This window comes from Myiozetetes cayanensis, unplaced genomic scaffold (genome assembly GCF_022539395.1).
Source record: "Myiozetetes cayanensis isolate MyiCay16 unplaced genomic scaffold, myiCay2020 scf6-25, whole genome shotgun sequence".
Lineage (NCBI taxonomy): Eukaryota > Metazoa > Chordata > Aves > Passeriformes > Tyrannidae > Myiozetetes > Myiozetetes cayanensis.
The window spans coordinates 554,000-834,098 of record NW_026087853.1 but is presented as its reverse complement, the minus strand read 5'-3'; the positions used below and the strand labels follow the sequence as shown (position 1 = coordinate 834,098).

The window sequence follows — 280,099 nt, the reverse complement described above, 5'->3', positions numbered from 1 at the left end:
TGGCATCCCAGTGGGATCTGGGATTAACTCCTTCGGGTGTTTGCCAACTTCTGGGCAGCCCTGGCGCATATTTAACTTTTGGGCCTTCGGGAAACCCGGAGCTTCCCAGCACTTGAGGGTTTATCAGCTCCCTCCCCGCTTGGTTTCCCGTTCCCCGCGGGTGCTCCACGGCAGACACGGAGGGTTCCGCCGCCGGTTCTGCTGTCTGGAGAGGAGGCCCCCGGCACCCCCAGCTTCCTGCTGGTCTCTGTCCCACCCCTCGGCACCAGCCCTGGGAAAACCAGCTCTGGATCCATGGATGTGTTTGACATCTGCCAAATCCTTGGCATCCCCGGGCAGCAGCGGGGAAGGCTCCGGGATATCCCCAGCTGTGCGGGGCCGGAGCAGCCCCATCCCAAACCTGCCGTTCAGGCCGGAGCACTTGCAGATGGCAGACAGGGAGGGAGAGGTGACTCATGGAGATTGAATATCCTGCTGCTCCTGCCTCGCTGGCAGCGATGGCTCAACGCACCGACGGCAGATCCAGCCGGCTCCGTCATTCCCGGTTTTCTTTTGCCTCCAGGTGCAGGAGAAAATTGGGAAGGGCGGGAGGTGGGGTAGCCAGGATGCTCCTGGGGCAGGAAGGGGATGGGGGCTGCAGGGATGGGAGGGCAGAGAGGCAGAGCAGTGCCTGGGGGAGACTCGTTCTTCCTCAAACACGTTTATTTCCATTGGTTTTGTCAGGAAAACCTGGAATGCCGCACCCCTTTCCCAGCGAGTTTCCGCAGGCGGAAGGCGCTTGCAGGGCCGTCGGGTCCCAGACAACGATTTTCCATCTTCTCCGATTGTTCAAGGCACTGCAGAGTTGTTGTTGTTGTCAGAGCCCGCTCCCTGTTTTGGAAACATAATTGGAATTATGCAAATTCCGGTGCGGCACCGGGGAGCGACTGACGCGCTCCGAGCCCGGCGCAGCACTGGAATGTCTGAGCACGGAAACCTCGTGCCATCCAGGGGGATCTGAGGGCTCATCCCAGCTCCTGCCACAGCTCCTGAGTGTCCCATCCAGCGCACAGCTCGGTTGGGAACACCCAGGGCTTGGAGCTGGGGCCGGTGTTGCCAAAATTCCTGTTGGTCAGGGTCTGGAGCTGCTCCTGGGGGGATGCAGGATCCAAACTTCCCAGTGGCAGCTCGGGGGCTGGTTGGTGGGAGCAGGGAGTGGAATCTGGAGCACGAGGCTTGAGGGACTGGGAGCAAAACTCGCCCTGTGGGGGTTGTGACTCTGCCACCCTTCAGAAACCGCCCTGCCCTGATCCATGGGAGTGTGAGGGATGGCGCCTGGATCTGGCTGTGATTCCAGCCAGGAATGGTGTGGGCACTGGGAGTGAGCCCTGGCCGGGTGAGGTGCTCTTGGACACCCTTCCACTGGGCCGTGTCGGTGGGAGAGGTGACAATTCCAGGCTCCTGGGAGCAGCTGCATCCATGTCAGCGCTCATGGAGTGGGATTCTGGGAGGGGTTCCGACCCAAAGGGGCTCCTCATGCTGCCCAAAGCCCTGCAGGGAGATTTTCTGGAGGGAGGAGGGATTTTTGCCGGAATAAAAACTCTTCTTCCCCCCCCAGCCACCTCAGCCTTTCCAACCGCGTGTCCCGCAGCGGTTCCTCTTTTAGCACCACGGCTCCTAAAAAAAAAAAAAAGTGTTGACTGCAGCTTTTCTGGAGGCTGCAGCGCTCCCACCTCGGTGCCTGCACAGCTCTTCCAGCCTCCTTCCCGCTGCGGTTCCCGGGCTGAAGGCGATCTTTTCCGGCCTGACCGCATGGCCGAGGAATGTGTGTGCACGTACAGCGTGTCTGGAGTAAGTTCAGTGCCAACAGCCCAGCTTTTGGGAGCAGCACGGAGGGGAAAACGATGTCCAGGCTGCTGCTTCCTTAGTTCCCTTTGGATTTAGGGCGGCCTCGGGCTGCTCCGTCCCACCCTCGGCATCGTGGGTGTGTGGCAGCGATTTCTGCCTCTCCACGGTCCATAAAACGGGAATATCAAACCCGGTCAGTTTGGGAGGGAAGGCCGGATAATAAATAAAGGGGGTTGGGAAGCGAAGGCGGGCGATGCAGGGTGTCCAACAGGCGTGTCAGCCCCTCCCCGGGAGACGCCCCCGAGGGGGACCAGGGTAATTAGGAAAGCAATTAATGCAAGACCTGGAGCTGCTTCCCGAGGACACAAGAGGGAATCCAGACTCGAGAGGAAATCCAGACTCGAGAGGAAATCCAGACTCCAGAGGTGCTGGCCCTGCCTGTCCTGGCAAAGGCCCTGCCCGGGCTGGGAGGGGGAAGTGTTTGGGGGCTCGGTTTTCCGGGATGAGCAGCGGGTTGGGGGTTTGGCGTCTTCCAACAGGTCCAAAAACCTCTCCATCAGCGTTGTTTGGGATCTGTGCTGCCCGCTCCCTCCCACCAGAATGGGTCTGGAAAAGGCCACCTGGAGCAGCAGTGCCAGGGCCGGGTGACCCAGTGCCGGAGCTCCCTGAGCATCTTTCCAGGCCAGCTGCTTTGTCAGCTTGGAGCTCTTGGAAAAAAAGAATGGGATGATGTTCCTGTAGCAGAGCCAACCTCTCACACACTCGGCTTGGCTGCTGTTCCTGCGTGGGGCCGTGGTCAGCCCGGAGCTGGGAGCAAAATGCCTTAAAATGTGGATCTAAATTAGATCTCAGTCTAATTCTGTGCTGGGGTGGGGGGAGCTCAGGGAAAGGAGAAAACCCCAATGACTGCTGCTGGCTCCAACTGCAAAGATTCCCACATATGTATTTTTATTTCTATGTGCACAGAAATAGATTGCAAAGGTTTGTCTGGATCGATGTTCGATGGATCCCAGATTTTATGGGCTCGATAAACCCGAAGACATCACACAGTGTGGAGTCCCAGAACGGTTTAGGTTGGGAGGGATCTTAAAGCCCATCCCATTCCACCCCCTGCCATGGGCAGGGACACCTTCCACCAGCCCAGGTCGCTCCAAGCCCCGTCCAACCTGGCCTTGGACACTTCCAGGGATCCAGGGACAGCCACAGCTTCTCTGGGCATGGCAAGAAGAAAAGGCTCTGATGTGGCTCCTGGTGCCACCATGGGATTTTTTGGGCAGCTCCACCATCCTGTCTTGGTTTGTGGGACTCAGGGATTGATCTGGGGCATTTCTGCCCTCTCTTTGCATGAGTGGGAAGCCTTAGGAGCACCCCCCCATCTCCCAGCCGTGTCTTCCCAAACCAACCCCCATCCTCCCAAAATATCCCCTGCACAAAGCCCAGGCTGCCCTGACAGTGTTCACAGGGCGTTGCCTGTGGGCCTTCCCACTGAATTAAATATAACACTGGGTTTTGGGGGGGGATTTTTTGGGAAGGAAATCCGTTGCCAAGCAATAGAGTTGTGGCCTGGCTTTCCCTTCCCAAACCGAGCCCTAAAAGCGTCTGCAAATATCTGAGCCATCTGCAGTGGGGTCACAGGAGGCTGGATCACGGCAATGTGGGGGAAAAGCTGCTGCTGGGCTTGGGAGAAGGTTTCCCTTTCATTTTCCAGCGGCTGCCAAATTGAAAGTGGAGAGTTGTTTGGTCCCAGATGCTGCAAGAGATATGGAGGATCCCGAGTAATCCCAAGGGGTCTCACGGGGAGGGCAGCAGCAAAGTTTCCCTATGGATTTACACCTGGCACGTGCACAGTCTCCTGGACACTGTGCCATGCGAAAACATCGGGTTTTCCCCCAAAATAAGGGTGGGATCAGCCCCGACATGGAGACGTTGGGGGGGGGTCGAATCTTGGTGCCACAAACTGGAGCCCGAAATTCCACTCCCAGTCCTCAATCCACGGCAGGTGCAGGTGAACCAGAGGGTCAGTACTGACCCACATCCACGCCTGGGGAGTGACAGTGCCCATTTGCCTCCTTGGAAAAGCTCCAGTGGGAATGACAGCACCGATCCAGCGATGACTCCATCCCGGTGCCGACGAGCGTCGTCCGCCCCGCGGCCCCGGGTGGTGGCCACAGCTCTGCTCCAGGCCCAAAAAACAGACCTGCCAGGAGAGTTTCACCTCCCAGCAATCCAGAGGGATATCAAGTTCTCCTGATGCTTTCCCCAGCTGTCCAGCTCGGGAGGGAAATCCCACCGGCGTGCTTTCCTCATTAACCCGCTGTCACATTTTCCAGGCAGCGCCAGGCACTGATTTGCATCGCCAGATCACAAGGATGTGACCTAATTAAATTTCAGCTCTTTTCAATATGATTTTCATACTCACACGGGGTGGTTTGGGTTTTTTTTTTTTGGACTTGTGGAACCAGCTGTCCCCGCAGGGATGTCTCAGGCTGGGAATGGAAGAGGAGAAAACATCAGAATTCCCACTGGGAGTGGCTGCAGAGGCGAGCTCTGGGGTCTCTCCCAAAGCCTTCCTCTGCTCCCAAAGTTTGATTCACAAGAGTGAATTTTTTTTTAACACTTACTGCAGAATTTTTATTGTTGTTCATGCAGAGGGGAACACAGTTCTCCCACGTACAGTCAGATTTAGGGCACGCCAGAAAGAGGGGTGGGAGAACCTGGGATGAACAACATTCCTCCTGGACCAAACGTCCTTCCCAGGGCCTCACAAGATCCCTCCAGCCAAGACAGGTCCCATCAGACCCCACCAATGCTCCTCAGCACAAGGCAAATCCCACCATTCCTCACGCCCAGACCTCCCCAGGAGTTTTTTTAATCCCTGAAAAACCCCGCTTTGAGTCTTAGTTTTCCCTGGGAAGGTCCCACTCGCCCGTGTTTCCCAGGAGGGTATTCCAGGGGTGTTTTTTGGCTGAACAAGCAGGATACCCCGCATTTTCCCGTTGCCATGGCGAGGGGGAGAGCCGGGATTTTTGTGCCCGGGTTGGTGGATCTGGCCCGTTCTGCACGGCTGCTCTGCCCTCCAATTAATTAAGGGCATTCTTCCCTTCCCCTCGCAATTAGCGGATGGAAAACCCAATTAACTCCTGCGCGGTGGGCGCCGCCAAACCCTCCCGCTCTCCTGAGGGAAAATCCCGCTGGCCAAAGACCTCGTCCCACTGAGTACGGACCCCACACCGGTTCCCAGTGCGCTCCACGGCCTCGTGTTCCCACCCCGTCCCTGTGGAAGCTGCCGGTTTTCCCGGAGTCAGTTGTCATTCTTGGCTTTGCCAAACCCACCGATGGCGGGGCTTGGCTGAGAAACCGGGAATTTTGGGTGGTAAAAAGGAGAGTTGGGTGGAAAAGGAGGTTCCTTGAAGTGTTCTGGACACCCTCAGGCCGGTGCCTGCGTGTCCCCTGTTCCCACCATTCCCAGGCTTCGACGAGCACCCGGAGCAAACTCAGTAGGAAGGGCACTTCCACTTCTCCTGCCCCCTCAGCCTCTCATCCTCCTTTTCTTGTGGCTGGAGCCGTTTTTCCCGCAGCTGGAGCGCAGGGTTCTCTCCGCCCTGCCCCGGCATTCCGGCCCCAGCGGCTCCGCCCGCAATCCCTGCCATGAGGTGCAGCAGGAATTACCTGTTCCCGGACTGCTCCAACCCGCCCTGCCTGGCTCAGGCTGCTCCCAGCAGCTCCCCCTGGCCTTCCCAGATGGATTTGAGTCCTTCATGACCAGCGTGGTGCCCCTGGCAAGGACAAGCCGGGCTCGTTCCAGTCTCCCAGAATAAATACGGGAAGACCTTCCTGATGGGAGAGGGTGGCGGTGCCCTGTGGAGAGAAGGAATGACTTGTGACACGGCCTGACACGGCTCCTGCTGCACCACCAAATCCCTGGCATTTGCCCCAGGATTTGCCCCCCCAGGATTTATCCCTGGGATTTGCCCCCAGGATTTGCCCCTGGAATTCCCTGTCACTGCCTCCACACATTGGGTTTGCCTGACACGTCATTCCAGGGGATGCCTGGCTGGCCTCTGAGCAAGGACCTGACTTGGTGACTTCCAGCTTCCATCCCATCTCACCCTCTTGCCTCCATCGGCTTCTCCTGAATTTTCCTTTTGCCCAAAATCCCAAGTGCCAGCACTACCCCCCTTCCCTTTTGCTATTTTAACCCTAATTAGGTGTTTGTGTCCCCTCCAGCTGGATTGCCCTGGCAGGTTTGGCAGCAGGATGACCAATGCCCAAAGGATTTGGGGAGCCTCATTTCCAAGGAAATGAGGCCTTTCAGCTGCTCTGGAAAAGCAGGAGCCTGGTGGCAGGGCAGGGATATCAGAGGAGCCCCCCTGTGATGCTCCTCTACCCTTGTGGGGCTGAAAACCTCATCCACAATCCCTTTATTGGGTTTTTTGGGAGTTTCCCATCCCCTGGGAAGAAAAATCTCATCCCTTTCCTGAGAGTGTCTCACCCCTTCACTCACCTGGGGGTCCCTGTTTGCTTTAGAGACCCCCCTGTCCCAGGAAGGGCAGGATCCGATCCTGTGGATCCTGAAAACACCAGCAGCTAAAGAGGCTGGGAAAGGGCTGCACTGGGACACGTCTGGCTGCCCTGGAATTCCACAGGACATCAGGAGAGGATGATTCCATGGTTTGCCAGTGGCTATCAGGTGGGTCTAAGGAGCTGCTGATCCATTTGGAGAGGTCACGGCGCGGGACACGGCCCCTTCCCATGGCTTGGATGTGGACAGAGCAGCACCTGGAGCATCCTGTATCCCGAGGAGAGCTGGAATTTTGTCCATGGAAGGGGTGAATGTCACAGTCCCCCACGCCCATCCCCAGGGCCACCCACGACGCTGCCTCAAGGGATTACAGCGACCATCCTGAACACGATTCCAGCCCCATCCATCAGTCCTGCCAATAATCCCTTGGGACAAAAGACCCCGAGGGCAGCTCCCACCCCCCGCCTGTAATTCCCCCCCTGCTCCCTAATCCCCAGCCCTTCTGTCACAGTGGCCAAATCCAATTAACTGTGCAAGGATCACACTCCACCCTCCCGTCCTGGCGGGTGCCCAAACGGAGCCATGGGATCCCTCGGGATGGGTGGTGTGGGATGGCACCACTGGGGGGGGTTTATTCCCCCAAAAAAAGGACCTTGTGAGAGCTGGGAGGTGCATCCAGGCAAGGTGTGAGGGAGGGGAGGTGGTCTGGGACTTGTGCCTGTTACTCCACCTGGGGTGGCTCTTTTTTCCCATTTTCCCACTTGGCTTGGTTGTGGTCCAGCTTCCAAAGCCCCATTCCAAACACCCACATGGGTCCCACTCAGCCTCCAAGACCTGATATCCGCTTGCTTGGGGTTTTCCATGAGCCTCTGAGCTCCATTTCAGGTCTGGCTGCAGGGGAAGATGCTCTGGTCCTGCTCTGACCTGGCCCAGGGAATGGTGGGGATGGGAAGGACGCTCTCCAACCTGGCCATAACCCCCAAGGCTGGGGAGTTCTGTTCCCATGATCTGATCTGCAAAAAAAAAAAAAAAAGGGCTCCTGATGGAGGTACCACAAATTCAGGACAGTCCCAGTGAACCCCCACCAGGACCAGGGTGCAGCCAAATAAACACCCAACTGTTTGCATTTGCAGCCTTTGCCAGGATGAACTTGAGCTGCAAGACCAGGATGTGAAATTGGGTATTTTTGGGATGGTGAAGCTCACGGGACGGAAAGGAGAGGGGCCAGGAGGAACTGGAGGGTGCACAGGTGCTGGGAAGGGAGGTTTGTGGGGACCAACAGGGATGTGCCACCAGGGAGATGCTGCTTTTCAGGGCACAGACCGGGGGAAGAGGTGAATAAATGACGGTTGACCCCAGGAGGTCACAGAAGGATCAGGAAGCACCTTAAATCAGGTGGAGAAACACGTGGAGGTGGAGGCTGAGTCCAAGGGGACGAGGTCCAACCAGCCAGGGGGCGGCTGAGGGCGGCACTTTCGGCAGCTGCTCCAAGACCTGAGCTAATGTTTAGCTTTGGACTTTGCCCAGTTGTCCAAGGGGCAAAGGAGGAGGAGGAGGGCAGGAGACCCGGGAGGGGTGGAGCGTGGCCGGGGCTGTGACTCCTGCACGAGCGGGGTGACTCCGGGTGTAATTCCTACCAGTTCAGCAGGACATCCCCTGCCCAGGCCTTGCTGAGCTCCTCCCTTTAGCTCAGCTCTTCCTGATGGATTTTGTTCCCGGCACACCGGGCTCCAGAGGGGGGTTTGCAAGGGCTGCACTGAAGGAACGCTGTCACGGGAACACCGTCATGGGCAGGGCGAGGAGCCCGGTGGCACCACTGACCAGGCTGCAAACGTGTCCCCAGCGCTGGCACAGGGCTGAGCGCTTCCCTCTGGCCTGGATAACCCACCTTGGGAGGTGCCTCGTCTCTATTTAAACCCCCCCTCTCCCGGGATGTAATTAAGGACGTGCCTATTAATTGCTGTGTCACATCAGCTCGTCCCTGTCACCACCGGCGCTGCCCGGGCAGCTCCCCTTGGACCACGGCCACGTGTTCCCTCTCCATCCCCAGCCCCTTCCCATTCTGAGCTCTACCTTCCCAGGCAATTTTGCACGGCAACATTCTCCAATCCCAGATTATTCTAATGACACCGTGGAAGAGCTAAAAATAGGAGTAAGGCATTTTCTGCCTCTCCTACCCACCCCCCCCCGCCGCTGCCGGGAGCGCGGGGACAGCACCGGCAGCAGGAGCCTCCGAGGTGTTTGCAGGGAGCGTTTGGAGAGGATCACACCTCCCTTTTCCCTTCCCAGCCCTGGATCTTTAAATATCTGGCCCAAATCCACACGAGCCTGGAGTCGCTTAACTCCTTCCTCGCACTCCAACCCAAAGGAAACCGGGCACCCAAAAGGGTTTGGAGGGAACGCTGCAGGAAGCACCGAGCCTGCAGGAGTGACTCAGCCACGGGGTGGGTGGTGGGGATGGGGTGGCCGGGCTCGCCTGGCTTCCCTGGGGACCTCCTGGCTCCTGTGGAAACCTCCCAGCTCCTGTGGGATTCACAGCACCCACCTGCACCGTCCCACTCAGCTTGCTGTCCTGCCAGGGCTCTGGGAGGTCTCAGGGTGCTGCACACGCTGGGAGACACTGTGGGAAGCAACCCCTCAATCCATGCTGCTTTCCCAAAAATGCACATCCCAAAAAAGTGATGTATCCTCTGCCCAGAAATGAGGTCCTGTCCAAAAAAAAAGTGATGCCCTACCCTCAAACCAGGCATGCTGGATTTAGCACCTACACTGCCAGGCCGGGCAGGAGGAGCAAAACTGCTGCCACCAACAACTTTATCCGTGGCTTTGGACCGGATTCCAAGAGCCTGCACTGGGAATGGGTCTGTGCATCATCCTGGACACAGAAATAGGTGCTGGCATAACAGGCATGGATGCACAGGGGGGTGGCAGGGAGCAGCCAGGGACACAGCCATCCCCATCAGGGACACAACTGTTTTCCTCTTGGGACACCCAGCTCCTATCCAGGGGGGAATCAATGCCCTGCTCCAAGGCCCTCGGGCCAGGATTCTGCTGCCGCGGAGCTGGAGGCGGGCTGGGCTCCGGAGGCCCGAGCGGAGCGGGAAGAGAAGCAGCTGGGAAGAGAAGCAGCTGGTTCCTGGCCCGCAGAGGGGAACAGAAATGCCGGTGAGCCGGTGGCTGCCACGCGGCCGGGACTGCTCCGGAGCGGAGCAGACACGGATGAGTCAGAGGTTTCGGGCACAATGGGAAGCGCGGGCTCAGCAGGGACGGGGACATGCAGGGACAGGGACACGCCAGGACGGGGACGTGCCGGGATGGGGCCTCAGGACTGCCCTGAGCGAACCCTCCTCCAGGGCAGGGCGAGGAACAGAGGGGAAGAAACGTGGCTTTTTTTCCTCCCGGTCGCAGGGAGAGGAAGGAAAAGGGTGAACTCCTGGCAGCGCAGGGAGAGGGCCCTGCCACGTGTCCTGCCGGCGGCCGGGCAGGGGGGTGTCCTGCACTCCTCAGCAGGCGCTGGCAGAGGACCAGGAGCCACATCCCAGCTCAGCCACAGCCAGCTCCGGCCCAGCTGCTTCCCCAGGGCCACTTCCCTCCCGCCCACTGCTGCCTCCTCACTTCCCCAGCCTTTCCCTTTCTACAACTGAGCTCCAAGAGCAAACCCAGAAGTGCAAGGGGAATAAGGAAACACCCAGGGCGAAGCAGGAGCTCTGTTTCGCCACCTGATCCGAGTCACCCCGACGAGGCCACGGCTGCCCCCACGTTCCACCCGGGAGCTCAGGAGGGCAGAAATAATTGGCACAGGTAATTACAGCCCTGAAGGTGGGGGTGCTCCCAGTGGGCCATGCATTCCCACAGCTCACAGGGATGGGAGAAACCTCCCGTGGCAAACCTGGGGTGGACTCAGATGTCCAGAGGGAAACATCCTCCAAAAATGTTCCAAAGGCCAATGCCAGAGTTTCAGCCACCCTTCTTTCCTTCCCCTTCCCACAGGATGGTGGCTGGGAGAACTTGAGGATCAAGAGGCCACTGAGGTTGGACACGAGGCTGGAACACCATCACCCTGGAGGTCCCAGGTCCCCCCTGGGGGTGGGAGCACCCAAACCCTCGGGCTCAGAGCTGTGGTTGCCCAGCAGAGCAGGAACAGGCACTCGCTGGGCTCGGTGCTGCACAAACCCCACGCTTTGCACGGCCCCAGAAAATTCACTTTCTGTTTCCCTTTCAGGATGTGAAAGGAGACCACAAGACTGAGGTCCCATAGCTTCCCCACCCTGGGATGACAGGACAGTGTGCTGGCAGCAAGCACATCAAACTGACACTGCCTGGGGAGGCAGAGGGAGGTGAAGGCTGGGATCCCTTTTCCTGCATCCCACACGCCTCACGGGACAATGCCATGGAGGAGTGTCCCCATCCCCCAGCTCAGGCTGCCCAAATGCCTGCAGTTTGAAATCACAGAATCCCAGAATGGTTTGGGTTGGACAAGATTCTCGAAGCCCATCTCATTCCATCACCTTCCACCAGCCCAGGCTGCTCCAAGCCCTGTCCAGCCTGGCCTTGGACACTTCCAGGCATCCAGAGGCAGCCACAGCTTCTCTGGGCAACCTGTGCCAGGGCCTCCCCACTCTCCCAGCCAGGAATTTCTTGCCAATATCCCACCTCTCCCTGCCCTCTGGCAGTGGGAAGCCATTCCCTCGTCCTGGCACACCACGCACTGCCCACCTCCCAGGGCCCTTAGGAGGTGGGAGGCAGGAGCAGTGGGATGGGAGCCCCTGGATGTGTTTTCCCATCACCAAGCGGGGGTGTGACGATGCCACTGAGCTGTTTGCTCCCCGGCTGAGGCTCAGGAAGTGGCACAACGGTGGCAGCCACAGGCTGGGAGCGGCTGCTCCCACAAAATCAACCCGAGACTCCGTTTAACGGAGCCGTGTGCCACATACCGGGAACCCACCGCAGCCCAGCGGGAGGGAGCAAATCCTCTGGAATAAAAGCCATTTTCCAACACTCTCTCTTAACACCCCAGGCAAGAAGCATCATTTTCTAAGAGGAAAACCCATTTGTCCAGGATCACATGCCACTGAGAACGATCACAGAGCTGCAGAGGACAGACTTTGGGGAGTGGAGCCACCAGTCCTGTGGGATGTGTGGGCACAGGTCCTGCTCCCACAGAGTCCCAGGGGGCTCGGCAGCAGCACCGGGAATTGCTCACGGATGGTTGCACTGGGACACCGGCACTCTCTGGGCCAGCTGCACAGCATTCCATCCTTTTCCTAGGAAAGGGAAGAAAATAATGAGGGAGCACGGCAGGCCCTGCGCTGTCTGAGCTGTGTCGTGACTGACATCGCGACAAGAGCCCACCAGTGGTTTGTGCAGCTGCCACTGCACACCGAGCTCCCTCCTGGGGCGCGCACGCGCCGTGGGTCCCACGGGAAGCGGAAAAGCCATGCTGGCTGTCACAGCAGAGGGTGAGCAGCCCAGGAAAGCCCCAGCGGGGCCACGGCAGGGTGGCACTGCCACTGCTGTCGCTGAGACGGGGGTGACACCAGAGAGACCAAGCCAAGCCACCCGCCAAGGCTGTGCGAGGCGATGCCGCCCCAGGAGCGCCACGGCTCTCCCGGGAAAATCACCTCCACACCCACATCCCACACACTTTCCCATCACTCGAGTCGAGCCGGTGTCGAAACCATTCCAGAAAATCATCCCTGATTTAAGAATGGCTCCAGGCAAACTCCCCGGTGTCCCAAACGTCTCTGCCTGTGGCACCAAATCGGCTCTCACGGCAGCGGCGCCGGGAGGTTTCCTGCTCTCCCTGGGGAGGGTGTAACCAAATTTTGGCAAGATGAAGCACAGGATGGGCATCCAGTTTGGATGTGGTGGCTTTGGTGCTGCCAGTTCCCACCACAGCCAGCCTGGAAGCAGCTGCACACCCCGGGATACACTCTCCTGTGCGGAGAGAGCTGGGACAGAGTTAGGCTGGCAGAAGGAGCTGAACAGAGCCCGATTCTGGCAAAGCCAGACCTTGCCAAAGAGCCCCTGTGTCCAATGGAAGTGGCACCAAAACACCCTGTCTCTCCAAGGAAATGGGACAGAAAGCCAACAGGGACAAACCAGACAGGTGAGGGAGCAGAGAGGTCAGCAAGAAGCAGGACCAGCACTTCCCTGACATCCCGTTTTCCATGAGAACCCCCTCACCCTCTCCTAGTTCAGAGCAGGCACCTCCAGCCTGCCTGGTGCAGGTGCAGCTGAGCCCCAGCAGGATCCCATCCCCCTTTCCAAAAGCCCTTTTTTCTCCCCCAAAGAGCAGCCGTTTCACGCGGTGGCCCCTCCCTGCCGCCCGGGTTAGTGGCAGTTTCCTCCCCACGGAGCAGCAGAAGTGGTTGGGTTGCACATCCCCCTGCTGGGTGACGGGAGGTGACGTGGGGGGTGACGGGGCCCAGCCCCCCTCCCACGAGGTCCCTGTCACCAGGGACGGTCACAACCTGAGCGCTGAGGGCGCAGAGCAGCAGGGAAGAGAAAGCACAACTTCCTCCCTTCTTCTGAGCAAGAGATCCGAGCCCTGTGCAAAAAGGAAGTGCAGAAACTGCATGTCCTGCAGGTAAAACACAGATATTCCATCAGCTCCAAACCCTTGGGAAAGGCTGCTCCCCCTCCTCCATCACCCTCAGCACCTGGCCCAGCAGGAAACCATCCCCCCCCACCACCAGGATTTGGGACACACTGGACAATGCTTTTGGAACAAGAGCTTCCAGCCGGGAAGCCACGTTGGTGTGAACACACTGATAAATCCCTTCCTGCAGGCCACTGGGTAATTAAGGAGCTCCTCTCACAACAAGGTAACAAATAACACGAGTGGTTTGACAAATTACGTTCTCACCCGCGCTAATCGTCGCTGACAAGCCAGGACAGTGTCTCAGGATGTGTGGAGTCTGCAAGGAACGCTCCTACTGGAGAGGAAGGGAGCCCGAGCTCCAGGCAGGTGCACAAAACACCTGGGGACCTGCAAAGCTCCTCCCAACCCACCAAGTTTTTGGAGAAAACCCCGTAACTGCACCGGGCAGCACCTCTGTCACAGCCCCAGCTGCTCCCACACCACTGAGAAGCGAGAATTCCTCTGAAATGACACCTCAAAGCCACCACTGTGCTGCGAGAGGCGGCGTGGTGAGAACAGTGAGAGCAAGGTGTCAAAGCTGAACGCTGCAGATCTTTCCACTGCAGAATCACCACCACGGCAGCCCCGGATCACGGGATGAGACCCCCAGGAGCTCTGCAGGAACGACATGGGACGAAGGAACAACCCACCGTCCGAGAGCCATCCCGGGTGCAAAAGCTTTATTGCCTGGCCCAGCGCTGGGCGCGGTGCCCTCGGATCTGCTCGGCCAGCACTCGGCAGCGCTGCCCCAACAAGCAGTGCCCAGCAGAGGTACTGGATCACACATCCTGGGCTGCTCCAGGTGAAGCTCCAGCCCCATTTCCTGCCTCCCTGGGCCCGCAGGCACGGCCAGCCCACATCTGTCCCGCCGGAGGTCTCAGCTGCTGAGCCCAGCCCCGGAGCCTCGTGCCGAGTCCACCAGGGAGAAGCCGTTTGGTGTGGATGAGTCACCGACCGCACGGGAGACAGTCCCTCTGTGGTGTTATCCCACCCCCTTCTCCCTCTTCTCCAGAGCTCTGGCCAGAGGACACGTCCTGCCGTCAAAGGCCTCACGATGGAAAATTCTGTGAAGAGATTTTTTACAGAAGTGTTGGATTTACAAGCGCTGAGCCCACGTGTTGTGTCAGCACAATACGCAAAGTATCTTCTCTGTGCTTCGTTAATTAACCCCCAAACGATCAAACCAGCCCCGGCAGGTGCTGAGCGCCACAGTGCCAAAAACATGGGACAAGATGGTCTTTAAGGTCCCTTCCAACCCAAACCATCCTGGGATTCTGGGATTCTCCGGACCCACCGTTTGCTTCCTGTGGATGTTCACGATGTGGATGTCTTCGCTGCGATACTCCTCGTCGTGCTTATCCAGGGGAATTTTTTCCAGCTCGAAGTCCACCTGAAGCAGCTGGTTATCCAAGAAGACACAGAATGATCCCTACAACCATCCAAGCCATTTTTCCCACCCAGTGCAGCACATTCACCCTTGGTTTAACCGCTCCAGCACCGATTCAGAGCTATGACACCTTGTAACACTCCAGAAAAACCTACGTAAGCTTGTGATAAAACATTCCAGGGGGATTTATAAAATGTGTGGATGTGGCACTTGGGGACATGGGTTAGTGGTGGCCTTGGCAGTGCTGGGGGAACGACTGGACTTGATGATCTCAGAGGGCTTTTCCAACCTTAAGAATTCCGTGATTCCAAGATTTTGCTTCCCCCAACCTCTGAAGGGCTCAGCCAAACCACAGCACCTGCCTCTGGCTGCCAACCCTCTCAGGTGGAAGAGAGGGGAAAAAACAGGCTAAACCACCCCACCATCGGCTCTGGGACACGCTCAGATTGACTGGGCTGCACCTGGCAAGCCAAGGAAGGAAATAAATCACACAAAAAAAAGCAGAAACCAGCCAGAAACACCCACACCTGCTGTGTTTGTTGTGGGAGTGGCACCTCAGCAGAGCTGAGCCCAGCCCTCCTCACAGCCAGGGCCCCACAGGAGTGAGAGGCACAGCTAATTATGGAACAGGTGCTTTTAGTAACACACACAAATCACCCCGGAATTCTCACCTTTCCCCTTTTATTGTATCATTATTATTATTACTGCTACTACTGCACATAATGCTTGTCAACAGCCATCACAGGTGCAGAGTTAAATCTGCACCGACCATCTTCCCACACCTGCGAGGGATCCGGGTGTTCCCCGTGTTTCTTTGGCTGCACACACAGCACGGTTGCACCATTTAATTAAATCACCCCAGCACAGCACAACAATTTCTCCATCGCTCAGAAGAGAGCGCTGAGTTCCCGAGTGAAACTTTGTGTTTTCCCCCCCTGCTCTCAATGAAAAGGCCTAAAAGAAAATGTGCTAAAAACCCACTTACTTCAAAGTATTTTCTCTCGATTTCAGGGTTCTTCCCCACGGTTCTTTGCTCGTAGCAGCACAGGACACACGTGTCAGGGCCAGTGAGGTCCTTCAGCGTCTTCAGCAACGGCTCCAACGACTGCCCAAAAGAGGTTAAACGTTTCCCACTCGGACTGCAAGTTCATTTGCCTGGTATGACACCCCTGGCTAAAGCCTTCACCCAAGGGAGAAATTCCCAGTTCTGCTTGGCAGGGAGTTATTTTTAGTCCTTTAACTGGGACGAGAAGAACATGGGGGGCAAAGCTGGGAAGCAGAGGAAGAAAGGGAGACTGCACAGGGGAAGAGTTTCACAGACTGACCAAGGAAACCCAACCAGACCCAAAGCCAAGGCCACCCCACACTGCTGAGCAGGCACTTCCTTGAGGCACAGAAGCATTTCCTGATGCGTTTCAAAAGTGAGAGTTTTCTCAGTTATTCTTGGGATACGGCTCAGATCCAGATCACCACATATGGAAACGGGACCAACATGCCAAGGGCTGGGAAAAACACTGGAAGGGCACTGGGACATGGGGTTCTTCAGGTCATTTCCCTTTTCCTGCAGCTTCTCTTAGCTCTCCATGTACATCCTACAGAACTCCAGCTGAGGACACGGGTCAGACCACAACCACCACGAAGCTGGAGCATGATTTCTACTCTTGCCTTCCCAAGGGAAGCATGAGGAGAACCCAAACCGAGCAGATGTGGTGCTTTTACATTTCATTTACCAATGATTTCAGCAGTTCACAATGTTTTTGCTTCATACTTCATTCCAAATATAAAAAAAAAAAGGGGGAGGAATAAACATTAAATGTGGGTGTTTTTTTTAACATAAAGTCCCTGGTTGAAACTCAAATGGCCCTGAATCTATTAAAAATGCCTTTTCCACTCTTGTGCTATGTATTCCTCTAAATCACAAGGACAAAGATATACATTGTTTATTTGAACTCTTCTTATACTAAACACACTGAATCCACCCCCCTTTCCCAAGGAACCTTTCCTTAGGGGTTTTGCAAAGTCCTCTTTACCTCCTCATAGTAAATGCAATCAGCCATGAGTATGTAATCGGGGGGAGGCTGAAATTCTGTTACATCTTCTCCCCTGAAAAGAACAAACAAGAAAAAAAAACCCAACAAAAAGTGAAAACAAGCTTCAGCAACAACACATACAACTGAAGGACTGGGCATAAAATTAACTGTGTTTTCATATTAAGCATCCCTTAAATGTTCTGAAGTATACTTAGCAATTTAACAAAGCCAGTGCAGAATTCCAGAAACACAGAATACAGAACAAATAGAAACATGCTTTGGGTTGGGAGGGACCTCAAAGCCCATCCAGTTCTAACTCCCTGCCATGGGCAGGGACACCTTCCACCAGCCCAGGCTGCTCCAGCCCCATCCAGCCTGGCCTTGGACACTTCCAGGGATCCAGGGGCAGCCACAGCTTCCCTGGGCAACCTGTGCCAGGGCCTGCCCACCCTCCCAGGGAAGAATTTGCCCCCAGTATCTAATCTAAATCAACTCCCTTTCAATTCTAGCCCCGTTAAAGCCAAACAGAGACATTAAAGGCTCATACAAACCATTTCAGTACCTTGGCTCGGACTGACCCTGTGACCAGGTGCTTGTTGTTCTCTATATTCACCATCAACAGCTCCTGCAGCTCCTCCAGGTCTGTGACGGTCACGTTCGCCCTGTAACACAGGCACAAGGGTTAGGGAGCAGCACAAGGGCACCGGGCCGCCAACAGCGTTTAAAAGAGGCGTTTAAAGGCCCCGAGGGAGGTGTCGGCGCGGCTCCCCCTCACCCCAGCGTGGCTGCCATGATGCCGACAGCGCCGGTGCCCGCGCCCAGCTCCAGGACGTGGCGGCGGGCCAGGGGACAAGCGCCGGTCTCCAGGAACTTGGCGAGGACCAGCGCGGCGTCCCACACCACGGAGCCCACCCCTCCGGCCGCCCGCTGCTCCAGCCGCAGCGCCGGCCCGGCCCGCCGCTCCAGCTCCCGCACGAAGCCCGCCATGGCGGCGGCTCTGAGGCGGCGCGGCCCCTCCTCATCCTCCTCCTCCTCCTGCTCCGCCTGAGGGAGGAAATGGCGGGCGAGCACCGCGCCCGCCCCTCAGCGCGCCCGCCACACAACAAGGGATCTCTCTTTATAGCGCTTTATACTTCTCTGTATCAGCTTATGCAGCGGCGGCGGGGAGTTGTCGAGAGAGGGGATTTAAACCCGTGAAAAAAAATGGATGACGGGCAGCTCCTGGAGTGGGAGGTCCGTGTGTTAGAAAAGCGAATTATAAAGTTTAGGGGCCTGACAGGCTTCGGCAGGGCGGAGTTACTGCATTTCCAAGAGATTCCGAATGGTGTATTCGGACTTGCGGTGGGAAATTGTAAATCTGGGAAAAAAAAAAAAACATAATAAAAAAATGTGGGTTTTTGTCCTTCCGGATTTTTCATCTGCTTAGCGGTGCCTCAGCATCCAAATTATTCCCCGCTCCAGAGAGCAGACAAAAGTGCTGAAATTCTGGAACTCAAAATAGGATCACTGAAAAACAACTACAAAGATGTTTCTTTTGGTATTATATGCCTTCGCATTCCATCTGTTCATCTGTGCTTTTCTGAAGGAACTGCCTTTCCCCACACAAACCAACTTCAAACCCAAACTTCACATTTTTCCCCTCCAGCATTTTTTTGTTGTTGCTCTTTTTACCTATCCCTCTAATTATGAGGCAACTGAAATGTTAATTTATCACTCTCTTGGCATTCCTTGAACCGCGCTGGTGGGAATCTGACCATGTTACCACTTCCATGGCCATGCTATGTTATATTTTCCTATGGGATACTGAAAATGGTTCTGGCATAAGCACTTTTACAGGAAGGCATAAAGCTGACACTTCCGTATTCTAAAATTTGGGGGGAGAATTTTTTCCTCTTCCACAACACCCAAAGGTCTTAAAAAAATATTTCTCTCGTTCTTTAGCACGAGTTGCTGATGAGGAATTCAAAGGAGTTAATGCAGAGAACTAGATAACAAATTGTACTTGGTTGAGGCATCATCTGTTTCCTACCTGCACTCCTACTCCCACATCTCAAATTTGGGACTTCTTGAACCTTATTTTTTTTCAAAATGAAGCAGCTCTCCCATAAAAGTTACATGAATAGATGCCCTCTCTTCTTCCTCAGGAAAGGAACGTGAAGAGGATTGAACAAAATTGTCCAAGAGATAAATGGCAAAATGCATCTTCCCAGGAGAAAATAGTGGGATTCCTGGGGTGGTCCTGTGCAGGGCCAGGATTTGGACTTGATGATCCTGGTGGGTCCCTTCTAACTCAGGCTGTTCCTAATTAACATCCCTCCCCAGACATATCTTGTCTCCTTTTCCAGAGGGAACAGCCTATATTGGGAGCGATATAGGCAGGATGCTGAGAACCTGGAGTGTGACTTGAAAGCCTGGGATGGGCCCAGCTGCAAAGCCAAAGCTGAGACCAGCAGTGTGGAAAACTGAGGTGTTTTATATTGTCCAAAATGCAATTCCCAACCTCGTCCTTACAAGGAACACGCACCGCTCAAGCGCTTAAAAATTAAGACTGGGGTGATTTATTAATCTTGTTAAGAACTCTGATACAAAGCACAGTAAAAGGCCACAGACCAGTAAATAAAATGTGGCTTCTGAAGGCCACTTTATAAATGCTGCTACAGTACTACCAGGAAAACAGACTCACTCTCACACCAGTTCAAACGCGGCGTTCGACTGGCAAAGAAAAGTTCCATTCTCTTATCAGTTCAAAAAGTTTAATAAAGCTTTTAAGTGTTTGCTGGTTTAAATGCTACCAATTTCCAAAACGGATTCAGGATTAAGTTAAGTGTAGATCTACAGAAAAGTTGTTAGGTTTGGAAGGCAAGACTGTTCCTAAGCCAGAGGAAACGCTTCTGACCCGATACGATCGCAGGAGTAGCAACTGCATTATAGGCCTCAAAGTCAACTTCGATTTATACAGGTGATTAGAATATATGTAAATATACAATATAAACAATTGTACAGACACAGGCATAGCTTTGTTCTCCACAACAGTAGATAAAACTCTTTAGCTTAAAGACACCTTCGCCTACCAAAACAAAAAGGCACATCTGAACAGGATGTACTCGGGATCCTTCCCGATATCCCAGGCGGGTACTCCTTGTTCATCCTTCCTCCAAATAACCAAGGCCAACCGAATATTTTGGTATTTAGATTTCAACCCAAGTTTTCATCTTCAGCAGCAACTCAATGGCGATTAAGACATGGCATGAAAATATCCCAGAACAGGAGCTGTCACTCAGAAACCTCCAGGTTTAGCCAGAGGTTTCAAACCGGTGACACTTTTATAACCTCGTGTTGTTGAGCATCCCACCGTTGGGTTTTTTAATTAAAAAAAAGGCCACTAGTGCTCAAATTTTTTTTTGAAAAAAAAAATTCCACAGACGCACCTTTTTTTTTTTTTTTTGGCTCAGTGCAATTCAGTGATGTCAGTTTAAAAATCATTTAGTGTAGTTTACAGTGCAAAAGGTCTCTATTTTTGTGTCCTGGCAGAACTGTCGGCACTGAGGGTGTGAACCAAGGCAATGCTGCTGCTCACCTGAGGGTAACGCTGCCCAGCCACACGGGCTGGAGTGAGTGTGTAATCTGAATTTTTCCAATTTAAACCTTTTTTTTTTTGATCAGCAGCACTTGAAAGAGCATAATTTGCTAAAATACTAAAATACACTGCCTTTTTTTTTCTTTTCGAATAAATAAAAAAAAAAAAAAAAAAAAAAAAAAAAGAAAATAAAGAGGAACTTTACAAATACTATTCCAGTGTCAATGACTACTACGGCAAAGGTCATTGAGGAGTTTCTGCATTTTCTAGCAAAGACAGTCTGTGCAAAGGAGGGTGGGAGAGCTCCCTTTTGTAAGTCTTTGGCGGCAGCTTTGGCAGCTGAGGGCTGGAGTTGTGCCGGGGCGGCACGGGGGGCACGGGCGGCTGCGCCAGGTGGTTGTGACCGGCGCTGGTCACGCAGCAGCGGCGCAGCACCCGCGGGGAGGGGGTGCTGGGGGGGGTGCCCGGCGAGCTGGGGCCCGTGCCCGCCTCCCGCAGCCACTCGGGGTCCCGGTGGAAGCGTCCCAGCGGCGGCGGCTGCAGGCTCAGCGGGCAGTTGATGAAGTGCTCGGGCGGCCGCAGCGGCACCGGCGGGGGAGTGTCGGGCACGGGGTCCCGGGGGGGTGGAGGGGGAGGGCTGTGCAGAGGCTGCTCCAGGGGGTTGGGGTAGGCAGGGGCGCGAGGCTGGATCTTTGGAGGCGGCGGCTGCCGAGGTGGGATGGCTGGAGGGTCGTCGTCCGGCTTCAGATTTCCCTGCAGCGGAAAAGGCGTTGTGAGGAATGGAGAGCGTGGAACCATGGGATGGTTTGGGTTGGAAGGGATCTTAAAGCTCATCGAGTTCCACCCCCCTGCCATGGGCAGGGGCACCTTCCATCAGACCAGGTTGCCTCCAGCACCATCCAGTGTGTCCTTGGACACTTCCAGGGATCCAGGGGCAGCCACAGCTTCTCTGCCCAACCTGTGCCAGGGCCTGCCCACCCTCCCAGCCAGCAATTCCTTCCCAATATCCCACCTATCTCTGTCCTCTGGCAGCTTAAGGCCATTCCTCCTCGTCCAAGTGTTTAAAGAGCAAATCTGACAGATGAAGAACTCTTCTGATCTCTGCTACTGGTGCTGTCAGAAACACGACAGCCCACTGATCCAAACAGGACCACTGTGTTGTCCTGAAATTCTGACAGAGTTTGGACACTGGGAACATAAAACTTGGAGAGGGCAACTGGAGCTCTGCATCTCAAAGTCTTTTAGATTGACAGAACCCCATCAGCTCGATGGCTGGACTCAAGAATCTTCAAGGTCTTTTCCAACCTAAATCATTCCTGGATGATCCCTGATTTATCAGCCAAGTTATTCACCCTAGGACAGAAATACCTTAGCATTAGAAGCATCCTGATCCATCTTTTTTCGTGGAGGAAGCGGAGGAGGGTTCTGAGGCTCATCACTCAGCTTGGAAAAGCTCCCCCAGGAGCTGAAGAAAGTCTCTGGAGAGGGAAAAGCAGATCTTTTACTGCTTGTGCAATATCTGAGGAACATATTCTGGAATATTAAGCCAAACTCCAAGCAACTCAGACAAGCAGATCTTTGTGCTCCACAGCAACACGAACCAGTAACTTCAGCAGCATGAAATTCTTTAATTCACTGCTTTAATCAGATATAGGTCTCACAAAGTGTTCTCCCATTTCCAGTACCAAAGAAAGATGATAGGCATCAACAATCAGCAGGCAATGCTGAAGGACAGGAAAATAAATCAAGTGAACTCCAAGTGAGTTTTTACAGAGGGGGAAAAATACCCTCAGATTAAGAAACAACACAACTCCCCAGCTTGTACTGGTGACTTTTGCCACACTTTTGTTATTTCTCTTAGAAGTGCCCAGAGCTGTGTGCCAATCCATCAGGCACCTGTGCTCTCCAGCTGGAAACTTTCATCACATGATGAAAAAATATGTGTGGAATAAGCAAAAAGAGCAGCTGAAAACACAGGTGAATGCAGGATATCCCTCACAGGTGTGGTACAACAAGAGCCTCTTCTTGCCCAGGAATTAGGAAATTATCAAGTTACTTCATTTGCAGCATTAGTCAAACAGAACAATCATCAAGGACATCCAAAATAGAAGCAAGATCATGCAAGAGCCTGGAGATAAAACACCTAAACCCCACCAAAACCAAAGCAGGCCGTTGCTAGACTTTACACTCCTCACTGGACTTCTGAGCTACACAGAACCCTACTGAGTGCAGCCCACATTTTCATGGCAGATCTCAGATTTTCATTCCCATTCCGCTCTCCTGAACCCAGGGGAGGCAGAGTTAAATATTTCCCACAGTTCCAGTACTCACTCGACTGAGGCAAACTCACGGGAGCAAAGATGCTGTTGTTACCTGTGGGGGAAAAAAAAGGACTGAAGACTTCCCAGACAGAACATCTGCACGTAACAAAATGCTTCAGTGACCTCAGAGATCACAAAAATCTCCCAAGTTTACCTCCTGCCAACGTGGATTAAAACTTCCCGGTCAAAACATTCCCCAACTATCCATTTTAAGTTACGGTGGGAATCGACGTCGTTACTCTAAATTTTGCACCTTTTTGTTTTAAAGGAATAAATCTGGGGAGCCTGAGGGACGGTGACAACGATTCCTAAAAGGTGTTTTACCGTAAGAACTGTTGAGATCGATGTCTGAGAACACGCTGAACTCCGACGTGGCCGACACCGGTGGCGTAGACGGGGTGTTGGGAGAGGTCGGTGCCGAGACTGTGGCCTCATGTTCTGCCTCGGTGATCCTACTGAAGCTGATCTTGCTGGGCTCCTTCTCCAGTGGCAGTGGATGACTCCTCAGGGTGCCAGAGGTGGAGCCGTGTCTGCCCGTGTTGGGCCTTATCCCGGGGGATTTCAGGGGGTACGTTGTTTTCCTAGGCTGGAGACAGAAATGCTGTCACAGTTAGTGCTGCTGACGTGCCAGACAGCAAAACTTCCAATCCTCTGGGGGTTATTTTAAATAATATTTATCAAATACACCTTAAAGAGCAGGACAGGGACAGCTGTTGGGAGGTACAGTGCTGTTTATACAGCAGGAGTTTACTGGGATGTTACGGATGCAACTTAATAAATCTTAATAAATCTTTGTTCCCCCAGCTTAATTTTTAGGGTTTTTTTCCACAAGTGAAGATTGAAGAGTCCAGTTCCTGATGCCAAGCAGGACAAAACACAGGGATAAAAGCAAGTCACAACCTTGGGAAAGAGAAAGTTACTCCAAGCCACAGAGCAGCAGCACAGACACACTCTGAGCTTCCCCACACGTCACCAGGATCGAGGACACACCTGGACACACGTTGTCCACATCCTCTGGGTTAGTCAGGACAAAATTCCTACACCCAGGTCACTGGGTGGACAAACCCAGCCTTGTTAGGCTGGGGTGTAACAGCCCCAGATCAAAGCTGAGCCCTGGAAGGTGAATGACGCTCCCACCCTGCAGTGGTGTCCAAATTACAGCGCCCAGAACTGGACTGTCCTGAAATTCCAACAAAATTCCCTCTTTGGAAATCCTGAGCTGTGAAAGAATTCCAGCCCAGCTGACAGACTGTCAGGGTGGACTCCTCTATTTTTAGAAAATCTTTTGCAGAAATTACTGGAACAGCATTTTTGCAACAGCAATTTCTGGCGTCTCCTTGGCACATCTGCAATATCGTCTCACTCCTTCCTCCAACAAGGGATTTCAAAACTGATTTACAGCTCTCCCAAAATTCAGAGATGTCTCCAGCTCCTCAGGCAATGACAACATATAAAAAACCAAGTGCTCTAGACCACGATCTGCCTGCTTCAAAAAGAACCCTGGGCTCCAGCAGCTGTTTTTTGGTTTTTTTTTTTTTTAACCGCCCAGATTGCTACTCCTTTGAATTGAACTGTATTTTCTTCAGCAGGAAGGTTGCACCTGGTCAAGCTGTGCAAATTTTGCACCACCACCAAATATTTAGACAAAAGAAAACCAGAAATGACCTTCAATTTAAAGAAAAATGAACACACTATGTGTAAAAGTCGTATTTCAATTAGTATTAATATAAGGCTTCTTGATATTGTGAAATGAGAAATGTTGCTCCATATTTTATCATGAGACTCTATGGTGAGACACACAAATATAACAGCAATATTTCAGGTTCTGGGGGGAAAAAATGCTATTTTTAAAATAAGCCAAAGGTTGTATGTTTTAACAGAGACAAGCACCAGAAACAGAAGTATTTGTAAATCAAGTTTAGCTGGAAAATCATCTCATGATAAGGAATTCTGAAGGAAATACTTATGGCTTATTGAGTTAACCATGCATTGTGACCAGTGGATTTCAGCTATTTAATTTTAATTATATAATCCAGGAGTTGGACTCGATGATCCTTGTGGGTCCCTTCCATCTCAGGGTGTTGCGATTCCATGAATTTTTGGGATAACACTTACAAATCGAGGTGGCTGCTTGCAGTTCCGAGGTTCAATCTCTAAGGACTTGTTGAACAGGTAATCTGTAAACTCTTTTTCTGGGATCTTCCCCATGGGATTGAGATTTTCAAAGAATTTCTAAACGAAACAAGCACCAGTAAGATTTAAAAAAGAAAGATACACACAAAATTTTAACTAAATATTTTGTAATTCACTAAAATTTACTTTTTCACCACTTTTGGGTAGTTCTTAGTGGGGGTACTTTTGTTTCCCACCAGCCCCCTCTTCTGATGGTCACAATTAATGCAAAATTAGGTCCAGTACCAGGAGATTATTTGGCATTTTTGGTGGTTTACCTTTTCCCCCCCTCTCCAATCCCCAAACAGGTATTTAATGGTTGATTACCCGAATTTCTGGCTCTATCCGTAAACAATAAGGCTGGTTCTGGTACTGCTGAATTTCTCCTGTAATTTCAGCCACTTTTCTCCTCTTGCTGAAGTTAATTAGTTCTTTCCCTTGTCTTTTAAGGAAGTCAGGATTCCCTTCTTCTGTCTTCAGGATATTTGTCAGGTATATTCCTGATAAAAAGAGGAGGGAGTTTTTAACCACACACCCACAGCAAAGTCAAATTTGGGCTGACACCACGAAACACTGACTTACCAAAGAAAGGCACACAGGGTGGGTTGATTGACTTGAGCTTAGCTAAATACTTCTTAAAATGATCTTGGCTTAATTCTACTGCTTCATCCAAGACTCTTTTTTTCCTTTCCTGTAGTGCCTAAGATGCCAAAGGAAAAAAAACAGGGGTGGAAATCTTCTCATTACCACGGGCAGCAAACACAAGGCAATTCCCTGGCTGTCTGAGCAAAGGTTGGGAGGTGAAATTCAGATTTGAAAGCACCTCTTGTAGCAAAGATCTGCTCTGGATTGCGGCACTCCCAGCCCAACAGTTCAGTCACGTGAATCCTGAGACTGCTCTAAACAGAAGGTTGTTCTGTCTATCAGTTTACAAGCAAAATCCTGGTCTTTTAATACAAATTACACACTTGATTTTAACTTAAAATGCTGCCTCTCAAAGACACACATAACTCAAAAGATTTTATTTATATTCTTCTTTTTCTCTTTTACTCAGGGAAGGCTTTGCTGCCAACACTTCACACTTGTTTTCTCCCATGAAACCAAATCAGAACTGTGTGTGATGCAGGCCTGGATGCTGATTTAACTTCCTTTTCCATGCCCAAACCTTACCTCAAAGGTGTGATCCAGCCTGTACACCGACACCGAGTTCATGGCACTGACAATCTCCAGAACGCCGTTGAAATTGTTCAGGTCCTGAAAAACCTGCAGGATTTCTATGATCCTGCTCAGCACAGCCACCCTCTCCTCGAAGTTCTCCGTCTCCACGATGCACCTGATCAAAAGATGGAATGTGAGAAACACTGGGAGATAAAAGACCTGACATTTTGCAAGCTGCTAAATCAAATTTTTTCCCGAGAAAAACCACCCAGCATGCAGATTTTGGCTCTCCTTCCAGAATCTCAAGTGCAAATTTTAGGTAATCACATCTTAAGTACGTTCCAAGTTTGGAAAGCCCAGAGAGAGGGTTTTGGCAGAGCCTGCAAAATGAAACAGCGAACCCCAAGCGAGTCCCAGGGTGAAAGTGGTCAATGCCACTGCACTGCCAGCCCCTGTACTTACTTCTCAAACCAAAGAGTGAGATTGGTGGTGTGACGGATCATTTTCAAGAGATTTGGGGAGTTGATTTCCTTGTCCTCCTTAGTCCACACGCTGCCAACGAGCTCAGAAGGCTGCACTGCCCTGGGAGCGACAAAGCACAACACACAGGATGCTCAGGACAAATCATAATTGTATTTTCTCTGCTTGCATTGAAAGATTATTTCTTCCCTAAATCACGACCTGGTATTTCCCAAATCCAATCCTGTCCAATCTGCTGCGAAACAGAAACAACTTTCTGAGGAGTATTCGAGTCCAAACAGAAATCACTTTTTTATCTTAATCGAAATCGGGTGGGTTTTGAATAAGCGTTTTCAGGTAAGAAAATCACCGAGGAGCGAGTTTAATTTTCTGAAAGGGCAGGAGAGCAACTTAAGAAGAGTTGCAGATCGAAAACGGGCAGCTGAAGCACTTGGAGCAACCTGCTGGAAAAGGGGCTTGTTTTAGCAGAAAACCTACTGTCACTGAAGCAGGAAGGGATGCTTCGCTTTGGAGTTTTAAGACCCACGGATTGTCCTCCTTGTACTTATTTATGTTGCCTGATATGAAATAAAACCCATTTTTTTTCTTTAATTCCCCTGTATATTTTGACACTGAACAGATGGCAAGGAAACCACTGCTCGGGAACTCTGGTTGTCGTGTTTTTGACTGATTCCATGAACTCTTCCTTGCTCAATAATAAGCTAAAAAAGAGTGTAAAAAGGGTGTGTTTGTGCTCAGCCCCACCTGTACAGGTCGGACTCGAGCAGGGTGAGCTGCCGGGCGATCTCGATGGGGTGCAGGGTCATGAGGTCCAGGCTCTCGCTGTGCCCCACGCGCCACAGGTGCCACTCGATGGGGGGGGGAGGGCTCTCGAAGGTGATGTTGTGGCTGATCCCGTTGGCCTGGGCTTTCTTCCTCCTGATGATCTTAGCGATGGATTCCACCCACTTCTTCATGGATTTGCCTGTAAAGCAGAAACCATTAAAAAAAAAAATCAAAAACCCCACAACTTTTTTAATACTGTCATGTAAGTTTTAAAATGCCAGAGGCAGGGTTTGGTGGGATATTGGGAAGGAATTCCTGGCTGGGAGGGTGGGCAGGCCCTGGCACAGGTTGGGCAGAGAAGCTGTGGCTGCCCCTGGATCCCTGGAAGTGTCCAAGGCCAGGCTGGAGCAACCTGGAAGGTTGTGGGAGGTTAAGGAACACGGTCCTTAAAGTCCCTTCCAACCTAAACCGTTCTGGGCTTCTACAGTTTTAAATGACTTTTGAGTATTTAGTGAAACCAACCCCCCAAAATTTGAATCTACACTCATAATTCTGTGTTTCTGCATGCAAATTAATTAGGTTTGTTGTCCCCTGTTTTCTTCTTACGGGTTCTTGCACCTCTCTCAGCTGGCAAACAGACTCATGTGAGTATGTCTGTATTTAACCCCATCCTCTGACAGTTCTGGCATGTAAAGAAGTGACCTGTATCCACTGTCTTTTACCTGTTTCTCTCAGAATTACATTGCCCAGTGTAAGGCCTGGCAAGGTGAAAAGGAAAATCTGGAATTGTCAGGAAAACGATTCAAAATTGACATTAAAAAAAAAAAAATCTGGTTTGGAAGGAAGTGATACGAAATGGGTCAGGTATCCTCTCCTGAAAGGATAATGATTTTCACTGGAACTTTAGATAAATGGGACAAGAACAAGGTGGAAAATCTAATCTCAACAACCAACAAGGGAAGGAATTCTTTATGGAGAAAGGGAAGGTGACAGCCTGAATTACACAGTCAGGCAGAGATGAACATACTGTCCAGAAGTAAATATATTTAAAGTATAATTTATCCTGATGCTTGAAGTCATTTTTGGTGGCTGTTTAGGCTCCAGGCCAAAGCTTGCTCATGTGAGGGAGAGTCTCATAAACAGCTCAATTACAGGCATTAAAATTACTCATGTGTGTAAAGACATTCTCACGCCCAAAACCCAAAACCCGTCAGGATCAGCCAGGTTGTCCCAAAATGTGGAATGAGAACAGGACCCCCTGCTCCTGTACCTCTGACACTGGAAATGAAGGTCTCCAACCTCTCCAGCAGCTCCAGATCTCTCTCGAAGTCGTAAAAGTGGTGCTCGACCCAGTGACGAAAAACATTCAATATTCTGAGAAAGAGAAAAAAAATAAATGTTTCCTTTTAAGGACTTTCACAGAAACACCAAATAAAACATAATCCTACAAAACTGAGTTACATATTCAGGTGGTTGGTAACTATCAAAACACACGTGGACAAAGGAGCAGAACAAAGACTGAGCAAGGCCCCCATGACCACAGAAATCTCAGGTATTTAAAACCTAATTTCCCAGTTTTAGCATATATATATATAGAGAGAGAGAGGTGGTTTTTTAAAAAATCTAATATAAAAAATGCCATTTCTCATGTCTTTTTTTTTTTTTTTTTTTTTTTCAATAAAAGAGCTAATTAGGATTTGCCATGTGGTAAGAAACAAAACTGGTAATGGCCTCTTTCCTACACACAAATATCAGCTTCAGAGTTGCTGCAGTTGTTGTTACTGCCCTCCATTTACAACTTTTTAATGACACAAAGAGCCATGCTAGATCCAATAATTCCTTTAAGGGTAACCCTAAACTCCCTCTTGACTTTTTCCCTACCCTTTCTTAAACAAACCAGTAATAAATTAAAAAGTGAACTCCAACTGCTCCCCTGCCTTCTACGCTCAGGATAAATCAGAATAAAAAACCTGGTTTGCCTCTTCCTCAGGTAAACAAGTTGAGCTCACACCTCAAAACATCTGATTTATCAAGGTGCAATCTGCTTACCTGAAGGGTGAGCAAAAATCTCCTGCATCACCCGGGACAACAGATATTCCTTGTGCCAACTCAGCAGGTGGGACAGGCTGATGGGGCTGATGGAGATGGTTCCAGGGAGATGTGCTTACTCCAGCCCTGTGCTGCTGAACTGGGAGTTTTCCACTGGGAAACCAGTGCTAATTGGCTGTGAGGATACCGGGTTTTGGTGGCTCAGCCCTTTAAATTGGTGGCAGGAAGATCTGAGAGGGACGGGGCAGAGACCTGATGGCAATCTGTGAGTCACAGCTCTGGAGAGGGGCTGGCTTAGCTCAGACAAATGAATTACATCCCTGTGAATACACAGAGAAGTTCCTTAGCTCTCCTTTTCCCAGCGTGGAAGGGAAAAAAATGAAGGTTTATCCCATGAAAGAATTGCTGCCCAAAGGGGTCCTTTAGGCTGGAAATCAACACCACCTCCTGAGCTGCCCAGTTTTGACACAAGCTGCCACTAAAAGTAAACCAGGATCTTATCTAACCCAACTCTGCCTTTGAGATCCAATGGGAGAAGCACTGGAAAAGCAGGAGAGATTGCCTGGACCTGCTGACTGCACTGCCAGCTGAGCAACTCCTCCTTCTCATCACCTCACAGGCTTTTATGCCAAAGCCACTGCCCTTTCCAGGCCTGGCACTGCAGGGCATCTCCCATGAGATGGGGAGTGCTGGGCAGGGAGGGAGGGATGTTCCCAAATCCCAGACCTCCCTGAAGTAGAGCTCAGTGCTGTTAACAAGGCTGGAACCTGCTGAGTGCATCAACCCACCAGCTCAAACCCAGACACACTTGTTTCCTAAACTCTGAGACACTTCCAAGCTCCTGGGAACACGTCACAGGGATCACAAAGAGCTCCCAGAAAACAGCAAAGCACGAGGTGAGGGGCAGCTCTGCCAAGAACTGATAACTGTGGAGACTGCTGGTCCTGCTGAGCCCACAGGAGCTGATAAACTGAACACCAAGGGCCTGATAAGCAGTCCAAGGCCAGGAGCACACGAGCATCAAGGTCACACCGAGGTTGTAGAATTTGGAGCACGTTCAAGAAGGTGGTGGCTGCTACACAGGGAGGAGAACTCCCAGTATTACACACCCCCTTATCTTTTTAATCTTTTATGTATATATGCACATGGCTATCTGATGGAAAGGGGACCTCTAAGTGACTTTCTGGAAGTACTGGCACGTCAGTGTTACCCTTCACTTGGAGTCAAGTGCTGGTGCTCCAACAGGTGAGTAGGAATGTGTGGTAGAAGAGGAACTGAGGGTGCCATTAATAGTAAAATTAATGTGCCATTAATGGTTAACCTCTCGATGCTACTCATCCAAACAGTTAAAAGTTGTTCCAGCAAAAACTCTGGTTGTGATCTGTCTCCTCCTGACTCAGTCCTCAATCAGAGGAACAATTAGCCTCATTCATGCTAGAAATGCTTAATTGTTCCCCAAATTAGCTTGGTCAGCAAGACCTTGAAGATTCACTGCAGCCACTGCAATGTGCAGCACAGACAAGAGTCTCCCTGTCTGCGTGCAAACACATCCACAGAGGCTGGGAAAGGGAGGAAAACACCAGCAGGGCTGGAAAACTGGAAACAGAGGAACGATCTTCACAGGGCCTGGGAAAACAAGGAGCCCATTGAGGAGCGCTCTCAGCTACACATCCCTCACCCACAGCCGCTGTCCACAGCAGCCACGCAGCGTCTGTGGGTGGGGATCCCAGCCCTGGGAACCACAGTGCAGCTGCAGCGGCTCCAGCAGTCAGTGGGACTGACGAGGGATCAGTGTCTGCAGGGATACCGTGGCACCATCCAGGGGAATGGTTGGAAGGAGCTGGAAAGCAAATGCACCTGAGCTGCACGGGCTGCACGTATTCCTTGCGGAAGCGCTTCAGGTCGGCGCTGATGGGCTGCTCCCCCTTCTCGATGGCCAGCCTGTCCGCTTCCGTGGGCTCCGGCTCCGGGATCTCGAACCTAGGCAGGAGAGCAGCACACAGCTGAGGGCAGTGAAGGTTAAACACAGAGCCTTTCAGATAAACTCAGCGCGGTCAGACTCGAGCGCTCCTCCTACATCCAGCTCGCCTGGAATTCCCTCCTCCCCCAGACCCACGCCCGGCTAATTCACCGCTTCCCTGCTCATCACAAGATGTCTAGACTGGGATAGAGGGTTTTTAAGGGCCTGCTGGCTCGATTAAGGGAAGATTAGATGGGAGCTTAAGAGCAGCTTTATCACGCTGCATTAAAACGCTGTTTCCATTAAGTGTGCGCTCGAACAAACTGCTCAGAACGTTCCTGTCCTTATTTGCATCGAGACTTGGGAGTTTAGCAGTTCACAACATCACCACCCCACAGCCCGGCACAGCAGGTGCTCCAGGTAAAACCCAGTTCAGGTAACTCATTTCAGCTGGGAAAAGGAAGGTTGTATTAAAAACCTGGATGGCTGTTTTAAAAGTTACTGTTTTACAAACTTCACTAAAACACCTGGAACGTGACACTGGGAACCTGAGCAGGGAGGGAGCAGCTGGACTCCCTGATCCCTCTTGGGACGTTTATGATTCCAAATACACAAAACTCATCAGGAACTGCAGTGCCAGGACAAGGGGGAATGGCTTCCCACTGCCAGAGGGCAGGGATAGGTGGGATATCGGGAAGGAATTGCTGGCTGTGAGGGTGGGCAGGCCCTGGCACAGGTTGCCCAGAGAAGCTGTGGCTGCCCCTGGATCCCTGGAAGTGTCCAAGGCCAGGTTGGATGGGGCTTGGAGCAGCCTGGGCTGGTGGAAGGTGTCCCTGCCCACGGCAGGGGGTGGAACTGGATGATCTTTAAGATCCTTTCCAAGTCAAATCATTCTGGGATTCTACTCCATGATTCCAAAACCTTTCCAAACCTTCAGGAAGGATGACCATTCCTTACCTTTCTATCAGCAAGCTCAGCAGCTCCTGGGGCTTGCAAAAGGAGCGGTAGGTGGTGAGGAAAGTCCGTACGAAATTGGGATCTGTAAGGACAGAAGGAGAAAACGATGGGAGTGTTTTGGGTTTGTTTGGTGGTTTGGTTTTTTTTTTAAATCCAATTGGAAAATATGGGAAATAAAAGACACAGAGAAAATTTTCATGTGCAGAAAATCTCCTCTAACACCAAAAATATCTAAATCTGCCCATGGTAGGGGTGGGGGTAGAACGAGATGGTCTTTAAAGCCCCTTCCAACCCAAACCAATCTGGGATTCCATGAAACTAATACTCAAATATATCAGTTTATTCAGGAAAGGTGATAAGAGCACAAGTCATCAAAATCCATCCCATTTTAGGACTGGAGGAGCTGGGACACACAGGCAACACAGCTGTGGGTAACTTGCACACTCAGCAGCTGCTCAATACCGAGCTTTCAATGCTATTTTAAAAAAGTTATTATAGTTTCAGACTCTGTAATCTTAATTTCACAAAAAAGATCACTTAAAAACCAGGCAGTTCTGTAAAAAGCACAAAGGAGGCTGTTACTATTCGAGAAGTTTAACAAAAATTGCACAGCTTCCCCTTTCAGCCTGTGCCTCTCACCCCAAAACCGAGACCTAACATGTTCCTCACCATCAGCACTTCATGGTTTCATTTCTGTGCCTTTGAGACACAGCATTTCACAGCAAAGTTCTGCAAAATGCTGGCTGTGATTTGCATCCTCTTCAACACAGGGACTTCCCAAAGCAGCAGGTTGAGTGTAATAAATAAAATAAATACAACTTCCAACCCTTTTCTCTGTCTCCACAGACACACAGCCTGTGACAGCTCCACTGCTTTAGAAATGATGATCTCAGCAAACACACTGCTCTGGGGTTTTTTGGGGGGTGAAGAGCTTTGCAGAGCCAAAATTTTCATGCAGCTTTGCCAGCAAATTTACTAATATAATTACCAATAATTTTTTTTCCCCTGCAAATCTTACTTCACATTTAATTACACGCAGAAAAAAACCCCCGACTAAAGTAAAGACAACAGGATTGATTTCAGCCCCCACAGAAGCACAACAAGCACATCTGGAGGAGCGTGCAGGGTACCTGCATACATGTGGTAGGTCAGCCTCTCGATGAGCTTCACCACCGTGCCCCCCTTGATGATGGGGATGCCGTTCCTGCTCTGCAGGTTGTCCTCGAACACGATGTTCTCCTCGGAGTCCTCCACCACGAAGCGATAAACGCTGGGGCTGGGCAGCCTGAGGGGCTGCTCGTTCTCCTCCTGCAGCAGGACCGAGTCCAGCATCCTGTCCAGGGTGCTGCGGTACTGCAGGCAGATCAGCGCCGCCATCCAGTTGCTCTTCTCCTCGGCCGACTTGGCGGCGAACAGGACGCTGTTGTCGTCCTTCGACACCAGCTCGAAGGCGTGCTTGTACTCGGGGGTGTCCTCCTTGTCAACCACCTGGATCTTCCTCATGACGATCTTCTCCTTCAGCCGGTACTCGGCGCTGCTGTAGCCGGGCAGCCGCGACTGCCCGTGGTTGGCTTTGCAGCTGATCAGCAGCCCGTCGAAGAGGAAGATGTGCCGCTCGTGCTTGGCTCCGATCTTGGTCAGGCCCCCTTCCATGATGAACTCGTTGCAGCACTGCCCGATGTCTCTGCCCTCCCAGCCGTCGATGTTCTTCTGGATCTCGTTCATCTTCTTGATGGCCAGGTGTTTGCTGCGGATCTGCCGGTGGTAGAAGCGACACACCGGCTCCCTGGGGCGGAGAACGGGAGAGGTCATGACAGGCACATTCCACGCTTGCCACCCCAAGAGACCGAAATAACCCACTAAATTAACTGCTTATGTATTATTTTTCCCCCTAAATATGTTCCAAATAAGCCACAAGCACTGCTTTGGCTGGGAAAGGAGTAACACATTCACATTATTCTTAGGAGTGGGGTGTGAAGGTTTTGGGCTGCTGCTCCATTTACAATGAAAACCATCAGCAAGACATGCCTTGAAAAGGAAATATACAGATTTCCTAACAAGGAAAGAAGATTTATCTCCTTCCCCTGCCCATTTTGGGGGAGCCAGGGTGTGTCTGTGCTCACCCAGGCCGCCTCCTCGGCGAGTGCTTGCTGTAAATGCGCTCCATGCTGCACTGCAGGTTCAGGAGGGCGGTGATGGCTTGTTTCAGGCATTCCCGATCCTCCTCGTCCTCACTGCATTCCTGCAATTGCTGGGACAGAACAAACAGTCATTTTCTTTCACATTGGCCTGGTTTCTAGCAGGGAAGGAGGGCTAGCAGACACTGTCCCACGGTGTTCTCTGTGGTGCTCGGTGAAGTCAGGGAGTTAGCACAGAAACCCCTCAAAACGAGCTGTGCGTGAAACTGCAAATATCTCCCAGACAGTCAGGAAAAATCCACGGATCCTCAGCGGGAGAGAGTTTAAAAAGATCCCCCTTCACCCTTCAGTGAGAGGCAGCGCTAACTGTCAGGTATTATTTTCCTGTTACCTTCTCAACCATGTCCTGTTTCACAACTGGTTTCACTGAAGAGTTTGGAGGTTTGAAACAGCCCAGCATTAAATGTTGCTTTATGTAACTGTGCATATTCCTTCCATGAGTTCCTTCCAACAACCCAGAGCAAATCTAAAGGACAGAACGAGCAAGCTCCTCTCTTTGCTTCTTGCCACTCTACATTCTGCCACCTTCAGCAAACTCATCCATCTCAAGATAAAAAAATGTCCACTTTGCAGGGTGCAAACTGACAAGAGTCAAAAAAAGGGTCTGCATTCGAGATCTGCTTCTCCAGCAAGATGTAAAGACAGTGAGAACCAGCACGTTTCCTTTTTATAAAGACTGGATCTGTCTCCACCACGAGGCAGAAACTTCCTGAACTATGAAATTCCCCAGGTTTTCCATACAATCCTCCATCCAACTGGCAGCCTGAAAGTCCCTGGGTTTGGTTCTTTAAGGTGACACCTAAAACATTACTGGCAAAAAACCAGGCTTTTTTTCCTTTTTAACCTCTTTCCCCCTCAAGATTGCATGAGCCCTCCACGGCAGGGCATGGAATGGGATGAGCTTTAAGGTCCCTTCCAACCCAGACCATTCTGGGATCCTGTGAATTGTTCGGAAGGGAAATTCAAGCTGACGAATTTCTGGGAAAAACCCCGACAACTTGCCATGCATGGATAAACTCTGGATAAGACTCTGTTTTACCTACATACTTAAGAGAAATCTTACTTACACTCACTCAGCATGGCAGAGCCTTCTTTTCCTTTCCCCACTACGTTCCCTCAGCAAGGATCCCTCAGCTTCCTCTAAAAGTAATGGAGAGAACAGGGATTGACCAGCTGGGGCCACTCCATGGCATTCCAATCACTAACCCCTCTCAGTTTTCACGTGTCCAAACAACCTCCACCTTGCACATTAAATCAATGTTTCATGGTCCAACAATTTCCAGGGATTTTATGAGCTGAGGGACGGAACAGGGAAGGGAAAAATCCATGGAAATCCAAAGAGTGTAAAAATGGTGGGAAGTGCAAACTCCTGAAGGTGGGCAAAGCTCCTGAGTCTGATAAATTCATGGTTTGGATTGTTTGATGTCAACACAGAGAGTCATGTGCAGGAATTTGGGATAATCTTGGGCCTGGGAGTTACATGGCAAGGAAGGATAAACTCTCTATTCCATACAGGAATATTCCTCTTTCTTAGGCAGGGACAAAGGCCCTGATGAAGATCCTGCACGTTTTTGCAGCCAGGAGGAAAAGTTTCTACAGCTGGAAGGAATTCTCAAGCTTTACACAACTTCAATTTCATTCATTTTAGTTTTGATATTTAGCAAAAAAGCAAATATTTGAGGCCTGTGCTTTGGTAAATCATTATTTTATTTACTTCCCAACTCAGAAGGGGGTTTTTGGTAATTTTACTTAGACAATCTCAATCTGAGCTTCTCTCCCTACAGAAACCTTGAAAATATGAGTGTTTTGTTGCTTTTTTGCTTCCATTTTGAACTTTTTCAACCAGAGTTCCTAGAAACAAATTCAATGGTGACAGAGATGCAATACCAAAAGTTTTGCAGATGTTATATATTAGTATTTTTGAATAACTACTTTCTCTCTGCCTTTTAAAAACCTCTGCTGTCAATTTAGGATGTTTTCAAAGGAAAACATCAAATTCAAACTTTAAACCTGTAACTAAAGGGATCACAACATAAAACTGTGGATTTACCATTACCACAGAGTAATATTTCAGATTTCTGTTCTCTGCTCACAAGGTTAGAAAGACTCAAGACAGCCAAGTGTCAGATTCTACTCAGAAATCTTGTCTACTGTGGATAAACATCAAATGTAATAATTTTCACTGCTAAAATTATCACCTCTCCTGCACCCTCCTGCTGTATTATCCTTTAAAATGAATAAAAAGAGCAGCAAAATGATTTTGCACCGTCTGCCAGGCTTCATTCCTCAAAAACACGAGGAAAACTCTGCTCCAGAGGAGGATAAACACTTCACACTTGTAAAACCAGCTGAAGGCTCAGAGTCTCCCAAAGCTGCAGCACATGGATTTCATTCCAAAATTTCATCCTGATGCACTTTCCCAGCTCTAAGACACAATGGGTCATTAATTAGCCTGACCTTCAGCATAATGCAGGTCACTGATCCAATCATTCAGAGTGAAAGAGGAACATTTTGGGAAGTTCCAGGGAATTACCGTAAGAGGCTGATGGTTATTTAAGTGGGTTGGAAGGTGTCCCTGCCCGTGGAACAAGATGATCTTTAAGGTCCCTTCCAACCCAAACCCTCCTGGGATTGAAATCTTGCTGTAAAATACTGGTAATCTGCACACTGGAGGTGTGTGATTCGTGGGACAAAAAGAAATCATCCCTCACTTCTCCTTCTCTAAATCAGGACATGCAAAAAAAAAAAAATCACAGCAGGCAATGAAAATAAGAGTGAACTTGAAAAGAAAAACAACTTGTGCTGAGTAGATCTGGTAGTAACACAACTGCTAGATTTGTATTGTACTGCAGACATATTCTATGTTGCAAAGTTTCCTTTTCCTCCTTCACACCAGTAAATCCTCTGAAATCCAAGGGAAATCCACATAACACACCCTGTCCAACATGGCCAGTCTCAGTTTTTACACTGAGGACCTCAACAGAGTCATTTCTGTTGCTGTTTCCAAATGTCAGCTGTAGCCACAGGGTGTTTTTACCTGCTGAAGTCCATCCCAGCTGGTTAATAATTCCCTTACCCCTAAAGCATTACAAACTTTCCCAACACAATGGGGCAAACAGGAACTTTTTTACATTATCCTCAGCCACTTCCACTCAGGACAAATGGTTGAGTATTAAGAATGGTTTATTCTGAAATAATAAGCTGAGCTGCAACCAGAGTGTGACTTGAGGATCTGGATTCTGTTTGGCTGCTTGGGAATGGACAAAAATTCAGCACTCAAGGAAAAGAAGAAGTTAAGATTTTCATAAGCAATTTTTAACTGTATTAGAACTCAAGGTTTAATAAATCATAGTTCAAATGCTCATGTCAGAGCAACAGATGCTTCTGAAGATTTCTTTACGTGTTTTTACTTTTCGGACATTTAGCAACCAGTGTCAAATCTATGTTTTAATCTCTTTCTAAATGTAAGTAACACCTTAACACCTATTTAGAAGCTCTGCTTCTCCCCATTAGTAAGTGCTTTTAGTGAGGAATGGGAGTGTGGCTCTGTTTACCTGCAGTAACTCGAAGTAGTGCAAACAGTGGTAGACTGGGATGAGCAGGAGGCGGGGCAGGACGTACTGGACAGCTTCTTTAAACCCCTCAGCAGTGGACTGCAAAGGAAGAACAAACAGCATTATTTACACTCAAATCCTCAAATCAGGACTGGAACCCGTTAAAGAGCAGTCAGGGCTTCCACACAATCAAAGAACTCAACTCCCCCCAATTCCCTTTTGTCCCAGGAATGTTTGCTGTGCTTCCATTACCTCCAACACAGCACTGAAATATGGAGCTCTCATCAGGCACTGAAGAAATCAGCCTTGATGTCACCCTGAGAAACTGAGGATCACAAGTTTTTGACTTAGAAAAAGTTAAATCTTTTCCCCTTCCCAACACTTAACTAAGACAATCACTCAGGCTGTAAAGATGAGGAGAGATTTTTCCAAAGGGACGATGAAATTCCTGCCATCTTCCAGATCAGGAGAAATGTTGAGCAGGAACTGAATCACCTCACATCCTTTTTGAAGGATTCCCTTTTCTGCCTTCACTCCACAGCTTGGAGAGGAACTGTGAGGGAACATTCCTGAGAAAGCCTTTCTCTGGTGATCACAGAATCATGGAATGGTTTGGGTGGGAAGGGACCTTAAATCCAATCTCATTCCACCCCTGCCATGGGCAGGGACACCTTCCACCATCCCAGGTTGCTCCAAGCCCCATCCAACCTGGCCTTGGACACTTCCAGGGATCCAGGGGCAGCCCCAGCTTCTCTGGGCTTTTCTAATCCTTTAGTTGGAAGTAAAGAATTACTGACAAAATTCAACCCTTTGAAACGTGAGAATCAAAGCCTTTGGGTATTTGCCACTTGCACTCACCTGGAAGTGGAGAGCAACAGCAGGTTTTGCCATTAAGTTATTAAAATGCTCATGGAATTGTGGAGAGAGAATATCCTGGGACAAGGTTTCATACGGATCAAAGGCTTGTTCCTAAATAAAAAACACAGAATGATACAAATACACGAAGGGTGCAAGATTATTTCTGCCCCAGCTGGTACAATAATTGCCCTTGAGAAGCTGCCACACAAGGGGAGCTTTTCAAGAAAATATTGATTTTGCAACACAAATACTGAGGAAATCACAACCCTTTCTCACTTCCAGCTTTCATTCCTCACTCTCCCAATCCCTGTGGCCAACACTAACTTGGTTTTCCTGAAGCAGTGGGAAGCAAGAGGAGTTCTTGCTTTGCCCAATTTCACATGGAAGGGCCATTTCCTCCTCTCTGCCCCAAAAAAGGGACACTGGGGGGAAAAAGTGAACTTGGGAGACAGGGAAAATATCTCCATCTGGGACAAAGCAAGCCAGGGAAAAGTTCTCTGATCACATCAAGGGTTTCAGGTGCGAGAATTACCACTCCAGTTGGAGTATCCGGCTGTGATTCCTCAGAATCAGCTACAGCAGGACGGGATGCAAACCTGGCTGCACAGGAATCCCGGCAGGAATCATTTATGGCTGCCTCTGGATCAGCTGTGCCAAAGCCTGGCAGGCTGAGCCCAGTCCCTGCAGATGCACCGGGCTGAGTCACTCCTGAGTCACCAGGTTATCCGTGCCCTGGGATAAAGCACATCCCTCTTTTCACCTCGATTCTTCCCGGGATGCAGGCTGCCAAATTTGGGAATACCAACCGCCACAAAAGGCTCCTTGGAACGTTCAGGTGGAGTCAGTCTCAAGTCTTCCAGTTCAGGGGAATTCCAGTGAAACTCTTTGTGGGGAGCAGAGGCAGGGAACAAATGCTCTTTTCATATGCAAATTGTAATTATGGCTCTCAACTCTCCTCATCAAGTTTAATCATCACTGGCCACCCGGATTTTGGGAGTGAGGGGGATAAAAGAGGGGAAGGTTTGGCACTGCAGCAGCTGAAGAGAAATTAGTAGACACTCTCTAATTGACCAAAGTGGTTTTCTTCAGCAGATTGTGAATTTACTTTAAAGCCTGGTGTTTGTTTTTTTATTTATTTATTCCACTACAGCAAACATAAAAATCCCAGAAACCCAGAAGGGGTTGGAGTGGAAGGGACCTTAAAGCCCAGCTCATTCCAGCCCCCTGCCATGGGCAGGGACACCTTCCACCAGCCCAGGGTTGCTCCAACCTGGCCAACCTTGGACACTTCCAGGGATCCAGGGGCAGCCACAGCTTCTCTGGGCAACCTGTGCCAGGGCCTGCCCACCCTCCCAGCCAGCAATTCCTTCCCAATATCCCATCTATCCCTGCCCTCTGGCAGTGGGAAGCCATTCCATGTGTCCTGTCCCTCCAGTACTGGAAGGTTACACAGGGTGTAATCCTGGTGTAAATCCACTGGGGCAGCCCGGCCAACACACACACTCTGTGCTGGTTGTTTAAAGTTTTACTGCATTTTAGAAGTGATTTCAGTTGGACTTTAATCAGTATTTTGAGGTTTTGGATTTGTTTTATGAGCATAAGATTGAAATGAACTGCATTAGGGATCTTCCCTAAGAGATGAATCATAAAAAAAAAAGGGGTTACACTTTCAGGGCTGCAAAAGTTACTGAACTATGGAATTATGGAATACTGAAAATAACGGCCTTCAGCTGAAGGAGGGCAGGGATAGATGGGATATTGGGAAGGAATTGCTGGCTGGGAGGGTGGGCAGGCCCTGGCACAGATTGGGCAGAGAAGCTGTGGTTGCCCCTGGATCCCTGGAAGTGTCCAAGGTCAGGTTGGACGGGGCTTGGAGCAACCTTGGATAGTGGGAGGTGTCCCTGCCCATGACAGGGGGTGGAATGGGATGGGCTTTAAGGTCCCTTCCATCCCAAAAAATGCCATGATTCCATGGAAACATTAACCTGATGCCACATAAATCATTTCAATGCAGCACACAGTGGTGTTTGCACTGTTCAACCCCTCTGGTGTGTGCACTGGCTTCCACCTTTTTTTCCCTTGTGGATAATAAAACTCCTCTCCTATGGGGACACAAATATCAGCAAAACAAATTCACAATCTACTGACAATAACCTGTTTTATCAGCTGCCTCCTGGAGGTCACTCCAGAGTAGGCACAAAGACCCCCTGCCCTCATTTTGAGGCTCTCCTGCCATCATCCACCTCCCATTTACCTGTGTCAGGCACCAAGTTCCTGAATTTCCTCCACAGCAGGAAAAAAACTGTTTTATTTGCCCCATATTAAAAAAAAAAACACCCAAACCAACAAACACACAAAGCAGTCTTGTTTTCCCCACACTTCCCTCTCTCAAAACCACGACAAATATTTAGGTTTCTAGACCTTCCCCAGAGATGGGATGCAGGAAAACAGACAAAGCAGGAAGACTCCAGCCTGGGAGGGTTGTTTGGTTTTTAATTACCCTTCCAAAAGGAGCCGAAGGACCTTCATAATGGAAACACTAAGTGAACAAGGCTGGCAGGGAGATAAGCAGAGCAAATAAACACTTCACCTTCCTATCTCTCTTTAATGATCCCTTCTGCAAACACTCCCAGGGGGATGATCTCACCTCGGGAAGGTGATCAAGTCAACAGCCCGGTTATTAAGCAGGTCTTGATCCACATGAAGTGAATTCATAAAGTCAAACTTATTACCCTCATAAAAAGCTTGGAAAAATGATCTGCTCTTCATTTCCTATTCAAAGTTTTTTTCAGTGATTGAAAAAAAAAAAAAAAATCAGGTGAGATTTTTGCTCGTTGGAAAGGATTTGTTTCCCTTAAAGCACAGGATGACTAAAAGCAGCTTTTGCAACAAAATGAGATTTTTTTTTTCCAGGATAGTGCTGTACTGTTTCAAATTTTAAGGTTTTTTTTTTTTCAGTTTTAATATAATAGCTACTTTAATTCACTGAGCAAACATTTCTCCTTATCATCATAAAGCAATTATGCTTCAACAGCTTCAGAGCTGAGACTTGGTCAGCTGGAATTCCCTACTCATGAGTGGTTTGTTGAAGCAATGCCAAGAAAACTTCATCTTTATGGTCTATCCCCAAGTGAGTGGCACCTGGGCTCAAAGAGCAGCTCCTCCACAGCCACAAAAATGGGATTATTGCTGGTGTGTTCGTGCAGCCCTCAGACTTCAAAAACTGGAGATAAGTAAAAATTCAATGGAATTTTTATTGTTGTTTTTAATAAACATCATCATTTTAAGCTAAAAACCGTATGGATTCTTTCTGAAGACAGACCAACTCATTGATTTCCTCTGTGACAGGGGTTTACATGATTCCCATTCACATTTTAGGTCTGAAAAATGGGATTAATACACCACCCAAAGACTCCATTTAAACGTGTCCAGTGACAGCAAAACCTCCACCCCTGCCTTGGTCCATTCCAAGAGTTTGCTCCACAGCCAGTTAAAAGTGTGCTGGATTCCAGGATGAACTGCCCTCTTTTTTCAGATCCTGCTTCCTCCCCGTGCACCTCTGCTGAATTCCAGAGTCATTTTGCACCTATTTCCAGGTCAGGAAGGTACCTGAATACTTATACTCTGAACAAGCTGAGCTCTGTCCCACTTGCTCAAAAACTTTAGTTTTGTGACTCCCTTCCATATTTCAGAACAGTTTTATGGAATAGTTGAATATGGAGCATTTCAGTGCCCAAAAAAACAAAAAAACCCCTGACAAAATAATTGTTTCTAATGTTCCAATATGAGCCACACCCAACCCCTGTGCAGTGTTTCCCTTTATTCCTGCTCTTTAATATCTATTTTATAGGTCAGTGGGTATCAGCAGCACTTTTGCCATGATCCTGCCCCATCAGCTGCTTCCCAGACTCGCTGCTGCCTGGAAACACCCGTGGAAACATCTCCCATTCCAGATGAGAACCAGCACATTTTCCTGAACCAAAACCACGTTCCCAGTGACTTAATAAAAGCAAACATTGAAAAAAACCACCCCAATTCAACACTGTTACCTCTGCAAGGTCCTCAAAGCAGCTGCCAGCCAGAGGGTGGGGGCTGCTCTCGTCCGTCATTTCCACCGTGTCCTCGATCAAGCCCAGGAGCTTCACCGTCAGCTCGTGGATGTCGGAGATGTTGCTGAATATCACCTCGATGTCCTGCAAATGCAAAACGTGCCTTAAGTCCTGCTTGGAGTGCTTTATTCATTAGGGAAATGTTGGAGCTTTCCTTGTCTGGACTAAAGAGGTAAATGGAGAGGAATCGACAAAAAAGCGGGGATGAAAGTTGGAACTCCGGGGTCTTCCTGGCCCTCCGGGCACATCCAGGCTTGCCCAGTTCTCACACCATCCTGCCCAGGCTGCTGGAGCTTTGGACAGAAATTCCTGGCTTTTCCACCTGTTGTTGTCCCCTCTGCTTGTTCTTATCCCCCAGAACAATGGGAAGGAAGCGATTTAAAGGAGGGAATTTACAGGTCGGATCCTCTGAACCCACAGGTCCAACTAAATCAGCTCCTGGGCTCCTGCAGCAGAGGAGGAATCAGCAGCTTCCTCTCCCAAATTCTACTTTTAGATTAGAAATTTCTCATACCTTTTCCCAAAAGAATATTTCTCAGCTCCAAAGCCATCACTTCCTTCTCCTCCCATTACCTTTATCTGGATTCTGTGCTCACATCTGCACAACTCCCTGATACACCATCAGCTCCTGAGGAGCCTCCACACCCAGCTGGAATGGGCAGCTCCTGATGCCTTTTTTTTTAACCTCAAAATCCCAGTTCAGGTTCTTCAGGGTTCCCTTCTCCTTCTCCCACAGGAAGGATTCCCTAATCCCTCCTTATTCCTCCTCCTCTTCCCAGAGCTGAGCTTCCTTTTCAGACTCCAGCGTTCGGAAAACGGGATTTGCCACACGTGCAACGTCAATCAAAACATTTCAATCATTCATCAAACACAAACTGCCTTCACAGTAAAGAGAATCCCAGAGCCAGGGGCTGTTTTACTTGGAATTTCTACAGATTAGAGTGCCCTGGGGTAAAGTTCAAATGGCAGTTCAAGTGTTCACCTGCATTCACTGCACATGCAGGTAAATAACTCAATTTTTATGTTAAGCAAAAGTGAAACTATTACCCACACGACCAAAACAATCCTGCTGGCACCTGACAGGGAATTGTGTCCATTAAGCTGCACTCCCACAATATTAATGGCAACTCCCCCACAGGATTTCCCAAACAGACAACCCTCACCATTCACCCACAGGCAATAAATCAAATTTAATTCTACCTCCAACACAGTTAAAAGTGGATCAGCTAAGGCTGCTAATGGAGCAATCAGCACTACCCATCAACAACCACTGAAGGACTCACATTGGGTGTGAAGAGTTTTCTGTTGGACAGGAAAGCCTCCCGAAACACTTTGATGATGAGGTTCAGCTCCCGCAGGTACTGCCTCTCCTCCGCTATTTCGTTCCTCACCAGGTCGTAGTAGTTGAGCTCCCCAGAAGAGGAGGGCTCGTCCTCACACAGGGAAACCAATCCAATCTCATCCTGATCAAACATATCCATCAAAACCTGGCGATGGAATTGAAAATAAAATTTAAAAACAAACCAAACCCACAAGACATCAAGCCTGATTTTCACACTTGGCTCGAGCTCAGCTGTTTCCACGTGTTCAGAGAAATCCTTGGAGTTTTTAATACAATACTTTCTGTGATCACTTTCACAAGGGAGTAATATTTAAAACTTTGGCAGCAGGAGGCCGGCTCAGTTGCCAAAGTCATTTTTCCCTCTGGAAGTTAGTATGACCCAGAAAACAAGTTACAATTCAGGCAGAATCAGCTCTGAAAACAAGGCATCTTGCACAAGCCTTGGCCAAAACCCTCCTGGTAAAGATAAAACTCAACAAAAATGTTTCTCATTTTAATGGGGATGAAAACTGAAGGTCTCTTCTGTGTTAGGAAGAAGAGCTGTCATGACAAAGTGACATCAGGAGGGCCGTGACAGCAGAGAAATAAAGGACAACACCATTTTCTGTCCTTACACTGTCTGGAAGTACTAAAAAGTAGTCACAAATTTTAGTTTGCAATGAAATTTAAAAAAATCACCTCTAGGTACTGTTTGAATCCCAACTCTTTTACCTTATCAGCACACATTGACACTTTAATGTCCTGCTGGGAGATCTCGAAGTGCCGGATATTGAACACGTAGTTCCCAGCCAGCTTTAAAATGTCAGCTGAGATGTATTCCAAGACAGCCACGATGTAGAGAGAGACATGGTAATCCACCTTATAGCCCAGGACCTCCTGCCAAGAGGGAAAACAAAAGGGATTTATTGCAGAAATTCATCTGGAATTACAATTAACACACGGAGGTTTCTTTTCTGTGGTGGTAACTGTAAATGGAACAGCCAGGGGTAAGCACAGCAAATGCAAGCTGGGCCATCTGCCTCAGAGGGAAGTTGGTAAATCTGTGTGTTATTTTGCCATTTTAATAAATGAAAAGCTGCAGAACTTGCAGTGACTCTTCCTCTCAAAATGACACTCCTAAAAATAGGGTTCCTGCAAGGAAGGGACTTCACTGGAACCACTCCTGTACTTCATTTTTCATCTACAGCTGTGCTTATGGCTCTGGTCCTGGTCTGCACTTCTGAGAACACAGCAGGTTTCACTGTCATAGAGTCCCAGGGTGGTTTGGGTTGGAAAGGTTGGAAAAACCCATCCCATTCCACCCCCTGCCATGGGCAGGGACACCTTCCACTAGCCCAGGTTACTCCAAGCCCTGTCCAGCCTGGCACTTGGACACTTCCAGGGATCCAGGGGCAGCCACAGCTTCTCTAGGCAACCTGTGCCAGGGCACAGCCAGGAATTCCATCCAAGAATCCCATCTAACCCTGCCCTGTGGCATTGGGAAGCCATTCCCTGTGTCCTGTCCCTCCAGGCCCTTGTCCAAAGTCCCTCTCCATGTTTCTTGCTGGCTCCCTTCAGGTCCTGCAAGGCCACAATGAGGTCACCCCAAAGCTTCTCTTCTCCAGGCTGAGCCATCCCAATTCTCTCAGCCTTTCCTCAGGGGAGAGCTGCTCCCTCCCTCTGCTCATCCTGGTGGGTATATAAAGTAATTAAACTTTAGTAATGAAATCCTAAATGTACAAAAAAACCTCCAGGATGAACATGGTACATTTTCCTGAGGACACATGTCCTGCAGAGCTTGTTCCACAGGGCCTCTTACCTGGGGCAGGACTGTCAGCACCAGGTAAATTCACAGATTTGAATAAAGCAAATTTGTTCTTACCATGTATCGGTGCATCCTCTAAAAATCAGATTCTGTGCCTGTTTTCACTCATTTCTAAACCAGACTTGACCAAAAAAACACCCCTGTTGTCTAGGAAGATCTTATTTCACGCTGTTTTCTTGCCTAACATCTCCTCCCCTCCCGTTAACCCTCACAACCTGAGATGCTGTGTGTGAGGACACCACAGCCAGACCCGAGAAAGGGCTTTCATTTCTGCTTTTTTTGGTTTTTTTTCTGTGTTTTCTCAACAGCTGCAAACACCTTTGCAGATCTCATGATTTTTAAACCCCAGGCTCCAGTGGCATTCAGCAGTAACCCCAAGGACACACATCTTAGTTGACAGTACACAAGGAACGGGACCTACTTGTTCTCCTTTCTCCTGTTTTGGTTTCTGCAGCATTTTGGGACAAATAAAGGCATCAAAGCAGCGCTGCTGAAGCAGAGAAGGTATTTGGGGTTTTATTTATGTTAAAAACTAACCAGTCATATTTCAAAGGAGAGTAATAATTAACACAGTGATGTCTATGATGAATTGAAGGATCTGCTTTCATTATCACCGTAATAAACCCATCCTGTTCTGTGGTGACTCTTGGCTCCCTCAGCCCACGAGAGAAACTCCTTTAATGTCACACAAATTAAAGACATGAAAGATTCTGCTGGAGGGCAACAGCACAGCAGAGGGGGTGAAGTACCTTCAGTAAGGGATGGATTTTGTCCACAGGGAGCAGGAGAGGGTTCCTTCTTTTCCGTTTCTCTATGGCAGACTGAGCGTCGGCGATCGCCCACTTGTCGATGGGGTGAGGAAATGTCTTCTGGACCCGCTCCTGTGCAAACACACAAAGTGCACTGAGATCAACCACAGCCATCAGAGAGAAGGTTAAATAAAACACAGCACAGCAAATTACTTCCCCTGCAGTGCAGACAATTATCCTCCTCCTCAGTGTTTGCAACACGGTCTCCCTAATTGTTCTCGCCCTCTTACCCAGCTCGGCTTCTCTGTCTGCAACAATCCCAACCAACCTTCCTTCCCTGAGCACCAAGAACTCCTTCAAATCTCCTAAAATACCTCCTGATTTAGGATCTTTACAAAAGCAGCAAGAAAACTCAGCTGAGATTGAGGTTTCAGTCTATGCTTTTAGTGGAACTCGCCCCTCCCTGCCCATGGCGGGGGGTTGGAAGTGGATGGTCTTTAAGGTCCCTTCCAACCCAAACCATTCTGGAATTCCATGAGACCAGGAGCCCAAAATATAAACACCATCAGAAAGTACTGAACAGCTTACAGGCTACAAAAAAAACCCAAGTTGACATTGTTCATATTTTAAAAAAGGGTGTAACTTGCCCAACATCAGATCAAGTTTATGGCAGAAATGAAAAAGTGAAGGATGAGATGGGAAAAAAGGGGAAATCTTGGTGTCCCTTTGAAAAAAAGGTTTTTGTACACATTCTGAAATCTAACAGGAGGCCTGGGGGTTTCTTACAGGCAGGCTTTCTTAGGGGCAGCTTTTAAATATTTGCATGTGGCCATTTAATGCTCAGCTTTGTGTGTCAGTGCCAGGCAAGGACACGGTGACCTTTCCTCTTGGAGAGCGGCCGACAGCGCTGGGCTGGGTCACCAGAACGGACCTTCCTCGAGACCCTACCAGGAGATCATCCCAAAAATGGAGATGATGTGGCGTTCAGATGTCCTTCAACATGGAATCACAGAATTCCAGAAAGCTTTGGGTGGGAAGGGACCTGAAAGCTCATCTCATTCCAAACCCCTGCCATGGGCAGGGACATCTTCCACCAGCCCAGGGTGCTCCAGCCTGGCCTTGGACACTCCCAGGGATCCAGGGGCAGCCACAGCTTCTCTGCCCAACCTGTGCCAGGGCCTGCCCACCCTCCCAGCCAGCAATTCCTTCCCAATCTCCCACATAAACTTCACGAGTAACACGCTCCTTCTGCACTCCAACTTCACTGCTCCCCAGTGTTTTCTTGGGAACTCTTTTAAGGGCTTTTTCTATTTATAGAACATTTATAATTTGAGATTTTTTTAGACCTTGATCTTGCCAATACTTAAGTCTAAGATCATGCACAAACAGCCCCATTAACTCCAGGTTGGTATGTAAATACCTGCATCACAAACCTCAGAGAGATCACAGCCCTCCTGTTTTCTCCTGACAGCTAAAAACAGCCCAGGAGCAGATCCAAAAGCCCTTATCCGTGGATCTCGGATTCCTGCTGGCAGCAAAACCTCCCCAACAACCCAGAACAAAAGTGAGTTATAATTTCCCTGCTCTGGAAGGGTCTGAACGTATCGACCTACAGGACATTTACGCCTAACTCTGTGTTTTTTAAATGAAATAACTTACACTGCCAAGATCAGCAGTGTTTTATCCTTCACAGCTTTAAAACACAGGGAAAATACCCAGCATTTGGCTTTTGCTGTGACAGCCCCAAATCAGAGCTGAGGGTTTGATCAGCTGGGAACTGCAGAGAGAAGGTGGAATTTCTCAGCTCCACAGCCAGAGTTCAAATCCAGGCTCAAATCAGACCCTCCAACCCTAAGAGTTGTTAAATTACTATTAAGTTTTGCTTTTACTTAGTGATTTGATGATCTTTATGCATCACTACCTCAAAATACATTTATCATAAACCAAAATTAATAATTAATAATTAGCACTGAATAAACGGCATCTAATAAGAATCTAAAACCCTTCAGGCAATTATTTTGTAAATATATATTTTATCTATACACATACGTACATATTCTTTTTAATTCCCATGACACACATATAAAATATTAGACATTTTTTGTGCATTACATGTATTATTCCCTTTATTTCCACGACATCCACAGAGAATACCAGCCAAGGACACGGTTTTGCTCCGGGCTGTAAATCCCAGACATACAGATTAATGCCAAATTAATACTCTGCAAAGCTGCAACGGGTCACAGCCACATGGAAGCACTTTTTTCCCCTCCAGACTCCATTAAACCCTCATTTTGGAATGATGACACAAAAGCAGGCAGCTGCAATAACACAAGAGCCTCAGTGAGTTCAGTAAAACCCCAGGAACACCTAACTCTGTTCCCTCAGCCCTCACAACAATAACCTTTCATTCCAATATTGCCTTTTCCCCCCATCCTCCTCCTTGTGTGTTCATGTCAAAAAGGAGGAGAAATTCTTAAATCCAAGGTGCGTTTGAGGAGTGTTAAAAAATCCCTCAAAGCATCCTGCAAGGAAAAATTCCCACAATTTCTATTCTGAAGGACAGGGAAATGAGTTTGTTAATAAAATCTAAACAGAGTGGTGGAATGGTTTGGGTTGGAAGGGACATTATTAAAGCCCATCCACTTCCAGCCCTTGCCACGAGCAGGGACACCTTCCACTGGCCCAGGGTGCTCCAAACAAACGCTATTTTGGGTTTTTGTGGTTTTTTTTAGGTTTCCCAGCATCCAGCTGTACCTCCACGTCTTGCACAGTGCGGGGCTGAGCGATGCACAGCTTGTTCAGCAGCTGAAGGATCAGCTCCTCGATGTAATACAGGGAATCCTCCTTGGCCGACAGGTTCGGGTGAACCTGCTGCTGGACCTGCCCGAAAGGAACCACAGCAATTAGGATTTGGGGGCTGAAAAGGACGGATCAGCTCAGCGCTGCCAGCTCACACGGCTTCCACTCGTTTCCCACGGGTTTTCCTAGGGAGTTAAGGTGGGAATTCCCAGTCCTGCAAGTAAAAACGAGTGTTTGGCTGTTGTGGAAGGAGTTTTCAATCCCTGTGGGTTACTCATCCCAGAGTGAGTAACTGCAGTCCCATTCCCGACCCTACGGAGCGAGCGGTGCCGTCACCACCTGCAGGAACAACTCGCCCTGCCTGGGTGATCGAACACTCACCAGAGGGAAGGGCTGGATAAGCAAGGAAAAGCTGATTTCCACCTCTCCCCAAAGCCAGGCAGGATAATGGGGTTTATCTCACTTCATGGAGATTAATCCCAGCTTTGGTTTCCAAGGCTAAACCAGAGCAGACAACCCGAAACGGGCGACCTCAGAGTGTGCCCACAATTAACTCATCCCAAGCCAGCAGGAGGTTTTCCCAATAAAAATCCCCCCCTCCCAACCAAACCACCCCACCTTAAAAAGAAAAAAAAAAAAAAGCTCTCAAGAGTTTAGTCTCTACACTCAGTTTTCCCTGGCAGCCTCTCAATCAGGAAAGCACTAACTAGACCTCAAACTATAGCCAAAGGATTCGTAAGGAATACAATCCAGGGAAATTCCCTCCTCTCCCCATACAAATTCTATGTTAATCACCTCAAAAAAAATTAACCTGACACACTCACATTGGCATTCACAAGACAAATGGGTTGGGAGCTTCTTGGGGGAAGACAAGAACACCTTTGGGTGCAGTTCTGATCCTGTGAAATAGAGGCACTTCCAACTCCAAATCCCAGGGGTGAGACCCCAAACCCTGGGAGGCTCTGAGGGCTTCCTCCAAATTTAACAGAATCCCAGAATGGTTTGGAAGGGACCTTAAAGACCATGTCATTCCACCCCCTGCCATGGGCAGGGACACCTTCCACTAGAACAGGGTGCTCCAACCTGGCCTTGGACACTTCCAGGGATCCAGGGGCAGCCACAGCTTCTCTGCCCAACCTGTGCCAGGGCCTGCCCACCCTCCCAGCTGGGAATTCCTTCCCAATATCCCATCTACCACCCTGCCAGCTGGGTGTAACAAACCTGTCCAGTTCTGTTACAGAGTTTTTGTACAGCCCTGTAAACATAATTTCACTTCCTGTGCCTCCAACACGAATCTCACCCAGCGCTTCCCAGAACTGCTTCCCAGCTGACAGGGATACAAGATCCTGAAAGGAAGAAAGGATCCTCAAGAAAACCAAGCCCCACTCCTTGAAAACTCTTACTTAAGACAGCAGTTCTACAACAATGGCCAGGGCATTTCGTGCTCTTCCTGAACACGAGAGTTTAATTCACAAAACAATGGAAAACCAGGAAGTGCTGAGTTAAGGTCCCTCCACGTCCCTCCCACAGAGCACCACTGCAGAAAAAGCAGCTGCTGGCAAGGGAATAAGAAGGAATTTTATGTCCCCACAATAAAGATGCTCCAGAGGACTGACAAGAACAGGCACTGTCAGAAGGTGAGGAAGGGAAGCCTTTTCCCCCCTCAGGAGCAGAGAGGGAACTCCCATTCCCTGTGTCAGATCCCATTCTACTGCCAGCAGTCCCTCCCTGTCCACACAGACAGCACTGCCACGAAGAAAAGGACTTTATTTGTAGCTCACTTAACAGCCAGGAATTCCTTCCCAATCTCCCATCTCTCCCTGCCCTCTGGCAGTGTGAAGCCATTCCCTGTGTCCTGTCCCTCCATCCCTTGTCCCCAGTCCCTCTCCAGCTCTCCTGGAGCCCCTTTAGGCCCTGCAAGGGGCTCTCAGGTGTCCCTGGAGCCTTCTCTTCTCCAGGGGAACCCCCCCAGCTCTCCCAGCCTTTCCTCCAAACTATTCCATCCCTCAATCTTCACGGCCCTGTGTAAGTCCTGAAGTCCATTTTTCTCTGAAAGTAGCAAAACTGACAACAAAGCCCAACATTTTTTGGCTGAGACAACTCTCCCCTGAGGATGTGGGAAATCAGCTTCCCTTTGGAATGAGGTACCTGTGCCCTCCCTGGCTTTCAGGGAAATTATTTTGACAGAAGTGATGAGAAAACTGAAATATTTCAGAGCAAGACACTGTTTGTCAGAGAAAATAAAACCACTGTTATAAAAGCCATGCACTGGCAGATCAAATCAGATGCCTCTGGATCAAGGAGCACTTATTCCCTGCAGCATTCCCCTTAATCCTGACTAAAAAGGACTGGAAAAGCAAGGAGGGATCGATAAACACTGAATACACACCAAAAAAGCAGGAGGAATCACCGAGGACACGTTCCTTAGGGAAGTGATTTCAGGTTCAGACCGAAATATCTGAGCACAATTAAATGAACTGGCATGGAATAAACCCCCCAAAGTGCACTGGGTGAATATTATCTGTCTGGTAAATACCCTTTAAAAGCCCCACAAGGTGTTTGCAGTGAGCAGCCAGAGCCCTGCTGCGAGAACTGAGCAGGAGGTATCACAAAAACCAGATTTTTTTTACCTATTTTATCCCTGAAACAGTGGAGTGTCTGAAGTCCACTAAAGAGGGAGATTAAGATTAGCAGGACTCATTTCTACAGTGTCATCCACATGGGATTATTCCTCCAGGAGCTGTTCCAAGGAATGGAAATCAAATAGGAGGTACAAGCGTGGCATTTACACGTGGCCTTAAGGCCTTTCTGGTTTTATTTTTTATTTATTTTAGATGGGAATTCCTGAACTGCTGATTCCCCTGCTCCTCTCCTCTACTTCTCCCTAATTTTCTACCCCCCCTCAACGTGCATATTTGCTGAAAAGCCACAAAAGCTTCTCCAGAAATGAAATCAAGCTCAAAATTCCTCCTCAGTAAGGTGTTAATAATCCTCACAGAGCAAACTGTCTGGTCAGAAGAGATGAGGATGAAAACCTTTAGTGGAGATAAACAGTATTAAAACTACAAACAGTATTAAAACTACAAACAAACTGAGGTTTTTGGGGGTGGGGTTTTTTTTGGTAGGGTCAATTTTGAAGGGCAGGAATTGTGGTGTGAAGCCTGAATGTCACTAAGAGCTGGATTTGGGGTAATCCAGAACTCCAGAGGATAAAAGAAACGGTCAAAGGGTCGCATTTGACATGACAGAAAGCTGAGGAAAAACAAAATCAAGAGCAAAAACTGAAAATAACTTCTTTTTAGCCTGTGCTAATGGGACAAACCAGCAGTTTGGCCATAATAATTAAATGTATTTTTACATAAAACACATCCATTAGGCTCCAGTTGTTCCACAGTGAGTACAAGAGCAAAGCAAGAGATGGTTCATTAAAAAAAACAACCAAGAGCAGAAAAATCCCAGCACATGCCATCCCAAACACATGGATTCATATTCCTGAAGGACCTGACAGCAACATCCCATTTCTCTACTCCTGTTCAAAACTACATTTCCAGAAGACAGAATTCCAGCATGACCCGAGATTTCAGCACAAGAAGTTTCTCATTTCGAGCTGGGGTTTTATTCTCTCTTAATCTTCTGCCTCCTGAAGATAACCCCGACCACGAGAAACACAAAACATCTGCTCCAAAGGCAGGTTTTTAATCCTGTGTCTGGGTGATGCTCCAGAGGAAGGGAACCAGATAGAGTAACTTCAAAGTTTCTGATGCTCTTATTCGGTGAAAAAGGAGGTTTCTATTCCCAACTGATTGATGTTCCCAACGGCTTGATATTCCCAAAGCATAATTCTTTAGGAAGAACCACAAATATTTAAACACTTGAAGAGAAATCCCAAATAAAAAAGCACTGTCAGCTTTGTAATTTTTTTCCCATCTTTAGCTATTTAACTACAGTTTTCCTTTAATATATCGTAGTTGAGGGGAGGGGGAACTGAAGGAGGAATGATCTGACACTCAAACAGCATCAAAGACTGTCCTAAGATCTCCTGGGATCCTGCTTGGGGCAGACATAAAAAACCCATATTAATAATGACTCAAAACCACACCAACTCCCCTCTCTCCAGTTGATTGTTGCTTCCTTTGATACCCAGGAACTAAACTCTGGGTCTGTTTACATGTAAACAAACCATACATACATTTTAATCTTAAAAACTGAGGGAAATTTAAATGTTTGGATTTTATCCAGCCACATGAAATGCTTTGTTTAAACTGAGATAAACCCTGAAGGAGCCTGGGTGACAGGGAAGGGAAACCCCATGTGGAGATGGCTGTGCACACACCTGAATTAAGGCTGATAATTCTCCTCAAACTCTCCTAATTCTCCCAAAATTCCTCCACAGGGAGCTGAGGGCTCTGAGTTCAGCACCCAGGGGCTCCCTCTCCCCACTTTTTACACCCCACCCTTCCCAGGAACGGCTCACTTGGGTAGATTGAATTATTCAGATCATGAATCCCAGAATCCCAGAATGGTTTGGGTTGGAAGGGACCTTAAAACTCATCCCATTCCAACCCCTGCCATGGGCAGGGACACCTTCCACCAGCCCAGGCTGCTCCAACCTGGCCTTGGACACTCCCAGGGATCCAGGGGCAGCCACAGCTTCTCTGTCCAACCTGTGCCAGGGCCTGCCCACCCTCACAGCCAGGAATTCCTGGAATCTGGAGACAGTGCAGACCCTCAGAGTGATTTCTGGATGTCACTGAAATGACATTAAAAATTTGGGGAGAAGAGAGGCCGTGGAGACAGGAAAGTCACATTTTCCATGGGAGCAACCTCCTGGAGTGGAGGAAGGGGAAGAGGGCAGTCACTGCAGGCCTGGCAAAGGGAATCTGGGAGGGAATGATGGAAGCAAAGAAGAGACTGAAGGGCCCCTCTGGAAGAGATCAGATAACACTGCTCAAAGAGACAGGGGGGGAGAAGCAGGGGGGGCAGCAGAGCTGGAGAGGAGACACAAAACGGGCAGAAGGGGATGAGAAAATGGGAAAAGCACACGCTGGGATCGGAGCCCAGTCCTGAGGGATGAGGTGAATCACAGCACCAGTGGGTTTTGATTCCTGTGTCTCCTCTCCAAGCCAACCCAAACACCGATTTCCATGTTCCACTTTACCAGCACAGGTAGGAAGTGTTTCTGCTGCTGCAGCTGCCAACTGGAATGACACCATTCCCATTAAACACCTCACACCTCAAATCCACCTTCCTTTCACGCCACTGGCTGGCAAAACTCTCCTGTTACCCTTTGCCAACTGCAGATTCCAGTGTCAGCAGCAATTTCAGCTAAACAGTGTTAAAAAAAAAAAAAAGGCATGAAAATAATGGGATTTAAGTAAAAGGACCAGTTTTCTTGGGTTCCAAGCTGAGGCATTCATAGAATCATGGAATAGTTTGGGTGGAAGGGACCTTAAAATCCACCTCATTCCAAAGCCCTGCCATGGGCAGGGACACCTTCCACTCAAATTCATGTCTGTGGCAACTGCAAGTCTAAAAAGGTCCAGACTTCTGAGCTCAAATAAATAAATTTATTAGAAGCTAAATGACCTAACAGACTTCAAACCCGAATATAACTACTTAAAACTCCGTAACAAGCAGCTTCCCTGTTGGAGTTATAATGCATTAAATAATAATACATGCTAATGAAATTAGAATGCATTAAATAATAACCTCTTATAATGACACTGCAATACATTAAATAATTCTAACCCAAGGGAATGCTGATCCTGCCATGGAAAACATGCAGGGAGTAAAGTGGGGCACTCCTGCACTTCCCCCAACGCTGACCAACCATGAGAGCTCACCCAAGTCACACACACACTGAGTCCCATATGTTTGAAAATATAGAAGCACTGAACTAATGTAAACTTCATTAAAAAAAAAAAAAAAAGGCCTCAAAACGGTCTTTTATATTTCCCTACACAACATTTGCTAAGAATAAACCCTTTAGTCATGCTCTAGAAATTTGATGAGTGGTCCAGAGCAATGGTGGAATTGTTTTGGAAAATGCAAATAGTGCCCAGTGCCAGGATTATCCCGACATGTGGTGCCTGCAGAGCCGTGGGGATTAAATGTTTGACAGTCTCTGTTTGTGGATAATGGAGAGAACCCAAAACAAGAGTCCCTGGGAGATGCTTGTAAACTTAATTCAGGAAAAAAATCAAAGAGCAAAGCAACTGATTACACAGCCCTTGTTTGCAGAAATGCGCTTTTAATTGGCCAGCGGATTTGTAGGAGCAAACACAAATGGTAATCCCAGAATCCCAGGGTGGTTTGGGATGGAAGGGACCTTAAAGGTCAGCTCATTCCACCCCCTGCCATGGGCAGGGACACCTTCCACCAGCCCAGGCTGCTCCAACCTGGCCTTGGACACTTCCAGGGATCCAGGGGCAGCCACAGCTTCTCTGCCCAACCTGTGCCAGGGCCTGCCCACCCTCCCAGCCAGCAATTCCTTCCTAATATCCCATCTATCCCTGCCCTCTGGCACTGGGAAGCCATTCCCTGTGTCCTGTCACTTCAGACCCTTGTCAAATCCACGCAGAGGCTGCACAGGAACATTTTAGGGTGAACAAATCCACATGTACAAACCCAACAACACATTCCTCGCTATTTCCAAAGACACCCACCAGCTCTGTGGAGTCACCTGTTCCATCCTGAAATCCCAAGTTTATCCCAACAGTTTATTCCAGGTAGCAATACAGAAGGTATTTGGCATTAATACATTTTTCAACTGCAATTTCCCCCCCCCAGATGTTTTCTGCAGTTGCACATTGAAAAACTGGGACCACTGAAATCCACCCAGGATTGCCATGGGATTCCCTGTAACAGCAGCTCAAGTCACTGCACCTCAGTGACCACAGGAAAAAAATAATATTGTTCCCTTCTGATTCACTGAGAATTTTGATAAGCAGTTTCATTATCCTCACTCCCCTACTCAGATTTCCAGCAGGAGGAAATAAAGTGTTTTGTTTTACAGCAAGGACCAAAATCCCAGCTAAAACAGAGCCAGCGCATGAGAAGTGCTCTAAATTTTTCAGCCTGCAGGATTCCCAGGTGCCAGTGCTAAGGATGTGGGCACAGAAACACATAAAAATCTGCTTTAAAGATGTCTTGCCCTTTAGTTTTTTTTTCTTCCTAAAAAGACTCACACTGGAAGGTGGAACTCAGCACTACTCAATTTTAAAGAGCGTGAGACTTAAATGAACAGAAAATATTGTTCTAAAGACACATTCTCACATTTTTGCACATGTTAAAGTGAGAACTGAATGTATTTCACCATTTTTCCCCCCATTCATGATGTGTTGAGGGTCAGCTGTGTAGAATCAAAACTGATAGCAGGGGTTTAAAAGTGTTTGATAAAAACAAGTGACCTTAAACTTGCTGAAATCCCAATGAGACTGGAGCTCTTCAAGGCATGTTCTGGACTTATCAAATCCAAGCAGCAAGGAAATGTGATATTATCCATCTCCACATCTTTCTGTGCTTTAGAATTAAAGATTTCCCACACCCAGACACAAACAAGGAAAACCAAAACCTTCCCTCTTTTTTTTTCTGCTCCCAGTTTCTCTCCTTCAAGAAATTCTCACTACAGGGAAAAGCTTTCAGGAATGGAAAATAAGTGTCCAGGACATTAAAAATCCAGCTGAGGAGTTCAAAACAACCCAAACCTATTCCAGCTGTTTGACTAAGAAGTTTCTAAATTTTCTTTAAAATCGTCACCTCAAAGCCACCTGCTTGGAAAGATCCCACATAATCTGGGATGAGTGGATTTTTAAACCTCTTCAGGACAAAATTACAAAGTATTTGAAAACAGTGGTGATGATGTTTAATACATTTAATACATTCTGAAATTAATACAAAACCTGATGCTTTCACACTTGGGATTCAGGGTGGGTCCTGCAGGTAGGGAACTTTCCCCAGGGAGAAAAACAAAACAACCCAGGATATAACCAACTACACACCGATATCACAACTACACTGGTATCACAACTCTATTTTGGAATGGTGAAATTCCTGCTCTTTCCACCAGAACCCAATGCACAAACAGAAAGAATTGGTAAGAGCAGCATTAATCCACCCAGTTTGGACACTGTGTGTATTTTAGGAGGATGAAAACGCCTTTAAATTTTCAAGAAACCACGTTTGGGAGGATGCTGGTTGGTGTCAAGGTGCTGTTTCAGGTCAGATTGGAGAGGCCAGGAAAAGAACAGCGTGGAATTCTCTAAGAGACTGGAAAGCAGCTACTACAAGGAGATTTAGGAGTAAAGAGCAGAAAACCCAGGATTCTTCAGCCAGGCAATCAGAGGCTTCCCTGCCAGCCAGAAGACTACTTAGCTGCCTTCTAAAACAAGTGACACAATGGCCCAGAACAAATGCAAATCTTCTATTTTACTCAAAAAAAATCAAAGGGAATCGTTGCCCCACAGCATCCACAGCACACCTGTTCTTAGGGGGCAAACAAAAAAAGACAAACCACTCAGAAGCACCTGCAGGACCTGTATCCCAGTCCTGCCCAGCAGCAGAGATGCAGATCAGCTGGGAATTATGAACTCTGGAATAATCCCCAACCTTTGGAAATGACACTTCGCTCCCACCGATCCCAGTTTAACCACTCCCTCCGCTGCTGGGGGTGCCGTTCCAAAGCGGGGCGGGCTGGGGGCTTCCCTGCCGTGCAGAACACATCCTAACAGGAGCAATTTATCCGCCGGGAGGTTTCCCACACGGTTCATCTCTCCTACGGAGCGGGAAGATGCCTCGGGAAGCACGGGGTGGCTTCACCCCGCAGGACAGCCCAGGGATGTCCCGAGTGCCACCTCGACTGCCAGAAGCACCTCGGCGAGGGAAAAGAGCCTGGAAAAGCCGCCGGGGGCGGGGGGAAAAAAGGGATGCAGGATGCCATCCCACCGCACATCAGCACCTATTACCAGGCTGCCCAGAGAAGCTGTGGCTGCCCCTGGATCCCTGGAAGCGTCCAAGGCCAGGCTTGGAGAAACCGGGGCTAAATGGGAAGGTGCCCCTGCCCACGGCAGCGGGGTGGAACGGGATGGGCTTTAAGGTCCCTCCCGACCTAAACCATAGAATTCAGGGATCCCAGGACCCTTGCCCTCCCCTGCCAGAGCCCCAGTTAGGAGGTTCCCTCCCCAGGGAGAGAACTTTATCCAAGGCAGGTTGAAGGAATAAGCAGCGCCCGCCGGGTCCACCGCCCCCCCCCCACCTTCCCCCTCAGCATCGCCACCGGGAGCCTCCGAGGGGATCCCCCCAGGGGGAAAGACACCCTTCGCAGCGCTCCCCTTCCCACCCCGGGAGGAGGGGGGGATGGACTGACCGACCTTGCGCAGGGCGGGCACGAAGAGCCCGCGCCATTTCGGGCCGTTCTCCTCGCCCAGGAACTCGTAGGGCTGCGGCGGCGGCTGCATGGCGGGGTTGGGGAAGGGAGGGGGGTGGGTGTGCAGCGCTCCGCTGCTCACCCGCCCGGCCGCGCCGCCATGGCCCGGCTCGGCTCGGGAGCCGCCTCAAGGGGAAGGGGGCTCGGCGCGGGGCCGGGGAAGGGTCGGGACCGGGACGAGCCGAGCCGGGCCGGGCCCCGCTCGCTGCGGCCCCGCTGCCGCCACCGCCGCCCTGCGCGCCTGCGTACAACGGCCCGCAGCGCCCCCGGCGGGCACCGCCGGCATCGGGATCGCCCTGTCTGAGGGGAATATCCCTGCGTGAGGGGAATATCCCTGTGTGAGGGGAATATCCCTGTGTGAGGGGGATATCCCTGCCTGCTCCACCTCTGAGGCGTCGCCGCCCCCGACCCGCGGGCTCTGGGGGATTCTCCCGACCCCCGGGGTCGGGAGAATCCCCCAGAGCCCGCGGGTCGGGGGCGTCGCCGCCCCTGAGGTGGGGAGGTCTTGCGATTCTCCCGCCGTGCCTGAGGGGCTGTTTCCCTCCCTGCGGGTAGATTGTTTTTCTCCCGGCCTGGAGGGTGTTTCCTTCGCTACCTGGAAGCTGTTTTCCATCCTTACCCGGAGGCAGTTCTTCTCCCTAGCCTGGAGAATTCCACTGTCGGTGTTCCCCCCACAACCCTCGCCCGATTCCAGCCGAGCTTTCCCCTCATTTCCCTCCCCCAACAGCATCGTGTTCAAACATCACTCCCTGTCTACTACCCCCTACTCCTCATTTTAAGACTGGTCGACAAAGGGAGTGGAGGAATTAAATAAAGGGGAAAAAACAGCCTTTCTGCCAGCAGGAGCGTGATCTTTCTCTGTGACAGATCCCGGCAATTCCACAGAGGCAGCAACAGCTCCTTGTGCTCTGTGGCTCAACTTTCCTGCCCCACCGGAGCAACCCTGGGAGGTTCCCCAACAAAATACTTTATTTCTGGGGGAAAGACACTCGTTCCTCAAGCCCAAACTGGAAGGAGGAAGAAAAAGGCAATTCCCAGTGTGACCTCAGGATAATTGTGGTGTGATCCACTGACCTGCAGCTCCATGGGTCTGGGACTGCAAACTCTTCCCAGAGTCGCTGGTTTAGACAGGGAAGGAATTCCCGGCTGGGAGGGTGGGCAGGCCCTGGCACAGGTTGGGCAGAGAAGCTGTGGCTGCCCCTGGATCCCTGGAAGTGCCCAAGGCCAGGCTGGATGGGGCTTGGAGCAACCTTGGATAGTGGAAGGTGTCCCTGCCCGTGGCAGGGGGTGGAACAGGATGGTCTTTAAGGTCCCTTCCAACCCAAACCAGTCTGGAATTCCATGATTCTACGACACTTTTGGGGAACAAATTGAGTTTGTCCACCCATTTATTCAGAACGTCAGGAATTCCCACCCCACGTGCCACGACAGGCCCAGATCAGCCTCAAGACCAGTTCTGTCTAGTGAGGAAAAGCTGTGAGGTGTGAGAAGAACAGATAAGACAATTTAGGAAGACAAGTTTGGTCATGTGTCCCCCTCCTAAATAAAGTAATTCCTGTTATATAGAGCAATATCCTGCCTAATTCAGGGGAGAATTAGCAAATACCAGTGAAACTTTTCTCTGAGTCAGGAGAAACACACACAGTTTACAGCAGTTTAAAAAAAAAAGAACCCACCACGCTATTTTAATCATAATAGAGAAAGGCACATTTATAAAGTCATCAAAATGAATTAGACCCATTTGGAAAATAAATTAATACATTTTCACTCTTGGCGGGCAACAAGATTTATGCCTGAAACCCCATTATAATAATCTCTGAGGTAACTTTTTTTTAACAACGGTTTATAATTTTATCTCTTAAAAATACTTATATTTTCACAGAATGCTACATCAGGATTCATAATTTAAGTTTCAATTAAACTTTACCCCAAAATAACCATCACCTGAGAGGCAAAAAAAACCCCAAAAACACAGGGAAATGTGCTGACTTAAGGTTCCCCCTGGTATCTGTCTGCTTTACATTTTAATGTTCCTTATTCTGTTAATATGTGTCAGGGCCACACCTCATGTGGGAGGAAGTTGCTTTTGCAACCCTTTTGTGGGATTTACCGTGGGGAGGCAACACTCCTGGCAGGGAGGGAAGAGAGGATTGTTCCACGGGGAGGAGAGGAGTTTTACACATCCCTGTGGCCCTGGAGCATCTGGAATAACTGAACCTCTGCCTCCTGGGATTTGGGGCTCAGAACAGCGAGCAAAGCTTTGCTTTGAAGGGGTTGGAATTTCCAGCAGTCACTTTTCTGGGAAAGCAGATGTCACCAGGAGGAAAAACTTAAGAAAGAAAAAAGGCAGGTTAAGCCCTTTTTTTCCCTCAAATGTGTCTCAGCTCTGTGCAGTGAAACACCAGCCACACACCTGCCCTCCTGTGCCAAGACACCCTTCATGCTCAGAGTTCAGAAAATCACTTTTTAATAGAAAATACGTGTCAAATGGCCTGGTACAAACTGCCCACAACGGTCTGTGTCAGCCAACACCCTGTGAACTTCTGCTTTACAAGTGTCAGCAAGTACCTTGTCCCCGAGGCCACCAAATTCTGTGCAGGACACACCGAGATAACTCAGCTCAGGACCAAGATTATTTGACATCCTTCTCTCCACAGACTCTTCCAGGTGTGTCTCTGGTAAAAGATGAGTATCAGCAGAGTTCAGAAGAGTCACCAGCACTGTCTGAGCTCCCCCTGTGCCAGCCCTGTGGGAAGTGGGAAGCCTCCCTGACTCATTCATCCCTGTTTGGGCTCCCAGGGAAACAACATGACTCAATTAAGGCAGGTTTCTGGAGCTTCCCTCCCTTCACATTTGCTTCTGCAAAGACCATTTCCTCTGGATTGCTCAACAGCCTGCACTAAGATCAGCTGTCCTGCTGCATTACCAGCATTCAAAGGTAAAAAAAAAAAAACCAAACCCACTGAAGTAGTTTCTGATCAGTGCTGATTCCCAGCTGTAAATTAAATGAAAAATGACTGTTTATGTCCATATCTTCATTTTCAGCTCTATAACAAATTGAGGCAGTGAACAAATCAGCGTATCTGAATTGCACATCTAAACGGACTTGGGTTTGGTAATCCTTGCTAAGCTCATTTTTCTGTGAAATACTCCACATTCACGTCAAAGGCTCTGAACATTGTTTTCAATCTCTGATAAAGCCCTTAATTCCATATCAGTAGGAGCCTTAAGCAGGGCTTATCCTTCTATTCCATTACTTTCATGTAATCTAGAGGGCTGCAGACTCCAATTTAAACAGAATCAGACAGAAATCACCCAGAGAACCACCCCAGGCCTGGGGCTTTTCAGACCCACCAGTTCTCTGAGGAGTAAAAATATTTCAACCAGAGGTGTGGGAATAACGGGGATGATCCCACCACAGAGGGATTGTCTCTTCCTGCTCACACTGTGCTGCTCCTCAGGTGGACAAGCCTTCCTTGCGGGTGGCTGGACCTCCCTGGGCACCGCAGCTCCTTCGTTCCCGACGCCGGGAAGTGGCGGGCGAGGGAGAACATTCCAAACGCTGCTTTCCCGCTGGGCTGGGAAGCACCAGGTCTCCTGTTTGATCCGCATCCTTAAAAAGTCCCCTCAGTCCCACATCCCAGAGGGAAACCTCCCCCCCGCCTTCCCACCCCTCACAGCTCAAAGCGCGCCTTGGCCTCGTCGGCGATCATGGCGGCGATGGCGAGGGAGGAGGTGGCGGCGGGGGAAGGGGCGTTCCTGACGTGCAGGACTCGGCTCCCGAGGTCTCCGGTGCCTCCGTCGAACACAAAGTCATCCACCAGGTTGCCGTCGCTGTCCAGCGCCTGAGCTCTCACCCCCGAGGGGCCCCTGCAAAGCCAAGGAGCAGCTCAGGAAACGCTTCCCTGCTGCTGGGGGAGCCAGGAGAGCGATTCCCTCAGGAAGGGGGGCAGTGAGGAAAGCAGAGGGTGGAGCCTTTTAGGGGATTGAACACGCGTGAGGCAGAGCAGGGGATATCTCACAGTCACGGAATCACTGAGGTTGGAAAAGCCCTCCCAGCCCATGGATCCCCCTGTGCCCGATGCCCACCTTGTCCCCAGCCCAGAGCACTGAGTGCCACGGCCAGGCCTGCCTTGGACACCTCCAGGGCTGGGCACTCCAAACCTCCCTGGGCAGCCCCTGCCAGGGCCTGACCACCCTTGCCAGGGAGAAATCAGTGCCATAAAACCAGGGCAGGCAGCCAAGCAGAGGATCTTCCCTGTCCTTCCTGGCTGAGAAGTTACTCTCCCACACTGACACAAACACGTCCTTGTCTTTCCAAGAAGGAAACCCTTTGTTTTGAAACACCAAACCTTGTCAGACATGAATTTCATGCCCCTGGTGTGCTGCCAGACCTGGGTAACTCCTTCTCACCATGGCTGGGCTTTTCTTATTCTGTGTTTTCTCCCTGCAAATGTCTGGACAGTTAAACCCACCTCCATGTACTCAAATGCCTCCTCTTTCCTCACGAGCCTCTTCAGCCCCTCTGGCATTTCTAACTCCTCTGAATTAATTTCTCTCCCCACACAGCAAGAAACCAAATACAATTTTATTGAGATGACTAAACTAAGTCACTTCTCACTCAGTAGCAACTCACACTCTGGTTTCCCCTCTGAATTTCATGAATGTTTTGCTTTCTTTGTGAACTCAGATTATGTTCAGGCTACTGAATGTGTCACTAGGCTAAAAGAGGCCTTTTCTTCTTAGGGAATATGGCACAGGAGTTCATTTCAGGCTCTGGAGAGTGTAGGAAGTCACACAAATATCCATCAAACCTGCCTGTACACAAGAAAATACAATATAGAAGATTTTCTTGGACAAAGTGTCACAGGATGGTTTGGGTTAGAAGAGACCTTAAAGCCCATCCAGTGCCACCCCCTGCCATGGGCAGGGACACCTTCCCCTAGCCCAGGTTGCTCCAAGCCCTGTCCAACCTGACCTTGGACACTTCCAGGGATCCAGGGGCAGTCACAGCTCCTCTGGGCAACCTGTGCCAGGGCCTCCCTCCGCTATCAGCTGGGAATTCATTCCCAATATCCCATCTAACCCTGCCCTCTGGCAATGGGAAGCCATTCCCTGTGTCCTGTCCCTCCAGGCCCTTGGAAACAGTCTCTCTCCAACCTTTCCTGTCAGCTCCTTCAGGCACTGGAATGCCACAATTAGGTCACCCCAAAGCATCTCCTCTCCAGGCTGAACAATCCCAGTTGTCCCAGCCTTTCTCACAGCAGAGGTGATTGATTCATCCCAGTGATCATCCTGGGGCCTCCTCTGGACTCGCTCCAACAGCTCCATGTCCTTCCTGTGCTGGGACCTCCCGAGCTGGAGGCAGCTCTGAGCTTTGGTACCATATTTTGGTGCAGGAAGGGAGAAAGCCCAGGCCATGATTGCCCCTGTTAAAACAAGAGGTTCAACAAGGTGCTTCTGACAGGAAAAACTTCCTTTACCTGAGCACATCATGGGTGGTGACCTCCGGGATGAACCTCTGGAGCTGCTTCACCTGAGCACTGAGGGAACAGGCTCTGTACATCTCCCCCACGCCGTAGGACACGTTCCTGAGCACGAGCTTCCACAGCCCCCTGCAGGGAGAGGAAGCACTGCAGTCACAACAAACCTCCCCCCAAAATGCAGCCAGGACCAACCAACCCTGTCAGAGAAGGCAGCAAACGCAACTGCCCAGCGGGAATTCCCATTCCCAGCATATCAAGGATCCCATATGCTTTCTATCTGAGAAATGTGTTTGCCCTTCCCTGCTTCAACGGATCTTTTTTAACAGGGATGGAGCACTGCATTTACATTCTCTGGGAATGAACTCCGCACTCCAGTCCTGGGAATGTTCACAACCAGGTTGGACGGGGCTTGGAGCCACCTGGGCTGGTGGGAGGTGTCCCTGCCCATGGCAGGGGTGGAATGGGATGGGCTTTAAGGTCCCTTCCAAACCATTCTGTGATTCCATCATTCCTTCCTACATCCAGCATTTTTCTCTGGTCCAGTCAAATGCCAAGGGAAGGCAGAGATGACACTTGAGACTTTTTCTCCCAGTCATCCTGAAAAGTTCATTCCACTCCTAAACTCCTCAGCTTTCAGTCACTGGATCTTGCTGTGTCTTTGCAAACCTTGTTTGCTTGCTCTGCTTTCCTCAAGTCTTCCCCTATAAAATTCCATAGGCAAAGATGAAGGTGCTTCCAACCATTTACTGAATAAACTGAATTAAATGGATCTGTTTGACACAAAGTTCTTTTCCAGTGCCCTGACCTGTTTTTCAGCTTTTCCTTGGATCCTCCATAATATTTTCAGATTGTTTTTCAAGTCTAGTTTCCAAAATTGAGCACTTGATAATAACCATTCCTACAGATCACAGAATCCCAGAATGGTTTGGGTTGGAAGGGACCTCAAAGCTCATCCCATTCCACCCCCTGCCACGGGCAGGGACACCTTCCACCAGCCCAGGTTGCTCCAAGCCCTGTCCAACCTGGCCTTGGACACTTCCAGGGATCCAGGGGCAGCCACAGCTTCTCTGGGCAACCTGTGCCAGGGCCTGCCCCCCCTACCCAGCTGGGAATTCCTTCCCAATATCCCATCTAACCCTGCCCTCCGGCAGTGGGAAACCATTCCTTTTGTTCTGTTCCTCCATCCCTTCTCCAAAGTCCCTCTCCAGCTCTCTTGGAGCCACTTTAAGCACAGGAAAGGGCTCTGAAGTCTCCCTGGATCCTTCTCTTCTCTAGGCTGGACACCCCCAGCTCTCCCAGTCCCAAGAATCCTCTGCAGGTATTTTAATTACACTGTCTGAGCTGATTAAAATATTCCAGTGCACTGGACCAAAACCATTCCTGGAACAGCTCCACCAGCACCTTCTGATGAGCAGCCACATTCCCAGGCTGGCCGAGACATGTCCTGCCGGTTGATGAAAACTCAAACAGAAATCACACAAAGTCAAACGCCTTGGAAAGAATTCCACCCTTACCACCTTTAAAAACTCGGGGAAAGCAGGATATTTAACCAAGATCACCCAGCAGACAACAGGACAAAGCTTCACCTGTAGGTCACAGCATCGACAAAGTCTCCAGTGCTGAAGTCAAACAGGTTGTAGCCCTCTCTCTTGAAGGCCAGCACCGCGTTGGGTCCAAGCCAAACGCTGCCATCCATCCTGGGAGTGAAATGGAATCCCAGGAAGGGGAACCTGGGGTTGGGAACCTGCAGTGAGATACAGGAGTTATTGCAGCTGCCACAAAGGGTAAATTGACCATTTTAATTCCAACCACTGCGACCAAATTCGAGTCCCTGAGCCATGGAGTTGTCTCCTGCACTTGTTTTTCTGCTTGTGAATTGTGCAGTTGTAGCTCGGAATTAACTGGAAGGCTGAAGAGCAGGGCCAGGTAAGGCTGAATCTCAGGAGGAAAACAAACAACAGGGGGAAAAAATAAAAGTCCACGTGATTTCTCAGGATTTGCATCAACCCACAACAAACCCAAGGAGACACTAATGCTATTCACCAGCAGCAATTACTCTGCAATAAAAGGGACTGCACAGTATTAGGGAAACCTCACAGGTCTGTATTGCTCCAAACAAGCTGCACTCAGCAGGTCTGATTAATATTAATAAATATAATAATAAATATAACAACAATAATAATTATCATTATAAATAAACATCTGCAGTTTCCTTTTTTGTTCCAGTTCCTCCCTCCCAGCCCAAGACAGGATCCTGGGTGATTCCCAGGTGAGAAGAGGTTGGACAAACACCCAGTACCCAGAGTTCCACACTTTATTCCCAAAGATCCAGGCAAATTTAAGCTCATACTCAGAAAGGCAGTATTTCCATGGACTGCAGAAAATGCTGCCCCATTCTTGCTTTATAACTATCCTTTCTCTCTGGGATTCATCCCATTATTTGTCTATTTTAGATGGTAGAAGGGTTGTCCTTTTTCCTCCCATGTCTAATTTTTTATGACACAAAGCAAAGCTGATTAAAAAATGAGGCTGGGAGGCAAATATCTAAGTCAGGTATTAGTTAATAATTGGGTATTAATAACTGGTATTGGAACTGATATACAACTGATATATAACTGGCATTAATAAAATAATAATAAATAAATAAATAAGAAATTAAGAATTGGATATTAGCCCACAAGGTTAAACCCTTTGTTTCATCTCAGAATCATTTAGTTTGGAAGAGACCTCCAGTGTCCCCTGTGAACTTCCTTGGATCACAGTCAATCCTCTCGCCCAGATTATCAAAAATTACATTAAGCAGGACTGTTATAATTATTTAAATAACAACAAATTATTTAAATAATAAACAATTATTTACTGTTGTCTCTCACTGAGACTTTTGAATCCTGCCTAGAGATTTATTTTAGAACATAAAGAAAGGAGCCAGAGTTTTTCTGGACACGTGGCTGTTTCATTTTTTCCCCCTATTAAATAAAAGAATAAATAAATGAATAAATGAACCAAACCCCCAAACAAAACAAACCAACTGACAGTAACTCCCCACGTGGCACTTCTATGCATTTTCCTTACAAATTAACCCCAAAAATGCTGTTGTGTCATAAAACAGCCGAATCTCCATCCACGTGTTGTGCGTCCCTAACAGAAATAAACCTGGAATTTTACCCTGTTCCTGCAAGTTTAGCAGCTCTTGGATCCCCCAAGATTCCCAGTGCAGGGAACACGTACCGGGTAAATATTCCCTTTCACCAAATAGCTCTTCTCTGGTTTCAGCACCAGATAATCCCCCCGGAACGGGACAATCCTGGGCTCGGGGCTGCAGCCGCTGATCTCGGACAGGCGGTCGGAGTAAAGCCCCGCACAGGTCAGGATGTGCCCGCAGGAGATCTGCTCCCCCTTTGGAAAAGAACACACCAAAACAGGCCAAAATTCAGTATATCTGCTAAAAAACAAGCTCAGGGAACACCCCGACCAGGTCTATTTGGTTAAATGAGGCTGTTCTCTGATTTCACCCCCACAGGGTGGGAGCGGTAATGTTGCTTTCTCACGTCCAAAAATTCACAGAGAGTTGCTAAATATTTAAATACCTTATAATCTAATTAAGTAAAATCAAATCACAAACTATTACCTATTTATTTAGCTCACAGTATTTGTTTTTAAATACTATGGAGGGTTGGGGTTTTTTTTCAACTAAAAATATTTGCATCGAAAAATACAAGTATTTGGTGAAATAACAGATTTTGGAAGCTGTTTTATAAATGAAAAAGGAAAAACAGAAGTAAAAAAACCAACAGAACTAAATATATAAAATACTGGAAGGGGTTTTGAGGTTGGTTTTAGTCCAGATATTCTTCCTTGAAGGTGACAACCACATTTCCTGGGCAGCTCTGACTTGCAGGAACACCCCCTGTATATGCAGCTGTTTTACATCTGTTTTTACATCAGCTCGTGGCTTTCTCACGCTAAAATGACAATAAAATGATGCTAAACTCCTCCTTATCACTTTACAGATGCCAAAGCCCCAAAGCAAACAGGAAATTAGGTGTTTGTCACCAAATGGACAAGTCACAAAAGGAATCCTTGGAAGGACAGGGGTAAGACTGTGCAAATAAAGCAGATAAGGGACAGGTAAACACAAGTCAGGCAGCAGAAAAGTTACACTTAATTATTTTACATTATTATTGCCATAAAATCTGGAGATGCTCACTGTTAGGAACTGATTGCAGCTGTTTTATTGCAGCAGTGTTAGATGACAGTGATCATGTTAATGAGCAGCAGCTTTTTAACCACTTTTTGGAGATGATTAATCCACCAGGGCTTGAGAAAAAAAAAATCATAAGACAAGGAGAAGCAGCTTCCTGTAAGGAATTCAAACTTCTGCTTCGTTCTTACCTTTTTGTTCCTAACAATGACTGGGTACTTCAGTCCTGTAATAAAAATTGGACAAGAGAAGGAATTAATGGAACAAGTAACAGAACAAGCACCTTGTCACCAGGAGGGATTTTTCCTCTGGAATATCTTCAAGTTATGGAACAACTACTGTTGTCACAGCTGATGGTTTTGGACATAACCGTATTTATGAATCAATTTTTATTCTTCCATATGTGTGCCAGGACAGATCCAACCTGCCTTCCAGGCTAAGGAAAACTCGCTATCACAAGAACACACGTGCAAGATTCAGCTAAATCTGATTTTAATGGGAGAGAACAACCTTATTCCTCAATTTTACTGCTGTTTTCTTCCATCAGCTTGAAATGTTCCAGCTGAAGGGTGACCTGCTTGCAAATAAACCCCAAAGTGAGTTTGCTGAATACTCTCACTAACATAATGTCTGCCTTTTTTTCTCATCCCTAGGAGACAGAAAGGTTCAAAAAAGTCATTTCAGTTAAAACAAACGTGTTTTGAACGAAATATTTGGCAGGACTGTAGTAAATGGAGGGCAAAAAAGCTGCCCCTGCCTTACCATCCTCACTTCCTGAAGAGCTTTCTTTAGCCATCTCCATGTTTGTGACTTCAAAATCCGTCAGGATTGTCCCACCTGCTTCCTGGAAATCTTCAGCATAGGACTGGGCCACTTGTTTGTAATTCACAATGCCAGTGTACGGAGAATCGAGGGCCATCAGACCCTGCAATGGCATCAAAGACACGGGAGGAGGAGTGAAGGCTGGAATATTCCACCTGGAATAACGTGCACTGCCATGAGAGGGCAGCGCTGGGGTCTCCCCACTTGCTCAGCTGGATCTTGAACACGCAAAGGATGTTTTAATTAAGGAGCGGAGACAAAATGTTTACAGGATTTAAAAAAAAAAGATAAAAAAGGGTTCTTTTCACAAGCTGATTGGAGGTGTGGCAATTCCTCACCCTGCAGAAGGGCTCCTTGGCTTGGATCTCCTTTGCTCCGATGAGTTTCAGCCCCGGGACGTTGTTCTGCAGCCCCCTCTCGTACAGAGCCTTGAGCCTCGGGATCTCATCCCGTTCCACGGCCACAATCAGCTTGGGGAAAGGCAACAGGAATTGTGTAAATCAAGTAATTTGATATTATTGCTGAGAAAGAACTAATATATTATGGAGAGTGCAAAAACCAAATGTTAAGCTGTAGTTTTAAGTTACTATCAGTGGGTAATATTTGCTACAAGTGCCACAAGACTACAGATCTGAAGGGGGAAAGAAGAGAACGTGGATTTAAAGAGCCACTGGAGATGTTTCAAAAATAAATAAAACTGAACTTCACCCAAGATGCACAGATCTCAGTCTCAATAAGAGAATAAAGGTATGTTCTGGGGACCCCTGTCCCCAAGTGCCACATCCACAGGGCTTTGAAATCCCTGCAGGGATGGGGATCCACCACTGCCCTGGGCAGCTGTGCCAGGGCTGGACAGTCCTTTTCATGAAGGAATTTTTCCCAATATCCAATCTAAACTTCCTTTGCTGCAACGTGAGGATCATATGATCAGAAAAAGCAGCCTCATATAAAATGATGTAATTCAAAGTTATCCCTGAGGGCCAAGACCTTGGGGTTAGGAGAGACAATCCTATGGAAACAGCAGCCTAGTGACAGCTGAAGAGCCCTGAATGGAATTTTAGGAACAACTAGGAAAAGGATATGGGATAACAGAGAGAAATCTTATATTTCACTGCAAAAGTCCCGAGTCTGAGCACACCTGGAATGCTCTGCACAGCTCTGGTCCTTGCCTTGTATCCAAAACACACTGAACTAGGAATGGCTCAGAGCACAAACACAGGGCAGGGAGAGCCACGAAAAAGCTTCTCCAAGAGGAACGACAGCAGAGTAAGACTCAGCAGCTGGGAAGGAGGATTTTGGGGGAGGAGGGGATATTAAGTTATGTGCAACTTGGAGAGTGTGAGCCCAGAGCAGCAGTTCACCACCTCCTCCAGCACAGGGGCCACGGGGTGAAGCTTGTAGGAGCCAGTTCCAAAATGATGTCACTCCAGGTTGCTGATCTCTGGAAGTGCCCCTCAAAGGGTGCTCTGAGGCAAAGGATTTTAATGGGAAGACTCTTGGAAGAGAAATTCGTTGAGAGTTACCACAGACACTCATATTTTCAGGACAAGACCACGACCAGGCTTATGCTGCACATCACACAGCCTCAGCTTCCAAAGGTGAGGTGAGAACAGACAGGAATTCCTGTACCTTCCCACACTGTCTGTATGGAATTCCCTTCTGGTCACAGTACTGGTAGCAGAGGGCTGCACCCTGCACACACAGCTTGGCCTTCAGGGAGCCAGGGGTGTAGTAAATCCCGCTGTGGATCACACCACTGTTGTGGCCACTCTGGTGGTGAGCTAAAGAGAGAGGAAAACACGTTATTAAAACACATTTGTTCATACTTAACCACTTCACCTGTCCTGAAAAGCAGGTTATTTGAGGCCCTGACTTAAATCAGAGATGCTCAAATGAGTAACTGCACAGCAAACACAATGAATTCCTCCCTTGGTCTCTAAAGGTTAGAGAAACACTGACACAGCACGACCTGGTTAATGATAATTCATCCCATTTTACAATGAGTTGGATCAACAGGGACAAAACCCCCCCAAAAAACACAAGTTTTTCTTCCAAGAGCAAAAGACAAAATAAAATAAATAAGATAAAAATATTTTACATGCTAAGATTAATTTTGAGAAATCTGATTTTTAAAATGAAATGTATCCATCCCCTGGGGTTCCTTCAGCTCCCTGCAGGACCTGCCCTTGCCCTTCTACAACCTGCACTGCTCCTTACTCTGGTTGATCACCCTCCTTGTCCTCTCTCCTGACATTCCTGCACTGCTGGAGCCTCAGCAGTCAGACCTGCAGCTCTCAGACAGTCAACATTAAGGATTTTTTAACCTAAAGTCTGACATTAAGTTGAAAGTCTGAGTTGAAGTCCCAGCAGTGAAGCAGAGACTGCTGAAAACTCTGCTTTTCCACTGAAGGATGTGTCCCTGGGAGCAGAGTAGAAGGAATTTTTTGTTAGGGTAAAGCCAGTGGTGCCAGGGAATGAAGATGCTGGTCCCAAGGGGAGAATCATCACGGAATCCCAGAGTGGTTTGGGTTGGGAGGGATCTTACAGCCCACCTCGTTCTACCCCCTGCCACGGGCAGGGACACCTTCCACCAGCCCAGGCTGCTCCAAGCCCCGTCCAACCTGGCCTGGGACACTTCCAGGGATGGGACATCCATCACCCGCTTCAGCGCCGAGGGCTCTCCCACAGCTCCCACCCAAAAGCCGAGCCCTCCACAGGGAAAACCCCGAGGTTTTGGCAGCGCGTGCTTCGGCACAGCCCCTGGAAAGGCCCGGCCACCTCACCCGCTCCGTACCCAGCTCCTGCTCCTTCTCCAGCACGGCGAAGGACAGCGAGGGGTGCCGCTGGATGAGCTCCCGCGCTGCCGCCAGCCCCACGATCCCGGCGCCCACCACCACCACGTCAAAGGTGCTGCCAAAGGGGACACCGGCACCGCCGTCAGGGCGGCGGGAGAGGGATGGGAAAAGGGACGGGGGAGAGGGGAAAGGGGGGAGAGGGGATACAGGGATGCAGGGAACATTGGGGACAGGGGATACAGGGAATTGAAGGGATATGGGGAATACAGAGGATAGGGGAAAAGGATACGGAGTAGGGGATGGGAGAAAAGGGGAAGAGGATGGATATAGGGGATAGGGGATATAGGGGACAGGGATATAGGAAATATACAAGATACAGGGAATAGAGGAGAGCAGGGGACAGGGAAAAAGGATAGAGAGTGGGGAATGGGAGACAAGATAGGAAAAGGGGGAGAGGATAGAAAGAGGGGATAGGAATAGGGAAATGGGATAGAGGATACAGAGGATGGGGAATATAGGGAATAGGGTGAGCAGAGAAAGGATATAGGAGAGGATATAGGAGAGGAAGGGGAGAAGGGATATATATAGGAGATAGGGGAAGGCGATATCGGCGAGAGAAGTGAGGGGAGAGGGGAAGCGGAAAGGGAAAAGGAAACAGATCCGGGAACTGGATAGCGGGGCAGGACGCGGTCCGGGGCGGGCCCGCCCCGCTGCCCCCGCTCTCACCTCGCGGCCCGGCTGTGGAGCCGCCACAGCGCCGCAGCCCCGCCCGGGCCCGCGCGGCCCCTCAGCGCCAGCGCCATCTTGGGGGCGGAGACAGCGCCGGGCCGGGGCCGCGGGGCCCGCGTCCTCCTCCTCCTCCTCCTCCTCCTCCTCCTGCTGCAGCTTCTCCGCCTCCATCGCCGCTCCGCCGGGCCGGGCACGGCCAAGGTTCGGCCCTCGGGGCAGCCCGGGGGCGGTGACGGCCCCCCTGCTCTGCGGCCGCGGGTCCCGCCGGGCGGACAGCCCCGGCCGGGCCTGGAGGGGGGCGCGGCCCCCCCCGCGCTGCTGCTGCGGGCGCTCCAAATAACAGCTCTGTTTGCTCCCTGTCTGCTCCAAGGAGGTGATGATGGTGTTGGGGAGACTCGTGAGGAAGCCGCCGTCGCCGCCGGGCAGCTGCAGAGCCTTCTGGGGATGGCTGAACGCCGTGTTCAACAAGTAAGAGTGAGTCGCTGGGCAGTAATCAATTATGAGGTCCCGCGGATCCACAGAGCGGTTTGTGAAAGAGAAGAATCAAATCCCTGCACTGCAGAGAACTTTATGCTCTGCTTTTCCGCCGGACTGCACGTCGGTGCTTGGCAGGGGGCGTTTCGTGCCTGCTTCCCATCCCAAAGCTGTGACCCTCCAGAGGAAGGTCGGCGCTGTGCCCTCTCCATGGAGTGGCCACATGGATTCTCTCCCTAAATCCTGGTCTTCTTTGACCCCAGAACGCATTTAAATCTGTAGCACAACCAACCCCCTTTACTTATTCAGAACAGCATCAAAACAACCCATCACTTACAAAGTGATTCAGCCGCAGGAGGGTTTCAGATTTACTTTTAAAAGAGAAAACTCTTGTCTCTGAAACTTCCTCTGCCCATAACTTTTGCCAGGAGCTAATAGTTTTGCCTTATGTCTTCTGGCTGTGTGGGAAGGGTTGTGTGTTGTAGCTGATTACTGAAACTAAACCAGACAGAAGCCTCTTCCAGGTCTTTGCCTTCATCATTCCTCACCAGACATAGAAATGCATCCTTTTCCAGAATGGACCCAAGAGGTTTAACTATTGCTGAAGTGTGTTTTTTATGAAATGCTGTAACTGCTGAGAGAAAACAGGCTGCCCAAGGCAGTGGTGGAGTCACCATCCCTGGAAGTTTTCAAGAAACGTGTGGATGTGGCACCTGAAGACATGGTTTAGTGGTGAACACGGTGGTGGTGCTGGGTTGGTGGTTGGACCTCATGATCTTAAATGCCTTTCCCAGCCTTAACAACTCCATGACTCTGTGAAAAGGATTTGGGAATGACATACCTGTGACAGGTTTCAAGATGTGTTCTATATAATCAATGTTTGAGAGAGAAATTAGCAGTTGTAAAGCCTCTGGGAAGAGAAAGGTGGTTTTTATTCTCTCTCTCCCTACAGACACGGGAAGAAGCAATCAGGAGGGTTAAGTTCAGTTTCATTTGCTTTTTTTTGTTTCTAATTGCCAAGGGAGTAACTCCTGCACCCCGTGGGTGCTCTCTGTGTCGTGGCAGGGTGGACTACGAGCGCATCCAGGCCGTGGGCCCCGACCGAGCGGCCTCAGAGTGGCTGCTGCGCTGCGGGGCCCTGGTGCGGTTCCAGGGCTCCCCAAAGTGGCAGCAGGACTACAATGGGCTCCCCACGGGGCCCCTGGGCAAGTACAAGATAGAAGCCATTAACGCCACCGACTCCTGCATCATGTACAGAGGATTCGACTATCTGGGTAACGTGAGATTGTTCTTCGTGGTCTTGGTTTCAGTGGAATCAGCGTATCGATAACTGTGTCATTGTCTCGTTCCTTGGCAAGAGACTGAGAAATTTCCTGTGGGTGTTTTGTCCCTTAATATGGCTTTATGAGTTCCTGAGGTTTTGCTGGAGGTGTGTGATTGGGAACTTCATCAGCCCTTGCCTGCAATGTCCATAGCACTAAGGAAGTGCCTCGAATTTTGATGAGCTGGCAGCAAAAAGCACTATAAATATTCTTTTTCTTCTACACCAAACCATGACTTTGGTGTCTCTGAAGTCATAATTCTGTTTGTTCTCCAGGTATTTATGACATCTTCAAAGACAGAAAGCAAACACTTGGTTTCTTACAAAAGATAAAAAAGGTGTTTCAGGTCTCCTTTAAATAGCAGAAACCAAAATGGGCAACAGTTACTGAAAAAATTACTATTTTTTTTCATCATAGCAGGGGACCTTGAATTTCCTGCATTAGCACATTTCTGTGTCAGAGTCATTGTTTATCACCCAAACTTGTAGTTTTTTTCTGACATGCCCGTGTCAAAGCTCTTCAAATCTTACCAAAAGGGTTTTCATTGATTTGAAGTACCAAAAAGGGACTTTGGGAGATTCACTGTGTGTTATGGCCCCGTGTGTACAGGATCTTGTAGCTGGGTGGGTTTGGAGGCAGAACTCAACAACCAGCACAGGTTGGTCCTGGCACTCTGAATCAAATCCTTGTTTTTATCTTTCCAGATGGTCTGGAGCACGTCAGGGATATCAAGCTGGAGAAGTGCATGTACATCCAGGACGAGTGTCTGCAGAGGCTCAGCGAGACAAACAACCTGCAGAAGAGTCTCCTCCAGCTGAAGATCATCTCCTGTGGCAATGTCACAGACAAAGGCATCCTTGCCCTTCACAAGCTGATGTACGTGAGCCCCCGACCGCTTCCACAGCTCCCTTGTCCCAGGCTGTTTTGGGATTGTGTTGGGTGGGAAGGTTGGAGTCTGGCCATTCCAGATGTGTGGGGCTGCTCCCTGTCACCTGTGCCTCAAGGTCTTGGGGCAGACCTGAGTCCTGGAGCATGGGATGCACTTGGATTCTGCACCTCTGCAGCTAAAAACCCCAAGCACTTCATAAAAAAACCTCCCATTAGAACCAGTCACCTTATAAAATACTCCAAACGACTACAGTAGAATAATCCTTTCTCTAATTTCTCTGTCAGCAGTTAAATAGTAGTTGATGATTTTCTTTTTAAATATTTACAGGAACCTTAAGTATTTGTATCTGAGTGACCTTCCTGGGATCAGAGAGAAAGAAACCACCTTTCACGCCCTTCAGCAGGCGCTGCCGGAGCTGGAGCTGGAGCTGGACTTGGAATAAACACGACAGCAGTAACTGAGATGAGACTTCCTAGTATTTATCATGTATTGCATAAATTAAGTTGTAGACGCTGCTGTGTTTCCTGGTGTGGAAATAAGCCCAGCTCTCCCAGTCCAGCCTCAAAAGCTGTACGTTGCGTTTTCAGAAATTATGCACTGAAGTTTTGTAAAGCTTACACTAAATGGTGCATGTCAGCAGAGAAGGCAGGCTTCTGTACAGAGTCATCTGTTCCCTGTGTTCATAGGCAGCTGTTGATACCTCAATGAGAAGTGTTCAGCTATTTTATTGCACAGAAATGAAGTGACAGTGACAATGGGCAGTGAAGCCGCAGCACTGGGCGCGGTCGGTGATGGGTGTTGGTGCTGTGGGGACAAAGGGCTGTTCACTCTCAGAGAATCCCACGCCGTCGGTGGGAGCTGATTTAATAAAAGCAGCTCATGGGTCATCTTTGTGTTCTTCATGCTTTGACTTCTGCTGTCTGGTTTCAGTGGAGTGATCTGCAGGCTGGCAGGGTCACTCCTCAGGAGGACACTGGATGGAACACGGCTGGCTGTGCAGGAGCAGTGGCTCTTGGATATGCCCTGGTGCACATTTTTGCCATGTTGACATGGACTGGGTGAGTTCTGTGCAGGCTCTTTGGCTGCATCCTCATCACTGCCGATAAATGGGAGAATCAGCAGCGTTAAGGTTGGAAAAGCCTCCATGACCAGTGACTCCAACTGTTCCTCCAGCACTGCCAAGGCCACCACTGCCCCACGTCCCCAGGTGCCACATCCACATGGCTTCTAAATTCCTCCAGGGATGGGGACTTCATCACTGCCCTGGGCAGCTGTGCCAGGGCTGGACAATCCTTTTTTCCACAATATTCAACCTGAGCCTCCCCTGGCACAGCTGAGGCCGTTCCCTCTCCTCCTGTCCCTGTTCCCTGGGAGCAGAGCCCGACCCCCCCCCGGCTCCCCCCTCCTGTCAGGGAGTTGCAGAGCCAGAAGGTCCCCCCTGAGCCTCCTTTTCTCCAGGCTGAGCCCCCCCAGCTCCCTCAGCTGCTCCTGCAGTTCCAGCCCCTTCCCAGCTCCGTTCCCTTCCCTGGACACGCTCCAGCCCTTCCATGTCCTTGTCATGAGGGGCCCAAAACTGCCCCCAGGAATGGAAGTGCCTCAGCTGTGCCAGCACGGGGGAAGACTCATCCTCAGAACACAGCATTTTTAGCCAAATTCCTGTCTTTGGTGGTAGGGAAGGGCAGGAGGCAGCGACTCCAAGAAAGCAGATCCACAGGACTGTCTCAGACATGGATCTCCCTGTGTAAGGAGACAAAAGGCCAACAGGAACAATCTGAGGACGTGGGATCTGTCCCACTGAAATGGCTTTGACTGTTGTGGAACACAGAATGTACTGGGAAAAGAAAACATTTCCGCTCTTAGTTTCAGGTAAAGAAATAAATCCAGTAAATTGGAAAAACAAGCTACCTTTCTTTTATTCAAAATCGACCCAATATTACATCCTGAGATTCCACAAACCCGCGTCACTCTTCATACAAACACTTAGGTAGAATTCCTGCCCGTGTCTGGCCATTGTTATAAATTACGTTCATGATTAGTTTTGATCAAAACAATTCCTGTAACTACAAGCAAGTGGCTTCACTATTGTCAGAAACAGCAAAGAAGACCAACCTCAATCGATGGATGAAACACTCAGGAGAAACTCTGGAAAGAGCGAAGAAAGGAGAGGTTATGGTTGGTGTGTTCTCCTGGGAGTGGTGCCTGCTGAGCCTGTGAGGTCACTACCAGCAGCTGTAACACTCTGTGATCTGTAAGCGCAGTAGCAAGGCAGGGGTGCCTCTGGAGCAGGCTGGGAACTACCTGGAGCAGTCAGGCAGCCTCTCATCAGGCTGGACTCACTTTGGACATGTCAGAACGTTTAGTAATTTAGTTTCCCACCGTGTATCCTCCCTTTGTACATCCCGAGTTCATCCTTGAACTTTGAACAGTCAGGTCTGAAGGTGGTCAGATGTTTGGGAAGTGGTAGTTGGATTTCCTTGTTTTGCAGCAGGGCTTCTTGCTGTCCAAAGCTGGGAGAACGTTACTGCTGGTCAGCTGGGGCAGGTGCTGCAACTAAAGGGAAAGTTACACCGACTGTATTTGTCTGGAATGAGAATAAAGCACACGTTTCCTTTTCCACATGGAAAAATGTCACTATTCCTACTGTAATCCTGTACTTCTCATGCTAAGAGCCATGGATCTGGGGTTCTGTGACTGGACTGCAACCAGATCAACTCATTAAAGGGATTTCTTCCAGTCATCCAGAGCAAGAAAAATACTGCTGTTATATCCCATGGCATAGAAATGGAAGAGGCGACTCAGTTTGATCCAGGAATTTACAGTTCTCCATCCCTCACCTCCAACTTCCCTGCCCTTACAGCTGCCGTGGGGAATGTGGCTCTCAGGAATGACTTGCATTGTGAGGCTGGATCTGGGGACTCGGGATGGGGTCCAGACAGGCTGAAGCAGCAGGGAATTTGTTGGCAACTCCAGCTGCAGGAACACCCAGTGTGTGGTGTAATGTGGAACTGAGTATGGGATCATGTCCCGTCACCAGCTTCAAACAGAACTGCACATTTTTTCCATCTCCATAATTTGGGATTAAAAAGCACCAAAAAGATCCCAAATTAAACCAGCCACGTGAATGTGTCCAGTTTGTTCAGCTCTCCTGCTATCCTTTGTCAGGAATGCAGATTCCTGGATAACCCTGCTGGCTCACAGGGCTGTGCTCCCAATCCCCGGTGCCCCACAGAGCCACAGGGCAGTATCCAGTTTGTGTGGATTTACTCTTTAGCCAAGAGGTTTGTCTTCTCCTCAGGATAAAACTGAGACCAGTCCAACACCCTAAACTGCCAGCCCAGCCCAGCTCCTGGGAGCCAACAAAAGAACCCATCAAACCCATCAAACCCAACAAAAGAGCCCCTCCTCAGGCACGGAACACGAAATACTGTGGAAAAGTTACCCCTGGCACGTGCTTCCGAGGCGGCCTGGCTGGTTTCCGAGCTGTTTTCTCCCGTTCTTTCCCCAGCTCCACTGCCTCCCTAAAGCTGTCAAAGTAGGGATGCTGCAGCAGCTGCTCACAGGTCTGCCTCTCCGCAGGGTCCATCCGAAGGCACCCCTAGAAAAGATGAAGGATCACACAAACCACTCATGAAACAGGTCTGCACAATTCCAGCTCCTCACCACAGCTGACGAGTATTCCCACAGGCACATGTGTTAATAATTTCTTTAATGGGTTGTAAGAATGGCTGTTGGGTCAGCAGGAAGCTTGAGGAGCAGCTGATACCCAGCAATTGCAGCAATTAAACAAGGAATCATGGAATGGTTTGGGTTGGAAAGGACCTTAAAGATCATCTCATTCCAACTCCTTGCCATGGGCAGGGACATCTTCCACTACCCCAGGTTGCTCCAAGCCCCATCCAACCTGGCCTTGAGCACTTCCAGGGATGGGGAATCCACAGCTGTAGTAGGAGTTGTGGCTCGAGGAACAGGGGCAGGAAATCAGCTCTATTTTTCAATGAATCTCTGATAACTCAACCCCCAACTCACATCATTTCCTGACAAGTGACACAGACCCCATTTGCTCATCTCAGTGCAGGGCTGGAGCTTTCTTACCTTCATGAGAGACAGAGCAGAGTATGAAATATTGGGGAATTTCATTTCCAAAGGCTCCTGGAGGGAAAAAAACAGTGAGTGTACTCGTATTAGCAACCTGTTCATTCATCAGGGGACAGAGACCCAGGTTCCCACAGCAACGTGACCTGTTCCTCCCAAAATGCCTCCCTCGCTCCGTGTGCTCACAGGCCTGGCATTACTGAGGATGTGCCACCACAAATGGGGGGAAGGGGTGGAGAGTAATAATTTTTTGACTGTTTTTACACAGTGCAGAAGTTAAAACATCGTGAGATGGGTTCAGCCACCTCCAAGTAATATCCTGGTGCACCCTGGCAAAGTAAAGGGCAAAGCTTTTGGATTGGGAAAAAATGCTGAGCAGCAAAGGACTGGTCAAGCTGAGCGAGGCTTTTCCAGCTCCACTTCCAAAGCAGGCAGCACGTGGGTCAAAAGAAGCAGGAGCACTTCCCTGTCCAAACACCTCATCTCCTTAGCAGAGGATTAGAGTGGGAGAGAGACTGGTTAGCACCAGGCTCAGGGGAATTGCATCTGGAGGAGGCAGCTCTTACCATGCTCTCCGGGTCTGGAATTCTTACCCCGCTGAAGAACTGGTTGGTGCTGAACACTTGCTGGTGCCTGGGAATGAGATCCCCTTGGACCAAGAACAAAGAAATTTGAGTTAATTTGCTGTTTTTCCAGCACAAGGTTGTGTCCCCCCCACAAGGCTGATGCCAAAGAGATGGAATACCACCAAGTGAGCTGAGGAAATGTTCCTCTGTGACAGCTGATGTCCACTTGGGCCATCAGTGAAGTGTTCCAGCTTCAGGAAAATTTAACTCCTAGTGGTGAAATTCCCTTTGGACACTCCTGAGCGTGTTGTATGGAGCAGAGCTGAAGTGCAGCTCCACCAGGAACACGCTGCAGCTTTTCCCCAGGGCAGCTTTTTTGAAGCTCAGAGCAGCTCAGAGCAAGGACAATGCTAAAATCAAGCCCATAACAAAGAGCCAGTAAAATGCCACCCCCATAATGGCACAGCTTCCACCAGGGAGCTTTGCTCACTCCACCACCTGGATCCAACAGGAATCTCTTCTGGCTGAAACCCTGTCATTAGAAATAAATTGTAACTGCCTAACACTGGCTTTAATGGATTCTGGAGGGTGAAGCAATCGGTGTTGAACTATTTTTCTAGCTAAGGAGCTTATCTGTTTAAAGCCATTAGTTTTATAAACTGCTCAGTAAAAATTACAACTCTCAGTTCATTCCAACAAATTTCAATTAAAAGTGGGGGGGGTTGTTCATTGCCAGGCAAGAAATCAGATGTTACACACCAAGATCAAAGAGAATCAATGAGACTGCATTAATTTAAGTGTTATGGGGTATTGGCTTTTTATTTAACAAATAAATCTGGAGTGGCTCCTAAAATTCCTTGATGAATAAAGACAAACACGTGGAACAGACAAGTTGTGAACACTTTTGTGAACAAGGGTGAACATTTTCACACTCCCATTCCCAGGCACAGAGCCATCCACAGGCACTGGCCACGCCTATGAGACCTCCAAAGCTGGGATGAACTGAATCCAACTATTCATTGACCACTTTGCTTGATAAGCAAATCCTGAAAAGTACCAGGATCTTTCAAACCTTTATGCAAAACATTCCTGGTCCTTTCTGACACAGGCACCTCATTTCCCTGTGTGGAGACAGGTGAAGATGTGGGAAGCACGGCAGGACAGGCAGCTGTTCCTGTGCTGTCCCAACCCAAGAGACACCTCAGCAGCCACTGGGCCACCCCAAGGGACCAGGAGTGACCACCTAACACATCCCACACCTTTCCTGATGTGCCCAGCACCACATTCACCTTCCCAGAGAGTGGAGGGATGGTTCCAGGCAGCCTGCAGGCAATGATCCCGCTTCCACAGCCCCTTCCTCTGGGAGCCAGGAAAACCCAGCTCCCTTTTAAAGACAGAAACACCTCCAATAAGCCAACACCTACTACAGGGAGAGATCCACGGGGTAAATCCACCTCTTGGCTGCTCCCGGTTCCTGCAGCAGAGGAAAGCCGTGGGAAGGCCGTGCAGGGGGCCACTCACCCAGGGTTCTCCGGATGAGGTACAGCTGGTCCACGTCAGACTTGCCCGGCCAGAGCGGGACCCCCGAGAGCAGCTCGGCGAAGACGCAGCCGACGGCCCAGACGTCCACGGGGGGCCCGTACTGGGTGTCCCCCACCAGCAGCTCCGGCGAGCGGTACCACCGCGTGGCCACGTAGTCCGTGTAGGAGTCGCTGGGACCCGCTGGGGTGGGGTCAGGGAGGAGAGGAACAATCAGGAATGTGGGATCAGAGGAGCTGTCATCAGCTGTCGCACGTGCTGGGGCAGCGCCTGGGCAGGCAGTGGCTGCAGGAACGGGGTGAGTCACTGGCCTCAACAGGACCCTGCTTTGGAAACACTTTGGCAAAAAATCGGGACCGTGTTTTTCTCCAAATGAAAATGTGCAGAGCTCACAGCAGGGCCCTGCAGCAGCCAGGGGGCAGTTCCCAGAGCCCACGTGATTTGTGCGAACAGGAGCTAAAATAAACCAGATTAGGGGGTTTATTTACAAGGAAAATGTGAAGCCATTGTTTGTGCAGGCAGCCAGAGGGGTCTGGCTGCCAGGGAACTCCAGCTGTGTCTCCAGCACTGCATAAACAAGGGCTGGGCAGCTCCAAGATGCCCAAGGCTGAACTTCCATCTGCCAGTGCCAGCACCCCCAGCAGCTCAGCTGCCCCAGCAGGGAGCTCAGGCTGTTTACAGATCCCCGTCACCGCGGTGTCTGGGCTCCTTCCTTTAAGGTTTGGGATCTCTACCCAGCCTTTAGCAGAGCTTCCCTGGGAAGACACATCAGCCTTTTATATAGGATGCTTTGCAGATGCATCAGGCAAAGGCAAGTGAGTGTTTGAAAGGCTGATCCTACACTTCAGTGGAGCTTTCCCGTGTTAACAATCCAGCAGCACTCACTCAGTATCCGAGCAAATCCGAAGTCACAGAGTTTGATGACGGAGTGCTTTGTTATCAGGATGTTTTCTGGCTTTACATCTCGGTGGATGCACTACAAACAGAAAAAGACAAGGTTAGAAGCAAATATTTAACCTGGCCCTCAGATAAAGACCCTCTTGATTCATCCACACACCCCTTGCACGTTGTGCCAGGCAATCATTCCTGCTGAAGGAGGTGGAAGGATTTCCGAGCAGCAGCTGCTAAATCCATGTCCTGTTGGACAGGACAGTCACCTGCCCACAGCCCACCTTTGGGATGAGATCCTGTGCAGGCTCCCACCCAGCTGCACAGCTCTGTGTCACCTGCACTACCCGGAGTCAGCTCCCAGAACCAGCTGGGAAGCTCCTGGCAAGGAAAGGACAGAGGCAAATGGGCATAAACTGAGCCCCTCTACTGAAATCTAAGCAATTTATTTAATCTTTTTTAACTGAGAGGGTGACCAGACACCCAAACAGGTTGTCCAGAGAGTCTGGGAAGCCTCCAGCCTTAGAAATCTTCAAGCCCTGACTGGAAAAGTTTCTGAGCAGCCTGCTCTAGCTGAGCCAGCTTGAGTGGGAGGGCTGGACAAGATGATCTCCCTTCCAACATCGGCAATTCTGTAATTCTTAGGAGGAGGCCTTGACCTTCACAACAACTGGGCTTGGCAAAGGATTTCTGCTGATCAGACTAGCAGAGACATTTAATTTCTTTTGCTCTGCTCAACTCACCAGGGTCTCACTCATGTTGTCCCTCCCACACCATCACCTCAGCACAAACACCTCAGACTTTCCTCCCTAAGCTGGTGGTAAATTATTGTGTCTCCTCCTGAGGGCTGAAATGCTTCTTATTAAACTACTGCTTTGGAGTTCCAAAAAGGGCAGCTGCATAAAACCTCATTACCTGTGATCTACAGCAGGTCAGGCTGCAGCATCTCATTGTTCCCTCTGCTCTAAAACTCCATTAAATCTCTGAGGGGAACAGAAAAAAGACGCAAACCAACAAATCTTGGAAGCAGGAGAGACCTGTGGCCAAATTCCTGTGGCTCAACTGGACATAATTCTCCCAGCAAAGACAAAACACCCATCCCAGGGCCATCTCCTGCCCCACTCATAAATCTCAAGCATTGGCAGATGAACAAAAACAAAGGCAATTACGGCTAAGTTTGCTTAAAGAACTTCTCCAAAGGGCTCCTTCTCCTTCCCTGCTTCTTAAAGTGTTCCCACGAAAACGCACTCCACTCGTGTCTCCCTCCAGAAAGCAGAGCAGGGGTTGCCAAAGGGGTTTACTGTGTCTAAGATCTGAAACCTTTTAACTGGTGCCACGACAAAGGCCTGTGACTGTCAGCAGAAGGACTTCCTGTAAATCAGCAGCAGTTTGCTCAGCTCTCAGCTGAGGAGCTGGGAGGGCAGTTTCCTTCACAGGGACACACACAGGGATACATTCCTGTTCCACCTGGAAGCTTGTCTGAGGTCATCAGAGCAAATCATTCCTTGACAGCCAACCCAAGGGGCCTGTGTGGCAGTAAATGCAGCTGTTGTGGGTATACACTGATATTTCAGATGTGTTTCCTGTTGGAAACAGGCAATCCCATCTGATTTCATCCCATGAGAGCTCTGTAATCAGGAAAGTGCCAACAGAACCCCCCTCTTGCCCAAGGCTGTGTCCCAGCAACTGTTAGTGCTGTTTAGGGGACTCACATTGTGTTTGTGGCAGAAGTTCACGGCCTGGAGGGTCTGCCAGGTTATGCTCTTCACCAGGTACTCTGGCACCCTGTGGGACGAAACACAGTTGTAGTTTGGACATTAAAAATTACAGGGAAAAGGAAAGGGAGGCCTTTGAGTGCTGACATTGTACAGGCATCACTGAGCAAAACCATCAGGGAAGTCAGAAAACACTTCCAAATCCAGTCAGTGCAACAGGACACAAGGATTTATTGCAGCTAAGAGTGTGACAGAGTGTCTGGGACCACTGTCCCAGCCAGGCCTGCCACTGGTGACCACACAGCAATGTCAGACCCTGGCCCGTGGCTGTGCTTAGCGTCCACGTTTCCTGGCAATGCCAAAATGCCAGTAGGCATTTCTGCCTCTGTAGCTGCTCAGGGTTGGAAAAGTTGGAGAATCCACAGTATAAATACAGCTGTGCAATGCTGGCACTGCACTGATTGTCCAGGGAGGTGACAAAACAGGGGAAGGAAGCAAGTTCTTACAAGAGTGTAAAGCTCTGCTTTGGTTTGGATACCCCCTCCTGGCACACCACACCTGGCAAACACTTCCCAGCCCCCTCTCCTCTCTTTCGGTTACTGGGCAACAGTTCTTAAACTTCCTTGGCTGCCTCTGAGGATCTTCAACAACCCCAGGAAAGGCAGAGGTGGCAAACCTGGCACTTTCAATGTCAGATACAATTTTATTTCATGTGTTCAATGCTAAAAACTTCCCAATTCATTAGAAAGAAAAAAACTAAGCCAAAACAATGCAACCCTGGGTTTTTCTCTAAGGCACTTTGTGTTGTCAGTGCTGAGGGTCTTGAGCTGACACTGCTGTGGCAATGCTAGAGATTCCTTCCAGAAACATCCCAGAATGATGGGAGTGCTCCACTGACAGCCTAATTAGGGGATGGAGTTGGCAAAATGACCTGGAAACAGCGTGTGCCCACCCACCTTAACCTGACCACAGGAGACTTGACCACCTGCAAAGATGGGAAGCAAAGTGTGCAGCCTATGTTACATGTTCATCCACACTGGAGCCAGTTTTGATGAACAGAAAGCAGATGTGAAGTATTTTCTTCAAGGAGGGTTATCCATCCTCTCCTTCAGATTCCAGGGGAACTGGTTCAAACCGGGGTGACAGCTGCTCACCAGCTCACAAAGCCATGTGCTATCACCACGCTCCGTTCCCCTCCAGCTCCACATCGGGGAGAAAGGGAATAACAGGCTCCTGTTTGCTCAACCCCCAGTCAGTCTCCTGCAGGCAGCTCATTTAGCCCCAGGCCTGTAAAAACGATTTATGAACTCCTGCTCAGCATTTCCACAGCACCAGCTCACCGTGGGTAATTAGGGACGATGTGTTTAGTGGGAGTGTCACTCACACTGCGTGACAGAACAAACCCCGGGTGGAGCTCACGCTCGGTGCAAGCGCCTGTGTGAGCAGGGAGGTCACTGGGGCTGTGCACGGAGGTGCAGCCACAGCTCCTGGGAATTCCTGCCAACTCACAGCTCCTGGGAATTCCTGCCAACTCACACCTCCTCCCGAGTGTCCAAAAGCCACTCAAACGTGGCACCTGGGGATACGGTTTAGTGGTGGGCTTGGCAGTGCTGGATTAGTTGGGCTCGATGGTCTTGGGGACTTTTCCACCCTAAACAATTCCACGAGTCTGGGATTCTGTATTTGGGTGCTCAGTGATGTGCCCCAGTGCCCAGTGATGTGCAGCACAGCAGGGGAGCAGCGGAAGGAGGGTTTGGGGCCCTCAGCACATCCCAGCCAGCCAGAGCTCATCCAAACACTCGGCTCAGTGCTCCCGTCTCCGTGGAGAGCAGCTCTGCACAGGGACACACACACGCCATTCCTGGGAATGGCAGTGCTGAGCCACAGGAACAGAGCAAGTGCTGGGCACGGGGCTGAGAAACTCTCCTGTAATTGAGGAAATTCCTCTGAAAATCTGCAGGGAAGCAACAAAATGGACACCCCGACTCCTGTGCTCAAAGCTCCCCATGGGACACGGGCCACTCACCCGCGGGGGTGCTTGTCCAGCTCGTGCAGAACCGTGTGCTCACAGTACTCGAACACCAGGTGCAGCTTCCGCTTCCTCCGGAACACCTCCAGCAGGTTCACCAGGTTGGGGTGCTTGAGTTGCTGGAACACACAGGGGATGGACTGCTCAGTTACTGCACGGGGTAGAGGTGGGGGGACAGGGATTTTGCCTGCAGGGCACAATTCCTGAAGATGAACCCTTTATACAAGCACAGCACGATGTGAAGCACCAGCTCAGCCTACAGCTCAGCCTGCGTGTCCTTGTTTCAGGAACTGGCCACGGGCAGTAAGTCAGCTTGGCTTCAGCAAGTGCCAAGATAAAGAATTCATCACTGTGCCCGGGGCTGCTCTGGCACTGCCACTCACTGTGCACATCCAGCCCTTCAGGGCACCACAGTGAAAGGCAGCTCTCCGTGGAAATCACACGGGGCCAGAGCCTGCAGCAGCAAACACATGTTTGAGGGAAAGCAAGAGCTTCCCTGAGGCACTGGCCTCAGCTTCACCATGGTTACTGTCACAGTCTGGAGGGGTCAACGAGGAGAATTTTTATTCCTGCTTTTTCCACTTCCTCTCAATCCACCTCATGTGTTCAGGGAATCCCAGAGTGGTTTGGGTAGGGACACCTTCTACCAGCCAAGGTTGCTCCAAGTCCCTTCCTACCTGGCCTGGGACACCTTCAGGGATGGAGCAGCCACAGCTTCTCTGGGTAGCTCTGTGCCAGGGCCTCACCATCTCCACAGCCAAGAATTCCTTCCTAATATCCAAGGACAAGGAAGAATGGCTTTCCACTGCCAGAGGGCAGGGAGAGATGGGATATTGGGAAGGAATTCCTGGCTGGGAGGGTGGGCAGGCCCTGGCACAGGTTGGGCAGAGAAGCTGTGGCTGCCCCTGGATCCCTGGAAGTGTCCAAGGCCAGGTTGGATGAGGCTTGGAGCAACGTGGGATAGGGGAAGGTGTCCCTACAGGAGGGTGGAACTGTATGACCTTTGGAGTCCCTTCCAACCCAAACCATTCCAGGATTCTGTGGTTTCAAGACTCTGCAAACTCCCCCGACCCTCCCTTGGCTCCTGGCCACAAAACCCCTTTGTCTACAAGGCATTTACTGTGCAGAAAAATGATTTATCAGGCCCCACATTTTTTTACCGATGAAACACAATCTCACTGCATCTTTGACAAACAGGAGTTGCCTAAGCCAGTAAATACCTCCAAAAAACAAACAAACTGTTACTATTTACAGAGAAAAAGCTGAAAAGACAGCCAAGCATGTCTGCACTTGTTAAAATCAACAGTGCCCCAACACAGATCCTGCCATGCCTGGCTGCAGCTTTGGATCCCAAAGGATGATCCAGTGCCCAGCTGTATTAAAAGGGTATTCAGCAATGATTATTTTCATTTTCGGATCTTAAATACAATTTAAATGTTAATGCATCTCCAGCACTGTTTATTGATGTGAAACAGCACATGTCCTGTGTTTGTTTAGGATAGGAGAAAAAGGCTGCTTCTCCCCATGATCTAATTGAAAAATAAATATCCTGTTTTTCTGACATGATGGGCTTTCCCAGGATGGCAGGTGGACAAATCACGAGCACCCTGGAGAAAGCAGAAAGGGAAAAACTCTGCCCACTTCTCAGAACACACAGCTGAGGGTGCTGTGTGCCATCACCTGGCAGCCACTTTGTAACAAATAAAAGGAATATTTTTTTTTTTCACACAACACATTCCTAAAGCCTCAGGAAACTATGGAGACCAAATGAACACAGCAGTTCAAAAAAGAGATGGGACAGACTCCCAGCTCTCTAAGCAAGAAGCGACGGGCACAATCTTTGGCTCCAGAATCCTTGCCCAGAAGCTGGGAGTGTGAAAGGAAACCTTGCCCCATCCTCTCCCTCTTCCTCCTGGGTCTCTCCTCATTTCTGCATCCTTGACAGGCCTGGGGTGTGACCCACTGTAGATGTTCCCGGGCTTTTATTTTCACCAGGAAAACACACACAGAGGGTGAATGTGTTTTACACAGGCTCCAACAGTTCCGGACCGACCCTCCCAGCTTGGGCTGGGGAGGAACACCTGGCACGGCCATCCCCGGACAAGTGGGATGGACATTCCCTGGCAACGGCTTTCTCCCAGATAAGCTGACTTGGGCACTTCACGGTGCTCCCTCGCACCCGAATCTTTTGCTTCCCCACTTCACGACACGCCATCACCTCACAGATGCCCTCACGCCGCCCTCTCTTCGTGGCTGCCCTCACAGCCTGTCCCTCCGTGACGCCCTGTCCCCTCACGGCTGCCCCCAGCCCTGTCCCCTCGTGATGCCTTGTCCCCTCACGGCTGCCCTCAGTGACTGCCTCTTCACACCCTGTCCCCTCACACTCCATCCCCTCACGTCTCCTCTCAGCCCCCGTCCCCTCACAGCCCGTCCCCGCCTCTCCCTCAGGGCTCCCCAGCTCCCTGCCCCGGTGTCCCCCCGGCGGGCACCGCCCGTGCCGGGAGCGGGGCTCCGGACCCCCACACAGCCACCCACCTTGAGCATGCGGATCTCCCTCAGGGCGATCTTCCTGATCACCGGGTCCTCCTCGGACTCCAGGAACTTCTTGATGGCCACGATCTGCCCCGTGTCCTTGTTGCGGCACTTGAAGACGACGCCGTAGGAGCCCTCCCCGACCTTGCCCAGCTTCTCGTAGCGCTCCATGGCGCGGGGCGGCCCCGCCGCGCTCCCTCACGGCGCTCAGGCGGCGGAGCCGGGGCGGACCCGCGGCCGGGGGTGTCTCCCCGGCCGGGACGGCCCTCGGGAACCGCCCCGGGAACACCAGGCAGTCCCCAGGAGGGGGAGAGAGAGGAGGGACATCTCCGTGGCCTCTCCCGGTGCCACACGCTGACCCCTCACACCCCCGCCATGGGCGTGGAATCAGAGAACCACAGGATGGTTCGGCTTGGAAGGGACCTTAAAGATCATCCACCCCCAACCCCCCTGCCGTGATCGTGTTGTCCTTGCCACTCTTTGTCTTTCCAGAGGGTTTCTAGTTTTGACTCTTATTTCCCTGCAGGGTTGGAAGCGGGAACACCCTTCCACAGGCCCGGCTGGCCTCAAGCAGCACCTCCACCTCCCTCCTGAAAGGATGAAAATCTCCAAAAAACCCTGCAAGTTTCCTGGAACCTTCCTCCTGCACCTCAGGTGTCTGTCACCTGATGGATTCCTGCCAGCAACCAGACCCTTTTAGTGAGCACTTTTATCTCTTGCCTTCCCATTCTCTTCCCTGGTGTGGGTCCCTGGATCCTCAGCCCTCTCCTCATGCCCCAAGGAAAGTGGCCTTTTGTGGTGATAATCGACGTTAGATCTGGAGATCTGTGTGGACACCCTGCCCCATCCTGTGCCTCCTCCCTCCCCAGTCCTTTCTTGAGGTGCTTCCCAGCTCTATGCAGGACAAAGATACAATAATTGCTTTTCTTCCCAAGCCACATCCATCAGGGCCGTGTAGTCTCCTCACATCCCAGCTGCCAAGACTTAGCCCACAGAGATAACAATCTTCTGCAGAGGAGGAATGTGGATGTGTATTTATTTACCAGGAACTGGCAGTTCTCTGTGTTGTCCAAAGGCACATTCATTCCATTATTGACAACCCTCCTCAGCACATCCCTGAAGATCTGCGATCCAGGTACACATGGCACACAGCCTCTACTTTTCCAGCCAGACAGCTCCCGAGTGGATCCACGGTGATCCCAGGTGACTGGGCTGGGAAAGAACTTGCCCCTGCTATTCCTATTTCTCGTTCCCTTGGCATTCCCAGACCTCCTGCTGACCTGCTGCACGTGGGAGCTGCCCTGTGGCTCCCGGCAGTCTGGAAGGTATTGTTCCCAGCAAGCCACCACGCCACGGCTCGGTATCAAATAAAGCAGTTTATTTGGCATAGACTGAACTGCAATAGAAATTCCCGTGGAACAAAGCCTGGTTACACAAACTGAACGAGTGCAGTTAAAGAGTCTCAGTTACACCTAACGACTAAACGAGATTAAAAAAAAAAAAAAAAAGCACTTTTCAGAGTCTCCCAGTCTTGTCCTTTCCACCCAGAGACACCGTGGCTCACTGATGCGTTGTACCTTTCGTCTCCAAAGAGATGGCAGCACAATTCCAGGTGTGTTTCTCGGTCACAAGGAATTCGGTTAGGAAATCCAGAGAGATCAATCCACAGGCTGCTGGCTCTTCACATAGTGTTTGCACTTCCAAGAGCACTGGGAGCCTGTTTTAAGGCTTTCAAGTCGGATACATGACCTGGTGCATCCAGTAACGAGGGGGGCTGGGCGAGTTTTTGCTTCGTAAACCTCCAATTCCCTCCCTCCCCCACACACCAGGCTTTCCCAACCCTGGTTGAAATGTCACAAAAAACAAAGATACAGACAATAACAGACTAAATTAGACAGTCCAATGCAAATTCTACTAATCAGAGTCACCAAGACTGGCTGGGTTGGCTGTGGAGCTCACCAATCCCTCGTGGGATAGGGAGTACAAGTGAGGTTTTGCACTGGGAAGATCATGCCAAAAATGCCACTGTCTGTAAAACCAGCACAAAGCATTTCCTCAACATGCCATTAGAAATGCTTCAACAGCTAAAAAAATGTGATTAAACAAGGACTTTTCCTAAGTTTATTATGATCCAGCAAACCAAAGCCATTTGTGTCATTCAAAGAAAAATACTTTCAGCTCGTTATTTCTGCATGACAGTGTCATGACCTAAGAGTTATTTACTCCAGTTATTCCCCATAAATATTCAGATTTTATTTACAGGTTTCTCTAGTCTTTTAGAGATCTCCTTTAAGTTGTTTTCAAAGATGAAGCCAAAATTACCTTCTGCAGTGAATGAGGTAAATTAAAAACTGTTTGCTCTACAATATCTACACCTGGTGCTTCACTTTGTCTTAATTTTTGTTTCAAGGTCTCTGTAGACCATTTGAGGTTAATCACCAGTCACTGTTACCTGTGAAGTAATTTCAGTACTAGAGAACTGCACTTCTTTAACACACAAAAATTACACCTCCTGCTTTTAACAGTGCTGATCCAATTCCAGCTGACCACCCCTAAACCACATTTTCCATACTCTGTGGTGTGATTTCAAAGTTTTATCTGTACACTATTTCTGAAGCTTTGACACGGTGTCAGAACTAAAAAGCTTGACTTGACGTCAAGTCAAGCAAGAATTAGTTTTGAATGACAGTGGCTAAAAATGCTAAATGTGTGCAGGGCTGTTTTCCCTTCCAGCCCTGCCAAACACAAACCTTCCAGCTGTCTCCAGTAACAAGAAAACATCACCGAGCCAAGACAATCCCCCCAATGTTAAATTATGGATCACGTAGCCCGATGCCAACACAGACAATCCAAACCACTCCAAGCTGTCACACACCTTTCCTGCTCTCTTAAAACGACCTGTGAAATTCCAGCCTGCCCTTCCCGGGGAGCAGATCTCTGGAGCTCAACAGGCAGCAAGTTGTTTGCTGCAGCATTTCATTAAAACAAAAACCAGCCCTTCAATTTACATGTTTATGAGCTGCTGCTGCACCTGCCCACGGACTGTGTTCACATCAAAGCCAGCAGGGTAATGTGAGGTAGTAAAACCAGATGCTCTCCTGTAGTCAGTCTATATTTAATGGTACCTCAAGGATTTTAATTAATGAGGAAGACAAAAGGAACCGCCGTGACTCTTCTAGTGGAGGAAGGAAAAGGGAAAGTTAAAAAACCGCAGGTGACAAAAGAGGGAAAAAGTGATCGAAGCTTGGATACAGAATACTGGTTCTTATCATGTTTATTTATACTACCCAGCAGGGGAAAAAAAACCCTTCCCAAACCACTGCCTGGAATGCTGCACAGCCTCAGTTATCCCAACGGGCTCCCCTCTGGAATAGCATAAACAAACCACACGTCATGGGCAGTCGGATACATGATACTTTCATTCATTAAGGATGGTGACCAGGTACAATTTCCACGTCACCTCACAAGACTTATCCCTAATTTATGAAAATAAAGCACATATATATTTTGTACATTTATATATATATATAAATATATATATATATAAAAAAAATACACACTGCCAGTCAACACACACACACACACAGACACACACACACCAGGAGCAACGAGTCTGATATCAATATTCTACTTTGTGTACACACCCCCTAGGCCTAGGAAGTAAGAAAAAAATCCCTTTTATGGTGATTCTGCAGGCAGAAAAATCAGTACAAAATACTTTGTTGTACAAAAACTGCGGGGTTTTCTCTTTTTTTTCTTTCTTTTTTTTTTTTTTTTAAACAAGATCACCCAACACGGTAACAACACCCCCTCAGTAATGAGCTACATCCCTACAAGGAAAAAGGAATAATCAAATCTTTATACAATTGTAAAAAAACAAACAAACAAAAAATTGTAAGCTGCTCTGCAACCTTCCTTTGCTAAAAGTTAGAGACATTACCCTCATCCTAGCAGCAGATTAATAAATAAGGATTAAATAGTCTATTATACAAAGCCATACCCAATGGCAGATTTCAAACCGAAAAGCTTTGCAGATACTTCCACTTCCTACACAAATCTTTGTTTTATTAAGAATAAGACTCAGTATAAAACAGGGGCAACAGCCAGCACTAGATCTGTATCTACAGGACTAACAGGAAAATCCAAGGGAAGAAAAATATTTAACAGTTTATGGCACCTTTACTGCATAACACGTTTCAAGGCTCTGTTTCCCTACAACTAATGAGTAAAGGGCTCTTTATCTCAGCTTTTATTAAGCAAACTCCATATAACCAACCACACAGTGGCAAGAGACAGAACCAGCTGTTCCCAGCTGCAAAAAATGGATTGATTTCCACCCTAAAAACCAGCACAGCTCCGGTGGCAAGGAAAGAAACGGCCACTTCCAGTTCCCTGATGCTCCTTTTGTTCCTCCCAGGGCAAATTCCCTCCGTTATTTGCGTCGGGTGGGCCTTGCTCAGTAACTGTTCTCATGTCCAGCCAGGATGTAGAGGTTGCTGTGAGCCTGAGGGTTCTCCGTGGGCCTGCTCTCCAACACCACCACTCTGCAACCAAACACAAACAGGCTCCAGGAATTTCAGTGGCTAAAAGTGAAAAGCCCCGTGGGTGTGGCTGCTGAGGAGGAAACTCCCGGGTGTTTCATTCTTTAAAGCACTTCCCTTGTTTTGCAGCATCACTCCTGATAAAATCCCTGCAGTGGGATGTACAGTGGGAGGTGTCCCTGCCATGGAACTGGATGATCTCTAAGGTCCCTTCCAACCCAAACCATTCCATGATTCCACGATCTGCGGCCTGGGTATGTTTATCCCTCCCACGTCTTGTGATGAGCATAGGCCACTAACGCAAACAATTCTCCTCCCTCCTAAATATTTATCTCTGATGGGTTCACAGGGATCACTCAACCCCATCTCTGCCTTTGTCCTGCTGGACCACGTTCCTGTGGGCTGCTCTGGAAAATGAGCCTCTCCCTGTCGTGGCACACACTGACCACTGTCCCATCCCCTGCTGGACCTTGACCAGCAGCTCATGAGCTCGGGCCTTTGCCCTCCCCCTCCCTCCCAAATGCCTGCATTTCTCTGCACCAGTTCCTAGGAAAATATCCTGTTGTTTTTAGGATTACACTTCTCTCTGTCCTTTTTCTTTTCCTCATGATTTTCAGATGAAGTCTCTCTGTGCCTGATCTTCACCTCTGCATCTGAGCAGTTCTGGAGCGATCCAAGGCAGGAAGGTGCTACCACATCCCAGTGCTGGAAGGGCAGGAAAGAATCCTGCTCCAGCTGAACAGAGATGGAAAACACAAACCAAAGGGTTTGGCACTTCAAAAGCCAGATGGATCAGGGACTTAAGACCAGGAGCTGTTCAAGGCCAGGGTGGATGGGGCTTGGAACAACCTGGTCCAGTGGAAGGTGTCCCTGCCCATGGCAGGGAGGTGGAACAAGATGAGCTTTAAGGTCCCTTCCATCCCAAACCATTCTGGGATTCTGTGATTGGAACTGATTGCTGGATTCCTTCCTATCTACTCCTACACTTAGCACTGAAACCACCAGTGCACATGTCCAAGCCAGAGACTGGGGCAGCTGCTGCTCAGCTTCCAAACCTGGAGGCAGCTGCACTTCTTCCCACCTCTGGAACCAGCTGGATGTCATGGATAATGAGTGAATTTAGCCCACTGTGATTAAAACCTGTGAGTGTTGCTGGTTTGCTCTGCTATTTCACCATCAGCAGAGATTATTTTTAACTAACTACCTGCCAAGATAATTCACAGTTCACCAGGAAAATCCAAGCCAGGAGCAGACTTTTCCAGGCATCCAAGGGCATCTCTCATCTCTCCCTGTCACCTGCTGCCTCCAGACAGGGCTGTGGTGGGCTGGAAGCCAGTTCCAGCTGGGAAACTAGAAAAGCTGCTTTAAATAAAACAACAGGTTTCTGTTTCTTCATGGGTGATTTACCTGTCTGACCCCAGCAAGCGGAAAACCCTCGTTTCATCTGATATCTCCTGGGTCACCTGCAGAAAAAAGGGAGATACTTAGATCTGTTTCAGGGGCAAAACAAAATGTATTGGTCTGAGTTGGAAGGAAAATAAAAAATCCAAATGCAACTCGGTGCAAACTTCAGGAGGGAAACAGATAAACTGGTCATGGAGCACGAGCATTTCCAGGGGGGAAGGAGAGAGAGGAGCCAAAGGATCCAGTGGTAAATAAGCAACAGGAATAAATGAAACCTTCCTGGAGAGGCTGGGAGATCACTTACTTCATCTGACTTAAAGCTCTTGCCCTGCATTCCATGTTTCCAGAAGGCCAGCACGCTGTCCTGAAGGCACACTGCAAAGGGAGATCACAAATCTCACCCTGCTGTTCCCTGGGGCTTTGTATCCCTAATAATCCTGGAGAAAACCCCAGGAAAGGTATAAACACAATTCCAACCACACATTTGAATTCTTATATTTACTTCAAAATAGAACAATTTAATATATATATATATTCATATTCATAATTGAATTATTATCTTCACTTCAAAATAGATGAGAAACGGGAGGAGTTTTCCCTTCAGGGGCAGAGGGAGCACAGAACTCCCAGCTCTGAGTGACTTAATTCTATAATTCCAAGAGATTTTTACAGCACAAATACTTGTCTGACAACTACAATTCAAGTTTTTGAAGCAAAGGGTCCTCCCCTCTGACTAATTTAAAGACAGCAGCTTGTCCTCTAACAATTAGACTGGAATATTATTTATTATCCTGAGTATTAAAAAAATGGCTGTGCTGCACTTGAAATAAAATCTCAACTTTTAGAAGGCTAACATAAAGTTATGTATTACTAAAACCACTTTCTTCTCCCCACATTTTTTTCTCAGTGCTATGGAAATGACCAGAAACCAGAAGAGTTCTGCCAGAAGCAAATCACTCACCCACGGACTCGATGCAGAAATCAAAGCTCAGCTCTGAGGCCAATTTCTTGCTTGACTTCAGTTTCCCTTGTAAATTCACTATTTTCACAAATTCTCAAGAGAAACAGAAAAATAAGTATTAAAACCCACTGGTGGAAAGGATTTAAGTAAGAGATACTAATTTAATTTTCAGACACAAAGAAATACCCAAAGTTAACATCTCCAGTATTTGCCTAAAACGAACTCGAGAGCATCTTTCTCTCAAAATAAAATTAGAAAACCTTTTTTGTACACTTGGCATGTTTCTAGACTCTACTGAGAGATGAGGAGAGAAAGTGGAGTTACAAGACTCAAATCTCACTTATCCAAACTGAGGCTTTTTGGAAATGTTTCAGCTTAGCAATGAAGGGAGAAAAATTAACTTGTGGGTAGAGTTCGGCTCAACAACTGTGGCAAAACAAGTTGTGCACGAGGTGTAGGAGGTTTTTCCAAGAGGATTGTGTTACTCACTGTCCAGGCAGACCAGGACAGTGTCCCTTTCCAGCTGTGTCACGTGAATGGCATCCAACTGCTGATTGCCTGAGGAAAAACAAACAGATTATTTAATACACAGAAAGAGACCGATCTCAGCCTCCTCTCAGCCTCTTCACTGGGCTGTTTGTTACTCTGGGTTATTTTTAAGGCTCCAGGATCCCAGAATTCACAGGAAGAAGGACAAATCCCTCAGTTCAAAGCAGGTATTTAATATAAAAGCCCTACTTTGAGTGGATAAAATACATTTTATGTTACAGTTCAGCACAGCTTCCTTCATAAAGAGGCACCGTAATGAACAAAAGGAATCCTCACTCCTAAAAAATGCTCCTTTCCCATAAATCCACATCTGGAAAGATTATTGTGCTGATACCAAGCTAGATTGAATAGAATTTCATAGAATTTTTTTCCTAGTGTTTATTAATGAAGCTGGTACAGGTTTAAAGGTAAAAAAAAGGATACCCAACAAGGGCAGCAGAGAAAAGCAGCTGCAAAATATCAACCAGGTTGTGAAGACAACCCAGATCCTTGCTTATTAAAAGCCAGCTAAGGGTGACAAACCTCCCCCAAGGGCTGGAGGATGGAACAGAATTCATTTCTGGATTCTTCACACAGAAAAGGAGGGGGAAGAGCAGGAGGACTGATCCCAGGAAACAGTGTGGGACCACGAAGGAGAACCCAACCAGCAGGGTCTGGTTGGGGGTTAAGGAGATTTGGAAAATAAAAGGTGTGTCTGCAGTGGAAGTTTTTTAACAAGGCCAGTTTATGCTGAGGTGGGTGGGTCAGCACAAGAACACAGGGAATCATGGAATTTCAGAGTTGTTGGGAATAGAAGAGATCTTTAAAGGTAATTTAGTTTCAACCCCTCCCCGACCCGGCCTTGGACACTTCCAGGGATCCAGGGGCAGCCACAGCTTCTCTGTCCAACCTGTGCCAGGGCCTGCCCACCCTCCCAGCCGGGAATCCCTTCCCAATATCCCATCTAACCCTTCTCCATGTCAGTTTGAACCCATTCCCCCTTGTTCTGTTACTCCAGACCCTTGTCCAAAGTCCCTCTCCATTTTCTTTGCAGGTTCCCTTCAGGTTCTGAAAACCTGGGATCTGCTCTGGGCAGAGAAGCTGCCAAGCCTCAAGCTTTTCCAAATGACCCCTGAGGAGTCATTCCCAACATTCCCAGATAATCCAAAGGGCTGGAAGGTGCTCCAAGAGCCTCACCTGCCCCGATCTCTGTGAACCAGGAGGACGCCGAGTTGAGGTTGATTGTCTCAAACTGCACCACCTGGTTGGGCTCGGAGCCCTTGCTGATGGCCACACACACCATGGGGTACTCCTGCTCCGGGATCACCAGCATCTCAAACACGTTCAGGGGGCTTGGCAGGGGGAAATCAAAGTGCTGGGGAGAAAGAAACCATCGTCAGGCGGCCGTAAATTCGATTTTACAGCGAAATAAATCTACGATAACACGCACAAGGTGTAAATACAGAGAATTTTTCACGGCATGAACATCAGGGCGGGCAGATGTTGCAAGTGCTGGGCTTGATCCAGCACTTAAATGACTTCTAAATGACTTCCATGGCTGCAGTCACAAGGTTTTCTGAGTCAAAACGTGTCAAGCCAGATTTTTCAAGTGCTCACAACCCACAAACGGCACCAGACCGGGACGTACTTTCCATGACAAACTCTGGAAAGGTTATTTCAACAACTGTATAATTATTAAACCTAAACTACAAGTAAATCCTTACCTTTATTAACATGAATTTCTGCATGGGCTCATACCACTGGAGCAGAACAATTCCAGACTGCAATGCCCCACAAAGGTACTTATGGCCTGTGTATGGATTTCGTACTGTAAAAAAAGAAAACAAATAATAATTTAAAAAAACCACCTGAAAACAATAATTTTAAAGTCCTGGAAGTTCAATGCATAGTTAGGAAAAAATTCTATACAGGTATCTTTGCAAGTAAGTTAAGAAATAGCATTACAAAAACATATCAAAGAATGATTAGGGTTGGAAGGGACCTTTGAGATCATCTCATTCCATCAGTTTCCTACTAATTGCCATTCCAATATCCACAGATATTGTGCTACACTCCAGATAAACTTAATTTTAGTTATAATTAATAACCAGCAGCATCCCTGCAGTCCCAGTTCAGAGCCCACAGGCTGAGTGGGCAGCAAAGCTGTGACCCCTCTCCCTGGGGCTGTGGGAGCTGGGTCAGGTTGGGACTGAAATAAAACAATTCCCAGGCAGAAAAGATGGGAATTTCTTTACTCCTGGGGGGCTCTCACTGGTTTGGGGGAGCTTTTTTAAGCTCAGCTCTCCCAGGAGCTCAAGAATCCCAACTCAGCCTTTTTTTTAGTACAAAGAACAAAGTTTATTCTTCAGACATGCCACGAGCAGGAAAACAAAGAGCACAGCTGGACATCTGCTCACCTATACAGCATTTGTGGCATCCTTTCGTGTCAGGGATCTTGGTCGTTAGGGCAAACTTCCTGGAATAATAAAATTCACCAAAAAACCTCGTCAGCAAGAGATGTCAAGGCCCTAAAACTCAACAGACACTGACAGCACTGCTGGTTATTGTCACTTATTAACAACTGTAAGTGGAAGGTTTGTACCTGGGCAGTATTTTGTCAGGAAATCTGTGGGTTTGGATATGAGCAGCTAATCCCGTTTTTTTGGCTTGTTCAAACAAAGCTATTAAATTATGGGAGTAGAGCTGGAAGGTTTTCCCTGGAAGAGAGAGAAGAGCACAGGTGACGTCACAGCCAGCCCTCCAGTGGGGAACTGCACCATTTGGGAAAGTGCAGGTAGGGGAAATTACCTTCTGGAAACACGGAGCACCAGCAGCAGGGAGGCCAAGTCCAGGTGTGAAGAAAATAAGACAACAAAATTAATAAATATAGAGAAGACAATGAACTCAGAGCTCATTTCAGTAAATAAGGTTTATGTAAACATTTTTAAAGGCTGTAATCACACAACAATTAATATCAGGGTATTTTCTTTATCTATAAATCACCAGAAATGTTGTCACACAAACCCAGCATGTTTAAAGGCACAGTCCTACAATCAGCCTCCATTCCACAGTGCCTGTTTCCTATCTGGAATGTCCTATTCCAGAACTGATTGTCCAAGAATCAGTATTTCCAAGCAACAATATTGCTGGATCAGCAGTACTTCATAATCACCTCATCTCCTTCAAACTGACACAGGTTTTGGTTTTGAATTCCAGGATGGTTTGGGGTGGAAAGGATTTGGAAGATCATTTCATTCCCTCCCCTGCCACGGGCAGGGACACCTTCCACCAGCCCAGGGTGCTCCAACCTGGCCTTGGACACTTCCAGGGATCCAGGGGCAGCCACAGCTTCTCTGGCCAACCTGTGCCAGGGCCTGCCCACCCTCCCAGCCAGCAATTCCTTCCCAATATCCCATCTAACCCTGCCCATTCCCTGTGTCCTGTCCCTCCATCCCCTGTCCCCAGTCCCTCTCCAGCTCTCCTGAAGCCCCTTCAAGCTCTGGAAGGGGTTCTCAGGTCTCCCTGGACCCTCCTCTTCTCCAGGCAGATCAAACAACATTGTACTGAATCATCACTTTATTTATTTATAGTTCCCCTTTATTTATAACGTCAATAATTTCCCCTCTCTTTCTACCTACCTGACAAGGACATCAGGGTGTTGTTGATAACGTACAGCCAGGTGCATTTTCGGGGAAATAACTGACAAAAGAAAACATTTCCATTAATACAAACATCCAGGAATTTCCAATTCTCTGTTCCACCTCCACCACCACTCCTGCAGGGATCCACTCTGATCCTTCCCTTTAATTCCCTGGTTTGGACCCTCTGTGTTTTTTGGGATGTGCCTGCCTGGCTCTCTGTGTTTTGAGGTTGCTCTGGGCACAGACAGACCAGGGAAGATTGGGCTGAATTTATCCCAGAGGGAAGAAGTTCCTCACAGGGCAGCTGCTCTGGGTTTGAGAAGATTTTAAAGAGAGAACTCTTGAAAAGGGAATTGTGGTAAAAGTGATGGCAAATGATGGCCTTCAGGAGTCCCACAAAAGAAGGGATGACAAGAGAAGGGCAGAGATTTTGTTGTAGAAAGTTCTGATAAGAAAAAAAGGACTTGAAAGGATTGAGCTGTTTTAAAATGAAAAAAAGCCCCTTCCAGGACCTAAAGGGGCTCCAGGAGAGCTGGAGAGGGACTGGGGACAAGGCAGGGAGGGACAGGACACAGGGAATGGCTTCCCACTGTCAGAGGGCAGGGATAGATGGGATATTGGGAAGGAATTGCTGGCTGGGAGGGTGGGCAGGCCCTGGCACAGGTTGGGCAGAGAAGCTGTGGCTGCCCCTGGATCCCTGGAAGTGTCCAAGGCCAGGCTGGAGCAACCTGGGCTGGTGGAAGGTGTCCCTGCCCATGGCAGGGGGTGGAATGGGATGATCTTCCAAATCCACAGAGGACTTTGTCCTCTGTGCCACTTCCACATGGAAAATAAGGAAATACGTGGTCGAAGAATCTCAGAAAGAAAAGGTACAACTGGCTGGACAGAAAGTATCTCTCAGCAATTTGCTGTTTAATAGATTAGGTCTGGGTCTAGTCAGTATTTTCACTGAAAAACTAAAAGTGGAATAAAAATATCCTCCTGGAATTGGGAGATATTAACCTTGGAAAAGGAAATTCACTTTGGGATGCACTGAATGGTCTCTCTACTCACCACTGGCATAGCCCAAACCTTTCAAGGTGATTTCAACAGGCATGGGGAAGAGCCCAGAGAAGACTGTCAGGTGAAATAATTTAGGAAAACATATGTGGAAAGAGATTCCAAGGACATCCTGGCCCCAAAGAAGCAAATCTAAGCCCATGAATAGATGAAGTGGCTTTGGAAGGGGTTAGAGAGCCCAGGCAAAGTTTCCTGGGGATAACAACAGCAGCTGAACTGAAGGGGTGAGGGCTTTGGGAGCACCCAGAGGAGCTGCAATCTGCCATCTAGTGGGGATGGGGGGGAGGGAGAAAGGGCAGGGAATCAGTTCTCCAAGGAGAAGGGGAAAATCTGACAGCACCAATAAATTCAGGTGGGTCAAAGAACTTTTTAATTTTCAGACTTCCCTTGCTGGCTTTGATGTGAATCAGTTTAACCCACAGAGCCTGCTATCCCACCTTTTCCTTCCAAAGCCAAACTTCATCACTTCATAATTATGCCCAAATCTATTCCGTGTGTTCAGCCCCCCAAAACTCACCTGTTCCATCGTTGCCTCGTGGAGTTCATTCAAATTCAAAGTATAGATCCCTTCTTCTGTGCCAAAGATGATGTACTGGTCTGAAAAATGCAGGGAAATGGATTAATTCCTGAGCTCATCACCAGGTCTGAAAAGACAAACCTAAAATAACTTTTACAAATTGATTGTTTCCCAAGCTTTGGTTTCCAACACAATCCTGAAATAACTTTACCTTTAGTATCTGGATGTATCCAGGATGTTGCACAATTGATCTTCAAAGGACAACCATCAAAGACCTTGGAAAAACATGCTCCCATCTGAAAGACACCAAAACTGAAACCTGAAACGAATTGAGAGCATCAGGTGTTTTATCTTCTGGCACCTGGCCACTCACACACACACACACCTGCAGACACCACTGCTCTCCCTTTCCACACACACAAACTTCCCCTAAAATGCTTGGATGCCAAACATTGGTACCTTCCCCAACAGCTCCAGCCTTCCAAAGCTTTTTGTAGACTTCAGATCCATTAAGAAATGGTAAAAAGGGGTCAAAATTATATCAGCAACTTACTGGGTAAGAACAATATACCCTGGAGGGTTTCAAAAGCCACGTGGATGTGGCACTTGGGGACGTGCGTCAGTGGTGGCCTTGGCAGTGCTGGGAAGGGTTGGATTCAGTCTTTTAGAGGGCTTTTCCAACCTAAATTATTCTATAATTGTACATGTGAATATTAAATGCTTAAATAAATGGCACAGGAAGGGAAAACAAGCAGGAATTGAAGCACTTTTCCCATTTCTCTTCCTAAGCAGAGATCACGGCTCAGGGAGCCAGGGAAGCCTCCAACCCTCCACATCCCCACTGAGCAGCGACAGGAAGGTTTTAAAAAGAGGGAACAAATATTGTGTGTCCAGAACAGGAAAAATAACTGGCTGTGGGGTGCAGAAAATCCCCCTGGGTGAGCTGGTGCCTTATTCCAGCAAAAACCTCGCGACCCTGGAGAGAGGGAGGAGGGTTTAGTGACTGCCAGTGCCAAGGGGATTTCTTACCAGCACCTTCGGAGTCGGAGGCAAACCATTGATGGCTGGTTTCTGTGGGAAGAAACAAAGGTGATAAAACACCTCCCACACAAACCCCTGACACAAACCCAGCCTGGCTGACACGACAGAGCCACAATACCTACAGGGAAATCTCTTTTCTCCTTTTTCCGTGGGAGCTGAGGGATTTGTCCGGGTCCTTCCGCGTTTTCCTCGATGAGTTTCAGCATCCCGTTCCCGTTGCCTGCAGAGAAGCCCAGACAGCTTTTATAGCTTATCTGACACGGTGGAATAGAAAAATCTCTTCTCCCCAGTGCCCAGCAGGAGTGGGGAAGTGAGCCCTGACACTTCCATATCCACACCCCAGATAACTGAGCCCTTCCCAGGACAACTGGCTGCTCCTGTCCGTGCTGAGTTACACACTTCCCATTATCCAAACAGTCCCAAATTCCACTGAGGATAAAGCTGTGGTAAGGTCCTTGCAGATGATCCTCCCCAAAAACATTCCTTGTTTGTCTCCTGTTCCTGCAGGCCACACATGAGTGGGACTGAGTGGCTCAGTGTCCTTGCTCCGGGAAGAACATTCCCACCATGTGTCATGGCCCTAATAAGAACCAGCACACCAGGAAAGAGGAAAGCTGCCCCTCATGCTCAGCTGTGTTAAAACATTATCCCTGTAAATAGCTGGCTCTGGAAGCAGTTCCTTCTCCAGGACACCAGTCACCTTCAGGAAAGGGAAGGCATTTACCCAGGTCGCTGTATCTGGCTGTGAGCAATCCGGGGCTGCTGATGCTGCTGGTCATTCCAATGGGGCTGGAATCAGCCTGGGGGCCACAAACTGGGATGCTCTGTCTCCTGTGGGCTGCTGGGGCTCTGTTCTGGGAGTCTGGGAAATGTTTTATTGTCTGGCATCTCTCATCATCCGGGAGGTTTTCCTCGGGATGACTGTTTATTCTCGGCTGCAAGAAACCCGAGGGGATGGTTAGTTGGGAAATGTCAGGAATTGGGAATGGCACCTGGGGAGCACAAACTCCAGAGAAGCTGAATTCAAGTCAGGCTTTCTACATTAAAAAAATATCAGCCTTTGAAAAGTGTGTGAACTTTTGGGCATCACAGGTGGTCTCTGGTGAGCAGTGACAGCACCCAGGGAAGGGCTGGAGCTGTGCCAGGGCAGGCTCAGGTGGGATCTCAGGGAAAGGTTCTTCCCCCAGAGGGTGGTTGGCACTGAACAGGCTCCCCAGGGCAGTGGGCACGGCCAGAGCTCCAGGAGGGTTTGGACAACGCTCTGAGGGACAGGGGGGATTGTTGGGGTGTCCTGGGCAGGGCCAGGGGTTGGACTGGATGATCCTCAGGGGTCCCGTCCAACTCAGGACATTCTGTGGTTCTACAAAATAAGACAATTGACAGCAGAATAATTTCACAGGGGTTCCTCCCTGCTGGAAAATCAGAGGCAGAAGGCAGGACAGGAGGCCATCCCAGGCTGCTCAAGTGGGGTTTGCTGCCTGAATCCCTTAAATCCCACAGCCCTTACCTTGGGAGGCAGCGGTGGAGGCCCCGCTCGCTTTAGTGTCGACCTGCAACGGGAAGGGCATTTGTTGGCTCAGTTAAACCAAAACCAGAATGAAAACCAGAACTAGAGACTGGAAATAAGATCAACTCGAAGGCAAAGAAGAGGCAGATCAGAGCTTTGCACACACAGGGTTAAAGTGGAAGTCCAAGAGCAGGGGGAAAGCGCATTCATCTCGTTAGAAGTGTTGGTTTGGGATCAACTCCCGTTCCCTCATAAATGCCAACGTTACTCGTTACAGAGCACTCTGTGCGGAAGGAGATTTGGAGTTAGTAAATAAATACACATTCAGGAAGTGGATCTCAGGCTGGAGAGGGACTGGGGACAAGGCATGGAGGGACAGCACACAGGGAATGGCTTCCCACTGCCAGAGGGCAGGGAGAGATGGGATATTGGGAAGGAATTGCTGGCTGGGAGGGTGGGCAGGCCCTGGCACAGGTTGGGCAGAGAAGCTGTGGCTGCCCCTGGATCCCTGGAAGTGTCCAAGGCCAGGTTGGAGCACCCTGGGCTGGTGGAAGGTGTCCCTGCCCATGGCAAGGGGTGGAATGGGATAAGCTTTAAGGTCCCTTCCAACCCAAACCATTCTGGAATGCTGGAATTCCAGTTTGCAGCCTTCACTGTGAATCAGCCAAACCTCTGGGCACCCCTGGATCTGCACCAGAGCTGTGCAGGATTATCTGCACGTCCTGTCCCAGCCAGGCCTGGCTCGTGGCTGATGGATTAATCGACATAAAATCTACTTTAAAATATTAGGCACTTCCAGATGGACTCTAAGACAACTTCAGGAAGGGGAGCAAGGAGGGAATGGCTTTGGACATTCCCCTGAGGATGAGAGAAGGAGTGCAGCTTGCAGAGCAGCCAGCCCTCGGTCACTGGTGAGTGGCAAAGCTGCTGCAGCGTTTTGAGGGGAGAGGCTTTGGAGCACACACAGCTGTGCAGGAAGGAGATCCACTCACTCTTCAACATCTTCACTCCCATCGCCAAATTTTGTGAGCAGTCCCCTAAGGTGAAATATTTGTACAATTAAGAGCTCTGCTCTAAGGTGCAACTGGAGCCCTCCCTGATGTCACTGAGTTTCATAACAAGCATCTCCCAAGCCCTTCCAAAACAAATATTTCTCTTATTCAGCCCTTTTTCCATTCAGTTCAGTCCTTTCCTTCCCCTCATCCCCCAAAAATCGCCGGATCTCTCTTCCACACCATCAGCTTTCTTTTCCCTGTCTGCTCTTTTAAATATTATTGACATGTCTAACAACAGTGCAATATAAAAGAAGGAAAAAAACAACAGAGGAAGTTACTGGGAGACAAATGGAGAAAAGCCTTGAAAGGGAAGTTTCCTTATATATATATATACATATATATATGTATATACAAAAGACACAGACTGCTTCCCATTGCAGTGGGAATTTTTGTTTCAAAGCTACCCCAGGGACAGCAAAAAAAAAAAAAAAAAAAGAATTGTGACTAGAGGATCAAAGCAGCACTAAAAATATAACCCTGACACCAAAAAAAACAAAAAACAAAACCCTGATAAAATTTTGCAAAATGGCAATTTTCAAGTTGTGTCTTTTAAAGGGTAAGGACCAGGAAAACCCAGCCAAGTTGGGATTAATGCAAAGTTTCCCTGCAAGTCACTGCTGAGGGAAAGCAGCAGCTGCCAACAGGAACTACTAAAAAATTAAAAAGTCTTTCTTTTTGAAAGGTTCTTGTTGCCCAGAGAAGCTGTGGCTGCCCCTGGATCCCTGGAAGTGTTCCAGGCCAGGTTGGACAGGGCTTGGAGCAACCTGGGATAGTGGAAGGGGCTGGGATGAAATGGGATTTTAGATCCCTTGCAACCCAAGCCAACCTGGGATTTGATAAAAATCATAAATAAAAAAAAAAACACTTCCATAATGCAGAAAATTTATATAAAAAGGAAATTTAAATTGCTACAATGAGAAAAACAAGGAATAATTTTGATCAGCAGGGAACACATCCTGGTAATTCCTCCTTTGCAGTCAAGTAATTCCCGAGTTGAAGATCAATCACTCCCTAAAAGCCAAAGGGCATGAAAAGCAAGGACCCCCCAGCAAACATCCTCTCTGGCCATCCCTGGGATTACTCAGCGCTGCTGGGACAGAGCAGTTATGCATTTCCTGTTTATCTTTCCAGCTGGAAGTGGTTTCCAAGTAAGCAGCACGGATTTACCAGCCAGGATGGTGAATCCTGCCCTCCTCCCAAGGCTGAATCCGTGGCCATGCACCCATTTCTAGCCCTGGGAAGGTTTGCTGTGGCCACAGTTGTTGAGGTTTAACACAGCCTGGTCCAGGGAAAGCCACAGGAGCAGAATCCAGTCACTGATCCCTCTGCCAGGGGCAGCTTCCCTCCCTCCCTCCCTGCTCCTCGACCCTGCGGATTGCAGCTGGCTGCACAAAATGCAGCCCTCAGCTCAGCAGGGCCACACAAACAGCCTCAGAGAGGGAGGAAAGGGAGGGAAACAGTCCCTGGATTTACTGGGCAGGGAGAGGCAGAGCCCAGAGCCCCCCCCCCAAACTCCTCCTACAACGAGACTGAGAACAAAAAAAAAAAACCAGGTTGAACTTGGAAAGACTCAAATCCTGGCGAACTCCACGCCCCCAGCAGCTTTCCAGGGGGCTGTGATGTCAGCTGACAGCTTATGCAAGACTTTATCTGCAGCAAAACAAGCCAAAGAAATCCACTGTCTGCTGCTCAGCTCCAAATAAAGATGGGGAAGAGGCTCTTCTAGCTGAGCAATCCTTTCAGCCCAAACAGCACCTTCCCCTGTGTCTGTGCATCCCTTGGTGTCACTGAGCTTCCACCCTCCTCCCTGCAAACACAGGCATTGCCTTTAAAGGCAGGATCCGCTGTTTTGCAGCAAAAGGAAGGTGCTTTCACAACAAATTCATGGCAGAATCCCAGACCCCGCTGATCCCACCCCGGAGCAGCAGCAGGAGCTGTGCAGATGGACTGCTGGTAGAGCTGAACCCTCAGAGCTGGGCTCTCCTTCCCTCTCTCGAGCTCAGGGCTGTGAACAGGCCTTGTCACAGGATGTCACAGCCACAGCCACGGCTCAGAGGAGAAGTGAGAGGCCAGGGCAGGATCCTGAACCCAGCCCTTGCAGGGTCACCAGCTCTGGCTGTGTTACGTCAGAGACCCGCTCGTGCATTTACACCTCCCTTGCCACCTACAACCTTCAAACAAGCTTCTGCTGGTGGTTAAGAGAGATTAAAACTCCTTCTCCAACCATCTGCAGAAGGAGAACGTCACCCTGGGTAACATCTCCTTCATTTATGAATATTAAAGTGCATCAGGGCTTATGATTTGATTTTTCCCACTGCAACTGATTTTTCTCTTTAAGTGTCAGAAATAAAAGCTGGTTTTAGCTGTACTTACTTGCTGCTTCCACCATCAACAAAAGGGTTCCAGTGTGAAGCAAAGTCGCTGCCAGCTGCCACAACCTGGAGATGCAGAAATTGTCATTTTTTTTTACCTCTTTTTTTACCTCTTTGTCAAACTAAAGCACCTTACCCACCACAAACAAAAATCAGTAAGGATCACTCAGCGAACTTAAAACAGGGAAGTTAGGGAACTTAAAAGACATATTTCCAGCAAGGTGCTTAAGAGCTGAACCATGAAATAGTGAAGACAACTGTGATTTTAATAAATCAAGAACAAACTTGTCCTTACCATTTCATCCCGAGCTTCTGTTTCTTTCCGAAGAGGGGGCTCAAACTGCAGCTTATCGACTATAAAACATCACATTTTCATAATTAATACACACACTATTGCAGTAGGGCCCTTTCAGTGCTTGCTACAGTGAAATGCAGGTTGTAAGAGATCTAAACATTGTGTACACAACACTTTATTTGCCTGTAAAACATCAGCCTTATTGTCTGAAGGCTTAAAGCTGCACATGTGAAACCCACAAAAAAGCCCCAAGGGAAATACCAAGTCACTAAATGAAGGCATAGGAATACAATTCACTCCATGAATATACTCAAATGCAACTATTTAACCACGTGCCACTTTCAAATGCATGTGAAAGAGAAGAAAGAAACAGCAAGGCCCCCAAAAAGTGTGATGCACGTGATGCAGAGGAACCACAAAAGACTTCTGTCCAAAGCTGGAGGAAACCCCGGTCTGCCCTTTAAAATTTGCACTGAAGTAGGGCATTAATATTAATTTGGGGGTTGAGAAGCTATGATTGGAGATTCACACACAGAAGCTGCTTCTCCTCAGTGTTCGTTCTCCAAATGGGAAGGGGCAAAACCAAAAGGACATCACCGACATCCCTCCGGAAGGATCCCCCCAAAACCAGACATTCCCCCAAAAAAACTGGGCAAAGCCCCCCCAGGAACTCACAGTTTATCTCTGATGCTGTTCTCTCTGCCCTGATGTTCCTGTTGGTGGAGCGGATGGTGTGGCGGATAACGGAGTGAGGCTGAGGGGACAAGAGTCGGAAATGCTCCTGGATCCCCACCAGCAGCACAAGCAGGAGGAGCAGCCGTCGCAGCCACGCACGGCCAAGCTGCAGCCTGACCTCCCCCAGGCCAAGCAGGGCATTGGGAGTGGAGTTTTAGCTCAAATGGGGGATGTTCTCACCTCAAAATCATCGTCGTCCACTTCGCCGTAGTGCGTGTGGTTGTCGGGATTGTTGACCTTGTCCAGCAGCTCGACTGCCAAAGACCTGGACAGGCCAGGCTGCCCCACAAAGCTGTGCTGGAACCACAGGAGGGGACAGAGAAGGTGGTCAGAACACATTCACAGGTAACTTTCATGAATGTTCCATCAGATATGGAACGTTACCGATTTCTTTTCTGCTTTCTGGAGGCTCAACTATTATTTTAACAACTCCTTAACGGCTGGACTTTCCAACCCCCATAAACCCCACACTCTGGGCCACTTTTCAGCTGGAAATTCAACTCTGAGTCAAACAAATAATTACACTTCATTTTCTACAGTCAAGTAAAAGCAGAGATCCACGAACAACTAAACCTCTGGGTGACAGGAAGGGCCAATGTCTACAGAGCCACGAGGCTGAGACACCCACCTGAAGCACATTCCTGTACCTGCTCCTCCCCAAAATCCTCCCCTGAACAAAATCCTGCCACTCCCTAACAGGTGACCGACACCTCCCTCCTTCAGGTCTCCCCACCCATGTTTTAAAAATTAAAGTAAATGGTTCCACTTTGGTTTCCTGTCGATCTGTTGCTCACTCTGAAGCAGGAGATCTCCTCCTGCTGTCACTGCATGTCCCAGATCACTTACAGAGAGGAGTCTGTCCGCTGTTGGCCTCTTCTTTGGATTTTTTGTAAGTGCTATTTTGACAAAATTATGGAATGTTGCCGACCTTGAAAGAGAAATGAGGGGTTGTGTTTAATTTTTCAAGGTATTATTGATTTTAAGACACTTACTAAACAGGTCACAAAAGGGTGTGATGAATCAGGATGCTGTCAAGGTGCTTAATTTCAGCTTTGAATAATTAAATTTCCAAGCTAAGAAATTAGGAAAAAACTCCTTTTTTTTTCATGGAACTTGCACAGAAAACATTTGCACAGCACCAGGAGTTTATCACAGGTTAAAGAAACCATGAAAGGATGAAACCATTTCTTGTCCCACTGACAGGAAAAATGCCCTGACAGGAATCAAGGAGAAAGGATAAAAATGATTTTCCTTCCTAGAACATGCAAAGAGCCCCAAAGAAGGGCCCCTTCTTCACCAATGACAAGTAGTTTTTTTCCCATTATCTACAAAATCATATGAACCATAAATGGTTTGGGTTGGGAGGGACCTTAAAGATCACCCTGCTCCAACAAAACACTGAAAAGAGGACAGAGTTCCACTTACCATTTTGCTTTTTCCTTTAGCTTTGGCGGTTGAAAATTACTTTTTGACATTAAAAACAGAGCCCTGGAGGTAAAAAAAAAGAACGAGGTTATTATATGGTAAAAAAAAAAAAAAGAATTAATTTCATCCTAATGTCCAAACACTTCAATATTTTATGGTGAGAAACAAACTGGTGAAAATTATTATGTGTTAAAGGACAGACACAGTGAAGCTGCTGATTTTCTTGACTTTAAATAAAATCTTTTTAGTGCCATAATCCTGCTAAACTTTAGGCTACAGCTTCTCCAGTGGTTAATTATCACCAGTAAACCTGTACCTGTTCTTAATCAGATCCTTGATCATGGAATCCCAAAATGGTTTGGGCTGGAAGGGACCTTAAAGCCCATCTCATTCCAACCCCAACAGCTTCCACTAGGCCAGGTGACACTAAAAACTTGACAATTTAGGGATTTTTGGTTAAAATTTCAATTCTCAATGCAAGGTTTTAACTCCAGAGCGATCCCTTAAAACCGGGCCCGGCTCCCGCGGGAAGGAGACGTTCGAGGAGGGAATCCCATGGGATACAGGGAAGCTCAAACTGAATCCCAACGGCTCCTGCTGGGATTGGAGAGGCTCCTGGAGACAAAGAAGGGCTCAAACCTCATGGGGTGCAGGTCGAACATGGGTGGCTGGAGCTCTGCCAGCTCGATGGCCGTTATCCCCACGGCCCAGATGTCGCACAGCTGGTTGTAGCCACCGTTCTTCTCCACTGCAGCCACCTCGGGGGCCATCCTAGAACACCAAGGGCACCGTCACTGCCAGCTCCAGCCCCTCTGAGCACAAAGAGGGACTGAGGGAAGAGCCCCACGCCCACGGGAAGCTCCAGGCCCCTGGACACAACCCCCACCATTCCCAAGAGGAGGAGAGGGAAGAGCCCTTCTTGCCCCAACTCCTCCTTCTCCAACGGGATAACAAAGCCATTGTCTGGATGAATCTGTTTGCAGCCACCAAGAACAAACCCCCCAGGCTCCTCCAATGATGCCCAAACCCAGTTAAATTTGCATTTATAACCCAGCCCCAGATTTACAACGATCTGTTTGCATATTAAATGCTGCCTTGTGCATTTAATCAGTAGAGGTGATTAAGAGATAGTTGAAAAATCTGGTTTTTCGATCTGCACAGAAATCAGAAAGACATTGATTATTTCACTCACTGAACGTGTAAATAAGAAAGAGAGTAAAATAAGTGAGAAACTAAATAACCATTAGAAAAAAAAAGGGAGACTATTCTGCATTAATAAACTTGGGAAAAGTATCAATCCTGCCTCAAACACCAGGCAGCAACAGAGCAGCTCCAATCAGTGCTTCCCAGATTTTTACCCTCTGGGCATTTTGCTCGGAAGAAAGGGAATTTAAGCAATTGTTAGATATATGTGTGTGCATTTTATAATTTTTGGCACAAATACAGTCTCAGCTCCCAGCAACCCAAGTGGTGTGTTACCAGTAAGGGGTGCCAATAAAGGATTTCCTCTTCGCAATGGTGGCTGTTATTTTTGCTGCTACCCCGAAGTCAGCTGGAAAATAAAACCATCAGAGACTTGGAAATCTCAGTTTTAAGACCCCAATTCTACTGTAAATAATTATTATTATGGAAGAACAATCCCATTTTCTTATCAAAATTAAAAATTCATTAAGGTAAACGGTGAAAGATTAATAATGAGATCGTTAATGTCTTCACATCAGTTTTCTTTCTACTTACAGCTCACTCATGATCCTATTCCTCTCCTAGATCATTTTTCCATCTCTTGGTATCAACCAAGATTTGTGGATACCCAATTTAAGAGGAAAAATGGCATTGTGCTTTGGCAAAGGAACCTTTGATGTGTTCCTGTGGAGGAACTGGGATGGGAAATCTGTTCTCAGCCCTGGACACTCTGTCTGCGGGCCAATAATCCCCTGCCTTCAGAGCTGCAGAACATCAGGAGGTCTTGCAGAGCCAAAAATCCTTTCAATCCCTTTTTTTATTTTGATTGATTTGTAGTATGACATCCTCAGGATAACTGTGGGAATGTCTGACCAGCTCAGCAGGCCAAAGGGAGGTACCAGCGTGTAACCCCCGAGTTTAATTCACAGAGTGGAATCTCCTATCAGTGCCAAGGTTTTATTCCTACTTTTTTCCACCTTTCAAAAGCTGTCTCTTCCCAGCACAGCATTCCTGGCTCACCACAGGGGTGTGAAGGTGTTGAATTAAAGCACAACCACCCCAATTCCAAGCAGGGACACAGTGGGAGGATGAGCACCCCATGGCAGTTCTCATGGATACACACGCTCTGTCACCACTTCCTATCATCATTTATTGCCCCAAATAATCATGGAATCACTCAGGTTGGAAAAGACCTTTAAATAATGGGAGTCCAACCCCTCCCCCAGCACTGCCAAGGCCACCTCTGCCCCACAAGTGCCACATCCACACGGCTTTGAAATCCATTTTATAAAGTTCGGGCAACCCACCTAATTTGACATCCCCGTGGTCTGTCAGGAGAATATTTGCACCCTAAAACACAATAAACAGAAAGTTACAGCTCTTTTTCAGCAATATTTGTCCTCCACTAGAAAGTTCTGAGTGTCTCCAAGTGCCAAGTTACCTTTATGTCCCTGTGCATTTTGCCCTTCATATGCAAATAAGCAAGACCCTGGAAATAAAGAGACACACAAGAGGTTATTTTGCCACTTGTTAACGTACAAAACCCAGCCTCATTTAATACATTTAAGTATTAAATGTATTAAAAGCCTCAAGATATTTTATTTGGCAAGGGAGGTATTTGAGATTTGTAGGAAAGGGGCACCCTGGATTCTGTTCCTCATCTGCACCCAACACTTGAACCCTGAATTAAACCACTCATGGGGTAACATTTTACACTGATAAGTGTTTGTTGGTTTTTTTAATAAACCTTTACTAAAATTACATTTCAAAGTCCTGAAGGTTCCTTTAAGAAACCAGCTTACCTTGTTATCAGCAGCCACAAAAGACAATTTCATTTACCTGCTTGTAGCAATTTTCCCTCCACACATCACTAAATTTGCTACCACAGGGCAAGCAGGAAGTTCAAAATTTAAGCAAATATTTGCACTGCTTTAATAGAGTTTCTTGCTAATTTTTATTTACAGTATGGGAACTAACCAGGTTACCCCTGGCTAATTGGTCTCTGCTTGATTCCCAGCAGTTCTGGGAACTGGAATAATCTTTTTTATCTACTTTCATGGAATAAACACTTCATCCTAAGCCTGCCCAAGTACAGTACCTGTAAAGTTTCTCTGCACACATATGCAATTTGTAACTCTGACAGAGGTCCTGTCACTGAAAATAAAGGTAGGAGTGGGTAAGTTTGCAGCACATACATTTATATTGAATACACAGCACATAAATAACGTTGTGAAGCAGCAGAAATTAAAGCCTGATTTTACAGGATCTGGATTCTACTCTGAGCTGAAAAGAGGGGTTTGTTTGTTTGCCTGTTTTACAGAAAGGCTTTCTGTAAAAAAAAACCAAACAAACCCACCAAACAAACAGCACCATAACAGAAGACAATGCCCACAGTGAGAAGAAAACCTGCTCAATGGTAGCTAAAAATCACTATTCATCCCCCCAAAAAACCCAGTGCAGTGCCTGGTCATTCCCTGCTAGTTTATTATTTAATTTTCTTCTCTTCAGAAAGCTTCCAGAAGTTCAGAATGTTCAAATAAATGCCAGAGTACCGTGGTAAATATCCTGGAGAGATCCCCCACCGCAGTATTCCATGCATATCCACAGCTTCTCCCGGCTGGCAAAGGAAAAGGAAAACACAGGCATCAGAAGCTGACTGATTTGGCTACAGAACAGAGTTAATCACCATTATTTAAATTATTTTCTATTGGTCTTGATCAGCAGTTGTGCTGTTATTAATATAAATTCTCCTGTTATCAATATAAATTACTACGTTATCAATATAAATTACCATGTTATCAATATAAATTACCATGTTATCAATATAAATCCTCACCTACCAAAAGGAAAATTTAATGCCAGGATCCCTGAGAAGTCTTTAAATAGTATCAGCTCTAGAAGGTGGTGCTTTAACTCTACAATAATGTGGAGCAGAAACACCTGCTATCAGCAAAATTGAAAGATAACACATTAAAGTGTTTCAATCTTTAAATTGGAATTGCCTAATTATATATAAAAAAAACAATTCACGCTCTCTAAAAGGAAGGTTAAGAAATTCAGCCATTTTATTCCATTATTGCTCTTAAAAATCCCCTGGCTGTGCTTTCCCAGCCCAGAAAACTGTCATGAAATAAAATATCCAAAAGCAACTCTGCTCTAGAGAAGTGTATTATATGGTTTTATACACCAGAACTGATAAATGTATGGGCAGGATTGGATGGTGCCAAGAGGCTCCAAGGGAAAAGTTTCTCACTGTTCCTGGTGAGGAAAACATTCCAGTCCTTTTGGCCAGCAGGGAAAACAAACTATTAGTCACAAAAAAAAACCCCAACAAAACAAACCCAAAGGGAATTCAATCTATGGAAGAACACTGAGAGAGGAGGTGAGGATTAAACCACCCTGAGAGCTGTTTGGGAGAGAAAGCAGCAGAAATGTGGGAATAAAGAGCGGGATTTACCTGAGATAGCTCCCGAAATAGGCGACTATGTTGCAATGCTTGCACTCCTTGACCATATATATTTCTTGCTGGATCAGTGAAAAGTCGTCTCCTGGAAAACAGGAAGCAGCCAGGGGTTACATCACACGGGGCTGGATGTTGGGAGAGGCCTGGAGGGAACTCGGGAAGAACACGGATTGGGCCGGATCGTGGCTGAGCCCTTCTGAGCACGTCAGCCTTTCACCCTCTCAGCCTCAACCCTTTTATTCCATCCTTCCATCAGGCACAAATATTTCCTGGAGATCAACAGGGAAGGGCTGGCCTGAGCACGATCCATCGGTTCAGACAGCTCAGCACGCACGGGGACATCTGGGAAAGGAGGGGAGGGATCCCATGGAGGGATGGGAGCACAGGAGGAACCTCAGAGCAGCCCCTGTGGAGCCAGCAGAGAATCCCAGCTGGAGCTGATCCAGCTTTACCAGCAGAGAATCCCAGCTGGAGCTGATCCAGCTTTACCAGGCCACGGTGCTCGCAGCACAGCAAGAGGAAAGGTGGCTGGAAGCTCATTCCAGAGTCTCCTGCCTGGAACCAGGAGAGCTCACATTCCACAGGCTTGTTATTGAAAGTGTTTCATTCCCAAACCACCGGGATGGAGCAGATGGCCCGGACACCCACTCAGCTGACTCAGAGCAGCAGCACAGAGTCCCCAGCACGGACTGTGCCTGGCTGGGAGCGTGGTTTGGGATGAGGACACCCACACCAGCACGCTGGCACATCCTAAATATCCTCTGGGGGGAAAAAAAATATCGACTTAAAAGGAAGTAATAATGTTCTAGATGCAATTTACAGTTCTATCAATATGTTTATAGAGATATGAAGTGGATAGCAGGGAATGTTCTCTACAGAATCTACGGCTCCAACCCCGCAGCTCGGCCCCAATATTTTGTTTGTTATTACCTTTATTCTTCCTTTGGACAAAGGGCAATGGCTTTAAGCTGAAGGAGGGGAGATTTAGGTGGGATATTGGGAAGGAATTGCTGGCTGGGAGGGTGGGCAGGCCCTGGCACAGGTTGCCCAGAGAAGCTGTGGCTGCCCCTGGATCCCTGGAAGTGTCCAAGGCCAGGTTGGAGCAGCCTGGGAGAGTGGAAGGCGTCCCTGCCCATGGCAGGGGATGGAATGACCCGATCCTTAAAGTCCCTTCCAACCCAAACCATTCCATGAAAACTGTAACAGCTTGCAAGACACAAAAGACTAGACTTGAACTAAAGATTTTATGGTTTAGATCAAATTCTGCTCTGGACGATGTGGGAGCTGCCAGGAAGGGAGAAACTGCTTTGGGTATTTTCCTTCTGTTTAAAATTTCCCAAGTAAAATTCTCTCACATTTATTATAAAGTCAGGGATATCCAACCCAGCAAACATGAACTGCTTTGTCCTGTTCCCTTTAATTTAGATGGTTTTGACAAGTCCAAGAGGACTCAAGCACTGCTGTAAACTGGATTCTTCTTGTGTTTATTTAAGTAGTAGTGTAGCTAATATTTTTTAATATCCTCTTTTAAAAGAGATATTTATTTATATTTGCTGTGCTTCCCTGAGCAATGGTGTTGCTGGCTAAAGAAGTGCCAATAACAGAAATTATCACAACCTTTCTGTCTCAGTGATTGCCAGACCTTTATTTAAGAAAACAGCCATGAAATAGGAAGGTGGAAGGGAACACACGTCCATGAATCCACCCCTGACCCATTTCAGTAAATCCTCAAGGGCTTCTTGAAGTTGAATTATGTGGAGAAACACTTCACTGGGGCAGGAAAACATTAGCAGAGGAGTTTCAAATGTCAAGAGGCTTTTTATAAACATCAGTAGTATTTTTTTAAATAATGAGAAAGAGAAAAGGCAACAGAACTTCTATAAATTTAGCACAGCTTTCCCGCTGTGCTTGGTGTAGGGGTTACCTTGCAGCTACAACTTTGCCTGAATTCACAAGTCCTGCCTATAAATGATCACTATGGGCAAGGGATTTTTGAGTTTAGAGAATCCTAGAACGGTTTGGGTTGGAAAGGAGCTTAAAACTCATCTCATTCCAACCCCTGCCACAGGCAGGGACACCTTCTACCAGCCCAGGTTGCTCCAAGCCCCGTCCAACCTGGCCTTGGACACTTCCAGGGATCCAGGGGCAGCCACAGCTTCTCTGGGCAACCTGTGCCAGGGCCTGCCCACCCTCCCAGCCAGCAATTCCTTCCCAATATCCCATTCCCTCTTGTCCTGTCATTACCTGCCTATAAAAAAAGTCCCTCTCCCTCCTTCTTATAAACCCCCCTGAGTTTAAATCTGATGGATTCATTCCTCCCATTTCTCCAACAAACTTCCTGAGGGAAGCTGTTGGAATTCTCACAGGTAACACCTGGGGCATTTTCAAACTACACAAGAATCTTCAAGAAAGTCAAATCCAAGTGGTTCTGAAGATGAATCCTCCCATCCCACATGGAAAAAGGGTTCTGTCTCTCTGCAGCTCATTGTCCATGGGTTCAGAGGATCCAGTGCCAAATCCCCACAGCCTCTTCAAATCACAGAATCCTTTTGAAACAGCAGAATCCTGGCATATGTGGGAAAAAAACCCATCCCTGTACCAGCAAAACCCTGCAGGCAGCAGCTGGAATTGCCCACGGACAGCACGTGGATCGGGCTCGAGTGTGGAGCAACAGCCAAGTCAGTTCTAGGAACCATGACTAATGAGGCAAAATTGAAGGAAATACAGGGATTTGGGCAAGAAAAAGGCTGACAGTGAAAAGATAATAACCTTCATGCACATGAAAGATAGCAGGGAAAGGGGGAGGAGGGATAATCCGTGTCCAGTTTGATAACAGGACACTTAGTGGGCTTAAATTGCCTTAACCTACACTCCCTGTGCAGATGGAAAGCTTTTCCCACTGGAATAATATCACAGCACTGAATGGGAAGGGATGGGAAGTTGTGAAAATTCCCACAAGTGGAAAAAAAAAACAATAATGAAGAAAACACTGAATAAGAATCCACCAGGAACAACTTGGAATGATCCTGCCTGTAGTGGAGGGACACAGCAAAGATGATCCCTCGGTTTTCAATTAATAAATGAAGAATTCGTGCAAGAAATGAGGGTTAACCTACAGGAAAAAGGGGGGAAATAGAATTTGGAAGTGGAAAGGGGGTGCAGGCTGAACACAGATAGAGAAGTGGCAAAGAGATGGAAAGAAGAGAAGCATCTGTGAGAAAAGTTTGGCTAAAATATGTAGGAAATGATCGTGAAAGATCAGACACAGAGATAGCAGAGAAGATGTATAGTCACTCAAAAAGGACAAGAATGAATACAAAACAAAGGAATTCAGAGTTTCCAGGCAGCTGGAGTATTAATCTTGGCAAGGGACGCTGGAACGGGGCAAAAATGAAATATCCTTGGACAGCAGGGAAAAAAACCCAGACAGAATTGGTAGAAAACACTTCATTGAGAGGGAGACAGAGAGATAAAAAGAATTAGACCAAAGGTGACAAAACATCCACAACAAAGAGCTTCTCATCTGGTTTAGCCATCAGTACTAAATTACACGGAGTCGGGAAAAGGCCGCTCTTGCTGCTCACACGTCTGCAGTGCTGGGATGTGCTGAGCAGGAGCGTGGAGCAGGGAGCTGCTGGAGGCCCACGAGCAGCAGTGACTCACTGCAGCCTCTGTTGGTTATGTAATTTTACCTCTGCAGAGGCACAAGGACACAGCTTGGACACACAATGGAATATTCTCCTCGGGCGGCGGCCGCTCCGCTTGGCACAGCCAGCTGCTCGTTGTCCTGCACAGCTGGCAGGGAGGGCACTGCTGAACCCACTGTGGGGGGGGAGAAGGGCCCATCCCACAGGCTAAGAGAGGTAAGGGCTGGGAAATTCAGGATGAATCCCTATTTAAATGGGAGATCGTGGAGAAAACTGAGGGTGCCTCAACAGCAGGGAATTGTTCTACTCACAGACACGGCGTCTCTCCTGGGGGACAGGCTGGGAGAGCTGGGGGGGTGCACCTGGAGAAGAGAAGGCTCCAGGGAGACCTGAGAGCCCCTTGCAGGGCCTAAAGGGGCTCCAGGAGAGCTGGAGAGGGACTGGGGACAAGGCATGGAGGGACAGGACACAGGGAATGGCTTCCCACTGCCAGAGGGCAGGGATAGGTTAGATATGATGAATGGCAAAGCTGAAGGAGAGTAGGCTTGGATTGGGTGTTGGGAAGGAATTCCTGGCTGGGAAGGTGGGCAGGTCCTGGCACAGGTTGCCCAGAGAAGCTGTGGCTGCCCCTGGATCCCTGGAAGTGTCCAAGGCCAGGTTGGACGGGGCTTGGATCAACGTGAACAAGTGGAAGGTGTCCCTGCCCATGGCAGGAATTGGAATAAGATGGGATTTAAGATACCCTCCAACCCAAACCATTCTGGGATTCCACGATTCTACATGGAACTGGAATGCAGATATCCTGCCAAGATTTCCTAGATGGAGAGCACATGTCATTCTTGAGTTGGCACTTGGAATTTCTAACTCTTGGCACTTGGGCTTTTTAACACTATAATTGACATTGGTTATTTAAAAGTGGCATAACATTTAACGAGAGGGCTGTGCAGGACAACGAGCAGGGTCACAGCACCACAGCCTCTGCTGGGACCATCCCTCCAACACTTCTCATTTCAACAACCTGAGCTCCCAAAAAAAACAAGGGAGGAAAACCCATGGGAATGACAAATATTCACCCCAGTCCACACACTCCCCAGCCAGGCAACATCCACCAGCTCCTCTGTGCTGACTTCCAGACATCCCCGTGCTCACTAATTCCCAATCACTCCCTCCAAATCCCTCTCCTGAACCTCAAGAGCTCTGCTGATGAATAAGGATGCCTCTCCCAAAATGCAGGATCTTCACCCAAACTCCACACTGCTTTTCCCAGGACTCATGGAAAACCTGCAGTCCCACAGCAAGAATTTAAATTCCCCCAAAACTTGAAACTCAGAAACTCGATTCCAAGCAGGAAACAGCTATTTGGAAACAGTGATGTTTCCACCAGCAAATTTTCCTGCTAGGCAAGTAGCTGCCAACTCCCAACCACTGATGGTCCTCATTATCTCTCCACTGATATAAAACATTCCCGACGGCGACGCTGCCACAGCAGCAGGAGCTCCACGGCAAGTGACACACGAGAGTTCGGAATGAGTATCCAACACCAGAACCATTTCCCTGTGGATTTTCTCTTCTGCCCAATCAGTATTGCCCAGAGAAGCTGTGGCTGCCCCATCCTACTGGAATTGTTCCAGGCCAGGGTGGACAGAGCTTGGAGCAACGTGGGATGGTGGAAGGTGTCCCTGCCCATGGCAGTGTCACACTCTGCGTTGCCTTCCAACTACACTGTGTGATCTTCCATGCTTCTTTCCTACTCAGAGCACCCTTATCCCACCACAACCCTTCTGCTGACCCTCTCCATCCAAGAAACTCTGTGTTTTAAGTGAGAATTTGCACTTGTTTTGAGTGAAAACCTGAAGTGTGAACCCACCCGCTCTGAATCCGCACATCTCTTAACAACAAAAGTGGATTATAAATTCACTAAAAGGATAAAAAGTAAAATTAGCCCAGATTTCAACAAGTTAAATATCATTAATTGTGGGCACTCTAGATCCAAAGACCAGGCTGCCTCTGCTTTGCTCTGTGCCTGCTCCTGTGGCAGCACCACACAGGACATGGCCCAGCACAACCAGGCCACGTGCAGGCTTTGATGGCTCTGGCACACTCGGAACCCCAGGCATTCATCCCAAGACACCATCCCAAGCCCAAGCAGGTCACACAGCCCAGGGCAGGGAAGGTGTGTGTGGCACTGAGAACTTATTTTCATCTTCCTCCAGCTCCAGGTGCTGCCAGCAACGGTTCAAGCCCAGCAGGATGAGTTTAAATCAGCCCCAGGCTTAGTTTAAACCAGCCTCGGGCTTGTTCTCCAGAGCTCATGTCATCTTCAGGGGATTTATCCCATGGAGAGCGAGGCTGCATTGCTTCAGTCCCCTCTTCAGTCCCCAAAACACCCTGGACTAATTTGTGGTCAGCCTGAACTGGCCCCGTGGGCCACGTTCCTGTGTGGAATACGAACTTCCTGATCCAAACCACGGGATACAACACACACACAGAACGAGCCAGAGCTGCCTCTGAACTGCTAAGCACAGCACACACCTCTGGAACCATCTGTACAGTTCCACCTCCCAGCTTCAGATCCAGCCTGGAACAGGCAATGAACTGGCTGCTTTCTGGGATCTCACCCGGAAAATGCAAACGTTGGACCAGAGGAAAACCCGCAGTGAGGTTTTTTCTGTGACCCTGGGGGAAGTTCAGAGCAAGATTTCCACCGGCCCCTCTGAGTGTCAAAGGTCTCTGAGGGCACCATTTACCCCTGCAGCAGAATTTAAAACAGACATGACTGTATTTTGAAGTATTTTATTTGTCACATTTTCCCAGGGTAGAAAGTTCTTGTGGCAGAAAACTCCACTGGCAAATAGTCACCCCTTTGTATTGACCCCCCTCTCGATTCATCTGCTAAACCCATAGATGGAAGTGGCTTTAGTGTTTCAGACAGTTTTGGCTTCTCTGCTGCTGAGTACAGTTGGATTAGTTTCTGAAATAGAATTGGCTCCCAAATTATTTGAGGCATTTGTGCTCAGGGAATGCTGGGAAATGTCATTAGCGTGCCATAATACTTTTGCCTAATGCTCTCCAAGTCTATGCCAAGAGAAAAAAAGGGAAAAACAGCGTCTATTTTGACTCCAGCAGCACAGCTTAAGAACTGTGGGAGCAGACCCAGAGCACTGCCCCGAATTCAAATGAATCACTGACAGCTCCAAACTTTAGGCTGAGTTTATTTCCTTTGTCTGGAGAAGAGGAGAATGCAAAAGCTGACGAAATAAAACCCAGATTTATGTTGGGCTCCTGGTAAGTTGGAGTCTCTTTGCCTACTCACTGCCTGTGGTGGATGAGGGAGGAAGAGGAACAACCCCCCTGCCATGTCAGTGATTTTCTGAGTCTCCCCCAATCCTGTCATTTGACTGTGTGCAGTCCCTTCAGCTTTCATTCACCACATTCCTCACCTCCTCTGGGGTACTCTCTGCTTCAGAGTCTCCTGCTCCCCACTCCCCTGTCTGTGCATTAATCAAGTGGTGAGTTTTTGGAGCTCTGACTTTTCCATCTGCTAATTAATTCCCATCCACGAGCCACCTCCTCCTCCACCCCAGAAGATGCTGTGCTCACAAGCCTATTTCCCTGGTGACTCAATCAGGAGGTTTATTACCAAGCTTTTTCTAGCTGTGCCCTGTGGTCTGACAGGAGCTTGTGCCGGTGTTCCCAGGGGCTGCCCTTCCCAGGAAATCACCACAGCCACATCCAACAGCTTCTGACACCAGCCTGCTCCTGGAACTGATGGTGCTCTGCAAGTACAATCCTACAAAACTACTCCAACCCCATAAAAAATTCATCAGAACGCTGAAGTGTGGAGCAGCCAACTACTTATTCCTTCAAAAATCCAGAATATTTTCAACACGTAGACATCCCAGACAACTAAAAAAGGAGTAAATAAGTCAAGAAATGCTGTGAACCCTCCTTAAAAACAAACCAAGCACCCAACAAGACTCTGCCAAGAGGCTGTGGGTGGACATGCTGTGGATGGAGATCAGGTTGGCAACGTTTAAAAGAAGATGCATTAAAAAATAAACCACCCAAAACAAACCAGGAGAAATCGCTTCCCTGCGGCGAGTCAGGCCAACATCATTAAACACAAGCCACGCTCATCAGTGCTAATTTAAAATGGGGTTCTCAGAGTGGTGACTTTGGGCCAGAGTCTTGCATTTATCTCCTCGGTGCTGAAGCAGCACCAGGCAGGGGCTGCTCAGCCTCCAACAAATCCTGCTCTTCCCTGGGCTCCAAAAATTCCCAACAAAAGCTTCACTGGGAGCAGGTGCAGAGACATGAACGCTGGAGGAAGCCTCTCCTGCCTTAGCAGTGGGTTCATATTGTCCTTTTTCTGTCCCCAAAGCACCGCTCTGCCCCACCCCAGACCTGCTGAGGTCGGTGGTTCGCTCCCCCCGGCCCCGCTGCCCCCAGCTCTGCCCACAGCGTTTCCCACAGGGAAATGAGGGATCCCTGCTGTGCTTCCCACTGCATTCCCACTGCCTAACCAGCCTCATCACTGCAATCCACTCAATACACCCAGCCCTCTTTGCCAAGGGAAGGTGAGCAGGCACAGTCACCCAAAATCAGTGGGTTTCACTTCTCCCCTGAGCCTCTCCATGGTTCTTCTACCTCCAGTCTTCAAAACCGTCTCTTTTTCCGCACACAACCAACCAGAAATAAAAATGAACCCTGCATGGTAGAGTCCCTTCAGCCCTGCCTCCCATCTCCAGCAGAGGATTTAAAAGCAGCCCACACAGGGGTACCCCCAAACACCCTCCCCACCTCTGGAGATGCAGAGCCCAGAAAAACCCCTCAGTCACAGTTGGGATCTTCATATTTGAGTCTTTCGTGTCCTTTTCTCTCCCACAAACTCGTGCAGTTGCTTTTTGCACCTATGTGACCACAGCTTAATGCAACGAGGAGATTTACAGATATTGCAGAGAAAGAAAATTGCAATGCAGATATTGCAGATGTCCTGACCTCAGGACATCTGACATGGAAAGGACCACTGAAGGAGTCAGAATGGCCTGTGGGGATCGTGCTGGTGGGGGTTGTGGCCGTGCCTGGAGGCTTTGTTGGCTCTAGAGGGTGAGAGTGGCACCACCTGGCTGCTCTTTGCTTGTTCACCTGCACTGGGAAGGAAAGGAAGAGCTAAAGGATCAAGCTGAGCCTTTCTCTTCATTTATTCACTGGAATGTTTCGGATTTTTCCAGCTGATAAAGATGTCAGATTTCAGGAGCTTTGGGCTGTTAAAAAGATGCAGGTCAGAAGGGAAAGCAAGACCCCCTGAGGAGGGAGATCCAACTTCATCTCAACTATGTGAGAGGCTGGGAGAGCTGGGGGGGTTCCCCTGAGAAGGATCCAGGAAGACCTGAGAGCCCCTTGCAGGGCCTAAAGGGGCTCCAGGAGAACTGGAGAGGGACTGGGGACAAGGCATGGAGGGACAGGACACAGGGAATGGCTTCCCACTGACAGCACTGGGTTAGATGGGATATTGGGAAGGAATTCTTGGCTGGGAAGGTGGGCAGGCCCTGGCACAGGTTGCCCAGAGAAGCTGTGGCTGCCCCTGGATCCCTGGAAGTGCCAGGCTGGACGGGGCTTGGAGCAATCTGAGCTGGTGGAAGGTGTCCCTGCCCATGGCAGGGGGTGGAACTGGATGATCTTTAAGGTCTCTTCCAACTCAGACCATCCTGGGGTTGTGTAATTTCCACTCAGGACACAATTTCTGATTGCAGCCCTCTGTGCAGGACTCAGATGAGGCTTCAGCTCAGCAGCAAGTGAGCTTCTCCTGCATCTCCTGCTTTTATGTGGAGTGGCAGAAAATCCACGGGGAAATGGAGTAGGAGGAGCCACCCTCCTCCCTCAGCACCAGTTACAGGAAAGATGACACGTGAAAAAGCACAGGGTTCTGTTTTTCCCACTGCACCTTTGGTGGGAATTAACATCATAGCCTGATCCCTTCCCCCTCTCAACTCCCACAGCCTCCCACCTCCCCACTGCCTCAGAGCTCACAATTTACCACCTGCCCTCGATCTTCTCTTTGCACTGACAACGTGTGGTAACTGCAACATCTTTTGGTGCAACAACTGATAAGGGAGATAAGAGCAAACAAGGAAACAGTGAGCAGGACACAGCCAAAAGCAATGGTACATCCTGCAGTGCTTCCTGTCATCTAACCACTGAAACGACACCAAAAAAATACCCAAACACTTCTTTTGTCTTTAGAACTTCACGGTGTGTGAAAATAAACACGTGGAAAAAAAAAATGAAAACGCAATTCCAAAATAGCGGAAAGAACGTCAGACTTACCAGGCTCTAACTTGATTATTTTTACAGCAGCCAGTTCTCCTGTGTGAAGATTTCTAGCCTGAAACAAGAGAGTGAAGACAAATTTAATTAAATTCTCCTGCAGAGGCACCTCACAGGGTCTTACAAAGTGTGCAAAGATAAATTACGATGTGTGTTACAAAGCTGAGAGTGACCTGGGTGAGGATTATCTGGGTTGGGAATTAGCACAGCATCAGCCTAGCTGGAATTGTGAAATGCTCCTGGCAGTTCTTTTGCAAGACTTGAAGACAACTACCAGCAAATCACAGAATTTAGGATGGAAGAGACCTCCAAGGTCATCGAGTCCAACCCGGAGCACCGAGTGCCACGTCCAGTCATTCCTTGGACACCTCCAGGGATGGGGACTCCACCACCTCCCTGGGCAGCCCCTGCCAATGTCTAATCCCCCTTTCTGTGAAGAAATGCCCAACCTGAACCTGAAAATGAGATTTCATGCCTCTCAAACACCATTTCTAGGGGGAGTTTCCACCGTGACGCACCAAGGGCTGTCAGAGCTCAACACCCATCTCGTGGTGCTGAAACCTCAGGGTGCACCGAAAGTGGAACTGAGAGGTGCAGGGGCAGGGGGGAGGCACTGCACAAGCAGCTTGAACAAGTCACAGCTCCTTTCCAACAACTTCATTCTGAAGAGCAACTCCTTCCAGCAGCCCTTGCTTCCCACGATCCTTGGGAAGAAGGAGAAGGGGTAGGGAGATCCAGTTAAGCCTTCACAGAACTGCCCCAAAATTCACACTGAGAATTCAGAGCTGGAGGGAGATGTTACAGAAAAGTCAGGCAGAGAAAGTTTTAAAAGGGGGTTTCATGAACACTTTTAACCATAACAACACGACCTGAATCGCTCAGGCACCACCACTCTAAAATTTTAGACACACAACCCGATTCAATCTGTGGCATTCCCCTTCTGCTGATCATCCAAAAGTTACAGGAGTCCAAACCCAATTGTTTCATTTTTCCCCTAACAAACAGGAAGAGTCTTCTGAACAGGTGAAGAAGTGGATTATAGCAAATGGAGGGAAAACTGGGTGAAATCCATTTGGGCAGTTATTTAAGATGAGGATGTGAAGCAAATCTGACCCTGCCAAGGGAGTCACTGCAGAACAAAACACTCTTCTCCTGTGGATGGATAAGTCTTAACAACAGGTAAAGCGAGAACCTGAAGGGTGAAGCCCCTCAGTTTTAACAAAACTTATCAAGCTTCCAGACAGGGAAAGGCTTTCCAACCAAGAAAAAAAAAACACAACAAAACCAGACCCAACCAAAAACCCACCCCAGCCATCCCTGGCCTTTCAAAGCCCTGCAGTGCTCAGATGTGAGGTGGGTGTCAAACGCAGGCCAAGGACACAAATGTGACTCAGCTTGAGGTCAGAGAGAGAACCTGAACAACTGTACAGTGGAACCAAACATCTGAAGGCCAAATCACTGAAGCAGATTGTCATCTGCAAACCACAAAGGAAACATTCACCACTTCTTAAAGTACCTTCCTACCGCAGCAAAATCCTTCAGCATCCAGAAGGAGAATGCATCCCAGCATGGATTACAGGATTAGGAGCTCTCTGCTCCTGTTACAGCTGATGATGCTGTTGGGAAACACGGATGTTCCCATCAGGGACACACCCCCTGCCTTGGGGAAGGCAGGGATTTCTCACTGTCCAGTGCTATCCACAAGGAGCTGAGCTGCTCACATAAAGACTGCACGGTTGCCAGAAAATCAGCTTCACCTCTGAAGCACAAAAAAATATCATAGCCCTTACAAATATTCCTTTTCCATACAAGCAGCAATTGCTGAAGGAAAAAAGCCTGAAGGAATGGATGGACTTTGCCAAAGGCCTCTTGGCTGGGATTGGGAGGTCCAGGCTGGAGATCGGTGCCGTTCCTGGCTCTCAGCGCCCCCACACAACAGAGTTCCACCAAATTCTACCAAATATTACCACCAAGCTTTTGCATACAACCCATACCTTGGACGTGGACTATTTCACATTTGAACCACCAAACTTTGCTGCTGGAACACAAAGCTCCCTGCTGGGTCGGTATTTATGAACCAAACAAATCAAGTTCCCTGAGCCACTCGCCCCCAAGATCAGTTTTCTGGCCCTACAGTTTCTTTTCCAGCCATTCTGAGGCTGGTGACACCAAACCCACCCATCATCATCAACTCCTGGTGCGCCAGCACCGCAGGTAAAAACTTTGCTGGGTATTCCCTGATCCTCAAAATCCTGGTTTGGATGCCCACAGGCGTGGAATGGCATAAGATCTTCAGTCTAGACAGCCGAGAGTGTGCAGCAAATCACCCAGCGTGCTTCCCACAGAACCCCATCCCTTCCCCCTTCCCACCTGTCAGCTGCAAACTCATCAATAATCACCTGCTGCTCCCTGGCACGTCATTAAAAACGCAGGCAGGCAAAGGTGAGAACTGGTTCTCCCTGGGACACGCCCAGAGAGGAGAAGTGTCAGCTCAGGAGTCCTCAAATCCTCGTGACAGGTGTGAGCTGAACCATCGTTTCCCAGCACTGATGACTTCACTGCCTTCTGGGTTTGGGTTGTTTTGTTGTTTGGTTTTTTTTTTCAGAAAGAATTGTGTGGTTATCAAGGAAGTCACAAAGCAGGAAGGCACCACATCAGCACTGCTGGCTTGGTGAATCAAACCTGCAATTCGACTGCAGATCAAAAATATAAATCCCTGTGAAGAATCAGTTAATGATCCATCGCTATTTCTTACTGAAATCTCTCAATATATCAACGTTTCTTATTTTTTCACTGCAGAGGGGGAATCGAAACGAGGCTAATAAAAAAATTACAGGTCTTCTACTCCTCTTAATTACATTTTTCAAACCCAACAGCAAAACACCTGCCTCTTCCCCACCCCCTGACGTTTCCTCAGTATTCCAAGTCTCAATTTAAAATTAACTGAAAGCAACCAGAGGAGCTGTTACTGCACCCCAAGTAATCCAGGCCTGTTCGGTATCTCACAGGCTGACATGGAAAATTGTCATTTGTATGCATTTATCTACATGAAGATGACATACAGACAATGAACCTTGATGATCTCTCCTGAACATTTCTAATATTTCAGTCTAACGGAAGATAAAGCCTGATAGGTTTGTTATTGGCTTTAAATTCTTCCAGCCTTGATTTCTTCAATATGCAAGGAAGCCTCCTGAGAACTCATCCAGTCATTAAAGGCTGAAAGACCAAATGCACACCTCCATCAGCAACGTGGTCCAGTTCCTGTGGACCAGAGTGGAGCCCCAATTCCCAGGATATTTTCTTTAAGACTTCCCTCAAGAGGAAAACAAGAGCTTTTGCTATTTATTACCACTGATCTTAATTTTATTCCACGAGACCCAAAGGTGAAAATCCTGCTCCACGTCAACTCGGAACGAAAATCAAACCCACGGGATTTTGGCAGGAGGATTCCACAGCTCCCAAAGCAGAAAATGTGACCTCCACAAGAAAGGGACCAGAACAAGGATGTATTTGAATGAGGTGAACCACAGCCAAATTTCTTCTGCTCAGTGTCACTTAGAGAGGACATTTCCTGAGAAAGCAGCCTTTTGGTCACCTCTTCCTTCAGCTGAGTGACAGCATCCCACTGAGCACAGCTCTTCCAGGATATGTCAGCAGCTGAATACTAACAGAACATCACATGGAGCCTGTGTTCAAAATAAAACAAAACTACTCCTCTTTTTTTGTTGTTTTTTTTTTTCTTTGAATATCCCATCGCGTCGCTGTAGGGGCCGAGCACATCACACCTCACACTGATGTGACAGCACGACGAGCAGGATTGTTTTGGGGAGCTGGGAGGGTTTTATAATGTTACACACTCAAAAAAAACCCCAAAAAAAACCAAAACATTGGGGTTTCCCACTGAGATTTAACTTTCCTCCCAAAAAGCTGCTGTGGGACAGCGGAACCTGAGGTGACACCCGTGGCAATCCCTGTGTGTGATTGTTTCCCACCAACACCACACGTGAGGAAACACGTTCTGGGTAGGACACTTTCTGCAGCCAACGACCAGAAATAACACAGAAAACTGGTTTCAGAACCAGTTGTGCACTCTGCACTTGTGTTTTATTTGTTTTCATGAGTGCAAGCCAAACAATTCCACCCCAGGGGGGTCCACAGGACTGAGCCACGTGAGACGCTCCAAACTTAAGAGAAATCTTGGACATCTGAATGCAAGTGCTCAGTGTCCTTTTCCAGGCACTGAACACCGAGGAAAAGAAAGATTCAGGCAGCAATATCCCTCTCCCAGCCTCCAAATCAGCAATTTGGATTTCCATGGTGAAACCCCCTCCTGTCCCCGGCACTGCTGTCTCATCTCCAGCCTCGGATCAACCGCCCGGCTCTCCGTTTGTTCCACTGGCTCTCCATTTAATCGGACGATAATTGCAGCTCCCCTGGCAGCCCTCCCACCCCTCCCCTTCTTATTCAGCCCTTGCCAAGCTTCACTCACCAGTGACCACGACGTTGTGCCGTCCCCAGCGCTGCCCGTTCCTCCCCAGTTACCGGATACCCCTTCAAAGGGTACCTGACCTCCTGCCCTGCCGCTGACACGGGAGCTTCTCAGCTGCTTTCCAGTTCCTGACCTCTTACCCTGTGCAGCTCTTAACCTGCTCTTTGTGGCATGGAAAATCCCATTATCCTGCCTATCTCATGGCACTGTCAAACAGACCCTTGAATTCACCTGCTGATGCATCTCTAAATTCACGTTTATCACTGTTCAGAGCTCTCAGCCAACCCCAGGAAATGTCTCTCAGCTGGGCTGCCCTAAATCCACGACAACAGAGTCCTTTCTTACACACAGCAGGTATTTCCTCTGTGATTAAAAACGAGAATCCAAAATATCACAGGCACTAGGGGAATTAAAAACACAAGATATCTGAACAAATCAAGACTATGTAGAGAAAGACAGGGGCACAGAGGCCCTGCAACAGCAGATGGGATCTTGAAGGTGCCACCAAATCCAGCCCAGGGGGGGTTTTCATCATTTGCTTGGGGTTTTGTTGTGAGCACACAGACAAACATCCCTAAAATCCATAAAAGTCATTACCCAAGAGGCAGTATTAAGAAATCTGACTGGAGCTGCCAGACTGAATTAGGTTTCTGATCTGAGCAGTTTAACATTTACCCCTCGAGCAAGTGGCAAGTGATGTGTGAGGGAAGGATTTGATCTCAGTGGACGGTGACTTGCTGGGCCTTAAAAGAATTTGATTTGTGCCCTAATGCAGAAATTCAATTAACTGTTCCTAGAGTTTATCACAATTAATTACACAATTATGATCTGCATAAACCAACCTGTCAGTTTCAGAAATTATTTGTAAATAGAGCGGGAAAAGTATCAGGCAGCTAAAACTACTGCTTTCCAGTTTTGGACTGAGCAGGGACTGTGCTGGTTCCTCTCCTGCTACCAGGGCAGTAAATCCTAAAATCACCCTCAGAAGACTCGTGGGAATGGCAAACAATCCATGGATCCTGCATGAGGCCAAACCCATCCAGGTGCAGTTCTAGGGTTGGGGGTTTACATTCTCTTTTATATAAATAAATCCAGCAAAACCAAGCCAAAATTCCCCACAGCCCCATCCCAAAAAACCCTACAGGACTGGGAAAAGTCCCTCCTGCTCAGTGCTGGGAGCTTCTCTGTAACAGATGCTGAACATATTCTTCTCCTTTACCTGTGATGGTCTGTGGATGGATTAAAATGTAGAAGATGGAACAAAAGAGGAAAGAAAAAAAAAAAAAAGGGACAACTCTGGCAAATGTTAATGCAAATCTTCCTGGATAGGCTGAGGTTTGTGCCAGACCTGTCACAGAATCCCAGAATGGTTTGGGTTGGAAGGGACCTTAAAGCCCATCCCATCCCACCCTGCCATGGGCAGGGACACCTTCCACTATCCAAGTTTGCTCCAAGCCCTGTCCAACCTGGCCTTGGACACTTCCAGGGATCCAGGGGCAGCCACAGCTTCTCTGGGCAACCTGTGCCAGGGCCTGCCCACCCTCACAGACAAGAATCCCTGCCCTCTGGCACTGGGAAGCCATTCCCTTGTCCTGTCCCTCCAGGCCATTGTAAATAGTCCCTCTCCATCTTTCTGGGAGCTCCCTTCAGGTCCTGGAATGCCACAATCAGGTCATACTGAAGCTTCTCTTTTCCAGGCTGAACAATCCCAATCCCTCCAGCCTTTCCTCATGGAGAGGTGCTCCATCTGTCCCTCCCATTCCTCTCCTAAGGAATCACCAGCTCACCTATGAATCAGATGTCTGGTTACTTTTTGCTGCTGGAAAAAGATACCTAAATATAATTTCTGCTTTTCAGTCTCTTTTAGGAAGCAGAATGATCCAGAGGCAATTGTTCACCCCACCATCTCCCAGCTGGATTTTTGGAGGTGGAGAGCAGTACCAGGCTCCTTTATAGTGGAGGGCACAGAAGCTTTCAGAAACCATTTCCCCAACAGAGACTTTATAGATTCAAGATACCAAAACAGAAACATCTGTAAACCAAAAATAAATGTGAAAAAGATAAATTTACAGGCTAATTTTACTTTCCAGTTTATCCTGAAGGGCATCACATGAGAGCCATCGCTCTGGATCTCCCAGGCTGAACGTTGTACCAGGACAAATATTGACTTTGTGGGTGCTTTCCACAGGGGCAATGCCACTCCTGGAGCTCCAGAACACCCATCGGGACAAAGCAGCAGGCAGAATTCCCAGCTGTCACTCCCTGTTTCCACATTTCCAGCACTTCCAGTTCCCCTCCTTGAAGGAACAGAACCCAGAACTGCACAGAAGCACCAGGATTTAAATAAATTCCACATTAAAACTTGAATCCCAGACCCACTCCTGACCACAGCTATAATGCAAATGAAGGTTTAAATGTTATTTACTGTTACTGGCAGCTGGTGAAATTTAGATAGTTTATCTCTTGCAGGGCAAATTGGGAGGAGGGGAACCCACCTTTCACTCCCAGACTTCAAACACTTTCTTCCTCAAGGCCAATTAACTCAAGCAATGAGGGATTAACAGCTCATTAATGACGTGGGGCCGACTCCTTTTATTCTCCAGAAAACCAAGGGAAGGATTTGTCCAAGCAAAGTGGCTTTGCAGCTCCCAGCAGCCGCTAAAACACTTAATTCTCATTCCTAGCCACAATAATTAAGACAAGGACCCGTGGCAGTGAGGATAATGATAATAAAGCAAAGATAAATGCATATCTTAACATTTTTTTTAGGAGGTTGGGGGGAAAAAAAGAACAAAAGAAGTCAGCTCTGCTTCCAAGCAGGGGTTGGTTTTTTCTCCTCCGAAATTCTCTTGGCAGATAATCCTTCGAAAAAATATTTGGCATCATTCTTTTAGAACTGAAGAGCTAAAGCTAGAAACAGCCCCCTGACCACAAAAATACCATTTAGCAACTAAGGCTGCACAAAAGATACAAACAAATACCACGTGATGGGGGAGGGAAAAAAAGAAATCTAAAAAAAAAAAATTTGATTTTGACTCAGCTGCAGCAAAAAAACTGAACCAGAAAAGGACCTTTTCGAGTTACAACCATGTGCATTAGATGGGTTTGAAAAGCTCCTAGAAATAGCTCACTTTCCTGGGGTATAATGCACATTTTTGAACCTGAGATCATGAAAATCAAAGCAGGTCCATGAAGTGGTTGATGTACTTAAATCTGAGCAGATGCCCAACAGCTTTGCTGGCCAGGGTAGAAAACAGGGGAAAGAAAATAGAAGGAAAAAAAAAAGAAAATATACCTTTAAATACATTAAGCTACAAACCAAGATGGATTTTAAAAGGGTTTATTCGCCAGAAGATAGGGAGAGTTAAGTATAAAACAATTTTATTGTATGAAATGCACAGACCATGACACAGGAAAAAAAAAATTAGTATTATGGAGAACACATTCAAGTAACATAAAAAGATTATGTATGTTATCAGCTGCAGGGGAATTTATTTATTCCTTAAGAGATGAAAGAACTAAGAGATGTGACAACCAAAACATTTGAAAGAAAATATCTGTGTCACTTCTTTTCACTGACAAAATAAAACAGTCTGGCTTTCCAGGCAGGGAGAAAACAAGTTTCTGAAGGAAAAAGCAATGGGTTGTGAGGTTTTTTGTGGGTTTTTTTTAATTAAAAGCTAAAGAATTTAAGGCCATCATCTACATCTTTACCAAAGAAAAGGGAAATTTTAACTACTTTGTTACCATGAGATAACACACAATAAACGTCTCTTCAGGGAGGTAAAACTGAGGAACCACCACTGGCATTTTAAAAGAGGAAAAAAACTGGAATTCTGAGGTTGCACCTCTTCCATCAAGCCTTTCAAACCCAAGGTACAAATCCATATTGGCTCCTTTTCCTTATCCTAATTTATCTGACACAACCTTAGAGAGGTGCAGGTGAAAAATGTGGATTTAAGCAGAAAAATCTCCCTCCAGCCAAGCTGTTCAGTGATCACCTCCTGAATATTTCAGTTCCTCAGAGATGAGCTCACGGTGCCAGAACTCAAAGGAACGAGCCCTAAAGTTGTCTTGATGAAAACAGAACTGGGTGGTTTTGCTTTTTGTTGTTGTTATTTTTAAATAAAACAGCAACCAGAAGTGAAAGAATGAATTAAAAAAAAACCAACAAAAACAAATGGCTGTTTCTTCTGCAATAAAACCCAACATTTACTTAACAACCTGAATTTCAAGGTGATGAAACAGTGATCAGTAATATTTCTATATTTCTAATGCAGTGGAAAATTCAAAATCCCAGCCCGGAATTCTGTTGGAATAAAAGGGAATTGACATTTCAGGAGGATTTTTAATGAGGAAAACCAGAAGTTCTCAATGTGCTAGCACAGGAGAAAGGTTAGAGACAAAATATGGGCTGCACTTCTGCTGATTAAGGGAAGAGGAAATGTGCTGCCATTTCACTACAGATGATAACTTGCACGATCTTCAGCTCTCTTGATCCTCTCACACTTTATTTTTAGCCAGAATGGAAGGGGAGACAATGTTTTGATTTTTCCTTTTGAATTTTTAACGTGTTTTTCTCCATTTCGGGCTGCTTAACTCACTGAAATGACGTCACTTGAAAGCAAGACTCCCTTAAAAATGAGAATCTTTTCCTACGCTTTAACCTCCAGTTACCAAGCACCACTTTCACCTCAGCCACCTGATTTCAAGCACTTGGCCAGGGGCTTCCTCACTTTCCTGGTTCAGTTTTCTTTCAAAAATGAACCAAACCCAAACTGCTCCAATATTGTGCATCGTGAGAATATTGCAGTGATAAATTAGGCCCGGTGATTAAACTGGAAGTTTCAAGGAATATTTTCAAGTTTTCATATACTTGGGAAGATTTTTCACCTTGCCTTAGTCCCATTTACCCCGAAATGTTTCCAAACTCGCCTTTGCTCGATCCCTGGGGGATTTTCGAGGCACATCCCAGGAAGCTGCCCAGCCTGCAAGCCCACAGGTCCCATCTGCAGTGAATGCAATCCTCTCCCTGCGGCAGCTGCGTGCATTTTCCATGGACCAGCCTTCCCTGAGCCAGACACCACTCAGGAATGTGCTGGAGAAAGCCAGAGGAAATCGTGGTAGGGACTCTGCACAGCCTGGCTGCTTCCCTGTTCCCAAAGCTATCCCTCAGCTCTGCTCTAGGAAGCACAACAAAAGCACACGGGGAAAGTTACTCAAGAGAATCATGGAATGGTTGGGGTTGGATCTTAAAGCCCATCTCATGGGACACCTTCCACCAGCCCAGGTGGCTCCAAGCCCCGTCCAACCTGGCCCTGGACACTTCCAGAGATGAGGAATTGCACACCGTGCCTTCCTGGAGCAAAGCCACAGCCTGCCTGTCCTCCTCCTCCTCCTCCATCCCATCAGCAGCTCCAGCCAGCACAGTCAGTCCGTGCTCCAGACTTCCCACTGCGGGATTTACACAAACCTCAACACCCACGGAACGAGAGAAAGGGAAAATTTATGTTCATGGGCCCTGAGCAGGCGCTGGGTTGGATGCTGAAGAGATGGCAGATCATAAAACATTCCCAAGATCTCCCTGCCCACCCCCAGAAATCCCCTCTGTCCCGCTGGAGACGGGGAGCCAAACTCAAAAACAGGCTCTGGACAGGAACTGTTTGGCACAGTTTAAAAGGCACTGTGCTAATCCCAAAGTTAGTCCTGCCTCTTCCCAATTAATCAAGGAGCAGAGGAGCAGAGCTCAAGCAGTGCTTTAAATTTAATCCCAGACGTGCCTGACCAAACACAATGGTTTTATCAGAAACTGCTTGTCCTGGGGACTGTCTGAGGGCTGGGCTGGGAATACCTGCAAGGGATACATCAAACACTCTCCCTCTCCCCACTGCACGCCAAATGCCTCACATTTTCAGCTGCTGCTGTTTTCCAACCCCTCATAAATAAAACACAAAGCTGTTCGTCACTGGAGAGCAAGGAGCACTCACCAGGCAATGCTTCCTGTCAAATTTTAATGACTTCAGTTTGCTCAAGACAAAATACTCCTATAAAAGGTGGCCCGACCCCACCTTTATTCTTTTGACCATGTTTTACATCTCTGGGCCCGTGCAAGACTTTGCCACTTGTCTTCCCTTGGGATTAATGAGTAAATCCCCCCCAAATTTAGGGAGTCTGAGGGTTGTAACTGAGCTGTGATCCTGCATGTCTGCACATTAAACAGTGAGTTAAGGCAAATATAACACAGTCCTACATTGCTTGAATAACAATGGTCAGCAAGGAATCATCCACACAGCTGAGAACAGAACATAAATACAGCTTTTTGGGGTGGAGCAGCCCCTCAAATATAAGAAATGATGCCTTTAATGCTGCACAGGACAAAGCTACTCAAAAAAAGTACCTCAGGGACGATTTCTTATCAATAAGACAACAATGTCCCCCTGCAGTGATCTCTTCACTCTGAAGAGAAACAGCACCTGCCTTTCTGGAGGGTCTCAAAATTCCCATCTCAACAGGGAAAATCCAAAGAGCAAACCCAGCTCTTCACACTGAGCTGAAAATACAGTTCATTCAGCTTTTTACAGTCATTCTGTCTCCAGCCAAACCTTCCTCGTCTCTGTGAAAACATGAACCTCCCAGACACCACATTCCTGCAGAAGACACCAAAACAGCCTTGGGAGGAGAGTGATTCCAACACACCAAGATATCAAATCTGGCATTTTAAAGATGTCCCTTGGAGGGATCAGTACACAGAGCAGTTCTGGGCACCAGGACTGGGGGGCTTTGAGTGCACCCCTGCCTGCATCCTGCACAACCTTTTTACAATCTTCAGGAGCAGAGAGGTCAGCAGAAGCACAGAGCAACCCACAGGACAACAGACCAGGGAAAAATGCTGGAAGAGGCAAAGGCTTTGGGGTAAAAGACTCAGCTCTTGTTACTCTCCCTCTTTTGCACAAAATGTCAGATTTTTTCCTGCCTCTTCCCAAAGTACTGACCAGAGTCTGCTCAAACTGTGCCTTACTGTTACTCAGTCTCAAAAGTGAGCAATTTTGAGAGATCTGCGATGTCAAATCCACCAGGTCCATAATTCAGCTGCCTCTTGACACAGCAGAGAGGAATGTGCCACCCTGTCTCCTGCTCCCTGACTCAGAGATAAGACATTGAACCTTTCCCTAAAGCTCCTCCACTTTCCTGATGTTCCTGCCCAGGGAAGCTGTGGCTGCCTCATCCCTGGAAGTGTCCAAGGCCAGGCTGGATGGGGCTTGGAGCAACCTGGGCTAGTGGAAGGTGTCCCTGCCCGTGGCAGGGGGTGGCACTTGATGATTTTCCAAGTCCTTCCCAACCCAAACCATTTTATGATTCCATATAAGCAAGTACCCTCTGACCCCCGAGCTCCAAGCCCAAGTGAAGGAGAAGCCTGAAAGCAATTCCTTGGCTCACCCTCCCACGTGTTCTTTGACCAAAAAGCTCCAGAGACACGGCCAAGCTGCAGCTTCTCAGCAGTGTCTCCCATTCTCAGAAATTTTTGTCAGAACCATCTAGGAAGGAAGGGTTTATCCAGCCTCTGGATGCAATTTTTTACTGGACATCCAGAATGCACCCAAAATTGCCATAAACCACAAATCAAAGGCTGCTGCATCCACCAAACATTGCTGAGTGCTCTCTAATTGATAGGAAACCTTAAAAAAAAAAAATCAGAAAAGAACTATTCTAACTTGTTTAAAAAGTTTAAAATGCAAAATTCTAACACATGACAAAGCGTGAGGAAGTCACAGAAGCCCAGTATGGTTTGGGTTGGAAGGGACTTTAAGGATCATGTCATTCCACTCCCTGCCACTGGCAGGGACACCTTCTACTAGCCCAGGGTGCTTCAAGCCCCGTCCAACCTGGCCTTGGACACTTCCAGGGATCCAGGGGTAGCCACAGCTTCTCTGGGCAACCTGTGCCAGGGCCTGCCCACCCTCCCAGGGAAGAATTTATCCCTAATCTCCAGTCTAACCCTGTCAGGGTGAAGCCATTCCCCCTCATCCTGTCACTCCATGTCCTTGTGAAAAGTCGTGTCAGTCTCAACCACACGGATCGAGGCTGCCTTGAGCTGAAGAACAACCTCGTGAATATGGAGATTTACCCGCTTTGCCTCATCCTAAACGGGAAGCACCTTGGGCTGACGCTGCCTCCCCTCACCATTCCCAGCTGTATCCAACAGGCAGGTGCCAAACACAACGGAAGGTGGCAGGGACGGTTGTTTTCCCAGCTGGAGCGCGGCCGGACAGTTGCTGGTGTCAGCACAATGCGCTGCCAAAGCCCGCCACGGCCTCGCCGACAGGAAGAGCTGCTCCCTCTGACAGGGGTGATCCCTGCGCTCCCACCACGCTCCTCTGCTGACACAACTGGGACTGGCTCAGACACCTCAGCCCAGAAATCCTGGAGGCTCTCAAGGTCATCCAAAAGTGTTGGCAGTGAAAATGACCACTGAGTCTTCTGGAGACAGAGGTGAGGCAGATCCCGGTGTTCTGGTCTTTGTTCTTCCTTCCTGGAGATCTCCTCTGCTGTTGGGGGCTGGGGGGGTGTGTGTTTCAAAGGGGAAGGCATGAACTGCACTATTCACTTTCTTCTCAAGTGGAAAAGAAATCAAACCTTATTTTTAAGATTTTGGAGACTGCCTGCTCTTCAAAGTAAGAGACAGGGAGAAATAGGGAGAAACACAACTCCCACCACATAACTTACCATTCACAGAAAACATGGAATCCCAGAGTGGTTTGGGTTGGAAGGGACTTTAAGGATCATGTCATTCCACACCCTGCCATGGGCAGGGACACCTTCCACCAGCCCAGGTTGCTCCAAGTTCATCCAACCTGGTCTTGGACACTTCCAGGGATCCAGGGGCAGCCACAGCTTCTCTGGGCAACCTGTGCCAGGGCCTCCCCACACTCACAGCCAGGAATTCCTTCCCAATATCTCACCTAACTCTCCCTTTTTCTGTTTGAACCCATCACCCAGTGTCCTCTCACTGCAGCTCCTGATGAAGAGAAACATGAATGACAGGGGGTAACATTTACAGCCAAACTGCTTTGAACACTCCATGACAAAACCCAAGTGCTCAATAAGAAAATGTTACCAAATATCACAAATGGGAAAGCGAGGGTTTCACACTCCACTCCTGAATATCCTCACAGAGAATGTCAATAAGATGCCACTGAGCATCTTAGCTCTCAAAATACAAATCCTACTGATTTCATCCCAAAAGAAAAGCCTGTCATTTCCCAGAAGAGGAACTCCACAGGAACGAGAAGAACACTCAGCAGCGCTGGTTCCACGCCATCCCAAACACCCTCCTCATGGGAAAAAAAAAAGAGTACACCCAGCTCAGGCACGGCTACAGCAAACACTGTAACCAGAAGGCTTTGATGTGCAGAGTGGAATCCCCCCAGTGTGACAGATGCCTTATGGTCATTTATATGTGGCAGCAAGGAATATTCACCAGGGGTAGAAGTGCTGAGTCAGCACTGGTCAATCCAGTTGGTTGGCAGCTGCCAAAACAGATCCGTATAAAAGTTGGGAATATGTGATTAAAAACTGTCTCGACTGTAACTACACTGGTATCAAAAGACACCAACAAATCCCTTAATGCTCCATTCTTAACCCACTGATTTTAAGCAGGAAAATGCTTTAACTGCAAAGTTCTCACAATCTGTGAAATTAGAACGGCATTAAGGATTATTTTCTAAATATCAAATACAAGCTCTTAACAGCCTTTGGCTGCATCAGGAACTACACTCCAGAGCTCTGAGAATAAGGCAGTGACCACACAAGCAGAGCCAAAACCTGACTCAAACTAAACACAGCCCCACTTTTATGGTAACCTTTAAAAAAATAAAATAATAAAAAAAACCCCACAACTTTTTTTTGTTTTAAATTGCATTTGAGCAAAAAGAGTCCGTGTGTGCCACAATCCAATGTCACTGCTCACTGCATTTCTGCAGCAGCCCTGTGAGTGGTTTGGGTTGGAGGGGATCTTAAATTCCATCTTATTCCAAGCCCTTGCCACGGGCAGGGACACTTGCCACTAGCCCAGATTGCTCCAAGCCCCACCCCAACCTGGCCTTGAACATTTTCCCAATCTCTCCACCAAACCTATTCACTCAAAACCGCTCAGATAAAAAGTCCATGAAGGAAATCTCAGCAAGAATCAGCTCCAGTAAATGATCCCCCTGATGCAGCTCTGACTTTCCAGCTCCCTTCAGGACACACCAACTTCCACAGCTACAGGCAGACTTAATGTTCTGATGCAACCGAATTCCAGCAGCCAACCAAAATAAGGGCCAGTCTCATGCTATTCCAAGTGCTTCCAGAAAAACCTCGTGTTTACACAGCTCCTGATAGGACCCTGTTACCAAACCAGCCTCACACAAATTACCACCACAAAGCCCTCCTGGAAAGTTGCAGGTTCACTGACAGGTCACGAAACATCCAACCACCACCCCGTGGGAGTTTACCTGGGATGGGACCCGACCAGCCACTTCCTAGTGCTGGAGATTAAATTCCATTTACGGTTTCCAGCCCCTTTTCTAATTTTTCTGCTCCAAGACACCCGTCAGCTGGATGTTTCTGCATTAACCACACACACACACACACACACACATTTATTTCAGCATGAAACAGATGCATGGGCAAATTTATGCCTTTTTTAAATACTGGTTTGGGGTTTTCACGTTTAGGACTAAGGTGGGCAAACAGAAAAGCCAGATTACATTTGACAGAGTGGGGCCAAAAAAATACTGTATTATCAAATTCTAGTGAGTTCCTAATCTTCCTCATTAGAACCTCTTTCCAAAGTCAGTAATTTAAGAGAGCTTGGTATGATGTTTTAAGATAAATTACTCCAGTGGATCATAATTGGCATAATAATAATATCCCCTATTTAAAAGGAAAAAAGCTTTCCCACCACAGATAACTAACTCATTAGGATTGTAATGGAAATCACTTCCAAGACTGCTAGACCCAAACTTGGATCTATTTACACACGCTGTGAATAGACAAGAAAAGAGTTTATTTACAGATGGTTTCTCCCCCAGCCTGAAATGCATTTTGGGGAAAAAGAGATAAATATTAAAACAACATCAACAATCCAGCACTTACCAGCAATACTACAATCAACCATTGTGTGCCTTGTGACAGACAAGAGAAATAAAACCCACAAAGACTAAGAAAACACAGCTCAGTTTTAAGCTTTCATGGCAGTAATGAAAAGCAAAGTGGGCAGGAAAATTTTAGAAAAAGCCTTAAATATTCTTCTGTAACTTAATAGTGAAGAGAAATATTTGCTTAACCTCCGCCTTCACCATCCAAAAAAGAGCCAGTTACTCTAAAAGCTACCAAATGCCCCCAGAAGAATTTGAAGCATGAACCACCACCACCAGAAAGCATCTGGGGAAGAGGCAGATGTCCCACAGCCAGAGCCTGCCTGGCTTAGACATCCCCAAAACAACTGTGCTGGAGACGCTGGTGACTCATTATTAGCCAAGGAGCAGAGAAACCACTTGAAGAAGCGAGGGGAAAATTCCATGTTAATTTAAGAGCACTCTCCAGCAAAGCCTCTCCGAGCTCTGCGACATAAAAACAGTCGGATATTCACTAATAAATGCGTTTTGTAAACACTACTGACAGCCCTGGGCCAGCACAAGATGTGCCATCTGCACTTGAGACTCACCAGGCACTAAGGAAAATAAAAGCACCGTGTTTACACGTTAAGTCCTTTCAAGAAAAAAAAAATAAATAAAAAAAGGTCTGCCTGACTTTTAAAATTATCATAACATCAGTGACTTCGAAAAATAAAAGTTTGCTGTGCATATTTGTCATCAGAGGCAGTGCCATCTGATTCAGTATTCCCTTGATACAGTTCCTCCCTGTTGCAGGGCTTTACAAAAACAAAGAGCAAACCAATGACCTAGAAACAAATGTGGCCTCTCAAACTACTTTAAACTCATTAACTTTATACTTCTTTCAGGCTCATAACAACGTCTAAAACGACTGCCAAAAACTTGGATTTAAACTTGCCAGGCTGCACTAGGAGAAGGTTTGGGTTTATTCCTTATCTGAAAGCCTTTCAGGAGTCAAAGGCACATTTTTTCATAACCCAAAGAATGGGAGGGGGTGGGGGGAGAGGGCTGTGGGGATGTTTTTTGTTGTTGTTGTTTAAAGGGGATATGTTTACATGGCACAGAGCAGAGCCATGAATTCAAACCAGCTCCGGAACCGGAAGCTGGATGACATGTCAGCACAGCTCTCCTCTAATTACCAGGCTAATGAGAAGCAGAATATTTCTTTTTCCACAAAGAGATGACACAAAAAAAAAAAACAAAACTTCCCTGCAACACAACTAGTTATTTCTTGTCGTGCTGCCCTGTGCTAGGCAGGCACACACAAAACGAAGCAGCTCAAGGTATGCTGAGTGCCAGGTTTATGACAGCTGAAATGTTCTTTTTAAAGGATTTAGCGCTGGAATTCCTCGGAAAGAAGTTGACTGATCTGTGCACAGCATCGTAGGAGAAGAAGAAAAAAAAACAAACAAAAACAAAAGAGGAAAGTAAATATGCACCGTGAAAGCTTTTAAAACTAACTCCCCGAGGTCATAAGTAACCATTTCAAAGGGGTGGTGGGAACAGGATCCATCTATAAAACTTCAATTTGAACATTAGCAAAGAGCCCTCCCCCAGCACGGGCAATTACCGCTGCCTTTCATGTGGCCCAGGAACACACCTTTCCTTGCACGCTTGGCTGTGTCAGGTCTATTTTAAACGCACTCAACAGCACTACAAAGGGAAACATCACACAGCCTCCCTTCCCTTGCAGCTGAACGTGCAGGTTGCCCAACACAGGCTGGAAAATTCAATGCTTTCTTTAAAAAGCCACCCAGCCCTAAAAGCTGCCGGGCATCCGTGATGCGTGTCCTGATGGATGGGGAATGTCCCTGATGGATGGGGAACGTCCCTGATGGATGGGGAACGTCCCTGATGGATGGGGAATGTCCCTGATGGATGGGGAATGTCCCTGATGGATGGGGAACGTCCCTGATGGATGGGGAATGAGCTCATGTGAGAGCAACACACCAGCTCTACACCTCCTGTCCCCCATGGCTGTGGTTCTGGCAATACAGATTCACAGAATCACAGAATGGTTTGGGTTGGAAGGGACCTTAAAGATCTCCCAGTTCCACCCCCCTGCCGTGGACAGGGACACCTTTGGCACGCACCATTTCGAGCGCATCTACTCGATGTGCTGCGCTTACTCTACCCTCGTGCTGGAACTCCGTTCCAGCTTCTGAAGAGCTTTAATCTGCTTCTGCCTTTCGCGGGCTATTATTAACCTCGGGGATAAACTTGCACCCTTTTAATCGGGTGCTTTAACCGGGTGCGTTCTGGAAAACAGGTACGGCCAGCAGACATCCTCTACCTCCTCAGCAGACATCCTCTACCTCCTCCGGCAGTACCGTGGAAAAGGATCACCCGCAATATTCACCAAGTCAAGCCTCGAGCGCAAATCACAGAATCCCAGGATGGTTTGGGCTGGAAGGACCGCGGCATTCCACCCCCCTGCCATGGGCAGGGACACCTTCCACCAGACCAGGTGGCTCCAAGCCCCGTCCAACCCGGCCTTGGACACTCCCAGGGATGGGGCAGCCCCAGCTCCTCCGGGAAACCTCTGCCCTCACGCCCAACCCTCTTAAAGACAAGCGGGAACCCCCGGGCTGTGCCAGGGGCGGCCCCCGGCGCCGCTCACCTTGTACACGTCGCCGTAGGTGCCGCTGCCGACCCGCTGGATCAGCTCGTAGTCCTGCTGCGGGTTCCGCCTCAGGATGTCCCCGCTCGCCCGCGCCGCCGGCTCCATGTCCAGCGCCGCGTCCCTCCGGGATGCTCCTACCGGCCCATGGCTCCTGCGGCGGGGAGGGGGGTCAGGGGGGCCCGGCCCGGCCGAGACAAAGGCGGGCGGGCGGCCGCGCCCTCCGCGGCTCCCGGGGCTCGCCGGGGCCGAGCAGGAAGCGGCGGGGCCGGGCGGGCTGGGCTGGGCTGGGCGGTGCGGGGCCGCTGGGGCCCGTCCGCCGGGGCGGCCAGGCCGGGCCGGCTCCTACCTGCGAGCCGCAGCCCTTTGTCCCGCCGGAGAGGGAGGGAGGGAAGGAAGGAGGGAAGGAAGGAGGGAGGGAGGGAGGCAGAGAGAGCGGCCGCCTCCTTCTGCTTTCCCTCCTCCTTTTCCTCCTCCTTCGCGTTCTCCTTCCGCGGCCGAGCCGCGCCGGGTCCGCTCGGGTCGGGCCGGGCCGGGCCGGCAGCGCCGCCGCAGCGCCCCGGCGCGGCCACGGCCGGCCCCGCTCCCTTCCCCTCCCTTCCCTTCTCCTCCCCTCCCCGCCCGGCCCCGCGGGAGGGGGAACCGCTGCCCCGGGGCTGTTACCGGGCGCTGCCCCCCCCAGCCCGGGGCCTGCCACGTCCGGAGCCCGTGGAGTGGTGACAGGATGGCTGGAGTTGGAAGGGATCGTATAAAGATCATCCACCTCCAACACCCACCCTGCCATGGGCAGGGACACCTTCCACCAGACCAGGTGGCTCCAAGCCCCGTCCAACCCGGCCTTGGACACTCCCAGGGATGGGGCAGCCCCAGCTCCTCCGGGAAACCTCTGCCCTCACGCCCAACCCTCTTAAAGACAAGCGGGAACCCCGGGCTGCGCCAGGGGCGGCCCCGGCGCCGCTCACCTTGTACACGTCGCCGTAGGTGCCGCTGCCGACCCGCTGGATCAGCTCGTAGTCCTGCTGCGGGTTCCGCCTCAGGATGTCCCCGCTCGCCCGCGCCGCCGGCTCCATGTCCAGCGCCGCGTCCCTCCGGGATGCTCCTACCGGCCCATGGCTCCTGCGGCGGGAGGGAGGTCAGGGGCCCGGCCCGGCCGAGACAAAGGCGGGCGGGCGGCCGCGCCCTCCGCGGCTCCGGGGCTCGCCGGGGCCGAGCAGGAAGCGGCGGGGCCGGGCGGGCTGGGCTGGGCTGGGCTGGGCGGTGCGGGCCGCTGCGGCCCGTCCGCCGGGGCGGCCAGGCCGGGCCGGCTCCTACCTGCGAGCCGCAGCCGCTTGTCCCGCCGGAGAGGGAGGGAAGGAAGGAGGGAAGGAAGGAGGGAGGGAGGGAGGCAGAGAGCGGCCGCCTCCTTCTGCTTTCCCTCCTCCTTTTCCTCCTCCTTCGCGTTCTCCTTCCGCGGCCGAGCCGCGCCGGGTCCGCTCGGGTCGGGCCGGGCCGGGCCGGCAGCGCCGCCGCAGCGCCCCGGCGCGGCCACGGCCGGCCCCGCTCCCTTCCCCTCCCTTCCCTTCTCCTCCCCTCCCCGCCCGGCCCCGCGGGAGGGGGAACCGCTGCCCCGGGGCTGTTACCGGGCGCTGCCCCCCCCCCAGCCCGGGGCCTGCCACGTCCGGAGCCCGTGGAGTGGTGACAGGATGGCTGGAGTTGGAAGGGATCGTATAAAGATCATCCACCTCCAACACCCGCCCTGCCATGGGCAGGGACACCTTCCGCTAGGCCAGGTGGGTACAGGCCACGTCCAGCCCGGCCTTGGGATCCAGGGGCAGCCACAGCTTCTCTGGGCAGCCTGTGCCAGGGGTCTCACCACCCTCACAGCCAACAATTCCTTCCCAATATCCATCCTAGATCTCTGCTTTTCCAGCTTAAAGCCATTCCCTCTTGTCCTGTCCCTCCATCCCATGTCCCAAGTCCTCTCCAGCTCTCCTGGAGCCCCTTTAGGCCCTGCAAGGGGCTCTCAGGTCTCCCTGGAGCCTTCTCTTCTCCAGGCGAACCCCTCCAGCTCTCCCATCCTGGCTCCAGAGCAGAGGTTCTCCAGCCCTCGGAGCATCTCCATGTGTTCCTCTGACCCCCTCCAACAGGTGTTTATTGTGGAGGGACAAGTGTGGGGGCAGGCACGGCCTTTAGCCTGTGCCCCTTGGTTTGAGGCAGGAGGAAAGCCCCCAGCTTGCCTACACCACCTGTATATTATATAGAACTCTATCCACATGTGTATTTCTACCAAACACAAGGCTGAGCTTTCCATCTTTCCCACCAGAGCCGTTCCTTCGTGTACACCCTGGTCGGGATTATCATCGGCCGCCGTGGCAAAACTGAGCGGAGCTCCGGAGGCTGGGATGTTCCCAGAGAGGCTCTGAGGTGCAAGAGGAGGATGTAGGACTGCTCTGGACTAATCAGGCACCAGGGCATTTAGCTCTGTGGGCAGCCAGTGCAGTGAGAGTCACAGGAGAATTACCTGGGACCTGTTGGGACTTGCCTCCTTGGGCTCCTAAAGCTGAAAAAGCTTCTGTGAGACTGTGCAAAGTGGAAGGTATTCTGTAGCTGCCCTTCTCTCTTCGGAGGACAATTATTTTCAGCGAAGCAGCTGAAATTCTGAGCAAAACCCACCTCTGGTCTCTCCAGGAAACCCAGAGGTTGGGGGATACAGAGGAATGCTGGAACTCGCAGTAGCATTCACTGCACATAAAAGCATTAAGGCCTAAAAAAGGAGGTGTGATTTTTTTCTAGGCGTAAAAACTACCCCGTTCTCAGCGCAGGAAATACGTCTGCAGAAGTTAGGTAGGAAAAAAAGCTCAAATGGATGCCAGATGTACGAGTCTCTTTGGTGTTCAGGATGGTTATTTAAGAACAGTTTCTGCGTTTCTGGCAGCCACACAGCCCACGCTGGTCCAGTATAGTCTAATGACAGCGTAGCTGGACCTTGATCCTCGGTTTAAAATGGAGTCTGGGTTTTAACCCCAAATTGGGAATTGTTTATGGGCTCATTTGAAACCGTGTGTGTCAGGAGCAGGCTCCAAAATGTAACCTGCCCTGCTCCCCAGAGACAGAGGGAACTCAGGGCTGCTCTTAAAGAGGTTCCCATTTAATTTCCCTTTGTACTCTGAGAGCTTTCTACATCCTGTATGTTCTCTCCAACATAAATACCTAAGTTTTCCTGAACCCCCAACAAACAAGAAACTATTTACCCTTTAGGGAGCTGTATTTCCTCAAGTGATTTTTAACAAAACAATCACCTCTCCCCTCGTAAATCAGCTTCCTGTGCTCCTGGTCCGGAGCTGTTTGTGTCCTTTTTCTTTCCCCTTCCTCAGCTGAGGGTTCGGATGCTGCTTTTCACTCTATTGATTTGCTGCTCTTGACAAGCCAAGGAGGGACAGCGCAGGAAAAAGGACATTTCATTTTCCAGTGGCAGAGGGTGCATTAAGGCTTGGCCTCCTTGAACACCTCACAGATCCGAGGGCTGGAATTTCACGTCAAAGCTCCTGTATTTTGTCCTTGCTGGGTTAAGTTTCATTTTCCACCTGGAGGTGTTGTTTCTCATCCCATATTGCCAGAGGTGAAGAGTGGGTTCTCAGAGCCCATCTTGTGTTCTGAGCTCCAGTCCACCTTTCCCAGCTGAGTCTCAGTCCCTGCTGGAAGCGCCACTGGAAAGCATACATGGATAAAACCAGCCCTGGGCCTGTATCAGTGTTGCCATTTCATGATCAGAAAAAGTGAGGGAAATGGAGCAAATGGCCCCAAGGTGCACCAAAGGAGGTTTAGGTTGGATATTAGGGAGAATTTCTTCATGGAAAGGGTGGTCAGACATTGGAACAGGCTGTGTTGGAATCACCATTCCTGAAGGGATCCAAAAACCGTGTGGATGTGGCACTTGGGGACGCGGGCTAGCGGTGGCCTTGACAGTGCTGGGTTAAGGGTTGGACTCGATCTTAGAGGGCTTTTCCCACCTTAATGATGTAATTAACGATTGTAACGAGTTGTGCAAGGCTCACAGTGCGAGGACATGGCTGGACACGGCCCGCGCTGCCAGGCGTGTTCCTGAACAAACCCCGATTCCTGCTCCGTGTTTTCCGCCTTGGACCACATCGCTTTTCTGGTCGCTTTTCTGGCCAAGCGTGTTTCGGAATGTGCTTTTATGCACAGCATCTTTCTGTCTGAATGGGTCCCCAGCCTTAAAAGGAATGTTAAGTGGTTTTACATAAGGCATTACGTAGGATTAGAGAATGTGAGCTGTTTGTATTGTAGTCTTAGGAGGAGGAACAGCCAAGGTTATTTTAACGAGACACCGACCGAGATTCATCTGCTAACGGGAGGTGCACGAATTTCTAACTGAGCAGTGTAATGAAGGTGGTTTCAGAAGCAGCAAAATGTTGGATGCACGTTCATTGGCAAATGAGAAGTGCTGAGGTATGAAACAGCAGCACGGGGAAAAGATACTTCAGCCCTAGTTTTTGTGAAAATCTTTTATCCCAGTGGGGACAGTTGGGGTGGCAGCTGCTGAGGGCACGTGATGACAAGGACCAAAATGCCTGGAAAAATCTAAAGGGCAGAAAGAGGGAGAGGTCTTGGCAAGATGGGTGGAGGGAACACCCAGCCAAGGGAATAGCTCTGGGCAGGAGAAGGAGGCCTGTTCGATGCTTCTTACGTTCAGCTTGGGAATTCACTTGGGAAAGTCCAACATAAACTGAGGATCTCTGCAGTGGTTGTGCTGAGGTGCCCTGGGAAGAGAGAAGCCTTTTCAGGCTGTCAGGAGCCTTGTCTCCCTTGCAGGAGCAGGAGAATGAAGTGAGGCACAGCTCAGAGCCTGTGCAGGGATTTGTTTTTCACGGAAGGAAGAGGAGCACTGTGGCTATACATTATTTTTGTGTCACCCTGTTTACGTCGATGTATCTCAGGAGACTTTTGCAGCTGATTGTGCTGTTTGCATTCAAAGGAAGGAAACCAGCTGGATGCCCTTCCCTCCCACGTGCACATGCAGGAGGGCAGAGGTGAAGCCCAGCAGCTCCACCAAGAGCAACAGCTCAGCACGAGGACGCAGGAAAACGTGGCCACTGCACTAAAAACAGCATCAACAAGGGGCGTTCAGAGCACTGCCTGGAAACCAGGCTGCTTCCCACGTTTCCAGGTGCACGAACCTGGCTGGAACATATTGCAAATATCTTGCTGAATCATCCAGGCAGGTGGATTGGGCTGGCCCTGCCAAGGGGAGCTGGAAGCCTCTTCCTGGCCGAGGTGTATCTTCCAAGGGGAAATCCTAGAAGCAAACTTGGCACGCGCAGGGTTTGGCTTGGACTCACTGAAGCCACGTTGCAGAAAAGAAAAGAGGCTGGTGAGGAAGGATGTTTTCAATGTGATGTCCATCTGCCCGTCGGTGCAGGAAAGAACAAATGCAAAACAGCGTCGGAAATAGATGGGAAGTTGGGCTTAGGAGAGATCTCACTGACCTCTGAAATGAAAATCGGGAGTTGGAAGGGAAAGGATCATCCAGTCCAACCCCTGGCCCTGCCCAGGACACCCCAACAATCCCCCCCTGTCCCTCAGAGCGTTGTCCAAACCCTCCTGGAGCTCTGGCAGCCTTGGGGCTGTGCCCACTGCCCTGGGGAGCCTGTTCAGTGCCAGCCACCCTCTGGGGGAAGAACCTTTTCCTAATAGAGATAAACAAGAGGACCACAGGTGGTGCAAAGGCAGCCTCTGAGGTAAAACCAGGCCTGTGGGCTTGGTTTGCTTGAAGCTTTGTGCTCATGGCTCCAAATCTCCTTTTTTTTTTTTAATTCTTAAGGAGCTCCTTCAGTTTCCAGAGCATCTTCCAGGAGGCAGGACCTTCACAGTGACTGATTAAGCAAGCAATTTAATTAAACTGCTGGAATCCTGTCTCCTCCACAGTGAAATACCTCTGTTGCAGCCCTAGTGTGCAATGCTGTTTACAGAAGCAGCAAGGATAATTCCTTTGGCTGCAGAGCCCCTGTAAATGTAGGCGGCCATAGCACAACTCGGGGTGAGAAATGGGAACAGCAGGAATAGCAGGATTTCCTAAGCAACAAAGATCTGCTTCACTTAAAATACTTCAGTAAGAAAAGAAAAAAAAAAAACACAACAGAAAGACATTAGGGAGGCTTTAGCTCCAGGAGTGGGGAAAAAACCTGGTGTTTCCTAGGAATTGTGGCCTCTTAACCCAAGGATAAGGGTGCAGAAATTAAACCAGCAGTGACAAATGTGTGATTCCTCTCTGCTGGGGAGACATCCCCTTGCAGCGCTCCCAACACGGATTCCTTGGACTTTCCCGTGCAGTTGAGAAGAAGCAGGGAAGGAGCGAAGGCGGAAGCGATCACAGAAACTGCGGGGAGGAAGTGAACAATTCCAGGATCCCTGGATAACCACAGATCTGCCACCTCTCAGGGGGGCTCAGCCAGCACCTTGGCGAGGAAAACCCGTGCGGGTGGCACCGTTTCCCTCAGCAGCAAGTCCGTGGTGGCACCTGAGCAAGAGCAGAGCCCTTGGCAGCGCCGTCCCTTCGGCACCTCTTACGTAAGCGTTGCACAACGAGGGGCCGGGGATATGAAAAGCAACTCTTAGGAGCCGCCTGGGTAAGTGGGACAGTGGAATCAAGGTAAATTATGAAACAGCTCCTGCCACTGGTACACATGAGGGACTTCATTCCAGGTTTTCTCCTCATTCCGGGGCATTCCCAGTGCTGTGTCTCCCCGTCGCACCGATCGGGAACCGCCGGCTCCGCTCCGTCTCTCTGTGGTGTTTTCTCTTTTTGCCTTTATTTAGTGTCATTTTTCCTCAAGAATCCTTCCATTCTGTGCCCATTCAGTGCATCTGCTGCGGAATCAGCTCTTTGTGATCCGGCAGCAAGAACAGAAAGATGCTTCCTGGGAAGGAAGGGCTGTTTGAAAAGTGGGAAAATAAAGGGAGGATGAATCGGTGGAGCGGAGGGATGGATGAAAATGAACAAATGCTGAGTTCACCCCAGGAAAACAAAATCATCTGCAAATCCCACAACTTGGGATCATAGGAAATAACGCAGGAAAAGGCCTTGGGAGTTCATGGAGACAATCCCTCTGGAACAGCACAGGATCAAACCTCTCCGCTCCTCTTTCGTTTGGGCACCACGTGCCATAATGGCAGGAGAAAAGGAGAAAATGCCAGTAAATGGGGCAGTGCAAGCTCGACCTGAGCAGCAATTCTCAAAGGGAATGAGGAAAACAAGACCTGAGCCCATCTCAGTTTAATTAGACTTTCAAATTAACAGATTTCCATCCTCTTTTTTTCCCCCCCTCTCCGTTTCCCAGCTGCTTTTCTTCTCATCTCCCCTTTCAACCCCTCTGAACCCCTCTGAGTGTCCAGCAGAAGAAATATTCCCTCAGCACACCAATCTCTTCTCTGCTACACTGAAGCAGCAACGGGCCTGGGCAATTTTGGGGATCATTTGTAAAAATCCTAACGGAGCTTCTGCAGAGCTGAGCTCCTCGTGGTCCCAGTGCCCAGCAGGATCCAGCTCCCTGCCACGTGAGCCAGCACTTCAGCCAGCCAAAATGAGCCAAAATTATATGTTTCATCCTGATGCTGTAAACACAGGGAAGGAGCCAACGGGGGAGGCAGTCACAGAGTATTGGAGAAGGCACTTAGGAATTAGGTATCAGCATATCAATGGGAGCCCAACAACACATGGCTTTGGCAGGGATCAGCTGCCTGGAACAGCAAATTGGTTCGTTTTTCAATGTTTTTCCCTCTGTCAGAGATGAAGAGCAGATCCTGCCGGCTCCTGGGATTCCAGCAAAGCTGGATGGCCACCGGCTTTCCCCGACCGCTGCAGGCCAGAGTCCAGAAATGAGAAGCATTCCCCCAAAATCTGCTCTTGCAGATGCAGTCGTGGGGCTCAGTGCCCTCTGGTGACCACCAGGTTTGCAGTTTAATGGGTTGCTCCCTGAGCACTGTGCTGTGCATCTTCCAAAGGACAGCACTGGGATGTGGCTTCAGCAGCCTGTTGGAATCACAAGTGTGGGCAAACACTGGGTGAGGATGAGCGTGTTCAATCCCACGTGGTCCACATGGGGAGGGTGGGAATGGGCAAACTCCCTGTGGCTGGCATTGCCCAGAAAGCCAAACACGTGCTGGGCTCATCCCCAGCGCTGTGGGCAGCACGGAGAGGGAGGGGATTATTCCCCTCCACCCTGCTCTTGTGAGAGAATCCATCTGGAGTTCTGTGTCCAGCTCTGGGGCTCCCAACATAATGAGGATGTGGAGCTGCTGGAGCGAGTCCAGAGGAGGCCACGGAGATGCTCTGAGGGCTGGAGCCCCTCTGCTCTGGAGCCAGGCTGGGAGAGCTGGGGGGGTTCCCCTGGAGAGAGAAGGCTCCAGGGAGACCTGAGAGCCCCTTGCAGGGCCTAAAGGGGCTCCAGGAGAGCTGGAGAGGGACTGGGGACAAGGCATGGAGGGACAGGACACAGGGAATGGCTTCCCACTGACAGCACTGGGTTAGATGGGATATTGGGAAGGAATTCCTGGCTGTGAGGGTGGTGCAGGCCCTGGCACAGGTTGGCCAGAGAAGCTGTGGCTGCCCCTGGATCCCTGGAAGTGTCCAAGGCCAGGTTGGATGGGGCTTGGAGCAACCTGGGCTAGTGGAAGGTGTCCCTGCCCATGGCAGGGAGTAGGAATTAAATGGCCTTTAAGATCCCTTCCAACCCAGGCCATTCTGTGATTCCACGTTATGAAGCACAGCTAAATCTTCCCCAGAAGTGCCCACCCCAGGTCTTCAAGCTGCATCGTTTGTGCCACATCTGCACGTGCACAGTGCGTATCTCCTGCTGCCCGTGGATTCTGCAGGCACAGGTGGAACTGGGGAGCAGGAGCTGGCTCACCCCCAACCCCAGGGCAGGATCCCTCTGGGGAATTCTCAGCTCCCGTGTTCCCGTGTGTTCCCTGCATGCTCTGGGACAGGGCACGTCGTGTGTCTGAGCTCTGTGTGTGCAGGAACTGTGGGGCTCTGCTTTGGGAGTGACCCCACCTGGGTCCCCCAGCCATGCCCCCTGTGGGTGGGTGCCTGTTGGGGTTCCCTGTACTCCAGATAAGCTGGGTGCCCCAGTGCAGATTCCTCCAGGGTCTGGGTGCCCATGGGGGTGCCCAGTGCCCCTCAAGAGTGGATGCCCCCCAGGTGTGGATGCTTCACATGTGGGTGCCCCCATGATCCCAGTGCCGTGGCAGGAGTGACCTGGACGTGGGACCATCCTGTCTGTGCTGGGTCCTTCTATCCACGGGCCCCATGGCTGGGTGCCCAGTACCCCAGACAAGCCTGGTTCCCCAGACAGGGATGCCTTCAGTGTCTGGGTGCCCATGGGGGTGTCCAGTCCCCTCCAGGTGTGAATGCCTCCAGGTATGGATGCTCCCCATGATCCCAGGGCCCTGGCAGGGGTGACCTGCATGTGGGTGCATCCTGTCTGTGCTGAGCCCTCCATCCATCTCCCCCATGAGTGGGTGCCCACGGGGGTGCCCAGTCCCTCCTCATGTCAATGCCTCATACATGGGAACCCCCATAATCCCAGTGCCCTGCCACGAGTGACCTGGATGTGGGACCATCCTGCATGTGCTGTGTACCCCATCCATGGCCCCATGTGACTGCATACCCTTAAGGGTGCCCAGTGCCCCCAAGGTGTGGATATCCAGCCCCCCGCGATCCCAGTGCCCTGCCAGGAGTGACCTGGATTTGGGACCCTCCCCGCCTGACCCCCCCATCCAATCCCCCCGCCGCGGGTGGGTGGGTGCCCGGGGGGGTGCGGGTGTGTGTATATATGTGTGTGTGAGTGTGTGTGTGTGTGCCCCCCCGAGCGCTGCCCGCGGCTGCCCGGGGGCCGTGCCGGGCCGTGCGGCGGGCGGGGATGGTGCGGCTCCCGCCGGCTCCCCGCCCGCCCGCGCCGCCGCCGCAGCCCCGCCAGACGCAGCGCGGCTCGGAGCGCGCACGGAGCCTCCTCCCGCAGCCGCCGCCATGGCCCGGAACCGCCGGGACAGGAGCAGCTGGGGTAGGAGGCGATGGCTCGGCGGGGGCAGCGCGGACAATGCCGGGCCTGCGGCGGCTGCGGCCCGCGCCGGGGCGGGGCTGCGGGGGCACCGTGCGGGCGGGGGGCTCGGCCGGCCCGGGGCGCGATCCCCGTGAGGGGGCACGCGGGGATCTGCGAGTCCCCACGGCATCCCCGCGGGGCCGGGGGCCCGCCCGTCCCGCCCCACCGGCGGCGCTAGGAGGGGGGTGCGGGATGGGGGTGCCCCGCGTTCCGGGGCCTCGCTGGGGCGCGGGGCGGGCGGGGTGTCCCCGGCTCGGGCTTGTCACGGCCCCGCCCGGGGCCCGACACCCCGCGGCAGCTGCTCGGGGAGCCCTGCGGCTGCCCCGGCTCCCCTCAGCCTGCCCGGACACCCCTCGCCCTGTCCCTGGTGTCCCCTCGGTCCCGGAGGGGGGATGTCACCTCAGCCACCACCCCTCGTCACCCAGGAGCAGGATCCCCCTTGGTCCCAGCCCACCTCGTCCAGGAGCAGGGATCCTGCTCACCCCACCCCACCCAGGAACAGGGAATCCCGCTCCCCCCACTCCTGCCTCATCCAAGGGGCAGGATTTCCCTTACCTCCAACCCATCTCATCCAGGGATCCCACTCACCCTCACTCCACCTCATCCAGGGGCAGGATTCCCCTCACCCCCACCCTACCTCATCCGGCAGCAGGAATCCCACTCGCTCCCCTCCCACCTCTTCCAGGAGTAGGAGTCCCCTCACCGCCACCCCACCTCATCCAGGAGCAGAGATTCCACCTCACCCACATCCCACCTCATCCAGGGGCAGGAATCCTGCTTACCCCACTTTCCTCAGTCAGAGCCGCTGGCCTTCCCCGGCAGCTCACCCCTCCAGAGGGTTTCTTCCCATTTCTGGGAGCCGGAGGGCTTTGTTGTCGTGTCACACCTTCCAGAGAGGGGCCATTTTAAACCCGTCCCCTCACAGCCCTCCCGGAGGCCGGGGGATTTTGGGGGCAGCCAGGCGGGGTGACGGGGGAGGAGGAAGTTCTGTGGCGTCTTCCTGCGAGGCTTCGCTTCCCTCTGGAGCCGCCCGGATCCTCCAGCGGCTGCTGCTTCCCAGTGGAGCCAGGGCTGGTCCCACAGGTGGGCTGCACCCAGCAAGGGGCTCCTCCGCCTTCACGTGTCGCTTCACCCGCTTCCACTGACACTCTGTTTTCCTTAGGAAACCAGTCTTTATCCAGCCATTTTCCGTTATTTGAGGCTGCTGGGGAGAGCAATTTGCCATTTCCTCCGGAGTCACATTCCGGGTGAGCTCGCTCACCGGTGCTCCAGGTATCCTGGCTCCTCGGGCGGAGCGGCTGAGCCGAGCCGCGATGTTTAGATACACAAATTACATCCTAATTTGCGTAGATGAGTGTAGGATTTCCCATGGTAATGATTAGCAGTTCAGAGACGAGCTCCAGGAAGTGCTGGCATAACGGAGTGTGTGATCCGGGCCAGCGGAGCGGGGAGGGGGGCTTTTTTTTTGGGGGGGGAGAGTGAGGGGTGGAAAATTGGCGAAGCTCGTCTGATCGGTGCCGTGTTTGACTGTGACTCAACGAGGGTCGCCAGATCCTCGGGTAAACCGGAGGGAAAACTTGCCAGGGAATGCGCTGCCGTTCTCAGCTTTGTCTCACGGAGCGCGTGTGACAGACGTGTCAGCCCTGTGTGTGTTGGGAATTGCACACACGTCCACGCGATGGTGCTTTCCCTCCAGGTCCTGATGGCAGGAGAAGGGAATGCAAATGACGCCGGAAGGGATGTAAGGAGGGAAAACATCTACCTTGGGAAGTACAACCTCGGTCCAGCAAGACAAATTAGGCACATCCCTCAGCCTGAGTGCTGCTGAGCCCCACTCTGGGGAAATGTGATGTGTCACTGAGTTGGTGACCTCTCCTCTTAGATCCTCTACAGGAATCTGGAAGCATCCACGGATCCAAGTTGGATCTGTGTGGGATCAGCCACCTTCCCCACAGCTCAGAATCATACCCTACATCCCACAGACGTTTACCTCTTCCTAGAGGATTTCCCGGCGCTTTGCCGGGCCGGTTGACGTTGCAAGTAAGAAATTAAGAGGGCAAAAAATGCCTCTCGTTTTTTACTAGGGGGAAAAAACCCAAACAAACTCCACCTTTAATGGATTTATTTATTCTATTTATACAACAAAACCTCACGGCCCTGAACGCTGTGTTTACATCCAGTGACTGCAGCATTGTCCGGTGACATCAGTCCGTGGGGTGATTATTTCACTGCTACATTTTTCAGCTGGCGAAGGAGGAGGCTCAGGCTGAGGAGGAAAGGAGAAAGTCCTTTGCTTTGTTCTAAAAATGGGCTTATGGGTCATTAAAAATATTAACGCTATTTTGAAACGGATCAAACTTTGTCCCAGTTACTCAGGCCTGGAAAGAGGCAGCTGCTTGGTGTAACCCCCCCCTTCGTTTCATGAAAAATAACTGGCTTTTTTAAAAGCTCCCAGAGCAAATTTTGGGGTGTTGTCCCTCCCTGGTTGAAGCTGGGTCGCTGTCACATCTCTGTGAGCTCATGCAGGGGGTTGTGATGCATCCAGAACAGGATTTAGCCTTGGGCTAAAGGTCAGCATAAGGCTGTGCCTCATTTAAGGCTCTTCCTGAACGTGGTAAATGATGCACAGACTTTACAACTGCTGCCAGTTGAATGGTTGAGGCAGCTGAAGATGATTAAAAAAAAAAGCACAAATGATTTTCTTGCTGTGAGTGGGGGACCCTGCTTTTCCCAAAATAAGGATTGTTAGTCCAAATCCTGCTTGGCACGGTGAAGTCCAGCCAGCTCAGGGAAGGTTTGTGGTAGATTACACTGATTTTTTTTCCCTGAATTTGTTTGTGCTTGGCAGTTGCTGATGTTCAACAGCCTGCTCCCCCCCAGTCCAGTCAAACCATCAGAGATCCCCTCTCCCAGTTGCTCCTTTAAACAGCACAGACTGGAACAAATTGTGTGAAATCTCATGTTTCCCATGAAGCTGATATGTTTCAGACAGAGGGGCCTTCACACAAAAAGCCAGAAATATTCACAGCTAAATGTCTGGCTTGTAAATGAGGGGAGAAAAATGAAGTGCTGGGACTTGAAAGACAACGTTGCAAGATAAGTATGGGACTTGAAAGACAAGACAACACTGCAAGAAAAATATGATCATAGAGTCATGGAATGGTTTGGGTTGGAAGAGGCCTCTAAATTTCATCTCATTGCATCCCCTGCCATGGGCAGGGACACCTTCCACTAGCCCAGGTTGCTCCAAGCCCCATCCAACCTGGCCTTGGACACTTCCAGGGATCCAGGGGCAGCCACAGCTTCTCTTGGCAACCTGTGCCAGGGCCTGCCCACCCTCCCAGCTGGGAATTACTTCGCAGTATCCCAGGATATCGGGATAGAACTCTAACCCTGGAGTTGGTTATGTCTTGCTGCAATTTCCCTGCTAAGCCCATGGATGAGAAGCAGCAGATGGAAATATTGTTTAGGGCCTGGGTGATGTTCAGGGAAAGAGGGATTTATTTTAACTCCTCTGCATCACTGACTGGAACCTTCTCCAGAGGGGGAAGGAGTCTGGGACAGGTGTTGTCATGCTCTGGGAGGCACAAGATGGATCATTTCTGGAAGTCAGTTCAATCCAGAGAGACCCCAATTCCCTTGTTCCTGCCAGAAATGCTCCCACTTGTCATCAGCTGAAGGAGGGTGGAGTGTGGCAGCAGGAAAGGAGCTGAAGGGGAATTTCCCAGCTGGGGTGGAGGCTCTGGAGAAGGGGCTGAACTCTGCCAAGCCCACAAAGTATGTAACATTTAAAGCTCCCTATAGGCATAACTGTTTTCTCCAGACTGTAATTGTAATTTTCATGCTGTATCCTAGGATTCTGTGGCATGTTTACCAAGCTTAATTTTCAGGCAATTTTAGCGACAAAAGGGTAAAAATAATTTCATGTCAGAAACGACTAAATCCAGTAATGATGGTGGAGATGAAGGGAGGCTGTTGCTGACGAACAGAGCAGATGAAAGGCCATGCAGAAAATGTGACCTGGGGGTGAAGCTGGAGTTCTGGAGATGTATTCCTGGCAGTGTTCCAGGCCAGGTTGGATGGGTCTTAGAGCAGCCTGGTCTAGTGGGAGGTGTCCCTGCCCGTGGCAGGGGGCTGGAACGAGCTGGTCTCTGCTTTGCTTCATTCCCAAGGTTGCTGTGTGCCTGTGTCTCTGAATCCTGCTAATGAGGAGCTCAGCTCGGGAATTTCACAGCCACAGGAATTGCTGTTGCTTCAGAGCCAGCTGAGCACCAGAGCTTGGTGTAAGGGGTGGTGGGTGTTGTCATTAAAAAGCTGCACGTTGGACTTTGGCATTTGAGGTGTTGTAACAGGCAGGTTTGGTGGCTGCTGATCATCCAGGCTCTTGTTTCTGTCAGCATTCACGGCGGGCAGGTCCCAAACCACTCGTGCTATCAGCAGAACCATTCATCTGCTCGTCCCCTCTGCCAGAGGGAGAAGGGGCTGGGCTGGCCACGCTGCAGCAGCGGTGCTGCCAGCTGGGTGACTCAGGGCTGGCAGGAAGGAGGTGCACTCCAGTCCTGCCACTGCTCCAAAAAAAGCAAGGGATGAGTCCCAAGCCTGGCAGCAGCAGCCACTCCGTTCAGCTCCCTGCTCCCGGAATCCTGGGGTGCAGAGAAGTGGGATGCTCGCCAGGGGAACGTGGGAGTGCAGGTTGGATTGGGCAGGATGTTAGTAGTGCTGTGCTGTCGGGCTGTAAGAGTTTGGCCTGACTTTGGAGAGGACAGTTTGGGATCTCAGAGGGAGCCTGCCAAGTGTGACCTGTGACAATCACAGAATCAATTGTGCTGGGAAAGACCTCTGAGGTCAACCTGTGACTGATCACCACCTTGTCAACTGGACCGTGGCACTGATGCCACATCCAGCCTTTCCTTAAACAGCTCCAGGGACAGCAACTCCAGCACCTCCCTGGGCAGCCCATTCCAATTGACCTGCCATTCTTGATTGCTGAAGGACAGGGCTCATTTTTCCCAGGACAGTTTTCTTCACCTGTTCATCAGCGATGCCCTGCAGCTCCCTGGGTGCAGATCTTCATCACTGACCCATCATTTCCACAGGTTCCTGGCAGAGCTGGAATTCCATCTGCACTTCCAGTCTGGGAAGGTGCAAGTGATTTGCAAATAGGGCACAGAAAGGTCTGGCTCTGCCTTCCCATTCCCTGCTGCATTTCCCAGAGCACCAGCCCCAGGTCCTGACAGAGGTACATGTGTCACTTCAGGGGAGCTCTGCTTAGTGGATGCTGCTGATGGGCAGCACCTGGTGCTTCTCCTACTTGGATCTGTGATCCTCTGAATCCGTGGGGCTGAGAAAATCCCAGCAGAGGTGTGAACAGGGTGGAGGGAGGGTTGTGTGGCCAGCACTGACCTGGATGCAGGAGTTGCATGGAGAGAGACTATTTACAATGGCCTGGAGTGCCAGGACAAGGGGGAATGACTTTACACAGAGAGAGGGCAGGGTTAGATGGGATATTGGGAAGGAATTCCTGGCTGGGAAGGTGGGGAGGCCCTGGCACAGGTTGCCCAGAGAAGCTGTGGCTGCCCCTGGATCCCTGGAAGTGTCCAAGGCCAGGTTGGACAGGACTTGGAGCAACCTGGGCTAGTGGAAGGTGTCCCTGCCCATGGCAGGGACTTGGAGCAAGGTGAGTTTTAAGATCCCTTCCATCACAAACTATCCCAGAATTCCATGATATAGAAAGAGGTGGTGACTGTGTGTGTGAGAGGAAAACCAGCTTGGGAGCCTTTGTGTCCTGCTGGCCTGGAACGCTCGGGGAGCACGGCGAGGGCAGGACTGCAGAGCACTGAGAGAGGGCTTTGCCCAGCCCTGGTTCCTGCTTCTCCCTCTCAAGACAGTCTCCCAGGAGCACCTCAGTCTAGACACCTTCTGGCAGCCCCGTGCTGAGGGAATTTGCCAACTCATAGCCAGGCCAGGCTGGGTGGCTCGGGATGGACCTTGCCCTGCGTGCATCCCTTGTGCAGGATCCACTGAGGTCATTGCTGGACAACATCCCCCCTGCCCTGGCAGGGTGTGTGCGCTGCTTCCATGCTTTATTTCTTATTTTTCCCCTCCTTAGCTGGATCAGAAGCAGAGCTCTGCTTCAGCCTGTCTGGGAGAGGAGGGGAGGATTCCTGGTGCATGCTCAGAGCGCTGCAGCCTCGCCCGGCCTCCCCAGAGCCCTGCTGATCATCACTGCCTGTCATGTGGCACATGGATTCAGCGTGGGGAGAGGGAGCACAGCTCCTGTCCCAGCAGCAGCCACGCTGGGTGTGAGCAGTGCCAGGGGGCCAGCAGCTTGGAGAGGGATGTGTGGCCGTGCCAGAGCCGTTGTGGAGGGCAGATAAGCTTCCTGGAAGCTGAGGCTCTCTGGAGAGGGATGGGGGCTGACTGTAAGCTGCTCTGTTCAGGGCTTGGCTCGTGGTGTGGCTGGTGGCACTGTGATATGTGAGTGGTATAAGTGGCAGCTGCAGCAAGGACCCACAGGGATATCACTGCTGATCAGACTAATCCCTGGAGAGCTCTGATAAGCAGCCTGGCACAGTCGATACAGGGATACTCTATTCCAAGGAAATAGCAGCAAGTTAAAGATTCCCATCAAACCTCTATTTTCTCCCCTTGGTGTATTGTGTTTTTCAATGCAGTAAGTTGGTTTGAATACCTCAGAACACAGCACTGGGGTGACAGCTGTGTGTCTGTGTGAGTGACATCTGAGCTGGGGTCGTTCAGCCTGGAGAAGAGAAGGCTCCAGGGAGACCTCGCTGTGGCCTTCCAGAACTGAGAGGTGGCTTACTGAGAAGAGGGAGAGCGACTTTGGACATGGGCAGGTGGTGACAGGACAAGGGGGAATGGATTTAAGCTAAAAGAGGAGAGATTAGTTTGGATATTAGGAAGAAATTCTTCCCTGGGAGGGTGGGCAGGCCCTGGCACAGGTTGCCCAGAGAAGCTGTGGCTGCCCCTGAATCCCTGCAAGTGTCCAAGGCCAGGTTGGACGGGGCTTGGATCAGCCTGAGCAAGTGGAAGGTGTCCCTGCCCGTGGCAGGGTGTGGAATGAGATGGGATTTAAGGTCCCTTCCAACCCAAACCACTCCAGGATTCCATGATTTCAGCAGGGGGATCGGAGCCCAGGCTGCAGGCCCTGCTTTCCACAGGCAGTGCTGAGGTGATCCTGGGATCCAAGGAAGCACGAGAGCAGGGCTGGCAAAGTGGCTCTCTCAGGCTCTGATCCGACAGGCTCAGATGATGGGACACGGCTGCCTTTCATCCTCTGGAATGAAATGTATTTACTGTGCAGGCTCCTTTCAGGACAAGGCTGATTTATTGGTGGCTCTCTGGGATGCAGTCAGCACTTCTGTGACCTGTTCTTCCATAGCTGAGGAAGAACAGGCTTCAGCAAGCCCTCACCAAAGGTTTCATAATTAGTGGCGTGGAATTCACCTCATTTATTCCTCTGGAGGAGCTTAAATACATTAGACATGTCTGTCAGTCTGCACACAGGCACAGTGTGAAACACACTGCTTTAATTTAATTCATTTTAGCCAAAAGTAAGTCCTGGACCAGTTGGACAATGTTAATGTTGGTTTTTTTAGTGCTTCTAGTGACAGTACAAATGCCAAGGCAAATCTCTGCTCTCCTTCCCCTTTCCACTTGGAATGGCCATATGGAAAAGAGAGAGCGTGGCTTCCCCCCCCCGCTTCGGAGTCACGGGAATGAGCTGTTATGAAATGGGGAAAAGGAACTGGATCCTGACAATTCCTGAATGAGCAGCTGGAGGATTGACGTAATCGCAAGGGGCCGAGAGAAAGGAGGAGTCATCCCAGAAAATGAGTGAAAACAAAACTGTGTTTAGGAAAGCCGAGCCCTCCTTCCTTTCCCTTTTTGGCACTGCCAGGTACAACTTCCTTCAAAGCAAACAAAGTTGTTCCTGGCCAGAAAAGAGCAGTTTAAAGACTTGATTTCCAGTCACGTGCAGCCATCTTATGAAATAATCCCTGGCTCTGCAGTGGGGCAGATAATCTAATAAGCAGAACGTGGAAGTTTCATCACATGGAAAATAAATATGAAAAAGATAAAGTTCCGTCTGCCAATGGCACACACGAAAGAAGCAGAGACAGCAGGGATGAAATTAGCTCAGAGACCTGCTTAATATGATCTCTCTCTCCTGATGACCTCAATGAACTGGGAAATCAATATATCCTGCTCATAATGTTTTGTGTTTTGCCCCTGTGTTGTGCAAACTGCCTGGTTTTCCTGCTGTCCAGGTGGTGGAAGGAAGGACACTGTGGCTGCTTTGGACTCTTACCTGTGTCTGGAGACATTTTCCCAAAACCTGCCAACATCTCCTGAAAAAAATTGTTCTCCTTCAGATTGTGATGTTTTGAAAGGACAGAACGGTCTCTGCTCCCCTGCACTGGTTGTCGCTCTTTCCCAGCAGCTGAACTGGAGGGAGGGGGAACACCTGGGAGATCCCATCCAGGCACCAGGAGGTGGAATGTGGCAGCAGCTGTCCCTCTGGAAGCAGGAGGGCAGGGACTCTGCTCAGTCCTCTGTGCTGCTGCATCTCTGTCAGACAGTGGAGGGTGGGATTTGATTGTTGGGAGCGGCGCCACGTGCTTAGAAAATATGTGAAACATCTCTAGGGTGCGACTTCCTCCTGTCTGTCTTGCTCCTTTTTAAAAAAACACAACTTTTCTTTCACCTTTAGGAGTTTTAAATCATGGAATGACAGAATGGTGTGGGTTGGAAGGGACATTAAAGCTCATCCAGTTCCACCCCCTGCCATGGGCAGGGACACCTTCCACTTCACCAGGGTGCTCCAACCTGGCCTTGGACACTTCCAGGGATCCAGGGGCAGCCACAGCTTCTCTGGGTCAACCTGTGCCAGGGCCTGCCCACCTTCCCAGCCAGCAATTCCTTCCTAATATCCCATCTAACCCTGCCCTCTGGCAGTGGGAAGTCATTCCTGATTGTCCTGTCCCTCCATCCCTTGTCCCCAGTCCCTCTCCAGCTCTCCTGGAGCCCCTTTAGGCCCTGCAAGGGGCTCTCAGGTGTCCCTGGAGCCTTCTCTTCTCCAGGGGAACCCTCTCAGCTCTCCCAGCCTGGCTCCAGAGCCAGGGAAATTGGATTCCAGCCAAAATGCTGGTCCCACTTGCCCTGTGTGTGGGATTTGTCTGCTCTGGGAAGGTGGCACAGCTCTCTCACCCTGCTGCTTTACTTAGAGTCAGGAATATTTCGATTTACACGTTTTTTCCTGCCTCTGCCGTGAGTCACATCCTATCCAATGATCTCTCCACTGTTCCTTTCAGTGGAACTGCACAAAGAAAATAAAACTTGGACTTGGTTAGCTTGGTTAGCATTGGGAAACACCAGGAGAGAGGAGGGATTTCCTGTCCTTTATATCCCTTGCAGTGTGGCAGTGCTTAAGCAGAGCCCCAAAAGCCTGTGGCCCCTTGGCCATGCTTACCTGTTGGGAATTCCTGGATGCTGGAAGGGGTATTTGCTGAGAGACCTCCATTTTCAGGCCATTTGGCAACGTGTGCCTGAATCCTGAATCTTTGGATTTGAAATGGGAAGGTGGTGTTTTTTTTTCCTGGAGGCCTCTGAGCAGTGACACAGGGCAGGGCCTGCTGTTTGAAGGGATTTTAGTGCTGCAGGCTGGTGGAGAATCCCTCTTTTCAGAGCGGGTGGGACTTTGGTTGGGCTAAAAAACCTCCAAGCGTCGGGAAGAAAAGATCTTTGTCTTCGAACTGTGAGCAAAGAAAGCTCGTAGTGTACGTCCAAGAACCACCAGAAATCCCCTGGCAACCAGGCTTCACGATCCCAACGCTTCCTTGAGGGATCTTAGGAAATCAGAACCCCCGACAAAAGAGCTGCTGTTATTTAAAATATGAAGTTTGTGCCGGAGGCTTCTTGACAGAGAGGCTGGGAACGGGCAAATCCCGTTCCTCTTGGAATTTATAACTTCACGTGCACACACACAGCCTTTCTGCTTTGGAATGGCTGAAAACTGGGTCCCTGAGGGGTCAGGGGCTGACACAGAGGCTGAGGGGGTTTAGCTTGAGGTAAAACTTTGGAAAGTTCCAGCCCGAGCCAGCGAAGCGGGAAGTTTCTGTCGGAATGCGGGGGAACTTTCCGTCACACGCTCCTCTCCCTGCTGGCAAGGAGCTCTCACGTGGCTGGAGGTGAGCTGACCAGCATGATTAATCACCCTCAGCACCTCTTTCCTGGGCTGGAATGTTTGGAGAGGCAAGGAGAGGAAAATTACTGGAGCTGGCCTGCTCCTTGCAAAGCCCAGGGCTGAAGTGTCCGGGGATGGCAGGTCCTAAAGTGCATCCAGCTCCTGTGAGATCCTCCTGTAAGGCTGGATAATCCCTGCACAGCCTGGCCAGCAGCTCCACTGGGAACTGGGCCATTTCCAAGTGGGGAAGCGAGCAGGGCCTGTGCTTTGTGCAGGGTTCTCACTTGGGAGCGGAGAAGTGGCTTTTATCGGGATGGGTTTGCGTCTTCATGGCCTGATTCCTGCTGGGAGCGTCTCAGGGGATGCTGCTGATGGCAGGGACAGTGGATTGCACTTGGAGCATCGGTGCAGGCTGCACATGGAGCAGGGACAGCATCCATTTTTGAGTCAGCCTTCGGGAAGGGCCTGGTGAGGAGTGCAGGGAACAACAGGGTGATTTGTTCTCCCTGTCATCTCTCCTAGGACAAAAAGGTAACAGGTGTGTTTTGTCAGGAGATTCCAGCAGGGAGCTCTCTGCCTGCAGGGACCCCCTGGCAAGGAGTCTCCATAGGGGTGATGCCCTTTTGGGATGGATATTGGGGCTCTCTGTCCACGTACCCTGCCCAGCCCAGGAGAAGGAACCCCCAGCTCTTGTTCTCCCTGTGCCCACAGGTAGCTTTGCAGACAAGACCTACGAGTGGAGCTCGGAGGAGGAGGAATCCGTGAGGAAGGCAGGGCCGGTGCAGGTGCTCATTGTCAAGGATGACCATTCCTTTGAGCTGGATGAGGCCGCCCTGAACCGCATCCTGCTCTCCGAGGCCGTCAGGGACAAGGAGGTCGTGGCCGTGTCCGTGGCCGGAGCTTTCAGGAAAGGGAAGTCGTTCCTGATGGACTTCATGCTGCGCTACATGTACAACAAGGTGAGGCTGCAGCTCAGGGGGCTCTTCCCGGCCTTCTGGTGCTGCTCCCCTGTGGTGCCCAGGGAAGAGCTGGACAGGATTTGGTGCTCCAGGAATGCTCAAAGCCTCTCATTGGCCTGGGCTTTACAGAATGAAACAGAGCAGATCCTTCCACAGCCCTGGGCACCCAAGGGTCTCCTCGCAGAATCTTCACTTTGGAGTGGAGATGTTCACATCTGCTGCCCTGGGTCATGGAATCAAGTTTGGACAAGCTCTCTGAGATTAAGTCCACCCCTTCTCCCAGCACTGCCAAGGCCACCACTAACTCATGTCCCCAAGTGCCACATCCACACAGCTTTTGGACACTTCCAGGGATGCTGAATCCACCACTGTGCAGGACAATCTGTTCCAATGCCTGATCACACTTTCCATGAACAAATTTTCCCTGATATCCATTATAAACCTCCCCTGGTGTAACTTGAGGCCATTCCCTCTCCTCCTGTCCCTGTTCCCTGGGAGCAGAGCCCAACCCCTCCCCAGCTCCCCCCTCCTGTCAGGGAGTTGCAGAGCCAGAAGGTCCCTCCTGAGCCTCCTTTTCTCCAGGCTGAGCCCCCCCAGCTCCCTCAGCTGCTCCTGCTGCTCCAGCCCCTTCCCAGCTCCGTTCCCTTCCCTGCACACGCTCCAGCCCCTCAATGTCTCTCTTGTCAGGAGGAGGCTAAAACTGAATCCAGGATTTGAGGTGAGGCCTCCCCAGTGAAAGGAAGGAAAAAACTCCCTCACTTGATATTTAACTTCCTAATCTTTCCCTAAGGAAATCTCTCCAACCCGGACTGCCCCCTCCAGCACAGGGGACAAGCGTGAAACCAAAGTGAGATGAGAACTCACAGCAGCTTCTTCTGTTCCTCCCTGCAGGATGCTGTGGACTGGCTTGGAGATTACAACGAGCCCCTGACCGGTTTCTCCTGGAGAGGAGGATCCGAGCGGGAGACCACCGGCATTCAGATATGGAGCGAGGTTTTCCTGGTGGACAAGCCCGACGGGACAAAGGTGTGTGTGTGCCTCCTGGTGGTGCTCAGCTCGTTCTTCTCTTCCAGCTTTCGAGGCTCTTCTGCCTTGTCTTAGGGTGGCTGTGAGAAGCTTAGGGAAGGTTTTCAATGCCCTGTCCCTGATTTAGCATGGATGGGTATAATGCAGTGAGGCGATGATGTCCAGGTGTCCCTGCTGTGCTCTCCCACTCTGTGCATCCCAGAGTTTATATCTGTACTCTTCCTACTCACCTTGGATCCGAGGTCCTTGCAAACCACTCCCCTTTCCTGGAGCAGCAGCTGTAAAATGGAGTTTCTCCATTCAGGGTGGTCAAATGCAATGCAAAATGGGATTCTGGAGGCGTCCTGCAAATTCCACTTGCAGGAATATTTTGTATTTGTCTGCTCTTTAGCGCAGAGCCCGGCACCGAAGCGACACTGAGTCATTCAGGGTGTGATTTTTGGGGTAGCTGAAGGTGTTCTGGGTTTAAGGAGGTGCAAGAAGTGTTTGGTTTCTATGACACAAAGCTGCTGCAGACTCAGGAATTGGCTCCTGAGTGTTTGAGGAGCAAATTGGCATTGATTTCAGTGCCTGCTGGAGCCGTCCTGTTGTCAGGGCGTGGCTGGGGCTGCTCTTTCCCCTTCCCCTCCACCAGCAATAACCCCGAGGCAGAGGCAGTGAGATCAGATTCAGCTGACACTCCCCCCCACACCCCCCCTTGGCAGGTGAGGGTGGGTTTCCCTGGATCCCAGGGGGTGCTGACGTGGCGCTCTGTGCCCCGCAGGTCGCCGTGCTGCTGATGGACACACAGGGGACCTTCGACAGCCAGTCCACCCTGAGGGACTCTGCCACCGTGTTTGCCCTCAGCACGATGATCAGCTCCATCCAGGTGGGGAACCTCTGGGCTCTGGGGGGGTGGGATTCACTCCCCAGGAACCCTGGTGCTCCCAGGACCTCTCTTGGACCACACCAATCCCTACCTGGGACTTTGCCTGTGTCCCCACGGTGCTGTTGGAGGCTTTAACCACATCAAAGGCGTGCTGGCCTGAAGGACAGGCTGTTCTGAGTGATCTGAAGTTGTTTTTTTTTTTATTTAAATGCAGGTTTATAACTTGTCCCAGAACGTGCAGGAGGATGATCTGCAGCACTTGCAGGTGAGGGAAGAGAAGCTTCAGGGTGACCTAACTGTGGCCTTGCAGGACCTGAAGGGAGCTGCAAGAAAGATGGAGAGAGATCATTTACAAGGGCCTGGGGTGACAGGAAAAGAGGGAATGGCTTCAACCCGACAGAGGGCAAGATTAGGTTAGATATTGGGAGGAATTCCTGGCTGTGGGAGTGGGGAGGCCCTGGCACAGGTTGCCCAAAAGAAGCTGTGGTTGCCCCTGGATCCCTGGATCCAGGTTGGACAGGGCTTGGAGCCACCTGGGATAGTGGAAGTGTTTGGGTTTGGAAACAGGTGATCTTTAAGTTTCCTTCCAGTCCAAACCATTCTGGGGTTCTATTCCGTGACTGTAAATTAAAAGCCTGGATGTTGCCATCTGGTACTGGCTCAGTACAGGTGACACCCCCCCACCAAGGGTGATTCCAGCCCTGACTGTTGGAGAAAAGCAGCTAATGGGATTTTTGTGGCACAGGTGTCCTGCCCATTTCCTGGAATTACCTCCTGCTTTCCCTTCTGTTTAGGTGATTGATTGATTGATTGATTGATTGGTTAGGTAGATTTTTTTCAGGAGCTTAAGGAAAAGGAAAGAAAAGCAAAAGTCCAGCTGAAAAAAAATCAGCATTTGAAGACTTCTAAATTATTTCAGTCTGTAAATATTACTAACAATAACACCTTTTCCACACTGAATTTATCCAGTGCAACTCTGATCTTCCAGTTTGGATTTTAAGCCGTTATTGCTTAACAAGTTGACCCACTTTGAGGCATCTGGGAAATACATTACTGTGCCTTCAGTTTGCAATTCGAGTCCAGAAAGACTGGAGAGTCTTCAAATCTTGCTTGTAGGCTGATTTTGGAGCCTTTGCACAGCGGGAGTTTGCAGGGAAAGTACTTATTCCTGACTTCATTTCCGCTCGTTCCTGGAGCGTTTCGAGGGAGCAGGGCTCCAGCAGTTCCCTTGGAGCACGTGAAGTTTCTGGTTGGTGTGAGAGCAGCAGCAAGCAGCTGATTGGAGCCATTTTTTGCCCAGATTTGGCAGCCAAACCCTGCAGGCTGAGACCTTGCACGTGGGGGCTCAGCACGGTGATTGTCCCTCTGGCGTGGGAACGGGAAGCCCAGAGCCAATTTGTGTTCCAGCTCTGCACATGGAGCTGTTAGTCCTGGATCATAAAGGTCCCTCACTCCTTCACAGGATCATAAAATTCCCTGAGCTGGAAGGGATCCACAAGGATCATTGATCCCTGCTCAGGACACCCCAACAATCCCCCCCTGTCCCTCAGAGCGTTGTCCAAACCCTCCTGCAGCTCTGGCAGCCTTGGGGCCGTGCCCACTGCCCTGGGGAGCCTGTTCAGTGCCAACCACCCTCTGGGGGGAGAACCTTGTCCTGAGATCCAACCTGACCCTGCCCTGGCACAGCTCCAGCCCTTCCCTCCAGTCCTGTCCTGCTCCCAGAGCAGAGCTCGGTGCTGTTCCCGGGTCTCCCCCAGCCCGGCCGGGCAGTGACGAGCTGACAGTCCCGTTCTTTCCTTCTCCTTCCAGCTTTTCACCGAGTACGGCCGGCTGGCCATGGAGGAGACATTCCAGAAGCCTTTCCAGGTGAGTCCCGGCCAGCTCTCTTGTCCCTGAGCCCTTTGGCTTCACCACGAGGTGTCACTGCAGGACGGGAGGAGCTGGGATTGCCCGGGGATGGGCTCAGCAGCTCCAGGGAAAGGCTTTTGTGCTTCACTGCCCCCAGAGAGGCTTCCAAACACTTCCAGCGCCCCTCTTTCTTTCCTGCCTGAACCCTTGCCTTGCCAAGAGCTCTGCCCTGTCCTGCCAGGCTTGGAGAGCAGTTGGGTTTGCCTCAGGTTTGTCACACTCTGCACAGCCTTTTCCAGGGAATCCCTGCTCCTGGCCAAAGGAAAGGGCGAGGATTAGCAGAGCTGTGGGAAGGCTCAGTTTAAGGGGGGGGAGATTCAGCTTCAAATCAGAGACATCTGTTCACCCTGCTGCTTCCCAACCTGTGGAAAGCTGCTGTTCAAAAAAAAAAAAAAGGAGAGCTTTGGGGGCACCCACAGTAGGTGAGGGGATAGTTGGATGGGGGTTTGTGAACTTCCCAAAGTGGAAAATAGCAGAGAACAAAACATTCAGGGTGATTGGGAAGGGGTTCACAGCTATTTTACATTTGCTTTCCAACATAAAAAGAGAATTGTTGTCCTGGAAGGACAGCAGGTTTATAGAGGGGTTTATAGGCTGTCAGGAAGTGGAATTAAAAGGTTAAAAATTCAGACAAATGGAGATCTTGGGGGAATTTTAAGGGCCTACTGGATGCTGGCATGGGCAGATGACTGATAAAGGCTGTGAAAATTACCAGTAAAAATACAGGACTTGTGGTAGCAAGAGCTTGAAGAAAGTTGTAACCTGGTACAGCAAAAAGCCAGATGTTAAATAAATATCCCTGCTCCTTATTCAAAAACTGGGGGGATGATGCAGCCAAATATTCCAGTGAGAGTGAGATACTTCCTCCTCCATCAGTAAAAAGGAGGCTGTAAGGGGAAACTTAAATATGCTTAAATCATTAGGGCTGGATAACAGGCTCTGATTTGACCAAAGACTTTAATTGCTGTCAAGTCACACAGTTTGTGGATGGTGAGTCTTGTCAAACAATCCCATTATCAGTTTTTAAAAGACACAGAGCTTGGTTGATAAAGGTAACTCTCACCAGGATGTGTCCCCTTCTCTAAGCCTTATCTCCCCAAGATGCTGATTAAAAGCAAATGAAGTCAGCATTGTCTGCTTTAGTCCGTTGTTAATGGATTAAAAACTCATTAACTGATAGATGCCAGAGCAGGCTGAACTAATTTTAATGGGGAATCATCATCCTTCAGAAGTGTTTCCTCAGGGTCCCCCCGGGCTCTCTCTGATTCAGTGTCATCTTCAGGAATGATCTGGGGGGGAAATATCAAACAGCTGCTTGTGGAGGTGACGAAATCTGCTCGAAGGACGGGTGGGGATGTGGCCAGGTGAGCACTGGAGATCTCCCAGCAGGAAAAATGAGGGTGGGCAGGCCCTGGCACAGGTTGCCCAGAGAAGCTGTGGCTGCCCCTGGATCCCTGGAAGTGTCCCAGGCCAGGTTGGAGCATCCTGGGTTAGTGGAAGGTGTCCCTACCCATGGCAGGGGGTGGCACTGGATGAACTTTTAGGTCCCTTTCAACCCAAACCATTCTGTGATTCCCTGATTCTCCAAGTATGATGGTAAAAAACCCTGCAGTTGCACTGATCCTGCTGGAAGGGAAGTGAGACTTGGCAGTGGAAAACCAACATTTTCCTTCAGCTCCCTCCTCTCCTCCTCACACTGAGGAGCCCTCACCGGGCACCAGCCCTGCCTGTGGTGCCCTCACAAAGTGCTGCCTGTCACTCTGCTTGGCAAACCCAGCCCATCTGCAACAACTCTACTTGAGGGGAAAAAAAAAATCATTCCCAACTCAAGGAGTGCACGATGAGTTTGTGGAAAAGTCCTAAACATGGACACATCTCCTAAACATCTCCTGGGCTTCCAAAGAACAGCGTGTCCCCAGCCAGCTCACTGGGTGCAGTGCTTAGAAACTCACTGTTCTCTCTCCTTTTTATTTTTATTTTAACCTTTTCGGATGTTTTATGGAAGAGAAATAAAGAGCAGAAATATTTTCCCTCCCTCCACTGGATTTTTGTTCTAAACATTTTGTAGACAAATTTTAGGGAAATTCCAGTGGAATGGATTCCACTTGCTGATCTGCTTATCTGCTCCTGGACTTCCCCCTCCAAGCCCTTTATTTCTTACATGGGTTGTTGGGTCCCTTGCTCAGATGAGACACTGGAGACCTGATTTCCTCTGAAAATATTTCATTTAGAGGCTCAAAGCTGACCGTACTGGTATTTATTTATTTCTTGCCCAGGAACTTCGAATGCCTCGATAAAGATTACAAAAGCCACTGATTTCTTATTCACCCTCCTTCCTCTGCATCTGCTTCTCATCAGAAGTCTGTCTGGAAGGCTGCCCAGTGAAAAAGGCTGAAAAAAAAAAATAAAAATGAGCCTGCAGAATTCCCATAGGATGGAACTAAATGTGGCTGGAATTGGGGAGCTCGCTGCCTTTTGTCCTGGTTACCAACAATCCCTTCCCTCGCTGGGCAGTGTCAATGACTGATGATGCTCTCCCAGCCAGGGAGTCCAAACCGGTGCTGCAGCAGTTTGGGGTGTGCTCTGTGCCCTTTCTCTTGTCTGCACGGTCTCAGTGCCATGATGGGGTGGCAGGAAAGGCAGGAGATGCTGCTGGAGCTGGGAGAAGACTCGGGATGAGGGTTTTGTTTGTGGCATAAGATGGGGGTGAAGGTGCTGGTGGGGTTCAGCCACCACTGTGGACTCCAAGCAGCACCTCACTGTGACTTGGTGGGTGCTGTGTGACACTGACCCCACTGTTCTCTGGCTCTGTTTTCCAGTCCCTTATATTCCTGGTTCGTGACTGGAGCTTCCCCTATGAATTTTCCTATGGATCTGATGGTGGTGCAAGATTTTTGGAGAAGCGGCTGAAGGTACATTCTGTCTGCTCCGGGTTCCAGGCCAGGTTGGACGGGGCTTGGAGCAACCTGGGATAGTGGGAAGTGTCCCTGCCCATGGCAGGGGTTTGGAACTACATGGTCTTTAAGATCCCTTCTAACCCAAACCATTCCATGATTCTGGAATCTGCCATCACTGGGTGTCAGGAGTGAACTGCAGTGCTGGTGATGGTCATGCTTAGCCAGTGCCTCAGAGTCACAGCAGAGGCATTTTGGGAGGATGAATTTCCTTGCCATGTTCAGTGGCTCCCTGGAACTCTCTTTCTGGGAAAGGCAGTGGATTCCCAAGAGACCAGGAATGATGTTTCAGTAATAGGTAGTTTTACACTAAAAATGATGGGCATGGTATCCAGTGGGATTAATCAGGAACTGAATGGGTGATTTGGGAGTGGGGAGACCTAATTAAAGGCAAGACAAGAAAGGCCCTGGTGGGAAATCCCAGATGTTTTTGTATTCCAGTCATACACGGACATGCACATTTTCCAAAGGATAATAACATGCCCCAGGCCGTGTGGTCAGAGATACACCAGTTCCCTGGTCTTTGTCCTTGTGCAGTAAATCCCTAAGGAATGTCCTTCTGTGTTGCTTTTTCCTGCTCTAAGCAGCCACAGGGTGGAGCATCCCATGCTGCTGGCCCAGCATTATCCCAGCATTCCCAGCAGAGGGAAAATCCCTCTCCCCAGACTGGGGGAAGCGAAGGGGCAGCACCCATCTCTTTGTGGTGACCAAGGGCCTGAGGGAGCAGCTGGAGCTGTGTCAGGGCAGGCTCAGGTTGGATCTCAGGAATAGGTTCTTCCCCCAGAGGGTGGCTGGGCCCTGGGACAGCCTCCCCAGGGAAAGGGCCACGACTTCAAACCTGCCAGAGCTCGAGGAATGCTTGGAAAATGCTCTCAGGGACAGGGTGGGATCGTTGGGGTGTCCTGGGCAGGGCCAGGGGTTGGACTCCCTGATCCTTGTGTGTCTCTTCCAACTCGGGATATTCTGTGATTTATCGTCTCTTGCAGGTCTCGGGAAATCAGCACGAGGAGCTGCAGAACGTCAGGAAGCACATCCATTCCTGCTTCACCAAAATCTCCTGCTTCCTCTTACCTCACCCGGGCCTCAAGGTCGCCACCAACCCCAACTTCGATGGGAAGCTGAAAGGTATGAAGGCAAAGCTCTGGTTTTTAAGCTGATAACATCTTAGATGCCCTGGCAGAGTGTCCTGCTTATTCCTGAAACCTCTTTAAGTATTTTCCATGAAAAAACAACTGGGAGAGGAGTCGGATCCTCCTCCCGGTTATGTACACACACCCAGCTGCTTCTTCCCAGTGCAGCAAGACAAACATGGGAGGCAAAAAAAAAAGGTGTGGGGGGCTGAAAAGATCTGAGAGCTGCTGGCAATACTCACTGTCAGGACACTGATAGGTAAACTGGGAAGGGCAGGGATGAGACTGGAAGTTTATGGACGGGGTGTTAAACCTGCAGTTAATTCCTGTGGAGGGTGGAAGGCCGGTTCCACGAGACCTTGAAAAGCTTTCCAGGGAATATTTCATCCTCCTGACTTATCTGATCAGTGGTTTCCCTCCAGGGCACACTTAAGTTCAACAGGTTAAAAGAAAAAAGCGGGAAGGGAAAAAAAGAACCCATGGGGTGTTTTGAGGTGTTTGTTGTGAGCTGGGGCTGGTTCCAGGCTGCTGTAATCTCAGCAATAAAGTGGCCCATTAGCCACTTCAGATACACCAGCAGAGAGCTGCAGATGATGGTTCTTCCCTGCTTTTGTCTGGCCGGTGCTCAGACTTGTTCTCCGGGAAAACTCGGTGCTAAGCAGCGGAGGGGCAGCGAAGGCAGCAGGAGGGAGATGTGCTGCTGGAAACAGAGCTGATCTCTGGAGCTCCCCCTTAATTTCAGCTGCTGAGTAGGATTGAACAAGTGGTTTGTGCAGACAGGGCTTGTCAGCAGCTTCTTGACACGGTGTTCTCTTGTCCCCTCGGAGCTGTGCTCGGCTTTTTGAGCTCTGGTGGAGGGAACGTGGGAGATCTTCCCTGCTCTCCGCAATTTCCAAATGTCTGGCTGTTGCACTGCTTTTTCTGTCTTCAGTCCCATGTAGTTTAATTCAAATGGCAGCACCAGCAATCCCACCAGTGCCTGAGAGCTTTGTCCAGATGCACTTTGAGCTCTGTCAGGCTTGGGGACGTAACAATTCCGTGGGGAGCTGCTCCAGTGCCCAACCACCCTCTGGGGGAAGAACCTTCTAGCTGAAGGTGTCCCTACCCATGGCAGGGGGTTGGAATGAGATTGCCTTTAAGGTCCCTTCCAACCCAAACCATCCTGTGATTCTCTGATGCCATTTTTTGGGGATTTTTTTTTCCAGAAATAGACGACGAGTTCATCAAGAACTTGAAGATTTTGATTCCTTGGCTTCTTAGTCCCGAGAGCCTGGATGTTAAGGAGATCAATGGAAATCATATCACCTGTCGAGGCCTTGTGGAGTATTTCAAGGTACTGGCCTGTTTAAGAGAACCTGAGTTTGTTCACCTGTAGCCTTTTGCTCTAATTAAAGGGCAAAGCAGGAGCAGGCAGGGCAGCCCTGATAGTCCTGACTCACTGCAGCTGAGGGCAAACACCTCCTGGGCCTGGATCTGACCTCACAGTGAGCCCCAAAACTGGGAGGAACTGTTTTCCTTCTCCTGGAGAATTGAGGAGTAGAAGGGGATAAGCTGAGGGCTGAATTCCTGTTGCCTTTGGAAAGAGCTTATTTTTGTTGTCATGACTACTGGGGACATTTCCATGTGAGGCATCGGTGAGTAATTCTCACCACCTGCTCTCCAGGGCTACCTGCCTCTGGCTCCTGCTCCCTCAGGGAAGGACAGAGGTAGGTGCAAATCCCATGGGAGGGTGTGAGTGGTGGAGGGAGAGCCCGGAGTGACCGATCCGGGCCACCCTGGGTCGACCTCGAGCCGCGTTACGTCGCATTTCCTGACCAAAGCCATCTCGTGCCAGGAACATCCTCCTCCTCCTCCTTTAGATCCTGCCAAAGCCGTGTCTGGAGCTGGGTGGGGGTGGTTGGTGTTGCTCATGTGTGCTGCATTCCCTGTGATTTCCTCCTTTCCAGGCATACATAAAGATCTACCAAGGGGAAGAGTTGCCACACCCCAAGTCGATGCTGCAGGTATGTGAGTGGGAGCTGGGGGGAATCCGTGTGCTGGAATTGCCATTAATTCCCAGAGGTGTCCAGCTAGTGCAGCACACTGGGTCTGCTGTGATTGCATTCCAAAAGCCTTAATGTAACAGCCCAAGGAGCAGTGTTTTGGGAAGCGTTTGGCAGTCACGGGCCCGGCATGGCTTGGGAATTGTCCCTTGGATGGGCTGGAGGGAATTGCTGGCTGCACACAGCACCAGCTGGAATGATCCCCCACAGGTAAATGGCATCTGTGGGGCCACACAGGGAGGTGACAGGGCTCTGCATGTGTGCAGTGGCTCCTGGGCTGCTGCTCCACTCCTGGAGCCAGCCAGCATTCCAGCATTCCGGAGGGTGCAGCTGTGGCTGTTTACATACGGCTGAGCCTTTTATCTCTCTTTCCTTGCTGTTTCCCACAGCCAAAGCCAAAGATTTCGTTGCTCTGGCTTGGAGGGAGGGAATCCTGTCTTCATGCAGGCTTTTGGATGTGTAAATAGGGGATGATCTTATTTGGGATTGGTTGGAGGCTGGGAGAGCACGCTTGGCTGAGCAAGGCAGCTCCTGAATTCCGGGTGTCCTCACACGTGTCCTGCCTGTCAACATATGCAGGCCATGAGCATCCAGAGAGCTACTCCCTGCTGTTCCCCTGCTTAACCCTGTCCTTCTGCACCCTAATTTTGTGCCCCTTTTGCCCCTCTTCCAGGCCACAGCAGAAGCCAACAATTTAGCAGCAGTTGCCACTGCCAAAGACACCTACAGCAAGAGGATGGAAGAGGTGGGTGGTGCTGAGCATGTCTGTTCACAGTGCCCCTGTCACTCCTGCCACAGGTTCAGAGGATCCTGGAATGGCCTGGGATGGAAGGGACCTTAAAGCTCATCTTGGTCCAACCCCCTGCCATGGGCAGGGACACCTTCCACTAGCCCAGGGTGCTCCAAGCCCCGTCCAGCCTCGGCTTGGACACTTCCAGGGATCCAGGGGCAGCCACAGCTTCTCTGCCCAACCTGTGCCAGGGCCTGCCCACCTTCCCAGCCAGGAATTCCTTCCCAATATCCCATCTATCCCTGCCTTCTGGCAGTGGGAAGCCATTCCCTGTGTCCTGTCCCTCCATGCCTTGTCCCCAGTCCCTCTCCAGCTCTCCTGGAGCCCCTTTAGGCTCTGGAAGGGGCTCTCAGGTGTCCCTGGAGCCTTCTCTTCTCCAGGCTGAACAGCCCCAACTCCACCCTTGTGGGGAAACCTCCCTGCTTGGTTTCCTGGTAGAAAATGTCCTTCATGGCCTTGGCCCATGACTTCCCAGCGTTCCCCAAAATTGTGATGGAGTGGGGTGGTCACCTGTGGTGCTAATTAGGGGATCAAGTCATTAAGAGTGGCTTTTCCCCAGTGCTCTGCCCTCCCTCAGCTCTGGAGAGGGGCTGGGTGTGATGTTTTGAGGTGGAGCTCAGATCCCAGGCTGTCCCCAGCCCTTTCCAGGCCCCCACTCTGCTCATCCATATTATCCCAGAATTCCATCACAGAACTCTGGAAATTGCTGCCAGCTGGCAGGACTAAAACACCTTAAAACCAATATATCCATGCTCTGATGCAGAAGGGAGACGCTTCCAAGTGTGGTTTTGCAGCTCTGGAAAACGCTGGGATTCAGGGTGGGTGTCGGGGAGCTGTGAGGGAGCTGCACAGGGAGCTGTGGGATGGGGCAGCGGTTTATCCCGGTCCCGGAGCCCTTCCCTCGGGATCCAGTGGCCCTGGAGAGCCCCAGTCCCAGCCGTTCCAGGTGCCACCCCCGTGCCTGTGCCCCGCAGGTCTGCGGGGGGGACAAGCCCTTCCTGGCGCCCAGCGACCTGCAGAGCAAGCACGCCGAGCTGCGGGAGGAGGCGGTGAGGCTGTTCCGGGGCGTGAAGAAGATGGGAGGGGAGGAGTTCAGCCGGCGCTACCTGCAGCAGCTGGAGGGCGAGATCGACGAGCTCTACGTCCAGTACATCAAGCACAACGACAGCAAGAACATCTTCCACGCCGCCCGCACCCCCGCCACGCTCTTCGTCGTCATCTTCATCACCTACGTGATCGCCGGCGTCACCGGCTTCGTGGGCCTGGACATCATTGCCAGCCTGTGCAACATGATCATGGGCTTGACACTTATCACGCTCTGTACCTGGGCTTATATCAGATACTCTGGGGAGTACAGAGAACTGGGAGCAGTTATAGACCAAGTGGCCGCAGCCTTGTGGGACCAGGTAGGATAAAGAGCTTTTGGTTTTGACAGAAAAACAGCCCACCCCCTCCCCACCCTCCCTGCCCACCCCCCAGCGCCCAGGTTTGTCCTCGAGGGGATTTTGCCTCCCCCGTTGAGATGGTTTGGGATTTTAGGGTTGGTAGAGCCAGCAGATCCACACCTGAGCCCTGTTTTAAGTTTGAATCCACTCCTTAGACCTTCCAGGGAGGAATTGCTTCCAGTGCAGGTTGTGGAGTTGGCTGCAAGGTGAGTGAGGTGTCTCAGGGATGTCACAGCCCCGTGTTAGAGCAGGGTGGACAGCAAGGCTGGAGCTGCACCCCCTGAGCCTCTGGAAAACGAGCTGTGTAGATCCAGGCTGGGCATGAGAAAAACTCACAGCAAGGTCTTTTGGTTTGGCTCTTTTTTTTTCCCTCCCCCTACTTGTCTTACCCGTCACCAACTGTGAGTTGGTGGAGCCTCTCAGACCTCGTGGGAATGGGGCAGCTCTGCCTTGGATCCCACTGGGATCCTCAGAGCTGGGGTGTGTGCTTGTCCTGTGTGTGTCTGTGTCAAAAAGGAAGGTCCATCCCCCTCCCCTGGTTCAGGGCAGGGATTTGGGCTCTCGGGGCTCTGCTGGAGGTCAAGGCCAGGTCTGGCCTCTGTACCTGTTTTGGCACCAGGCCCTGCTTTCCTGTTACAGCCTTTGCCCTCTTCCCACTGCAGAGCTGGGAGAAGCCCAGACCCTGCGTGCTCCACTGACCCCCCCTGCCCATCCAGGGGTGCAATCCCTGTTCCCAGAGAGCTGGAAGGCTGCCCTGGCCTCCTGCTCTTCCATGGCAGAGCCGGGTGAGCTCATCCCTCAGAAGCCTCCATGGGTTCGATTCCTGGCAGGAAGGGCCATTCTCCAGACCTTTTCCTGCTCCTTCCCTGCTTTTCATCCACCAGCGAGATGTCCATGGAGAGCAAGCACATTTCCCTGCTTCCCTGTGCTGCTGCAGCTGAACATGCAGCTTGGGGAGAAAAAAAATGGATCAGTTCACTGCTCAGTTCCTTCATTCCAGAGCTGGGAATGCAGCACATCACCTGTGTCCCAGGTGGATCCAGCCTGGCTTCCCTGATCCCAGCAGCCTGAGCACCCCCACACTGCAGTGGCTCTTTGCTCAGGGACACTTCCCAGCTGCCTTTGGGATTTGCTGGGATATCCAAGCCCAGCCTTTGCCCCTCCCAGTGCAGGCAGCAGTGGGAGCTCAGCAAGAACAGGACACTGCCCACTTACAAAATGCCCAGCTGGGGGGTGGAAAATAAAGAGGTGAAAGTGCCTGGAGCTGCTCCATGGCTCCTGCTGGCACCCATGGCTCTCCAACCCCAGGGAAAGTTCTCTGGAGAAGGAGCTGGGCAGTGGCACTCTGCCCACCACCAGCCACAGGCCTGCCCCCAGGGGAATTCCTGGCTCTGCCCCATGGAAGTGGGACTGGATACAGGAGGGATGGCCGGAGCAGTGAGGGGTCCTGCCTGTTTGGGGACACGGCAGGGATGAGCTCCACGTGTGATGCACAGGGGTGTTTCTCTCTCTTTCTGTCTCCCCCTTCCCAATGCCTCTCCCAGGGAAGCACCAACGAGGTAAGTGGCTCTTTGTTCTCCGCATGCTCCCTCGGGCCAGCTGGGCCCCGGGATCCCGGGAACAGCCTCTTGGATCGTGGGGATTGTGAGGGCTCTGGGCAGCAGCTCTGGGTGTGATCCCGATGCCTGGGGAAGGGTGTTGCTGTGGGAAGTGCTGGGAGCCGAGTGGGGGAGAGGGCTGGGCAGGGAGTGTGACACTGTCATGGGGATTTTCATCTCCCATCAGTTCTCTTTGGGGATTTTCCAGTTGTGCTGAGGGGTCAAACCCAACCCCCAGTTTGTTTTGGAGCACCAGCTGTGCAGGTGCCTCTGTCCCCCCCTCGGGTGAGACCCCAGCTCTGGGGGGCACCATCAGGGATGTGGAGCTGCTGGAGAGAGTCCAGAGGAGAACACAGGAATGCTCCCAGGGCTGGAGCCCCTCTGATCATGGAGCCAGGCTGGGAGAGTTGGGTGCTCACCTGGAGAAGAGAAGGCTCCAGGGAGACCTGAGAGCCCCTTGCAGGGCCTAAAGGGGCTCCAGGAGAGCTGGAGAGGGACTGGGGACAAGGGATGGAGGGACAGGACACAGGGAATGGCTTCCCACTGCCAGAGGGCAGGGATAGATGGGATATTGGGAAGGAATTCCTGGCTGGGAGGGTGGTGAGGCCCTGGCACAGGTTGGGCAGAGAAGCTGTGGCTGCCCCTGGATCCCTGGAAGTGTCCAAGGCCAGGCTGGACAGGGCTTGGAGCAACCTGGGCTGGTGGAAGGTGTCCCTGCCCATGGCAGGGGGTGGCACTGGATGATCTTTAAGGTCCCTCCCAACCCAAACCTTGTTCAGGCAGAGCTTTGTCAGCCCCTGCTTAACCCAAGGCAGATTCCCCACTGAGCTGCAGTGACAGCTCCCAGACCTGAACCCAGGGCTGCAGCCGAAGTGGCTCCCTGTGAGGCTGTGACAGGACAGCTCCGTCCTTTGTGGTGTCACCAAAGCCTGCCAGCTCCACCTGTCAGTGCCAGCACCCTCTGGAGATGCTGAGTTACACATGCAAAGAAAATAGAGCACTTAAAAATCAGCCCATTCCTCCCCCCCAGCCAGGGCAGCTGTTTGGTACCTCACTGACACCAAACCAGCAAGAGGCAGGACAGGGGCTTTGCTGGTGATGAGCTCTCGGACAAACCCTGCCAAGCAGAAATCGGAGCTGAGGAACAGGTTTGGCATCAAAAAAAAACCCCTAAAATAGCCCAAAATGCTGCAAGGCCACTTATGGCTTGGAGGTGAATTTTCAAGACATGCAGAGAGGTCTCCTCTACCAGTCCTCTCTGTTTCCAGACAATCCCAAAACACCCCTTCTGTTCCCTTTTGGGATGGGTTCAGCATCACCTTGGACATCCCTGGACTTTTCTCATCCCCCACCTTCCTCCTCCTCGCTGCAGCTTCAGCCTCTCCATTCACAGCCCGAGCACATGAGGAACACCCTGTCACTGTGAGGGTTCCAGCCTGTCAGGTGCCTCTTCCCACCCCTTCCAGAGCTAATCCTGGCTCACCAGCAGTTCCCAGCAGGAGCTGGTGGGATTTGGTGCAGCACCGAAGCCACTCCTGAGTGTCCTGACCCTGCAGTCACTCCTGGACTAGTGGAAAATGGTGAAATCAGAAGGAAAAAGCTGGCAACGATCAGGACAATGACCTGTCACTGCCCAGAGCCTGGGGGTGATGCAGTTGCGGATCTGCCTGGTGGGGAAAACAAACGCTGAGGCTGCAGGAATTTAACTCGCAGGGAAGAACAACCCCCGGATGTCTCCTCCAAATTACTGACACAACACAGCTCAGAAGGGGTGAGATGTTTGAAAAATTGGAACTGTGGAATCACAGAATTCCTCGAGCTGGAAGGGAAACCCAAGGATCGTCCAATCCAACCCCTGGCCCTGCCCAGGACACCCCAACAATCCCACCCTGTCCCTGAGAGGATCATCCAAACCCTCCTGGAGCTCTGGCAGCCTTGGGGCTGTGCCCACTGCCCTGGGGAGCCTGTTCAGTGCCAACCACCCTCTGGGGGAAGAGCCTTGTCCTGAGATCCAACCTGAGCCTGCCCTGGCACAGCTCCAGCCATTCCCTCGGGCTCTCCCTCAGCGAGCTGTGGCTCTGTGTGTGTGGGACACTCTGTGTGTGTGGGAAACTTGTCACGATCGCGGGGGTGCACAGAACGAGCACGGGCTGTGGCGGGCCGGGCTGTGCCGCTGCGGAGCGGGAGCGGGGTCGGGAAGGGGATTTAGGAGCGGGGTCGGGAAGGGGATTTAGGAGCGGGGTCGGGAAGGGGATTTAGGAGCGGGGTCGGGAAGGGGATTTAGGAGCGGGGTCGGGAAGGGGATTTAGGAGCGGGGTGGGGAAGGGGATTTAGGAGCGGGGTGGGGAAGGGGGTTGTCAGCGAGCCGTGTCTCTCTCTCTCCCCAGGCCTTGTACAAGCTGTACAGCGCGGCCGCCACCCACCGGCACCTGTACCAGCACGCCTTCCCCGCGCCGCGCTCCGAGCCCGACGGCCCCGACAGGAAGAAGGTGTAAAATAAAGCAAGCCCGGCACGTTCCCGTCGATGCATGAGGGAGGCGCTGCCGCCGCCGCCTCCTCGGATCCACGCCCTGCCCTCCCCATCGTGTCCCGCCCCGGGAGCGCCGGGGCCGCGCTCGGGTGGCGGGAGGTGCCGCTGTCCGTCTGTCCGTCCGGCACCGCCGCAGCCGAGCGCTTTGGTCTGTCCCAGCCAGCAATTCCCTCCCCCAGCTCATCTACAAAGCCTTATTTACCCCCCTTCTTAATTAGTTCCCACCGAGGAAAACGGTCATTTACGTGATACCGCAACTAAACGAGGCCGCAGCTTATCCCAAAGGCCGGTTTATTTCAGGTACTTGAACGAGTTATAACATTGTAACCACGCTGGTTTGTTGGGTTTTTCTTTTGTTTGTTTCCTTCAATTAACTAGTTAACGACATAAACATAATTAAAGGCGTATTAACTTGCTTTATCAGACACTGTTAAGGGCACCTCTGCTGTGGAATGTCGTAACGGGGTGTGGGGAACGGGGCCGTTTCTGTTTGTCTGCACAAAGTGTCACTTTGTAGCCGTGTTGGAGGAAGTTTCACTGTATTTCTGTACATATTTATCCATGATAGTGCATAGGACGTGTGGTACAGTTCTATTCTTTTATCGTCAGGACTATTAAAGTTTGCTTTTGGTTCCTAAGAAGTTGGTTTGACAGGGAAAAGTTATTTACTTGGGGGGGGGGGGAAAGTTCTTGACCCCTCCTCCTCCTCTGGCGTTTTTTGACGGTTTTGGTTTCGTTTTGGCTCTCAGAGTTGGTGTTTTATGGGTAATTTACCCACTGACAGGCCCAGAATTCGGTGCCACCACTGAAACTGGAGCCTCCCAAACCCCTGTGGCTTTTACTGCTTGTAAGAACAGTTTGTCTGGTGGTCTAAAAGGCCCCCAAAAAATCAGTCCACGACCCTTCATTCATCGAACAAAATGATTTTTATTGAATGAATAGGATTTACAAGAAATGTACTTTTTTTGTCTGCAGTGTTTATTGCACTGAAAAGAATCCATAAATAACATTTTCAGGACAATTCATGAACCAGATGGAAATACTGGAGAGGGTAAGTGGACAATTAAAAATTTTCCCCAAGTGAGGAGCTTTAATATAAGACAAAAGCTCGTTAAAAAAGAACAGTAATTGCTGTTACATCCCTGATTTTCCCCGTGGGGTGGCACAGTGACAATGCCTTTGCCTTCCCACCAGAGTGGGTCAGATTTTGTGAAATGCAGTTGAGCCAGGATTTAAAAAACTCTGCTTAAGAGATCTTGGTCTTCAGGCAGGTCCCAAGTGTTCCCCCTCTGAGTGAAAACAAGCAGTAAATCCGGAGCTGAAGTAAAAAAAATAAGGCAACTCAGGCTCGGATCCGCCGGGAGGAATCAGCTCCTGGTGTTCCTGAACAGGAACAGGGGTGGTGTTCTGTACATTAAAGCTGTAAACAAAGAGCAGAGCTCTCTCAGGAGAGGGATCCCGAATTCCCGAGGGAAAGACACCCTGAACTGGTCATTTGGAGTCGGAACAAGGTTTGGAAGCCGGAACGTTTCACACACATCTATTGCCCTTACAAAAAGATACAAGTCAGCTTTTCATACTGCAGCTGACTGGGAGGAAAGGGAACCAGGAGCAGGGCTCTGATCAAACTCCACGCTGCTTTTCAGGATAACAAACTACTCCTTTGCATGGAGAGAGAGAGAGAGAGATTTAAAAATTACAAAAAAAAAAAAAAAGGATTACCAAACAATCTCCATTTTTATAAACAACACATAATACATGTAGAAAAATACTCAAGAGGATAATAACAAAGGTGCAACGTCAACAAAAATAAGCTGCCTTTTCAACAAAAGCACTTTTTTCTCTTTTTTCTCTCCTTTCTTTTCAGAGTTTCGAGTGTGGAAAAAAAAAAAACCAACCCAACAACAAAAAATAGGACCAACCAACCAACCCTTCTTTTGTTTGTTTGTTTGTTTTAAAGCTGTTGAGTGTCCTCAGAGAGTCCTGTGTGCGGGCAGGGGTCAATAGTTCTTGCCGTGCTGGGCGTACCACTGCTGGCGCTGCTGCCGCTGCTCCAGCTCGGAGAGCAGCGCCTGCCGGAACGCCTCGTACAGCTTCACGATCCGCTCCAGCTCCTTCATGAACAGCAGCTTCAGCATCCCCTGGTACGTGTCCAGGTCTGCCAGCTGGAACAGCTCCCACTTCAGGATGTGGTCGTACCTGGAGCGGGGGGAGGACAAAGGGGTCAGACTTTGGGGAGCTGCGGGGTTTGGGGCTTTTCTGGGAGCTGGGGGGGGAAAAGGGAGTCGGAAGAACCTCTGAACGATCCCTCGAAACACAGCAGGGCTCCAGAAATGCTGGAGAGCCCCTGAACTGATCGGAATGAACCAACTGAGAGACATACAGAGGGTGAGAGAGCTGGGGGCGTTCCCATGGAGAAGAGAAGGCTCCAGGGACACCTGAGAGCCCCTTGCAGGGCCTAAAGGGGCTCCAGGAGAGCTGGAGAGGGACTGGGGACAAGGCAGGGAGGGACAGGACACAGGGAATGGCTTCCCACTTCCCACTGGGATATTGGGAAGGAATTGCTGGCTGTGAGGGGGTGAGGCCCTGGCACAGGTTGCCCAGAGAAGCTGTGGCTGCCCCTGGATCCCTGGGAGTGTCCAAGGCCAGGTTGGAGCACCCTGGGCTGGTGGAAGGTGTCCCTGCCCATGGCAGGGGGTGGAATCAGATGAGCTTTAATGTCCTTTCCAATCCAAACCATCCTTGGGATTCAGTGAAAATGCATTTTAGAAGCATTAAACCCCATTCAGAACAAGATTTAACCTTTACCATTTGTTAAAATCGGAGTAACAAAAACAGATTGATTATTCCAGCAGCCCAACAGGCAGGACACTGCCAGCCTCCCCTCACAACCCTTCGTTTCCAAAGGCTTCTCCTTCCAGCTGTACTCTTGGGACTCCTAACCCCCTCCAATTAACCCCTCTTGGTTAATTAGCAGCAACAATCTCCAAGAGATATTTAAAGCTGCTTTACTCTGAGCAAAGCGATGGTTCCACCATCACTGCAATGACCCTCCTTTCCTGCTCGTCCCAGGACTTTAAAACACAATTCACCAACAATCTGATTGTCTTAACTTGGAAATTGGCAGCTGGTGATTGTGATGATTAAAGGAGTTGGAGAAACTCATGGAATAACAGAGGTGTTGGTGCAGTTACAGGATAATAAGGGGGATTCACTTCAGCAGAGGCTGAAGATGAAATATCAGTGAATTTGTGCAAATACCCCCTGAAAGGTCATCAGAGAAGCACCAAGACATGCAGGTGACTTCCAAAGATGCTCTGAGGAATTTGTACAATTTAACTAATTATAAACTTCCTAAATAACGTTTATTCATCAGTGAAATTTTTTAAAGATTTATTTATAATATATTATAAAATATTTATTTTGTAACTTCTGTATTAAAGTTACCCTAATCCTGACAGGGCTGCACTGCTAAAATCACTTTTTTTTAACTCCCAAAAAAACCCTAGAAATAACAAATTGCAGCTGTTTGGGAGTTTGAGCTCTGTACTGACAAAGAGGGTTTTGAAGGTTTCCAGGTACAAAAACCTTTGCAAGCACCTGATTGTTGAGTTTACAGGGACAACTCCTTTCCTTCCCTCTCTCTCTCCCTTTCCACTCCCCACGAGCCAAATCCAACCCACCCTGAGAAACAGCTTACAATGATTTCAGTGCAAAAACTGGGCTGAAATGAAACTGATTTAATTTTTCTCAGCTGACTTGCTACAAATTGCTTAAATTGTCTTAAATTTGTTTCAAGAAAAGGATCCACCAGAATGCACACACAGCACAGGCTGAAATATTTAAAACTGCATTGTCTGCACGTGCCAAAGACCTAAAGAAAGGAATGAAGCTGCAGCCAAGTGGGAAAGTATTTCTAGGAAAGAAATGCTGGGGGATTTCAGGGCAATTTAAATCTTCATGGGCTGCTGGCAAATCCAGCAGTCACAAGGAGTAATAAAACCCATTCAGACTGTAGTTACTAGAGGAAAGTAATAAAACAAAGAGAATTTTCTTTGTAGTGGAAGTCACTGAGCATCACTCACAGCCTGAATTTCCAATTACAGAGCGGCCTCCTCGTGGCTGTAAAACTGAGTTTCTCCACATTCTTATGAAAAAGGACATGACTGAATAACTATTAGGCCATATTTGGGTTTTTTATTGCTTTATATTTAGTGTTACTCTTCTGCAGAGCTGCATCCATTAGAAAATGTAATTTGGTTCATTGTCCTGACTGAAATCTTTTCTTGGAGGAGACTCCCTGCTCCCTCAGCAGCTGCTCTGACAAAGTGACTTTTATCACCACTCAGTTTTTAATGAAACCTCTTGAGTAGAAATATAAATGTCAGTCTGTATTTGGCCTTCCAGGGCCTAAAGGGGCTCCAGGAGAGCTGGAGAGGGACTGGGGACAAGGCATGGAGGGACAGGACACAGGGAATGGCTTCACACTGCCAGAGGGCAGGGAGAGATGGGAGATTGGGAAGGAATTCCTGGCTGGGAGGGTGGGCAGGCCCTGGCACAGGTTGGGCAGAGAAGCTGTGGCTGCCCCTGGATCCCTGGAAGTGTCCAAGGCCAGGTTGGAGCACCCTGGGCTGGTGGAAGGTGTCCCTGCCCATAGCAGGGGGTGGCACTGGGTGATCTTTATTATCCCTTCCAACCCAAACCTTTCTGTTATTCCATGATTTAAAACTCTTAAGGGTGAAAGAAAAGCGGTGTTTTTTTAAAAAGGAGCAAGACAGACAGGAGGAAGTCGCACTCTAGAGATGTTTCACATATTTTCTAAGCACGTGGCGCCGCTCCCACCAACCACCTGACAGCAAATCCCACCCTCCACTGTCTGACAGAGCTTTCTGGGAGCTGCAAGAAGTGCTGGGATGATTTCGAGTAAGGCTGGAAGCAAAGCAAAGGTGAGAAAGATTTGGTCCAACTCCCTCACGTGCTGCGAGCAAAGATCAGACACGAGTTCTCCCTCCCGTGGAAATCCTTTAGTTTCCCTTTTTTTAGGTGTGAGCTGCAGAAGGATAAAAATAATAAAAAAAAAGGCAAAATCTCACTTGACAGGAGCCCTGGCATAGACCTGGAGCCAGTCTGGGATCTCAGCAGTGTGGTAGGGGTTGGCAGGGACCAGCAGGGGTTGGCTGCGCTCGGCTGGCTGCGGTTGGTAGGACACGGGGGGCGGCTGGTCGTAACGGGGAACGCTGCGAGGACACAGGGAAAGCTGTGAGCTCCAGGCACTCCTGACACACTGGCAGCGTTCACTGCTTCACTCACACGCAGATCCAGGGGTGCAAGGGCTGCTGGGGCAGGGGGTGGCCTCAGTGGGTCTGCCCCGAGCAGCTCACGGGCAGCGTGTGGGGGCTTCGCTGTGATCATCCAGTGAAAGTGCCCTCACACCCACTCGCCACAGCAGCACAGAACATCACATCACACAGCAACAAAGTACTGCTTCAGCCACATAACCCACCACCTGATACCTCAAACCAGTGTGTCCAGGCAGCAGCTGGTGAGTTATTCCATGTAAGGGCATCCTCATGTATTTCTCATATACAGTAAATATATGTATCACGTATTTATCGTTTGTGCCACATGTTAGAAAACTGTCTGGGTACCAGCAAAGCAGACTGAGTGGCAGGAATTCACTGTTACATCTGGTTTATGTTACCTTAATTCGGCCTGGAAAACACAGGTAGCTAAAATACCATTCTAGACAAGAGTTAATTCGCGTTTCAGATGTTCAGCCGCCTCTGGGAGCATCAGATCGAGTTCCTTTTCCAGCCTGAACAGGTCAGTTCTGCTCTCAGCAGCCTTGCTGGTTCACTGACAGCTGAAGAGCTGCTTTGCTGGAGTGACTGAGGAGCAACATCCCGTACCCAAATTTGTGACAGAAACACGAGACAGCTACACCTCCCCCTCAAGACGTGGGTCGAGAACCAGCAGAGCTCGGCTCTAAAAACAACTTTTTGGCACGCTGAGACCAAACTGGTGGCACCTTAACGGGATGAAGGGAAACAGGAGCCCAGAGGGGGTGTGTGCCTTACCTGGGAGCACAGGGGTGTTTGTACTGAGCTCTTTTGTTGATGTGATCCACGTAGTAGACCCCGAACTCGGCGGACTCGACGCGCTCCCAGCCCGGCGGGAGCCCCTCCCGCTCCAAAGGGTGGCTCCAGTGAGTGGTGTTGGTGTTGTGATCTATGTAGTATTTCCTTCCTCGGATAGTCCAGTCCACTGACCAGCCAGGAGGAAGAGGTAAATCTTCAGAACTGTGATTTGTTAAGTTTCCTAGAGATGTAGCAGCAACTCTGCCGATGCCTGGGAAAAAAAAAAAAAAAAGGGGAGATCAGGGTTTAGTTATTTAATTATCGTGCCACAGAAATGATCATTTCTGTCAGCACACTGTCCCAGCTGCAGCATTCATCTACAAAACCTCTCTTTTTCTAGTTACAGTCAGAAATTACAGCTGATCGAGGAAAATCACAGAACCCCAACAATGTTTTTTAGGTGAACCGGTGAAGAACAGCAGCAGGACCAGGGAACACGATTAAAACTTGAAGGGCTGACAGAAATCATCAGTAGGTGATTAAATTCCCACCTCTTCCCTGGAAACACAACACACCTGGGATTCATCTACCACTAAATTTGAGAGACTGCTCACTGGCACTTCAGAATGGTGGATGGTGAGAGATGCCCCAAAGAAACACAGTTCCTTTCCTGTCCTTTCCTAGGGATAATTAGGAAGCTGGTTGAAATCAAAGACATAATGCCAATTCAAGAAAACAAAAAAATCCACCCCAAAAAAGACCCCAAAAACAAAACCACGGTGACATAAGCAGGAATTCTGCAGGTCTCTTTCCATTCCTGGGAATCTACAACCTCCTGGATGTGTCAGCCCAAATTCAACTCCATTTTTTAAATCCCTGCAGCAGTTTCCCCTCAGCTCCCCCAGTTCTGCAGTTAAACAGCAGAAGTTAAACATGTAAAGAAATTCCCAATTATCTTCTCATCCCACAGCCAAATGCATCCAGTCAATCCCAGTATCATCACTTTGTGTGTCACCATTTCCCACAGCCAGCAGAAGGGATTTGGGAGCCACTTTTCCCCCTTTATTTTAGGAGTCAGGAAGTGCCTCCATCACACATCCCACGTTCACTGATGGGAACACACCCCTTCCTCCTGGTTTTTTTTCAGGAATAGCGTTTTTGGGTGATTGTTTTTGGAGAGAAAGGAAGGGTTCCCTCTTGTGTCAGCACTTACCTCTTTGCCAGCCTACAAAGGGAAGCTGTGTCCACCTTTAACTGGGATTAAGCATCCCAGGCCTCTACTTCCAGAGAAAAGAAACATCCTGGGGGCTTCCTGACCTCTGGAAGTGCTGGGGCAGGGAAGATATTCCGGCCCCTCTCAGTGATGTCACTTGTTTGGCTTTCATTCCACGGACAAAACACAAACATTTCGGCTTCCTGAGAATGTTTTGGGGGCAGCAGATCCACACCATTCAAACGAACTCGTGTGTTCCAGGAACACGGAATCAAAGGCCAGGTTTATAAACTGATGGTTGCAAATGCTTCAGGTTTGTCATTATTATTATTATTATTATTATTATTATTATTTTTCCCCTTAAAATCACAGGTCATGGTGGGATATTCTCTGTGTGTGGGGGAAGTTTTGTGATGTTGGTATTCACGGTGCCCTTAAAGCCACCAGCCCACCGTGGCATTTAAAATCAATAATTAGTACAATTTAGACTTCTTTTTTTTTTTTTTCTGTAAATGGAGTTTAATTAGAGAGATCCAAAGAAATGATATATTGGTTTTCCTGGCAAACCTCAGCAGATGCTCCTTAGAGGGAGAGTGGATACACAGGTAAGGGGAAAAGCTCCTGCTGTGATTCTGAACAGGAAGAGGAAAATTGACTTTTTTTTGATATACATACACCTGTAAGGATCAATAACAAGACTGAACAACACCAAAAGTAAATTCCTATGTGATCTTTCCCGAAATATTAAACCAAAGAAGAAAGTTCCAAGCTCCAGCCCAAACCCATGGCCTGTGGACACTGCCCTTTCCATGGCACATTGCCAGGGATGACCCTCTTGAATTCCAGATAAGGTCTGAGCCCTAGGCCTAAACAAGTCAGAAATTCTCATTATTCCTGCTTTCCTAAGGGACAGAGTTGCTCAAATTATCTGCTTTTTCCAAGTGTCTCCTTTCCTCTGCTCTGAGAGGATGGTCTTTACAAACCCCCCTGAGTAGCACCATCGAATCTCAAGGATGGTCGACAAATAATTAGAATTTATGCAGTTTGTAAATCCTTTTCAGGACGTCTCTTCAGAGCTTTTCTAGCCTCACCTGGTCATTCTGGTCACAGTGATATCATATAATATAAAATGGGCTCGCTGTTGCTTTTAAGGAACGTCAATACTGAAATGACTTTGAGGCTTTGCTTTTTCCTCCCCTTTCTAAAACACAGAATCTTCAGTTTTAAGGTCCTGAAGTACCACCTTTAACTCTGAGCACCACGGCAAGAGTTCCTGCTCCTAAAAACGGATCTTAAGGGTAATAAAAGTCACAACTGGGATTTCAGTTGAAGAGGTGGTGTTGGGTTTGCTCCCCCAGGGTGGAACAAAGGAACTGGAATGGATGGATGTGTCGATGCTTTCCCAGCCCGGTGAAAGGGGGTTCATTCCCTGCCTGGAAACAAATCCGAGTCCTTTGGGGGAATCATTTGCAGGTCAGCAAAGGGCAGTTCTTCAGTCTGTTAGGCAGGAAGGACAGGAGAGAAATCCCAGCCCCAGCACAAAGGGAAAAGAGGGAAAACCTCTGAGGAGAAAGATTCCCTTTGGGAGGAGCTGATGTTGGCAGGGGGGTTCCAGAGCCCAGGGACTCCCCACAGCTGCCTCCAACCACACTTCCAAGTGCTGAAGAGCCAATCTCCCAAACCACCGTTTGTCTTTAATCAGCCCAATTGTCCTGAGAGCCTTTTTCCAGGATGCCAAAATCCTCTCCCTTCCCTCCCCTCCTCAAAGTGGGACGAAGGACGGGAGGAGAAGACGAACCAACGGTTTGATTTTCAGGGAATAAGGAACAACAAAACGGCAAAAAAGCAGCTCCAACCACTCCTGTCCAGCCAGGCCTGCGGGCCCCAGGCCCTCCTCACCCATTCCAAAGCATCCAGAGGGACTTCCTGAGCACAAGCACCTCTTCTGTCAGAGGGAATGGGGGCGTTCCAAGCAAGCACAGCTTCCCAAATAGGGAACGGCAGGAAGGACTGGGAAAGCTGCGAGAATTCCGCTGCAAAACGACTGCAAAAATCAGCCCAGAGGAAGAAAAGGGCAGGAACTGCCACTTGTTTGAAAATGAGGGGCGTGGAAACACCTAAAAAGCGTGGCTGTTTTAGCTCTGAGCAGGTCCCTTGTCACGACCTGTATTTATTTTGCTCTTTTACGACACAGGAACCCCAGTTTGCAGTTTTTAACGAGGTTTGCGAGATGAACCTGCTTTCACTCTGTTAATTGTCCCTCTCCTCTGCCATCCCAGTGAACTCATTCTAGTGCAGAAGCAGCAACAAAGTCCCTCCACACTGTGATTTCAATCTCAGCAATTTTTTCATAGACACAGAAGAATGTTCTTACCGCTCACACAGGGACAAATAACTCTGAGGTCTTGGTTACAAGTTACTTCCAAGCTACACTGTAGGTATAACTTCAACCACAGACCTCCCCAAAACTTTAACCTAGAAGAGAGGAAAGACATGGCCAGGAAAGACAGGTAAAAAGGCTCTTAGAAATAAGTTTGAAAAAGGACACTAAAAAATAAAAATAAAATAAAATAAAGAAATAAAAAAAAAAAAGTTCGAGAAATGCCACAGAGGGAGGTAAACATGTAAAAACTAGGAGGTATCTCAACTGGAAACTTTGTGCAGAGACATCAGCAGCACTGGATTGGGAATTAAAAGCAAATTTAATGAAAGTAAGAAAAGGAGGACACGGGAGAATGGAATGATGACAGAGAAAATGTGACTTCAAGGGGAAGTGCCTGGGAAAGAACATGCAATGCTGGCAACAAAGTGCTGAAAAACCACGGGGCTTGCTCTGCTGAACACCCTGAAGATCCCACCAAGAGCACGTGTGAAACTTCTCTCCAAATTATGAAGAGGGGAATCTTTATTTGGAGTGAAAGCTGAAACTCTCAGGCACCTCCTCACTTCCCAAAAACCCACCTGGTTTGGTGGAACCACCACTAAAATGGAATATTCACCAACAGCAACAACGCCTTGTGCTCGTCATTCCCTTGGGAATGCACCCAAAATGGACCAGAATTGACCTCCAGAGGGGGGAAGGTGGGAGAGGAGGGAAAGGGCAGAAAGCAGCATTTACAGACTCCACCCAATAAAGAGATTTTTGAGTGGAAACTGTAGGGATGAAGGAATTTTGCCAACAATTATCCCAATGAATATCAATCAGGTCAGACATTCAGAAGCAACAGTGCAGATGTAGAAGACAAAAAGGAATTCAGACAAAGACAATGGAAGCAAAAGGCCTGCCTCAGGATTCTGGAAATGCAGGGAGAAAAGGAACGAGGAATTAAAGAAAAATGACTGCAGCAGCTCAAGGTTTGAAGGATGGCTCAAAAAGAAAAAAAATATATCAGCTTCATGGTGAGATGAAAGTAAGAAAATCCAAGGTTTTCTTATACTGGGCCACGTAATTCTTTGACTGAGAAAAAGTAACAGCAATTACTGAAGAGACGTAAAAAATGAAGGACATGAGTGACATTCTTACTGTGGTGAAACTGGGAGAGGAATTTCAGAGTTCATATTCCACGCTGAGAGGAATTAAAAAAATAGAGGAAAGGGAAATGCTTTGGCAGGCAAAAGGCTCACCCTTGTCCCTCCTTACGAATGCACGAGGTTAAGTTACAAAATCTGTGCAGGATTTGCTCAAACTAACATTTAAATGTTAAATGTGAGGTGGAATGACAGAGACCAAACAAACAGCAGCAGCTCCTTCGTGATTTCCAGGGCTAAGGGGACACAGGTAAACAAACAGCAGGGACAAAGAAGCTCATTTAGAGAGAAGAAATTGCTACCCTTGAGAAAAATCTGGCTGTGAAGCCCTACTTTTAGAGACTTGATAGATTAAACTCCACTTTCAATCAAGAGCTTTAATTTTTGAAGTCTCCTCAGCAGACACAGCAGCTGTAGTAATTTGGAAGTTAAACTGATGGATTGGTTGGTTTGTGAAATCCTCCCCTCCTGCCTCTCTTCCCAAAAATATCCCAGCACAACCCTCCCAGATGCTCTTTACCTGCACCAGGGGAGTGTTCAGTGACTGTTGGATGAGCAACAACCAGCAGGGATGGAGGTAAAATCAGATGCATTTAGCAAAATAAAGGAGGATTAAAGCAGCAAGACCTAAAGCTCAGAATTTCTGAATTTCCTGCCTGACAGCTCCCACATCCCCCTTCTGTCACTTCTCATGGAAATGTTTCTGTGGGAAAGGAAGCACAAGGCCCTGCCAGGTTCTAATTCCACACAGGAGCTCGGCAGCATTAAATGCTGGATGTTCCTCCTGCCAGGGTTATTTTTCTAGACAGGAGATTTATTTTATTAGAGACTAATTACTGCTTTGTTTGCAGATTACAAGTGACAGTGTATTTCATGTTGAGGGCACGTTATTTACAGGTTTGAAATGTTCCTTTCAAACTCCTCCTTGGGCGTAGTTTTTGTAGCATCAAATACAGAATCAAACATTTCAGAAAATGTTTAGTGTTAAATGGCTTCCTCTTTCTTATGCTGTTCTTTGGAAAACAAAGACAAGCTCCACTGAAAAACTGAGGGGGAAACAGATATATATGCAAACAATATTAAAAGCTAAAAGAAAGGAGCTAAAAGAAAGGAGATGCCAATTTGCTAATTACACAAAGCAGTCATTCCTCCCTTGGACTATTCATAAGCAATCATTTTAATTACTGGGGTCAAATTAAAACAATGACATTAAATAATAAGACAATGAGAGTTAAAATATAATGACAGTAACGACAACAATGATGCTGCAATGCTACAATCTCGAGCTGTTGGTTATTCTCTGTGTCGTGATGTGCAACAGCAAATAATAAAAAGAAAATATTTTCTTAGCCAGGAACTGATGCAACTTCGTGCAGGTGAGCTGCATATATGCTTGTCCTTTAGCAAACCCCAATTTGCTTAAATTTATCCCGTTTATTTAATAAACAAAGAGCGTGCCAAAGAGCACTTTCCCTTTCTGGATGTCCGTGATCAAAAATTCTCAACGTGGAAAAGCAGCTCTGTCCTACACAGCCCAACTCTCCCCAGAAACATCCTCCAGCTGCACCTCAGCTCTTAGCAGGAGCCCGAGAAGCCCTTACCTGACGTGTGCCTGCCATGATTGTGGGCCATCCTCTGGAAGAGCTCCCCGTTGTGCTCGCTGTAATACCTGTAGTCCTCGTGGGCTCTCTCGCTCAGCTGCCGCCTCCTCTGGGCCTCGTAGAAGTGATCATAGTAATAACAGCGCGCCCCGGGGTCCCCGTTCTCCAGCCCGGCGCTGGATTCTGCCAGGAAGGACTGCGAGGAAGAGCCGTACTCCCTCGGGACATCGGCCAGACTCCTGGCCAGATAGGAGGGTGCCGACAGTCTGTTGCTCTCCCGCCTCATTATTTCGTGAGGCGGCCTCTGCACGGGTGTTCGGAGGAAGCTCTGGTTCCTGGAAACGATTCCATCTCCTCCGGGGGCGTAGGCGGAGGCCGTGGGGTCAGGAGGGCAGATGTCAGTTCGCCTCGGAATGGTGGGACCGTGACGGATAAAGGAAGGCATCAGGTCTGGCAAAGAGCGGGGAAGAGAGGTCAGAACTCTGCCTGCACTCCCACATCGAGCCTCCGAGCACCACCCCTAAAACTGAGGGAATTCCCGTGCAAAACCCACCTGCTGCACGTGCAGACAGAGCGGGAATGCTGCAGGGTGTCCTGCTGCGCCAGGAACCAGCACAGCCTCCACCAGTGCCCGGATGGTTGAGTTCTGCCACTTCAAACCAACCCCAAACACATCAAAAAGCACACAGACAAACCCCAAACCACCCACTCTGTGCTGTGGCTGCATCGGTCTATTAGAAGGGTCAAGAAAATCCCAGTATCCTGGCTTCTACTTCACTGGGAACACTGTGCTTACAAACTGGGAACGACGAGATGTTAATGCCCGCAGGCTCACAGGGATCCAGGATGCAAACAGGAACACAATCCACACCGTGCCCACTCACCCCAAAGTCACCAAGCTCAGCCACAAAAATGCTGTCACTCTGCACACGCTGAATCCTCAAATTATCACAGAGATATTTCACTTTCTCCCTTACAATTTCACTGCCTCCCTCCAGCAAGGGAAACGTTCCTCCTCTCCCTGCTTTTACTTTCAACATGATATAAATTAAGTAGTTTTCCCTCCAGCTAAGTCAACACAAATGACAGCTTTCATTCAGAATGTGGTTATGCCTATTATTAATTACTTTGTGTTAATAAACTCTTACAGGTAAAATGTGAGTCTTAGGCTAAAAACCCAGGTGGTGTCAGCAGTAAATCTACCATGATCCCTCCACAGCACGTAAGAGCATAAACGTGTAAATTTATGAACACCTCAGGCGCACCCACAGCTTAACAGAACAAAAATTAGTGGGTTTTTGTGTCTAAGGACTAAGCCAAAGCAATCAAACTACTGAATTATTTTGCCTATTGATTGAGGAACTCGTGCAGCAAACACTTTGAGAAGAGCTGAGTGCCTGCTCCTGCCAGCAAATCAGTTCTTGCTAGCTGGGAACTCCCACCCTAATCCCGCAATTACAGGGTAAATAAACACATTTCAGTCTCGGGCTGTCTTTGAAAACCGACTGAAAAAAGTAAACTCAGAGTGTTCTCAGTGGGTATTTGCCGGTGTTCTGTCCAGTCCCAGGAAAACGGGGCTGTGGCATCAGAGCCAGGTGAGCCGCGGGAAGCTCCGTGCATTCCAGGTGACCTCACCGGGATGAGTCATGGATAGCACCTGGAGCTTGTGCTTCCGCAGGGATTTTATGCAACTGCCTGGCAGGACAGTTATCTCGTTCCCAAAGCACACCGGGAAAAGCACCGCTCCATTCCGGGAAGAGAGAGGTCACGGAATCACGGAATGGGCTGGAAAGGACATCAAAGACCATCCATCGTGTTCCACCCCCTGCCACGGGCAGGGACACCTTCCACTAGCCCAGGTTGCTCCGAGCCCGTCCAACCTGGCCTTGTGATCTCTTAATTTATGCAAAACAAAAAACCCCAAAACCCCAAAAGAAGTGTGTAGACTCCGTGAACCCCGACCCGCTGAAACCGCGGAGCCGAGAACTGAGGAAACCGCAAACCCCACCAAGGCCGGGTACGACGAGCACCCCGCTTTGAAAGTGGGGCTTGCCTTTATCTTCCCTCCGTCACCTCCCAGGGCTCACAAAGGAATTAAACACACACATACGGAGGGAGAGAGAAGAGAGAAACACGCCCTCATACACGCACAGGGACGACCCCCCCTCCTCCACTGGGATCCCCCGCGGGCCGCGCCGCTCCGGGCCCCGCTCCGGCCGAGCACAAAGGCCTCGGGCTCGTCCCCCCCGGTGTCCCCCCCGACACTCACTCCTCAGGAGCGGGCTCGTCTCCTTCTTCACGTACTTCCCCTGCACCTCGCCCGGCTTGGAGAGCTCCGTCCGCGTCTTCTTCCGCGACAGCATCCCACCTCCCGGCCCGCCGCCACCGCCCGCATGCCCGGCGCCGCTCCCCGCTCCGCAGGGCGGGGATGGGGGGGTCCGGCCGCCCCCGGGGGATCGGGACGGGGCCGGGATCGGGATGGGGGATCGGGGACCGGGCCGGGGGGCGCTGAGGGGACGCGGCGGCCGCGCGGGGCGTTGTGGGAAGGCGGCGGCCACCGCCCCTCCGGGCCGGCCGCGGGCAGCGCAGGGGAGGGGGCGCCGCCACAGCGACCCCGCGCGGCCGGGAGGGCGCGGCCCCGCACCGGGAGCGGGGAATCCGAGGAAATCCCCCGGGAATCCTGGAATCCCCGAGAGTTCCGTAAGCTCGGAATCACAGTGGCACGGAATCACCGAGCCACAGAATCGCCGAGGTTGAAAAAGGAGATCATCGAGTGCCCGATGCCCACCTTGTGTCCCAGCCCAGAGCACTGAGTGCCACGGCCGGGCCTGCCTTGGGCACCTCCAGGACTGGGCACTCCAAACCTCCCTGGGCAGCCCCTGCCAGGGCCTGACCGCCCTTTCTGTAAACAAATTCATCCTGATGTTCAACCTGAACCTCCCCTGGTGTAACTTGAGGCCGTTCCCTCTCCTCCTGTCCCTGTTCCCTGGGAGCAGAGCCCGACCCCCCCCGGTTCCCCCCTCCTGTCAGGGATTGCAGAGCCAGAAGGTCCCCCCTGAGCCTCCTTTTCTCCAGGCTGAGCCCCCCCAGCTCCCTCAGCCGCTCCTGCTGCTCCAGCCCCTTCCTCAGCTCCGTTCCCTGCCCTGCACACGCTCCAGCCCCTCAATGTCCTTCTTTAATTGAGGGGCCCAGAACTGGACACAGCACTCGAGGTGTGGCCTCACCAGTGCCCAGCACAGGGGGACAATCCCTGCCCTGGTCCTGCTGGCCACACTATTCCTGATCCAGGCCAGGTTCCATTGGATTAGCTTGTCCTTCTCTAAGACAAGAGGCACTGGGCAGAAAGTGATGCCCAGGACGTTCCACCTGGACACGAGGAAGAACTTTACTATGCAGTGACCGAGCACTGAACAGGCTGCCCAGAGAGGGTGTGGAATCTCCTCACTGGGGATATTCCAGAGCCATCCGGACACGATCCTGTGCCACGTGCTCTGGGATGACCCTGCGGGAGCAGGGAGGTGGGACCAGATGATCCACTGTGGTGCCTTCCAACCTGACCCATCCTGGGATTCTGTTACTATGAAAGCTCTGTCTGATAAATATTGCAGATATTGCTTGAAATACCTGCAAATTCCATGGGAAGAGAAGCAGTAGATGCCCCATCCCTGGAAGTGTTCAAGGCCAGGATGGACAGGGTTTGGAGCAACCTGGTCTAGCAGAAGGTGTCCCTGCCCATGGCAGGGGTTTGGGACTAGATGGCCTTTAGAGGTCCCTTCCAATCCAAATTATTCCATGATTCTATGATTTTCACGTTGGATAAAGAACAAAAGACACAAGCATGGATCATACATTAATGTATTTTTTTTGCATCCGTTATAAATAATGTGTAAGTTGGTTCATCTCTCAGCTTTACACCATGTTCTAAGGACAATATATTACACCAGAACAAAACAAACTCGATAGAAAAAAATATATATACATTTTTTTTTCATTTGTACAGAAGTCATTCATCATGAAATGACACCAAACAGGAGACTGAACAGGTAAATGATGGAAAACCTGAGAGACAGGGATGGCATAAGTAAACAAAAGGGTTTTATTTGATAGACTGTCCCCTGCTCTACCTAACACATAATCTGGCTAAAATTAAAATCAAATATGTTACAACCCTTTTTTTTTTTTCCCCCCAACCAGAATTCAAATATTTCAATTTTCTTTGTATTTAAGTACTCCTTGGAGAATATGCCACAAAGTAGACTTTTTAAATCATTCTAAACTGACAAGCAGCGCTTCAACTGTGGGAATTTAGCACATATAAATGTAACTGGGGACTGTGCCCTTCCAAACCCCCCCCAACCTGAAATGTCCACGTGCCTTTATTTTCACAGTGGTTCATAAAGCAACAGTCGAAAACAAAACACCTCCAGGTAATAAAGTCGTTCAGATGTGACACGGCAAGACCCGCTGTACTAACGAGGCCGACAAAATTCAGTGCCTTTTGACTGCTACAACATTAAATACTTTGGTTTTTTTGCCTATGCTGCATAGGAGACACATTCATGCACGGAACACCAGCGATGCTTTAATAATTTACACGGCTATGTGGTTATTTTCAGCAGCCTGGACTTTTGTAAAGAGAGGAGCTGCCTCTCTCCTGAGCTGACGCCACGGACCAAGAAGCAACGCGACACCCGTAAGCAGCGCTGCCTTTCTCTGGGATCCCTCCTCTGGGAAGGGATTGCCCTGAATTGGCCTGGAGCAACAAGCCCAGCACAGCAGAGAAAGGCTCTAAAAACGTGGAATGGCAAAAGGCACTTCTGAGGGTTAATTCACACACATGCACCAGCGGAAGTGGAGTTTTGCCTCAAAAATATTTACCACTAGGACGTTTTCCTCCTCCTCCTCCTCTCTCCTCTGCTTAGGTTGGTTTTGGGTTTTTATTGCATCTAAATGAAATAAAAGCAGAGTAAGGTAGGACAGGGGGGAAAGGGAGAAGCCAAAAAGCCCCTTTTCTCTGTTTCTCCCTTCCCTTCCAGCACCTGGGCTCCCCTTTTGGTGCTGTGCTCTTGCAATGCCTGCGTGTTTGGTTTGTAAAAGCCTGGTAAGAACTCCCAGGAGACTAAAAGAATTAGTTAAGCAGTGGAGCCTTTAAAGTTGAGTCATGTGAAATGAGTTGCAGCACAACTTCAGTGAAATATTCTCTCTCTTCACACCCTGGTCACAGAGAGAAGTAAACCAAGGCCAAGGTATGAAGCAGGGTTAAAATAATTAGTACTAAATTAGTGCTAGCTAATTCCCAAATACAGTTCTGAACCTCATTTCCTTTGTTTCCTGGGAATATTTGGGAGCTTTGCTAATTTCAGATCGATTTGCCGCGTTTCCAATTCGGGGAGATAATTTTGCGGACTCTGAAAAACCCGTAAATCCTTGTTTTTCAGGTGACCTGGAGAAATCCCCACTCCAGACATTAAGGAAAGCACAGCAGTGAAGTAATTTATAGGGACTGTGTGATGCTCCAACATGATGTTTGTTCTTCCATGATTATATTTCCATTTCCACTGTGTTGCCAGCAGTGGAGGAGGAGGAGGAGGAGGAGAAGGTCCATCAACACTCCAAAATTAGTAAGTAACCCCACAGCCACAGAGAGCATCCTCTACAGCCACGTGCTAACCAGCACCAAGAAAAACTCCTTTTCCAGAGGTTCCTCCACAGCTTGTAGGCAGTGTTGTTATCCCATTTTCTGGGGGACTTCTGGCTCGTGACTGAATTATCAACCTTGCTGGTGGCCTCTGAGACAAAACACCCCTCCCTCTGTGCTCTCAACCAGCTGTTTCAAGAGGTCCAGTTCCAAGCATTGCCAGTGTGGCCCCAGTTTGATTTACAGTGCTCAGTGGTGTCTTACTGGGCTGGCTTGAAGCTGTTCCCAAAAATCTTGCGTTCTCCCAGCCCCTCCCGCTGATCCCAAAGGAGGGATCCCCTCTCATTCCAAGCCTTGATGCTCCTCTCTTGGTTGAGGAGGACTAAGGTAATACCTAAATACAATTTGGTTTATCCTGCTTTTCCTAACACGTGTTTATCTTCTTCTACTGACATTTATATCCACATTTACAACGCTGAAGGAAGTTAATTTAGGCTGTTATTCCCTGAGTTCGTCGTATTCACATTGAATATGTCTCTTCACACAGTTAACTGCAGTTAATCACAGACTTAAATTCTGCTCTAGGATCTACTACAAATCATCCCTTAGGTCGAAACAAAAGCAAAGCTCCGTGCCTGTGAGGATTCCAGCGCCAGGATTCCCCTGACAAAATCATCCCAGTGCCCCTTTCCACTCTTTCTGCCAGCTGTTTAACAAACACACTGCACTGCTCTACTGCATTTACAAATTGCATGTGATAATTTACAAATTGTACAAACAAAACTCCCATCTTCGCTTCCGTTGAGTGGCTCTTCCTGTGTTTAATACAATTTATTTCCCCACACAAAAAAAATTAAGGCCTCTACAGCTTCATAAGTCGTCTGGCAGCACAGCTTTAAAAAAAAAAAAATCAAAAATATAAATAGTCTTTATTTGCCAGCTGGGAAGTTTCTTCACATGAAATACCATTACACTTAGTGGGAGGCAGCAGCCTTGTTATATATTTTAAATAAACGTGTGGTTTTGTTTTTTTTTTTTTTTTTTTTTCTGAGCTCTGCACAGAAAAAGCCACAAAGAATAACCCAGGATCAGTTTGTAGGACACAGACCATCCCAGGAAAGCCTTGCCTTCAGTAACATTTCTACTGACATTTATATTTCAGCTGACTGGTCAGTCGAAGCCCAACCTTCCAGCACTTCAGAAGTGTTTTAGGAAGCCCAAAAATATTTTAAAGCTTTGAATTCAGGGACGTAAATTTGCTTTTAGGCCTCGGCTTCCACGTGGATTCTGGGAATGATAATTCACGCTCCAAAACCTAGAAATACTGACAGGTCAGTCTTCAACAGTACAGGATATTCAGAATTTAGATTTGACGTGAAACCCAAGGCATCAAAATAATTTAACCCAGAAAAAAAAAAAACCAGGTCTGTTTTTTTCCTGTAGCGAACATTACTTTTAGCAGAGGGACAATTCGGGGGAGAAACAAAACTCTTGTTTGGGAATTAGCTCTGTGCTCACCAAAATTCCCCCATAAAAAATAAAAAAATAAGGAAAAGGCAACGCAGTGAGGAGCTGAAATATCAGCGTTCCAGTAAAGTGCTCGGGCCTGGCACACCCCGGGGTGGCTTTGCTACGACCTGATCTCTGAGCTGAAGGAAGGGGACGCCAAGTTCCTCACTATCCTGTTGAGGTTGGCGATCTTCTCTTCCAGCAGGTAGTTCTTCCTCTCGGCGGATTTCTGCCGCTGCTCCGTGGCCTCCAGAGCCTTGAGGAGCTGCGCGTTCTCCACGTACAGATCCTTCACCATCGCGTCCGCTTTGGTGTTCTTGGAGAGCTGCGGTGGGAACGGGGACACGGTTACTCACCAAGGATAAATGAACCCCTGAAATTTAAAAATTACATTGAAATTTTTTAATTACGTTCAGATCCAAGTTTATAATAGAAATAGGAGGCGGGTGTGTTAGATGTAACTCGGATGTCAAAGGAAAAACCAGCCCATTCGTTTTATTTTTTAAACCATCTTATTCTTCAACCGTCTTGGTTGAAAACCTGGAGTCTTCAGACTGAATATTCTGAGTATTTTGAGACTGGAAAAGTTATTCAAGGAGATGAGAAAGGGCTTCAAGTGCTGCGTAAATCCAGGTCGCAAGAGGATCCAGGAGCCCGGTGATCCCACAGAGACACTTCCAAAAACCCCCAAACCACATCAAACAAGGTGCATTTGGAGCAGGAGGTGTCTAAGAAGTCAATAATTGTACAATAATCCTCTCTCAACTCTTCATCAGGTTCTTTTTCCTCCAAAATTTTCTAAGTAAACCTTTCCAGTTAGGGATCCTCGGCTGGAATTTGATGTTTGTTTCCTGAGTTAGGGAATCGTTGAGTGGTGGACTCCAAACTCCTAATCCGGAGTTTCAGGAATTTTTGGGCAAATCTGCTCTACTTGAGCTCAGAAGCATTAAACCAAAAATCACCCTAAACTTCATTCTAAGCAACCACTCGGCAGCTTTTGCCCCCTCGGCTGTTCCCACAAGGAATGGGGATGACCTGAGGAAGACAAGGAATACTCACTTGTTCTTTCAGCTGATTCACTTTATCTTGGAGAAGCCTCTTTACAAGCCTCAGTTTCTGTTCCACATCCACCATGCGCTCTTCCATCATTTTTAGGAGCTGCTCATGACCCCCCTGGAAAGCGACATTTACGTGACAATCAGTTAAAAGTCAGTTTGCCTTCACCAGACTACTTTTTTTTTCCCCCAGTTTATATTTAAGAAAACACCTGGCACTCCACACTTCTGTTTTGGAGTCAAAATTAATAAATAAATAAATAAAATTAATAAACCCTTCGTGGAAGAAAAGGGTTATGGCAACACTTAAGGGACAGTTGCAGCATTGCACTTGTTTTCCAAGTCAAAGTCACATCTGAAATCACCAAATCCAAGAAAAACCTGATACAAAATTCAGTCTTAACCACCAGAGTCAGATCTGGATAATTTACTTTTCTTGTTCTTCGGTGCTGCCTAAGTTCTGCTGAATGTGGGAAACCAAATGCCAAGCAAACCTTAATTATTATTTCCTAAAACTACTAAGATTTAAGTCACGAGGGCACGTTTGACAGTGAAACTCTCCCACTCCAAAGACTCCTTGAAGCTGAGTAATATGATAAAAAAATAGGATGCTCCTCTACCAAACTTGATTTTTTATGTCTTTTTAGATTAATTGTTGACAAATAACGTTTCCATACATTAGCCCTGAACTGGTTTTCCTCTTTTTCTGCAGTGAGGTGACAGTCTAATTAAAAGCACAGTAACAGTGCCATGAGAGTTACCCCAGCACCTGAGTCAGGTGTTCCCAAATAAATAAGAACCAGCAGGAATTACAAACAAACTGCCTTGTACTTGGGAACTTTTTAGACACCGAGTGCAGGGAGATGGAGGCTTTATTTTAATGCCAGTTTGTGACTCTAATTCTAGGAGCTCATCTGGGAAGATCAGCTTGGAGAAAGCACCAACCTCCCCAAAAACCATACAGCCTCAAACTCCAAACCATCACGTGGGTGGGGGAGGATCAAGGAGAGACTGAGGGAGGAATGTTTCAGGTGGGTAATTCCTCATCTAAACCACCATCCAAAGATCCCCTTGTGGGGGTTTGATTGAAGCCCCCTCAACATTTGATTTGCTGGGACACCCAAAACTCTTTCAATCTGTGTATGGGGTTATACGATAATTCATTTTTATGGCAAAAATTAGAGTCATGCAGAAAACAGTTTTACAGCATGGCAGGAGCGGATATTTTTCTAGATTAAAAAATCAGCACAACCTTAAAGGGCTTTCTAGCCAAGTTATCATCAGTCATCCTTTGTAATTGGGTTGGAATTCCAAACCCTGGCTCATTATTCCACTTCTTAATGGCTGCAGGAGCCTCGAGTGAGTAGCTACATGGGCATGAAGAATTACAGTGCTCTCACTACCTGTGATCCCTATTTTTTGGGCTCTCAGTGGATCTGAGAACGTTCTCACCTTATATTTTTCCATGTTTAATAAGGAGTAAAAAAAAAACCCAAACAAACAGCTCAAGCAGTAGCTTTAAGGTCATTAAAGACAGGAGCAAAAAGACCTCGTCAACCACAAAATTGTTGATGGCTCTCAACTAGAAAATCATAGACCTTGAACAGGTGTTTTGCTGACCTATTAAAGCATTAACATTCTAATTTAATCAAGTAACTGGAGACAAAATAAAGACTACTCTGGAGTGTTATCCAAGAAACAAGTGTGTTAATAGTTTTCCCCTTTCTGGCACTGCCCTTTTACCCTTTAGGCCACACTGAATATGTCCATGTACTATGGAAATTCTTTACTTAAAATTTATAGGTACATCTGCTAAAGAAAATCTGAATATCTGCACTTAAAAACATCCCCACTACAGATCTCCCCAGAAATCCTGGTATGACCACCCTCAAAAGACAAATATTTCACCTCAAATGTGTTAATTCTCGTTCATGAAGCTGAAATTATCGATGCTACGAAGACAAGAGACGTCATGTTTAAAAAAAAAAGGTTTTATTTTTCATTTACATCCAAAAAAAAAAAGTCATCTTTCCCTGTTAAAAAGTTTATACATCTTATACAAAAATGCAGTATAAATACCCCAGATTTGCTTCAAATCTCATATAAAATTAGTAGCATTTGAGAAAAATAGGCTCTTTCCTCGCTGAACACAACTGCACATTTTAAATAACATAAATAAAGAGCATCTGTGTGACAAATTAAAAAAAAAGCTGCTTTTCTGAGCTTTCACAAAACAGCTTCTAGACAAAATAAATAAGAGGGAAAAAAAAATAACACCGCGGAGAGTCTTTTTTTTTTTTTTAAATAGCTTTTTTTTTTTTAAGGCAAAAAAAAAAAAAGCACAAAAATAATTCGATCCTCAAAGTTTCTCAGCTTATGCCAGTTCATGTTTTTTGTGTGTGTGTGTTTTTATATCATGGAAAAGGGAATCCTAAAGCAGCCAAAGCTGTCAGAGGTGCCCGATCCTCCGGTAGGAATCTGCATGCACTGCTCGCTGCTCCGGTAGCAAGGCCTAGGGAAAGAAGGGAAGTGGGATGGATACTTCAAAACCCTGATATCCACATTTTTTTCTGCACAGTAAATAAGTCTATTTCAAGCAAAAAAAAAAAAAAAAAAAAAAAATTTAAAATCACCAATACAAGCGATGCAGGACGGACAAAAACACACACACGGGAGAGGAAACACAGAATATCTGGTATTTTTGTTGCTCTAAATGAGTGTTAGCACTGCACAGGCACAGCTGGGAGGTTCAGGGGGTGTTTTTGTAGATTTAAGGGTTCTTGAAATGGCTCATCCAGGGTTTTCAAAAGGTCAATGGCAGTGATTAATTGCAAGGAGCAAAGTTTTTCAGAGGAAGTTATCTGCCACTATATATGTAATATACCCTCCATTTTTCCCCTGTGTAAAATACCCTCCATTTTTCCTCCTGTATAAAATACCCCCCATTTTTCCCCTGTAAAAAATACCCTCCATTTTTCCCCTGTATAAAATACCCTCATTTTTCCCTCTGTATAAAATACCCCCCATTTTTCCCTCTGTATAAAATACCCTCCATTTTTCTCTCTATATCACACCATATATATACCTTATATATATATCATACCTTATATACATCTCATACATTTTACATATAGATAAAAATATGTCCCCCATTTTATAGATAAAAATATATCCCCCATTGTATAGATAAAAATATATCCCCACAGTTTATAGATAAAATATATCCCCCATTTTAGAGATACAAAATATATCCCCCCATTTTATAGATAAAATATATCCCCCATTTTATAGACAAAAAGATATCCCCCATTTTATAGATAAAATTATATCCCTGCATTTTATACATAAAATATATCCCCCATTTTAGAGATACAAAATATAGACTGCATTTTAGAGATATAGAACACAAAATGCATTTTATACCTATAAAATCCATATAAAAAGTTTTCTATCTATAAAAATGATATCATACATTCCTTATATATAAAATCCATATATTTTTATATATATACACATGTATACATATACATACATATATATAGATAAAATCTTATATCTCATATGTGTATATATACACACACATATAATGTAAGATATATAATCTAATATTAATAATGTTATCTAATATATCTAAATAGTGTATTGACTATAATAAATATAAAATATAATATATAATAATATATATCTAAACTATTATCTAATATTAATATATATATACACACACACACACATATATATATGAGATTATATATATATAATCTCACAGGTTGCCAAGCAGCATTTGTGAAAAAATGTAGCCCAACTGACCTTTAAAAACTTTGCTTTTCTATTTTAAACCTAATTTTAATTCTTGCCCTCAGAGTGAACAAGCTCAGGGGCCTTGTGAGTCCCTTTCAACTGTGATTCTGTGATCCCATGAAATTTGAAATTTGAAATAAAGACCTGAAAAAGGGGGGGAAGTTGAGCAGCTCTGAGTACCCTGAACAAAAATCCAGGTTGGTTCTCAGAGAACTCTGGGAAATGTTGGCTCATGAAAGGGCTCCCAAATGTAGTTTTTGAGCAAGGAACGGGAGGGAAAAATATCACAACACCAGACACAGCAGGGACAGTCACTGGCAATTCAGAAGAGGCCAACACAGTAGAAACAGCTCAGGAGTTATAATTTAATTTAATTCAGTGAAAATTCAACATAAACCAGCAGCCTTTGGAGGAAAAGAGCTGGAAAGTGACTGCAAAATGAGCAGGAGCACAGACCACCACGCTCAAAAAACCAATGAAAACTGCAAGGCAGGATAAACACAAAATAATCCCATTTAAAAAGAAAAAAAAAAAAAGGAGAAGGATAACTTTGGATACCTCAGGATCTAAGAAATGCAAAAATGCAAAGCAGCAGCAAAAAAAATTTACACAGAAAGCAGGGAAGTAACCTGGCCTTGCACTCACTGGTGGAAAGGTGATGGAGAGGGGTTGGGATGAGAGTTTTCAAGGTGCTCAAGGGGACATTAAAATGGAAATAAAGTCAGCTGAATGTTAAGCCTTTGGAATCAGGATGGAGAAGAGAAGCCACCAGTGAGGATTAAAGCAGGATGTGCTCAGAGAAATGGCAAAGTTCACACAAACAAAAAACGTTGTGGCCTTGTTTATAACTGGAGAATGCACGTTTTTAGGAGTAAATTTAGAAACTTTTCTAGCAAAACCCGTGGAAAAAAAAACCTGTAGTTTTTTATCTAAGTTATTTAGAGCTTTATCTTTTCCAAGGAGATAAAGCTGTAATATTAATTTTAAGATGAAGTTATAATATTATTTTAAGACCTATGGCCTGAGCCAAAGATTTAGAAAAAAAAAAAGGATCATTTGGCAATCTCAGTCCAAAGTTTGTTACATAGGAGATGCAAATTTTTTATCTATTGCCTATAATTCAATTCTAATAAATAATTCAACAAAAAAATATGAATTTTACAAGCTAAAAAAAAAAAAAATCAGAACACCACTAAAAGTGACTCTGCCCACTAAGGGCAGCGGATGGAATTATCGTTCCTTGGAATTGGTTTTCCTTAGAAATGCCAACGTTGAAGTTTCTCTGTAGCATTAACAACCTTCTCCAAACAAATTGTTTCATGGCCAAATCATGAAGATTTGACCTTATAAAAAAACTGATTAATTTGTTTGTGTTCTGCTCTACAACAACTGCCAGAATTCCAGGTGACAAAACCAGCCCAAACTGGGATTTTACGGGATGGATCTGGCGTGGGATATCGCTCAAAATAATAGTTCCAGACTTTTAAAGCAACAAAAACCCTACAAACACAGGAGGATCAGAGGGAGAAAAGCCAGTTGAGTGTGGATGGGAGTGCTTTGGATCCCAAAAAGCTGAGGAGAACCTCGGAACAAAGATGTGGCTCAGGCTAAAGACGCTCAACAACATCACTGCACACATTTCTGATGGAACGAACGTTCATTTACACTTCTGAACTGGCATAAACGGAGAAGGGATCTCACCAGAATCAGGGGGGAGAAAAAAAAACCAACCCAAACCCACCCTTCAAGCTGAAAACCTATGGAGTGGAGGGAGCTCTGCTTTACCTGCTGCACGTTCGTGTCCGAGGGCCGAGCCTCGAGCTCCTCCTGAAGGCGCTGACTCCTCCTCTCCGCCTGGAGCAGCTGCTGCTGGAGCTGCAGGAACTGCTCCCTGGGCACCACGGCACAGCCCGGCTGCTGGAGCTCCCAGGAGTGCGGGCTCTGGCTACGCGTCCCGCTGGAGCTGGAGTGGAGCATCTGGAGAGGAGAGGGAGATTAAATCGACGCCATTGACGCTCCAAGATGTCAGGCTGCTCTCAGAGCTCTTGTGGGCGACAGAACTGGGCAAAAGAAGCTACTAAGATGACTTTTTCCAAGGGGAAAAAGAGGCAGCTACATGCAGTCCTAAGGGAATGGGAGCTCTGATCCAGTGTTTCACACCTGAGTTACACACAAATTCACCGGATTTCCGGTGAAACCCATCCAGCTTGAACTCAGCCCTTTTTAAGTTTTTGATTTTTATTTTAGCCTCCATCTTGGCAGCTCTTCTAAAAACGGCAACTTTTGCCAACAAGCAAAAGCACTGAAGTTGTGCTGGTTATTTCTAGTCTTTAATTTAGGATGGGGAGAGGATGTTCTCAAAGCACAACAAATCTTCAGTGCCGTCTATGTGATGCCAGCTGCTGCATTAAATTCAAAATTCAATATTTAAACCCCTGTGGATCTTTCCTTATGTTCACTACTAACTGTAGAAATATTGAGAGTTATGTCAGTCATAGGAAATAATTTAGATTTTTTATTTTTTTTTTTAGACTAAAGTAAAACCCAGGTGAAGTAACTCACAGTTTTACTAGTCTATAATACCAAAAAAATTCCAGACTTGCACAGTAAAAATCCCTGATGTTTCAGACAAGCTGATTTGCAGCTTGAATTTGTGTAACATCAGTAAATTTCTTCCCCAGCTGATCCCATAAATTCTCACTCTCTCACTCTCTCATCCCCAAATCGTTACTCTGTTCCCTTAGGAAAAGGTGAATAAGATTATCTGAGTAGTTTTAATTTCCCTTTCACAAGTGGTTTTAATTTCCTTTCACTCATGGTAAAATTAAGCCTCAGTGTGGAGGCTTATTTCAATTATTGAGTTCATCTATAATTTTATTTTACAGGGGTGCAGCTCTTCTGTCACCATCTCTGGATCTCTGCTGGCCCAGGCAAACAGAACAGAGATTTACAGGTACTTCAAAATTAAACTATTTGTATTATTTTAAGGTATTTGGGGGGAGGGTGTTTCTCTTGAATCAATTTGTCTGGAAAGGAGCTGTTCTCATCCTGACAATACGAACAGTGAAAATAATGAGCTTTTTTTGGGGCATTTCTTTAGGGGTTCCTGTCCTGCTGTGAAGCACAGGAGGATCTAATGAAGAAACAGTCAATCAGTGTTAACAGCATCTTAAAGACAAACAGCAGTGAAAAAATAATGAAAACAATCTAGTCCTGCTGTGTTTATCTGGGGGGAGAAAAAATAAAAGAAGAAAAAAAAAAAGAAGCAATAATGAACTTGCTAAACTATTGGGATGATGCCAAGGGGGATCACAGAGCAAGTTAATTTAAGGGTACATTGGACAGGCTGGTGGAAAAGCATGCAAGTACCAAAGTAAGTAATGCAAACACCTTCAAACCTCACAGTCAATGGGTTAGTAGGAAGCCACTGTTCATTTTCTCACTTTCAATTGGCATTATTTTTGACCTCAGTTGGGTTATTTCTCTCCATTTTTTTTTTTAGGCAGTGCCTGAGGAATTTTCAGGTTCTTGGGTGCCCGACAGCCAGAGTGAAAAAAATCAACACTGAAATGAATGGTGGCTCCTTTACTTAAAAAGATGCATGGAATAAAAAGAAAAACCCATCAAAAAAAAAAAAAAAGGAAAAGAAAAAGGAAATGTTTTCTCCATGCTATGGTGGTACATCAAAAACCATTGCTCTACCTTCGCACACTATTTCAGAAAGAGAACTGCACCCTTCTCTGCTACTTCCAACCACTGAGCTCTAGCCAGGTTAGCCACGAACAAAAGGAGAACAGGCACAAAAGAGAGAGTTAGAAGGCACAAAATGTTACACCAAACCTGCCTGGAAAACGTTAACGGGGGGGAACAAAACCCTGCGTGTCTGAAAGGCACATTTTAGCAGAAAACACAATTCCCTGCTTGGTGCTTACACTGAAGGGTTTCAACGGTGCTTGGCATTTTCCCAAAGCTTAGTTAAGGCTCTATAAATAAAAGCAGGGGGGAAAATGAACAGCCTTTTCATTAAATTGTCAAAAATCTCGTATTTACTAATTAAGTTTTCACAGTTTTATAACCAATTACATCGGATATCCAGCGTAACGTTTCCTGTTTGCTGCCTTGATGAGAAGCACAAAGTCTTCTAACAGGGTGTTGTAAAAGCCTCATCTGGAAGATGCTCTGATTTATTGCAAGAGCCAAAATTGTGGGCTTCTTTTTTTTTTTTTTTTTTAATGTTATGTTTTAAACTCAAAGCCAGGACAATCAACTGAGAGAACTCAGAGGTCTGGGCTGACCTGAAGGTTCACAATAAACATTGTTAAGCTCTGCCCATTCCAAGGACTCCTCAGAGCTTACACAGTTTTAACATCCAGCATAATTTGCAGCCTTTGGAAGGATCTCAACTGGAAATTTCAGAGGCATGAGTGGAAACGACAGTAAAATGTACAAATTGTTAATTTATCACAATCAGGATAAGATTACAAGGCTTAAATTCAGCAAATCGCTCCCACAGCAAATAAGAACAAGTTTCTCCATTAAGAGCAGCATCACACAAATATTAGTCAGGAAATTGGAGGTGACACATTTTAGGAGGGAAGGGGGAAGAGTTTGCCCTGCCTCACAAGGTTCTCTGCTGTTTGATTTGACATCTGAAGCCTCATGTGAATTATGATAAACCACAACGTTTGTCACACTCACATCTTGGCTATGGAAGATGAAGATAAATATTAGGAGAGATTAGTTCTTCCAGTGTCAATTAGTTTTCTCTGTTTCTACATATCTAGAAGTTGTTTTAAAGCAAATCTACAGACAGAGTGAGACTGGGATGAAGGCCCAGAGTCAACACTGATTAAGAAGTACCTCCATTAACTGATCATCCAGCTTGACTTGCTTTTTCCTTAGCCCTTCATTTTCTGAGCTGGTCTCCAGTTCACGTTCAAGAGAATTCATCTGACTGATCTATCAGAGACAAGAGAAGTGTCCTTAGAAAAAGCAGCAGTGTCTTATTTTATCTGATTTTTAATTTTTTTCTCCCCAATACTAAAGTCACGAACCATTAAATATGAAGACAATTCAAGATTAAAAAAAAAAAAAACCAAACAAGTAGTACTTGGACAAATGTGATGCTTTGCCACAAGTGAATGCCACCCTGCAGATGCACAGGGCACAGTCAGCTCTTTTGGGACAGGGTTTTTTTTTAAAAAAAGAGACAAAAAGCACAAAACTCTGAAGAAAAGAACAAAGTTACAGCTTCTGTCACTTCCTCAGCCCAAACTGACCTTCCTGTTTGCAGATGACAGCTCCTTCTGCAGCTGTTCACACTCCCTCTTCAGGCTCAGTTTCTCCTGCTCTATGGCTTTGACGATGCCTGACTGGCTTTGGTGCTTTTGGTGCTTTAGGGAAAGGATTGTGGATTCCAGCTGTCGGATCTAAAGAGAAGAACAAGTGTGGAAAGGTGTTCCAGGTGATCCAAAAAAATCTGATTGCATCCACTTCATCTAAAATACTGAGTACCAATTGATTTGGGACTCCGAATCACAGACTGGTTTGTGTTGGAAGGGACCTTAAAGACCATCTTGTTCCAACCCTGCCATGGGCAGGGACACCTTCCACTAGCCCAGGTTGCTCCAAAAGCCCTGTCCAACCTGGCCTTGGACACTTCCAGGGATCCAGGGGCAGCCACAGCTTCTCTGGGCAAATCTGGGGTACTTCTGACATTTGAGCTTTGAGCATCTTCTCCTTCTTTCCCTTTCCTTCTTTCCCTTCCTCCCCCCCATAATCTGCCTATTACCGTGAACCAAGAAATCACACAAGAACGCTGGGAATATTAAGAATCTTTTCTTAAAAGAAAAAAAATGAAAGGGTGTTAACTGGGAGTCAGACCAGAATTAACAAGATTTTCTTTTAAAGAAGAGAAATACCCTAAGAGTGCTGTGGAGTTTCCCTCTCTGGAGATACTCAAAACCTGCCTGGATGTGATCCTGCTCTGGATCAACCTGCTAGAGCAGGTGGGTGATCTCCAGAATTCCATCCCAACCCCGGCCCTTCTGTGATCTGTCCCCCCCTTGCTCCAGTTACCTTCTCCCTGGAGTGAGCCAGGTCTGTTTTAGTGCTCTGCACTTCCCTCTGCAGCCTCTCGTTCTCCTGCCTGAGCAGGCCCTGCTCCCGATCCATCGGCTGCTCCTCCGGTTCCTCCCAGCGCATCGGCCCCCGCTGGTCCTGCAGCCCTGGGGAAGGCACAGCCCCTTCCAGAACCCGGTTCTTAAGACAGACAGAATTGCAGGGTTAGGCCTTAAAACAAAGAAGCAGATATTTCCTCTGTTCAGGAGGGTTTTAAGGAGACCTTTGGTACCTGCAGGCTCTAAAAGTCGCAGGATTCCCGTTTTTCCTCCCAGCCTACAGAGTTTTCTCCTAAGAAACCCCAACGTGCAAAGCCCAAGTGCTTCCCTTCACTGAAATCGTGGGTAATAACTCAGTGCAGAACAAGGGCACAGAGTTCAGCACCACAAAAAAAAAAGCAGCAATCTGTGCTCTGTTTGGAGCAAAACTGGGCTCAGTATTATTTATTACTCAGTTATAATTTAGTTCTTCTTGTATGATTCTGAAACAGCCTCTTCTCCACGTGGACATTAAATATTCCTTAATTACACGGCAAAGAAGCCAAATTACCAACTAAATCCATAATACCAATCCCAAGACTGCTGTCTACAACCTCCTCCAGTTACAGACCCTCACTGGTTCAGAGAGGCCGGGGTAATTCTCTACCTTTCAAACCTAAGCTGGACTGGAAATCAGATCCTCAGTCGATTAGTTTGTTAACTTTTATAGCTGATAGGTGCAAATTCACACATCACCCACAGAAATGGGGTTTTATTTTTTGCCAAAAGGTTTCTTTCAGGGAAGGATGGCAAAACTCAGATTGACCTTTACACTCGACACTTAAAATAGAAAGTTTTCTAAAAGTCAGTTTAAAATCTGCACATTATATACCATATACAATAACTGCAGTTATCTTTTGAGGCCCCTGAAGCCCTTTACCTTTTCGCTGGTGCTCTGCAGTTGCTTGTGCAGCGACACCACCTCTTGTTCCAGGGCTTCCTTCTCCTGCTGCGTCACCCGCAGGTCGGATTTCAGGCGGGACACTTGGAGGTTGGTGCTCTGCAGGGTTTCATCGAGGCTCTGCACCTGCAACGAGCAGCAATCAGCTTTGCTGGGCCAAGATCTCTCGTGTGTGGACCGGGTGGCACACGTGTTTGGGATCTCTGATGGAAGCAGCGAAGGTACAACGCTGACAACCCCCTTTGGAAACGGTAAATTGGAGTCTCTGTCTCCAACTCCCTGACAGGAGGGTGGAGACAAGTGGGAGGTCAGGCTCCGCTCCCAGGGAACAAGTGGACACGAGGAAATGGCCTCAAGTTGTACCAGGGGAGGTTTAGATTGGGATATTAGGGGAAATTTCCTTGTGGAAAGGGTTGTCCAGCCCTGGCACAGCTGCCCAGGGCAGTGGTGGTGTCCCCATCCCTGGGGGGATTTAAAAGCTGTGCGGATGTGGCACTTGGGGACACTTGGGGTCAGTGGTGGCCTTGGCAGTGCTGGGGAATGGCTGGACTCAATCTTAGAGGGCTTTTCCAGCCTTACAACCCTATCATTCCAAATGATTTTCCAACTTTCTGTTCCAGGTTAGCAGCCATCCACTTTGCATACAGACACAAGGCTGCATTTAACAGAGACACCTTCCAGCCCTGAACATTTGCTGGGATGTGCTGGAAGAGAAGATTTCCCTTGAATTATTTATTCTTCCCTGGCAGCCCAGGAATGCTCAGCCAAGCAGCCAGATAATCACACCCCTCTCTCCTGCACCAGCAGAGCAGGAGCAGAGTTTCTGCAGTATTTTAGGAGCAACCAGGCAGAGTGAATTGGCAAAAGTAACTTGGCTGTGGATGCAAAACAGCATCACTTTTTTTTTTTTGAGAGCAGGGAGGAAAAGTCCCTTGTTCCATTTAGGAGCTTCCTCTTGTCCTTTAGGAACATCACTTTGCAAGCCCATCAAAGCAGCTCCGCACCTTTGCACACATCAGAAAGGGGTTTTAGTGAAAAGAAAGCACCAGGAGAGGTGATCAAAATGCTTTTTAACTGGGGCTTTAACAAACAAACAAACAAATCACTGTTTTGTACCTTTTCCTGGGAGATGGTGAGCTGTGCTTTCAGTGCCTGACTCTGCTGCTCCCAGGATTTCTGCTCCTGCTTCAAGCTGCCAACTGCACTCTCCAAGCAGCTGACCTGAGCCACCTGCAAGGAGATGACACGGGGAAGCCTCACTCAGGATTTTCCCTCACTCAGTTCGACTTTGAGGGTTAACCCAGAGGGAGTCACAGCCACGCAGAGCATGCAGACAAAAAAAAACCCCTCAAGCTCCCAGCCTGAATTTCCACACAACAGGATCGTTATTTACAGCGTTGCACATGAGTTACTCTGCCCAAGTGCAGAGTTACAGTGTGTTAAAGCTGTAAATAAAAGTCCAAGAACACTGTCTCCCTTGTCCTGCTGCAGTATTTATACCCAGGCCTCTCTTCACTGCAACGTTTGGAATTTTCTCCACAATTAAATTACAGTAAAGCTGTGCTCCAGAATTTAAGCTTTCCTCTCTCAGACCAGCTAGGGGAAAAAAAATAAAAATAAAAAATCAGGCAGTGGTAATTCAGCCTTTATCTGGCTTGAGGGTAAGGGAAAAAAATGATCCAAAGTAGTTTTACATGCGATGGTGATACATAAAGACACAAGAATTTTAAGAGATGTGGATTTGCAGCTCTCTTACCTTATCAATACATCTGTTCAGTTCCTCACTCAGGGCTTCCTTCTCCTTCTGCAGCTTCTCATTTTTCGTCATTAAGTTCGAAACTTCATTTTGGAGGTCAGAGAGATCAGGGCACCTGGGCAGCTGTGGGAAAGCAAACCCCTCACAGTTGCAAAACCACGACACAGGGGCAGCCACAGCTTCTCTGGCCAACCTGTGCCAGGGCCTGCCCACCCTCCCAGGGAACAATTTCTCCCTAATAATTAATCTAAATGGACATGTCTTAAAATACATGGAGGGAAAACCACTGTACTCCTGACTTCTGAGCCTTTTCCCAACTGAGCACTCTGCCTTCTCCCAGGCTCTCCTGCCTTCCCTCACTCCATCTCCTGCCTGTAATTCCATCCAGCCACAACTCACTCATTACTGAACAGGCCTCAGCTGCTTTTGCTTTTTAAGACCATTACCTACCCTGAGCACTGGGTGTCTCAAAATGAGTGGTTTGCACTGCCCAGAAAATGGCTTTGTGGAGCCCTGATCAGGGAGGTGGCTCATTTGTAGCCTTCATTATCTGTGTTTATTAGCACCTATTTACAGCCAGTTGAACTGTGCTTACACAGGAGATAACTGAGCCCTCCAGGAAATTATCTCCACCCATTATCTCCAGATGGATTTAGCAACGGGAATCCTCTCTGAGAGGACATTCTGGAAGAGCTCAGCCCTTAAATGGATATCACCAATTACACAGGGAAATGTTCTCCTGTGGATCCCATTTGCCCTCTCTATTCCTTGACCAGAGCTTTAAATCTTTGTGCTTACCAAAGCTTCTCCCTGTAGATCCACCACTCCCAAAAAAAACATCTTTTGGCAAAGCCTAAGTGAGCCCAACCTTATTTGAACAACTGTGCATTGTTTCAGTGACACTGCTTCAAGAGGAGTCACATTCCTTTACTTTTATGACCTTTCCTTAAGGAAATAAACTTTTCTCGACCCAGAGATGGTGAGAATTATCTGACAGCACTCAAATGGAATCACAAAATGGTTTGGGTTGGAAGGGATCTTAAAGTCCATCCCGTTCCACCCCCTGCCATGGGCAGGGACACTTTCCACTAGCCCAGGTTGCTCCAACCTGTCCAACCTGGCCTTGGACACTTCCAGGGCTGGGGCAGCCACAGCTCCTCTGGGCAATAGGATGCCATCCATACCTGTTTTGTCTTCTCCAGCTCCTGCTTGAGGATGTGGTTCTCCTGCTCCATCAGATGAGCCTGAACCTTCATCTTGGACACCTCCATCTCCAAAGACGACACCAGATTTGAGGACTGCAAGAAGAAAAGGGCTCAGATTTCAATTCAGGAGACTCACAGAGCACCAAGGGCCAAGCAGAGGATGCTGCAGCCAGTGAGAGTGGACAGAGCTGGGGTGGCACTGGATGAACTCAACAGCCATGCTGGGGAGTGCAGGGAAACATTTGGCATCATTTTCTAGGCCAACCTGCACACTTTCACCTCCTGGCTTTTGGCTGCTGCCAGGCTTTTCTTCCTGCCCCTGAACTTAGCAAAGTTCAGCTCTGAACCCCCCCACCCCCATCCCAAGACAGGGATGCCCATTCCAATTGGAAGTCCAATTGTCCCAGTATAATCCTGTACCTTTATTTTGGAGTTTTCCAGTTCCTGTTTCAGTACCAGTCTCTCCTTTTCCCATTCTTCCAGGGTACACTTTCCCTCCTCCCTCTCCTTTTGCTCCAGCACCCTTGCCAGCTGCTGATTAAGATCCTGCACATCTGCTTGATTTTTGGAGTTCCTCTGGCTCAGTTCTGTATTTTCAGAGTCCAGCTGTTGGTTCCTGGTCTTCAGATCTGCCACCTGAGGTGGGGGGGGGGGACAGCAGTGTCAGCTATGACTGATTTTCCACTGGGAACGAGGTCTTTAACATCTCCTTTCTATTGGGGTGATTAAAGATCTGCCAAGTGTCACTCCAGCAGTGACTCTGACCAGTTAATTGGCCTTAATTAGACCAATTATATCAGTCACCCAGCACAGCACCCCAGCTGATGTGGATTTTGAGGGTTGTCCTAGGAGGTTATTCTAAGAAGAATTTCCCTCAGCAATACTGAGAGGGGGACATGAATGTAAAAGCTACTTAAGCCTTCTAGTTTGGCCAGCAGAACAAACCACCCTTAAAATAAAAGCAGCAATCCCATGGATAACAACAGCTGGCAGCATTCCTGGACCCAGCCAGCTGGGAAACAAGCAGAGGCTGAGTCACATCATCTCCATTTCCCATCATCTTCCATTTGCTACTGCAAAGCATTACCCACAAAGGCTGCAAACCAAAGATTTAAACTTTGTGTTTCTACGAAATAAACTTTCCAAGTTGACTTTGGAAAGGGCTGCCTGTGAGCTGGGTAATTACAGCTGTTGTGTTCTGAGCAGGTCAAACAAGCCTCAAACCAACCCCAGGGAGATAATAAGGACAGTTATCAAAGTTTACATTTATAAAATGGTGGTTTTCTGCCAACTTTCTGACCACCCAAGGAACAGTTTTTATGCAGTGATGGTTTCTAGAGAGAAGGTTCTGGGTTCTGAGCACCCACCTGCTTTTTCAGGTTCTCAACCATCTTCTGTACAGCCACTTTCTCCTTCCTCACGGCCTCTATCTTTTGCCTAAGGAAAAAAAATAAAAGCTCATTAATGTTAAAATATTGTTAACACTTGTTAATATATTAATTAAGATAGGACAAGAGGACACAGCCTCAAGTTGTGTTGTGGTTGGATAGCAGGAAAAATTCCTTCACTGAAAGGGTTGTCAAGCCCTGCCACAGGCTGCCCAGGGGAGTGGTGGAGTCCCCATCCCTGGAAGTGCTCCAAAAACACATGGATGTGGCACCTGGGGACAAGGTTTAGTGGTGGACCTGGCAGTGCTGGGTTAATGGGTTGGACCTGATGACACCTTGGAGGTCTTTTCCAACCTTAATGATTCCACCATGCTAAGAACGAGCTGTTTTTTAGCATCGCCAGAAATGCCAGTTCTGGATATTTATTTATTTATTGCTCAGCATCACTGCTTTGAGTAAGCTTGGCAGGAACTCAGTCCCTCAAGGTGCCCCATGGAGGTCTTTATTCTAGAGAAGGGAAGAGCAATCCCAGGATCCCGGATGGTTCTGCGCTCCTCGGAGACCAAATGACTGGAAGGATCTGCCACGTGCGCCCTCCCCTGCCTTGGCTGGAGCACAAATAATGGCATCAGGTCAGCTCCTAAGCAGCTCCTGTGCCTGTGGGTGTTACTGGGTCATCTCAATGCCTAAAGCTAAATCCTGGCTGCCAGGAATGGGCAGGGAAAAGGATGAGGAACAGCCTTTCCAACAGCGCCACCAAATAAGCCCATTTGTGAGAATATCCCACACGTGAAGGAGCTCGGAGAGGAGGGATAAACCCACTCTACTGCACCAACAGCCTGAGGGCACCACAGGGTACGTGCTCCCCCAGGGAATTCTCACCTCATTTCCTCCCTGGATCCGTTGAGCTCCCTCAGTTTCAGGCTGGAAGCGCTTCCTTCCTCGTTCAACAAAGTCACTTCGTTTTTCAGGACGGCGTTTTCTTCCCGGAGCTTCTCGGCCTCGCACCTGGGGCGGAGAGAGGAGACGATGAGAGCAGTTCCTGCCTAACCAAAATCCAGGGAGGAAAAAACGTCCCCCAGGCCCAAGATACCTGTAATGCTTCAAAATAAAGCTGCAGCAGACTCATTTTAAGTATAAATGGTATATTCATACCTCACATTTCTTCAATAAGAGCGCTCCCCGGTTGGTTAAAAAAGGGGGGCTTTTTGGGGCATGTTTTTGTACAGTTAAAAATCTAAAAAGCTTCTGTATCTTTCAGTCCTTAAGATATAAATAACTTCACGCCACAATATGCAGATTGCCAGGAGAGCAAGTTGTTTTCCCCAACTGGAACTCAGAATTCTGGGAACTGCACTGATGGAAAGGGTCTTTTCTGTCCTCAGGCGACTGCACAGAAATAACTCAGCCATTGCACAGCACCTGAAAGAACAATTTCCTGCAGGAAGCTGGTGCTGAAAAATAATTAATCTGCTTGTAGCCACTTTATCCATTAAAAAAAATTTAAAATCCTTGCTGAAATACAGCACTTACAAACAAGTAAGTAAAACCTATGATATTCTCTGTGTTATAATGGTATTTACCATATCAAACACCTCATTGGGGAAAAAAAAAAAGTCACTATAATTCTCTTGCATTGGCTTAAATATTGAGGGAAAACAGAAGCCCTTTTGGCATTTCAAAGTACCGTAATTTTCTAAGCATTAAAGTGAAATGCTGCGAAAAATAGGAGCTATTTCATCATTCCCAGCAACTCTCAGGACTAGGAGGGAACAAACGGAGCAAAGTGATATTAGTACGAGCTAAAAGCATTCTGGAAGTGTTACCATGGATTTTGGGCACGGAAACACGGGGGTTTGATGAGCTACACACTGCAATGGTGACCACATCCACGGGACAGCTCGGCAGGTCGTTCCTGGTCTCACCGCTCAGGGTTAGGTCGTGGTCAGGGAGAGAAGCCACGCGCATTCATTTATTTATTTACGTGTTCCAACGGTGGTTATCCAGGATTAGAGGAGTTAGGAGTCCGTGGCACTGATTGCTACTCGAGAGTTAGACTAAGAGTGGTTAATAAGGCGGGAGCCGTGCGGAGCGCCAGGCGGGATCGGGGTTAGTGCGGCTACGGCGCGTCGGGTTAGCGGCGCCGCGAGGCTACGTTACCTCAGGAGATCGACCTTCTGCTGCAGTTCAGTGCACGTGCTCTGCAGGCCCTGCGTCACCACGCTCCTCTCCTCGCCCTCGCAGTTTGGGACACCCAGAGCAGCCGCTCTCTCCTCCTGGTCGGGCTCCCGTGGCTCCCTCTTTTCCGCCAACGCTCCTCTCGCCGCGCCGTTGCTTCGGGAATCGTCTCGCTGACCTGGGAACGCTGGGGGATGTTCTTCCTGCTTCCCATCTCCTGTGTCACTGTGCAGATCTGTGCTTCCTTGAGGGCTTTGTTCTTGGACACCTTCCAGTTCCGTGATGTTTTGGAGGAGCTCTGTGTTTTCCTCCTTGAACTTGATGCTTTCCAGCTCACTTTCTTCCCGTCTGCAATGAAGGCTTCTCAGCCTTTGCAGGTTGTCTTCTAGCACTTTATTCCTTTCAATTAACTGTATCATTTCAGCTTTCAGATCCTCGTTTTCCACCTGAATTTCTTCCTGTAGTGACAGAAGCTCAGCCTGTGCCATGGATCTGTCTTCCAACTCTTCGACCCTTTCCCAAAGCTGAGCTATAACACTCTTCAGGTCACCATTTGTTGATCCAGGAGCGTGATCCGACAGGGAAGAGGCTTCACTCAGTTCTTCAGCCTTTTCAAGCTCAACCTGCAGCTTCAAAGCATCAGAAACAAATCCTTTATTTTTGGGAGCTATTCTGCCATTTAGCAGAGGAACCTTCTGCAGTTTAACATCGTTGGGCAGCATTTTTGCTCTGGGAACTTTCTCGAGATCCCTCTGTTTTGGCAGCAGAGGCACCCATGAAGGCAGCTCTCGGTCCCTGTCACAATCCTCATTGCCATCAGCATCCTGAGCTGCTTCACTTCCTTGTATCCAACACCCCTGTGCCCTGAGTGAGTTGTCACCTGCTCCGGCTTTCGCACGTCCTTCCTCCAAATCTGAATCCACCTCCGTCAGATCTTCCAGGTCTGTACTATCACCCTCCAAAGGCAGAAGGACATTGGAATCCATTCCCTTCTCTGCATCTTGACAATCACTGGGCAACCCTTCAAAACTGGGATCTGTTCCCTCTGGTTCTGAGCCAGAGTCGGAGCAGCCGGGACTGGGAGGTCGTTCCCGCTCCGCAGCTCGGAGCCGGTGCCGCAGTCTGAGGATCTGGGCAGCCATCCTGACATTCTCCTTCACAGCCTGCTCGTGCACCTTCTGCAGGTTTTGGAGAACTTCTGCATCATCCCCCAGAGCTGCTGTACCAGGGCAAGAAGCAATTTTGCTCTTGGCTTTTGCGTACTTGCTCTCCAGGGCCCTGTAGTGGCTCCGCAGGGCGGAAAAGCCACGCGCCTCCCACTGCAGTTTCTGGATTTTCCCTCGAAGGGCTGAGATTTCCAAGCTCATCTCTGCCTTTTCTGTCTCTGCCCTTGCACAAATGTCTTTGTTTAAACTCTCCAGAGCAAGAAGTCTGGAGTTGAGCTCCTCTTTCTCCTGCTTATACTCACTGTCCAGTCTCTCCAGCTTCTGCCTAACCAGCTTGCCATTTTCCTCCACCATGGATATTAACTCATCTTTGTCCCTTAGCTCTTTTTCATGGTCGTTTTGGAGCTGGGCTATTTTCCCACTCAGTTTTTCCTCCTGCTCCTCGGCAGCGCTCCTCAGGTCTCGCAGCTCCTTCTCCAGCTGCTCCCTCTCGCACACCAGCTTGTTCACCTCCTCCTTGAAGTTCTTCTCCAGCAGATCCCTCTCCTGGCTCAGGGCAGAAGAAACAGCCTTCTCCTTTGCCAGGCTTTCCTTCAGGTGCTCGTGGGCTTCAGCCGCCTCCTGAGCGATTTCATCCCTCTCGAACTCCCACTGGGATTTCTCCTCCCTCCGCTGCTCGGCAAGTTCACGCAGCTCCCGCTGGTACCGACCTTCCAGGCTCTGCAGGGTTTCTTCATATTTGCTCACAAGTGTTTGTGTGTCCACTGAAAACTGGCTTTGTGCATGAGAGGCTCTTCTGTTATAGTCACTTGCCATTTTATTCCTAAACGTGGTTAATATAAAATATTACTAAGCTTTGGGCGACCTCAAAGAGATTCAAAAATGGCTTTTTGACTAAAACGAGCTGGAAAAATCTCTTTTTCACTGAGTTTCACACTATTGCACGGGTGTTTCTGAGAGCTAAAGTTAAAACTGAGGCTATTTGGTGAAACTTCAAAAAGGAAAAGGTTTGGGAAAGTGTAAAAACTCCTGAAATGTCCTCAGAAAAGGTTTCATGGGCACTGTGTGCCCCTTTTGTTCCTCTGCTCAGATTTGTGGGGGTAGATGTTTTTACCCTCATCTCCCTCGTCACCCCAGGATGGTTTCAGTTGCTTTTGACACGTGATGTTTGCTAAAAAAAAAGGCATTTCTCAGCCATCCCTTTCCTTCTTCAGCAAAGAACTCTGAAACCCCAAATGTTTTAGGAGGATTTGTAAAGCCCAGGGATCCTGAACAGACCACAAGTTAATCACGCCTGGTTGTGCTTCAACACCATCACTGCCTCTGGGCAAGCTAAAAATCAACATAAACATCTGCTTGAGAAAGGTCAGAAGGAAGAAAAACCCCTGGTGAGCAGCCCAGCGCTGTGGAACAGAACAGGGAACAACAGCGTGCGGTCAGAACGCTCGGAATTAAACGTCACGGGTTCATCTGCACCGGGCCCGCCTTGGCCACCACACCAAGCCATGGGGGACCATCCCCACCCGCCTGACACTCACCTCTCCTCCTCCAGCTGCTGCTCGTGCTTCCTCAGCAGCTCCTGCTGCAGCTCTTCCTTCTCCAGGGCGTGCACCTCTGCCAGCCTCTTCAGCTGCTCGTGGAAGCCGCGCTCCAGCTCCCCCTTCTCCTCCTGCAGCGTCCGCACCAGGACTCGCGTCTTCTCCTCCGCCCAGACGCCGTTTTGGATCAGCTCTTCCCGCTCCTGAGCTGAACTTCTCGTTCAGCTGCTCCAGCCTGGCTCTGACGTCCTCCTCGTGCTCCTGCCTCAGCAGCTCCTGCAGGTTGGCCTTTTCCTCCTCGAAGCGCATCTGCAGTTTGTTCTTCTCGTCGCTGTGTTTGCGGTCGAGCTCCTCCTGCTGCTCCCTGAGCGCTGCTGCCTCTCCCTGCAGCTCTGCTATCTGAGTTTTGAGGCCAGTGATCTGCTTTTCCATGGCATTCATCTCTTGGGAGTGCTTCTTCCTCAGGTCCTCTTGCTCCTTCTCCCAGTGGGCTTTTGTCTCGTCCAGCTGCTTTTCATAATGGCTCACCTACGAAAGGAGAACAGGTTGGATTAATTAATTTCCCACAGAGTATCCTACAGAGATGTTTTCCCCTCAATATTTCCATCTTATAGTTTTACATGTACACTTTACTGAACCCTTTGATTTACACATCAGCATCTCATGTTGATTTCCCCTGCAAAGCTTTGTTTATTTTTGTTTATATTTTATTTATCAGAGAGTCCCAGAACGGTTTGGGTGGGAGAGGACCTTAAAGACCATCTCATTCCAGCACTTACCGTGTCTTCAAGCTCCTGTTTGAGGTGATAGAGATCCCTGTGATGTTGCTCCTTCATTTGCTCAATAGCCATTTCTGCCTCTATGCTCATATTTAACGGGTTACAGTCTTCTGAACCGAGTCCTTTAGAAATAAAAATCAGATAACAATAACTTATATCAGTATAAAAACGTTACTCATATACTATATAAATATATATATCATTTTCTACAGAATTATTTCATCCATTTAAATTTGTTTGGGCAGCCACTTGCAGCTCTCAGATTCCCACCACACGCACAGACAAGTGACTGCAAATATTAATTTCGGCTTTAAACATCACCCAGCAGCCATATTCCAAATGAACATCAAATGTCAAAACAGAGGTGCTGATCAAGTCTCACTGGGGAAGGTTTTTATGGAACTGCCTCCAAGATGTTACCATAAACGCCTACAACGCAGCCCTTGGTCCTGCAGGAGCTGTTCTTTACCTTGGTCAGGCTCAATCCCGCTGTTGCCGTGACTCTTCATGTCGATCTCAAACTCCTCCGACAGGGAATTTTTCAGGGAAGGCCTGAGCACTTTGCCCTGGGCCCGGTACTCCTCCAGCTCCGAGTGCAGCTCATCAATCTGGTCCTGCAGCTCCTGAGGGGGAGGAAAAGGAAATCTGAGTGAAAGGAACCAAAGCAGCTGAGCTTCCAACCCATCAACCCGTTCCCACTTAGGTGGGAATTACAGTAGGGAAAGACTTGTCAATAATCCATTGTGCCACAGTCATCCTCCTATCAGTGAAACAACAAGGGGGAATGGCTTCCCACTGCCAGAGGGAAGGGAGAGATGGGATATTGGGAAGGAATTGCTGGCTGGGAGGGTGGGCAGGCCCTGGCACAGGTTGCCCAGAGAAGCTGTGGCTGCCCCTGGATCCCTGGAAGTGTCCAAGGCCAGGTTGGACAGGGCTTGGAGCAACCTGGGCTAGTGGAAGGTGTCGCTGCCCAGGGTAGGGTGTGGAATGAGATGAGCTTTCAGGTCCCTTCCAACCCAAACCATTCTGGGACTCTATGATGATTCTGTGATGCAAAATTCCCAAAGGTGAAAGTGTATCGTGCTCCAGGCACCTTTCACTTGATTCCTTCTTCCTGTGACCTTTTACTAAACAGCAGGAACCTTTACAAACAGCCAAGAAATACCTCCTCAAACACCATCTACTTGGGGGGAAAAAAAAAAAGAAAATCAAATCAGAAGCAAAAGATCAAATCAGGAATGAGATCCCCTCATTACTGCATTTACCATCTGGCACTTCTGCCCCTCTGCCAGCAGAACATCCCGAGTGTTTGTGCCAAATGCCGTGCACTCCGCTCCGTGAACAGCAGTTATTGAGGGAAATAACTCCCTGAATGTGTAAACACAGAACTCTGCAGAGCTGAAAGGCTCAGAAAGCAAACCTTGGGTGGTGATTTCTATCTGCCCTACTCAAAAACAGAGGAATAAGCTGAGTATCAGGAAGTCTCAACCCAACACCTATTCCTAGACGATTTTCGCTTGTAAACTGCGACTTCCCAGGAAAGCTGTTTCTGACCAGACAGCCTTGGGCCAAGGCAGCCCTTTATTAAATGAAAAGGATCATGCAGAACAGATCACAGAACCACAAAATGCAAGGCTGGTTTGGGTTGGAAGGGACCTGTAAGCCCATCTTGTTCCATCTCCTGCCGTGGGCAGGGACACCTTCCACTAGCCCAGGTTGCTCCAAGCCCTGTCCAACCTGGCCTTGGACACTTCCAGGGATCCAAGGGCAGCCACAGCTTCTCTGGGCAACAGGTGAGGTGGTACCACTGCAGGCATCAGAAAGTAGGTGTGTAAAAATAGATAAACCTGCAGGCTCACCTTGAAGAAGTCTTTCAGCCACATAAGATTGTGGTGGGGGAGGGGGGAGAAGACAAACTTTCCATGCTCAGTTTCATTTTAATAAGATACCAGTGGTTTGGAAACCAGCAAGATGTGGATGTATCTGATTTCTGCTGCAAGTTCCTGCAACTCTGACTTCATAGGGCTCCACAGACCCTTCTCCCAAGCCCACCCTTGGGACACCTCCTCCTCTTCAGCTCAGCCAGTTGCCTCCATGGGAAGAGCTTTCCAAGCCCCTCCGAGCTGCTGTTTGCAGTGAGAATGTGGCACCTGGGGATGTGGGTTAGTGGTGGCCTTGGCAGTGCTGGGGGTAGGGTTGGGCTTTTCCAACCTAAATGATCCTGTGATAGTCTGGGTGCAGAAGGGGGTCAGGTCTCAGCTTTGGGCTCCACTTACTCTGCACTGCTGCTCGTACTCGCTCTTGATCTGGGCCAGTCTCTCCTCCTGCAGGAAAAACTCTGCACTGGTGGGATCCAGGTCACCAAACTGAAACACAGGAATGGGATCCAGTTGCTCACCCACCAACCAGCCCTGCTCAGCCCAGCGTGGATGCCATTCCCACAGCCTATGCTCCCTCCTCTCCTATTTCTCATTTTACATAAAGAAACTATTTCCCTGCTAGGGGGGAAACAATGAGCAACCTCCCTCAAAACACTGCCTGCCAGCACAGTTCTCGTGCTCCCTCTGATTTCAGTTTTCCAGTTTAGCATAGGCACACCTCTGGGCAATAAATAATCTCCAACTTTCAAGAAGTCTGGAGAACGGATGCTGGGTGGGAATCCCAGAGTATGAATGTTTGTCTATGGATGCACAAACTCAAATGCCTTTGGAGAAGCTGATCCTTTGATGAGTTTAAAAGTAACACAGCCATGATCAGCCTTTCACCTTGATTTTCACATCATTTCAGCAGAGGTGCCATATAATACCTAACTCCTCAAGGATCCACTTCCCTGGAAAAGACCTGCATGTTATCCCAAATTTTGCACTGAGGGGAAAAAAAAAAAAATCCCTGCAGATCTACAGGATGATTGCTTCATTCTAAAGCTTCCTACTTTAATTAGAGTAAAATTACAGCTAAGGTGGAGCATCTTTAATTCCTGTAGCTGGAAGGCAATCCATGTCACCGAGGTAGGTTTGGTCCCACCTGGATAAGGACCCCAGGAGCCTGTGGCTGTCGGTTCAACTGGCACCTCGGATGTAGGAACTTAAAAAGGGATTTAAATCTGGAATCCCACCAGGAAAAGGAGGTTTTACCTTCTCAGCCAGGACGTTTTCCAAGTTCCTCTGCAGCTTGCTTGCCAAACTTTCACACTCGGCCAGTTTTTCTCCCGTTTCCAGTAGCTCGCTCTCCAGGCGGCTGTTTTCCTGGGCCAAACAAAGACACCCCCCCAACAAACAACAGCCTCAGCATTTGGAGGAGGAAAATAAAAGCTTATGTTAACTCACTCAAAAAAAAAAAAAAAGAGTTACTACTCCCAGTCAAGCTTGAGCATGACACTGCTCCAAGCTTCAGCCAAAGATGGGGATTACGAATCCACGTGCACACAACCCACTCCTGCCACAGCAAGTGTGAACGCTGGATTTGTGCAAAGGATCAAAAGGCATAACAGAAAGTTTGCTTTAGATGTTTGGGGCTTTTTAAAATTTGTTTTTAAAGCAGCATTTTAACCACTGTCAAGGTGTTTTATCTCCTGGCTGGACGGAAAAAGATCCAGCAAGGCAGCCGTGCACACACGGGCTCTGCACTTGATGGCAGCAGAGATATGAACTGGAGCCTTAAGAATCCAAGGAACAGCCCATGGAGGTGACCCAAAAACCAATTCTCACAGACACATGTCTATCTTGCTGCTTCAACTCCTTTTGGCCAGCCCAACACACACCATAAAACACATCCCCTCCCCAGGCATCGCTCCCCGCTCAGGACATCCCTCCCTTTCGGGGCAAACCCCGACTCTTGGGTTCCCCGTTACCTTCAGGGCCAGGGTCAGGCGGTCTCGGATGTAATTCTCATCCGTCTTCAGCTTTTCAATCTCCTGCTCCAGCTCCAGCCTCTGTTTGCTGGCCTGCTGCAGGATCTGCTCCCGCTCTCTGCGCAGCTCATTCTTGAGAGCCACGATTCGCTCCTTGTACTCCTCGTCCAGCTTCCTGCGAAGGCACCGGGGGCGAGAAGAGCTTGTCAGAAGAAGAAGGAGGTGGCAAACACTGCTGGGGGTGAAGGCACTACCTGTGCCTGGAGCAGGGGAAGGCTCGTTTGGGACACCACACCTGAGGTTGTACTCGTTGCGGCGCTCGATCGCGGCGTGGTGATCGTCCACTTCCGAGGCCATCAGGGATTTCAGCTTCTCGGCCTTCTCCAAGTCCGAACGCAGCTTCTCCTTCTCCCTGGCCACTTGGTCAAACCTCTCCCTAGGGGAAAGCAGAGCCATCCTGGGTTAAGGTCACCACTCGCTGTTCCCCCAAGAGGTTTTCTGGGGGAGAAGAACAGCTCGGAAAGCTCCCCACGGGTCTTATCAGCTGCATTTAGTCACTAGATTTGAACTTGCACCCACAGCTCCAGACGTGTCTTAATATCCCCATAGGTTCTGAGACCTCAAGCTTCCCAAATTCATTAAATTCTGGAATAATTTGGTTGGAAAGAACCTTAAAGATCATCCAGTTCCAACACCCTGCCATGAACAGAGACACCTTCCACTAGCCCAGGTTGCTCCAAGCCTTGTCCAACCTGGCCTTGGACACTTCCAGGGATCCAGAGGCAGCCCCAGCTTCCCTGGGCAACCTGTGCCAGGGCCTCCCCACCCTCACAGGGAGCAATTCCTTCCCAATATCCCATCTTTCCCTGCCCTCTGGCAGTGGGAAGCCATTCCCTCTTGTCCTGTCATTTCAGGTCCTTGTCCAAAGTCCCTCTTGGTGTTCTCTTGGAGCTCCTTTAGGCACTGGAAGGGGCTTAAAGATCTTTCTGGAGCCTTCTCTTCTTCAGGCTGAACACCCCCAGCTCCCTCAGCCTTTCATATGAATATCCTGAATCTCTAAACTATTCAAAGGTTTGCAGCACAAACAAAACACCCCAAACAGCTGGAGCTGTGTGTGTGGCAGATGGATGCAACAATCAAAACAGGAGTGAATCCACACAAAACTGAGGGTGCAGTGTTTAAAACCAGGGTCCCCAAAGTGGGGTGGACAAGATAATCAGTTGGTGTGTGGGAAGATTTGAGCTTCAGTAATACATATATATATAGTTATAAATTAATAAATATACATACAGGGCAACGTTTTCCATCTCCCACACTCTCTCAACAGAGAAACCTGCACGGCAGGTCCAGTGGAAAGTCAAACTGTGTTGACTTTCTAATGAAAAAAGGGGGGTTGCACGGTGACTCTGTACCTGCCCCTCATGGGTATCACAGGGTAAAAGCTCTGGGATGCAAGTTTGGATTAAAGGTACTGACAACAAACTGCCTCTGTCCTATGCTGTGCATTCTTTAGCCATCCATGACCACTGGGGATAGCAGTGACCACCTCCAGACTGTTCCCAGACTGGGAACAACATCCTGCTTTCATTTTTTTTCATTTTTCAACTATATTTTTCTGCAATCCTTGGGGGTGAGTGTTTTTAAAAAAAAAAAAAAAAAAAGAGACAGCTGGAAGTTTGGGAGCAATCTAAGAGAGAACTGAGCCTTCCAGTGCCACGTCCACACCACCAGTCCTCAGCTGCCCCTTCAGCTCCCGCTTGGCCCGACGGAGCAGCGCATCGGGCGATGCCCGTGACTCACAGGAGGTGCCTGATCTCCGTCTTGAAGCTCGCCAGAGCTGCCTGGTGGACCCCATTCTTGGTGATCAGGAGTTCGTTCTCCAGTGCCAGCGTCAGCTCCGTCAGGTTCACCTTCCCATCCAAGCTGAAGTCCAAAGCCTGCAGAAGCAACGCCGTGGTTAGAGCGGAACGAGCTTCCCTGCCCTGAGGGAGCCTGGAGATGTGGAGTGACAGGATGAGACGAGGAGGCTCGGAGGAGATCTTGGCTCGCTAATTAATCTGTCACAAACGCCCCCCGGGGCAATAAACCAGACATCTCTGCCACCTCCCGACGTTCCGGAGCCGCTGCCAGCCGTGGAGATGGGAAGTGTCCCGGCTGAGCTGCGAGACCAACAGGAAATTAGGCCCAGGCCTGATGAAATGGCACTAATTCTCTGGAGGATCTAACGACACCAGCCTTCCTAAACAGCAACTGCTGCAACAAAGTGGTGGGAGATGCTGATATTGAACAGAACCAGCAACAGAGGCAAGGCAAAAGCAGGAAGGATTTGATGGCGAGGATCTCACCTCCGAGAAAGCGAGTTATCAGCAACTGCTGGGAATTTTATGGAATCCCAGAGGGGTTTGGTTGGAAGGGACCACCTTAAAGATGGTCTCATTTCAAGCCCTCTGCCATGGGCAGGGACACCTTCCACTGGACCAGTTTGCTCCAAGCCCTGTCCAACCCGGCCTTGAAGAAAGGTCTTTCCTTTTGTATTCCAAACTCACATGGACGTTGGCACTTGAGGACATATTTTAGTGGTGAACAGGCAGTTGATGGTTGGACTCGATCTTAGAAGTCTTTTCCAACCTAAATGACCTCCTGATTCAATCTAACTCTGCAGGAGAACAAACCAAAGCACTCGTGGTGGGGCTGAAACCCTGCAGACACCGGAGAAACCACCCCAGTGGCATCAGGAACAAAGGGAGTCGTCAGTGGAAAGCAACGAGCAGAAGAGAAGGTAAAGGTGGACACACAAGCCTGGTGAAGGTGGTCCCAACATTCTCAAGCTGTCCTGTGTGAGCCCAGGCTACAAGTGAGTTTTAAAGCCTGAGCAATGACAGAGGTTACTACAGCCTGGGTGTTTAACATCCACATGGACATTCAGAGTCAAGGGAATCACAGAGTCAGCATTGCTGGGAACCCAGCGAGGGTCTCAAAACAGAGACCACCACGGGAAATTATCTTCTCCCATCCACAGTTTCTAGGGAGATGGACAGGGATAGGGTTTATTCAGGCATCTGATTTGCACCCCATCACCCTTTTACTCTCTCTGACACAACACTAAGGACTGGGCAGGGTTTCAAGTGCTGTCCTCCACCTCAGCACCAGCAATAATTCAGGTCACTCCAGTGCTGAGAGGTGCAGCTATTCAGGGAGGGGAAGGAATTAAATTGCTTTCTAACAAATATAGGTGACCTCTTTGAGCTAGGCTAGAAATCACAGTGTATTTTTATCATTAGCTTCCATCTCTGCGGGATGCACCATAAAGGAAATTATTGGAAACTTCACAGAACTGTCGTCACCTGCACTGGGGATTTTTATAGGATCATAGAATGGCTTGGGTTGGAAGGAGCCATAATCATCATCCCCTTGCAACCCTACCACGGGCAAGGACACCTTCCACTAGCCCAGGTTGCTCCAAGCCCCATCCAACCTGGCCTTGAGCGCTTCCAGGGATGGGGCAGCTTCTCTGGGAAGTTTTAAATGGGAAAAAACCCCCAAGGATTTCAGAAGGGAAAAAAAAATAATTCAGTTACAATCCAGCATCCACCACCGGGGGGGAAAAAACACATCCAAGGGGTGGGACAGAGCCGGTGGTTACCTTCAGGATCTCCTGGCTGTTCTCTATGCCCTCCTGGTGCCAGCAGTCGAGGACCCCCTCCACGCAGCCGTATCCCATCCCGTCATCCAGGTTGGAGAAGAGGGAGAAGCCGATGGTGCTGGGCATGGCCGAGGGGGTGGTCGTGCGGCGCCCGCTCTCGTCGAAGGACTGCCGGGAGAGGGTGAGGGTGTGACGGGGCATGGGCAGCGCCAGGCATCTGGTCCACCCCGTGCCCACAGGGGCTTATAAATGTAATTTCCCTACTCCAGGAGATTAAGGATTAAGGCCTGGCTTTCCCTCGCTGCCAAGCAAACCCCCAGTGGGAGCACTCCCGCTGACCTCACGGCACCGCGGCGCAACCAGGCACTTGGGATTTGAGCTAAAGCCAAGGAGGAGCAGTCTCAGAGCTGTCCCCAGTGCTCCAGAAGTGCTCATTTTCAGTTTTGAGTGTAACCTCCCCTAAAAAGGCCGCAGGGAGCACATGCAGAGGTGCTTTGGGTATAGCCCTCAGCTGCCAAGCAAAGGCAGGGAGAAAATTTCAAACTCTCTCTCAGAAAATAAATAAGAATTAGAGAAGAGACGTGGGACCTGCATGTCCACGGCCCCCAGCCTACCCTGGGTATCACTTCGCCCTCCATCCAGTTTATACCAGATGCCCCATCCCTGGAAGTGCCCAAGGCCAGGTTAGATGAACTTGGAGCAACCTGGGATAGTGCAAGGTGTCCCTGCCCATGGCAGGGAGTGGAACGAGATGGTTTTTAAGGTCCCTTCCAACCCAAACCATTTTAGGATTCTACAACTCTACAAAAATTTACTTACTGCACTTCACAGGTTGCCAGAGCCATCTGCCCCTTCACCATGAGGGTGTTTTCTGCTTCATCTCTCCCCACCAACCCTCCCCAAAAAGCTTTTTCTGAGAGAGAACTTGAAATCTGCTTTTGGAGCAGCTCCCTGTCACCACCTCCTGCCTCCACGGGGCAGGGGGACCCTCACAGGGAGAAATGCTGACGAAGAGGAGGAGACAGGCTAAGTGGGATTTGCTCAAGACTTCTCCCCCTCCTTTTCTCCCAGGATCCCCCTCAGTTCCTCACCTGCATGGAGAGGTGCCGTTTCAGCTGTCGGTACGGAGTGGACGCCGAGGGTGTCAGCGACTTCCCGTTTTTAATCAGCCCATAAAAGAAATCCTCCACACTCATGGTCCCATCTTGCTCCAGGTTGTGGAGCACCTCTTCAAGCACCTGCAAGGAGACAGAGATCACACCTATCAGCAAACCAGCACGGTGACAATCTGGCACACAGAGGAAACATCCTATTCCCAAGGCTCTAAAAACAGCAAAGCAGGAGTTATCCGGCACCACATCACCCAGTGCTGGTACAGCAACCTCCACATGGAAAACTGCAGACACAGACACCACGAAAAACAGCTCGATGACCATCTTGGAGCCTCTATTTAATGAGGCAGCATGAAAAAAAAAGCCTCATATCATTCTGCTCCCTAGAGAGGGTGACCTCAGGAATTCAGCACAATGCACTGAGAGATGCCAAACCCGCAGCAGCTTGAAGTGACCAGGCAAAAAACCCACAGTAAGACACTGCAAGGTTATAATAAATTTGTTTTATGCTTCAGGGCGTGCTGCTTTCTGAAGAGCAGGACCGGAGATGTTCAGATTAGTCCCTCGCTATTTCTTTGTCTCCAGTTTATCTTTTCCATTTTCTGCCTTAATACCCTGAAAACATTTCATTGCAGACACTGCAAAGGAACACCTGCCCAGAAACATGTTTTATGGAGGGAATTCTTACAAGCCATGTTGTTTTTAAGATGCAAAAAGCCTGGCTTTTTTTAATAAAACAAAATCCTAAGTTGACAAGAGGCTTCTTTGCTAAAGGATTAATTTTCTCGTGGACTCTTGCTGCAGGACAGAAACAGCCCAGAGGCCTTCACAAAGTCAAAAGCAGCCACCTATGAATATTTAACCCATCTTACAGCCTAGCCAGAAGATTCCTGGGATTAAGGAGACATGTTTGGAATCCAAGAAATGTTTTTAAATTGCAGCTTCCTCCACAATCGCGTGAGGAGACGCACGCACACGACGGTGCGAGGTTGGCAGCTGCCTCCTCCCAGAGCAGCCACCCACATCTGATGGTACCACACCAAAAATACGGCTGGAAAATCGGGAGCTGGAGCTGGAAAGTCCCTTCTAAGCAGCTGTTTGCCAGGACAGATTTTGGGGGGATATGCTAACCCCCCAGACACACGCAGTGGTGTGAGGGTCCGTAGGTGGTCACTCACCTCCCCAGCCACCGTGTGCAACCCGTACTGCTCACAGATGGAAACCAGCTTCTTCCTGTTCAGGTGGCCATCCCTGGTGATCCCCAGGTGCTCACAGACCTCCTGCAGCTTCTCCTCTATCCAGTCCGGGCTGGGAGAGGTGCCAGGGGAGGCGTTCAGGTCATCCGGGTTCCAGAAGCGCAGCTGTCCTGGAAAATGGGAAATCGGTCCCGGGTTTTGGAGTGGCCACCACAAGACCTGGGGGGTTCTGCACGTCACAGGGCACCTGCTGCTGTGGTGGGCAGAGCTCCTTCCTGGCTCATCAGATCCCGTGGGATCATTTGCCTGAGCTCACCCTGCTCAGAGCACAGCTGGGATTTTAGGGTATGGATACTGGTCCCACAAGTATCCCACCCCAGGGGAGGGAACCCCATGTCCGTAGAATCATGGCATTGTTGAGGTTGGAAAAGACCTCTCAGATCATCAAGTCCAACCGTTCCCCCAGCAGTGCCAAGGCCATCACTGACCCATGTCCCCAGGTGCCACATCCTCATGTTTTAATTCCCCCCAGGGATGGGGACTCCACCACTGCCCTGGGCAGCTGTGCCAGTGCCTGACCAGGGTCAGGGAGCTGCAAGGTCACCTCCTGGGGCTGGAAAAGCAGCTTTAGGAGAAAAAACATGATCTCTTTGGATAGGGTAAGAGTCAGAGAGCAGCTGAAATGCAGAAGAGGTGTTGAAGCAATTAAAAGGAAGAAGGTTTTTACAATGAGGATGGTAAAACACTGGCACAGAGAGGTAGTAGCTCTTCCCTGGAAGTGTTCAAGCCCAGGCTGGACAGAGCTCTGAATAACCTGGTGTAGTGGAAGGTGTCCCTGCCCATAGCAGGGGTGGAACTGGACATCTTTAAGATCCCTTCCAAACCAAACTATATGATTTTACGACTCTGTGACAACCAGGGAACCTTCAACAACTGGCTCCTGCTGACATCTAGTGCCCACCGAGCTCCACTACAGCCAGCACCCCCCAGGGCAGGAGCGGAGACCAGGACAGGGGTGCTGAGGTCAGGGACACCAGGATGAAGAAGGCAGAGAGGTGAAGGCACAAGATGCGTCCTCTGAGGCTCCCCTGCTTTAGCTTTCACCCCTAGGTGCATCTCCCTGAGCTCTGGATGCTCCATGCACCCAGCTGGCCTGAGACCCTCTCCATGAGCTCCTCTGATTGATCTTCAAAGCTGTCAGGACAGCGAGCACGTCCAAGTGCTGCCCTTCGCCCTTACCCTCGGCCTCGTACTCCTCGCTGTCCCGCGTCTTCCAGCGCTGGGGAGAAAACAAAAGGTTCCTCGGTTATTACTCTTGCAAGACATCACCCCTAGCAAAGAGACCCTGAGATCAGCGCCGAAGGAGCTGCAGGGGCTCCACCAACGCCGCCGGGCTTTCATCTCCCAGCTCCCCACGGGCTGGGCCGGCAATCCCGGCTCTTTGATCCTTGCCTTGTTCTCTGGTGGGGAGAAACCACAGCAAGGGACACCCAAAGGCCCTCAAAGTGACCCAGGAGAGGCGGCAGATCAGAGCCTGGCAGGGTGATGGGAGAGAGGGAGGGGTTTGCCCTCCGAGAAAATCGTGCTGCTCGTCTTAGAGGTGTTGATAGCCGAGGTCACGGGACGCAGGAAAGATCACAGAGCTGCTAGTTGGGTTATCCCTCTCCTTCCAGCACTCTGTTTTTTCCCCCTGTTTTGGCCCATGTTTAGCCAAGCCCACTCCAAAACTCCTCCACACTAACTGCAGCTCTAGGTCAGGAGACAGACCTGTACTGCCAAAAAAACCCCGCTCTTTGGTGGTCTTAAGCGATCTCGTTCCCTCTGGAAACACCCCATCAGCTCAGGCAGCACCGGCAGCAGGGCAGAAGTACAGGATTTAAGATGATTCCCTCATGTACTACACGTTGTACATCCCTTGTACCACCCTTGTACCAGCCCAGGGTATTTACTCCCACGCCACACCAACTCCTGGTTCGGCAGCGGCCTCGGCAGATGTTGCTTCCCCGGCGCTACAAGTGGATGCTCCTGCCTGCACGTGACCGATGGATTTGGAGGCAAAGTCACCCAGGACATAAAGAGGCTCTAAATCATCGCAGAAAAGTTCAATACGTCTCGCTTAGATTACAGCTCAAAGCCATTAATCTACAACGTTTCCATGGAAACTGGATTAGGTCACTGGACTTTTTTTAGCTCTGCCGCTCGTTCCCGTTTCAGCTGCCGGACCAGGCAAGGGCCCTTGGTTGCCACAGCATCACAGTGTCCCACCAGAGACAAAAAGCAGGAGCTGAGGCAGCAGGTACCATCCCTGGTCAAATCCCATCCCTGGAAGTGTTCCAGGTCAGGTTGGATGGGGCTTGGAGCAACCTGGGATAGTGGAAGGTGTCCCTGCCCATGGCAGGGGGGTGGAACTGGATGAGCTTTAAGGTCCCTTCCAATCCAAGCCATTCCATGATTTTATGTAATTACCATCTGCAGAGGTAGAAAGCAGCCTAAAAATTGCAGGAGCTGACAGCAGCCCAGCCCTGAAGTGCTTGCACACGTGCAACAGCCAACACCGTGTGGGGAGAGGGTCTCTGAGTGCCACCCTCCAGCCGCTCATCCTTGTCCTTGTGGTGGTGGGGGAAACTGAGGGGAATCTGGTAGTGATGCTCAGAAGGCAGATCCACCGTGTCCAAGTCTTTCTGCATAAGCAATATATTTATATTTTTATATATATATATATTTCATAGCACCAGATCCTCTCACGTCAAGGACGCCTCAAAACCAAGACCCCCCAAAACCAGAGAAGCCGTGGCACTCCCATCCCTGGAAGTGTTTATGGACATAACAAGACAGGGCTCGGAGCAACCTGGTCGAGTGGAAGGTGTCCCTGCCCACGGCAGGGGGTGGGAATGAGACAGCCTTCAAGATCCCTTCCCACCCAAACCATCCCGGGATTCTACGGAACCACAACGCACAACAACTCTGTAAACACCGACAACCCCACGAGGCTGCAACACGGAAGGGGGGGCTGTGGGTTGGCAACCCCCCCGACAGCGACCCCGGGGCACTCGTGTGACCTCCCTGTCCGTGCCGGGGGTCCCTTTGTGTGCTGGGAGGGTTCGGGCTCGGCCACCACCGGCGGGAGCACAAAGAGGGGCCGGGACATCCCGATGTCAGGCCCGGCATTGTTCCCCCCACACAGCCCCAGCAGTGCTACAGCTGGCCACGGGTCACACCCAGCAGCCGCCGGGGATCCCAGGAATGCGTTATTTCTTTGGGAGGCGCGTGCTCGGGCCGGGCCGAGGAGCAGATGGCCACGGGCTTTCAGTGCATCTGCAGCCTGTGCCGTTTGCTCGCCGTGGCCTCTCCCCAGAACGAGGCAGCAGCAGCCACCTCTTCCCCCGCTGCCATCTGCTCCAGCCAGACAGAACCTTTGTTCTCCCCCAAGAATATATTGCTAATTAAAATGATGATCAGGAGCGCACGCCGAGCCGGAGCCCCCCAGTGCTGGCAAACCCTGCTCTTCCCAGATCCAGAGATCAGCTCCCTGGGCTGAGCAGCCGGAGCAGAGACCCCAAAAATCCATCAAATCTCCATAACCCCACTTTTCCAAGTGCCTGCAGCTCCAAAGCACCGGAGTCACACCAATAACACACTCTTGCGGGAAGCGGGCACTCTCCTGAGCTGTTATCCACAAATTTGGCTTTACAGGACAATCCCACCTTTGGGAGCCTCACACCAAGGACCCAAAGACGAGGAGTTTCAAGCTGAGCCTCCCAGAAGGTTTTGCTCCAGGGTCACGTGCCATGCCAGAAGCAACTCTTGCAGAAGCAAACACACAGAAAATCGGCGAGAGTAGCTCTAGGAGGCACTGGAAGGACAGAGTTGGGATGTTGGACAGGGCTTGGAGCAACCTGATCTAGTGGAAGGTGTCCCTGCCCATGCCAGGGGGTGGAACAAGATGGACTTTAAGGTCCCTTCCAACCCAAACCATTTTGGGATCCTATGAACCTGCAAGTAGGAGGGATCCTTCCCAGAGCAGAGCCAACAGCTAGGGGAGGGGAGGTGACAGATGCTCTTCAGTGAGGTTTGGATGTCAGCATGGTCAGCATCCATGGGGACAAGCTCCTGAAGGTCAGAGGGACCCTCAGGATCCCACCACCACCACCCTGCTGTTGATCACAGCAGGATCAACACCAAACCCAGACCCAGCTGCTCGTTACTTTATCCAACAGCACCCAAAAATCCACTGGGGATGGAGCTCATGGAGCCTCCCTGGGCAGCCGATCCCATGCACAGCCCAGCCCTCCAGCCTCTCCCCTCGTGGTTACAGCCACCAGGAGGGGAAGGAAGGCAAGGAAGGAATCCTCTCAGACAGAGCCTGAGCCCTTTTAATTGGCACTGCTTGAGAGCAAGCGCCAATTAAGCCACCCTGTCCCAGTTCTCAGGCCACAGACAGCCCGGGCCGGGGCCAGGCTTGCGGAACGCCGGCGATGTGTGTACACACAACAGCAGAAAACTGGGAAAAAGGCTGGTGGCTGTGCCAAGTCCCAGGGAGTCAATGCATCAGGAGCCTCCAGCATTTCCCCAGGACCCCTCGACACCTCCCAGCAACTCATTTCCACGCACACCAAGGGGATGTGCTTTAGAAGCGAGATAGCAACTCTGATAGAGTTCAGCCAGTTTTTTGCTTAATTTGCAAGAGAATTAACCATCCCATCACTCCAGGAGGTGCACCAAGCGTTCTCAGCAGGAGACTGATCCAGCCCCGTGGTTACAGTACCAGCTGGGTTAATTAACTGACCTTGTTAATAAACTACCCTCTTACACCTCCGTGACAGCTAAAACTGAGGAATAAGATTAGAGTAGCCTCTTCCATCAAGGGCATGGCTTCCCTAGGGGCTGTGGGCAGATTAACACCGATTCCAAGGTCAGGGCAGCCCACGTGGGCAGCACCAGGAGATGGACGAGCATCCCCACGGCGGTGAGCAAAGGTCACCGAGAGCAGGGACAAGAAGCTGGGTCTGGTGGAGAAGCTTTTCTTTGAGATTTTTTTTTTTTTTTTAATTTTTAAGCACAGGAATAACACTGAAAACCTGGAAATTTCTCCCTTGCTTTCCCATGCAGGGCTGGTGGCTGCAAGAGTCCTCCCCCCCCCCATCTCACAAACAAAGCCGAGAGAGAGGAGGGGAGAAAGCAGCAGCGCTTCTCCTTCCCACTGGAAAACTCCCACCCTGTGCTCCTGAATCAACAATACTTGGCAACCCAGGGCAGGCTGGAAGCAGCCCAGCTCCCGGGAAATGCCGCTGTGGCCGTACTCTAACACACCCCGATCCCAACCGCTCGGCTCCTTTGGCTTTTCTGTCTGGGGAAGCAAGAGATTTTAGGGATTGAAAAGCCCTGGCACAAAGAGAGCCACGAATTTCAGTCACAAAACCAAGAATTTAAAAAAAAAAATTAAAAAAAAATCTGGATTTTTGAGCAAATCCAAGTCACCATCCCAAGGCACGTGCTGGTCAGAGAGCTCTGCCACCCACCACCCCTTTCCCCTCTGCCAGAGACCTCCAGAGCCACGGGTGGGTTTTGGCAGCCGAGCTAATGGATGTGGACGTGCTCCGTGTGCTCCCAGCCCACACTTCATTAGCCACGGAGGCAGCGGGACAGCCCTTCCCTAATTGCTGGCCCGCTCCGGAGTCAGGAGAGCGGCGGGGCCAGCGGTGCCGGCACACGGAGCACGTCACCACCAGCACCCGGAGCACATCACCCCGGGCTCCTTCCCGGCTTCCCACGGCAGCCACGCAGATGGGAATCAGGGGCTGGAGCGAGGGAGGTGCTGCCTGGCATGGCTGATCGATGCCTTTCCGCTTGGGAAGGCTCCAAGGACACCCGAACCCCCTTTGGATGTGAGGAGCAGCCATGTCTGGAGGTGACAAGCCCACCCAGCGCTCATCCCGCTTCCCTGCTCACCTGCTCGCCGGAGGGGATGTGTGTGGGATGTGCCTCCTCGCTCAGGGGCTCGATGACGGTCACCTCGGCAAAGTCCTCCACGGACTCCTGGAACTCTGGCAGGGAACGCCGCCCGTAGCGTTTGCCACCTTTGATGTACTTGGGCTGCGCTTCCGGGGAGGAATCTGGGAAATTTAAGAACAACACACATAGATAACATGATTTTTTTTTTTTTTTTTTTTCAGATCAAGCTCCCAAGGTTGGTTTGGTCAGAAATGCCACCAACATTCCTGCTGGACAGGCACCAATGCCTGCACATTCCCAGGATTGCTGCCCTCAGTGTGGTGTTGGGCATGACGGGTTAGGAGTGGTTCTGCTCCCCCCCTAAAAAAAAAAGAAGCTGTCACTAAGTGGAGTCTTCCTCACCCTTCCCCAATTCCCAGATCAAGTTAACAGGATGGGGAAACGCTCCCTCAGCCCTGCCAAGAGCCTGGGATGGAAAGTCCATTAGGCCTCTGCTCCTTGCGCTAATCTCCATTAGCAGCGCCGGGCAGGTTTAATTAGGGACAGCCTTGCACTCGGGCAGCTCAGGTCTCCAGCTCCCTCAGACACCTGGGCGCTGCTATCCGTGGATTTAAATTTCAGCTCCGTTAAAAGCATAAGAACAACCTGGCAAGTGGGGGAAAAAAAAAAAAAAAATAAAATCCAGGCGAGTTTGGAGGCGAACGTGTCTCTCAGGGGCCGACAGCGGCAGCCGATCCCGGGGACAGCGGGGGCAGGTCCCAGCTTGCGCCAGCTGCGGGATCTAAATAACCCTTTGGAGCCCTCCTCTAATTACAGGGGCTCCAACATTCCCCGGCTCCAGCTTCCCCCAGCAAGCTCCTGCCTTCTGGGACCGAATTATCCGGGAGCGCTCGCAGACGAGGATCAAAACAAAAAAATAAATAAGCGCCTTTTTGGGCTGTTTTTCAGTGAGAATCACCCGGCGTCTGGAGCAGGGGGCAAATTAGACGGAGGACCAAATTAACCAGGGATTCAATTAGGGAAGGCTCCGTGCCACGCTTTGTTTCAGTGTTTGCTAACCTGACTGTCGAGAGCCCCCCAGGACCCCATCATCTTTTATTTTCCGCCACTCGCGGTGGCAAGAGCAGCAGCTTTTGAAAATTTTATTTGCAGAGGGCTCTGATATAAAATAAATGCAAGGCTGCAATACTAATAAGGCGCAGGGAAGCCGGTCCATCGCTGACAAAGGATACGGGGGAAGCAGCGGGTCTCTAAAAACCCCCTCCCCAAATGCCTCCTCGGATAATATTCCCTCAGATATGGAAGAAAAGGCTTCAAGCTTGTTAGAGGGCGGAAAAAAAAAATATATATATATATATTCCACAACTTAGCTATGCAATGAATTATAAAATACACAGGACGAGGAGCGCTTTGATTCCTGAAGCCTCGCACTCCATCCAGCCGTGGTGCAGCTCTAGGGAACAAACCCGGCGCCCGTGTTTGAACAAGGCCATCTTAACAAGATTTGCTGCAGCTGGGACTCAGCACATGAAAGTTGGGAGATGGAGGGAGCCGATAGAAAAAATCTCGAGGAGGCAGGCTGATTGAGCAAGAGCCCCAGAACAAAAGCAAACCTTATCACTCCTATTAAAGCCTGCCTGGTGGTGAACAATCTCCATCCAGCAGCTCTCTCTGAAATGCTAATATTTGTGGCGACTCATTCACCCTGTTATTTTCTCCCTCCCTCACAAGAGGGCTTGGGGGGGGGGGAGGGCTTTGTTTTTCTTCAGGAATCATTTTTTATTCCTAAGGCAGGGATGTACCTCCATGCCCATCTGTCTTTGGAAAGATGGGGGAGGGGGAAGGAGGGGGGAAGAAGCTGTAATTTAGCAACAGCAAAGCTGAAGCTAAATTTCCTTCTGGGTTTCCCAAAGAATTCTGTTTCCAACCCTGCCACACTGACAGTGTGTTTAACCACTGCTGCAGCTGGAAATCCAGCTGTATGTGGCCTAGTGGAAGGTGTCCCTGTCCATGGAAAGGTTGGAACAAGATAGTTCTTCAAGGTGCCTTCCAACCCAAGCCATTCCATGATTCTGTGAAACACAAGTGCCTTCACACCGAGCTCCCTGCAAGCACAGGGATGGGAACAATGGGAGCATCTCCCTCCTTCTCTGCTTTAAGCATTTGGAGGTGATTTCTCTCTCCTGTTCGGTCTGAGCACCCTGGGTGAGCTTGTTTTCCCTTTGTAATTAAAAGGCTGTGAAGCCTGAGAACATCCCCAGCAGGGAAAGGTGACCCTTCACAGCTCGAGAGCAGAAAGTTTGCTCCTGCTTTGCTCTGACTTTCAAACCGGCTGTGCCTGAGGAGATCCCAGCTCTGGCACCCTGAAATCCCATAGCTCAGGCACCCTGAAATCCTGTTTCCAGAGCCAGGGTGTTTTTGTTAACATTGGGTTGCAGTTCTTTCCCCATCCTGTGCCACACTGGCATAAGGGACCACGTCCTGCAGCCCCATCCCTGGAAGCACAAATCCATCTCCTCTCCAGAAAGCCTCATTCACCACCATCTCTCACTCATGGATACACCTTCCACACCTGTAGCATCCTTTAAGCCTCTCCATCTCCTGGTTTCCCAACCCAACCCCCTGGCACAGCAGCCCTGCCCTTGATGCTCCCACCATTCCCAACATTTAGGGAATGCCGAGTGCACACACCAGCAAAAAGCAGCTCCCCGTGCTCCCTGAGTGCAGGAAGTTCAGTGATGAGCTGAACAATCTCTCATTCCCAGCCAAAACTGATGAGGAAGGATTATAGAATCATAGAATCATAGAATAGATTGGGTTGGAAAAGACCTCCAAGATCATCAAGTCCAACCCCTGATCCAACTCTAATTACTATATCATGTTGGAAAAGGTGTCCCAGATCATCGAGCCCAGCCTTAGATGGAGAGAGCTGCTCAATCCACACGTGCCCTCAAAGGCAAAGGAGGAACAGGAGGGAGATGTCAAAAATCAAGGTTTTCAGTGAGGCAGATGCCCATGAGACAGCCCTGTGTGCTATTTATCCCCCAAAATATCCCACTGAACTGAACAGAGGGCAGGATGATTGAGTCCAGGTACCCACTTCTCCCACCAGCAGCAAGGCAAGATGCTGCAGCTCACAGGTTCCCATTACTGTGTGGCTGACAAGGCATCAAGAAAGGGGAAAAAAAAGAGAAAAATGAAATAAGTTGAGCCCTCCCTGCCTTCCACAGCCCTCAGCAACACTCAGGCTTAGGCTCTAGAGTCGGTGCCTAATTAAACACTGAGGTCTGACCTGCCCCCCCTGAACTGCCCCCAGGCTGGGGACAAGAGAACAAGCCTCTCAACCTTCCTGCCCATTGCCCAGAGGGTTTGTGGTCCCCAAAGTGCCCCCCCGAGAAAAAGAAAAAAAAACCAAACCACCAAACAACCCACTTTAAGCCTCCATTTCACAAGACCCCCTGATTTCAGCACCGCAGACAGAAACCATCAATTCCCTTCCTCGCTCCCCCCTCGCCCAGCTCGGCAGTGAAAAGATTTACACTTGATTTTCTGCCTTTCTGCGCCAGATAAGTCATTGCAAAATCCTGCTCTGCCCTCAGATGCTTGGGGAGGATGGAGGAAGAGGATGGGGAGGGGGCTCCCCTTTTTTCCTGGGCCCAGCATCAAAGCCCTGGAGTGTAGACAAAAGGGGGTTTAGAGCAGCAAGACCCTCGTCCCACAATCCCGGCATCTACAGAGGTGAAATTAATTTCTCTGCTGCTTAAGATTTGGAAGGCAGGGGCTGCTCCAACTGCTGGGCAAAGCTCATGGCAGCTGGGATCTGCTAAATCCTAATCCCCTGAGGCACCAGGTATGTCTGAACTCCTCCAAGTCCCTGTTCCATAATTCGGAGCGATGGCTGGGTCACCACGACCCAAAAAAACAATCAACGTGTTTCCACCCCAAAGATTCTGTCCGGGCATAAACCACCCCTGTCTGGACAGAGGCAATTGATTTTATACCTATGTTGCAGCCACTTGAACAACCTTCCACCCCCATGGGTGCCCCTCCAAGGGCATCACTCCCACCAGGTCCTTTTTGGGAGGGCACTTCTGTTGTCTCCACGTGCTGGGGAGGAGGAAAAAGAGACCCAACAACCCCTGGTGACCGCAGGGCCGATGGCGTCAAACTGCTCTTTAATTTCTCCCGGGTGTTCCTGTAATCCTGCACTCCACCCTGGTAATCCCTCCCTATCTGAGCTTCCACGCACTTTTTATTTGCTATAATGGGGAAGGAAAAAAAAAAAAAAAGGAAAAAAAAAAAAAAGTCTGATTTTTTTTTTCTTTCCCCTAATCACCCACAGAAATTATTATTTTTTTTCTTTCTTTCTCCACCCTTAAATCTATTTTACTGGCCCAACAATGACCCGTGGACAAAGAGCAGTGGTGGCAGCAGCAGCCAGCCCAGTCCCACGGGTCTCAGGAGCTAAAATAATCACTGTTTTAAACCACATTCAAGCCTTTTTCTGCTTTTCCTGGAATCTCCCCGTCCCTCTTCCCAGCACAGCCAGGGTTTGCCCAGCCAGCTGATGCTCTGGTTCACGGCTGGGGTTGTGTCCCCACACCATCATCCTCAAGGGGACAGAGCTGATGACAGCAGCACTGGGAACTCTGCCTGCCTTGGTTTCCAGGGCTGCTTCCCAGGCAAAGCGCCCGCAGCACACCAGGACCATCCTGCCTGCCAGTCTTCCCTCTGCAAAGGGAGTTTTCCTCTTTGCCAAGAAAAAAAAAAAATCATATAAATGTATCAGCTGCTCTTTGCAAGCCTGAGTGCCTCTCCCACCTGCTGCTTCCTCCCAAAACAAGGAAACCCCCTCGGCTGCTTCTGCAGGAACCACAGCAGTTTTGGTTCCTTATCCCCAGCCCAGGGATCCTGATGGGACCCCAGGGCTGCCCTGTCATAGACCCCAGAATGGTTTGGGTTGGAAGGGACCTTAAAGACCATCTCATTTCACCTCCTGCCACAGGTAGGGACACCTTCCACTAGCCCAGGGTGTTCCAACCTGGCCTTGGACATGTCCAGGGATCCAGGGGCAGCCACAGCTTCTCTGGGCAACCTGTGCCAGGGCCTGCCCACCCTCACAGCCACAAATTTCTTCCCAACATCCCATCTAAACCTTCTCTCTGTCAGTTTGAAGCCATTCCCTTGTCCTGTCACTCCAGGCCCTTCTAAATAGTCCCTCTCCATCTTTCCTGTGGGATCCCTTCAGCTCCTGGAAGGCCACAATCAGGTCAGCCCTGAGCCTTCCCTTCTCCAGGCTGAACAATCTCAAACCTCAGAGCCTTTCCTTATGGGAGAGCTGCTCCATCCCTCTGATCAGCTTGGTGGCTCCTCTGGACTCGCTCCAACAGCTCCATGTCCTTCCTGTCACCCCTGGGCTCCTTGTGCTGAGCCATCCTCCCCGAGCCAGGAGCACCCACAGGGACAAGGATGATGATGATGTCCCCAGCCAGGTCCCTTGGCCGTGTTGCACACGCAGGACAGACCAAAGCCACGAGCCCACCCAAGTGACCTTCCCATTACCCAAATCCCTGGATAAAACCACAGCATCACAGCACGCAGTCTCTTCCTTCCAGATCAAACTCCACAGACACAAGCAAACAGCCTTAAAATCTCTGCCTTTTTTTTTTTTTTCCCCTCCCCCCCCCTCCCCAAATTAAATTTTCATTTAAATGATACGATTTAGAGCTCTTAACTCAATTTTTTTCCCCGAGCCTGGGGCGGGCTGGAACACCAGCATTTCCACACTCCCTGACAGTTTGACACCAGCAGCACAAAGCAGCTTGTTCTCCAAATCTCCAGCTTGATCTAAATTAAAAGAAGCAACGACTTTGGCGTTAACCAACCTGTCAAAATGCATTAAAAATAAAATGCCTCCCAGGCCTGCCTGGTGCTGCCTCCCTACCTGCACCCCGTGCCCCTTTGATTTCCTGCCATTCCAAACCCAGCTGACAAACGTGTCCCCAAGGAGGGCTCTCTGGCTTCACTCGTAATTTCCCCGGCGACAACCCCAAATTCAGCCTGTTTCTGGAAGATTTATTTACATTTCAATCAAGCTGGAGCTCCTCAGCCATATGATTCCCCAATGAACGCAGGATGCTGGATTAGTTCTGCTCCACTGGGGTGCTGGGGTTGCCTCCTTGCTCCGTGCCAGCTCCTCTCCAAGGGGCTGGAAGGGATTGGAGCAGATCCCACCCCTCACCACAATGCTCCCCCCTCCTCTCTCTCTCTCCCCAGCACCCACTGACCTGTGCTGGGAAATTCCATTAAGGAATGCCTGGTGCAAGAGCTGTCATCACCCATCTCCCTCTAAGCATTAAGAGCTTTGGAAATGAGAGGTGGAAAAATAAAGATAATCCATCAATCACATCTCTTCCACCCTGTGTTTTTGTGCAGCCTGTCTAAGGGGGAAAGGTGTAATTTTGCTGGCAGGCTGCTCTCTCCAGAGTGGGATGTTCCAGCTGGGATTGATGCTCCAGGAGAGGAAACCTGGAGTTTTCCCTCTCCACCCTTGCTAAGCTGTTTTCTCCTTGGGGGATTTCGTTCCCCCGGCTGCTCCAAAGACAGGATTAGGGATTTACATACAGGTGTGACACCAGCTGGAGCTGCAGGGGCCCAGCCCACACCTCCCAGTGCTCCCAGCACCACCAGTCCCTCGTGCACTGGGAGATGTGTGGGGAAGGGGGAGGAGGCAGATGAAGCTTAACCATCTTTCCTGCCAAGGAAAGCCTAAAAAGCTACATTTTCAAGGCACACTGAGACAAGGCAAGATAAAAACAGGACAGTGAAGACTCCCAGCACTGCCCCCCATCCCTGGAAGCGTTCAAGGCCACGCTGGGTGGGGCTTGGAGCAAACTGGTCTAGTGCAACGTGTCCCTGCCCATGGCAGGGGGTGGAACACGATGGTCTAAGGTCCCTTCCAACCCAAACCGTTCTAGAATTCTCCAACTGGCCCCAACTTGGTTTGTCAGGGAGTTCACCTTGCTCAGGAACACTTTGGACCAGGCTGTTTCCTGGGAGGAACAGAGAGCAGCTTCCTATGGGACCAGGCTGACCCTGCTCATCCCAGACAGAAGGAAACAGAACGGACTTAGAAAAAAAAATATAAAAATCAACGTTAGTCCCAGCTGGGAAAAAGCAGCAGCATTAAAGCAGCCATTTGAGTGCCTGCCCACAGCCATCCACTCCTAAAGCATCCCTGGCCACCAGAAGTGCTGTGGGATGGAGAGACCTCAGCCCATTTCGCAGCCCTGAGACATCCCGAGCATCTGAAGTGCTGTTAGAGCTCTCTCCACGCAGACATCACGTGCCCCTCCGGGCATTTAGATCATGGTAATGGGACATAAATATCTTAGAGCTCTGAAAATGCCTTTTCACAAGGCTCCACAACAGACCTCAACTCTCCTTCTCCCCCCCAGGACAGGCTCTTCTGCTTGGCTGGCCAAGCTCAGCACCTAAAAAGCACTTTCTCCAAGTTCCTCTGTGCAAGAAAATGTAACGTTTTGGATAATTTTAGTATTTACCTGGTTCTTGGAAGTGCTCTTCATTTGACAGGGTTCTGGATAAGATGAGGATAAGTGCTTCTTTAAACTGATCAAAGTGGACCTGTGGGGGAAAAAGGGAAGAAAAGAGGAAATCAGCTGGTGCAGGTGGTTAAATATGAGGGCAATAATCCAGCAGGGAGATGGGCAGCAGTGGATATCACTCAGACCACGCTGAAACACGAGTGCCTGTTGTGTTGACAACAAAGGAATCTCGGCTCCTGCGGTCTTGGAGCCTGGAGAAGTGACAGCAAAGGACATCAAGACACAACCAGAGTCTTTGGGGCACATGGAAAAAAACCTTATTGCTATCACAGAATGACCCAGAGCCACCGTTCTCACGCGTGGGTTGGGTTTTTCCAGCAAGCAGGAAGCCGAATTAACATGTCCAAGAGAGCAGGGAACATCTCCATTGCTTGAGATGACCTGGCCAGGGTCAGGGAGATACCATTCCTAACCAGGGATGAGAGATTTGGTTGTGGAAATGCTCCACTGCCCTAATTAAGCTTCAAAAACCACTGGATGGCAGAAAAAAAAAAAAAAAAAAAAAAAATCACTCCCTTCCCAGGGCAGTCCTGCCCCAGCTCCCTTCATTCCACAGACTGGGAATGCCAGGTCTGGAGCGTGGCTGGGAAAACCACAGAGGGCTGATCCTCCCACTGAGGGGGTTTTTTACCCCCCCCTCCTCTCCCTTTTCCATCTGTGCCTTCCTGGAAAGCCTCATGGTCACGAACAGTCACAGAGGGGCTCCAGCTCCTTCCCAGCCATGCCCGGGAATGTCAGCAATTCCAGCCGTGGGGGACAGCTGGAGAAGCTATTTGACATGGGTCAGTGGTGAGGCAGAGCTGGCTGCTGCGATTTCTTCTGGCTAAATAAATCTTGGAAGAGTTTTTAGCCTCGGACAAGGGGTTTTGGACTTGAAGAAGCCACCGAGGCTGCTCTGGCTGGAGTCGATCGCTGCGAATCCAAAGCCACAGAGGGGATTTTGATGCTGCACAAGCAACAGGGTTGGGGTTTGAAGTTCTCCAGCTTGTTTTTGGGGTCAAGCAAGCCCAAAAAAAAGGCCAATGAGCTCTGTGGCAGGGAGGGGAGACAGGTGAGCTCACTCAGGCAATGCCAATCGCCCCTGTGGTTCTGAACATTTTTAAACTTTTTTTTTTTTTTAAAACACAGTTAAAAATATGTTCAGCAAAGCAACTCGTCAGGGATGCCTTCATCTGAATACTAATTGCTGCCATGCACTTCCAAAGGCTGGTGTACTTCCAAAGGACAGTTTACAGAGAGAGGAGAATTCCCTCGATTAAAGAAAAAAAAAAAAACAACCAACTTGACATTTAGACTAAATGAGGATGAATAAAAGATGAGGGTGTTCGAGTAACAGGTTCTCTCCCCCTGGGATCTTCTCAGGAAGGGAACAATAACAATAGAGTTGGTCCCTCAGGTGGGTGCTGGGGCTGGATGGGACCTCACAGCAGAGAGAAAATAAAATAAAACAAAACAAAACTCACTTTGCACCACTGGTGCAAACACACTGAACCAAACAGGGCAAAACCACCTGGGCAGGTGTGAAGCACCACCAGCCCATCACCTGCTCTGCCCCAGCAAGGCCGGCAGTGGTGTTTGCATTAGTGAAGAGGAGGAAGGGTGAAGGGACACAAGGGACAGATGGCCCCAGCACCGCCCCCCACCCTGAGCGATTTTACCATGACCACCACATCCAAAGGAGCCCATGGAAGATTAGGCTGAGGGGCAGGACCTGGCCCATCCTCCAGCACCCCCCCCCACCCCGTGCCAGTGCTCTGCTTGGCTGCACAGCAGGATTGAAAATGCAAATCAGCAGCAGAGGGACAGGAGCAGGAGTTTCCCCCCTTGTGCCTTCCCAGGGGTGAGACCCCACTCTGGAGGTGGAGTCCCAGCTGGTAGAGGGGGAGATTTTCCTTCAGGATGGGCCAGAGGTTTTTCTAACACCAGATAAGCAGGAAAATCAGTCTCTGTGGTGCATGTCTGACCTTGGATGTTGCACGTTTGCACACAGAGAGTGCTTAGAGAAATACAGCTGATAAAATTAGGAGCTGGGCTCGAGGACCAGGCAGCCATGGGACAGCAAAGCCACAAAAGCTGCAGAAATCCTTCAGTGAGGGTGGGGAGGCCCTGGCAGGAGCTGCCCAGAAAAGCTGTGGCTGCCCTTGGATCCCTGGAAGTGTCCAAGGCCAGGTTGGACACAGCTTGGTCTAGTGCAAGGTGCCCCTGCCCATGGCAGCGGGGTGGAACAGGGTGATCTTCAAGGTCCCTTCAAACCCACAACATTCTGGGATTCTATTTTGGAGCTGCCAACTTGTGCATCTGCTCATGGAGGGGGAGGGGATCTCAAACAGCAACTCGAGGCTGATCCAAACCAGTCCGAACTCAGCGGAGTTTGGGATGCGATGGCACAACGTTTGCCAGACACGTGGATCACAGATCCCCCCCAAACTCCCCCAGCAGAGCCCTGTGGGCACATCAACCCCCCTGGGTGAGGAGAACTTTCCCAGGACAAGTAAATCAGAGGCAAACAAGACTAAACACCAACAGAGCCAGCCCAGCCCGGCACTGCCTCCCCGCGGGAATCGGGGACCAACCAAGCAGCGGCTGCCGAGCAACCCCAGCTCCTCTGAGAAATCCCAAGCCTGCTTTGCAGCCACTTCCCTCTGAAGCCGTGACTTATTAGCACTAGAAAGAGCGTGTGCCTGTGCCAAGGTACCTGCTGCTCCCCGCTGCCTGTCCCTGCAATGCAAAGCACTTTGCACACCCACCCTCTCCGGGGCAAACCCGGCACCGGGGGCTCCTTCCAGCTCCCCCAGTCCTTGATCTTCCAGCACAGCCCTATTCCCAAAGCTCTGCCCCTGTTTGAAAATTCCTGCTAGCAGAGGCAGCCAGAAGGTCGCAGAGGGAAGTGGGGAAGACATAGAATCATGGAATAGCCTGAGATGGAAGAGACCTGCAAGGATCATCCAGTCCAACCCCTGGCCCGGCACAGGACACCCCAACAATCCCACCCTGTCCCTCAGAGCGTTGTCCAAACACTCCTGGAGCTCTGGCAGCCTTGGGGCTGTGCCCACTGCCCTGGGGAGCCTGTTCAGTGCCAGCCACCCTCTGGGGGAAGAGCCTTGTGCTGAGATCCAACCTAAACCTCTCCTGGCACAGCTCCATGCCATTCCCTCTGGTCCTAGCAAGGCAATCTTGCAACAACAGCAGAACAGGGCAGTCTTGCAGCCTTGCACCCAAGCCTCCTGAGTGACATGCAAAATTAAGGGGACCACACTGCACATTAAGGGGAACAGCACCACTGCGGGCACAGAGGGAGGATATTTTGCAAGAGGTCACCACCCACAGCACTGAAGGGAGCTGAGGAGTGAAACCCCACACTGTGGTGTCCTCGCTGCAGGCTGTTAATGCAATAGTGCAGCTGAAACCTGAGCTCCCCATCCCTGCCAAGGACAATCCCTGTGCAGGGTTCCAAATTCAGAGAATCCATAGAATGGTTTGGGTGGGAAGGGACCTTAGAGCTCATCTCCTTCCCACCCCCTGCTGTGTGCAGGGACACCTTCCACCAGACCAGGCTGCTCCAAACCCTCTCCAACCTGGCCTTGGACACTTCCAGGGATGGGACACGATTTCCAGGGACTTACCCCCATCCCTGCACATCACCCAGCCCCAGGCCACGTGCACTGTCCCCGAGACAACACGAGTTTGGTGCTAATGAAAGGGCACAGAGAGGGCAGACAGACAGACACACCTGCACCCCCACCACCAAGTTCGAGGGGCCTGAGGGAACAGCCCTCCTGAGGAATCCCAGGAATTGCTGGGAATTGCAGTTCAGGGGTGGTTTGGCTCTGCCACGAGTCAGGGCAGGGTTTACACCGCCCACCAGACCCCATGAATCCCCAGAGCACTGCAGGTATCCAGCCCCTCACCGGACGCCAGCTCAGCTCCTGGTCCACCCGAGCACTCCCTGCCCACGGCAGGGGGTTGGAACCAGGCGAGCTTTAAAGCCCCTTCCAACCCAAACCATTCCATGATTCTATGATCCCGGAGCATTCATCCCTGGAGCAGAGCCCCCACACAAAAGCAAGCACACGTGGCCCCGCTGAGTTACCCCTTAGCAGACAAAACCATCCCCCCTGCCACCCCCCATTTCCCCCCGTGCCCTCCCATAAATCCCAGCCCCTGGAAGTGCAGGAGGACAAAAGCTGGGACCATCTGCGGCGAGGAGCCGGCGGGGCAGGTGCAAGAAGTCTGTGCTCGGGGAGCAACGTGTTTGCTGCTGTTCTCCCGACGTGATTCCCAGGAAACCCCGAGGATCCGAGGGCTGTTAAACCCGGCTGGCGCTCAGACACGGGGCCATCTGCTGCTGCTAAGGAGCACCAACGCCAGGGAGAGCAGGAGACACAGATTTGTAAAGGCAGAACCACCCTTAGAGACAAAAGGGATGAAACAAAACGGGATGATGCCTCGTGCCCTGGGGCAGCTTGCAGTGACGGAGCTCCCAGTCGGGATGGGGTGAGCGTGACCCGGCACTCGGGATGCTTCAACAGGGGCTTTTCGGTGCCCTGTGACAGCCACACCTTTAGCAGTGCCCTTCCTTTCCCTCTACCCCACAAGTGGCAAAGCCAGATGACAGGACAAGGGGAAATTGCTTTAAGTTGAAGGAAGGTAGATGTTAAATTGGATATTAGGAAGGAATTCTTCCCTGTGAGGGTGGGCAGGCCCTGGCACAGGTTGCTCAGAGAGGCCATGGCTGCCCCTGGATCCCTGGAAGTGCCCAAGGTCTGGTTGGACGGGGCTTGGAGCACCCTGGGATAGTGGAAGGTGTCCCTGCCCATGGCAGGGGGGTGGAACTGGATGATCTTCAAGGTCCCTTCCAACCCAACCCATTCCACGATTCTATAACAGCATCCGAGCAGAATAAGCTCAAGACAACGGAGCATAACAAAGTCTCCGGTGCTCCAGCAAATACCACACTGCAGCTCCAAAGGTCAGAAACCTCCACCTGGGTTCATCCCTGTGCCAGGCTCCAGCACCACTCTACGCTCTGGCCCCAGGGAAGAGGTGGCTTTGTTCGTTAAAGGAATTTTGTTCCTGAAAGCTGCAGTTTGATTGGAAATTGGAGTCGGAATAGCCACTTAGCTCCTGTCTGTCGAGAGCCCTGGCTGCCCTGCTCCACATTTTCTGATTTTAATGAGCAGTGATGGGATTTCAGGGTGATTTTAAGGGAAGGATCCGATGCACTCTGAGCACAGCGTGCCGGGAAAGACGGAATGCAGAAGGCACAAGGACACACCACGGAGATCTCCCCAAGGGCAAGCAGCTCCTGCTCAGTGCCCTGGCATTTAACCCTCTAAAGGTACAAGCACAACCAAAAAATGGCTTTGGAAAGCCACCAACACCAGGTAAATGGAAAAAGGTGGCCAAGCCAGCGACTGCCTGAGTTGGACAATATTCTTTACCTTAGAGAAACGTGCACGACTGCACACAGCCCTGCCAGCCTAACTACAGCCTAAGCCAACGTAAATCACAGGCTCAAGCCCTGGATTTAGGTCCCTGTCTCATCCCAAGGGCTGCAGACTTTGTGCAAGCACCTGGTGAGCTGGTTGAGGGAGCTGACCCAGGCCAGCAGCAGCACGAACACCGTGTGAGCTGAGCAGCCAGGACCCAGCACTTGGTCTGGCCTTGGACACCGGGAAAACACACCTGAAGTGATGGCTTCTGAGTTTCAGACCACCTCCAGCCAGGGCAGAGCAGTGCCCTTCCCCGTTATCACCGACTGCCCTCTCAGAAGTCACCCTGTGCCCACCCTGCTGAACAGACCAACACAAGCCCCGAAGCCCCAGACATTCAGTCTCCTTCCAAGACAACTCCACACACCGGTGTGTCTGTCTCCCCCAGCCCCCCCATGTCCCCAGCCTTACCCTGCCTAGGAGGTTTCCTTGGAGGAGGGTCTGCTGCAGTGCTGGGGCCACCTCCTCCAGGTGCAGCATGTGGCAGAGGTCAGTGAGCTCCTCCTGCCCCAGGGACCCCGTGCCCGTGCTGTCAAAGCTGTCGAAGAGCTCCTTGAGCCGAGCTTCATACTGGTCCTGCTCAGCTTCATCCATCCCATAGCCTGCCACGCTCACCTGTGGGGAGAGATGGGGCAGGTGAACGTTGACCACGGTGCCCATGGCATGGAACGGTGGAGAACCCCAAGGGCTGGTGCAGGAGCTGCCCACGAGGCCGTCGGTGGCCGCGCACGTTTGCGTTGAGCGAAGCCGGTGCTCTGCCACTGCTCCAGCCTCTCCCACCCCACTGGGGGAAGGCAGAAGTCACACACAGCAGAAAGACTGAAGGGAAAAAGCCTTCAGAGCCCTCCTCCAGTGGGTACAGCCCAGGTGGTTGAGACAGCCCCACGTGGCAAGTCCCTAAGTGCCACCTCACGCCGACTCCACCAGCAGCTCATCCGGCCCAGCTGGAGCAGCTGAGGTGCTGCAGGGGAAAATTGTTCCCTTGAGCTCCACTGATCCCCAGGTGTTGCAGGTGATGCTTTGGTGAGGAGATAAACAACCATCCTGGCAGCAACAGCCCAGCAGCTGCAGGGAACAGAGGGTGGGGCTCTGCCTGAAGAGGGGAGGGCAGGAGACCCCAGCCCAAACCCTTCAGGCCAGACAGGCACAACACCAAAGGCAATCATTTAGATTGGAAAAGACCTCCAAGATCAAGACCAGTCATTCCCCTGGCACTGCCAAGCACTCACTGCACTGCTCTCCTCCACTGCCAGGTCGAACCCTGGCTGAAGGCAGAGAAAACACTGCTAAAGCGGCAGCAAACACAGAGCAGAATAGAGCCCAGCATGGAAACAGCCAAAATGTATCTGGTGTCCTGCACTGGGCACACAAAGCCCAGGTGGTTCTCCCCAGCTTGCCCCAGGGTGCCTCCAAGGCAATTCTTCATTCCTCTCATCCACTGCTAACAGAGGATCACAGCCCCAGGAGCTGTTCTGGCAGGGGAGCAGAGGGAAATTTCCTGTCTGAAATGCAGCATTTGGCTGGATCCATTCACCAGCCTGGCCTGGGGCTCCCTGTCAGCTTGGGGTGGCAGCAGTGTCACCCAGTGGCACCACACAGCCTTGGTGTGGACGTGCCACCACCACCATCATCTCCAGAGCATGCTGAGTGACGGTGGGCACCGTAGGGACCTGGTATCCCAAAGACACAACTGGGAATGCCGGGATGCTCAGCCAGCCTCATCCAGGAGAGTTTGATTTTGGTGACACCGCTGCAGGTTGTCTCAGCCACATTCCCCAAAACAGGGGCTCTGTCCAACCCCCCTCACCATCCAGCCCTGCTATGGAGAAGCCCCCTCTCAGCCTCACAGGTTGCCCATGTGTCAACCAGGAACGCTCAGACATCCCAGAACAAGCTAAGCTGCCCCAACTGCAGCCCAATTTCACCCCCCTGCCCACCAGCACAGCCCAACCCCTGGGAAATCTCCAGGGCAGGCACTGCAGCAGCCGTGTCCTTGATTCCACTGGCTGCAGGAGCAGATGCCAAGGCAGAGCATCCTCGGGATCCCACATCTGCTGAGGGATGCAGGGCTGGTGCCAGGCAGCGTCCATGGGACAGGAACAGCCCAGCCTGGCTGCCCTTCCTCCTGCACCAACGTGGACAAGGCTGACCATGGACACTCCTCATCCCCAGATCCCTGTACCTGAGCCTCACACCCTCCAATCCCCTGTTTGCCCCCTACTTTCAGATCCCTCCTGAGCTGATTTATCACAGCCCTCAAGCGCTGCAGGGAGGAGAGAAGGTGCAGACACACTGCACTCAGGGCACAGGGGAGGAGGCAGCACCCAAAAACTCAGGTGCCTGCAAGCAGGAGGAAGGCAACAAACTAGTTTCCACTCTCACACTGGCATCCCCATTTCCCACCTGCACCCACGGGGCTCCACAGCGGCTGCTGCTGACACTGGTGTGTCTGGGAGCCCTGCCTGCACATTCCAGCAGCCCCAAAACTCACAGCCAAGCCTGCAGCAAAGGTGACTCCAACCCACGGAGCTTCCCAGGCATTTTCGAGCCTCTTATCTTCAGGGTCAGCCACCTCCTGCCCCCCGGAGATGTCTCCAGCACCCCTCCACTGCCAGAACCAGTTCCCCCAGTTAGACAGCACAGAGAGCTGAATGCCATCTCCCAACATGTCCCCGAGCATCCACGCTGCTGGAGCACTGGGGGGGTCACCCCTCTTGGTGCCACACCCGCAAGAAGCCCCAAAACCTTACCCTGGGCAGGTCCAGCTGGGCTCCAGGTGGAGGAGGCACTAGGGAGCCCACGAAACCAGCAAGAAAAATACGATTCCCCAAGGAAAAGAAGAGGTGGGTGCCTGGTCCCTGCCAGGGGCCAGACCTGCCCTCCAGCCCAAGGTGAGTTTTTGGCACGGTGGCCCCGGCAGCCTCGCACGTCCCCACGGTCAGAGCTCATCGGGAAAGGGATTTCCCGGGAATCACCAGCCAAGGCCAAGGCTCTCTGCCTACCTGCAGTCAGTCAGCGCCAGGGAGCTGCCAGCAGCCGGGCGATCCCGCACGCATCCTGCACAACCTCCATCTTAGGCAGGCGGCTCCGGCACGCAGCCGGCTGCGCAAGGTGACCCAAGATGCCTACTCCCGGCTGAATTATTCAGCAGCGCTTCCAGAACGGGGGGGGGGAAGAAAACAAACCACCATCCAGCCCTCCTCCTACCTGATGAGCTGCCTGGCATCACCCGGCAGTCACAATAATGAGGTCAGCGGCATCAGAGCCACCTTCCGCACCCGTGCGCCGGGGGGGACTGGCAGCGGAGAAAGGGCCGAGAGGGGAGGGGGACACTCACACACACACACACCAGAGGCACACAAAGCCCGAATTAAAGCCCAGCCTTTCATCTCCGCTCCAGATGGGCCAGCAGCTGAGATGCAGGAGGGCGGCCGGGATAATAGGGGCGGGCGGGCGGGCGGCAGCTGAGCGGGGGCTCCCCCGGTCCCCGCACGGGGCATCACTTTGTTCAGATTTATTGCCGGCCTTCTGTGGCGTTTCAAGCCCCCCCAAAAGTGACCAGCTTGAGCAGGCAGCGATGAAAGGTGCAGGTTTAGGAGAGTCACAGCCACGTTATTCCTTATTTGTGTTCTCCCTACAACAAGCCCGGGGAAGCAAAGCGCGCTCGGGGATGATGAGAAGAGGAAGTTTTCACCGGCATTTCTTTCCTTCCCCTAAATCCCCCCACCTCCTGAGTGCCAGATAACCTTCAGAGCACACAATGTAGAGGCCTGATAGGACTAAATTCTCAGCTAAATTTAACTCAAACAATATAGGCTTAAACAGTAATTACTGCTTCGCATATTAAGTGCCTGGAATCAATACCAACCCCCCAGCTTTAGCCTGGAGCTAATAAAGACACAAATTACCTGGTCAATCAACGGCATCAGCAAGTGAAAACACTACAATTAGCAGAATTACCTTTTTAGGAGTGAAAACCCATATGAATCACAGAATCCCAGAACGGTTTGAGTTGGGAAGGACCTTCAAGACCACCTCATTCCAACCCCCCTGCCATGGGTAGGGACACCTTTCACCTGGCTGGTGCCCAGATGCCCCCTCAGGCTGCAACACCAACTAGGGCTATGGGTACCCTGCCCTGACCCCAGCCAGCCCTCTGTGGAAGGGCAGTGGCCTCAATCAAGTCACTGCTTTCAAGGGACAGCAAGGAGAACGCTGATTTTGCTGCTACTCTTGGTCACCTGGACTCAAACAGGGCCTGGTAATTAGCAGTAATTACCCAGCAGCATCGTGTGGCCACCTCCAAAACACAAGCACCTGCTCCCTGGGATGTCACTGCTCTGTAGTGTCCACCCTGTGCTGGAGAGCAGGGCCATGTGTGGGCAGTTTAAAGCAACTTTCCCTTCCTGCTGTGCTTGTGACAACAGGGACAGTGTGAACACAGCTGGGAAAAGCCACCAGGACCCCAGTCTGTCATGGTGAGGTTTATACAGGATGCCCAGCAGCCACTAAAACCAGATCCATGAGCCCTTGTTGGAAAACCAGAGCTGAGATTGTCTCAAACTCATTATCTCCTTCCCCTAATGAACCACTTCATCCATCGCAGCTGCAGTGAAGCGGCTCTGACGAGTCACAGAATGACCCAAGTTGGAAGGGACCCACAAGGATCATCCAGTCCAACTCCTGGCCCTGCCCAGGACACCCCAACAATCCCACCCTGTCCCTCAGAGCATTGTCCAAACCCTCCTGGAGCTCTGGCAGCCTTGGGGCCGTGCCCACTGCCCTGGGGAGCCTGTTCAGTGCCAACCACCCTCTGGGGGAAGAGCCTTGTGCTGATATTTAACCTAAACCTCTCCTGACACAACTCCAGCTGTTCCCTCAGGTCTGGAGAGAAGATCTCTGTCACTGCCCTGTCTCTGCACAGAACCCCAAGCCCTCCCACCGTGTTGGGGCAATTTCCCAGCTCGGCCCACCCTGTCCCCTCTTGGGAGCAGCAGCTCCACAAAGGGTCACACCGAGAAACCAAAGGGAAAGGGAAAAACAAAACCCAAAAGGACAATGAAGCACCCAAATATCAGTAAATCACTTGACAGCACGCCCGGCTCTTCAAGGGTCACCACCAGAGTCAGCCTTACAGCTGGCGGATCCTCCCCCCATTGACCACGCTCATAATTTCCACTTTGCACCTCAATGCCACCTCTCCCCGTGCACCCCAAAACGCCCCCAAACCCTCCGAAGCTGGCAGAGAGCAGAGATTCTGTTAACCAAGCTCCACTCCAGATTAGCAGAGCAGCGATGGCGTATATAAAAAAAGCACTACAAATGTATGTAAAGAGCTTCAAAAGCAGCGCAGCGGTTTGAATATTCACGCCAGCCCGGTATTTGCATTGTAATAGGGCTTTTCACTCCCAGCCTTCCCTCCGTAAGGAAAAACAAAGCGCCCATCTGGTTTGATTTTGCAAATCGGGCTGGAGTCGCTCTGCAGCAACTCGGGGAGCCCCGGGTGCGATAAAGCCCAAGGTGGAGGCACAAAGCTGATTAGTTCAGAAGTAAACAAAGCGAGCCGGTAATTTATCCAGCGACGCCTCGCGCGCCGGGAAATGAAGGATCCGGCAATTCCCGAGGAGCTCAGACGCGCACCGGCTCCGATAAACCCGGGCAGTGCTGAATCACGGCGATAACGCGCCCACCGCCTCCCGCCAGCTCCGTTTTGGGGAGCACACGGGGAAGATGGGCAGGATGCACCCAGACTGTCACCCACCCGAGCTGTCACCCACTCACGCGGCAGAATCGCGGTGCACCCAGCGCTGGAACCTCCCAGGCTGTGGATTCGGGCTTCCCAGGCTCACCGCCCCGGCTCCATCCTTGCAGGGATGCGCCAAGGATGAGGGGCCCACGGTTGGTGACCAGACAGCAGATGCCGTCTGCCACCCTGGTGACAGCGAGGGCTTTGCCGATGACAAAACAACTGCTGTTATGAATTCCTCCAGCCACAGCCGGCTGCTTCCTCCACCCAGCCCGGGCAGATTGGTCCAGAACCCGCTCCCAGCCTTTGGAGCATCGCTCCGGGGACGGGGACGCGCGCCGGGATGGGGTGTCCTTGGCAGGAGGGCGAGGGCACCCGGTGCCGCTCACCCCTCTGGACCACTGCCAGCAGCGCAAAGGGGACCCTGGGGGCTTTGCTGTGGCACCCACACGCAGACACCCCTGAAACCGGCCCCCCCCCGGCACCCTCTGGCTACAAGACCCTGTCCCCATCACCCCCTTCCCGCAGCATGTCCCCGCTTCCAGCATCCCCCTTCCTGCAGCATCCCCCCCTCCTCTCCAGCGTCTCGTTCCTCCAGCAACCAACATTCCCCCCCTTCCTCCAGCATCCCCCTCCCTCCAGGGCCCCTTCCCCACGCACCCACCTCGCCGCTGCGCCCCTTCCCCGCCGCCCCGTCCCGGCGTCCCGCACACGCGGCCGGCCCCGCCGGGAAGGGACGGGAAGGGGCGGGCTGAGCCCCGGCACCGCCCGCGGAGGAGGGACCGGGGCGGCCAGAGCTCCCTCCCCCGCGCACCCCGGGGCTCCGTGGTACCGGTACCCCTTCCCTTCCCCGGCATCCCCGCATCCCCCGCCCCGCTCCCGTCCCGGCCTCACCGGCTGCGGTGCCCGCGGGCGCGGCGGGAGCGCTCGGAGCGTTGCGGGGCCGGGGGAGGCGCCGCGTTCAAATGCGGCCGCGTTTATTGGGCCGAGGCTCGGGGGCGGCCCCCGGGGGTGCGGGGCGGCCCCGGGGCGGGGGGACCGGCGGCCTTTGTGCGGCACCGCCCGGGACCGCCCCCCGCCGCGGGGGACGGCTTGTGGGGTTTGCGGGGCTGTCCCGCACCGCTGGGGCACCCGCGTGTCACCGCTGTCCTGCGCCTGTATGGCATCACCCCAGCTCCCTGCTGTCATGCACCCCTGAGTGGCATCACCCTGGCTCCTGCCTCACCCCCAGGTGGCATCATCTCAGTTCCCATCATCCCACACCCCAGGGTGGCATCACCCCAGCTCCCTGCTGTCCTGCACCCCAAGGTGATATCACCATGGCTCCCCAATGTCATGTCCCCCAGGGTGGCATCACCTTGGTTCCCATCACCCCTCACCCCGGAGGGACGTCACCCCAGCTCCCTGCTCTGCTGCCCCCCCGGGTGGCATCACCTTGGTTCCCACCATCCTGTACCCCAGGGAAGCATCAGCCCTTCTCCACGCTGTCCTGTCCCCCAGGGTGGCATCACCTCATATCCCACCATCCCACACCCCGGAGGGGACATCACCCCGGCTCCACTCTGTCCTGCGCCCCTGGGGACATGGCCCCGCAGCTCCACGCTGCCCCAAAACCCCCAGTATCACGGCACCCAGCCCTGCCATCACCCCAGCACCCAAGGGAGCTCCCCCCACTCACTTTGGGGCCTCACAAATCCAGGGACCACCCTCTGCCCCACGAACCATCCCGCGGGGGGCCCGGGGCACTGACACACGACCCACAGGCACCAGCAAAAACTGCAAGCCTTATTTAAAGCTCGGCAGTCCCGGTTGGAAGCTGGAGCCGTCGGCCGCCCACGCTCCTGCTCAGCGCCAGCCGAGCCGCAGGGAGCCGGCAGTCCCCAAGGCTTGTGGCTTGTGGATTCTCTGATGGCTCATGAGGGGTTACACCCACACTGCAATCCGCTCTCGAGCAATTGCATGAGCTGATTTCGCTGCTTTTTTTTTTTTTTTTGGTGTGTGTGTGTGAAAATGCCAGGGGTGAGAGAACTTTTAAGCCTTCTTCCCCTTTTTTGGGGCTACTCCGGCCTGCAGGTTCAAGGTATTTCGGGGGTGTGGGGGGAGGAGGAGCGAGGAGAACACAAAAGCCTCACACAGGGGTTGCATAAGCCTTGCTCCGATCGGAATCCGGGCTTAAAACCCCACGAGATCCTGCAGCAGAGCCCCGGGTGGGTTTGGCAAGCGGCCCCACCGGCTGTGACAAGGGCACAGGGGACGCCACGTGTGAGGTAACAGTGTAATAAAATATTTAGGGCCAGCTCTGCTGCACGTCACCGGGCACGTCACTGCTGCTGCCCCAGGGCCAGCACAGGGACACGGTGGGACATGACAGAGCCCCATGTGCCCCAGCACCCAGCAAAGCCCTGTCCGGGGCCGTGGCCGTGTCCCTGCGGTGACAGAGGCGAGGAAAGGTGACTCCAAAGGGAAGGGGCTTTGCCGGACAGATGTCAGCAGCCCCAGGCTTTGTGCCGCCCGAGGGCTTTTTTGTCTCGGTTCTTAACATTTGCCATTTTTCTCCGACGCTTTCTTCTGCCCTGACACTTGCTGAGGGGTTTTTCCTTTCTTTCCTTTCTCCCTCTCTTTCCACATTTGCTTTTCCATCCCCGCTTCAAACACTTTTTCACCGCGTATTATGCCGAAGTTGGAACCATCTGGTGCTTTGTTTTGTTGCGAGCCCGGCGAGTGCCAGGACCTTTATCCCCCCTCACCCTCCTCCTCCTCGCCGGTGCCTCGCTAATCCAAGCGACAGCCCCGAAAAGTCTCTCCCCTGTCGCCCAGCAAAGCAACCGCCCACACACGGGTGGGAGATGGGGATGCTCCGTGTCCCGATCCCACACGGATGTGCAGAATCCCCCTCGGGAGCTCAGGAGTGCGGGGCTGTATCAGCACGGTGCGAATTCCTGACTCATTTTTTTTAGGACCGGCTGTTAGCAGAGGCATCCTGATTTTATTTTTCCCTCGTTTTCCCAGAGGAGGGAAGTGCGTTTCTAGGGATCCACGGAGCCGTGCCAGACACGGAGCCCGCCAGCCTATTTTTGGAGCCCCCTTTTCCAAGCAAGCAGCTGCCTTTGAGGATGGCACTGGCAGGGAGGAAACCTCCGGTCACCCACGTGTCACGTGTGACAGGCCACAAAAAAAACGGGGCACGTGGGAAAAATCCAGGACTGCTGGACTCCAGCGGCTTGGGATGGATCCGCGGCCGGGCTTGGGGTTGGCACAGAGCCACCCAAAATCAGGGTCAGCATCCGCGGGCGCCTGCGCAGGCAGTGGGTGACCCCTGTGCGAGGCCGTGGGTGCCCCGTTCCCGCAGGAACACCCACCCTCCCGGCACGGCTCGGGCTGCTCCGTCACGCTTTCCTTCCCATTTTCCCTGCACAATGGGGCGCTTTGTTCTGAGGCGAGGGAAGGTCCGGCTGCGGCACAGGGAGCTGAGAGCAGCTCCTGCGTTCCTGGGGTCTGCTCCCGCTGGGAGTGACACCCCTCATCTCGGCCTCCTGGGGAAGCAGGGCCATTAAATAGCCAAAAAAAAAATCAGGAAAAAGAAAAAAAAAAAAAAAGCGCTGTGGAACCATCAGCGAAGCATAAACGAAGGGGGAAAAAAAGAGAAAAGACTCCACAGGAAAAAAACAGCTGCAGGGAACCTCCCCATCTTCCAGCTGGTGCAGGGAGAAGTTTGGAATGACCTAAGCCTAAACTTTGCTATTTTTTTCGCACAAAACAAAGGCGAGCCCCGCTGAGCCGCAGTGCCGTCCTGCCTGCGCGCCCGCGGCTCGATGCTGCCATCGCACGTTCGGCTCCCGCTGCACAGTCGCCTTTCCCAGCACGGCTGCTCGGGCCTGATCCTGCACGCCCTGCCACTGTAGGATTCTCCTTCCAGCCCAGGAAACCCTCACGCGTGCCACGTTTGCTGTGCTGGGTCCCTCTGGCAAGAAGTATTTGGGTGGCTGCTCCACCCTGGTGTGTGCTCTGCATTGACCCCATGCCGATCCCTTCCAGCCCCCAGGAGCTCCAGACCCCTCAGGCAGCTTGCCCAGCCCCGTGGACATCAAAGTGGAGGCTCTGGGGACCATCTCTCCTATCATCTTCAGGACAAACCACTGCCCCTGCAGCCCCAGGGCCCACTGGGAATGGGAAAAAAACGGGAGCGGAAGGAAAAAGCTCTTGAGCGTGAATCCAGCTGGATCTGTTGGTCATTTCTCATGTTCTCCTGCCCCTGTGGCATGGGAAGAGCAGCGTGGGGCTGGCTTGTGGCACCTCATTGCAACACCTGCTGATGGGGAACGTGCACCTGCCTGCCCACGGCCCCGGTTTGACCAGACCTGTTTGCCTCTGGATTTGCATTCAGGGCTGGCGAGGGAGGTTTAGATCAGATATTGGGAAGAAGCTCTGCCCTGTGAGGGTGGTGAGGCCCTGCCACAGGTTGCCCAGAGGAGCTGTGGCATCCCTGGAAGTGTTCAAGGACAGGTTGGACGGGGCTTGGAGCAACCTGGTCTAGTGGGACATGTCCCTGCCCATGGCAGGGGGTGGAACAAGATGAGCTTTAAGGTCCCTTCCAACCCAGACATTCTGGGATTCCATGATTCTAACTCAGGAAAGCCAGCACAGGCCTTGCTTTGGAAGGCAGGTGGAACAAGAGCAGCTCAAAAATTCCCACATCTCTCTCTGCTGTGGGCCCCGTTCCCAGGTGTGGTACTGCAGGTGATGGATGAGCTGTGTGTGCCTTCCAGGCAGCACATCCTCCTGTACCTGGCAGAGTTTCACAGAGAAAAACAGTGAAACGGGGATATTTCTTTCCTGGTGGGAAGTTTCAGCCTGAAAGGTTCCAGCTGACTCATCCTGACAGAGCTGCAGGTGGGAGGCTCAGCCGAAAGGGGAACCAGCAGCAGGTTTCCACCCTTCCTGCCCAAGACAAGGGACACCAGCTTTGAGTTTAAACCCGTTTTAATCTTTAATTTTTTTTTTTTTTTAACCTGGAAGCTTTCCCTGTGCACTGCTTGCCCATGGCAAGGCTGATTTTCCCAGTGTGTCACCTTGCTGCTGGCCCCATGCTCTCCCTGGCCTGCCTTGGAGTCAGGGGGCAGCAGCCTTGATGGGGTCCCCTCTGGACACACCCATCTACGGGGAAGAGGGGGCTGCAGATCTTCTGGGCTCCCCCTAGACCCACCCAGCCATGGGAGACAAGGGGGTGCAGCCCTGATGGGGTCCCCCCTAGACTCACCCATCCTTGGGGGACAACGGGATGTAACCCGGACTGGGGTCCCCCCTAGCCCTGCCCGTGTCTGGGGGACACGGGGCTGCAGCCTTGATAGGGTCCCCCCTTGACCCACCCATCCCTGGGGGCCAGGGGGCCGTAACCCCGCCGGGGTCCGTCCTCGATCCATCAATCCCTGCAGGACAGGGCGCTGCAGCCTGGACCAGGGTCCTCCCTAGGCCCGCCTGTCCTTGGGGCTGCGCATCTTCTGGGGTTCCCGCTAGGCCCGCCCGTCCGTGTGGGACAGGAGGCTGTAACCCGGCCGGGATCCCCCCCAACCCCACCCATCGCTGCTGGACACGGCACCGCAGATATTTTGGGATCCTCCCAGCCCCGCCCATCCCCGGATCGGGCGCTGAACCCGCGTAGGCGGTGCTGGCCCCGCCCCCCGAGCTCGAGAGGGCGTGGCTTTGGCAAGAGGGCGTGACCTGCCGTCATGGACGGGTGGGCGGGGCTTGTTGGTATGGGCGTGTCCCGCGGTGTGGGCGTGTCCCGGCCCGTGGGCGGGGCCTGTCGGCGCTGTCGCGGCGCTGTCTCGGCGCTGTCGCGGGCGGGCGCGGAGCGATGCGGCGGCGCGGCTGCGACAGGGACGGCGACAGCGGCGACAGCGGCGACAGCGGCCGGGCGGAGGGCAGGGCCGGCGCGGCCCGGCAGCAGCGGTGAGTACCCGCCGGCCTGGGCGCGCCGCTGCGCTCCCCGGAGCCGCTGTCGCCGTCGCCGTCCCTCGGCCGCGTCCCCTGTCGCGCCTCCTGTGACCACGTGCACCGCGGCGTCCCCCGTGTCGCGGGTCTGGCCCCGTGCCCTGGCCGTGCTCCCGTGTCCCCGCGCCGTGGCCTTGTCGCCTCGCTGGGGCCGTGACCCTGTGTCTGCCCCCCCCCTGCCTTGGCCGTGCCGCCCTGTCTGTCACGGGGGTGATCGCACCCCTGTGGCCATGTCCCCGGGTCGCCGTGCCATAGCGGTGACCCTGTACCGTGGCTGTGTCCCCGCGTCACCCTGCCACCGCCGTGACCCCGTGCGGTGGCCGTGTCCCTATGTCACCCTGCCTTGGCCCTACACTGTGGCCATGTCCCACCCCGTCCCGGTGCCACGCGGGGCCGTGTCGCCTTGCTGTCCCCCGTGGTTGCCGTGCCAGCTGTCAGAGGTGCCCCTTGGTGGGCACATCGCTCTGGTCCGGACAGGTCAGTGCTCACCTGTGGCAGGTGTTGTGCAAGGGCTGTGTGAGGGCTCTCCCCTGCACTTGAACACTGGGTGTAAACCAAGATTTGCACCTGACACTGTCCTGCAGCCTCTCCAGGGCATTCCTGGCCTGTTGCTGCTGGCATAAAGTGGGACTGCTCAGACCAAAGACCTGGGGGATGACTGGGATTCCAGGAGCTCCCTGTGCCCTGGGGACCAGTGCCACGCTGCTCTGGCACCCCTTTTGCTGCTTCTCCTCAGGATCTTGCAGCACCCCCCGAAGCAGGGAATGGACAAGAGGCTCTTCTGCAGGAGGGACGGTGATCCTGGGATTGAGCTGTGCCTGGCTACCCTGCCCTAAATCCTGCCCCAGAAACCTCTGCCCTAAATCCCCCAGTGCCCAGGCTGGTTTCCCCATCATCTGGCACCATGAACCCACGAGGGAGGTTGATGCCGGGAAAGCTGCAGCTCTTGGCTCTTCCCTTTCCCTCTTGGAGGCTGGGGCTGTGTCTTCCTGCTGCAGAGGGCAGCTGGATGTGTCCCCAGCCCCTTCAGGGCAGGACGCTGTCGAGGCGGACACACTCTCCCCCCGTGCTGGTGGCGCTTGAGGACATCGCCCTGTGGGCTCTCCAAGCTCTTTCCCACCTTTCCTCTGTGTCCCTGGAGTATTGCAGAAGCTCTTAGTGCCAGGTTTGGGGACACTGTGTCTCACCAGCCAGGATTTGGGGTGTTGCCACAGAGTATCGGTTGCTCCTTAGTGCCGGTTTGGTTTGCAGCTCCCAGCCCTGGCACATTCCCTGCCCTTCCTGCCTGCCGGCGTCCCGTGGGAAGCTGCCTTTCCTGCCTCCCGGCGTCCTGTGGGAGGGTGTGGGGGATGGAATCATGGCTTTATCACACTGTGGCACGGCGGGGCTGCTCTGACACCTCGGCTCCATCCCCAAAATGCTGGTGTGGGGATCCGGTTCCCAGTCCCAGGGGGACAAAAACATCATCCTCAGACCCTCGTGGGGAAAAGCTGCTGCTGTACCCAACCATCACCACTGGGATTGGGAGTGGGGAGCCTGCTCTGCTGCACCCTAAATCCCTTGGGATGAGAGGGGAATGTGCTCAGAAGGTGCCTCCCTTGCAGGGGCCGGTGTTCCTGGCTCTCCCACCTGCGGACCCTCCTCCTGGGAATGCTCCTCATCTACATCTCCGTGCCCTTCCTCATCCGCCTCTTCCCCAGCGTGCTCACCAAATTTGTCTACCTGAACTTCCGTGAGTAGCCCGGGGCTGTCCCAGCCGGGAGAACCCTCCCAGGGATTCAGCTGGGCGGTGGGGAGCCCCCAAAACACGGGTGGGGCCACACCCACTGCCTGGGTGGCACCGGGACGGCGCCCACCCGACTCCCCCTGAGCCGTGGGCTTGCAGAGGAGGCAGGGAGAGACCTTTCCCTGTGTTTTGCAAGCTCTAATAAGGTGCTGCTGCCGACCCTGTTTACTGCCTGAAGTTACAACACGCCTGGGCACGCACAACGTCGGCGGGGCTGGGAATCCAGGCAGGAGGACGTGGCACAGGGCTGAGCTCGACTACCCGAGCGTGGCCCTAAATAGTTTAAAAACCGTACCGTGTTGATTTGGAATGAAAAAAAAAAAAAAAAAGGTGTAAAAGCAACTGGGTATGAGGTGATGGCTCTGATTTCTCCATCAGTGGCCTTCCCCTTCTTCGTGGACTTTCGGCGGCCGGAGCTGCTGGTGAACAACACCATCAACCTGCACCTCACCACCGAGCCGGGCGTCACCGTTGGCATCTGGTGAGCGGGGACATCCTCGGCATCCTGGGTGGGCACAGCACTGTCCTGGCTAAGCCAGGTGGGATTCCCCAGGGTGACCCCACCATGTCCCCCCCCAGGCACACGGTGCCGGGCAGCAGAGCAGCCGAGGCGCGGGGCCAGGACCAGCGCTGGTACGAGGAGGCACTGGCTGATGCTCACCCCGTGATCATCTACCTACACGGCAATGGGGGCACCAGGTGAGTGCCCGTGGGTGCTGCTGCAGGGCCAGGGCCAGGGGAGGACGGGTGCAGTGGCTGCTCTCAGGTGAGAACCAGCAGACTCGGTGCAGGGGCTGCTGCGGTGGGTGCCGAACTGTCAGCCATTAAAAAAATCCCTAAAAGATAAAGGGGATAAAATCAGCCACCCCACTGAGCATCCAGTTCTCTGCTCCTGGGAGAAGGTCTCCCTGGTCCCTCGCCTGCACTGGTGCTGGAGGGGAGGGTCCCTTGGGGTGCCCCCGAGCTCTAACCTCGTTCTCCCCGTCAGGGCCGCGCGTCACCGCGTCCAGTTCCTGAAGGTAAGTGGTGCCCCGTGGGGACACTGGGACCTGCTGGGAGTAAGGCTCCTGCTGGCTCTGGGGACTCAAGAGGGACCCTGGGCAGAGTGACCTGGCCATGCTGGGGGTCCTGGGGTGCATCCCCAACCCCCCAGGTCGTAACACCCTGCTGCTCTGACAGACCATGGGCGCTGCTGACTTCCACATCCTGGCTCTGGACTACAGAGGTAGAGTCACCCCCCTACCCCTCACTGGGTGACCCCCTCTTGGGGCTGGTGCCCCCCAGGGTGGTGACACCGAGCCATGTCCCCCACAGGCTACGGGGACTCCACTGGACACCCCACGGAGAGAGGCTTCACCACGGATGTCCTGGCGCTCTACGACTGGGCGAAAGCACGGAGTGGGAACAGCAGCATCCTCTTCTGGGGACACTCCCTGGGGACAGGGTAAGGGGGATGAAGGGACACAGAGCCCACCCTGCACCTGCAAAGCCAAACCCCAGCCAGGAAGGGGGAAGTCTGAGGGTGCTGTGCACCCTGCCGGGGTGTCGTGGCTGCTCCCCCTCACCGTCACCTCCCCTGTCACAGGATTGCCACAAACGCAGCAAGGAAACTGCAGGAGGAGCGAGGTAAGGGCCAGCATGGCTGGGTTGGGTTGTCCCCACATGGTGTCCCCTTGGGGCTCTGCACAGCCTTGGCCAGATTTTGGGGGCCACAGAGGAGATGGGGAGTGCTGTCACTCTCTGCTTTAGCATCAAGCTTGTTCCCTGTGGTGGGGACAAGTGGCCATCCCTGTCCTCCTTAGTGGGATGGGGACACCTTGGCCCCACAGCTGCTGCCTGGGAGGGGAGTGTGGCAGCAGTCTGGGGAGAAGGGACAGCCCCCCACAGTTCTCCCACCCTGCTTTGCCCTCAGGGGTCCAGGTTGATGCCGTTGTCCTGGAGTCTCCCTACACCAACATCCGAGAGGCAGCTGCCCACATCCCCATCACCAAGGTGAGTCTGGGGGGGTCACCCAGCAGTGACAGGGGATGGGTCCTGCCTGTCGGGTCCCAGCGGTGTCAGCCCCAGCTACCTGAGTCTCCCCCACCTCACACTGGAATCCCAGCCATAGCACCCTAATTCTCTCCCTGGCAGATCTACCGCCAGTTCCCAGGATTTGGGTACCTCATCCTGGACTCGATGGCTCGGGCTGACATGTTCTTCCGCAGCGATGAGAAGTGAGTTCCTGGTGGGAAGGGGCACAGCCATTTTCAGGGAGCTGCCAGGATAATACCGGGACAATTCTGGGCCCACCTGGCTGAGGAGAGATGTCTTGTCACCTCATGAAATCCCTGCACTCCTCTGTGTTTACCCAGCTTATTCACGCCTCAAAAATGCCTTTTTATTTGCATAACTTCAGATACCAGTGTAATTATTAAGCAAAGTCCACAAGCCACCATCCCTTTTTTTGGGGCACTACCCACTCGTGCACACGCAGCCCGTGCCAGAGAGACTTCTGGGTGCTTTTGAAACCAGAGACCTGCTAATTGGGGTTTGAGGTGATTAGGGTGCTTGGTGCTGCCATGCCAGGGCGAGCAGCGTGGGCATCACCCACGTGGACCTGCCAGGGCACCCAGTGTGGGTGCCACTGATGGGTTGGGATGGCTCTGAGGGGCACTGCCAGGGGGATCAGGGTGCTCTGGGAGTTGAAGCAGGGGCTGGGGAGGCTCCCATGGGTCTGTTGGCTTTGGGGTGAGTCCTCAGCGCTGTGTTTGCTGCCCACAGTGTGAAGGTGCTGGCCTGTCCCCTGCTCATCCTGCACGCAGAAGATGATGGTGTCGTGCCTCCACACATGGGACGCAAGGTGGGGACCTGCCATCTGGGCTGTCACAAGGACTGGGCACTGTTCCAGCCTGGCTTTGGAGGGATGAAGCGGCCAGAGAAGGGATGGCCACGCCCAGGGTGCCAGGAGAGGGTTTGGGTCCCACTAACCACAGTCCCACCCCACCCCAGCTCTATGAGACAGCTCACAGCGCCTACAAGGACAAAACCAAGGTGAAGTTCATTACCTTTCCCGAGAAGCTGGGCTTGGGCCACGACTACATCTCGTTCAACCCGGAGCTGCCAGCCCTGGTGAAGTAAGTGCTGCTCCACAGAAAGGGGGGACACACGGGATGAGTCTTGGTCTCTTCTTCCACTGGTGCCTTCTCTCCTGCTGCAACCACACAGGTGTCTTCCCCCTGCTCCTTCCCCTCCCCACGGTGTTTGCTGCACTCACTTTTTGAGCTTCATTCACTCCTCGCTGCCCTCAGCCTGGGTGTCGTGGGGAGGTGGCCCTGGGGACACCAGCTCCTCTCTGCCCTGGGTGCAGAGGTGCTCCAAGCCCGGCTCAGCCCCACATCCAGGGATCACAAATCAGGCTCTGACGCAGCACAGGAGGGTCAGTGACACAGTGTAAGATTTATTACGTCTGGTTGCAGAGACTTTCTGAACATGAAGTGACGCCAACTGCCGCGTGCAGCGACCACGCGCTCCCTCCAGCCCACTCCAGGACCCCCACGTGGCACTGAACTTACTGCTGTAAGTAATAAAAACTACTGAGAAACCTTTTAATTCGCCCCCCCTGCCTGGAGGATGCTGCAGGTGACTCGAGGGATGGAGACGCTGGTGTGGTCTGGATCAGCGGAGCCGTGAGCGGGAGGAGCCCCTGGATCAGTGGTGGGGGTACAGGGGCCTGACTGCAAACACCCCTCAACCCCCTGGCACTGGTGCCCCAGGGCTGGTGAGAGCTGCACCCCCACATCCTGCCTCAGCAGTGCCTGCAAGGGCCCAGCCAGCTGTGTCCAGCTGTGTCCAGCTGTGCTGCCCACCCCATCCCTGGCCGTTAGCCTCGGTGGAAGCCAGCCCAGTCCCCTAATTTTAGCCTTCAGCAAACAGCCCCTTGGACTCCAATGGCACTTTTTTTTTATTTTTAGCACCTAAATTGCAAGCAAACAAGGGCGACGTGGTTTCGCTTTCCACACGCACGACACCTGACCTTATAAAAACCCCGCCCCTTCCCGGTTCCCCGCTCCGTTAGGAAAGCCAGCAGCAGCGACACACAGACTACGACAGCAGAGAATTTTACAGCGCATGTGCTCCCGTCCCCACCCCCGGCTCCAGCCCCCCCCCCCGGGTCCCTACGCCGCTGTGCCGTTGGGGGTCTTGTCCTGGGCCGCGTCCCGGGGCTCGTTGGGCGGGGGGATCTTCAGGTCGGAGGGCTCCACGTGCCAGATGTCCCGGGCGTACTCCTTGATGGTGCGGTCGCTGGAGAACTTGCCGGCCGCCGCGATGTTCCTGATGACCATCTTGGTCCAGGCCTTGGAGTTCTGCAAGGAGAGCGGTGGGACAAGGTTGGCCCCCCCCGAGGGCCGGGGACACGCGTGGCTTGTCGGCCAGGAGCGGCTCTCAAGCAGCAGCACGGGATCCCATCTCCACGCACAGCCCCACCAGAGCCCTGCTCTGGGACGGGGTGTTGCGTCCCAGCACAATCCCTGCCTCGTCTCCGGGCTGGCACTCACCAGGTACAGCTCGCTGACCTTCTCCTGGCACTTCACGTAAGCCTCGTAGTCTGCAAAGACTTTAAACCTGGAGCAGTGAAAAAAACCAAAGAGGAGTCAGGGGCATGAGGAATGGGAAGGTGGGAGCATGGCGTGGTGCCCTCATCTGGGGCTTCCCCTGACACAAATCCTCCAGCCAAATTCCCCCTCCCCAAGGCCTGTTGGTACAGAACCCTGGATGCTCCGGGAGGGCACCCACGGAAAAGATTTCTCCCATCCCAACGCCCGTGGCTGCTCAATGCTTTGGTCAAAAAAGCCCTTGAAACACCCAAAATTATCTGGAAGGGTTGCACACCCAGAGGTGTTTACTGCAGCAAGCATGAAGGGCCTGTACCTGGGGAGCATCGTCCACGTGCAGCGTGGCCCCACCACCCTGGTGTGGTCATCAGGGCCAGAGAAGGGGGGATGGTTGGTGCCAGGGGCTGCTCTGCAGGGGAGAGACCCAACCCCCTAGGGGGTGGATGGCACCCCAGGCCTCACCTGTCGTGGTGGAAGAGCATGTTGACGACGTCGTTGAAGAGGTTGGGCTCTTTGGGGGAGAAGAAGCCGCTCTTAATCTGGTCCACGGCTTGTTTCAGCTCGGGGAGCCGGTCGTAGTAGAGCTGGGCGTCGTACCTGGAGGGGAGGGGTGACGTGAGATGGTGCGGCCCCAGCCGCCCGTGGTGACACCCCTGTGGCGTCCCCAAGCCCCTCACCCTTTCCTGTCCAGCTCCGTGACGTCCTCCACCCTCATGCCGAAAGATGAACAGGTTTTCCTCCCCGGCCTCCTCGGCCATTTCCACGTTGGCTCCGTCCATGGTGCCGATGGTCAGGGCCCCGTTCAGCATGAACTTCATGTTGCCCGTGCCCGACGCCTCGGTGCCCGCCGTGGAGATCTGCTCCGACAGGTCGGTGGCGGGGATCACTGCCAACGGAACACAGGGACACGAGGGGCTCGTGGGGACCGGCTTCGGGTTTGTAGCACACCAAAGGATGTTGGATCTCCTGTGACAGAGCCATGGGCTGGTGGAGGGCCATCCCCTCCCCACAGTGTGCCCAGGGTACCTTTCTCTGCCAGGGAGACCCTGTAGTTCTCCAGGAAGATGACCTTCAGCTTGCTCCCCACCATGGGGTCGTTGTTCACCACCTGAGCCACAGCGTTGATGAGCTTGATGATCATTTTGGCCATGTGGTATCCTGGGGCAGCCTGGGAGAGAAGCCGCAGGTGAGGCACACCCAGCTCCCACACATCCAGGGAAGAACCTGCTCAGCCCTGCTCCCATCACCGTGTCCAATGAGTGTTGCACCACCGCGTTTTTGGGGACTTCCATGACCACAGGCCAGCAACATATGGTTGTCCCAGCCCCCCCTGCCAGGTCTAGTGCCTTGTTGGGTTGAAGCTAATCAGGCTCCTCCAGCACTTCCTGGAGAACTTCATGGACATAGAATCATGGAATTGTTTAAGCTGGAAAAGCCCTCTAAGATGGTCATGTCCAACCGTTCTCCCTGCACTGCCAAGGCCACCACTGACCCATGTTCCCAGGTGCCACATCCACATGCCCTTTAAATCCCTCCAGGGATGGGCACTCCACCACTTTCCTGGGCAGCCTGTTCCAATGCCTGACCACCCTTTTGGTGAAGGAATTTTTTACCCCTAATATCCAACCTAAACCTCTCCTGGTGCAACTTGAGGCTGTTTCCTCAGTCACATCACTTGTAATCCGGGAGAAGAGACCAACCCCCACCTGGCTTCACCCTCCCGGCAGGCCATAGGGACACAGCCCCCTGAGGCATCTGCACCCACACTTCCACCAAAATGTCTAAAAAACTCCCTGACCCAGCTCACCTTGCCCCCAATGATCACCGTCCTCGGCACGAACAGCTTCGTGGGATCCCTCCGGATTCCTGGAGGACAGAGCGGCGCGGTGTCACCGGGGCACATGGGGGGCACAGGGATGCTGGTGCCCCCCAACCCCCCCTGGGACAGCCCATGCCCCAGAGCCTTACGGTTGTACATGGTGATGATGTGCAGGCAGTTCATCAGCTGCCGCTTGTACTCATGGATCCTCTTCACGTGCACGTCGAACATGGAGGAAGGGTTGATCTTCACTTTGTACTCCTTCTCCAGGTACAGCGCGAACTTCACCTTGTTCTCCTGGCCCAGGGCAGGGAGTGTGTCAGCCCTTGGCCTCTGTCCCCACCCTGCCTGTGTCCCCCCCTGCCCACACCCCCTCACCTGCTTCACTTTGGCGACCTCCCGGATGAACAGGTCGTCGTCCACGAACTCGTGCAGCTTGGTCAGCTGGCTCAGGTCCCTCACGTAGTCCTCCCCGATTTTCTGCAACGGGAGCACAGGCATGTGCTGATGGGTGGGATGGTTTGGGTTGCAAGGGATCTTAAAGCTCATCTTGTCATGGGCAGGGATACCTTCCAGTGGACCAGGTTGCTTCAAGCCCTGTCCAACCTGGGCCTGGAACACTTCCAGGGATGGGGCAGTCACAACTTCTCTGGGCCAGGGCCTCACCACCCTCACAGCCAAGAATTTCTTCCCAGTATTCCATCTAATCCTGCCCTCTGGCAGTTTGAAGCCATTCCCCCTTGTCCTGTCCCTCCCTCTCTTGTCTCCAGTCCCTCTCCAGCTCTCCTGGAGCCCCTTTAAGCCCTGGAAGGGGCTCTCAGGTCTCCCTCTTCTCCAGGTGAACCCCCCCAGCTTTCCCAGCCTGGCTCCAGAGCAGAGGTGCTCCACCCCTCTAATCCTCTTTGCGGCCTCCTCTGGACTTGTTCCAGCAGCTCCAAGGACATCCTGATCATGTTGGTGCCTCAGAGCTGGAGGCAGCACAGCCGGTGGGGTCTCACCAGGGCACAGCAGAGGCGGAGAACCCCCTTTCCTCGACCAGCACCTCCTCACCCCTCAACCACTTAGAAGATGTAAAGGAGGTGTAAATGGTGGATGTTCTCATGACATCCCCAGGGTCCATCCTGGGATCAGGATGGAAGGGCCAGGGGGCCCAGGGCGTTCCCCCCACCCCGTTACCTCCGCGATGAGCTCGGCCAGCCCCGGGTTGCAGAGCAGGAGCCAGCGCCGGGGGGTGATGCCGTTGGTCTTGTTCTGAAACTTCTCCGGCTCCAGCTCGGCAAAGTCCTCGAAGCTGCGAGGACGAGGAGGGGGCGGCTTCAGCCTCGCCCACCTGGCACCACCACCACCACCACCAGCGCTCCCACCTCCCTCCCCACGCTTACACCTGAGTCTTGACAATCTCGGAGTGGATCTTGGCCACGCCGTTGACGGCGTGGGAGCCCACGATGCACAGGTGGGCCATGTTGATCCTCTTGGTGCCCCCCTCCTCGATCAGGGACATCCTCCGCAGCCGGTCCACGTCGTTGGGGAACAGGGATGCGATGTGCTGCCGGCAGAGGCGGGAGGGGTGGTGAGCGGTGCTGGCACTGAGGGGCGTCCCACCCCGTGGCTCGCAAGGAGGGGACCATGGCAGTATCTCCAGGGCATTGGAGTGAGTGGTGGCTTTTACTCTGTTGTGATGGTGCAAACCCCCTTCGAAGGATGCCCTTCCCCAGCATGGATGTCTCTGGACAGAAGGAGCCCCCAAATCCCCCCACGGATGGGTTTTGGGGCACACATTTGGCCGGTGAGGCCGTTTTGGCAAAAGCCTCGTGCTGCCAGACCAGGGGGTCAAACCACCATCTCCCCTGCACTTCCAACCTCATCCTTTCCCAGGAAGAAGAATTTAGTGTTTAGCAAAGCAAAGAAATGCCAACAGGGAGGTCCCTGGGGCAATGGGTGAAGCCTCTAAACAGCCACTAACTGCAGGGTGGCAATGGGCTGGTGGGAAAGTACTTTTCTCTACGCCGACCTCCCAAAATAGCAGCTGGATTCAACCGCCCACACCCCCAACATCATCAGTTTGTGCACCCCCCTCGTCCCAGCACTCTATCCCTGTCCCCCTCTCCGGAGTGTGCTCCTGCACGGCCCCCAGGCACTCACATCCAGGTGTCTCTGGTTGATCTCATAGATGATCTGCAGGTGCCTGGGGAGCAGCTTCTCCACCAGGTCCACGGGCCAGCGCTCCAGGGCCTCGGGAAGCACCGTGTGGTTGGTGTAGGCGAAGGTCCTTTTGGTGAGGTCCCAGGCCTGGGGTGGGGAGAGCCGGCACTCAGCAGCACCCCGGGTGCCACCACCCCACCCACGGCCCTCCCGCCAGCACAGCCCAGCCAGCCCCTCCCAGTGCACACCAGTTAAACCCAACCTGACTGCTCCACAGCCCTCAAAAACTGGGTGCCCAGCTCCTCCACCGCTGGCGGGGTGGATGCGAGTGGACAAGACCCAAGAGCCGGGTGGGGTCTCTCCCTACCTTATCCCACGGCAGCTTCTCGATGTCCACAAAAATCCTCATCAGCTCAGGGATGGCCATGGCGGGGTGGGTGTCGTTCAGCTGGATGGCAACCTGGAAAAGCGGGGTGGGGACACGTGGGGGACACCGGGCACCCCACTGGGCACAGGCACCCACGGAGGGGTCCAAACACCTCTCCAGCATCTGGGAGGTGCTGGGACAAGCTCCAAGGCACACGACAGAGCAACCCTGGCTGGTACCTGGTCGGGGAAGGAGTCAAACACGGTCCGGACTGTGTCCGTGCTCCCGAATTTGGATGCTTTGAAGCGGCGGATGATGTCCTGGAGGGTGGCAGCCACCACAAAGTACTCCTGCTTCAGCCTCAGCTCCTTCCCCTCGAAGAACTGTGGGCAGAGGAGCAGGGAACTGCAAGATTCCCATGGGATTCACTGCACTTCCTGGTGCTCCCTGTGCCCAGGGCCCCACACCGGGGTCTGAGCACCCCGCGCTTCCCCCAGCACCAGCTCTAATCCCAACATCTTCTTCCTTCCCAGATTTCAGCACAGGGGGTTGAGATGCGCTGGTACAAACAGGTTAAATCCCTGCCAAGCATCACCAAAACCTGTTGCCCTGGTTTGAATATTCTGGCTGCAAGGAAAGGTAGTGGGACAATGGGAAGGGAAGCCACAGGAGCTGTAAGACACAGGAGCGGTTTCTAGGACAAGAATTAAACCCTTGAATGCAGCACAAAACATCATCCTGCTGGTCTGCGAAAGAGGAGCTGCAGGAGTCAACCTCACCAGTGAAGCTGTGATGCCCCTGGCCCTCCCCACCAGCTGGGAAGGATTTAATGGGAAAAAAAATCCACCAGGGACAGCCCCAAACAGGCTGCAGAGCAAGGAGAGCCACCTTCAACTTCTTTCCCTGCTCCACAGCTTGGTTTGTGGCTGGGAAGGGCTGTGCATCCCCATCACACCGCCAATTTGAGGCACAACCTCCGGTCCCAGGGCTGCAAAGGAGCATCAGGGAAATGCCAGCAGCATTCAGCAGATTGCCTTCATGTTGTATGTTTGAGACTCAAGGAATGTTGCTGCAGCAGGACTTGCTCGTCCCCACTCCCTCCCAGCAAATCTGTGCTGGTGAGGAGCAGCAATCCCCATCCAAGCAGCTTGAAACACAACACAAAGCATCTCTGCAGTGTCCTGGAGAGAGGGGCTGCTCCACTTCCCGCTCTGCCTGCGCGCTCTTCAGCCATCCCTAGAACAGGGACCCCTTCCCCTAAAGCAGAGACCCCCCCGTCCCGCATCGTGACTCACGTTGTCGTTGGGATAGAGGACACGGGAGATGTTCTCCGCCAGGTTTCTGTCCAGCACGGCCTGGATGTAGTCTCCAACGTTGACTGGGGAAGGAACAGAGGGTTCAGGTGGGCCTGGGACCCCCTCACCTCGCCCCGCCCCACCTGGCACCCCAGCAGCACCCACTCACAGTCGCGCAGGTTGAAGTCGTTGGGGGCCCGGGCCGACCACAGGCGCATGGTGTTGACGGTGTTGTTCATGTACCCGGGCACGGGGGTGTCGTAGGGCAGTGCCAGCACCACCTAGGACAGTGTCAGGGCAGCTGGAGGTGGGCTGGGATCCCTCCTGTTCCTCCTGGAGCCCCCCCACCCCACAGACCCAGGGTGGAGCTCAGGGCTGTGTCCTCCTCCATGGGGTTGTGTGTGTGTGGACACGCTCAGTACCCCCAGGGACACCCCAGCTTCCCTGGCTCTAGTGGAAGGTGTCCCTGCCCATGGCAGGGGGTGGAATGAGATGGGCTTTAAGGTCCCTTCCAACCCAGATTATCCTGGGATTCTATTATTATCCAGGTGGAAGCCTGAGCATGCCTCTAATCCAATCTATCCCTGCCCTCTGGCAGTGGGAAGCCATTCCCCCTTGTCCTGTCCCTCCCTCTCTTGTCCCCAGTCCCTCTCCAGCTCTCCTGGAGCCCCTTTAGGCCCTGGAGGGGGCTCTCAGGTCTCCCTGGAGCCTTCTCTTCTCCAGGTGAACCCCCCCAGCTCTCCCAGTCTGGCTCCACAGCAGAGGGTCTCCAGCCCTTGGAACATCTCCATGTCCTTCTCTGACTTGCTCCAGCAGCTCCACATCCTTCTTGTTCCGGGAACTCCAGAGCTGGACACGGGTTGGAAGGGACCTTAAGGATCATCCAGTTCCACCCCCCCGCCATGGGCAGCGACACCTTCCCCCGGACCAGCTTGCTGCAATCCCCACCCAACCCGGCCTTGAACACTTGCAGGGACGGGGAGCTTGGCTGCAGGTGAGGAGCAGCCAAACCTGTATCCATGGAAGGGGCGTTCTGTTCCCTGCTCTCCAACCCCAGCCCGCACCTGGGTGTCGACCCACTTGGCGCCGGCGGGCGAGTGCTCCACGCGGCCGTAGAAGTGCACGGGCAGCATGTACTCGGGACGGGCCTTCTCCCAGGGATTGCCGTGCCGGAGCCAGTCGTCGGCTTCTTCCACCTGATGGAGGGAGCGGGAGCGGTGACGGGGCCACCCAGCCCCAGGGAGGACAGCTGGGAAAGGCTCCTGGCACAGGGGGACGATGCTTGGGAGTCTGTCCGCCCTAAACCTTGATTTGGGCACCACCTGGAGGCAGGGATCTACCCCAGGTACCCTGCCAGAGGGGTGAGGGACGGGGAAAAAAAAACATTTCTCTTAGTGAGTTGCTAATGTTGCGTTTCCAAACCAGCCTCTTCCGGCCTGGCTCCACGAGGGGCAGGGACACAACTGCTCCATCCTCACCTGCTCCACGGAGCAGCTCGTGGGGCGGCCCCGAGCAGGGCACGCTGTGGATGGGGACAAAGGAGGGATGGCCCTGTGCTTGCACCAGCTTAAGAAGTTAAACTTGTTCAGGAAAGCAGCTGAGGAGCTTTAAATATCCCAGCAGCAGCCTCCAAGCTCAGGGGGAGTGTCTGTGCAGCCTGAGCTAAGAGGGGAGTGAGTTTGGGGCTCCGGCTGTGCTGGGGGACAGCGATGGCCACGCCCCCCTCCATACCTGCCACCCATCCCGGATCTTCTGGTTGAAGATGCCGTACTCATAGCGGATGCCGTAGCCATAGGCTGCCAGCCCCAGCGTGGCCATGGAGTCCAGGAAGCAGGCTGGCAGGGAGAGAGGGAGCAGTGAGCTGGGATCCCCCAGGAGCAATAATAAACCCCCCAGGATTAGGTAATCCCTGTGGTAGATGCAAAACCCCCAGGGATGTGTCCCACCACCCGGGGGGCTCACTCACCAGCCAGCCTGCCGAGACCCCCATTGCCCAGACCGGCATCCTCCTCGATTTCCTCCAGCTCTTCCATGTCCAGCCCGAGCTACAAACAAGGAGGAGATGAGTTGGAGACTCCCAGGGTGCCCAGCCCCACAGGAGGGAGGCACTGTTGGCACACACTCCCTTCCAGGTGGGCTCCAGGAAGGGTGGAAAGGCACCCGATCCCACAAGAACCATCCCTGGGACACTGTGACTTGCACCCAGAGAAGCCCCTCTCCCCCTTGGCTGCAGCTCCACACCACGGCAGGGACCAGCTTTGGTGTTTAAAGTCACTCCACCAGCCTTTACAAGGGGCACACACACCCATGACCTCGCTGAGGGCAAGTTCTGGGAGTTGGGGGGCACCCAGCTGTGACCAGGGTGCTGCTCTCAGGGTCCCAGACATTCCCAAAGGCTCTGGGGGTTTATTCCCAGGCCTGTTCCCTCTCTCCCTGGCTGTAGTCCCAGTACACCAGGTTCCTGCTCCCCTAGCATCCCCATCCCTGGGGCCAGTCACCCAGATGCCATGTTCTCATTCCCACAGCACCCTCATCCCTTGGGGCAGGCACCTGGATGCCTGGTTCCTGCTCCCCCAGCACCCCTATCCCCTAGGGAAGGTACCTGGATGCCTGGTTCCTGCTCCCCCAGCACCCCAATCCCCCAGGGAAGGCACCTGGATGCTGTGTTCCTGCTCCCCCAGCACCCCAATCCCCCAGGGAAGGCACCCAGGGGCCCATCTTCCCCACTCCAGGCATCACCCTTTAAGGTGAGAAGCACCTACACCGCTTTTCGAGGGAAATTTAAATTTTCCAGCCTGGGATCCTGTGGAAGGAAGAGGTTTTGCCTATGCAAAAAGTCCTCGGGGAGCTCAGCTAAGCCCCCTTTTCCCATGGAAACCCTTGGCTCTGATGTCCCACGGCCACAGCAAGTGGAGAAAAATTAAAAAAAAAAGCCAAAAAAACCCAACAAACCCTAAAAATAAGTTCCTCTCCTTTGAACATGTTTGCACAAAAGCTGTTCCTGCTCTTGTGCAACCACCCTGGCCATGTCTGGCAGCGCTGGGCACAGGAGGTGACAGGGTGGGGAGCAAAGGAGCCACCCAAAAACCTCAGATAACCCCAGTGCCACCAGGTGCCAGCGCCCAGCTGGGGTTGAGCAGGCCAAGGTTTTATTCCCTCCCTGCCACTGATTATTGGTATGAACAGCCTCATCCACAGAGCCACCAGTTCCCTTCCAGTTTATGGGCTGGAAATGGGATCCTGCTGATCCCCCAAGATCGCAGCTGCCGGGCTGGGCAGCCCCAGGCCTTTCCAGAGCAGGTCTTGGGGCAGCATTCCCTGCAGCTCAAGGAGCAGTTTGCAGCCAGTGTGGCAAAACAGGGACATTCCCAGGAGCTGGAGGGCACAGAGCCCTCCTCATCCTGGTCCTCATGCCCACCTGGGGTGCTCACCTGGTACACGGCCTCGTCACAGGCGTTCTGCAGCCCCAGGTTAATCATGGTGTTCTGCAGCGTCCGCCCCATGTAGAACTCCAGGGAGAGGTAGTAAATCCTCTGGAAGAGAAAATCACCCCCTGGTCACCTTCCCTGGAGGGCTGGAGGAGGCTCCCCGGGACCCCAAAGCTGTTACTGGGTGACATCTCACAAAGAACGGGAAAAAAACCCTGACTCTCAACAGAGCAGGGTGGTTTGCAACCAGGAATCGGAGGGCTGGGAATCCCGTGTGGCCCTGCAGCCCCTGCCCTGCTCTCTCCTGCTGTTTCCCAAGCCGGGAAGAGGCCAGTTTTTTATGGACAAGCCCCTTTGCCCTGTCCCAGAGCAGGGACAGCTCCGGGATGGCCACCCCACACGCCCGCCGGGGAACGCAGCGATACAAAATTAAACTTTCAAGAGCAGACGTTTCCTCCCGGTCACCCCGGAGCTGCAAAGCAACCGGAAAACCGCGCGAGGCGCCGGGGCCGGGCGGTGGCCGCGGGGACACTGTGGGCACACGGGCTTCCTCTGCCCTTCCCCGGGGTCCCGGAGCTCGGGATGCTCCCGCTGACACGGCGGGCGCAGGATGCGGCCGGTTCGGCCTTGCGCTAAGCCGTCCCCTGGCGTCAGCACCGGCAGGTTTTAAGGAAAGGATTTAGGCTGGAGGAAGTCGCTGACTCGACGCGTTTCCCCCAGGACCCGCGCGGAGCCGGGCTGGGAAGGGAGGTGGGATAGAACCCTGGAATCACAGAACGGTTTTGGGGCTGCGAGGGATCTTAAAAGATCGTCTTGTTCCAAGCCTCCTGCCACGGGCAGGGTGTGCTGGGCAGGATCCGTGGGGATTTCTGGTTTGACGGCGGCGGAGCTGGGAGCAGCGACTCCAGGCACACAGCACGGCTCGGCTACACGGAAGAGTCCCAGATCCAAGCCCTGGGAAGAGGCTCATTTTTCTCACCCCTACGCAACACGGGGGAGTGCTGAGCTATCGCGGCTGGCACGGTCCCAGCGAGGTGTTGGCAGGGAGGAAATTGATGCCGACAGGGACATCCAGGTGTCAGGAGAGGGATTAGGGCTTAATCCCCCCCGGGGCAGAGCCCGGAGCGAGCCAGCGGGACGAGCAGCAGCAGCACAGCAACTCCTGCACAAACCGGATCTCTTACGCTTGGGATCACTTGTGTTAAACAAGACCTGTTTGTGGTTGGTTTCGGGTGCCTTTAAGCCTTTCCAATAATTCCCCCGGGAAGGCTTTGGAGTTGGTTTTGGTAGACAGCACCCACGCCGGCGCCGCGGGACAACAAACGGCGTTCCCATGCCCTGCACCCCGCTGCCGGCCAAGCCGCTCTCTGTTTGTTTTGCAAAGCAAAGGACAGTGGCCTCGCTTGGTAAAGTCCAATCCCTCCGCTCGGAAAAGTTACCGGGAACGGCTCTAAATCCACGGGAAAAAAAAACGAGCCTCCCCAGTCTCTATATTCCAGCGCGGAGGGAGGGTTCACCCACCCACGGGGTTACGATGGATCCCACCCCAGCCACAACCCAGGACCCACCGCGGGGCGGGGGGGGTTCCCACCACACAGAGGGGTTTCCCTCCCCCCCCCCGTCCCGCTATCCCAGCGCTCCCACCTTGGGATCCTTCTCGTAGTAGTACTGCTGCGTGCGGATCCAGCGCCCCACCAGGTGGTCGCGCACGGTGTGGGCCAGGGCGAAGTAGTAGTCGCGTGGGGTGGCCACATTGCGGTCCTTGACCAGGGTGAAGTGCAGGTGCCGGTTGAAGCCCCGCTTGAGCTCGGCCACGCTCTCGGCGCCCACGATGCCGCGGATGCTGATCTGCTTGCGCCGCTCCTGGTCCGACAGCGGCCGCGACATCGCGGCGGGGCTGCGGGGACACGGGGAGGGGGCACACGGGTTGGGCTCCGGCACCGCGTTCCGCCTCCGCCCCGCGCTGGCACCGCCCCGGGAGGGGACGGCGTGGGGACGGGCCCCGCAAAGGGCCGCCCACGCGTGGGGAGGAGCGGCGGGCCAACACCCGGGGGGAGAGATGGGGGGGACCCCGGGGATGGACAGAGGGGAGTGCAAAGCGGGGAGGGGGGACCCCGAAGGTGCACGGAGGGACGTGCGAAGGGAGCGATCCCGGGGGGGTCTCAGAAGGCCGTGCAAAGCGGGGACCCCGCGAGTCACAAAAGGGGCGATCCCGGAGGTCTCAGAGGGGCGTGCAAAGAGGGGGACCCCCGCCACAGACAAGTGGGGGACCCCGGGGGA

At 50.7% G+C, this 280,099-nt stretch overlaps 11 protein-coding genes across 13 annotated transcripts; 3 read left to right on the top strand and 8 right to left on the bottom strand.

Moving 5' to 3' along the window:
- Positions 1 to 13,657: 13,657 nt before the first annotated feature.
- Positions 13,658 to 17,419, bottom strand: VCPKMT (valosin containing protein lysine methyltransferase). Its single transcript, XM_050336160.1, has 6 exons — positions 17,185 to 17,419; positions 16,961 to 17,071; positions 16,410 to 16,482; positions 15,365 to 15,484; positions 14,287 to 14,391; positions 13,658 to 14,056 (listed from the first exon to the last, which is right to left on the bottom strand). Exons 1-6 carry the CDS (start codon positions 17,394 to 17,396, stop codon positions 14,042 to 14,044), a joined length of 636 nt encoding a protein of 211 aa, XP_050192117.1. The 5' UTR covers positions 17,397 to 17,419; the 3' UTR covers positions 13,658 to 14,041.
- Positions 17,420 to 18,944: 1,525 nt separating this feature from the next.
- On the bottom strand, positions 18,945 to 58,834 carry SOS2 (SOS Ras/Rho guanine nucleotide exchange factor 2). The gene is made up of 23 exons (XM_050336107.1): positions 58,633 to 58,834; positions 49,220 to 49,345; positions 46,463 to 46,594; positions 44,621 to 44,785; positions 43,851 to 44,054; positions 42,508 to 42,651; positions 38,459 to 38,569; positions 37,601 to 37,699; positions 33,972 to 34,099; positions 32,979 to 33,634; positions 31,849 to 31,930; positions 30,789 to 30,911; positions 28,153 to 28,256; positions 26,862 to 27,081; positions 26,100 to 26,219; positions 25,650 to 25,812; positions 25,062 to 25,179; positions 24,807 to 24,979; positions 24,423 to 24,539; positions 22,632 to 22,893; positions 22,318 to 22,359; positions 21,355 to 21,464; positions 18,945 to 20,739 (listed from the first exon to the last, which is right to left on the bottom strand). The coding sequence occupies exons 1-23, from the start codon at positions 58,717 to 58,719 to the stop codon at positions 20,230 to 20,232; spliced, it is 3,996 nt and encodes a 1,331-aa protein (XP_050192064.1). The 5' UTR covers positions 58,720 to 58,834; the 3' UTR covers positions 18,945 to 20,229.
- A 1,499-nt stretch (positions 58,835 to 60,333) lies between these two features.
- L2HGDH (L-2-hydroxyglutarate dehydrogenase) lies at positions 60,334 to 72,795 on the bottom strand. The gene is made up of 10 exons (XM_050336131.1): positions 72,719 to 72,795; positions 71,992 to 72,107; positions 70,827 to 70,978; positions 69,536 to 69,667; positions 69,138 to 69,300; positions 68,567 to 68,601; positions 67,403 to 67,570; positions 65,761 to 65,918; positions 64,172 to 64,303; positions 60,334 to 62,558 (listed from the first exon to the last, which is right to left on the bottom strand). The coding sequence occupies exons 1-10, from the start codon at positions 72,793 to 72,795 to the stop codon at positions 62,363 to 62,365; spliced, it is 1,329 nt and encodes a 442-aa protein (XP_050192088.1). The 3' UTR covers positions 60,334 to 62,362.
- An 18-nt stretch (positions 72,796 to 72,813) lies between these two features.
- DMAC2L (distal membrane arm assembly component 2 like) lies at positions 72,814 to 76,316 on the top strand. The gene is made up of 5 exons (XM_050336156.1): positions 72,814 to 72,922; positions 73,092 to 73,189; positions 74,261 to 74,469; positions 75,222 to 75,393; positions 75,734 to 76,316. Exons 2-5 carry the CDS (start codon positions 73,098 to 73,100, stop codon positions 75,846 to 75,848), a joined length of 588 nt encoding a protein of 195 aa, XP_050192113.1. The 5' UTR covers positions 72,814 to 72,922; positions 73,092 to 73,097; the 3' UTR covers positions 75,849 to 76,316.
- A 985-nt stretch (positions 76,317 to 77,301) lies between these two features.
- CDKL1 (cyclin dependent kinase like 1) lies at positions 77,302 to 89,031 on the bottom strand. 2 transcript variants are annotated; one of them, XM_050336146.1, is made up of 9 exons: positions 88,771 to 89,031; positions 86,233 to 86,354; positions 84,204 to 84,276; positions 82,489 to 82,579; positions 81,586 to 81,786; positions 80,065 to 80,147; positions 79,499 to 79,555; positions 78,846 to 79,001; positions 77,302 to 77,956 (listed from the first exon to the last, which is right to left on the bottom strand). In XM_050336146.1, the coding sequence occupies exons 1-9, from the start codon at positions 88,936 to 88,938 to the stop codon at positions 77,849 to 77,851; spliced, it is 1,059 nt and encodes a 352-aa protein (XP_050192103.1). In that variant the 5' UTR covers positions 88,939 to 89,031; the 3' UTR covers positions 77,302 to 77,848. The 2 variants fall into 2 exon arrangements, with proteins under 2 accessions (XP_050192103.1, XP_050192104.1); XM_050336147.1 differs by having other exon boundaries at positions 80,092 to 80,147; positions 88,771 to 88,988.
- A 1,093-nt stretch (positions 89,032 to 90,124) lies between these two features.
- MAP4K5 (mitogen-activated protein kinase kinase kinase kinase 5) lies at positions 90,125 to 143,246 on the bottom strand. The gene is made up of 33 exons (XM_050336161.1): positions 143,085 to 143,246; positions 142,736 to 142,889; positions 124,468 to 124,525; positions 114,488 to 114,578; positions 113,583 to 113,647; positions 113,129 to 113,184; positions 112,472 to 112,519; positions 112,338 to 112,380; positions 111,328 to 111,400; positions 110,488 to 110,619; positions 109,849 to 109,911; positions 109,270 to 109,351; positions 108,604 to 108,720; positions 108,364 to 108,442; positions 107,689 to 107,747; positions 107,395 to 107,459; positions 103,967 to 104,009; positions 103,184 to 103,394; positions 102,582 to 102,679; positions 102,448 to 102,489; positions 101,630 to 101,714; positions 101,419 to 101,498; positions 99,840 to 99,900; positions 99,010 to 99,012; positions 98,804 to 98,918; positions 98,619 to 98,677; positions 97,926 to 98,029; positions 97,399 to 97,576; positions 96,163 to 96,231; positions 95,674 to 95,766; positions 95,017 to 95,087; positions 94,716 to 94,771; positions 90,125 to 93,311 (listed from the first exon to the last, which is right to left on the bottom strand). Exons 2-33 carry the CDS (start codon positions 142,841 to 142,843, stop codon positions 93,224 to 93,226), a joined length of 2,595 nt encoding a protein of 864 aa, XP_050192118.1. The 5' UTR covers positions 142,844 to 142,889; positions 143,085 to 143,246; the 3' UTR covers positions 90,125 to 93,223.
- Positions 143,247 to 152,657: 9,411 nt separating this feature from the next.
- Positions 152,658 to 180,933, top strand: ATL1 (atlastin GTPase 1). Of its 2 annotated transcripts, XM_050336125.1 has the most exons (14): positions 152,658 to 152,796; positions 163,754 to 164,001; positions 164,893 to 165,027; positions 165,791 to 165,895; positions 166,110 to 166,160; positions 167,705 to 167,761; positions 170,623 to 170,715; positions 171,744 to 171,882; positions 173,093 to 173,220; positions 173,834 to 173,890; positions 174,603 to 174,674; positions 175,694 to 176,125; positions 177,709 to 177,723; positions 180,150 to 180,933. In XM_050336125.1, exons 1-14 carry the CDS (start codon positions 152,763 to 152,765, stop codon positions 180,255 to 180,257), a joined length of 1,674 nt encoding a protein of 557 aa, XP_050192082.1. In that variant the 5' UTR covers positions 152,658 to 152,762; the 3' UTR covers positions 180,258 to 180,933. The 2 variants fall into 2 exon arrangements, with proteins under 2 accessions (XP_050192082.1, XP_050192083.1); XM_050336126.1 differs by lacking the exon at positions 177,709 to 177,723.
- Positions 180,934 to 181,199: 266 nt separating this feature from the next.
- On the bottom strand, positions 181,200 to 195,251 carry SAV1 (salvador family WW domain containing protein 1). Its single transcript, XM_050336140.1, has 5 exons — positions 194,981 to 195,251; positions 192,712 to 193,161; positions 186,370 to 186,640; positions 185,386 to 185,529; positions 181,200 to 182,491 (listed from the first exon to the last, which is right to left on the bottom strand). Exons 1-5 carry the CDS (start codon positions 195,072 to 195,074, stop codon positions 182,293 to 182,295), a joined length of 1,158 nt encoding a protein of 385 aa, XP_050192097.1. The 5' UTR covers positions 195,075 to 195,251; the 3' UTR covers positions 181,200 to 182,292.
- Positions 195,252 to 196,550: 1,299 nt separating this feature from the next.
- On the bottom strand, positions 196,551 to 256,630 carry NIN (ninein). The gene is given in 31 exon segments (XM_050336104.1): positions 196,551 to 200,183; positions 200,918 to 201,031; positions 206,497 to 206,688; positions 209,572 to 209,670; positions 209,991 to 210,140; positions 210,790 to 210,972; positions 211,750 to 211,896; positions 212,887 to 213,000; positions 213,527 to 213,649; positions 214,711 to 214,824; positions 215,152 to 215,367; positions 216,099 to 216,168; positions 217,002 to 217,127; positions 218,280 to 220,286; positions 221,002 to 221,207; positions 221,209 to 221,529; positions 221,781 to 221,902; positions 222,250 to 222,403; positions 224,057 to 224,146; positions 224,915 to 225,025; positions 225,631 to 225,805; positions 225,926 to 226,066; positions 227,431 to 227,567; positions 229,274 to 229,441; positions 230,365 to 230,511; positions 231,564 to 231,751; positions 232,821 to 232,860; positions 237,531 to 237,694; positions 245,096 to 245,177; positions 251,062 to 251,265; positions 256,432 to 256,630. Coding segments are annotated over 30 exon segments (6,288 nt in total). The 5' UTR covers positions 251,245 to 251,265; positions 256,432 to 256,630; the 3' UTR covers positions 196,551 to 199,979.
- A 5,611-nt stretch (positions 256,631 to 262,241) lies between these two features.
- Positions 262,242 to 267,764, top strand: ABHD12B (abhydrolase domain containing 12B). The gene is made up of 13 exons (XM_050336145.1): positions 262,242 to 262,345; positions 263,992 to 264,119; positions 264,552 to 264,654; positions 264,753 to 264,872; positions 265,162 to 265,192; positions 265,353 to 265,398; positions 265,488 to 265,617; positions 265,759 to 265,799; positions 266,086 to 266,165; positions 266,307 to 266,389; positions 266,937 to 267,015; positions 267,165 to 267,289; positions 267,632 to 267,764. The coding sequence occupies exons 1-13, from the start codon at positions 262,251 to 262,253 to the stop codon at positions 267,651 to 267,653; spliced, it is 1,083 nt and encodes a 360-aa protein (XP_050192102.1). The 5' UTR covers positions 262,242 to 262,250; the 3' UTR covers positions 267,654 to 267,764.
- A 334-nt stretch (positions 267,765 to 268,098) lies between these two features.
- On the bottom strand, positions 268,099 to 279,793 carry PYGL (glycogen phosphorylase L). The gene is given in 21 exon segments (XM_050336109.1): positions 268,099 to 268,519; positions 268,712 to 268,778; positions 269,231 to 269,365; positions 269,446 to 269,489; positions 269,491 to 269,654; positions 269,795 to 269,936; positions 270,576 to 270,634; positions 270,737 to 270,884; positions 270,966 to 271,067; positions 271,764 to 271,878; positions 271,970 to 272,133; positions 272,730 to 272,876; positions 273,097 to 273,189; positions 273,336 to 273,479; positions 274,392 to 274,474; positions 274,561 to 274,672; positions 275,456 to 275,587; positions 276,123 to 276,226; positions 276,358 to 276,436; positions 277,823 to 277,924; positions 279,464 to 279,793. Coding segments are annotated over 21 exon segments (2,568 nt in total). The 5' UTR covers positions 279,707 to 279,793; the 3' UTR covers positions 268,099 to 268,330.
- Between the last annotated feature and the right edge of the window lie 306 nt (positions 279,794 to 280,099).

Excerpts from the sequence above, each read along its gene's own strand:
- ATL1 (XM_050336125.1), top strand. The coding sequence starts at position 152,763 with ATGGCCCGGAACCGCCGGGACAGGAGCAGCTGGG. Across the intron at positions 152,797-163,753 it reads CCGGGACAGGAGCAGCTGGG|GTAGCTTTGCAGACAAGACC; the intron begins GTAGGAGGCGAT and ends CTGTGCCCACAG. Across the intron at positions 171,883-173,092 it reads CTTCGATGGGAAGCTGAAAG|AAATAGACGACGAGTTCATC; the intron begins GTATGAAGGCAA and ends TTTTTTTTCCAG.
- MAP4K5 (XM_050336161.1), bottom strand. The coding sequence starts at position 142,843 with ATGGAGCCGGCGGCGCGGGCGAGCGGGGACATCCTGAGGCGGAACCCG. Across the intron at positions 112,381-112,471 it reads AAATGCACAGGGACATAAAG|GGTGCAAATATTCTCCTGAC; the intron begins GTAACTTGGCAC and ends ATTGTGTTTTAG. Across the intron at positions 95,088-95,673 it reads TTTCTGCATCGAGTCCGTGG|TGTGCCTTCAGGACAGCGTG; the intron begins GTGAGTGATTTG and ends CTCCCTTTGCAG.
- ABHD12B (XM_050336145.1), top strand. The coding sequence starts at position 262,251 with ATGCGGCGGCGCGGCTGCGACAGGGACGGCGACAGCGGCGACAGCGGC. Across the intron at positions 265,193-265,352 it reads ACCGCGTCCAGTTCCTGAAG|ACCATGGGCGCTGCTGACTT; the intron begins GTAAGTGGTGCC and ends CTGCTCTGACAG. Across the intron at positions 265,618-265,758 it reads GGACACTCCCTGGGGACAGG|GATTGCCACAAACGCAGCAA; the intron begins GTAAGGGGGATG and ends CCCCTGTCACAG.
- L2HGDH (XM_050336131.1), bottom strand. The coding sequence starts at position 72,795 with ATGGCGCTGGCGCTGAGGGGCCGCGCGGGCCCGGGCGGGGCTGCGGCG. Across the intron at positions 68,602-69,137 it reads CTCTTCAGGAAGTGAGGATG|GACTGAAGTACCCAGTCATT; the intron begins GTAAGGCAGGGG and ends TTTTTATTACAG. Across the intron at positions 65,919-67,402 it reads TGAAAGGGAATATTTACCCG|GTTCCCAACCCCAGGTTCCC; the intron begins GTACGTGTTCCC and ends ATCTCACTGCAG.
- DMAC2L (XM_050336156.1), top strand. The coding sequence starts at position 73,098 with ATGATGGTGTTGGGGAGACTCGTGAGGAAGCCGCCGTCGCCGCCGGGC. Across the intron at positions 73,190-74,260 it reads CTGAACGCCGTGTTCAACAA|GGTGGACTACGAGCGCATCC; the intron begins GTAAGAGTGAGT and ends GTGTCGTGGCAG. Across the intron at positions 75,394-75,733 it reads CTTGCCCTTCACAAGCTGAT|GAACCTTAAGTATTTGTATC; the intron begins GTACGTGAGCCC and ends AAATATTTACAG.
- CDKL1 (XM_050336146.1), bottom strand. The coding sequence starts at position 88,938 with ATGGAGCGCTACGAGAAGCTGGGCAAGGTCGGGGAGGGCTCCTACGGC. Across the intron at positions 82,580-84,203 it reads ACTTCTGCCACAAACACAAT|TGCATCCACCGAGATGTAAA; the intron begins GTGAGTCCCCTA and ends TTCTGTTTGTAG. Across the intron at positions 79,556-80,064 it reads TTCCAGACCCGGAGAGCATG|GAGCCTTTGGAAATGAAATT; the intron begins GTAAGAGCTGCC and ends TTTTCCCTCCAG.
- VCPKMT (XM_050336160.1), bottom strand. The coding sequence starts at position 17,396 with ATGGCGGGCTTCGTGCGGGAGCTGGAGCGGCGGGCCGGGCCGGCGCTG. Across the intron at positions 17,072-17,184 it reads ATCATGGCAGCCACGCTGGG|GGCGAACGTGACCGTCACAG; the intron begins GTGAGGGGGAGC and ends CCTGTGTTACAG. Across the intron at positions 15,485-16,409 it reads ATTGCATTTACTATGAGGAG|TCGTTGGAGCCGTTGCTGAA; the intron begins GTAAAGAGGACT and ends TCTTTTGGGCAG.
- SAV1 (XM_050336140.1), bottom strand. The coding sequence starts at position 195,074 with ATGCTGTCGCGGAAGAAGACGCGGACGGAGCTCTCCAAGCCGGGCGAG. Across the intron at positions 186,641-192,711 it reads TCATGGCAGGCACACGTCAG|GCATCGGCAGAGTTGCTGCT; the intron begins GTAAGGGCTTCT and ends TTTTTTTCCCAG. Across the intron at positions 182,492-185,385 it reads TATGCCAGGGCTCCTGTCAA|GTACGACCACATCCTGAAGT; the intron begins GTGAGATTTTGC and ends CCCCCGCTCCAG.
- SOS2 (XM_050336107.1), bottom strand. The coding sequence starts at position 58,719 with ATGCAGCCGCCGCCGCAGCCCTACGAGTTCCTGGGCGAGGAGAACGGC. Across the intron at positions 22,894-24,422 it reads GCAAGCAGCCACCTCGATTT|CCTAGGAAAACAACGTACCC; the intron begins GTAAGTGTTATC and ends TTCTGTCTCCAG. Across the intron at positions 22,360-22,631 it reads CGATCTCAACAGTTCTTACG|GTAACAACAGCATCTTTGCT; the intron begins GTAAAACACCTT and ends TTTCCCCCACAG.